The 266211-nt window shown below is 61.4% G+C and overlaps 18 protein-coding genes, 5 long non-coding RNA genes and 1 other non-coding gene across 51 annotated transcripts; 16 read left to right on the top strand and 8 right to left on the bottom strand.

Moving 5' to 3' along the window:
• Positions 1-2479: 2479 nt before the first annotated feature.
• Positions 2480-6200, bottom strand: LOC116278627 (uncharacterized). The gene is made up of 2 exons (XR_012063272.1): positions 5924-6200; positions 2480-4049 (listed from the first exon to the last, which is right to left on the bottom strand). It is a non-coding gene; the product is annotated as an uncharacterized lncRNA (long non-coding RNA).
• A 7-nt stretch (positions 6201-6207) lies between these two features.
• PTBP1 (polypyrimidine tract binding protein 1) lies at positions 6208-17339 on the top strand. 5 transcript variants are annotated; one of them, XM_006206444.4, is made up of 14 exons: positions 6209-6318; positions 8724-8754; positions 11621-11696; positions 11845-12017; positions 12101-12247; positions 12323-12493; positions 12580-12865; positions 12949-13026; positions 13647-13795; positions 14878-14911; positions 15300-15392; positions 15476-15692; positions 15765-15842; positions 15949-17339. In XM_006206444.4, the coding sequence occupies exons 1-14, from the start codon at positions 6311-6313 to the stop codon at positions 16079-16081; spliced, it is 1674 nt and encodes a 557-aa protein (XP_006206506.1). In that variant the 5' UTR covers positions 6209-6310; the 3' UTR covers positions 16082-17339. The 5 variants fall into 5 exon arrangements, with proteins under 5 accessions (XP_031529742.1, XP_006206506.1, XP_015096680.1 ...); XM_015241194.3 differs by lacking the exon at positions 6209-6318 and adding an exon at positions 7203-8271; XM_031673882.2 differs by lacking the exon at positions 12949-13026 and having other exon boundaries at positions 6208-6318.
• A 422-nt stretch (positions 17340-17761) lies between these two features.
• Positions 17762-25125, bottom strand: PLPPR3 (phospholipid phosphatase related 3). The gene is made up of 7 exons (XM_006206443.4): positions 24672-25125; positions 20406-20591; positions 20186-20327; positions 19884-20079; positions 19730-19787; positions 19483-19656; positions 17762-19165 (listed from the first exon to the last, which is right to left on the bottom strand). The coding sequence occupies exons 1-7, from the start codon at positions 24744-24746 to the stop codon at positions 17801-17803; spliced, it is 2196 nt and encodes a 731-aa protein (XP_006206505.1). The 5' UTR covers positions 24747-25125; the 3' UTR covers positions 17762-17800.
• Positions 25126-28900: 3775 nt separating this feature from the next.
• On the top strand, positions 28901-31702 carry AZU1 (azurocidin 1). The gene is made up of 5 exons (XM_072947041.1): positions 28901-29017; positions 29281-29437; positions 29826-29967; positions 30641-30874; positions 31392-31702. The coding sequence occupies exons 1-5, from the start codon at positions 28960-28962 to the stop codon at positions 31590-31592; spliced, it is 792 nt and encodes a 263-aa protein (XP_072803142.1). The 5' UTR covers positions 28901-28959; the 3' UTR covers positions 31593-31702.
• Positions 31703-35167: 3465 nt separating this feature from the next.
• Positions 35168-38144, top strand: LOC140688522 (uncharacterized). Its single transcript, XR_012063271.1, has 3 exons — positions 35168-36011; positions 36336-36441; positions 37940-38144. It is a non-coding gene; the product is annotated as an uncharacterized lncRNA (long non-coding RNA).
• Positions 38145-40823: 2679 nt separating this feature from the next.
• Positions 40824-43428, top strand: LOC102529857 (neutrophil elastase). Of its 2 annotated transcripts, XM_072947040.1 has the most exons (6): positions 40824-40837; positions 41335-41384; positions 41710-41866; positions 42079-42220; positions 42810-43040; positions 43205-43428. In XM_072947040.1, exons 1-6 carry the CDS (start codon positions 40824-40826, stop codon positions 43409-43411), a joined length of 801 nt encoding a protein of 266 aa, XP_072803141.1. In that variant the 3' UTR covers positions 43412-43428. The 2 variants fall into 2 exon arrangements, with proteins under 2 accessions (XP_072803141.1, XP_006206672.3); XM_006206610.3 differs by lacking the exon at positions 40824-40837 and having other exon boundaries at positions 41318-41384.
• Positions 43429-45722: 2294 nt separating this feature from the next.
• CFD (complement factor D) lies at positions 45723-47969 on the top strand. Of its 2 annotated transcripts, none has more exons than XM_006206442.3 (5): positions 45723-45881; positions 46405-46561; positions 46645-46789; positions 46879-47136; positions 47745-47969. In XM_006206442.3, exons 1-5 carry the CDS (start codon positions 45824-45826, stop codon positions 47904-47906), a joined length of 780 nt encoding a protein of 259 aa, XP_006206504.1. In that variant the 5' UTR covers positions 45723-45823; the 3' UTR covers positions 47907-47969. The 2 variants fall into 2 exon arrangements, with proteins under 2 accessions (XP_006206504.1, XP_015096707.1); XM_015241221.3 differs by having other exon boundaries at positions 45725-45881; positions 46408-46561.
• Positions 47970-50499: 2530 nt separating this feature from the next.
• Positions 50500-67922, bottom strand: MED16 (mediator complex subunit 16). Of its 9 annotated transcripts, none has more exons than XM_072948187.1 (17): positions 67261-67381; positions 65673-65850; positions 64987-65094; positions 64555-64724; positions 62383-62814; positions 61611-61716; positions 59477-59632; positions 58639-58850; positions 57627-57833; positions 56724-56934; positions 56127-56260; positions 55744-55936; positions 54873-55089; positions 54410-54592; positions 53662-53745; positions 53052-53192; positions 50500-51976 (listed from the first exon to the last, which is right to left on the bottom strand). In XM_072948187.1, the coding sequence occupies exons 2-16, from the start codon at positions 65803-65805 to the stop codon at positions 53066-53068; spliced, it is 2673 nt and encodes an 890-aa protein (XP_072804288.1). In that variant the 5' UTR covers positions 65806-65850; positions 67261-67381; the 3' UTR covers positions 50500-51976; positions 53052-53065. The 9 variants fall into 9 exon arrangements, with proteins under 9 accessions (XP_072804288.1, XP_072804287.1, XP_072804290.1 ...); XM_072948186.1 differs by lacking the exon at positions 67261-67381 and adding an exon at positions 67111-67249; XM_072948189.1 differs by lacking the exon at positions 67261-67381 and adding an exon at positions 66860-66883.
• On the top strand, positions 67374-68654 carry LOC140688529 (uncharacterized). The gene is made up of 2 exons (XR_012063283.1): positions 67374-67504; positions 67631-68654. It is a non-coding gene; the product is annotated as an uncharacterized lncRNA (long non-coding RNA).
• LOC116278631 (U6 spliceosomal RNA) lies at positions 67653-67759 on the top strand. The gene has a single exon (XR_004187949.1). It is a non-coding gene; the product is annotated as a U6 spliceosomal RNA (small nuclear RNA).
• A 275-nt stretch (positions 68655-68929) lies between the features above and the next one.
• Positions 68930-77721, bottom strand: R3HDM4 (R3H domain containing 4). 2 transcript variants are annotated; one of them, XM_072948190.1, is made up of 8 exons: positions 77569-77721; positions 72897-73051; positions 72405-72529; positions 71955-72078; positions 71709-71806; positions 71167-71252; positions 71036-71091; positions 68930-69858 (listed from the first exon to the last, which is right to left on the bottom strand). In XM_072948190.1, exons 1-8 carry the CDS (start codon positions 77643-77645, stop codon positions 69755-69757), a joined length of 825 nt encoding a protein of 274 aa, XP_072804291.1. In that variant the 5' UTR covers positions 77646-77721; the 3' UTR covers positions 68930-69754. The 2 variants fall into 2 exon arrangements, with proteins under 2 accessions (XP_072804291.1, XP_072804292.1); XM_072948191.1 differs by having other exon boundaries at positions 71709-71794.
• A 2895-nt stretch (positions 77722-80616) lies between these two features.
• On the top strand, positions 80617-83547 carry KISS1R (KISS1 receptor). The gene is made up of 5 exons (XM_072947039.1): positions 80617-80907; positions 81687-81811; positions 82279-82414; positions 82661-82893; positions 83081-83547. Exons 1-5 carry the CDS (start codon positions 80664-80666, stop codon positions 83540-83542), a joined length of 1200 nt encoding a protein of 399 aa, XP_072803140.1. The 5' UTR covers positions 80617-80663; the 3' UTR covers positions 83543-83547.
• A 5962-nt stretch (positions 83548-89509) lies between these two features.
• Positions 89510-124607, top strand: ARID3A (AT-rich interaction domain 3A). Of its 5 annotated transcripts, none has more exons than XM_072948136.1 (10): positions 89738-89823; positions 92447-92589; positions 93171-93823; positions 94779-95094; positions 113377-113449; positions 116850-117033; positions 117165-117412; positions 119292-119573; positions 120609-120707; positions 121058-124607. In XM_072948136.1, exons 3-10 carry the CDS (start codon positions 93429-93431, stop codon positions 121237-121239), a joined length of 1779 nt encoding a protein of 592 aa, XP_072804237.1. In that variant the 5' UTR covers positions 89738-89823; positions 92447-92589; positions 93171-93428; the 3' UTR covers positions 121240-124607. The 5 variants fall into 5 exon arrangements, with proteins under 5 accessions (XP_072804239.1, XP_072804237.1, XP_072804240.1 ...); XM_072948137.1 differs by lacking the exon at positions 89738-89823 and adding an exon at positions 89837-89985; XM_072948138.1 differs by lacking the exons at positions 89738-89823; positions 92447-92589 and adding an exon at positions 89510-89660.
• Positions 124608-128334: 3727 nt separating this feature from the next.
• Positions 128335-134838, top strand: WDR18 (WD repeat domain 18). Its single transcript, XM_006206440.4, has 10 exons — positions 128335-128862; positions 129865-129975; positions 131384-131517; positions 131715-131856; positions 132351-132494; positions 132589-132653; positions 132752-132876; positions 133081-133247; positions 134137-134205; positions 134395-134838. The coding sequence occupies exons 1-10, from the start codon at positions 128620-128622 to the stop codon at positions 134524-134526; spliced, it is 1332 nt and encodes a 443-aa protein (XP_006206502.2). The 5' UTR covers positions 128335-128619; the 3' UTR covers positions 134527-134838.
• Positions 134839-139491: 4653 nt separating this feature from the next.
• On the top strand, positions 139492-148223 carry GRIN3B (glutamate ionotropic receptor NMDA type subunit 3B). The gene is made up of 9 exons (XM_072948132.1): positions 139492-139933; positions 141533-142128; positions 142633-143665; positions 146222-146367; positions 146445-146560; positions 146683-146834; positions 147163-147327; positions 147411-147472; positions 147637-148223. Exons 1-9 carry the CDS (start codon positions 139508-139510, stop codon positions 148034-148036), a joined length of 3096 nt encoding a protein of 1031 aa, XP_072804233.1. The 5' UTR covers positions 139492-139507; the 3' UTR covers positions 148037-148223.
• TMEM259 (transmembrane protein 259) lies at positions 148152-156757 on the bottom strand. 2 transcript variants are annotated; one of them, XM_072948133.1, is made up of 11 exons: positions 156332-156757; positions 151418-151699; positions 150941-151040; positions 150718-150828; positions 150354-150476; positions 150185-150285; positions 150015-150072; positions 149844-149927; positions 149622-149754; positions 149442-149541; positions 148152-149327 (listed from the first exon to the last, which is right to left on the bottom strand). In XM_072948133.1, exons 1-11 carry the CDS (start codon positions 156560-156562, stop codon positions 148806-148808), a joined length of 1845 nt encoding a protein of 614 aa, XP_072804234.1. In that variant the 5' UTR covers positions 156563-156757; the 3' UTR covers positions 148152-148805. The 2 variants fall into 2 exon arrangements, with proteins under 2 accessions (XP_072804234.1, XP_072804235.1); XM_072948134.1 differs by having other exon boundaries at positions 151418-151543.
• A 5979-nt stretch (positions 156758-162736) lies between these two features.
• CNN2 (calponin 2) lies at positions 162737-170511 on the top strand. The gene is made up of 7 exons (XM_015241210.3): positions 162737-162899; positions 166681-166802; positions 167226-167292; positions 167395-167532; positions 168587-168703; positions 168855-169001; positions 169577-170511. Exons 1-7 carry the CDS (start codon positions 162837-162839, stop codon positions 169850-169852), a joined length of 930 nt encoding a protein of 309 aa, XP_015096696.3. The 5' UTR covers positions 162737-162836; the 3' UTR covers positions 169853-170511.
• Positions 170414-171004, bottom strand: LOC140688520 (uncharacterized). The gene is made up of 2 exons (XR_012063270.1): positions 170926-171004; positions 170414-170592 (listed from the first exon to the last, which is right to left on the bottom strand). It is a non-coding gene; the product is annotated as an uncharacterized lncRNA (long non-coding RNA).
• A 500-nt stretch (positions 171005-171504) lies between these two features.
• Positions 171505-190152, top strand: ABCA7 (ATP binding cassette subfamily A member 7). Its single transcript, XM_072948131.1, is given in 47 exon segments — positions 171505-171545; positions 173170-173359; positions 173446-173539; positions 173729-173870; positions 173951-174069; positions 174205-174281; positions 174629-174709; positions 174931-175141; positions 175252-175391; positions 175605-175721; positions 175932-176099; positions 176270-176487; positions 176782-176958; positions 177312-177534; positions 177672-177893; positions 177985-178186; positions 178480-178590; positions 178811-178982; positions 179263-179394; positions 179497-179636; positions 179844-179981; positions 180167-180351; positions 180435-180498; positions 180836-181038; positions 181294-181354; positions 181543-181644; positions 181739-181893; positions 182121-182245; positions 182331-182417; positions 182618-182905; positions 183128-183160; positions 183277-183454; positions 183540-183709; positions 184066-184243; positions 184469-184584; positions 184876-185020; positions 185115-185238; positions 185730-185859; positions 185933-186053; positions 186128-186190; positions 187156-187262; positions 187513-187654; positions 188309-188443; positions 188520-188623; positions 188953-189045; positions 189541-189781; positions 189878-190152. Coding segments are annotated over 46 exon segments (6444 nt in total). The 5' UTR covers positions 171505-171545; positions 173170-173293; the 3' UTR covers positions 190022-190152.
• A 436-nt stretch (positions 190153-190588) lies between these two features.
• On the top strand, positions 190589-204659 carry ARHGAP45 (Rho GTPase activating protein 45). 3 transcript variants are annotated; one of them, XM_006206437.4, is made up of 23 exons: positions 190589-190748; positions 192738-193068; positions 196116-196259; positions 196459-196543; positions 196627-196699; positions 196881-196947; positions 197075-197212; positions 197310-197374; positions 197571-197681; positions 197756-197836; positions 199474-199662; positions 199896-200033; positions 200131-200321; positions 200427-200554; positions 200636-200719; positions 200890-200994; positions 201104-201276; positions 201506-201694; positions 201791-201928; positions 202145-202371; positions 202454-202664; positions 203360-203468; positions 203828-204659. In XM_006206437.4, the coding sequence occupies exons 1-23, from the start codon at positions 190611-190613 to the stop codon at positions 204178-204180; spliced, it is 3468 nt and encodes a 1155-aa protein (XP_006206499.2). In that variant the 5' UTR covers positions 190589-190610; the 3' UTR covers positions 204181-204659. The 3 variants fall into 3 exon arrangements, with proteins under 3 accessions (XP_006206499.2, XP_006206501.2, XP_006206500.2); XM_006206439.4 differs by lacking the exon at positions 190589-190748 and adding an exon at positions 191514-191841; XM_006206438.4 differs by lacking the exons at positions 190589-190748; positions 192738-193068 and adding an exon at positions 194476-194765.
• A 2900-nt stretch (positions 204660-207559) lies between these two features.
• POLR2E (RNA polymerase II, I and III subunit E) lies at positions 207560-212922 on the bottom strand. Of its 3 annotated transcripts, XM_072948128.1 has the most exons (7): positions 212766-212922; positions 211536-211710; positions 209546-209661; positions 209012-209092; positions 208524-208582; positions 208338-208416; positions 207560-208187 (listed from the first exon to the last, which is right to left on the bottom strand). In XM_072948128.1, exons 1-7 carry the CDS (start codon positions 212820-212822, stop codon positions 208122-208124), a joined length of 633 nt encoding a protein of 210 aa, XP_072804229.1. In that variant the 5' UTR covers positions 212823-212922; the 3' UTR covers positions 207560-208121. The 3 variants fall into 3 exon arrangements, with proteins under 3 accessions (XP_072804229.1, XP_072804231.1, XP_072804230.1); XM_072948130.1 differs by lacking the exon at positions 208524-208582 and having other exon boundaries at positions 208338-208450; XM_072948129.1 differs by lacking the exon at positions 208524-208582.
• A 4561-nt stretch (positions 212923-217483) lies between these two features.
• Positions 217484-219879, top strand: GPX4 (glutathione peroxidase 4). Of its 2 annotated transcripts, none has more exons than XM_006206435.4 (7): positions 217484-217634; positions 218611-218705; positions 218779-218923; positions 219055-219206; positions 219309-219333; positions 219492-219551; positions 219634-219879. In XM_006206435.4, exons 1-7 carry the CDS (start codon positions 217551-217553, stop codon positions 219664-219666), a joined length of 594 nt encoding a protein of 197 aa, XP_006206497.2. In that variant the 5' UTR covers positions 217484-217550; the 3' UTR covers positions 219667-219879. The 2 variants fall into 2 exon arrangements, with proteins under 2 accessions (XP_006206497.2, XP_072804228.1); XM_072948127.1 differs by lacking the exon at positions 217484-217634 and adding an exon at positions 218129-218356.
• Positions 219880-220843: 964 nt separating this feature from the next.
• SBNO2 (strawberry notch homolog 2) lies at positions 220844-265676 on the bottom strand. 3 transcript variants are annotated; one of them, XM_072948124.1, is made up of 34 exons: positions 265546-265676; positions 253330-253521; positions 252358-252420; positions 250692-250793; positions 248603-248676; positions 247880-247991; positions 235897-236058; positions 233947-234030; positions 233588-233684; positions 232995-233149; positions 232752-232885; positions 232582-232672; positions 232282-232425; positions 230642-230759; positions 230294-230399; positions 229742-229895; positions 228861-229037; positions 228239-228336; positions 227355-227437; positions 226283-226474; positions 225838-226007; positions 225165-225296; positions 224631-224766; positions 224436-224548; positions 224267-224338; positions 224074-224182; positions 223826-223900; positions 223574-223717; positions 223385-223479; positions 223026-223118; positions 222724-222855; positions 222446-222522; positions 222102-222292; positions 220844-222030 (listed from the first exon to the last, which is right to left on the bottom strand). In XM_072948124.1, exons 2-34 carry the CDS (start codon positions 253480-253482, stop codon positions 221537-221539), a joined length of 4332 nt encoding a protein of 1443 aa, XP_072804225.1. In that variant the 5' UTR covers positions 253483-253521; positions 265546-265676; the 3' UTR covers positions 220844-221536. The 3 variants fall into 3 exon arrangements, with proteins under 3 accessions (XP_072804225.1, XP_072804226.1, XP_072804227.1); XM_072948126.1 differs by having other exon boundaries at positions 221818-222030; positions 222106-222292; XM_072948125.1 differs by lacking the exons at positions 250692-250793; positions 252358-252420.
• Positions 232281-234481, top strand: LOC140688519 (uncharacterized). Its single transcript, XR_012063269.1, has 2 exons — positions 232281-232402; positions 232778-234481. It is a non-coding gene; the product is annotated as an uncharacterized lncRNA (long non-coding RNA).
• Positions 265677-266211: the final 535 nt, after the last annotated feature.

Below are 266211 nucleotides of genomic sequence, written 5' to 3'. Positions count from 1 at the left end.
ACCTGCCACTAGGCAACGCCACTCCTGGGGTCAGTTCCTCGCTGATTGTGTCATTCCCTCCACACTCACCCCCAAAAAGATACTCTGCAGTCCGGACCTCCGGTGCCTGTGAGTGAGCCCTTATCAGCAATAAACAGGCTCTTTACTGAGGTGATCAAGTTAAAATGAGGCCCTCATCCAACATGACTGACGTCCTCATAACAAGGAGAGATCAGGACACAGACCACAGGACACACACAGAGGGACAGCCATGTGAGGACATGGGGAGATGACAGCTGTTGACAGCCTGAGTGGAGGAGCCTTCAAGGGAACCAGCCCTGCCTTGAGCGTGGACTTCCGCTTCCAGAACTGCAGAAGAATAAACCTATGTGGCTGCAGCCACCCCCTTGTTTGTGGAGTTTGCTACAGAGGCCACTGGAAACCAACACAGATTCATTGCAAAGAAGTGAAAAAGTACATGCAAATAAAAACCTGTTCTCACGTGTTCACAACAGCTGAAGAGTGGAGAGAAAAACACAAGTGTCCATCAACATATGAATGGTCAGTCAAATGTGGTAAATACATATGTATGTATGTAAATGCATGCGTGCATGCATGCACACTGTGGAACACTGTGCAGCCAGGAAAAGGAGAGCAGCCCTGACACCCGCTCCCACGTGGACGGACCCCGAGAGCACGGCGCTCAGGGAGAGAAGCAGTCACAGGAGGACACGCAGTGTGCGAGTCCATGGACGTGAGACGTCCAGAACAGGCCAGTCCCCAGACCCAGGGAGGGGGCTCCTGGTCGTCAGGGGCTGGGGGGCAGGGGGTCGGGTGATTGCCAATGGGAACAGGCTCCCCTTTTGGGGAGATAAGAATGTCCCCAAGTTAATTTTGGTGATGGCTGCACAACTTGTGAATAGACTAAAACCCACTGAACTGTACAGTAGAAGTTGGTGAACTGTCCCATGCAGGAATTCTATCTCACTGAAACTGTTTAAGGAAAACAACATTCCTTTGCTGTTCAAATGTTTCGGACCCAGAGCACTCGAGCAGCACTGAGCAGACCGCCCCAACTCAGTGCCCCATCCTCCCTCAGGAGGGAAGAGTCTCCTGAATCCGGGATGTATTCCCACTCACCCTACAAATGCCACATCCTCACGACGCCCATCCTGGACAGGGGCTCCTATGCTTGGTCTCCTGCCTTGCGGGCTGTAGCAGCAGCACTGTCACCTGTTCTGACTCTGGGGTGTCTTCAGTGCCCTGCAACCGGCTGGGACACTGCCTCTGCCAGGGGCACGCTGCGGGGACACAGGGTGGCCCCAGAGTTTTGCTGGACATCGCCAAGTTGCGAGTTCATGTCTGAGTGCTTCGCCCACCCCGAAACCGTGTGTGCAGCCCAGCCTGCCCCACCGCACCACTAGGACCCTCTGCCCTTAGTGCTGTTCCCTCTACTCACCGCTTTGGGATCACATTCGCTACACCTCCGCCAGGAGGCCCTCCTTGATCCCCCTAAGGTCCCTGCAGGGCCCTGCCCCATCCTCCATCCTCCAGCACCTCTCCCGACACACAGATACAGCATCCGTGAGAGGACCCACAGTGTGGCTGGATCTCGGTTTTGTGTGTCCAGCGCCAGCCGCAGCCCCCGGCAAGCATGAGGGCTCAAGAGGCTGCGCAGGGCATTTGGGAAGCGGCGGCTCTGGTCCCGCAAAGGGGTATAGCAGAGAAATGCACAGACGCAGCTGCCCCCTAGCCTTGCCCACTGGGCCTGCCGTGACCATAGCGCTGCCCCCGGTTTGTCAGAAGGCGGCCGCCCTGGCCTGTGGCTGCTGAGTGCTCGAAACCTGGGGTCTGAACGGTTCATTCCATTTTGCTGCAATTAATGTGGATTTAAATAGCCACCCAGGGCCAGTGACGCTTCCCTGGGTGGTCCAGATTCAAAGTATAGCAGAGTCTTACTACTCCCAGCTTCAGTGTTTGTGAATTCAGCTACTCCCTGAAGCTTATTTGTATTTATTCGTGAAAAAATTTTTGAATTGTCCATCAAGGCTCCCAGCACTTGTGTGGTCATTCCGGGACACGCCATGGCATCCGTGCCCAGGTGAGGGGAGCCCAGGCGGCTCTGCCCTCTGGATGCTGCTCAGGTTGGAAACCAGGGTCCTTTTCTTGCTGATTTAGTGCTTTTTGTGGGAGATTTTGCCATTGCAGTAGGTCCCCAAGTGTCCCTGCGCACAAGAAAGCTGTGGAGTGCCTTTGGGGGGTCTGGCAGACACCATTCTGCAGCACTGACACTGCTGAACCGACAACATGTGCTCAATAAGGTGTCTTTAAGCAGAAACTCACAAGATGCTGTGTTGATGGGTTGGTGACATTGTGACCAGAGACTCTTGGGACCCTGATCCTGCACTCACCCCAGGAGCTGTGGTTCCCTTTTTACTAGCCCGATGCTTGCTGTGGGCGTTATGGACCCTGACTGTGCAAATAATGAGAATCAACAGTATTTTCTAAGTAGAACTTTTACTGAGCTGCACCTTCCATGTCAGCTAAACACTCCAATCACATAGCACTTCACACGTGAGGTTCCTGAGTCCCCAGATCCAGAGAATGTCCCAGGGCCCCTGGCAGCCTCCAACCTGCCCTTCTTAGCCCCTGACCCCGGGAGTGACCTGCCCCCAGCCCCAATTTGTGGCATTGTTTGGTGAGTTTTGCTTGGTCTTGAGCTTCGTGCGTATATGTGGAACAGAGGTCTCCCTGGCTGGTGCCCAGGTTTCGTCACAGCTGCGTGGTAACCCACCGTCTGGACCCTCCACACAGGTGTCTCCATCCTTTGGGCACCGGTCTCCTACTCAGAGGATCAGCGATGAAACAGGAAAGCATGTAGGGAGGGCCCTGCTAAGCTCCCAGGGCGGGGATTGGGCTGGGGCTGGGGTTAGGGTGAGGGGTTGTGCTCAGGATGGAGAGACAGCTCCAGCCCCAGGCAGGACCTGGGGACACAGTGGGGGAGAGGGGAGGCTGGCCTGCTGGTTTGAGCAGATAAGGTTTGTATGTTGGCATGAGAGCCTGGGGCTGAGGGAGGGGAGGGGTTGCACCCTGATGGGGTCATGACGGGAAAAGCCTTGACCAGGAGAATTCAGGGGAAGGATATTGGGGAACACCCCACCTTGCAGGACAGCGGTCCCTCTGAGAACTGAAGGCTGGGCTGAGCAGAGCCTGGCTGGTGTCATGGAGGAGGGGCTCCCACCCTAATGAGGGGCAGGGGAGTCAGCTGCTCCTGGATGGATCCCATCAGGCGGTAGAAGACAGACTCAGAGGTGAAGACTCTGAGTAGAGTAAACCCTTTCAGTTCTGCCCCTGAGCTGGGCGAGGAGGGCAGGGCTCCACTTGGAGGGGCTGCGGGAGCCTCTTTGATGCTGAGACGCCCAGCTCAGTCCAACAGAAATCTGGACAATGGGTCAGAGAGACTGGGAGGCCTAGAGGGGTTGGAGACATACAGCCCACACCCACCTGCCCTGGACCCTGGCCCCATCTCTCACTCCTGTAATCAAGGCAGTGAATAAACAAACACAGGAACAAACATTCTGAAACTATTCAGCCATTTCCATTCGAAACAGGAGGGGAAGCCCATGGAGAGGAAGAGGACACTGGCTTAGCGCAGCTCCTTATTTTGACAAAGGGGGAGAAACAGAGGCACCTCCATCGGATCAGAAAAGAGAAACAAGACCCAGCCCCCAACCCCTGGGGGTGCTGGATGCTGGCCCTCCACCCTCATTTGGCCCCCCTCAACCACCTTGCTCCTGCCACAGAGAAGTATCCTTTTCAAAATTCTTTAACAATTGCAAGATGATCACACGCCCTTGTTCTCCATCAATCATTGATGAGAGGCAGCTGGCTGGTGAAGCTGGGGCGAGCAGGGTGCAGACAGAGGAGCTGCTCCCCCACCCCCGCAATCGTGGAGGGCCTGCCAGCAGCTCTGTGAGGCTGGTCCCGGTCCCAGGGGGGTCGTGGTTCGACAGGCGGCTCTTGAAACCATGTGTCCACTTCCTGACCCCCGAACCTGTAAGCGTGATGTCCTTTGGGAAAAGGGGGTTTGCAGGTGTAAGGGCCTGGAGACGAGATTATCCCTGTGACCTCTAAGTCCATGTGAGAACAGAGGCAGGGACTGGAGGGGCGGGTCCACAGGCCAAGGATACCAGGGGCTAGGACTGGAAGCCACAGGAAGGTCCCACCCCCAGAGCCTCTGGAGGGACAGGGCCTGGATGACACCTCAGTTTCGGACTTCTGGCCTCCAGAAGTAAGCGAGAATAAACCTGGCTTGTGGCACCTGCGATGTGGATTCTGGTGAGGGTGGGGGCTGTGTCCCCCCTCCTGTCCCAGCGCTTTCTAGCTGATCAGCTTATAGTGAGGAGCTCTGTGAGCAAGAAGGAAATCCTCAACCCTTTCAGGGAGGCTGTTCTGAGGAATGGACCCTGGGGCAGAGGCCCCGGGTTAGGGAATGAGAGAGGGAATCCTGCAGATTTAGGGAAGAAGCTTCCAGAAGGGTGCAGCCTTGCAAAGGAGACCTGTGTACCTAAGGCCAGCAACCAGCAAGATGGCTGGAGACGTGGGGTCTGTGGGGCCACAAGGTCAGCTCGAGGTTTCACACTGAGCAAGATAGGAGCCCTGGCAGGGCTGTGATACCGTCCGACCAACCGTTTACATCCACTCTGGGAACCAGACGGAGGGTCAGCTGCCCCTTCCTCTCCCTCTGGGGGTCTCCAACAGTCCTCCCCGCTGTCAAGGGGCCCATCCCTGGCACTAGTCACCAAGGCAACCGAGATGAGCAGCTGGCCCTGGTGGTACCCAGAGAGAAGGCCGATGGGAGTCCTGGAAGGAGCAAATCCACAGGAATGTGAAGGGGATTCTCCTAAATCCGCCGGGACATTCCTGATTAGCCATTCTGGGGCTGCAGACGGCCTCAGGCGAAAGCGAGGGCCAAGGGCCGCAGGGCGGGAAGCGCCCCTAATCCGAGAAAGCCCTCTGGCTCGGGAGCGGCAGACTCCTAGGCTCCCGGGCTCCGTCCAGGCCCGCGGGCCCGGACCGGCGCGGTTGCCACGACTCCGCTCCCGCTAAAACCGACCTGAGAGGCAGGCGCACTGGCCTCACCTCGATTTAGGGACACGGGAAATGTCACAGGCTGGGCCAATTAAAAAGCCCCTTCAGCCCGAGATGTGCAGCGAACAGTGTTCACTCCCATTTCCTCTACTGAACGTCTACTCCACGCTGGGAACCGCGCCAGCCCGAGATGCCTGTCATCTCTTGGGTGCTTCCAAAAGCGCTGGGGGTCCACATGGCCTCTCGGCCTCCCAGGCTCTGGCCTGACTCTCCCCACCCAGCCTGCCCCGAATTCCCGGCCCCTCTGCCGAGGGCACCCCTGTCACCCACAGCCCTGTAGCTCTTCTGGGAATCAGCGTTCTCCAGGATATGTTCGAGGAGTTCTGCCGCTGCGACAGAGACCAGACCCGACGCTGGGCGTCCCGTCAACCTGCTCAGTTTGCGCCGGGCCCTGTGCGGGCATCTGCGCCCCAGGCCTCAGTTTCCCCATCCCTGCAGTCAGGGGAAGGGACCGTACTCAGGCTTCACTAAGCTGGGGCGAACGAAGAACAGTATGGAGCGGCCACTGACACATCGTGCTGCAGGCTTGGTGCCCAGCAGGGAAAACAGCCCCGGTACCCCTGAGCCGCCTACACTTTTCCGCGTGCTAACCTAGGCGTAACATCTGAATTCGAATCAGACTTCTGCCAGATGCCCACAAGCAACATGGAGGCCTGTAGGTTTTCTGCCCAACTCTAAGATGGCGGCGCACCTCCCTTTGCCCTCACGGCCGAGTAAAGGTGGACACTGCCCGTTTGCAAGATGGCGGCAGCCTAGGGGAAACACGCTTCCCGCCGCCTGACCCGCCACGTACCCACTCTCAAAATGGTTTCTCCCACGCAGGAGGGTAACTCGCCCACTGGCTCGGGCATCGTCACGTGGTTTCACCGTGTCTCTCCTCCCCAGACTTCCCGGGTCGTTTCCACCTTGAGCTCTGACTGACGGCCGTATTCTCCAATGGCCGCCTGCCATTCTTCTTGATCCCACCCCCTCGAGGGGCCTCCCACCCATTGGGAGGCGCTGGCGAGGTCCGGCGGTTCTCGCCCCGCCCACCTTCACGGCGGGAGCCAATGGGCAGAGCGCGCGGGGGACGTGTTCGGGCGTCTCCGCCATTTTGTGAGTCTATAACTCGGAGCCGTTGGGTCGGTTCCTGCTATTCCGGCGCCTCCACTCCGTCCTCCGCGGGTTCCCTGTGTGTGCAATGGACGGGTGAGTAGTGTTTGTTCGCGGTCCCCGCCGCCGTTCTCGCGGTCCGGCCTTCCCCTCGACGTCGTCCCGATCTCCTCGGGGCGACGGTCCCGGCGCGCCGCTCCCTCCGCCTCCACCTCGGCCCCCGGGCGCCTCCGGTGTTCTTCCCGTCCCGACTTTGGGCCCGGGCGCTGCCCGGGGAGGGGTTCCCAGCGCACTGAGGCGGCAGGGGTTGGTGGGGGGTCGACAGGGCCGAGCCCTGCCCGCTTCCGGTGTCCACGCGGCCCGTCCCGAACGCACGCGGAGGCCGCGCGCCCTTCCCACTTCCTGTCCGGGCCCCGCGCGCACGCGTCGCCCTTGGCGCTCTGTGTGGCACCTCCGGCCCCCTGCACGGCCTTGGCGCACTCCGTGTGGCTCTTCCCGCGCCCGGTGGCCCCTTCGCGCGCCCCGCTGGGCCCCCCGCGCGCGTGCGCGGCCTTTCGAGGTCCCATTTGCTCTGGTGCGCGTGCGCGGCCTTTCCCGCCGCGCGGACTCTGCCCTGGGCCTCCCCCGCCCGCCGCCGGCCCGGGCGCGGCCGGAGACGCCGCCCTCCTGCCCGGAAGGGCGCGGGCCCTCCGCAGCCCCGGCCCTCCCGCCCGCCCGCTTTGTTTCTGCCCGGCCGTCTGGTGTGGCGCCCCCGGGCGCGATGCCCCGGGCGCGCTGGGGGCGGGGCGGCCCCGGAGCGGAATGCGCTCCCCGGTGCGGAGGTGCCGCGGGAGCTCCGCCGACCTGGAGTTGGGAAGGGCCAGGCCGCGCGGGGCTAGGTCTCTACCCGGGGAGGGTTGCGCTTTCCGCGTTGCACTCAGTTGGAAGGTTTTGAGGCCTTGGGATCATTTCTGATGGGGAGCTTTCAACAAGCCCTTACTTCCTCTGCTTTTCTGGGCGGGGGCGGGCGGTTAAAACGTGCCCGGAGGGTCACGTGCTTTCGGTGCCTCGGGTTTGAAATGATAGGTTTCAAGATGAATTAAGGCCAGCCTTTTAGAAAAATTGCTGCAGCAAGAAGAACTTGATCTCCTCGTGGTCTGCTTGCCGCTTCGGCTTGGGTGGACTTACCGGAGAACCCCTTCCGGAGCCAGCGAGCGGGGGGGGGCGCTCAGGAGCCCTGTGGGGGATCTCGACGGGGGTGGTGTGTCCTTGGCAGTCTGGTGCAGTTCTCGGGTTTTTTCTCTTAGAACTGTTTTGAGGGACGTCGTCTCCCCCAGACGCAGTTTGGGGCGCCGGGTCCCCTCTGCAGCCTCTGTAGGTGGTGTGGTTACGTAGGCAGCCAGGCCTGGCCATGCGGGAGCAGGTTCTGTTCGGCTGCCTTCTCTTTGGAAAGTTTGAAAACGTTTTCCGAAAAGGCCATTTTAAGTAGAGCACTTCCTGTGTTTGAGGCCCTCCCTGGGAGTTTGAGGCTGCGAGTCGGCCTGGGTTAACAGTTGGGAAACTGCATGCTTTTCATTCTTTGTTTTTCTGAGGTTTTTTTGGGGGGGCTCAGTAGGGTTTTTAAAGTCCATTGACACTAGCCCATGAGGTTTTTGTAGGGGAGTGGGGGAAGTTCTTCGGCGGAGGCAGTTGGTGAGGATGGTGCAGAGCAGGCTAGGGCTCAGTGCCCCACGGAGGAGCCGAGGGTCCTGGTGCTGCAGGCTTGCTTCCCTGAGGGCTGGAGGGGGAATCCCGCAGGCAGAGGCCCCAGAGCTGGCTTGGCTGGGTGAGGGGGCATCGTGTGACATCGTGGGAGGCTCTGGTCATGGGTGGCCAGGCCTTGGTGACCAGGTGATTTGATGAGGGGTGTTGCTGGGTAAGTTCTCTTCCTGGACGTTTTCTGAGCCATTAGGACATCGCCAGTTTGTTTGCCACATAGAAGCCCTCGGAGGGCTCTTCTGCTGGGTGCTAGGCGCCCCGCCTCCTGCAGCGCGGCCCTCAGCGGGAGAAAGTCCAGTCACGCGGAACCAGGTTGATGAGTAACTCACGTTAATCGTATCTGGTCGTTTCCATCGTGCCGCCCCTCTGGTCCCCCCTACCAGCCTGTCTTCCCTTCAGTAAACATTCCCGAAGCACTTCCCATTTCTAGAAAGCAAGCAGAAGCACTTGAAGCTTAATGAGCATCAAGTGTCCCTCCTAGGGGCTTTGAAGGGGGTGGCTTTGTGGTGGGACAGATCGGGAGGTGGGGCCGGGGGCCTGCCGGGGGAGGGGAGCTGGAGGACAATGATGGCGCCTTTTCAAGCTGAGATGAAGTGGACGGCAGCTCACTTTCCTGCCCAAAGCTCTCCAGTTAGAGGAGGCCTCCGATGGGGGGACTGGAGGAACCCACACTGTGCTCTGGGGATCCGGGCGAGGCCGGCCCTCCCGCCGGCTGAGGTGCTGTGGGCTCCCGTACCTAACGTTGTCCTTTTCTCTCTCTGCAGCATCGTCCCAGATATAGCAGTTGGTACAAAGGTAGGCACTCACGACTGACTTCCTCTCGATCGTGTTGACCCTGAGGCCCGTCAGCTCCTGCTGCAGAGCTCGGTGCCTCGTCCACCAGCAGTCCTCCCATGGCATCCAGTTTGCATTTGGGCGAGGGGAGTCGAGGTCGGGTGGGTTGGGTGGCCCCTCGGCAGTGAAGGTGTTTCAGGCTTTAGCTCATGACCCCTCTGCCCTGCTCTGGAATCGAGAGCTGACCAGTCCTGCGTGGACCACACAACTCACGGTTTGTGGGGTGTGCAGGGGGGCTGTCTTTGGTTTGATGTGGAGAATGTCACAATCTGTGTGCACCTCAAGCAGGTTGTGGGGTGAGCAGTGGGCTTGGAGAATACGTGGGCGTTCCGGGGTAAGTGGAGTGCACTTCTAATGACGCCCTTGTCCGGGTAATTTTTGTTCTGAAAAGTAGTATGTTTTTTGAGGTAGAGAAAGTCGGGCACTCTTCCCTCAACGCACAGGTCCTCAAGTGTCGTAGACGATGAGGGCGGGGGCGGCAGGAGTGCGAGGGGAGGCGGGAGCTAGGCTCGCTGCTTGGGGACTGGACAGCCGGGCTGTGGGAAGCACTGCTGCCCGGCTGGTTGACTTGGCAGTCCTGGCTGTGGTACTGGTCCCCTTGGGCCCTGTTCCCTGGGCTTGCTGCAGGTGGCTCGGGTGTCCTGAGCAGGCAGCCAGCTGGTTTCTGGTCCATTGGCTGTGGGGCCGCTGCAAGGTTTCAGTTTTCCCAGGTGGAGTCTTGTCTTCTCGCAGTGTCCACCCTGATCTTCCTGCAGATAAAACCTGCTGGGAGGCGGGAGAGGGACTTTAATCTAGAGTGCTTGTAGAGTCACAGAGATTCTGCTCCCTGCTTTTGTGGGAGCCGGTTTCCCCAGGCTGTGGGTCCATTATGCTCCCAGGGGACCTTTGTTCCCAGGATCAGACCTGCACAGGATGGAGACCCTGAGGCTCCCTGTGCCATGCCCCCCAGCAAGGCAGCCTGGGTCCCACCCCCCGCCTCCAGTTCAGAACCAGCTGTGCTGTGAGAGAGGTTCCCGAGTGCCGGCCTGCAGTGGGCACGTGCAGGGCTTGTCCTATCTGCTGGACTAGGGAGAGCCCGGCCCTGTGGCCTGCCCTCCAGCCGGTGGTCCTGGCTCTGGTGGGTTCCTCACAAGGCCTGCCGAGGTCTCCGTGCATGACCTGCCCACACGCCTTGGGGTTTTGCCCTCCCTGCGGTGTGTCTGGGCCCCAGTGGGCCGTCCGTTTGAGCTGCTGGTTTGGCCTGCACCTGGGGTCCCTGTGCTCAGGTCTGGGGGAGGAGGGGGGCAGCCAGGCCAGGCTGTGTGTTAGAACATTCCTGTCAACTGGTTGAAGATTGGTGCCAAGGTGCCTGAGGTTGTGCGTCTGTGTATAGGAGTCACGTGGGTGCGTTGTCCCTGTCATAAGGGGGGCCACGTCCCTGAGGGGGATGGGGAGGGGACAGTCAGGGCTTGGTCCCGAGCACGGAAGGCACGGTCCTGTCCCTCAGACCCAGGGCTCGGCTCTATTATGCCTGGTTTCCTGTGTGGCCCTCTGTCCAGTCACGGGTCAGCCTGGTGCCCTGAGGCGGTTTGGCAGGCTGGACTGGCTGTTGATTTTTAACACTTTGCTTCATTTGTATCAAAGTCCCCCTCTCAGGCAATCCTAGATTGTGTCCCAGTCCTGTTCTCTCCTGGTCTGAGTGGCCCCAAGTCTGAGCCCTGCAGCTCCTTCCGTGCTCGGGCAGGGACCTCGCTGCAGGTCAGCGAGGCTGGTGGCTCTCCGTGCGTAAGTCTGAGCCGGGGGCTCATGGACTGTAGGGATGCTGAGGGTGGGAAGCTGGGGGTAAGAAGATGCTCACTCGGCCTGGGTTCAGAGTCATATTTGGCAGGTAACTGGTAGTCGGGGAATCCTGTGACTCCCAGCGTTGTGAGGCCATGCCTGGTCTGGGTACTGATGATCAGAAGGGCTGCAGGAGGTTCTGGGCCTGGATCGCGGGGAGGTGGGCTCCCGCCCAGATGGAACATCGCTGCTGGCCGTCTGGGGGAGGGCAGAGAGGAGGTGTCCTTGAGAAGGGACAAGTTGGAGGGAGAAGGGGGCAGGCAGGGAGGTGGTTCTCCTCTGAGAGCTGGAGGCCCAGGCTGGGCTGGTCTTTCCAGGTCCTCCTGTTCTGGCCAGGTTGGGAGTGGGAAGCCCTACCTGCACCACAGACCCTGTTTGAGGAATGGTTCCCAGTTCCCGGTTGGGGAGCCCCTGCCCCATGGGCTCCAGCCCTGCTGTTTCCGGGGGCAGGGCCCCACCTGGGTCTGGGCTCTGTCCTCCCTGGCGGGAGGGACGCCTGCCTGCTCTAAGCCCAGGCTCCAGCTAATGATTCAATTAGATTGAGGCTAATGAGAAAACACGTTGTTTCTGGAAAGAAGACTGGTGGCTGGCGTCGCAGGGAGTCCTCACCCTGCCGCCAGAGAGGCAGTGTTACTGGTTGTCAGGCTCTGGTTTCCTCCGATGGCTGGAAAGTAGGACAGGCTCCTGCAGCCGAGCCGGTGGCTGCAGTGTGACAAGGGGGCTTTGTCCTGTGGGCTGGGACAGTCGTCGCGGGTGAAGCACAGCCTGGGAGTGGCCAGCTTGAGCCCTGTGTCCAGACAGGGAAGGTGGAGATGGGGCCACGTGCCATTCCACCCCCCAACCCCCGGCCCTGCTTCTGGAAAGCCCCCAGGCTACGCAGGTAGGGGAGGAGCTGTGTTGGGGCCTGGGCAGGACCAGAGGTCCTAGGGCACAGGGAGGACAAGCTGGGCATGGGGTGGCTGCAGCCCAGGGCCCTGGAGTCCCACTTAGCCCTCCCCTCTCTTGGCAGCGGGGATCTGACGAGCTCTTCTCTGCCTGCGTCACTAACGGCCCGTTTATCATGAGTAGCAACTCGGCCTCCACAGGTAACCACCTCTCTGCCTCTGTGACCTCAAGCCCTGCTTTCCTGGGAGCTGGGCAGGGGCGCCTCCGGGCAGGGGGAAGCTGATGCCAAGGGGGGTTACCTTGCTTCCCGGGAAAGCCTCGGTACCACTTGAACCCCGTTCCCCGCAGCAAATGGAAACGACAGCAAGAAGTTCAAAGGGGACAGCAGGAGTGCAGGCGTGCCCTCCAGGGTGATCCACGTCCGCAAGCTCCCCAGCGACGTCACCGAGGGGGAGGTCATCTCCCTCGGACTGCCTTTCGGGAAGGTCACCAACCTCCTGATGCTGAAAGGGAAAAACCAGGTACAAGGCTGGTATGAGGCCCACCCCTGGGGCAGCGGGGCTCCATGGTCTCGACCTGGCTGACCCCACCCTGTGCATACTAGGCTTTCATTGAGATGAACACAGAGGAGGCAGCCAACACTATGGTGAACTACTACACATCAGTGACGCCGGTGCTGCGGGGCCAGCCAATCTACATCCAGTTCTCCAACCACAAGGAGCTCAAGACCGACAGCTCTCCTAATCAGGCGGTGCGGTGCCCCTCGGGTGCGGGTGGGGGGCAGCGGGCCTGGGAGCAGCAGGACTCAAAGCTGTTCCCCCCACAGCGGGCCCAGGCAGCCCTGCAGGCTGTAAACTCAGTCCAGTCAGGGAACCTGGCCTTGGCTGCCTCTGCTGCAGCGGTGGACGCTGGGATGGCTATGGCTGGACAGAGCCCGGTGCTCAGGATCATCGTGGAGAACCTCTTCTACCCGGTGACCCTGGACGTGCTGCACCAGGTAAGTGGGTGGGTTTCCCTCAGGTGGGGCTGGGGCGGCAGGACCCACTGCCTTGGCGGGACACACCGCATGTGCTTTTCCCTCAGATCTTCTCCAAGTTTGGCACAGTCCTGAAGATAATCACCTTCACCAAGAACAACCAGTTCCAGGCGCTGCTGCAGTACGCCGACCCCATGAGTGCGCAGCACGCCAAGCTGTCGCTGGACGGGCAGAACATCTACAATGCTTGCTGCACGCTGCGCATCGACTTCTCCAAGCTCACTAGCCTGAACGTCAAGTACAACAACGATAAGAGCCGTGACTACACGCGCCCGGACCTGCCCTCTGGCGACAGCCAGCCAGCACTGGATCAGACCGTGGCCGCCGCCTTTGGTAAGGCCGCGCGCCCAGGAGGCGGGCCTGGGAGATGTGCCGTGGAGGCCTGGGCGCCACCCTCAGGTCTGGTGTGTTTCCAGGTGCGCCAGGTATCATGTCCGCCTCTCCGTATGCAGGAGCTGGTTTCCCTCCCACCTTTGCCATCCCTCAGGCTGCAGGTACTCAAACCCCCTACTCCACACTGGCTCCGCACGTCTGCTCTTGCGGGAGCCCCCCCTTTCTGGGCACGGGCCTCTGGGTCCCCATGGAGCCTGGACAGGGCAGCTGTAGGCCAGGCCGGGCGGAGCCCCAACTAACCCAGCAGTCTCTGGTCTGGTTCCCTTCAAGCCACGAGCGAGGACCAGCGCACACGCTTGGAGGGATGTGTCCCTAGTGGGTGCGGTTCAGTGGCCCGGTAAGCGGAGTGGCGTGAGCCGGGCGGGCACACCCAGGAGTCCCTCCTGGGGCCTGGGGGCCAGGTGCTCTCCCACCCACCCGCGTGACAGTCCTAGCCTGCTGCGTCCTGCCCCGCGTGCCGTCTGCATGGTGAGGGCCCCCGCATGTGCGCCTGGCTGAGGCGCCCGCGGGGCCGGAGCTTCCTGTGCTGTTTGGCGCATGTGGACGGGTCCAAACCCAGCACAACCTGTGCTGTGAGGGCAGGCACTGCGGGCCATGGGCGGGCATGGGATCGAGAGTGACACCACCTCCAGCGTGTCCTCGTGCATGAGGGCGGCCTGGCCTTGTGTCTGCCCTGTGGGAGAGGGGCGGGTTGCTCACTTGGCCGCCTCTCCCTCCCCAGGTCTCTCTGTTCCTAATGTGCATGGGGCCCTGGCGCCTCTGGCCATCCCGTCGGCAGCGGCGGCAGCGGCGGCAGCAGGCCGTATCGCCATCCCTGGCTTGGCGGGGGCAGGGAACTCTGTCCTGCTGGTCAGCAACCTCAACCCCGAGGTACGTGGCTCCTCCCTCCAGGCCGTTCCTCCTGGAAAGGCAGGGAGCAGGGAGTTGTGCTCCCAGGTTCTAGTGCAGGCTGAGCCCCCCACCTGCCTCCCGGGCGCTGGGGGCCTAGCGGTGTCACTGTTCTCTTTGCGCTGGCATCACTCCCTGCCGCCTCCTTTCCCGCAGTGCTTGGAGTTGTCCTGTTTGCCTCAGCACCTCAGTGTACGTTTCTAACTCCACAGCAGTGAGAGCTGGATTACTTGGTGCAGGGAAGCCACCTTGGCATTTGGAGCCCAACAAGCCTTGGTCTGCAGAGGCCTGCGGGCGCCTCTGGGGAGGGGCGCCAGCCACAGTCCCTGAGGTGGCAGGAGGGCCCCCGCTTGTCTTGGGGGATAGGTTCAGCTTGGGGTACAGGGGTGAAGTGATCAAGTCTGAGAGCAGTTCGCTCCCGGAGGACCGGGTGTCCTCTGTAAGGAGCTGCTCACGCCTGCTGACCGGCACTGGGACTCGGCCTCTGAGCCCTGTCCCAGCTCCTGGCAACACTGTCCACCGATAGCCAGTCCACATGCGCCTGGCCGGGAGGCCCCAGGAGGCTGGCGGCAGCCCCAGGAGATAGGTTCTGGAGGGCCTGGTTACGGGGAAGCGAGCAGGGCGGCAAGGGGGCGCCCTCTTGCCGTCCGCCCGCCCAGCGCGTGGCTCGTAATGTGTGTGGTCTTGACTGATGGGACAGCGTGTTTTCTTATGTATTTACTGACCTGTGTTTTTGCTACTTTTTTTCTTTTCTCCCCTTCCCCTTTCCCAATTTTTTTTCTTGCCCTGATCCGGAATTTCTTTGCCAACTGACTGCACGGTACTTCTGCTTCCTGTTGTTGCTTGAAACAAAACAAAACCATAAATAAATAAAAAAAAATTCCCCCTCAAACCCTGCTCTCCGGAAACCAACCTGCCCTTGAATATTAACATCCTGACAACTTCATCATCCATCAACCTGCACGCCTGCGGGGCTGCCTCCTCGTGGTGGACGATTGGCAACTCGCCCCCTGACCTCTCCCTTTCCCTGTCCCTCCGCTGCCTTGCTCTGCTGTCCTCTAAAGAGAGTCACACCCCAAAGCCTCTTTATTCTTTTCGGTATGTTATCGTTCACACTTTTATTACCTTGTTTTCATGTAATTGAGGTTGTTGTCCTGCCCTGAGGTGTGCTCGTGAGGTCTGGGCTGCGGTTTGCGCACGTTCTGGACCCGAGCATGCACTGCCCCGCATGCCGTGGGCAGAGTAAGTGTGTGGGTAGCATGCAGAGGATGGTCGTTTGGCACTTGGCCTTTTCCTGGAGTTTACGGCTTCTTTGCTGAAGGCAGCCTTCCTGGTAACTCCCTGTGACTAGACGCAGGTGCCCAGAGGCAGAATAAGCAAACCTTCGGGAAGAGCCGGCCCTGTGCGGGGTGTGTGGGTCGTGGGGGCTGGCGGGAGGCAGCCATGGGGTCTAGGGGCTCAGTGCCCTGTCCCCGTGCTTTTGAAGGCGTGTACGGTGACGTGCAGCGGGTGAAGATCCTATTCAACAAGAAGGAGAACGCCCTGGTGCAGATGGCCGATGGCAGCCAGGCCCAGCTGGGTAAGGACGGCCCTGGGTGGGGGCTCGGGGGGTGGGGCAAGGCGAGCACTGGGGGCCTAGGGTCACGTGTGTCCCCTCCCCAGCCTTGAGCCACCTCAACGGGCACAAACTGCACGGGAAGCCAGTGCGCATCACGCTCTCCAAGCACCAGAACGTGCAGCTGCCCCGCGAGGGCCAGGAAGACCAGGGCCTCACCAAGGACTACGGCAACTCGCCCCTGCACCGCTTCAAGAAGCCCGGCTCCAAGAACTTCCAGAACATCTTCCCGCCCTCCGCCACCCTGCACCTCTCCAACATCCCGTGAGTGCTGCCGTGGGGCTGCCCCCTGCTGTGCCCCGGGCAGGGCCCGGGGCTCACTCCTCCTTCCCACAGGCCCTCCGTGTCTGAGGACGACCTCAAGATGCTCTTCTCCAGTAATGGCGGGGTCGTCAAGGGGTTCAAGTTCTTCCAGTGAGTAGAGCCCCCCCCCAGGGTCTCCAACCTGTGTCCCCGTCCACATCCCCACCCCTCACTGCACTCACATCCCCACCCCTTACTGCACTCATTCCATCTGCAGGAAGGACCGCAAGATGGCCCTGATCCAGATGGGCTCGGTGGAGGAGGCCATCCAGGCACTCATTGACCTGCACAACCACGATCTGGGCGAGAACCACCACCTGCGGGTGTCCTTCTCCAAGTCCACCATCTAGGCCCCTAGGACCAGCCTGCCAGGTGCCTGGCCACAACTTCCGTCATTCCAGAAAAAAGCCACTTTAAAAAGCAGCTGAAGTGACCTTAAAAGACCAGAGATTTTATTTTTTTAAGAGAAATCAGTTTACCTGTTTTTAAAAAATTAAATCTAATTCACTTGCTTACCTAGGGGAGATGGGGTGCAGTCCTTGCCTGCACCCCCTGCTCCCCGCCCCTCGCCCGTGCCTTCTGCAGCTGCGGGGTGCGTGCTCCCAAACCTCCACGCGGCTCTCTTGTGCCTTAAACCCGCTGCTCTGGCAGGGCCTTCTTGGGGTAGCAGGCGTGGAGGGCTTTTGGGGCCTAAGGGGCCAGCCTCCCCTGGGATCATGTGCCTGGTGTGGCAGGAGGCTGAGAGCGGCCAGTCTGGCCGACACCCCAGATCCTTTAATCAAGTATGTGATTCTCCCTTCAAGTCCCAGGGCGAGACCCCAGGGCATGCCCCTGGCGCTTCTTCAGCTTTGTTTTCACCAGAACCTTTGTATTACGCTTTGATGCAGCTGCAGACTCTGTGCCTAGCAATATTTCCAGTTGACCAAATATCCTAATCTTTCTCATTTATATGCAAAAGAAATAGTTTTAGGTAACTTTTTATATAGCAAGATAAAAATGGTATGAGTGTAATCTAAAGTTTCTCCAGCAAGTATGACCTTGTATACTGTTATTTTATTCCTTGTAACGAAGTCGCAGGGCAGGATCCAGCCTCGGGGCAGATGCCGTGGCCAGCTGGGTGGCCCCCACATGCCTTACTCACACCCGACTGTCCTCGGTCAGGGAGGACGAGCGCTCTTAAACTTTCAGGGTTTCTTTTTTCCTGCAAATTTTGGACCAAAGTTTTGTTTTTTGTTGTTTTTTTTTTTTTTGGTCTGCCTCTAACGCTGGGACCCCAGGAGCTGGGGCAGCTGCCCTCCGGTCTTAACTGCCTCGTCCTGCACTCATGGGTCCAAGGGGCTCCCGCGCACAGGCCCCATGCTGGCCGGCCCTCCCTCGGGGTCTGGGCCCCGAGTTTCCATGTCGGGTGGAACAAGGGTGTAAATATTTATAATTTTTTATACCTGTTGTAAGTCACAAGGGGCAGCATATGCGGTTTTTTATGGTGACAGATGTATATTTTGATAACAGCGGTTACAGGCGCAGTGTTGTAAGGGGAGCAGGCAGAGTCCACTGCCCGCCGCCAGCTTGTAATGTGGAGAGAACTGAATTAAAGCAATTTTATAACAACTCCTGCCTTTTCCGTAGGCTCTTTTTTCCCGGCACATTGTAGAAGGCAGCTGGGCCGGTCTGTCCTGGACTGTAAATAAACTGTACCTGCACCTGATCTCCCTCATTGGGCCTGTTTCACTGCTTCTCTCCTGTGGACTCAGCTGCTTTGTCTCCACTTCTACCTTGGGGCTGGGGGGGGCTTGCTGGAGATGTGGGGGACTGAACAGGGTGGGTGGTGGGGAACAGACGTGGGGGCTCTGCCAGCCTTGGGGACCCTCCCACTGAGCAGCCCCGCCCCCAGGCAAGGGCGCACCTCCCCAGAGCCAGCTCCCAGCTACAAGCGGTGGGGCTGCTGGGAGGCTGAGCTTGCTTGCTGGGCCCACAGGACTCAGAGCCACACTCCAGGGTCATCTTTTATTGTCTGGACTTGGGAACAGCCCCCGTGTGCTCCCCACCCCCGCCCACCCTGCGCCCAGCCCTCAGTCCTTGAACCTGCGGGCCGCCTGCATCTTGCGGTAGTAGGCTTCCGCCTCCGCCCCAGCCGAGGCCTCCCGCTCGCCCAGCACCAGACCGCCTGCTTTGCGCCGCAGCGTGGACTCCCGGCTGGCCGGCCCCAGAGCCCCGTCGGCTGTTCCCAGGGTGGGCAGCCCCTCACCTGTGGCCAGGTTGACAGTGGCCACGGCCCCAAACCGTGGCTCCTCCTGGTCCACGTCACTGACAGACGAGCCCGGGGACACACCTGGTGGCTTGGGCCCCCCGCGGAAGCCGTGAGCCAGGTCCCCCAGCTCATAGCCGCCTTGGCCCTCCGGCCCCTTGGCCCCACCACCAGCTGCCTTCCACTCCCAGGGCCCATTACCCGCGGACAGGTGGACCACGGGGTGGTGAGGTGCGTGCGCGTCGATGGTGACGATGCTGGCTGAGTCGCGGTCTGACGGTGACCTGTACTGTGAGGAGTCGGAACTGGCGCTAGAGGACGAGGCTGTCTCGGCTGCCTTGGGGCCAGGCCCACCTGGTGCCTTGGACATGGCAATGACCTGCAGCAGCCGGGGCGGGTTGGCTACACGGGGCTGGGCAGAGGCCGTGGCCACAGTGGACCCACTCTTCTCAGCCATCATGAGCCACTTGGCCCTCACGGCCGCGCTGCTCTTAGGGGATAGGCCAGCCACCGCCTGGGCCCCCTCCTCAGGGATGTGCACCAGTGGCTGTGGCCCGGCCCTCGGCGGGAGAATGACCCGCGGCCCGAGCCCTGGACGGGCCTGGACAGTGGGGTAGAGTGAAGGCGGGGCCGGACCTCCTTCCTCCCCTTCCTCCTCCTCCTCCTCCTCCTCCTCTTCCTCTTCCTCCTCCTCTTCCTCTTCCTCCTCTGCCATGGGCTCCGCGGGCGCGTGCAGGTGCCCCTCATCCGGCAGCCCCAGGCCACGGCCCTCCAGCGACTTCTGCTTCCACTCGCTGATGAGCTGCTTGGAGCGTGAGGCATCGAGGGGCACGTGGATGGTCATGTGGCGGCGGGCGGGGTCGTCCAGCGAGGGTGTGCTGACGCGGGGCAGCGTGTGGCTGAAGGTCACCATGTTCTCCTTACCCATGGGACTGCGAGGGGCCAGCAGGTCCACGTCCACACTGGCCCGCTTCAGGCTGCCCAGTGAGGTCTTGTCGCGGGCCACGGGTCGGGGCACGCCCTCCAGCCGCCCAGGTGGGCCCAGCTCATCCGTGCTCACGGACTTGTTCTGCTGGTACACCGAGTCGTGGCCCCGCTGGGTCAGCGCCCGCAGCGCGTCCTTGGCAGGCGCTGGGGCCACAGATTTCTCTGCAGGCGGGGCCTGGAAGTTGCCCACCGCGTGGCAGGCCTGGGGGTGAGACGCAGGCTGTGGTGAGGCCAGCGGCTGGTGACCAGCGGCCAGGGTCCCCACTGGGCAGCAGACTTGACAGGTGGGTCAGAGGAGGGCAGTCCATGTGTTTCCCCGTGGGGCCTCAGGTCATCCTCTGCACATCTGGCAAGTCTGAGCCCATGAAGTTCTGACCCAGCTTCCAAGGGACAGCTTCCAGGACTCAGCAGAGTCCTCCAGGGCAAGGGCTGGCCTCCTCCCTCAGACCTGCCTCTCCAGCCAGCCTCCCCCATCAGACCTCCCCCGGGATGCCTGTGCCTCCCTGCTCAGCCCCTCACCAGGTAGGCAGCGATGCCGGCACCGATGAGGAAGCCAGCGTAGACGTCCACGGGGTGGCTGCGGTACTGCGTGATCTGGGTGAGGCCGCAGACGCCCGCCGCGATGGCAAAGGAGAACACCAGGATGGGCTTCAGCAGCTTGGTGGTGTCCGAGATGACAGAGTTGAAGTACATCTGCGGCGGGGCAGGCGGGCAGTCAGGGTGCGGGCCGGGCGGGCAGGCCGGGGAGGGGTGCGCTGGGACTCACCGACACGTAGACGGCAGCAAAGGCGGACAGGGTGGCGTGCTGGGATGGGAAGGTCTTCCTGCAAGAGGCGTGCAGGTGAGCCCAGCGGCTCTGGGTCCCCACTGGGCCTCAGCTTCCCCGAACGCTCACCAGGCCGGGGGCTGGCCACGCTCACCGTGCAGACAGGATGGCGTGGGTGTCGTGGCCGGAGCAGATGTCTTGCGTGATGTAGGGGCTGGCCTCACACGACGTGCCCAGCAGGGTGTAGTTGGGCTTGCAGACCGTCAGGAAGAAGGGCGCGTGGTAGCCTGTGGCCAGCTGGATGACGTCGGTCACCAGGGCTGTAGCACACAGGCCGAACACGTGGACGCCTGCAGGGGCAGAGGGGGAGGGCCAGGGCCCGGCACGGGAGCTGGGGCGGGGCCACCAACCTCAGTGCGTGGACAGGGACGGGGACGGGTGCCGCAGGCGACTCACCCACGAACCGCACTGTCCTCCGAAGAAAGGAGTTAAAGTTGCAGCCGCCGGCGTGGATGCTGCCCTCAGCCCCACCGGGGCCCCCACTGCGGCCCCACAGCCGGGACTGCAGGCAGTACAGCGTGCCCTCGCCGACCATGATCTGCCGGACAGGGAGATGCTCAGCCAGGCTCCTGGCCGGCGCCCCCGCAGGCTGGCCCAGCCCCGCACCAGGACTCACCGAGGCTGCAGGCGCAGCAAAGGCCAAGCTGAGCAGCATGAGCAGGGGGATGAGCTCCTCGCTGGTCTCCACGTAGGGCATGGAAAGTGTGCGGTCGTAGCACTGGAAACCCACCTTGGCCGGCTTGAAGAGGTCGGTCAGCTCCAAGAAGTAGAGGGACACGATGGAGGACGCCACTATGGGCAGCTGCAGAAGGACGACGGGCCAGGGTCACCCCGCGCTCGTTCACTGAGTCCTCTGCTCATGGACTCAGTCCAGCCCTGATTCGCCCACCTGTGCACCTGTCCCTGCTGCAGTTCGCCCACTCGTCATCTCATTCATCCATCCAGTGACCCACCCGCCAGAGACATTCCGCACCCGTAATCAACCCATGGACTAGCCCACCTGTCAATACTCCTTCCTTCCACCCACCCATTCATCTACCAACCACCCATTTATCTATCATCCATTCATCCACTTAACCATCCATCAACCTCCAATATCCATCCATCCGCCCACCCACCCACCCGTCCATCCACCTACACCTCCTTCCTTCCCTTCGTCCTTCCACCCACATACCCATCCAATCATCCACCATCCATCCATCCATCATCCTTTCATTCACCCATCCACTCATCCTTCCATCATCCATTCATCCAAACACCATCCATCCATTTATTCATTATCCATCTGACCCCCCCACCCACCCATCCACCCACCCGTCCATTGCTCTAGCCATCATCCATCATCTTCCATTATCCACCCATCAATCCACCATTCTTCCATCCACTCATCCTTCCTTCCTTCCATTCATCCATCCATGCTTCCTTCCATCCACCCACCCACCCATCCATCCACCAGTCCTCCCATCCACTCATCCATCATCCACTCAACCAAACACCCAACCATCCATCCATCAACTTCTAACATACATCTGTCCATTTATTCGTTATCCATCCATCAGACCACAAATCCACACATTCACCCATTCACCCATCCATCCATCATCCATCCATCCAACATCCATCCATCCATCCATCAGCTCACCCATCCATTCATCCATCAATCATCCATTCATCCAAACACCCACCCATCCATCAACTTCCAATATCCATCCATCAATTTACTATCTAGCCAACTGACTAGTCAGCCAGCCATCTACCCACCCACCCACTCATCCTCCCATCCATCATCCATCCATCGATCCACCAGCCAATCATCCATCTATTCATGCTTGCTTGCTTGCTTGCTTCCTTCCTTCCTTCCACCCGCTTACTCATCCATCCACCCAACATCCCTTCTTTCATTTCTCCCCTCCAGCCACTCCTGCTGTCTTGAACAACCAGAAACAACAGACAGGTTTCCACCTTTGGGCCTTTCCTCTCAGGGATGGATGGATGCACTCAGACATCCCTCTGGAGTCCTGGCCCTCTTTGGAGGGGCCCTTCCTGGCAGCAGTCTCCCTATCCCCCTTGCACTGCTTTATTTCCTCCAGAACCCAGACCCCTACGTGCCAACTTCACACTCAGTTCCAAGACCGTGGGCGTCTGGCCCATGGCAGGTGCTGAATGAATGAATAAATGAATGAATTCACTGAGTCCCTCATTCATGCAACTGTCCTTCCCCACACCCTGGTCATGTGCCCCCTGGAACTGGGCAAACAGCACACACAATGTTCCTCCTGCTCCCACCAGCCATAAGGAATTGATGGGAGACTGAGGGTCAGGATGCTGAGCTGCGCTTCACCAAGTCACAGACATGGCGCGGAGGAAGGCAGGAGGGCAGGATCTACACCTCACTCACGCACTCACTCACTCACACACACACTTGCTCACCCACTCTTTCACTCACTCACACGTGCACTCACACACTTACTCAGTCGGCAAACAACCACTGGGCAGATTCCAGTGGAATCTTCTGAGGGGAGCAAACCCTCCCAGCATCCTATTCCTCTCCCTCTGGTTCAAGGGTCTCAAATTTTAACACCCCAGGAGCCAGGTGGGGTGGCACTGTGGGACCAGAGAGTATGTGGGCCTCTCGGGGCCCAGATGCCTTAGGAAGCCCCCACCTCCACTCCTGCTTTGTATGGCACCTCGAGAGGGGCCTCGACCCTGAATCGGGGGCTCCCAGAGGAAACACACCAAAGTTGGGTTTGCAGGAGCTGGGCCGGTGTCCCAGAAGCATTTATTGAGCATCTGCTGCGTGCAGGCATGAGGCCCAAGGCAGTTGAATGAAGTGGTTCAGAGCCACCGACCTGGGTGCTGATCCTGGCTCCACCTCTCCCCCATGCCTCAGTTTCCCCAGCTGGAAACGGGAACCATCAAGCGGCCACCCCCCAGGGGTTCAACGAGAGGACTGGATGAGTAAACACCCAGAAAGTGCTTAGGACCTGGCGCAGTGGAGATGTCAGTCACAGTAGCTGTCGTGAGATGCTCTCTCTACATGACTTGGCTGGCTGGGGAGGCAATGTCAGGCCGCAGAGAGGGTGCAGGTGGGGCCTGGCTACAGCCTTAAAATCCTCAAACCCTTCAGCCAGAGGGTGCTGCTGAAGACCCACCCCCGCCTGTGACTCCCAAGCCAAGGCCCACCTCCAGCCCTCTGCCCACATCTCCTCCGCCCTAGGCCAGGCTGTAGGCAGAATAGGTGGCACCTGGGGGCAGCATGGGCGACGGGGCCCCACCTCTGGCCCACCATCCCCCGAGGGTCTGTGTGAACCCCACCTCCCACTCCTCACTGCTTTCAGAGACCCTCAGCTGGAAACCTGGAACTCCTCAGAGCCTACGTGCCCTCGAGGAAAGCCATCCACACACATTCACTGTGTTGTGCCAACAGGCTTGATTTGGGGGCGGGTGTTTAAAAAAAAAGAATGTCATACTGGCAGTAAAGGACATGCAGACCAGAGCTGGGAAGTGGTTTTCACTAACATGGGAGCAGGCATGATCGTGGGGAAACGGGCACACGTCCAGGAGCAGAAGGCTGCGGCTCCAGGGAGGAATCTGGGCTCTTTCCCCACTGACCACACGCTGCTCCCCGGGGATGTGTCCCGCACACAAGCTCCCTCTTCTGCAGGGTGACACAGGCCAAAGGGTTTAAAGAGTTTCCTTACAGGAGTGTGTGTCAAACAAAAGGCCAAGCGGCACCCAAGCACCCAACTAGCTGAGGGCAGTGCCTGAGCGCTGGAGCACTACGCAGCTGTGAGGAAGGATGGACGCCCCTTTGCGGGAGGATGGTAAGCAAAGATCGCTGCTAAAAAACGCCAAGAGCATTTTTAAAACTTGTGTTTTAAAAGGTGATGACAGGCGGGGGAAGGGTACAGCTCAGAGGGAGAGCTCATGCTTAGCATGCAGGGGTTGTGGGTTCAATCCCCAGCACCATCATTAAAATAAATACTTAAGACTAATTGCCTCCCCCCACCAAAAGAAAACCAAATAAACAAAAGGTGGCAGGGGAAGGGCTACACAGCTGGTGGACTCAAATGGGTGTGAAATGCCTTCTGGAAGGACACGGGGAAGGGGGCGGGGACTGCCTGCAAGGTGCTCCTGTGCCACGCCTTTGTGACACTGAGAAAGTCTAACGTATTGTGATGGAAATGCAAATTTGAAAAGTAATCAGATTTTCTGCACCAGGTTGGGTGGGGGTGGTGTTTGCTCACCTCCACCCTGCGGGGGCCCCTCACAGGAGCTGGGTTTCCTGGTCTGTCAGGTAGGAGGCGTCATAGCTAAACTAGGTGCTTAACACCCGTGTGGATGCATGTCACGGGCAGGATCATTAGCACTCATTCAGTGCCAGGTGGCAGGAGCTTTTCTTCTGTAAACGCTCACAAGGCCCTCACTACATGCCCGCCCGCCAGTTGGATCAGAGTTTGGAGAAATGCACTGACCTCCACCATGAGCAGAGGAGAGCTCTGAATTCAGCTCCTACGCGGGAGGAGGACCCTGCACCCACACCCAGCGCCCTCCATTCGTGGTCTCCAGCACCCTGCTCCAGCCCCTCCAGGGAGCTACTGGCCTGTACCCGAGAATAAAGGCCCCGCCTCCCCAGCATTCGCCCAGGCTCTTTTAAAGCCCCGAACACCCCTTTGCGCCTCCGAAGTCCTACACGGCCTGCAGAGCCCAAGTGTTCCGATCCCTCCCACCCCCAGGCACCCGGGCTGTGCCCCGACCCTAGGCTGAGGCGGGCCATACCCGCCCCCGTTTTTCAGCGTGGGAGCCCCCGGGGCGAGGGCCGGCGAAACCGAGGCCTCTGCACCCTGTCACCAGCGCGACACTCCCCCACCCCGCCGCTCACCTCCACGAAGTAGAAGCAAGGCAGAAGCGTCATGCTGTCCTTCGGGGTTTTATTCTTCTCCTTGGTCGAGATCATGGTGCTGCGGGCGCCACAGGCCGCGGCTGGAGGGGACAAAGCCGCGCTGGAGGAGGGGAGGCGCAGTCTGAGCCCTGGCGGGACCCGGTGCCCGGCGCCTGCAGGGGAGGGGCGGGCCGGGATGCGCAGGAACCGCTCGGGGAAACTGAGGCCCGGGAGAAGGAGGGACCGCGACCCAGCAACCTGCACACTGCGGCCCTCCCCAGCACCCGCTGCCGCCCGGGTGGGGGGTCGCCAGGGTCTCGACAGGGAGGGCGGGGCCGGCCTGGCTGCGGGGTCCCCCGGCCGGGGTCCGTCCTGCGCGTCAGGCGAGGGCCTGCGGGACGACGGAGGGCCGGGGCAGAGGAGGGGTGGGGTCCGGGCCCTCCGCCCGCAGGCCCCTCACCTGGCGCGCGCGCGCTCGGAGGGCGGAGCCGGCGGCCGCGGGGGCTGCGGCGCGGCGGGCACAAAGCCGGCCCCTCCCCCGCGGGGGCGGAGGGGAGGCGGGAGGCGGGGCTGGAGGGACCGCGCCCGGCCCGAGACCCCGCGCCCGGCGGCCTAGCTGCGGCGCGGGGTGGGGGGGCGGCTCTTTGTCTCCGCGCGTCGGGGTAGCGGCGCGCGTCCGTGGCCGGGCCCGGCCCCGGGCGCGCCGTCCCCGCCTCTGGCTCCCGCGCCCTCAGCCTCGGGGTCTCGGGGGTCTCAGTCTCCCGTAGGGGCGGCCGCGGGCCGGGGTCTGCGAGCTCCTCCCATCCCGGGCCTCTCGGATGGGCCTGGGGAGCCCCATCATGGCGGGGCGCGGGCGGGGTGTCTGGGTCGCTAGGTCTCCCGCGTCTCTGCCCCCCTCCCTGGCGCCCGTCGCTCGCCGGCGCGCGTTTCCATGGCGAGCTCCCCGGGCGCCCCGGCAGTCGGAGACAAAAGAAGCTGGGGGAGCCGCCCTCGTTCCCGGGCTTCCTCCCGGCGCCGCGCCCACCTCGTCCCCCGGGGTCTGCTCGGCGGGTCCCGGACCCTCGCCAGGCCCGCAGCGATCAGGGTGCACGGCCCGGGCTGTGGCGGCGGCGGAAAGGCCCTCGCGGTGAATTCGCGCGAGGCGCGCTCAGGCGGCGCTTGCTGTTGGCAGGTGTTTCCTGCTGTCCACGCGCAGCCCTGGGAGGACGGGACCAGCTAACCCTCATTTTCTGAGTGGGTCAGCTGAGGGCCCCGGGGGACTTAAATCGCTGTGCAAAATCGCCAGGGCCCAAACAGCAGGACTGTACTGGGTTCATTTGTTCACCGTCTCCTGAGCACCTACTGTATACCTGGCCCTGTGCAGTCACGGGGGAGCCTCTGAGAACCGAGGCAGACCCCCCAGATCAAGCCCGCGGATGTTTGGGGGTGAGGGCTGTGCTAATTAAGAGCCCAGTGTTTTCAGCCACTGATCTTCATTTCCCTTTGGCGGTTCACACCCAGCTGCCTTCTGGCTGCGGCCCTTTTGGTTGTTAAAAGAGACTCGGCTCCACGTGTTCTCTAAGACGACTGGGTGTTAAGGGTCCAGAGGGTTTGAATCCCACCAGGGCCTCAGTTTCCTCATCTGTAAGGGGGGCTTGGGCTACACCTGGGCTGCCTGTCCTGACTCCCCCGAGCCCGATGCTGCCAGGCCTTGGTTTCCCCGCCAGCCAGAGGGGAGCCTGGCCTGGGCAGCCGTTGGGAATCCGGGTGTTGAAAGGTGACCACAAACAGCCCCTGGGGGACGGGAAGAGGGGAAAATGGGGCAATCACTCTTGTGTGCCTCCTAGGGGGTAGGAGCAGGAAGGGGTGTCCTGGGAGACCCTGGGGGTCCAGGAGAGCGTCTGGGGAAGTATCAGGATCAGGGTGCGGTCATTCTTTCCAAATATCCTCTGTGGTGGAGATGGTGCGAGGCCAGCTGTGATGGCACGTTGCTCAGCAGGGGGCCTGGACTTGATCCTGGGCCACTAGGGAGCCATGGGAGAGTTTAGAGCAGGCAAGAGGGACTGAGCACACCAGGTGTGGCTCAAAACCTCTTGCACATATTAACCCACTGGATGTGCACCACAGCTCTCTGGGGAGGGCTGTTCATGCCCTCGGGCATGGAGAGGGAAGCTGAGGCCAGAGAGGGGACCCTGGAGTCACCCCACTGGGGAGGGATGGACCTATGGGCCCAGGAGTCAACTGAATCCCCCACTGTGCTCTGGGCAGGCTGGCTGGCCCGGTGCAGGGCAAGGAAAGGGTAGGCGGCAAGCTGGGGCCTCAGGAGGGGCAACGCACAGGCAGGGTCCATGGAGGGTGGGCAGGGGAAACAGGCTGGGGGGACACTGGACTGAGGCAGAGGCCTGGGGGCTGTGCCAGGGACACAGCTAGACAGAGGCAGGGCCGTGAGACTCGACAGGGGCCAGGCCTGAGTCCAGGACCCCGGCATTTAAGCTGGGCAGGGGACCTGAAGTCCACCCTGACCCCCACTCCCTACACCCTCCACAGCCCTGGCCTGGAAGAGCCCCCCAAAGCCCGGCACGGACTGGTGTCCCGAGACGTGAGGGACCATGACCGTTCGCAACCTCTTGGTTTCACCTTGGAAATAGATCCTCTTCTTAAAAATGAAGGTGAAACTCACAGAACATAAAATCATCCATCTTAAAGCATCCCCTCCAGTGGTTTTGGGAACATTCACAGAGTTGTGCAACCATCCCCACAGTCTAATTCTAGAACATTCCATCTCCCCTAATAAAACCCCATGTCCTTCCACTATTATCCCCCTAAGCCCCTATCCCCACAGCCCCTGACAGGGCATGATACATAATGAATACTTTTTACCTACAGGATTTTTATCCGTGGGCACCTGTCTGGGTCACCCTCCCGCCCTCAGTCTGTACGTCTGTACAGTGGGCAGGCACGGCTGTGGGGGCCCCCAGAGCCACATGGTGCTTGAGAGGTTGTGGCCCCTTCCCATTTTGAAGCAGGGTCTTTGGAGATTTCAGGCACCCAGGACCTGAGCAAGAGATGAGGCCAAAGGGAGAGAAAAACAAGGCTGAGTATCCACCATACATAAAAAATTCTTATAACTTAACAACAAAAAGACAAACAACCCAATTAAAAATCGGCAAAGGACGTGAGCAGCTACTTCTCCAAGAAAAATACACAAGTGGCCAACATGCTGTGAAAAGACTCTCAAGATTATTAGTTATCAGGAAATGCAAATCAAAACCACACTGAGACACCACCTCATACCCACGAGGATGGCTAGAATGAAAAAGGGAAAAAAACACAGTGCTGGCGAGGAGGTGAAGAAATTGGAATCTCAGGCACCGCTTGCGGGGAGTGAGATGGTGCGGCTGCAGCGGAGTCTGGGAGCGCCTGAAGACGTTCGGTGCCAAATTATCACATCACTCTGCAGTTCCACCCCAAGGCCTGCACCCAGAAAACAGAAGACAGGTACCCAGACAACTGTGGGTGCATGTTCCCAGCAACATGGTTCACAGCAGCCAAAGGTGGGGCCCAACCCAAATGTCCTTCAGTGAAGGAAAGTGCCCCTCCCCACATGAGAATATTATTGAACAGAAGAGAAGCCCTGACACTTGCCACCACGTGGACGGACCCTGATGACACGGTGCTCAGGGAGAGAAGCAGACACAGGAGGACACACAGCGTGTGACTCCATAGATGTGAGGCGTCCAGAAGAGGCCAGTCCACAGACACAGGGAGGGGGCTCCTAGTTGTCAGGGGCTCGGGAGGGTGGGGGGTGACTGTTGGTGGGGACGGGGCTTCCACTGGGGTGATGGAATGGTCTCAGATTGTGATTATGGTTGCATAACTGTGAAGATACTAAAAAACCATTGAATCACACGCTTTAAATGAGTGAACTGTGTGATGTGTGAATTATATCTCAATAAAGCTGTTTGTAAAAAATTCAAAACAGTGAAACAGACACATGCCACAGCCCGCTGGACTCAGCCCGGCCTGCCGCCTCCAGCAGGCCCCGTGGGCAGCGGACTGGCATTCCAGATTCTGCTGGAGAGCAGGTGACTGCCCTCTCTCCTGGGGGGCGGCCCACAGTGCTGAGGGGAGGACGGGGCCCAGGGCAGGCGGTTGGCCTGGGCCAGGCAAGCCCCAGGAGCAGTTGGCTCTGGAGACCTTGGGCAACTTCCTCTTTTCCCACTGGGAGGGACTGGCCTAGGGGTGGGAAGTGGTTGCCACGGGCCTGGGTATAAGGGCACCACCTTCACCACCACCCTGCAGCCTCATCATGCCAGCACTCAGGCTCCTGGGCCTGCTGGCCGGCCTGCTGGCGACCTCTGCAGCCGGTGAGTGCCCACTCCATGCCCGGCATCCCGTGTCTCTGCTGGGGTCCAGTTGCAGGGGAGAGGCCCAGCAGGGAGGGACCAGCTGGCCCCAGGGCCTGCTTCCCCAGACTCAAGAGAAGGAGAGCAAGCCAGCCCAGGCCACACAGCCAGAAGCTCCCTGAAGGACATGCCTCAGTCCTTTTAGGGAACAGGGTGGTGGGGGGAGTCTGGGCTCTCCCTAAGGACAGGGCTGAGGCTGAAGGGCTGCACCCTTCCCTCCCCAGGCGCGGCCCCCCTGGTGGACATCGTGGGTGGCAGAAGGGCCCAGCCGCAGCAGTTCCCCTTCCTGGCCTCCATCCAGAACCAAGGGAAGCACTTCTGCATGGGCTCCCTGCTCCACCCCCGCTTCATCCTGACAGCAGCCAGCTGCTTCCGCAGCAGGTGAGGAGGGGCCCTGGGGTGGAGACTGGGCTCAGAGAGGGAGACGTTGCGGGAGATTCCTAGGGGTCGCCTGATAGGGGAGGAGGGGCGGGGCTTGGCCAAGGGGAGGGTTCTCCGGAATGGGTGAGGGGCTCAGAAAGGGACATGGGAGCCTAGGACGGGCTTGATCTGGACGCCGAGGGGAGACAGGCTGTGGAAGGAAGGAGGCCCGACCATCACCGCTGTCCTCCCCTGGGCTCCGGAGCTGCGGGCTGGTGATTCCCTGCCTTATTTGCAAGCCTGCAGGGCCCAGGGCCCAGGGTGGGGATAGAAGGTTGGGGGCTTCCCCGCCAGCCCCCAGGGCTGCCCCAGCTTGGTGTCTTCCCCCTCTGCCCCCACCTGCTCTTAGGAACTCTGGGATTGCCACTGTGGTGCTGGGTGCCTATGACCTGAGGCGGCGTGAGAGGACCCGGCAGACCTTCTCCATCAGGGGTGTCAGCGAAAATGGCTATGACCCCCAGCAGAATCTCAACGACGTGCTGCTGCTGCAGGTGTCGGGGGAACGGGCGGGGGCGGTGGGTCGACCTGAGGGGCTAAGGAGGGAGGGGCCACGGGTCCAAGCCTGGCGTTCTGTTTCCTCTGGCAGCTTAAACCACAGAGCAAAACGCACAATGCATTCGTCTGTCCTCTAGTTGGTGGACACGTTAAGTTATTTCCAGATGTTTCCGTTAGGACAGAATCACAGTGAACCTCTCTGTACATATTTCTTTGCAAAACTTTCTGCAGAGCAGCCACAGAAGCTGGGCTAACTTACCCTCCTGCGAGCAGAATTTGAAACTCCCCATTTCTCCACATCTTAACTGACACTGGGTATTTGATTTAAAAAAAATTTTTTTTCTGCCAGTTGTGATGGGGCGGAGGAGAGGGGCATGGTGCCTTGTTTTATCTGCATTTCTTCGGCAAGCTTTTCACCTTCCGGCTCTCTCAAGGGTGTTTGTGGTAAGAATGATTGATTCTTCTTTTTCTGCAGTGGAGAAACTAGAGGTCCAGAGAGGTAAAGTCACTTGGCCAGGATCCCACAGCAGGTTACTGCCTCAGCTGGGATTTGAACCCAAACCACTTTACATACCAAAATGCATGTTGCCGCTATTCTGGCTCTCAGCTGGGCCCCACGAGGCTCTGGTCTCCAGTTCCGCCCTCTCCTGACCGCGTCTCCCTCCCCAGCTGGACCGTGAGGCCAACCTCACCAGCAGTGTGGCGCTGGTGCCGCTGCCCTCCCAGGACGCCATGGTGGAAGCCGGCACCAACTGCCAGGTCGCAGGCTGGGGGAGCCAACGGCCTAGAGGGAGGCTCTCCCGCTTCCCAAGGGTCCTCAATGTCACTGTGACCCCCTCAAGCCGGTGTCGCCCCAACAACGTGTGTACTGGCGTCCTCACCCGCCGAGGCGGCATCTGCCAGGTACGGGTTCCTCATGGTGGGAGGAGGGGTCTTGAAAGGTGGTGAGCTCTCCGAGGTGGGAGAAAGCAAATCTAGGACAAGGGTCCTGGGATTATGTGTGGAGTCAGAATGGGATGTTTCAAACACTGGAGCATCTTACCAGCATGAGAAACAGTATTCCTTAAACACTGCACTCCAAGCCCCGTGCTGGGGGCTGGAGACACGGCCGGGAGCAGGACGGGCAGGGCCTGAGCTTTTGAAGCAGGAGCCCCAGACCTTGTCAGGACAGGGGCATGCCCAGGGCACATCCAGCCGGGGTGTCAGGAAGTTCCCAGAGGCAAGCGGGACCTGAACTTCAAGCAGGAATTAAAGCAGCACTGGCGAGGGACAAGCCTGCAGGGAGTGGGGGCAGCACGTGCAGAGGGCCACGGGCAGGAGCAGGCAAGGGCTCCAGGCGTCAGAGCAGTGGCTCTGGGCAGCGAGAAGCAGGGGAGCTGGGCCTGGGGCGCCCTGACTCGCCTGTCTGTCCCCCACCCAGGGAGACGGGGGCACCCCCCTTGTCTGTAACGGCCTGGCGCACGGCGTGGCCTCCTTCTCCCGTGGGCCCTGCGCCAGGGGCCCTGACTTCTTCACCCCCGTGGCGCTCTTCAGAGGCTGGATTGATTCAGTTCTAAACAACCCGTTGGATCAGCACCATCCTGACAACAGACCCCCAGGCGAGCCAGTGGAGGGCCTGTGACCTCCTTTTGAGCAGCCCCCACGCCACACCCCAACGGTGCAGGTCAAACCCTGGTGCCCCATCGCCGGCCGAACGGTTGTGACTCTAATAAAGAAACTCCGCATTGTCTACGTGGAAGCTGGTTTCTGCTCTGCCAGGGTGGGCAGGGGCTCGGGGCCAGAGCGCTCAAACACCCACCAGCTTTAGGCGCATCCACTGCAAGGGGCCACCACTCCCTGAATTCGCTCCCAGCCCTGAGAGCCAGGGGCTCGTGTTATCCCCACCTGACAGAGGAGGAACCCAGGCTCAGGGAGGGTGAGTGAGATCACACAGCCAAGGTGGGCTTTGAACCCAAATCTGTGAAATTCCAGTCCCCTTTAACCGTCTCTCATTTTGGTGGAGAATACAGTCACCCCTTAGCATCTGCAGGGGCTCGGCTCCAGGACCCCGGGGATGCCGAAATCCGCAGACACTGAAATCCCTTACATCAAGGGGCGTAATATTTGCGTGCAACCTACCTACATCTGCCGTACATTTTAAATTATCTCTAGATGACTGATAATAACCTCATACAATCTAAATGCTGTGGAGATAGTTGCCTGGGCACAGCAAATTCAAGTTTTGTTTTTTGGAACTTTCTGGGGAAATTCTTTTCCAAATGTTCTTGATCTGCAGTTGATTGAATCTGCGGTCGTAGAACCAGCTGATACCGAGGACCAGCTGCATGTTGTGCAGCAGCATCAGAAGACAGGAGAGAAGGGGTGAGGTGCAGCTCAGTGGTGGAGCACGTGCTTAGCATGCACGAGGTGCTGGGCTCAATCCCAGTGCCTCCAATTTGAAAAAGAAATTAAATAAAAAAAAAAAAGACACCCAGGAAACTGACTTCAAACTATTTGCCACTTGAATCACAGGTTAATGAGCCTAGTATGAAAAGAGCTAAAATATAAATATAAAATAATAAATATAATGATATAAATGATACCTAAAACACAATAATTGTATAAATATAATTCCATAAGTAATCATAAAACAATAAATATAATTGTATAAATAGCATACAAATTAGAACAAATATAATAGTTTACCAAACTAAATAAAATTATCTTACTAAAATAAAAATTAAACCATAAAAAAAGTTTAAAAATTAAATCATACTAAATATTGGTAGTATAAAATATTATACATGTATTTTAAAATATTTACTTAATAACATATGATAAATCATAATAAATCCATTGTATAAATATTGTTTATATTTAATGTATATATTTATAATATAATAAATATAATATGCACCTGAAAGTCAATAAGAAAAAACCCAAGAGCTCACTAGTAAAAAAGTGGGTAAAGGGTGTGAACCGTTGGCCGCAGAGAAACACAGAAGGCTCTGGACAATGTGGAGACCTCCCCGCCTCACCCGGGACGGGAGAAATGCCAGCTGGCCTCCCGGAGGCAGTTTTCTGTGTCTGCCTCTCTCACTGAGCATCGTGTTCTCGGGGTCCGTCCACGTGGGAGTGGGGGTCAGGGCTGCTCTCCTTCTCACGGCTGAATGATGCTCCCGTGTGTGTTTCCTTTCATCAGCTGAGGGTTAACTCAGTTCTTAACCTGTATCACGTAAGTTAACCCCACGTTCACATTATCCCATCATTAACAGATGGGGAAACTGAGGCCCAGGGAAGTGGCGTTCCCAGAATCATCAAGCACAGCAGAATGTGCACCCAGGCAAGGGGTGTGTGACCGCCACGCGCTACTCCCAGAAGAACCTGGCTCTGAGGAAGGTGCGTGCTCATCTGTCTCGACCAGGCAGAGGAGTGACAGGGTGGCAGTGCTGGCACCGAGGGCTGCCACCTGCACTCACTGTGCGCCCAGCACGCTCCAAAAATCTAATTGGTCCACTCCTTCCGCTGCTGCCCCGGGGGAGGTACTGTTACCATTTCTGGCCCACTGTACAGGTGGGGACACTGAGGCATCCAGCGTGGGAGGCAGCCTGCCTGGCTGGGAGTGCCAGATCCCATCAGCAGAGACGTTCTTGCTGAACAAGAACAACTAGTTCTGAAGCCCAAGGGCCCAGCAGCCCCGGTTTCTGCAGGTACGTGGTAGGGCCACACCCAGAGGACCCGCGTCCACAGTGGATGCCCCGCAGGGGGACATGGGGACCATTCCCAAGGGACCAGGGTGATGTGGCTTAAACATGCATCGGCGGAGGCGGGGGTGGACGCCTGTGGGAGGAGGGAGGGAGAGGCAGCCAGTCAGGCAGGCTGGCCAGAGTCCCCAAGGGGTGAGACCCAGATCCAGCTGTTTCTGTCTCCGAACATCCCCTGTGAGAGGCTCCTTCCTTCCGAAGGGGACAGTGTCACATGGTGGGGGATGGATTCAGCATCTGTGGGACTCCCGCTGAGGACGCAGACCCCATCTCCGCGCAGAGGCCCTGCACAAGCCCACGGGGAAGGCCAGTCCACAGAATGCCTGGCCAGTCCGGGCTGCGGCTGGGACAAGAGTCCAGAGACAGGAGAGGCTGGGGGGCTGCCCAGAGCCGAGGAGACCCCCGGGGAGCCCTGGACCAGAGAAAGGCGGCTGTCAGACCCGGGTCCATCAGGGAGGCAGCCTTTGTGCAGGACAGTGGCACTGGGGCACCTAAGGCAGCAAACCCGGGGATCCTGGGGTTGTCTGCAAGTGTGAAGTGGTGGTTTCAAAATGAAAAGTTAAAAACCTCAAATTCAGTGAGCTCTTCTATTCCTGCTTCTGTAGGTTTAAATTTTTCATAATGAGTCATTTATAAATAAATACATAAATAGGTAACTGTCTCCTCTGCACCGGGGTCTCCCCTCCCTCCGCCCTCACCCCGAGCTGCACAGCTGACACTGGGGTGGGTCATCTTCTGCTGGGGGGGGTGTCCTGAGCACTGTGGGGTGTGGAGCAGCCTCCCTGGCCCCACCCACTCGATGCCAGGAACACCCCCAGTCATGACAAACCCAGACGTCCCCCACGGGACAGAGGAATCATCCCAGGTAAGAACCCTGCCTTAGGGGGAAAAGTGAGCCCCTGAGACAGTCAGGCTGGAGAGATGTTCCCGTGGGTCTCAAGAGGGGCACGGCTCTGAGACCCTCACCCCCGTTTCTGTCCTGCTGCGTGGGGCACACCCCAGCCCCTGCACATGCCGGCCACATCCTGCCTCGCTGGGGCCACAGGGACCCCGTGGGGGAGCAGTGTTCCCTTGGAGATGTGGCAGGTGGGGCATGTGTCACTCTGAGGGCCGTGTGGCCACACTGCCCCCTTGTCCAGCGGACCCCAGCATGTGGTGAGTGGGAGACAGTTTCCTACACCTCTGGGGGGGCAGGACCCAGAGCCTGACCCTGAAGCCCCTGCCTCCTTCTGGGGTGCAGCTTTGACCCACTAGCTCCCCATGGCCCCAAAGTTGGAAGGAAGAAGCAGGGACGCACAGCTCGGGTGTGGGGCAACCACAGTGGCCTCCCTGAATTGGGGCTATGAAAGTGGGGTGGGCAGGCAGGGAGGACTGCCAGACCACAAGCCAAAGCTGCAGACACTCCAGCTCTGCCCTCGCCCCCATCCTGCCAGCCATGCTGCTGGGCTGTTAGTGGGGCACGTGTCAGTCTGTCCATCTGTCTGCCTGGGCCCATCTGATTCTGGGGGGACTCCAGCACCCTCAGGGCTCCAATGGGGAGCTGAGGCGGGACCAGAGCAGGGTGGGCGAGGGGAATGAGAGAAAGGGGGAGGATGTTGGCTCCGTTTCCCTCTCTGTCAAACGGCCAAAACCTAGAGGCCCAGGAGGCGTCGTGGGGCTTCCACGGAACCAGAGCTCCCCGACAGCGCCTGGCCCACAACGCACGCACGTTCAGCCAGCGCGCGGGCACAGGTGACGGTGTCAGCGGGTGACCACGCAAGGGTTAGAGGAGGAACGGGGCTGAGAGCCCCCGCCCCGCCCTCATCCCGCCCAGGCTTCTCCACGGCTCAGTTTGTCCATCTACTAAGCGGGTCCCCTTGTCAGCTCCTCCCGCCCACCTCTAAAACTCCCGACCTCCAGGCCTGGGCGCCGCCGCCTCCCGGGAGCCCTCGGGGATACCAGTGATGCTGACCGCCGGCTCTCCCGCCGCAGACGCCAGCCCCTCTCTGCTGCCAGGGGACCCCAGTTTGCAGATGGCGAGACGGAGGCGCGAGGGCTCCCGGAGCTGGTGGAGGTCGCACAGCGGCTCTGCCCTCCCCTGTCCGGGCTCCCCGGGCGGGGGGAGGCCCGGCCGCTGACCCCCACGTCCCCACGTGCAGCCCGGGCGGCGGAGATCGTGGGCGGGCGGGCAGCCGAGCCCCGCTGGCGCCCCCCCACGGTGTCCCTGCGGCTCCTCCCGCCGCCCCCCAGAGCCACGGCCGCGGCGCCACCTGATCCATCCGCTCTCCGCGGACCGCCGCCCGCTGCCGGAACAACATGTGAGTGCGCCTGCGCGGGGCGGCCCCGCCTGCGCCCGCGGGGGGGGGCGGCGCTTCCCCGGTCTCACCCCCTCCTCTGTCGGGCCCACCCTCTCATTCCACCCCAGGCGGGCACCTCCCCGCCCCTCAGCCCGACGTGGACCCCTGATGCCCCCGGAGGGTTAGGTTCAAGCCAGGGGTCTGCCCCTCGGGGGCAAGATGCAGACGCGGTGTGGGGTTCTCCTTGGGCGGCGGGGGGAGTCACTGAGGGGCTGCAGCCTGACCCTCAGGACGGAGCTGGGGTCACAGGTGGGGGTCGGGAGCCAATCCTGTCCTGACCCTCAGGAACCCCGTGCGGAGCCCACCCAGCAGAGGTTCAGCCCCACTCGCGTGTTTGAGAACAACTGTCACCCGCAGGAGAATCTCACTGACATCCTCCTCCTGAAGGCGGGTGAGCAGGGCCCGTAGGGCCGGGAGACCGCCACCTACTGTATACCAGCCTCGGAGCCGGGGTGGACACGGCCTGGTGTAGGCCTAGTAGGGAGAGAGCCATGTCCCCCACCTGGCGGACTGTTCCCAGATACCCTCCCCCCAGCCTTGGCACCAACCTCACCTTCTCAAGGAGGTCTCCCCTCCCCCTGCTTGAGTGACAGACATTCCCTCCCCTGATTTACTGTTCACCGCTGGTCTGTGTTTCCCTTGATTATACAACTTACCATCCTCTTCTTGGCCCCTCCCACCCTAAAAGATCAGCTCCCGGAGGGCGGAGGTAGGAACCCCAGTGCTTAGCACAGATCCAAGGATACAGTTGGTGCTCAATTTGTGTTTTGTAAGTGAATGAAAGCAACAGAGACCCATGCTGCAAAGGGGAGGCTCACAGTCTTAGGGAATGTAAAACAGGCCTGGCGGACTTGGAGGGTGATCAGGGCTGACTCCCTGGAGGAGGTGACCTTAAAGTAGAGCCTGAGGGTGAGTGGGAGGAGCCAGGTGGAGGGAACAGCATGTGCAAAGGCCCAGAGGAGGCACAGCGAGATGATCGTCAGTGGGTGGATTTGGGTTGGAGATTGGGACTCTCTGCTCCAGCTGGACTGCCCAGCCACCCTCAACACCTGGGCTTCAGTGGCCCCACTCCCCCAGCAGCACTAGATGCTGCCCCATGGCACACAGTGCCTGGTCATGGGCTGGAGCCGCCTGGGTACCTGCCAGCTGCTACCCCAGGCCCTGTAGGAGCTCAGTGTCACGGTGGTCACCTTTCTGTGTCGGACGCAGGATGTGCGCACCTTTGTTTCCCAACACAGCCCCGGCAAATGCTTTGTACCAATGTGCAGCTCCCCGGCCCCGCACCCAGTGGCTGCAGGGACCCCCATGGGAGGGGGGCCGCGGGGGCCCAACCCCACCTTCCCACCTTCTCCTTGCTGAGCCACTTCAGGCTCTGCTCCCCGTCTCTCCCCTGGGAAGGTGGGCACACCCATTGTGAGGGTCCACAGGGGGCTGTGTGGACCGGCCTCGGCCCCCAGGCACAGAATGAACACTCCTGTGGTACCTGGTGATCTTTTTGTGGGTCTGGGGGCTTTTCCTCCTGGCCCCCTCTCGGACCCCAGGGAGGTGTGGATGGCCAGCCCAGCCTCACTCCAGGGGCCACACCCTGAATCTGGGGTCCAGGTATACAGCAGGGGGCCAATAAATGCCCACGATCCTCCAGAGGAGCCTTATCTCCCTGTCTCACCCACGTGCCTGTGAGAAAATTCCAGACTGGACACATTTCACCCCCAAATGGCCCCTTCCCCTGAGGTAGCCTGGTTCGGCTGCTCGGCCTGGCCTGGGTGACTGACCAACCTGCCCCCTCCCCAGGGGGCCTCAGGTGGTCCCTCCAGGCTGTGGACTCCTTCGTGATCCGGGATTGTGCCACCAGCCAGTTCCCAGACTTCTCTGTGTCTCCTTCTATGTAGACTGGATCCGCTCCGTGCTGAGCAGCATGGGGAGTGAGGACCCCTGAGCCACCCCCTCCCACTGGACCTCTGCAGGCACTGAGGCCCAGCTGTGGACAGAGGTGGCAGGTCTGTTCCCATGTCTGCGCCCCCAAGCCCTCCAGCTCCACTGTCGGGACCCAAGCAGCCCAGCCCCATGGTGCCGAGAATAAAAGGTGAAACACGCCCCCTGCCTCCTGTGTGTCCTTCCCACAGGGAGATGCAGGAGAGAATGGCCCAGGGGCCTCAGCATCCCAGTCCCCAAACCCTAAACTGGGATGGGGGTTGGAGCAGAGGCCTGGAGTCTGGAGGAGGGCCCAGGTCACAGTGGATCCCACCCTCCCAGAAGCCCACAGACATGAGTTCTAATCCAGCCCTGCCAGTGTGACCCTGGGCAAGTTGCTATCCATCTCTGTGCCTCAGTTTCCCCATCTGGAGATTTGAGTCACCAGACATTTCCCAGAACTGTCCGAAGAGCCCCACCCTGGCCCTGGAGGCAGGGGCCGCTAGAGGTCCAGGCGGTCATAACGTGGGGTGTCCAGGGCCTGTGGGACTCCTGATCCAGTCGGGGCAGGCAGAAGGACTACTAGCAAGGCTTCCTGGAGGAGGCGGCAATGCCTGAGCTGGCTCCCAAGGCTTGAACAGGAACAAAAGAAGGGCCGCCAGGCCAGGCGCAGCACATGTGAAGGTCCTGCGTCAGGACCAGCTTGTGGGTGTGAAGGGCAGCAAGGCACGTGGTGTGGGGAAGGGGCAGGGCCGGCATGTGCTGGGCCACGGGATGGACTGGTGTCTGGAGGAGAGGCAGGGGTCACTGGCAAGCCAGTCGTGGAGAGGGCGAGTGGCCATGGGAAAGAGGCAGCCGAGGCTCAGAGAGAGGGGCCCAGAGGCTGGCGGACTGACTCACCAGAAGTGGAAGGCAGCTCTTTCGTTATTGATTTACTCTGCTGCCACCTGGTGGCAGCATACAAATCCCAACGAGAGCGTGGATTTCTGGGCCGGCCCCCTCTAGTTAACCCTTTGACACCTCGGCTGGCCACCTGCGGGAGGGGCTGAGACTGGTTCACAGCCACACCAGGAGCAAGCGTGTGCTGAGACTGGCCGGCTGGGTTCCTGGGAAGTGTGTGCTGATCAGTGTCGGGGGACGCTGGGAAGTCCCTCAGGCCCAAGGCAGGGAAGTGGGTTCTATAAAAAGCCGAGGGCCTTTTCACGCCCAGCACTGGGGGTAAATGAGGTTTGCTGGAGGGAGTGCTGGATTGAGCCCACTGATGGGAAAAGGAGGACCCAGAAGAAAGCCGCCCTGGGTGTTTTCTGTTTTCTGTGAGTGAGTGTGTGTGTGCGTGTTTGAGAAAGATGAGTCAGAGGGAAGTTCGCCCAGCAAAGGTCAGACCCCGGATAGGGAGCTAAGGGTGGGGGTCCTGAGGGACCCTGGGTTAGTCTGCTGGAGGTTGGCTGGGTTGTTGAGATTCAGGGAGCAACACACCTACAGGAACAACAAGCAGGATGTTCCTCGGACCTGGGAGGCCTTCTGGAGAGCGGGGGTCCCCCAGCCTCAGGCAGTGGGGGAAGACACTCAGGGCAACGCCGCTCTGGTCCTGAACCAGAATGCTCCCTCCAGAGATGCCTGGCTCCACCCCACAAGGTAGTTTCCACCACACCCTCCGGCCCTCCAGGAGGTGGTTAATGGATAACAAACCCTCAAGATCTCACTTTCTTATCTAAGAACTTGACAAAGCTTCATTCCTGTAATCCTCGGGACAGATGAAAACTATTGTTGTAACTCCCATTTTACAGAGAAGGAAACTGAGGCACAGAGGGCCCAAGTCTGTGGCCTGAAGTCATGCAGTGGGCAAGCAGCCACTCCAGGATACAAGCCCAGGGTCCACATGCTTAACCCCTGTGACATGTGAGAACGGAGCACACGGCTGGTGCTCAATACATACAGCTCTGTTTAAATCTGTTCTCTTGGGAGGCACATCCCTCAAAGACACGGCCTCCTCCATTCTTCCCCACCCCCGGATTGGAGATGGTTGTGTATACAGCGGGTGCTTACTAAATGCTCTATGGCAACTTTAACTCAACAGGGTGGGGACCCCGCTAAGAGGGGAGGGAGGCAGGGCTGGCTGATGTCCCCAAACCCGGGGAGGGGTGAAGGGCCGACATCGAGTGCCTGCTGTGTGCTAGGCTCCGGGAGGGCCCAAGAGAGATGGGGGTTTGCTTGCCTGTAGCCACACGCTGAGGGGGGGTACCCAGGAACACGCTGGACTCCAGCCCCAGCCCCACCCCGGGTGTCCCTGGGTGCCCCTGCTCTCCAGTTCCTGCAGATGGATCCGTTGGTTCCCTCCCCTGAACCTTGCTCCCAGCCAGGAGAACGTTGCTTCTTGCGACAGAACTGGCTACGCTTGCAGCTGGAGCTCCCTGGGGGAGGCAGGAAGCGGACAGGGGCCACAGGGCTGGGGGCTGGGGGCTGGCCCGGGGGACCCCATCTTCATTGTTCGGCAGGAATTCCTCCAAGGTCCAGGCTGAAGCTCTCAAGCTGGGGTGGAGTTCCATGGTCCAGCCTCCAGGCCTGGGCAGGAATTCTTTCCAGGCTGGAAGGGGTTTCAGTGAAGCTCAAGGGGTGGGGTGGGGTGGGAAGGGTCCTTTCCCAGAACCTCCGAGGGCCGCCAGAGTCTGAGTTCCCGTTGTAAGCAACAACCAAAGAGTGCTTGGAGGTGGGGAGGGTAGAGCTCAGTGGTACAGCATGTGCTTAGCATACATGAGGTCCTAGGTTCAAACCCCAGTACCTCCATTTAAGAAAGAGAGAGAGAGGTTGGAAATCAAGACCAGGAGAGAGACTCGAGACTCAAAGAAGATTCAAGTCCCCACCATGTCCCTGGGTAGGCGACTCACGGGGAGGCCCCCTGGGTGCACGTGGGGGCTGCTATTACAGGGCTCCAAGTGAGCGGAGGCACGTGGGGGGACCCAGCCAATGTCCTCTGGGCCTAGGGTGGCCAGATTTAGCAAAAATACAGGGCACCCAGTTAACTCCACGTGCCAGATGAAGACTCACTCTGCAGATAAGCACACCCTGTGTGATGGTGGGGATGTGCTTACCCTGAAAACTAAGGTTTATCTGACAGCCCAGTTTAGTTGTGCCCGGATCTTGCCTGGTTGCCCTCCTGAGCCAGCCCCCGCCTGGCACTTGTCCTGCCCCCACCGTTCTTCCCAGCACCCACCTCGTCCCCTGCATCCCCAGGATGGGGGGAGGAAGTGGGGGCGCCTGGCCCCACCGTGGGGCAACTGCAACGGCCTCTGGGCATGGGGGCTATAAGAGGGAAGGGTGGGCAAAGGGGGCAGAGTCACCAAAGCCCCCGCCCAACCATGACCCAGAGCTGCAGACCCTCCAGCCCTGCCCTCGCCTCCGTCCTGCTGGCCATGCTCCTGGGCGGTGAGTGGGGCCCGTGCCTGTCCCTGGGCATCCATTCCTGCCTCCCCACTTGCCCTGGACCCTCTTGGCCCCCTCATCCTCCCGGGGAGTGACAGCTGGGAGAGGAGGAGACTGAGGGTCTGAGTGGTGAGGTCTGAACAGGGGCAGTCACTGGGCACTCTTCAGAGCCTCCAAGAGAGTGAAGTCCAGATCCAGCTGCACCCTGGCAGGGGGACCGCTCAGGCCCCCTCTCCACCCAGTGGGTTCCCAGTGGGGGTTCAGGGCCAACTGGCCCAGGGCAGGGTTTCCCTGCGCCACTCACTGCCCGCACGGCACTTGTCCCCAGGCCCCGCGCTGGCCTCAGAGATAGTGGGGGGCCAGCCCGCCCGGCCGCATGCGTGGCCGTTCATGGTGTCCCTGCAGCGGCGTGGAGGCCACTTCTGTGGTGCCACCCTGATCTCACCGAACTTCGTCCTGTCAGCGGCACACTGCCTGAACGGCCTGTGAGTGTCCCCCTCGTCCCCACCCTGTTTCCAGCCCGCCCACCATGCGTGGGGCCAGGATGGCACTGCCGCCTCCCTGCTGGGCCCGGGGTTGGGGGATCTTCCGGCACAGGCACGAGGGTCTGCAGGTCCTGCTGCTCCCAGGTTGGGGGGGGTCTCTCTACCGCTCCCCATCCCAGGGCGCCCCAATCACCTCCTGTCCCCCCTACCAGAAACTTCCGGTTGGTGCGCGTGGTGTTGGGGGCCCATAACCTGGGGCGGCGTGAGCTCACCCGGCAGACGTTCAGGGTCCGGCGGGTCTTTGAAAACGGCTTCGACCCGCTGAGCCTGCAGAACGACATCGTGGTTCTCCAGGTGCGCGGCAGCTGGGGGCAGCCATGGCAAGTGCAAAGGCCCAGGGGGAGGCTTGCGGAGGGCAGGGAAGGGGCAAGGGGCTGGGGGACATGGTGGAGGCAGGCCTGGTGTCTCCCCGCCGTCTCTCTGTGCCTCAGTCTCTCCCTCCATAAGACCAGGAAGTAACCCCCAGCCCCTCTGCAGGGCTGTTGAGAGATCAGAGATGACAGCAGGGAAGCTCGGAGCAGCTGTCAATCAACACACCACTGTGATTTTGTGTGCCCGCTGGCCAAGGGCAGGGACAGTCTCCGTCTCTGTGAAATGCGGCAAAATCCCCCACATTAGGTGGGCAGGAGACGGGAGGGAGAAACCTGCCCTCCCGCCGCTGCACCTGCTGTTTACTGCACTCGAGACACGTCCAGGGCCACCCAGGGACACGGTGGTCGTTCCCACCTTACAGATGGGGAAACCGAGGCCCAGGGTGGGCGCCCCTCTCTGGAGTATCTCAGGACGATGATGGAACTTCAGGCAGGGAAACCGGGGCCTAGAGAGGCAAGGGCTGCCGCTCACCGCCCCCCGTGACGTGCCACTGCTGTCTCTCCCACTGCAGCTCAATGGGGCGGCCACCCTCAACGCTAACGTGCAGGTGGCCCAGCTGCCTGCCCAGGACCAAGGCGTGGGCGACGGGGTGCAGTGCCTGGCCATGGGCTGGGGCCAGCTAGGCACGGACCAGCCGTTACCTCGAGTCCTGCAGCAGCTCAACGTGACCGTGGTGACGGCCCTCTGCCGCCCTGCCAATGTGTGCACCCTGGTGCCACGCCGGCGAGCTGGCATCTGCTTTGTAGGTACCCTGTGTCCCCCCAACCCCTACCCCATCCCCACCCAGGCTGCAGAGACCAGGACTGCAGCCAGACCCCTGGAAAGACATCCCCATCCTGGGCAGTGGGTGGGGCTGTGAGGGCAGGGCCTGGAAGCCCTGCCCCCCAAACTTGTGTGACTCCGCAGGGGGACTCCGGCGGGCCCCTGGTCTGCAACGGGCTGGTCCACGGGATCGACTCCTTCGTTCGGGGGGGCTGCGCCTCTGGGCTCTTCCCAGACTCCTTTGCCTCCGTCGCCACGTTTGCAGACTGGATCAACTCCATCATCCGCCGCTATGGGGACAGTGCCCACCCCTCTCTCCACCCCAGGAACCCCGTGGGCAGAACCCCCTAGAAAGGGCTGCCCCGTTACCCACCTAACCTGCGCCTGGCTGAGCCCTTCCCACATGGCATCACGCAGCATCTGTCACAATAAAAGCTCTCTGTTTTGTAGAATATCTGGGTGTGTGTTGGTTGAACACCTGGAAGTCACAAGTCCTCTAGAGAATGTTTTGGGCATGGCACGAGTACGCTGCCACCAGGTGGAGGCAAATTCAGGGCATTGGGGTAAGAAGTCCTTTTCCTACCCTCCGCAAAAGGATGCTAGTGGTGGTTTCTGGTTCCCCCTCCTGTAAAACATAATTAAACCAGCCTTGCAGGTGGCGGGGACACAAAGCGCTGCAGCAGGAGTCCGCCGCGTGCTGACGAGGCACAGAAACCACTGCGTCCCCGCAAGCGCACACACATCCCTTCCTGTCTCCAGCCCTCGCGGCCCCGTTTTACAGAAGAGGAGGTGCAGAGAAGTGTGAAGTCGCATTCAGGAGCCTGGGTTCCAGTCCCAGCTTTGTGACTTTGGGCAACTTGCTCCCTGTCTCTGAGCCTCAGTTTCCCCATGGGGAAGAGTGAGGTGCTGTCTAGGAAGGATCCGGACAGGAGCTGGGGTCCCAGGCCAGCCTCAACCTCACTGGGTGGGGAGACGATCTCTCCTCCACCTCCCCAGCCTTCGCCTTGGTGGGGTCGGGGGCGGAGGGCGGCAAAGCAGAGCAGGTATTTTGCAAGGAGTCACCTAGCCCCAAAGGAGGCACAGCCTGGGGAGGTGACCAGCCAGTACCCTCTTCTGCTTCCTTGAGCCTGGGAAGGAACCCCTGGGGACCACAGGCGGGGACCACAGCACACATGGCCTCTCTCATCAGGCGGCTCAGTCTGGTGGTGGGGGAACAGCCGCCCAAGCGGGCAAGTGAGAGAAGGGACGCCACCTCCCTCACCCTGCCGCCACAGCGCAAGGCGGGAACAACCCCCCCCCCACTCTGTCCCCCGCCGCTCTCCTCCCAGTGGGCCCCACCAGCCTGGGCCGCATGCCAGGGTCTTTACTTTTGCTGTTCCCTCTGCCCGCCTGCTCTCCCCACCGGGTGCCCCCTGGGCACACCCCACACACACACATGCCCACTGCTCAGAAAGGTGACCCACTGCCCTGCAATTGCTTTTTCCACTTAATACTACACTCTTTCCGCGTCAACAAAGCATCCGGGGACACGCAGGGTTATTTATTGAACCGTCCTGTCTTGTTGGGTCATTTCCAAACTTTGTTGCAATTTCCAATACTCTTACACAATCTGGACTCCACATCCCAATGGGCTTTTGGTCAGTTTCTGATTTTAGCCAGGAAGCATGTTAGGATCTCACCTGTCACATTTGTTACGTTGTTTCCTGTTTTTCTCTGTACAAGTGAAATAGTCCACCGTGAAAGAAAAAGAAGGAAAAGTAAAAATATTGCACTGTCCCCACTGGGTACGTTCGAGGTCCCCTCCCACTTCTGGCTGCAGGAAGCACCTCTCTTAGTAGGTTCAGGAGATGCTGACCCACCACCCCAACTTACAGAGGCCATGTGACCCAGGTTCCGCTCATTGGAACCTACCAGCTCCTGCCCACAATGAGTGTTTAGGAGCGTGAGATCCAAGCTCGGCCAGAGACAGCCTTGAGACGTTGCCTAGAGGGATGGGAAATTTGCGGAGGGGCTCCTGAGGTCACAACGAGGGCGCCTGGTGAGGAGAAAGCCATCAAAGAGGAAAGGGGGAACCAGAGGCAGAGACCTAACATTGTTCAGGTGCCTGGATCAAGCTACACCTGAAGGTAGACCAGGAACTTTCCATTTAAATTTCCTTGTTGAAGGCGCCTCCCCTCAGTTCGACTAGATTCTTCCATCACTTGTATCCAACAGTTTTTCCAGCTGCCCTACACGCTACATTTCCAATATTCTACTTGTTGGGGTGTCGAGTCCCAGAGGCACAGCAGACCTTCCCCCGCCCCCACCTGACCTCTTCTCCAAGTGTCCAGAGGAAGAGAAAGAAGGGAGGGGCAGAAAATGAGGAAATGAGTTGTTTACAAACTGTGGTCTCCGGCTGCTGTTGCGAAACTCTGGGGCGGGAAGGGCACTCTGGGGATTCTGGGCTGGGGGGCTGGGGGGCAGTTCCATCCCTCTGCTCTGCCTGCTGCCCACCCTGAGGGTCTGCTCTCCACTCCTGGGCTGGGCCTGGGCCAGGCTCAGAGGCAGGCGGCACGCCCAGCAGCCTGTCTACTCTTGGTACAGAACCCAGCAGGAGATACCCCCAACCCCACCCCAGGGGGGACGGACAGGAGGCTCCTTTCTGCCCAGCTGGGCCTCTGCCCACTCGGCAGACAGGGCCTGTGGGAGCGCCCGCCCTCTTCCAGCCTCATAAAAGCAGCCCCAGCATCCCGCCTGGGTCAGTGTCGAGGCCCCGGCAGCACCATGGCGGGCCGCTCGCTGCACCTGGCGGCTCTGATCCTCCTGGGAGTGGCCGTATGTGGTGAGTGGACCTGGGCCTGGTGTGACAGCTGTGGGGGCCACTGGCCTGCAGGGCAGTCAGCCAGGGGGACCCCTTCCATCGAACACAACTGTCCTCCAGCCCCACTGAGTAGGCAGAGAGGTGGCGGTGTCCATGTGAACACAAGGCTCTGAAAACCAAGGACTTCTCAAAATTTCGACCCTAGCTTTCTGCGCACAGTGAGCCTAACTCTACAGTGGAAAACCCGCAGCCCGAGGGGCAGCTGGCTGGTGGGGGTGTGAGTTTGGTCAGTCCGTTTTTCTTACGTTCAGTTGGAGCCGTTGGGCCGGACGTGTAGGTATGGAATTTGCCCCAGACTCTGTCCCTCAGTGCCACCTGTCTTCCTGGGCATTCCTCCCTGGGCCCCTGGAGTTTGCAACTCTGGGAGGATTCCAAGGCTGGTTCTGTTCTGAGGGGTGCTGGAGCTGCCTGGGGGTAGAGGGGGAATCTGAGGGCTGGGCTGCCATCACCCCTGAAGGCCTCACGCAGACCTGCCTGCCTCCAGCAGCACAGCCCCAAGGCCGGATCCTGGGCGGCAGAGAGGCCAAGTCCCACGCGCGGCCCTACATGGCCTCGGTGCAGGTGAACGGCAAGCACGTGTGCGGAGGCTTCCTTGCCGCGGAGCAGTGGGTGCTGAGCGCCGCGCACTGCCTGGAGGACGTGTGAGTGGCCTGGGGCAAAGTTCCCGAAGGGGGTTTTGGTGGGGCCAGGACGTGGGTCTGATGCGGGCCTACCACACTCCCAGGGCCGACGGGAAGCTGCAGGTGCTCCTGGGCGCGCACTCCCTGTCGCAGCCGGAGCCCACCAAGCGCCTGTACGACGTGCTCCGCGCAGTGCCCCACCCGGACAGCCGACCTGACACCATCGACCACGACCTCCTCTTGCTGCAGGTCTGCTAAGTCTCTCCGCAGTCCCCACTCCTGCACTTGGGGCCCCGCGCCCGCCCCACCCTAATGCCGGCTTCCGCCCCGTCCCCCAGCTCTCTGAGAAGGCCGTGCTGGGCCCCGCCGTGCAGCCCCTGCCCTGGCAGCGCGAGGACCGAGACGTGGCGGCCGGCACACTCTGCGACGTGGCCGGCTGGGGCGTGGTCAGCTACACGGGCCGCCGGCCCGACCGCCTGCAGCACTTGCTCCTGCCGGTGATGGACCGCGCCACCTGCAACCTGCGCACGTACCATGACGGCACCATCACCCAGCGCATGATGTGCGCAGAGAGCAACCGCCGGGACACCTGCAAGGTGTGCGGCGGGGCGCGGCCGAGCGGGGGAGGGGCGTGATGGAGCGTGTGGCCCGGCGAAGGGACGGGACACAGAAGGGACTGGCCCGCGGATGGGCGGGGACTACAGAAAGGCGGGGCGGGAGGCGGGGCTTAGCGCGTGGGCGGAGTTTGCACCGACCAGGATCCAGGAGTGGGCGTGGCCCGAGACAGGTGTCGGGGCCCCAGATGGGAGGGTCAATCACGGGACAGGCTGGGTGAGCGTGTCTGGCCTGACGTCAAGGTAGGGCTGGGAGGAGAGGTGGGATCTGGACGAGGGTATGTACGGGGCCCGGGCTTGGAGAGGGCGGGGAGTGGGGGCAGGGTCGGAGGAGGAGGCGGATGGCTGAGCCTGGGACAGGTCCGGGACAGAGGGGGCGGAGCCAAAATCCGGGGAGACGGGGCCTTAGTGGGCAGGGCCCTGGGAGACTGAAGCAACTCCCGGCAGCTCCAGCTGGGAGCAGGTTGCGGCCAGAGGGACACGCGGAAACGCAGCGGGCGCCGGTGGAGCTCACCCGACACGGGAGGGCGGGCCGGACGCCTGCGGCCGGGCCTGCACCAGACCTCACGACCCCACCCCACCCCACGCAGGGCGACTCCGGAGGCCCGCTGGTGTGCGGGGGCGTGGCCGAAGGTGTGGTCACCTCAGGCTCCCGAGTCTGCGGCAACCGCAAGAAGCCCGGCATCTACACGCGTTTGGCTAGCTACGCAGCCTGGATCGACGGCGTGATGGCTGAGGGAGCGGCCGCCTAAGGAGGGCCTGCGGGGCGGCGGTCACGGGGGTGGGGCCGAGCAATAAAGTCAACCCTTCCTGCATCCAGCCTGTCTGTATTGACTGCGCGCTGCGCGCGGGAGCAGACGGAGGCGAGCCAAGGGGGTGGCCGCAATCAGCAAACAAAAGCGTTTGCCCTGGTAATGCAGTGCCAGGAGGTGAGGTGACCGAAAGGCTGAGACGGCGTGTCCGGCGGAGGGACCTTCGGAGGCAAAAGTCCAGGGAACTGACGCCTGTGGAGCTGCCAGGAGTTGCTTCACACCTCTGCCACACGGTGGCGCCCTTACTCTTCCCTGGAAATTGGAGGAGCCCCGAACCCAGGGAGGGGCCCACCTGGGGGTGGGTGTCCACTGGGTCCGGGGAACGTCCAGCTTTCCCTCTGCTCCCCAAGCAGAACGTGAAGGCCTTCCGTGTGCAAGATCCCGCTCTAGGCTGAGATTGAGGTACACAGAGAAGTTGTGTTCTTATGACCCAAGTCCCAAATCGGGAAGCAGGCTCAGAGAGACCGGGTGACTCTCCTGAGGTCACACAGATGCTCCTGAGCAAAGCCTGGAATTGAACCCGGAGCTATGGCGCCTGTGCTCATAGGCACCTCTAGGTGCTGCCAGGTTCACTGGCTGAGGAAAGCGGGAAGGAGTCCCAGAGCAGCCACACTGACTGGGGGGGTCCAGGTGATTCACTGCCCTCCTGGGTCTCACTTACACTTCTGGGAGGTGACAGAGGGCCCTTCTCCCACTTGGATGAGGGGCCACTGAAGCCCAGCCCCTAGTAGGCCCCAGGTGTTAAGCCTGGTCCACTAGAGGAGTCCCTTTGGTTGAAAAAGACAGAGGGTCTGAGAGGTGAAGCCCTGTGCCCCACCAGGGACTGGAATCGGAACCTGTGGCCAGGTTTCATTTTCCTGTACGGAGGGTTCAACTGGGAGCCATTCATTCATATGTAAACACTTGTCAAACGCCCACTGTGTACCTGGCCCTGGGCTGAGTACTGGAGACACAGCTAAGACCCAGCCCTGCTCATAGGACCTTAGCCAAATACTCCACTGGACAGGACGGCACTCATCTAGTCATTCTGATGACAAGTCTGAGTCTTTCCTCAGCCCAGCTGCGAATTTCATAATTTAAGTTGTACACGTTTGAAAAAGAGGAGAGGGAAACACAGCTACAGGTCATTCAGCCACAACAGACTCATTCATCCAACAGGTATTTCCTGAATGAAACATGACACCACGGAGTGCCTTTGAAATGATCCAGTTTGGTGGTGGTGGGTGGGGTGCAGGAGGATTACTGGATTTAGCAAATAAAAATACAGGACATCCAGTTAAATGGGAATTTCAGAAAAACAGCAAATACTGTATGTAACATAAGTATATCCCATGTAATATTTGGGACAGATTTATGCTAAGACAGTATGCATCGTCCACCTGAAATTCAAATTGAACTGCATCCTGCGTGTTATCTGGCAACACCACTGGGGGTACAGATGAAAGCAGACTGTCCCCGTCGGTGAGCTGGGGGCCCAGACTCTCCGGGCCTGGAGGGTCAGAGCAGACCAGATGGAGTGGGAGATGTAGCCTGGGGAGGGGTCTGTGTGTTTCCAGGCAGGCGACCTAGGCTTAATACCTTCTACCCTATGGGGGGTGCTCTGCAGTCACAATGGAAACCCAGGCGTGACAGAGCCATCTGAGAGCCTTGTGACCCTGCAGGCCGCTTCTAGCAACACCCCCTGGACACTTGTGGGCGGGGGAGGCGGTGAGGGGACGCCCCAAGCCACGGGGGAGGGCAGGACGGACAGGGAGCGCAGGGAGGGCCACGTGGCTGTGCCCTACTGGCCAGAGGGAGTCCAGGGCTGCTTCCCACTTCTCTTCTGGAGAACGGTGGCCTCAGCTCCCTGATCTGTAAGGAGGGGCACGGGGACATGCGGACTGAACCGCCCTTTCGCGCCCTGATACCATGTGCTGCTGCTGCCCTAAGAGGTGGGACCACAACCCCCTCTCAACCAGGAAGGACATTCCAGAAGGACCCACAGCAGGCAGCACCCCATGGCCCCGGATGAGCCAACGATTCTGGACAGCCCGGCACGCTGAAGCCCACTGGGCTTGTCACAGCAGTCCCAAAATGTCCTGGTTATCTGCTGCCACGTAACAAACCGCCCCAGACTTGGCAATGCTGAACCCCCGCCTCTCCACATTCACTGTCCACTGAGCGCAGCTTACGAGGGTTGGGGGTCCTACGGGCACGGGGGCTCATCCCGGCTCCACCATCTAGGTGACTGGAGCCTCGGGGCCTGGAGGTGTCCGGAGGCATGGGGTGAGGTGTACTGAGCACCCACAGGCACCTCCCCACGTCGCATGGGCTTCCTTGCAGCCCCGGGGCCCAGACGAGGGCCCAGGAGCCAGGCCGGTCCCCCTCAGCCTCAGGGTCACAAGGCGCCACTCCCACTGCGCAGGGCAGGTGGGAACAGGCACGAGCCCCCAGACCCAAGGGGAGGGGCCAGGGGCCCGCCCTCCACAGAGCCGTCAGAGGACAGCGGCCAGGTTGTAAAACCCCCACAATTCAACGCTAGACCAGTGACATGTGAGTGCAAGAAAACAGACTCATTTTTCTAAGACAATTAACTAGTTTAAAGACTTCAGAGTGACCTAAGAAAGGCAAATTGCTTAAAAACATACGGTCAAATGAGGTATGGGAGACATAACTGATCAGAAGAGGCCGAGGAAAAATGTGCAGGAACCAGTAAGGACAGCCTTTTATGGCCCCCACCCGACAGTGTGGGCGCAGTTTGGGTGGGAGGGTCCCGGAGGAGAGGCCCTCCTCCTGCACCTCCAGTGAGAGCAAATGGTTTACAGACACCTCCCTCCTCCGGGCAGTGAGCGCACATCCAGGTGCCGGACCCGGGCTTTCCACCCCCTCCCAGCAGACGCGACCTCGGCCGCAGGTTGTGCTGGCCCTGGATGCTGTCACCCTCCCTCTGGTGCGGTGGCTGCCGCAGGTGGAAGGGAGACAGGCCCCCAGCCCAGATAATGGGGCTCCTGGAGCTTGGCCACCCCCGGAAAGCCTGACAAAGCAGCGTGAGTTGACCTCCCGCTACTTGGCCTACCCTCCCTCTGATCTCCAGAAGGAAAACAAGAGAACCAATTACCACTTAACAGGCAGCCACTGTGCCTGGAGGCCACGGGGAGCCAGACAGAATCTGAAAGTGGCTGCTGGCAGACACAGGACCCCTGGGGAATGAGGCCTGAGCTCCCAGAACCCAGGGGCGGGGCCAGGTAGGGGGGACAAGAGACAGAGGTGCTCATATCAGCAGAAACTGGGGGCAGGGAGCACCCCCAGCCACCTCTAGCCTACTGCTCCCCACAGGGACCCTGTGCCTGGCATACACTAAGTGCTCAATAATGCTGACACAGCAAGAAAGCAACACACGAGGGGCAGAAGCACACAGCCGGGGAAGGGAGCAGGAACTGGACGAGGCTTGGGGAGGGGCCGTGCCCAGGACACCGACGAAACGCCTTGTGGGGGCTTTCCTGGGCCCGCCCCGCTCACAGACCTCTGGACACGAGGGCTTGGTATCTATCAACAGGCAAGGTGAGTGAACCGGGGCAGGCGGCCTGATGGGTCCACGTGAAAAGTTCCAAAGGACAGAGGCCTGGGCCATCCTGGACCTGTGGCACTCAGAGGTCCCAGACGCGGCACATGGGCCCTGGCTCTGCCCGGGGAGGTCTCAGTCACCAGCTGGTAGGGTGGCCACGCGGCTGGGCCCTCCTCCCGGGGCTCACCGTCAGGCCCGAGGGAGAAAGAGCAGCGCCTGGGGCTGAGGGCGCCAACTCGATGCTTCAGGCCGTGTCCTCGCCTGTCCTGTCGGATACCGGGGTGCTGGCTGCGGCTGACAAGGCCCCAAAAGCATAGTTCAAGGTGGCGCTGTCTAACGCACCCAGTGAAGGTCTGGAGTACACAGCTGCTCTGTCTCCGGCAAGGGGACAGTATGGCCTTCCTTGAAATCCATCAGGAATCCACTTACATTTTGCAAAGGAAACCATAAACCATAAAGAGGCAATCTACAGAATGGGAGAAAATATTTGCAAATGATGCCACTGACAAGGCATTAATTTCCAAAATACATAAGCAGCTCGTACAACTGAAAAACAAAAAAACAATCTCATCAAAAGATGGGCAGGAAACCTAGGCAGGCATTTCTCCAAAGACAGCCAGCCAGCCAATAAGCACATGAAAAGATGCTCAGTATTGCTAATTACCAGAGAAATGCAAATCAAAACTACAATGAGGTATCACCTCACACCAGTCAGAATGGCCGTCATTCAAAAATCCAAAAACGACAAATGCTGGAGAGGCTGTGGAGAAAGGGGAACCCTCTGACACTGCTGGTGGGACTGCAGTTTGGTGCAGCCACTGTGGAAAACAGTATGGAGACTCCTGAGAAAACTAAAAGCAGACGCACCATGTGGCCCAGCAGCCCCACTCCTGGGTGTACAACTGGAGAGCACTCTAACGCGAAACGACACCTGCACCCCGAGGTCCACAGCAGCACTCTTTACAGCAGCCAAGACATGGAAGCAGCCTAAATGTCCATCGACAACAGATGACTGGATAAAGAAAATGTGGTCTGCATACACAGTGGAATACTCCTCAGCCATAAGGAATGGAATACTACCATTTGCAGCAACGTGGATGCAGCTGGGGATTGTCACAATAAGTGAAGTCACACGGAGAAAGACAAGTATCACAGGGTATCACTCATATACAGAACCTGAAATGCGACACAAATAAACTTACTGACGAAACAGAGAAGCCGACTCACAGACAGAGAAGACAAACTTAGGATTACCAAAGGGGAAAAGAGTGGGGAGAGGCAAATTAGGAGTCTGGGGTTAGCAGACACAAACGACTGGATATAAAATAGATAAACAAGGACCCACTGTACAGCACAGGGAACTAGACTCATTAACTTGTAACAAACTATAATAAAAGAGAACCTGGAAAAGTATATGCAGAGCTGACTTACTTTGCTGTGCACCAGAGACAACGCTGTAAATCAACTACACTTCAATAAAATGAAAATAAAAAAGAAGCCATCCAACTAATAATTAAAGGCCGTCTGGAGCCTCCACTTACAGGGCCGAGTGCGCTCAGGGACAGCTGAGGGGCACTCGCCGCCACAGCCCCCCACACAGGCAGTTCTTGATCCAGCGCTGCTCCCACTGCTTGACAGCCGTCGTCTTGTTGGGTGACTTAAGCATGGTGACGCAGCCACACCTGCAGGCAGAGCCGGCGGTGGGGCGCTGGGCGGGGCTGGGCTCCCACCTGCGCAGGGCCTTTGCCCGTGCTCTGCTGGCCCGGGAACGCTGTTCCCTGCATGCCCCCAGCCTATGATGCGCGGACTCCTCTGCGTCCTTCCGTCCCAGCTCAGACATCAATCCCCACCTTCCTGAGTGGTGGAGGAGGGCCGGGGGTCTCAGCCAGCCCCTAGTGGTGTGACCCAGGGTGGTCTGCAGCAACCCAGGCCGTGTCTGAGAAGCGCAGCACTGCTGCGGTCACTCCTTCGTTTCTGTCCTGGTCAGGTGACTGGGAGCGCCACTGGGGCAGGCTCGGATGAAGCACTCACAATCAGCGCCCAGGGACAGGACACTCGGGGAGGCTGCCGGAGACCCCTGCTCGCAGGTGGGGAAACCGAGGCCCAAAGTGGCCAGGGGCAGCACGGAGGGTGCGGCCAGCAGGCGCTCACCTGGTGCACGCCTTGCACTCCTCCGTGGGATGGGCGCCCAGGTGCAGCCTCCGCAGGTGGTCCATCTTGGGGTGGCCCGGCGCCCTGGCAGGGACAGCAGCGCGTGAGGGGCTGTTGCACCCATGTGCATGCACCCACACCACGTGCACCCGCCCGCCAGTGCAGATCTGCAGCCTAGAAGCAAAGCGGGCGTGACATGCACACTTGGGGAAGGGGGCGGCGTCCACCATTGGGGCTCACACACACAGACGCCCCCCCGGAGGGCCCGCACCCCCACAACAGCTGAGAACCTGGGCTGAGCCCCGTCAGAGGGAACGCGGGGCGGGGGCGGGTCCGCTCGTTTCAGCGGTGCGGAATGTTTGAAAACCTCTGAAAGAGTGTGAAACCCCTCGAGTGACCAGCCACCTCTTCTTGGAAGGTTTTCCTAAAGCCCAGATGCAAACCACAGCGTGTGATTCCTCAGGCCATTCCTCCCACCACCAGACAAGAAAGAAAATGTGGAGGTCTCGGGGAACAAGGCCCAGAGCGGCTTCCAGGAGCAGGGGCTGCAGGGCGCTAAGGCCCCGCCCCTAGCGGCACTGCCTGGGGACTCATCGCCCGAGCACCGGAAACAGGAGGCAGTTTGCGGCGTCCCGGGATCCTGGCGGCTTAGCTTGCCTATTTAAAGGGGACAAACACCCACCCCACAGCATGGCTGGGCAGTAAAGGGTTAAAGTGGCAGGCGTGGCATGGCCTGTCCAGGACCCACCTGTTCCAAAGAACGGTTCCTCTAAAACCTGGGAAGGTCCTGCCTAGGGAGGGTTCTGCTTCCCCGGGGCCTGGGCCTGCCCGGCAGTCTGTGCTGCAGTGCAATTTCTGGTGGGGGCTTGGGGTATCAGCTTGAACTCTGGAGGGGTTGGAGCCTGAGCAGCCAAGGTCAGCCACATGGGTCCTGCACGTATGTGGGGACAGACCAGAGGAAGGATGACAACACCCAGAGACGAGGTCACAAGTCAGTGTAGGCTGGATGAGGGAAGTGACAGGGAGGGGAGAGGGACTCGGAGGTAGCGGAATTCTCCAGAACAGCATTTAGGTCAGGCTGGAAGGATGCAGACGGCACAGCACGTGCAAAGGCCCTGAGACAGAGGTGTGAAGGAGATCAGGCTGGTTTTGGGAAGCTCTGCCAGAAGGAAGGGCCGTGCCAAGGGCCGGAGGCAGAAACGGGTACGCACCTGATGAGGCCGTCCAGCTGCAAGGTGGTCGCGCTGCCAGGCAGAGCAGGAGTCTTGCCGAAGTGCAGACGCAGGGGCTGCTTGGGCTGCAGGCGGCTGACCAGGCCGTCGCTGACCGGCAGCCAGTCCAGGGTGGGGATGAGCAGCTGGCTGGGCAGCAGGCAGCACTCATCAACGAGTGCCTCGTCCGGCTCGCTCGTTGGGCCCTCGTCACGGCCTGCAGGGAGGGGACCACGGGCGTGTCACTCTCCACAGCCCTGCCGGGAGCACTGCCCACCCAGGAGGCACCCTGGCCTCCTCAGCTCACAAAACACCAAGTGCAGGCCCCAGCCCTCCCCTGATTTCCTGGGTGGCCCTGGAAGGCTCCTTCCCCCTTTGGCCTCAGCCTTCTCCTCTGTAAAATGGGGACCCACTTACTCATTTAAAAAATATGCAGCAAAGTAGGGGAGGCTATAGCTCAGTGGTAGAGCGCCTGCTTAGCATGCACGAGGTCCTGGGTTCAACCCCTGGCACCTCCATCAGAATAAGTAAGTAATTACATAAAACCTAATTACCTCCCCCGAAAACAAAACAAAACAAAGCTGAAAAAAGACAAAAAAATATGCAGCGAGCACTGGGTGCCCTTTCTGGCATCAGAGATGCACCAGCAACAGTGTCTGGCTCCAGAAACACACACCTGGTGACACAAGACACATGTGAGTTAAGAATGGCTGAGTTTAATGAGCACTCACACTGTGCCCGGACCTGTGCTGGGGAAACACTGGAGGCTAAGACAACAATTTGACCTGTGGGAGCTTGTATTCTGGTGGAGGGACTCAGTCAGGGCTTGTATTTCGATGGAGGAATGAGAGCAGAAGGCCGTGTGTCTTACAGCAGATCCAGAGCTTGGTGAGCAGGCGGAAGAGCAGGGACATGCTGTCCTGGGTGTCTGAGGTGGCCGTGTACACAGGCAGGCAGCTGGGCTTCAGCAGGCCCCAGATGCGGATGACAACCATCAGCTCACGCAGCATGCCCAGCGAGGTGCCGTCCCGCAGGAAGCTGTGGCCTGGCCGCAGTGAGGAGCCCTACGGGGAGAGGTGCCCTGGTTGTGCACTTCAGTGTGCGCGGCGTCCTTGGAACTCAGGTCCTGAGGGGTGGGTGTTTCGGGGGAGGCGGGGCCGGAGGAGGTGGGGCCTCGGGAGGGGCGGGAGCGGCGGGTGGGGCTTTGGGGGGCGGGGCCGGGGAGGTGGGGCTTCCGAGCCGCAGCAGGCACACCTGATTGGGCAGACTAGCCAGCAGGTAGAGCACGAAGTCGCCCACCCACTGCAGGAGCTGCTGCAGTGCCTGCAGTGTGTTCATGTCCAGGACAAACTCCTCCGTCTTGAGGTTGATCATGACCTTGTCAATGTCTAGCAGGGGACAGAAAGTCAGGACCTCACATGTTCAGCTCGAGCACCCACTATGAGCTGAGCCCCGGAAAGCCGACCCCGACGTTGTGAACAAGCAAATGAGGGGTCAGCAAGGCTGAGTCCAGGACCCTGGAGGGAAGGGCTGACTGGAGGAGCTCCGAGTGTCCACTGCTGGCCTTCAGAACTCCCTGCCTGCCCCTCGGACTCCCTGTACCGGGCACCCTGCTGCTCCCGCCGGCCCCCAGGCCTCCCTCCGCATGGGCAGCACCTCTGTGGACACCAGCCCCCAGGCTGGGTCATCTGTTCCCCTGTTGCTGCCTGCCGCGAGAGTCCCCGCCCCTGGCACGCATGAGATGCCCAAGGGGCCCTCCTCGGTGGTTTGGGAGGGTCCTCCACTGTGGCGTGGATGCTAAGGCACTCCATCACCACGGCAGCCCACGAGGGCGGGGCAGGCAGGACGCACCAACGTCCGTGATCTTGGCGCAGATCTCGGTCAACCGGTCTCCCGGGCTCTTATCCGGTGTGTTGAGGACGTGTGGACGCAGCAGCGACTTGAGTGTGGAGCTGATGGCAATGAGGAAGAGCTTGGCATGGTAATCGCACACACGGGTCACTGTGCAGGGCGACAGCTTGCAGAGCGAGGCCTTCATGGCCAGGATCCGGGTGGAGAGGACCTGGGGGGTGGGGGGCGTGAGTGAGCAGGTAAGAGACCTTTCTCACAGGACAGCAGGGTCTCAATCTAGGACCAGGCCTGCCCCAGGGCCACAGGGCCAGAACTGGGGCTCCCGGCATGAAGTGGGTGGGGCCAGGGATGCCCCACTGTTCGGGGACGGCCCCCAGAGGATGACCCAGCCCTGGCGTCGCAGGGTTAACTGATGGACTTAAAATATAAAATGCTCGCAAGCAGTTCAGCCCGCTAAGCCAGGGATTTTAGCCTTCTGGCATTATGGGCTCCGAGCCCAGCCCAGCCCTGTCTCACGCCGCTGCCCGGGGCCTCGCAGCAGTCCATGTAACCTGTCAGGCTGGCACTGGGGACGGGGCCTTTCTCTCCCGTCTCTCTCCTGGTTGGTCACTGCTGGCACACAGGACCACTTCGGGTTCTGAAAAGTGCTGAGTGGCACAGCTGCCATCCTCAGCTGGGAGGCTCCGCGTGTTACAGGTGCACCAGCGGGCCTCGGATCCTTCTCCGCCTCTCCCACCTTTAGAGCTATGGTCTACGCTCTCACCTTAGGGGCAAGGGCCTCCAGGGCCACCCAGAGTCAGGTGGGGTCAAGCCCGCAGCCGAGCGCTGGTGGCTGAGGCAGCACCCGGCAACCAGGCATGGCGGGGAGGCCTGCGGGTCACCGGAGGAGGGAGGCGCGCACACCTGCTGCAGCTCGGCCTTCTGGCGCGTGTACTCCTCGTGCAGCTTCTCCACCAGGCTCTGCACCATGCCAGGCTGCACGTGCAGAAGGATGTCCCACCAGTCATAGCCGGTCACCATGCAGTACTCCAGCAGGAAGAGCAGGTGCCGCAGGGCCAGCCCCACGTCCAGCGAGTGGCCCATGGACGGCGAGATGCGTAACATGCTCAGCTGCCAGGACAGGGTGGGCCATGAGGGGCGGGGCGGCGAGAGGCAGGAAGGCTGCACCACCCCAGGTCCAGGCCTGCAGTCCTGTCCTGTCGGACCCGAGGGCTGCAGAGACACTGGCTGGCCACATGGTGTGAAATGAGGTCATGAGTCCTTGGTTTCTGTGGCGGTGGCGCTTCCCCAGAGGGACTTGGGAGGCCTCCCACCCAGCAGAGCATGTGTGCAGTGACAGGACCGGCAGAGGTCGTGCGGTCCCTGAAGACACAGACCCAGTGCTCCGGAGAACACGAACCCACCACCCAGAGATGCCGAGGACAGGCCGGAGCAGATGCGGGCAGAGCCAGAACAGAAATCACAGGGCACACCCGACAGCGACCCAGGAGCCCACTGCCTCTAGGGGGGTGGGGGTGCACGCACGTGAGTGTGAGTGTGCGAACGCATGCATGTGTCTGAGAATGCGTGCCGTGTGCGAACACGTGGGCTGTGAACGTGGGAGAGTGGAAACACCTGTGTGCGTGTGTGTAAGCAAGAGTGAGTGTGAGGGCTGCCTGCGTGTCCCGGCCAGGCCGTGGGCAGGTTCCTCTGGGAACGAGCACTTACTCCTCACAGTTGGGGTGGTGTTAGGGGTGTTAATCCCAGGACCCCTTACCCTGCAGAGCAACCATCCTCAGGGCTCCCACTTCTGAGCACTGGCGGTGAGCCACACACCGCACCCTGTGACAGAGACCCCGCCCAGTCCCCCCAGAGGGCACGGCCACCCTCAGCCCCCACGCAGCAGGGGCTTAAGACTCATCAGGACAGCGCATACCCGGCCGTGGCTGTCGATGCCCACGAGGGCCAGGGAGGTCCAGGAGAGCTGCATGGCCTTGAAGTGGATGGCAGGGCCCGTGGTCCGAGGGCGTTTGATGGCCGGCTCGTCCACGGAGCGTGGGGCCGCAGAGCTGTAGAAGACGGCCATGGTCTGCAGCGAGAGCCGGTGCACGATGTGGACGCTGCCGTCGTGGAAGGCCAGGGCCAGCCCTGGGGGCACACGCGGCGTCAGGCAGAGGCTGCGCCGGGGGTGCCGAGCCTGGGCCACTAAGCCCGCCCCACCCGGGTATTTGGCAGCCGCTCTCCCCTCTCCCTTGCTAACAGCCCCCGAATCGCTGGAGCCGCTTGTTGCGGGGTCTCCTCCCCTGCCCACCCCCCGCAGCTGGCCCTGAGCTTTGGCCGATGTGAGCCAACACTGATGTCCAGGGGGACAAGTGGGTAGGACACACAGCAGACGCAAGGGCCTAGGGCCAGAGCACACAAAGGGCCTGGGGGCAGCGGAGGTCAGCGAGGTCGGGGGCTGCGGTGTGGCTGTGTGCCCCCGGGGGCTGTGCCCAGGACCCACATCGCAGCTACTGCAGAGCGGGGGCGAGGTAAGGGGATGATGCTGCCTAAGGACAGGTTGCCACAAGTTCCCAGCTTCTCCCCTGATTTCCAGCAGCTCTCTCCATGTTAAAGAGCAAAGCTCGTTGGCCAGCCTCCCAGCCCTCTGAGCCCATACAACCCCGAAAGCAGCGCCCACATCCTCGTGGACATGAGGCTGGGAGGCAGGCTCCCACAACCCTGAGACTCAGCTCGGAGCCCACCCCCCCAGGGAGCTCGGGAGACAGCTGTACCGAGGCCGGGGTAGAACTGGGTGTCGCTGGCCACCTTCAGGTCAGTGTTGGTGAGCGAGATGGGCAGTTTGGGCAGCGCCACGGCAGACACACGGTCCAGGTCATTGGTGGCTGACAGGATCCGCCATTTGAGAATCATGGGCTGTTTGTCGCCAACTGAAAGCGGGGGTGGGGATGGGGTTGAGGGGACAGACAGCAACAGAGTGAAGACAAAGAGGATGACCTGCCCCAGCACCCTGCCCTTCCCGGGGCCCTGAGCACATGATGCCTGGTGGGGCGGCACCACCATGTTCCCTTGAAGGAGCCAACGTGCTAGGGAGTGACCCCACCCCAGACCTCACCACCACAAAACCCCAAAATTCCCCTCGCATCTCAGCCAGCTGGCACTGGGTTCTCTGTCCCTGTGGTCTGAGAGGTCCTGGGTGGAACCCCAACTTTCCCCAGGAGGCCTCAGCTGGACGGACCAGGGGCCAAGATGGACCCCCTGCGCCCCCCAGCCCCAGAGTGATGAGGAAGCCCCTCAACCAGAGGTGGGCTGGTTCCCGTCAATCTGAACTCGGCCCGTGGGCCCTGTAGGCATGATGCCAGCTAAGGCTCAGTACTGCCCACACACCTAGGTGAGGCTGGGCTAGGTGAACAGGCGCCAGCCGATGGTTAGCTGCCCCGGCTGCCCCGGGGCTGACGGCAGACCTGGAACCAGGACTGAGCAGCAGAGGCAGCCCAGCCCAGGACCTTCCGGACTGTGGTTCTCAGCCAGAGTTCGAGACTGGTGTGTTACACGGCAAAGCTGGCTGAGACACAGCTCCTCTCGGCCCATCTGTCCTGAGCGCTCGGCCCTGAACAGCCCACATAAGGGGACTCTTGGCAAAAGTCATCCCTCAGGGAGACTGAGGCCCAGAGAGGGCGACTCGGCCTGAGACCAGAGTGGACTATAGCACCTGATGCAGCGACACCAAACAGCGCTGTGAGAGTGACAACCCGGGCAGCAGCACACAGTGATCCACACCCACCGTGACGGCTCGGGCCCTGCTAGGTCCACAAAGGGGCGTGTCTGTTGGAGGCTGAGGCAGAGCTGGACCTGAACCCACCTGTCCACCCACGCCAGGCCACTGACTCGACCATGGCGTGGAGCATGGTTGGTAGAACGGGGGCCTGAGGTCTGCTTAGGGGTGGCCACCCTCCAGAAGGGCTTGAGGTGGACACTCAGGGAGGACAGGCTGCCGGGCAGGGGACTGGTGTGGGCACAGGTGGGAGGGGAGACCGGAAGGGGCAGGCCTGAGAGCCCAAAAGGCCTGTGAGGCTGGACTGAGGGGTGGGGTGGGGTTGGGCGTGTGAGCTCAGAGACCACCTCCAGCATCCCAACACATGCATAAGGACAAGACTCCACCCAGCAAGGGGAGGTCCTTCTGCTTGAGATGTGGTCCCACCTGTGACAAGGCCCCAGGGCTGGGGATGGCGGGGGTGGGAGACAAGGCGCAGGACAAGCCCGGGCATGGGCGTGGGGGGCAAGAAGTTGGGAAGACAGAGCCCTGAGCTGCGTGGAGGAAGGAGGAAGACCTGGGAAGGGCCGAGGCCCCATGTCGCCCGACCCGCCCACAGGGTCACTCAGGAAAGGCAGCGTGACCCTCTGGGCACTTAATTTCTCCCCAGCCACAATAGGCAGCTTATGTAACCCCTGCGGGTGAGCAGGGCTGTGAGGGGCCTCTTGACCCAGTTCCACAGCTACTCCAGGGCCCATTAGTGCTGATCAGCAAAGAGCCAAAGCTTCCGTCTGCAGGAAAACACCCTGTGTACAGCGCAGAGGTGGCCGGAGACCTGGGCCACGGGGTCACCCCAGCTTCTGGGAAGCTGGCTTTTCTGGCTTCCGCGCCTCGCCAGGTGTCAGGAGAGGGGACAGCCTTGGTGAGGGGCTTGGGGCTCCAAGTGGTGTGGGGACGGGAGGCGAGGGGAGCTGGAGGGCGTGTTCTTGGCCAACTCCATTCACCCCCACGCTCACTCTAATCGGGGTTTCAGAGGGTCCTGGGACTCGGGGGCCTGTGTAACTGGCCTGCCCAGGGTCCCTGCGCTGGGACACCCTCACCACGCCCAGTGCCAGGACAGCGGGACACAAGGCCAGGCGGAAAGGGAGGCTCACCGGCAGGCGAGAGCTGCTGGAAGATGTTGTTCACGGGGAGCCCCTCCTTGCGCAGGGACCAGCACTCCACCACGCTGCTCGTCTGGCTGGACGCACACAGGAGCACCTGGGGGTTGGCGCAGCGGCTTGGGAAGCGGGCCTGGACTTGGCCCCCTGGCCTCTCTGGGCCTCCGGCTCCTACATAGGGCTCATGCCAGCACCAACCTCATGGCCGTTGTGGACTCAAACCCAGGTCTGCCCACCCCAAGTCCACACCTGCCCACCCACCACAGCACCTCGCATGGGGAGGGCAGTCACCCGCTGGTGCCCCTGGCAGAAAGCAAAGGGGACCAGGGGAACACATCAGGGCTTCCTGAAGGTGGGGGCTTATCACTACGAGGTTACAATGAGACCCCGTCTAACCTGGTTCCTGCCCTGGTCCTGGGACCTGAGGATGCGTCACCTCACAGGGCAGAGGGGACCCTGAAGGTGGGATTGAGTTAAGGCCCCTGGGATGGGGGTGACCCTGGATTCCCAGGGGGCCCTGTGTCCTCACAGAGTCCTCATCAGACGGAGGCGGGAGGTCAGAGTCAGAGAGAGACGGGGGACGCTACGCTGCTGGCGGTGAGGATGAGGGGGGCCGGGGGCCAGGGATGTGGCGCCTCTAGAAGCTGGAAGAGGCAGGAGCCACTTCTCCCTGGAGCCTCTGGGGGACCAGCCCCGCCCACGCCTGGGTTAGTCCCTAGGAGGTCTGGCCATGGGGCCAGGAGCTGAGCCACAGCAGGGGGCTCACCTGCTCCGACATGTCCCGCGCCAGGAACTTGAGGTGGGTGATGGCGGGCAGGCGGTCCCTGCGGTTGAGGTCGGTGGTGCAGCGCATGAAGAGGGAGGGCAGGATCTCGGTGTCGATGCGGCACTTCTCGCTGACCACGCTCACACACACCTTGTAGAACTGTACAGGGGACGCGCTGCTGCCATCCGCCGTGGCCACCACGATGTTGCCGCCACCCGTGAAGGCGATGTCGGCCAGGGCCGCGCGCCCACGCAGCCGGCACAGGCTCTCCGTCGAGGTCAGCACCTGGCCGCTGGGCTTGAGCAGGGACACGGTGACCAGGCCGCTGACCGTCACCGCAATCCAGCCCTCCATGGGCTTGCCCCCAAACAGCGTGAGCGACGGTGAGAACTTGACGCGGGAGAACTTCTCCCCGAAGCTGGAGGCGCCTGACTGCGGGCAGAGGGAGGGTCAGCCTGGTGACCCCTTCCCCAGGCACCTGCTCAGCCTTCAGGGATCGACCTTGGGAGACCGAGGACCCTCTTCTGGAAGCCGCACACTTGGGAACACAGAAGAACCATGTGGCAGAAGCCAGGAGAGCATGAACCTGAGTCCAGGTTCGGCCCCAGCCACTTGAGTGTCCTGTGATGTGGGCCTCTCTGACCCCCCGTCAGAGAGAAGGAAGCCCAGGCCCTGATGGCCCCCAAGGAGAGACATGGGCAGCAACCCCAAGATGCCCGCAGTGGCATTTCTCCAGAACCCGGAGAGGGTGGGCGGGGCCTGAGCCGCTGAGGCTCTAAAAGGCTTCTTCTCAGCGGCCAGAATTCTGCTCAAGGACCATCAGATCTGTCACTTGAGTTGATAAAAGACACAAAAAGGCGGGAGCTCATGGGTGGTGATGCAGAGCAAGGTCCCTACTACAATGAAGGAGCGCATGTGGTGCACGACTTCACTGCAGAGCAGATGTTTGAAAAAGACACTTCCCCCGGGGGAAGGATCCAGAAGGCCAGGCAGCCACACAAGCGGTGAGAGTGCCTACCTGGGAGACGGGAGCCAAATGCCTGACCTCAATGCCACGGGCTTCAGAAGTCCCACGTCTGAGCGTTTTAAACCAGCACACACGTCGTTTATAATTTGAAGACAAACGTATCCGGTAACAAGGAGTCAAGCACTGACACCCGCTCCCACGTGGACAGACCCTCAGAGCACGACGCTCAGGGAGAGGAGCAGGCACAGAAGGACACAGCGTGCGGCTCCATGGACGTGAGGCGTCCAGAACAGGCCAGTCCACGGGTACAGAGAATGGGTTCCCGGAGGTCAGGGGCTGGAGCGGGTGGGGGGTGAGGCTCATGGGGACGCAGCTTTCTTCGAGGTGATGAAGATGGTCTGAAACTGCCTGTGGTGATGGTTGCACTAGTCTGTGAAGATACTGAAAACCCCCTGAATCGTGTACCTCAGCAGAGTGAGTTACTCGGTATGCGAACCACATCTCAACAAAATTGTTAAAAAAAAAAAAAAGAAAGAAAGAAAGAAAAGAAAACACACAAAAAAAAGGCAGCAGGGGCCTATCCCGGGGCAGGCGGCTGGCGCCCAGGCTCTGCTCCCATGCATGGACAGTAAGAGCCCCCAGGCCTAGCTGGGCTCAGGGCAGGCAGATGTGGGGAAGGGACAGGAGAAAAAGTCACTTTCCATGGCATCAATCCAGGAGGGCCTCCTGGTTCTGGAGGCCGCTCCAGCTGAAGAGTCGTCCAAACACCTGTGGCGGCCCTGGGCCCTCACCCTGCGCCAGGCGGCGGCTTTGCAGTGAACCCTGACTGTGACCACCATCAGCACCACGTGACCCAGAGGAAAGTGACATGTGGAGGTGTGAGGTTAGGACATGGATTCAGGGTCCCTGACCTGGGTGGCACCCACTCTCAGTAGAGACGCTGGGCTGAATCGGGGTCCAGGGAAGAATTCTGGGATATTACTAAATCAAAGGGTGGGCTGCATTCCGAGAACAGCAGCCACTAGTTAAATGGGTGGCCAGCTGGAAACAGGTGTTCACGGCCTGGTGGCCACTGTGACTGGGCCCCGGCTGGAGAGACCAAGGTGCTGGCAATGCGGGGAGGAGCCAGCCCGGAGGCTGGCAGGTGGGCAGGAAGGGTGAAGGCCCCCGTCCACCACCCCCACTCACGCAGATGGGACACCCACCTTTTCCACGTGCAGGGCCAGCTTCACACCGTTGTGCAGCCAGGACAAGGCCACGATGGGGTCCCCCTCCACCAGGCTGCCCACGTGGCTCTCCCAGCTGTTGGCCAGGTGGTCTGCCATGCTCCAGCACTTGATCTGCCCGTCAGCGTCGGCCGACAGGAGCCGTGAGCCTGCGTCACAAAGCCCGCCGCTAGACACATCAAGGCTCTGGGGAGGTGGAGCAGGGGAGTGGCACAGGTATATTCTGGAAAGGACTCTGGACATGGGGAGTGGGAAGTGCGGGGGCCGCAAAGACACAGGTCAACGGTTTGAGTCCCAGCTCTGGACCCTGGGGACCGACCAGGAAACAGAGCAGACAGCCCAGGGATTGGAGATCAAGGATGAGCACTGCCCCCTCCCTCGGCCCCGCCAGCCCCCCGGCCCCCTCCTCACCTGACTGGTCCCACTCGAGGCAGGTGATGGCTTCACTGTGCTCAGAGTTGATGGAGTGCACGTCCCAGGGGTGTTCCGTGTCCAGGATGTGGATCATGCGGGTCAGGTCTGCGAGGGATTGGGTGGTCAACAGGGCAATCACAGCACAGCCGGCAGTGACCCCAGGGGTGATGAGGGAGAAGCCCAGCAAAGCCCCAGCCCCAGCAAGCGCAGAGCTGCTGCTGACATGCCCACGGCCCAGGGCTTTCCAGGAACAGGCTGGGTCTCCTCCCTGAGCAGGCCCGAGACTCTGCCACCTGTGTGCCTACACCTGTGATTGAAAGGACGAGAAAACCCGAAACGCTAATGTCGGGCATCTCTCCGTGGGAGGGAACCTCTGGTTCGTTTTCCTCATCCTAAACTTCTGTTTTTCCAATTTCCTCTAACAAGCGCAGGCCTGGTGCACCTCAAAGGCTTTCAAAAGCCTGGAAAACTCAGGCATGAGCCTCAGGCCAAGCTGTAGGGAACCACCCACCCATCACCCCATCACATTCTGCAGGGGTGACCCAAGGGTCCCCTGGCTCCAGGCACGGGAGAGCACACTCGGCCCTTCACCCCTCATCACCCTGTCACCGATGAGGAGATGCTGGAAACCTATAGGAGCTGGGGCCTGATGACATGGGATGGGGGCTGGGCGAGGGTCGCACCCTGGTCGTCGCTGCGGAGGTCTGTGGTGAAGGCGATGAGGTTGCGGCAGGACCAGGCGCAGGCCAGGGGCACCGACGGGCAGTGGGTGCTCTTGGGCCATTTCTCCCACTCGCAGACATAAGCCAGGTCCATTGTGCCCACCCGCCAAGCTCACACACGGAGGTCGACCACCAGTTCCTGAAGGAGGGAAGGCTGGCTTGTCATGGACGTTCAGGCAGGGCGTGCAGGACCCCAGGTACAGTGCTGGGCGCTGGGTCGCCAAAGGGAAACAAGTGGACTCAATCCCTGCCCTCGTGTGTGGCGGGGGAGCTGCATTTTACACACTCATGGCCAAGGAGGCCTCCACGGTGTAGGTGTGAGGGATAGAGGTGTGCAGCCTGGAGGAAGAGCATTCCAGGCGGAGGGAACTGCCAGTGCCAAGGCCCAGAGGCTGGACCGAGCCTGGGGTGCTGAACAGAGTGAGTGTAGGAGAGGAGTAAAGTAAGGGTGGGGAGGGGAGGAGGCAGATCGTGCAGGGCCTGGGGGGTTCACCCAGAAGGGCTGAGGCCTGTTTCTGTTTCAGCAGACCCCTCTGGCTGTCTGGAGGGCGAGGCTGGGAGACAAGAGGTCTAGGTGAACAACGACGGGGCAGAGGAAGCGGTGAGAAGAGGCAGAACCCAAGGTCCATCCTCAGAGAGGAGCCCACGGATACCCAAGAGCACCAGCGGGGCGGCCTTCAGCAGAGGCAGGACGGCAGGGCGGCAGGGCGGGGGAAGGCAGAAGCTTGGTGCGGGACTTCCGAAGGTAACAGTGATAGCGGAAACACTAGCCTTCCTCGGCGCTATGTGCCCGGCATCGATTAAGGCTATTCCCTTTCACCGTTACCAAAGCTCAGGGAGGCCGAAAAGTACCATCAACCCATTTTTCTCAATCACCGACCCCGGGTGCCATGCTTCTTCAAGACCCGACCACAAGGTCCCTTCCACAGTCTTTAAGCTCTGCCCCTAAGCCTCCCGGGCCCCTACCCCTACGACATCTGCTTTCCAGACTCCACCCCCAGTGTCCCCGGTCCCAGCCTAAACTCCGTTTCCGCCTCAGGATCTCCCCAACAATCGCAAGGCCCTGCCCCCATACAGCTGGTCCTCCAGGCCCTGCCTCCAATTCGCCCTGTGAGACCCCCCAGGCTCCGTCCCAGGGACGCCCTCACCTAATACCTAGTCCCTGGCCCCCAGCTCCGGTCCCCAAGCCCCCCCCAGTTCTCAAGCCCCGACCCCAGCGCAACGCCCAGGCCCCTCCCCAGGGAGGTACGTCAGGCCCCGCCCCTGCTCGCGTTCCAGGCTCCGCCCCGACTTCCCCCGCTCCAGGTCCCCCCGACCCTCGGGGCGCCTCAGGCTTCACCCCGAGGTTCCTCCTCGACCCACCCCCACAGACCCCACCCAGAGCGCTCAGGCCGCGTACCCAGCACCCCTTGCTCTCCAGGCCCGTCCTCTGACCCCACAGGCCCCGCCCCTGGCCCGCGAGTCGCCGCCTTTCCCGCTGCGCGCTCCCCGCGGCACCAGGTGCCGTCCGGAGGCCGGCAGGCCGCCCGAGCCCCAGCCCAGCGCCCACCGAACCGGCCGGTGCGCCCAGACGAGCGGGCGGTGGCCTGCACGCGCCCTAACGCTCCGGCTCGGGCGCCGCCATCTTCCCCGGACCAACGAGTCGCCCGCGCAGCGCGGCCGCTTCCCGGAGACTTCTGGGATGGCAGGGGCTCCTGTCCCGCCCCGCTTCCGGGGTAATTTGCATACATTAATGGCGTTCCAGCAGACATCTGAGGTATACTTGGTGAAAAACAAAGACTTTCTCAGTTTCAGTGAGTGACCCGCACTTGGTTAAGCTATTATTGCACTAATATCATAAAGTAAGAGGTAAATTGTTGAACTTTTTTAACGGAGGTCACCCTTTGTGAAAAGCAGCCCACTTTGTTTGCTCTAAATAGCCGTCGGACTAGAGGCAGTTCCGTGCTCGCTTCGGCAGCACATATACTAAAATTGGAACGATACAGAGAAGATTAGCATGGCCCCTGCGCAAGGATGACACGCAAATTCGTGAAGCGTTCCATATTTTGCTTTTCCCCGTCACATCCGCGGATGGAGAAACTGGGCTCGGTAAGCGAGAACCAATCCAGGGCCAGTGTGGATTCCACCCCGTCCCGTCTGCAAACCCCGATGGCCCGGGAGCCCGGCTGCGGGTCCGCGTAGGGGAGCACAGGCAGCCTGTGGGCGCCCCGAGCCCAGCCCTGTCCTCCGGGCACCAGAAGTTGGGTCCCCGTTACCCGTGGGAGCCTCCAAGCTGGTGCATTTGGATTTCCCTCATTCGGCATCTGTGTTGAAAACTACAATGTCTGTTAAGGAGGGGAGAATGCAGCACACCGGTGGAGCGCGGCTTCGCATGTTAGGTCCGGGGTTCAATCCCCAGCTCCTCCGTTAAACTAAAGATGGATAAATCGAATTCCGCTACCCCGCCCCCCGCCGAAAATAATACAATGTCTGTTAAAATGGAACAGCACCCAGATAGATCTTGGTTTCTAAACGGTGCCCGGGTGAAAGGAAGCAGGCTCCTTGGCTGGTTCTCGGTCACGCGGAGCAGGTATAGAGACAAATCTCTCCTGCAGAATTTTCAACCTTCAGGGACAAGGTCAGCCTTGTGAAGAGCCCTGTGGACAGCAGAGACCCCTGCTGTGGCCGGGGGAGGGCACTTCCCTTGGTGCCATCACGAGAGAAACAGCAGATGACCCAGGCTGCGGAGTCCTGCAGGACACACAGCCAGGCCCAGACACACAGATGAAGGCACAGGGAAGAGGCCACATGAAGATGTTGGCTGGAGGGAGGCGGCCACAAGCCAAGAAGGCCAGAGCCTCCAGGAGCTGGAAGAGGCAGGAGGGACCCTCCTTTGATACCTTGACCTCACACCTCTGGCCTCCAGAACTGCGTGACAATAAATTCCTGTGGTTTTAAGCCGCATTGTGATCCACTTTGTTCCAGCGACCCAGAAAGCTCACACGAATGAACTTGCTGGAGGTCACACAGCTGAGAAGTGGTGCAGTTGGGGTTTGAGCCTCTGCACTCCGGAGGGGACAAGCCAGGAGGTGGAGCCAAGGGCCGGGATGCTCCCAGCAGAGTCCCCACACACCTGCCTCCATGTGGGGTGTCATCCCTCAACGACCAGGACCCAAGGGCATCGTGAATGCCCCTCGTGCCTCCAGCCCTGCCCCAAAGGAAAACTCCAGAGCTGGGGATTAGAGCACCAGAAATTTATTGAACTCTCCACTTTCCCAAAGCACAACTAGCCACACGCGCGGGGGCAGGGTGGGTCTCCCAGCCCCACTCTCATGTGCCACGCCAGGGTGACCAGCACGGGGACACCCCAGAGCCAGGCTGGGGAGCACGGGACACAGAGAGGGGAACAGGACAGTCTGAGGGTGGAGGCTTCTGGCTGGAAGTCCCAAACCCCTAGTAGGAAGGAGGGGGTGTGTAGAGCAGATGGGGCCCCAAGAGCCACCAAAGGGCACCAGGGGTGGACAACACACAGTCCACAAAGAGGGTAAAACCAGCCTTCAACACACAGCCTCTGTCCTGGGTTGCAGGGCACACACATGCACACGCACACACGCGCAAAACGTAATGTTCCTGGGGTGAGGGTCAGGGCGCCAGAGACCCCCACGCAGGGACTGGAATGAAGCCCCCCGATTTATCACTTGGGGCAAGTTTTTGGCTTTTCTTCTGAAAAGGGAAATTTAAAAATCTACAACAAATCACATCAAATTCATTAAAAATGATAAAAACCCAGCCTCTGCCTCCTCCCCTCAGCATCTGACACTGACCGAGGAAGGGACACGGGAGCGACCAGGCCAGGGGTCCCTGCCCCAGACAGCATCCCAGAGCGGGCAGTCTGGCCAGAGGGCGTGAAGCAGCCCCTACCACCAGCCTTTGTCTGGGCAGGGAGGGGCCACCCCAAGGGGAAGAGTTTCCAAGGGAGAAGTCTAAAACGATCAAGCTGCGTCAGGGGAGGGCAGCAGAGGGCATGGTGAGGGGGGCGGCGGGCGGGCACCGCGGGGCCGCCATCAGCTGCGCTGCTCCAGGTAAGCAGACAGCAGCAGCCCCGGTGGGAGGAAGTCCAGATGCCGGTTGCTGACCTTCATCTGCCGCCTGCCCTCCAGGTCAGCACCTGTGGGAGGGGCCCGGATGCCGGGATCACTAGGGTCGTGGCACAGAAGAGCTGGGCCCCCAGCCTGCCCCACCGGAGGTCCCCGCAAGCTGGCCACCCTGACCCCCGCAACCCAGGGCCTGGCGCCCAGAACAGCTCATGCTGCCTGAATGCCTTCCCTCTGCAAGCTGGTCCGTCCTTTTCCGGGACTTATCCCATGTCCCACGGGCACACTAGACACACAGCTGAGACACGCAGGCCTGAAGCCAAGGGGACTGAACGAAGGTCCTGCCTCCAGCTTTGTCACCACCCCCATCCCCACCCTCAGAGGGGATTCTGAAGCACCAAGGCCCCAGGTGGCCTGGCCCCCCCGGCAACCTCCCTTCCCCCCACCTCCTGTCACTCCAAAACCCGAACCCTGCAGCCATGCCTAGCCCCACTGGTCCCACCTCCAGGCCTCTGCCCGCGGCTGTCTCCCGCCCCTGCTCCCCATCTTCCTAGGGCCCCACCCCCTGCTCTGTGTTCAGGCCATGGCTCACTCCCAAAGAGGAGCACCCCTAGCCCTGCCCCTCCACCCTGAGTCCGTGGGAACAAAAGCAAACGTGGAGGCTGCATCTTCCTCTGAGGGAAAGTGAGAGCAACTATCCTGGGGTTGCCATGGAAACTGTCTCCTCAGCGACTCCAGGCAGGAGGCAGAGAGACAGGCATGAGGAGTGAGGACCCGACGGGACGCCGAGGGCCAGCCAGGACCTGTGAGGACCCTCCCTAGGGGGTCTGTGTCTGAGACCACCCTGTTGTAAAACAGGCCCTGGGTGGGGGGACTTATCGGAAGTCCCATGTATGGCCCAGTGGAAGGGCTATGGCTAGATGAGAACTCTGCTGACACTAGGGTCCCCTCACCTCATCTCAAGGGCCCCCGGAGGCCCAGTCTCCTTGGCCACACACAGGCCACCCTCTCCCTCAGCCCTAAAGATGCAGAATGAGGGGCATCTGTGTCCACAGCGTCGCCCGGCCTGGGCCAGAGGCACGGGCGCTTCTGACAGGTTAACGTGGTGTCCCAGGCGGCCTCTGTGCACTTGCTGCCCCTCCCTCCTCTCCCAGAAGCTCGCACTGGCAAAGCATACCCCGGGTAAGCCCAGTCTTGCTTTCCCCAGGCTCAATCTGCCAACTGGGGTCCCATGGGCCCCCAGGCACTTACTGGCTGAGATGAGGTCCATGTACTGGCAGACAGCGTGAAGCAGGAGCCTCTCAAAGCTGCAGAGGAACGGGTGGTGAGCGGCCAGAGCCCGGCAATGGGGGAGTGTGCTGTACCCACCCCTACCCAGTCACCTGTTGTCCAGCATGGCCGTGTACACGGCCTGGGGGGACACAGAGAAGAACCTCAGCAGCCGCTCCTCCCAGGTCTCCAGCGTTTCCTGCAGAAGAGACGGGCCCAAGGGTCAGGATGACTGTGGGACACCAGCCAAACTGTCCAGGCCCCACACACGGGGTAGCCTCTGGAGCCCAGAGCCCTGGGTTCAAATGTGGCCTCTAACTTGCTACCTGAGGCTGCTTACCTGTATCCAAGGATACCAGGCACTTAGACACGTTCACACCTTTGAGTATCTCAGCCTTCTGCCTGGTGAACTCCTACACATCCCCTAGTACCTACCTTTATTGCCCCCGCCTCTTGCACCCTCAAGGCGAGCCCCTGCCCAGCCTCAGGTCCTGCACTCTGATTACACTGGCCTGTATCGCGCCCTGTCTCCACCACACCATGTTTGCTGGGTAACTGGTCTCCCCTCACCCCGCCCCTAATTGAGAACTTATTAAAAAGGCCCTCAAAAAAGACCAGGCAAGTGGAAAGAGATGAGGTCCAGCCTGGTACTCACCATGGGGATGCGGCTTCGCTTGAGGACAGCTCGCAGACGCCTGCTGATGCGCTGGAAGCACTCGCGGGGTGTGTAGGCCGGGTCCTCTGCAAGAGTCCCTGGCGTGGGGCAGATGCTGGAGCCAGCCAAAGGCCCTGCCCACGCTGGGCTCCTCCCCCACCTGGCCCTGACCACCACCCCAGGCACACACACCAGGCCAGGCCCCAGTCACACCTCTGGTCCCCCCGCCTGCACCCAGACACGCACCTCTCCGCCGGTCCTCGCCGCGGCCAGGCCCCCTCCTGCGTGCCTTGGTCTTGCCTTCATCCTCCAGGTAGCGGAGAACCCTCTCCTGCTCCTCCCCAGAGCGGTTCATGAAGTCGTTCCAGACCTGGAAGAGAGGCAGGCGTGCCCCTGAGCCTCAGTCTCCCCATCCGGGCAGCACATGTTGGTGGGGGGCACAGAGTGCGTGGGAGTACTCCTTGTGGATACGTTTGGCCCCTGGGCTGGCCAAGAGTTCCTGGAGCCCCTGCGGCTCCTCTGTGTGGGGTTGGGGATCAATATGGACCCGATACACACCCACCACACCCTGAGCTACAGGTGTGAGAAGGTTCTGGGCTGGGAGGGTTCTGGCCTCTGGAGGGGGACCCAGGGGTGTCCGGTGTAGGCGGCGCCTGGTGGTGGGAGCAGGAGACAGGTGAGGACATGTGGCCCCACCTCGACATAGGTCTCATTGCTGCAAGCCTCCGCGAAGACGCCAGGTGCTGCGGGGGGCGCCTGGTCCCCATCGTCCGGGCCCGGTGTGCCTCCGTCTGCCTCCAGCAGGGTCAGGAGGTACTGGGCTAGAGGGAAACAGATGGTCTCTGTGCTGGGAGTTGGCATTCGGGGCTCCCTAGGCAGAGGGCCGTATTTCTTCCCCCTCCTCCACATTTAGGGCCTTTACTTTCTGGCTCACACGAGCCTCCCCTCCTCCATGCTCCAACTGTCTTTCCCAGAAGGCAGAGAAACCATCCAGCCTCCAGAACTCCTCCTATCTTGCCCTGGCTTGTTGAACTCCTACGCAGCCTTTACAGCCCCAGCTCCAACGCCCTCTCATCGTCCAGGTCAGGGCCAGGTTCACAGTTAAGGGTGGCCAATAAAGCCAACATGCACACCATTCTTGTCCGAGGCCTTGGAGCCCCTGGGAGGTGCCCCTGGACCCTTGCTCACTGTTCTCCAGGCGCTGGAGGCTCTTCCGCCCCTTGGCCTTGGGCACGAGGTCTGAGTTCCGCACAGCCTGGTTGATGAAGTGCTGCTTCCGCTTGGAGGCCGAGAGCCTCTTCACGTGGGAGCTGGCTAGAGCGGGCAGGCAGCCCGGAAGGGGCCTGTGGGCCGGGGTGGGGTGGGGGGCAGTCCTCAGGGCCAAGACAGGCCAGGACCCCCAGGCAGAACCCTGCCATAGCCCCTCTCTCACAGCCATCACCTGCCTGGTTTCCCTCAGCAATGGGACCTCACCCCCATCATGTATGGAGCCCTGGGTCCTTAAAATCTCATTTTGTCTCATTGTGACGTCACTCGGGAGGCAGGTAGAGTTGAGGACAGTTTGTAAACCGAGGCTCGGAGAAGGGCAGTCCCATGGAGGATGGAGGCTCAGGAGAGCTGCCCCCCAGGCTTCCAGGTTTTAGCTGTGAGCCGGTGAGGTCCACAGCCTCCCTCCTCTGGAGATTTCTCAAGAAACTTGACTTGACAGAGCATCTCCCACCCCTGGCAGCAGATAAACCAGCAAACTAAGGCCACGCGCGGGCCCCCAGGGCCCCCCTGCTATGTGCTCAGGGATCTGGGTGGGGGAGATGGCTGGAGCGGCCCCCTCTGAGCACAGGGCACTAAGCCCTAAACGGATTAGCAGTCCTCCTGCTGGGGACCCCAGGTCCAGGAGGCTCGCGGGAGGGGGGACACTGACTGGGCACATCCTGACACAGGGAAGCTGTGCAGCCCTCCTGGCCCGCCCGGGGCTGCCAACGGACCACTGGCCGAGAGGACGGTCCCACAGGCTCAGCCACCCTCACGCTGAGGGGCGGACGGCAGGCTCTGCGCCCAGGAGGGTCTGAGATGCCAGGGTACCCCCCTCAGGTCCTGACTCCCTTGCCCTCTGCCACTCTGCTCCAGCCTGCCCCTTCAGCGCCGGGGGCCCTGCCCCCAGGCCTTTGCATCGCTGCACACCCTGCCTGGAGCCCGCGCCCCTGGGCTCCCAAGGGCTCACGCTCACCCCGCTTTGGCTTCTGCTCACACTTCCCAGTGAGACCCGAGCCCTGGCTGTGTTGTCCTCCTGACTGCCCGGTGTGCCTCACTGTCCCCCCACCGCACACGCAGCCATGGCCGGTACACAGCAGGTGCTCAAAAAGATAACTGCCACCTCAGTTCTCCAACAAAATCCCACAATTCCAAGAATGAGTAGAACCCAGAGTCCAAAATTCCACCCAGACCTTCCCAGTGTTCAAAGTTCCCAAGGCACAAATTCACAACAGAAGCGTGACCCCTCCCCCACTAACAGGTTCCAGAAAACGCCACGACACCCTAGGTCTAGGGGACAAGACGCCTCGCAGGTCAGGAGTGAAGCCTCCTCAAGGTCTACACATATGGGAAGAGTCCCCAGCCTCAAGCTGTTGCCCCTTACAGAAAGGCTGTGATGTCTTGATCAAAAAGCAGACAGGCAGATGAGACCCAGACCTGCCTGAGGGCTCCTTGGATGGCGCTGCAGGCAAAACCTATGGAAAATGATCTGATGGACAAACTTGTTCAAGCACAGGTACCCATCGGAAAGAGACAGGCGGGCAGGGGCGCAGGTCAGGTCTGGACTCAGCCCAGAGTCGGAATCCCAGCTACGACGCTTCCCTGGGTGACCTGGGCCTCGCGTGGGTTTCTGTAACTTGAGGAAAAGAAAGGCCCACTGCCAGGTCCCATGAGGCTGGGTGGGGACACTCAAAGCCAAAAGGAACCAGGACACACACCTTTCCCCAAGCTGCCACCTCCTTGGTTTCCTCCTGTGATGGGGAGATCAACCCCTGAGCCACACCACTGATCACAGCAATGTCCCTGGGTTCAGTGATCACCTTCAACACCCCCCCAGGAGGCAGGTACTACAGTTCTGACACCCATTATACGTGTTTGCAAACTGAGGAGCAAAGTCATTATCCGAACAAGACCCCACCACTGCAAAGAGGGCAGCTGGAGCAGGGCGGGGCCAATCAAGTCAGCGCAAAGCCAATGACTCTGAGGCTGAATGTGACTCTCCTGAGGCCTGGGCATCCCCATCCCAAACCCCAGATCCAGCCGCAGCCTCCTTGGAGCACCAGCACCCATGTCTCCACCCCGGCAGCTGGCCAGAGTCCAGAACGGTGGCCTGGCAGGGCTGATAACACAACCACATCCGGGGGGGCGGGGCCATCAGAGGGCCCTGGGGCAGGCTGGGACTCCAAGAGGAAGCTCAGACCCTCAGGGCACCAAGCTCCCGTCACCTTGGCACCGGGCAGAACCTGGACTTGAACCTGGTCTGAACAGGAACTGCTCAGTCTCCTGCCTCCCTCCTGGGGCCACAGTGGTCTGAGGGCCTGAAACTCAGGTCTGTGGTGGGCCCCTCAGACCCCAGCTCACTGGCGAGGAACCAGCTGGTCCCTTCTCTGCTCTACCACCACCTGTGGCACCACAGCGCCCTCCCTGCAAGGCCCAGCCCCTCCTTGGGCTGGCATCTGACAGAGGCCGCATACTAGGACCACCTGGGTCTGTGCCTGGTCCCACAGACCTCCGGGGGCCTCGACACCCTCTCGTGAGTCCCCGGTGCTGAGCGGAGCAATGGAAAGTGAGTCCTACCACCAGCTCAAGCTGACAGACCTCAACCAGATTCCAGCAGGAGCCTTGGGGCCAACTGCCGGGCCTGGAGCCTCCATTCAAAAAACAAAGGGCAGGGCAGAGGGGGCCAGGTGGGGGAGAACAGGAACCCAGCCAGTCAGATCTGTCCTGCGTGCTGGGGAGAAAGGGCGGACACGAGCATAAACTTTCTATAAAACACACCCACATCGGGTATCAGTGCCTGACCCCTCCCCCTCACGCTCTCTGCTCCCCCGACAGGGCCTTTTCCCTGCAACTCGAACTGGTCAGGAACAGCCGGCCTCAGGGCCTTTGTACACGCTCAGCCCCCTGCCTGAAGCACCTTTTCACCGGCTCATTCTCCCTCAAAACTCACCGCCCAGGAGAAAACGCCCTGCCCCTCAACTACCCCAATCAGCCCTGTTTCCGGGGTTACCCGCTGGCAGCAGAGACCAGCTGGTCTTTGTACTTGTTTACTCCTGATGCTCACACCTCCCTCACTAGTCTGATAAGGACAGGGTCCTCCTGGCCCCTTCTGTGTCTCTCCAGCCTGGACCACAGCGGCACCCAGTAGCTGTTTGTTGAGTGAATACTCGAACTTCTGCTTACACGCTCACCCAAGGCCCGGTACCTCTGTTCCCCTGCCACCCATAGAGAGCACTTTATGGTCTCTGGGGAACTGAAGCCCTTAAGTGAGGGTGGGTTTGGAGAGAACAGGCTCCTTGGCTCCCCCAAGTCTGCTCCCTGCAGGTTTTTAAACGGGTCCTTTGACACCCACTCCCCCTGGCAAAAACACACCTTCTCTGACACCAGCCCCTCCCCCAGGTTCAGGCCAGAGAGGAACCTACTTCCTAGAGCAGGAAATCAAGGAGGGCTCAGAGCGGAGGTGACTCATGCTGGGGTGGGGCTGACCTGCAGAGGGGTGGCCAAGCCACCCTCCCCCCAGACTCAGAGGGGAGGGGGGCAGGGGGCGGGGCAGAGGGACCCACCTGGAAGGTAAATACCCACTTTGGGTGGTTAAGGCCCCTTAAAAGGGGGGGTAAATACCCACATCTGTAGAGACCTAAGTGACTTCTAGATAAATACCCAGGTGGAGACAGTAACAACAAAGTAACAATAAATATAAAAATATTAAAGCAATCATAAAATAACAAAGTGATACAATTATTTTAAAATAATGACATAACATGAGACCATAAGATATATGAGATAATTATTGAAGAATGGATGCTCCTCGCTGCTGGGCACCTGGGGCTGCCGGCTCACTGACCCTAGCCACTGAGAGGGGGCCACTGTTACTTCATTTTACAGATGGGGAAAGTGAGGCATGGAACGGGGTAATAACCTCACCCCCACCAGAGCACGAAAGAGGCAGGAGGGGAATCCAAGCAGCCTCCTGCACCACAGGGTGGGCCACGCGGGCTTCTGCATAAACACCCAGGTTAGAAAGAAATCTGTGACCCACGGGGACTTCCCCAGATGGGCCCGCCCCAGCTGCTCTCAGTCGGCCTGGCCTCTCAGGATGGCCAGGCTCGCGTTGGCCCGGGTTTTTGAGCCTCCCTTTAATGTGGGTCTTCCCCGAGAGAAAAACAAAGAGCCCGTCCACCGGGGGGTGGGGGCCTGACAACCCTGGGGACACAGGACTGGCTGCGGGGTGAATTCCCGGCTTGGGGAAGAGCCCGATATGGGTAAATACCCAGAACACCACCAGCTCGCGTTCCGGGTCCACAGCGCGCACCACCCCACCCCAGCCGATGACGCGCCGCACGGGACCCCCGAGGCACCGGGACTGCGGCGCCGGGGGTCTGGAAACACAGGGACCGGTGTGCCTCCCCGAATGCCCGGGCGTGACGGGCATGGGGCTTCGTCGGGAAACACCCACTAACGATGAAGCCCCCCGCCACCGCCCCCACCCCCGGGTGGGGTGTCCCCGAGGAAAAGGGGCGGGGCGGGCCGGGGGCCGCCGCCGGGGAGAGGGTGCCGGGGAGGGGGGCCCGGACCCGGGGAGCGCGCCCCTCCGCCCTCCCGCCGCGCTCACAGCGTCCGCCGCCCGCCCGGGGAGACCCCTGCCGCCGCCGCCTCCGGGCCGCCCTCCGGGTTCTCCAGCGCGACCATAGCTCGGACGCCGCCGCCGCCCCCGCCTCTCCCGCCGCTGTCCAGGCCGCCCGGCAGGGCCTTCTCGGGGCCGGGCAGGAAGTGACGGGCGCCCGGGGGCGGGCCGGGGCGGGGCCTGGAGGCTGAGCGGGCGGGGCGGGGGCCGCGGCCAGGTCCCGGCCAGACCCCGGGCGGCGGGCGGGAGACACCCGGCCCGGGGCATGGACTGGGGACACTGAGGCGGGGGAAGGGGATCACTACCCTATCCTCGCCTGAACCCGGACTGTAGCCCCGGGGAAACGGAGACCGAAGGTCGCGAGTGTCCCTGCGCCCAGGCGGGGCTGTGGGCTGGGCACCCAGCCCTGGCAGGACAGATGGGGAAGCTGAGGCCTGGGGAGGGAGAAAGGAGGGGCACGTCCTTTTTCAAAGGCATGGACGGACGAAAGGACCCACGCTGCCCCCACTGAGCACTAACAGGGCTTTCCTTCCACCAACCCCGACCCGGTCCTCGGTAAAAGTGCCAACCCTGGAGCCCCGCTGGACGCCTCAATTTACTCATCTATCAAAACCGGACAAAGTCAGCCCCAAACCCCTTTAGCCTTTTAGAGTTCATTCATTTCACAAATGCCCTCTGTACTTGGGGCTGGGGCTGGGTTCTCCAGACCCAGCAGTGACAAAATAGACCTCCCCCCCAGGGGGCAGGAAGAGGAGACCTCTGGAAAAGGGACTGTCAGGCTGCAAAAGTGGGAAGGGTGTGCCAGGCAGAAGGAACAATGAGTGCAAAAGCCCCGGGGCATCCAGAGTGGTCGGAGCAGGGTGACGGGAGAGCGTGGCGGGGGAGAGGACAGGCCCATGAGACTGACGGCCCTTTGGTGACAGGTTGCCAGGCTTGGTTTTTGACCTGAGAGCAATGGGAAGCCAGGGGAGGGTTTAGAATAGAGAATTAAACCTGCTCTAGAATCTAGAATCCACCCTTCATTCTGCAAGAAAAGTAGGGAACCTGAATCACGTTAAGAGACCCCACAGGGATGCAGCCCAGATGCAGCCTGGTGGAAATTGTACAGGACAAACGACTCAGCTACTTTAACAAATAGAGCGAGGGGGAAAAAGGAGAGGGGAAGGAGGAGGAACTACAACAAAATTCAAGAGGGCACACACTGTGTGACTTCATGCACACAAATGTGAAAGAGGCAAGAGAAATCAATGGCCATACCACTGAGGAGAGATGGTACCTCTGGGGAGAGTGCTTGGGTGAGGCTCCTGGGACCCGGGATGCCTGGTCTCAGGGTCCTGGCCCACAATGGCCAGCCATTCAGTAGGTGTGCTGACTCTCCAGGGTGCAGCCTGGGCTGTGCCCCTGTTCTTGGGAACTTCCAGGGAACCTATCCTCACCTTCTTAACACCCTCCAGGACCCTCTGTCCATCCCTGAGTGTTGCTGCTCCCCAGAGCCCCCAACTCCAAGGTCCAGCCACCTGCTGGACTGAGCGCTCTTCCAGGCCCATTCAACTTGGCAGCCTCCTCAAACAGCTCCTCTGTCCCCACCAAGTAAACTTGGGTCCCCTCAGCCTCACCTGTCCATCATTACCACCCCAAAAGGATTTTCCCTTTCTTTTCCGAGTTTTTAGGCAGTTGTCAAGAATACTGGTGAAGGCATGAAAAGGGTGGACAGGGAACTGTCTCCCCCTGCAGGTTCTTTGTTCTTCCTTCTTGACGTATTTGCTGCACTTTGATGTCCATGCATATTTTTCATGTCTTTCCCTCTCTAGTCCTTTTTACCCAGACACAGCGTCTTTTCTTCTGCTGTCCAGCAGCTCACATGGCCTGCTGCACGCCTCACGGGATAGTGTCTGGGGCACATTTCTGGGTGTGAGTTTGGGGATCAGCATTGTCCTTTCTTGAGGGGAGGGATAAATTAGAAGTCTGAGATGAACAGGTACATGCTACTTTTTTATGAAGTAGATAAACAACAAGGAACTCCTGTGCCTTACAGGGGACTGTGTTCAGTACCTTTTTTTGCAGGGGGGTCATTAGGTTTAGTTATTTACTTGGTTTTTCAGCGGAGGTACTGGGGATTGAACCCAGGATCTCACGCATGCATGTGCTCTACCACTTGAGCTATACCCTCCCCCCTACATTCAGTGTCCTTTAATAACCTATAATAGAAAAGAATATATGTATGTATAACTGAATCACTTTGCTGTACACCTGAAACTAACAAAACATTGTATATCAACTATCCTTCAATTTTTAAAAAATTAAAGGAAACTGTCCTTTATAAACTGCCCTCCACCTGGTTCCTGCCACCAGTAGCACAAGTGACCATGTCCCCATTGTAGGTATCGCTGCCATGCTGTTAGGTGGGAGGTGGACACTCCCTAGGGGTCTGATTTACAGCAAAGTCCCGCGGAGGTTGAGTTATTTAAAGAACAGCCATCTTCCAACCACCAGATTCCGGGCATCCCTCCCTTGCCCTGAATCTTCCTGGCTCCCCAGTGTCCTGGAACAAACTCGGGCAACATATTCAGGGTCTCTGAGGGCAGGCCTCACCGCTGGCCTGGGCCCACCCACCTGGAGCCCCAGCCCCGTGAAGGTCAAAGTCATGACCTTAACAAGCCTCATTCCCTTGTCCTGTAGCTTTGTCCCCCTGCTTTTCTTGCGAGTGAGTCTCCACGCCCCCTTACCCCACCCCGCGCTCCCCCAGCTTAAGATTTGTCCTTCTCGGGTCCACAGCGGCCTCTATGAAGCCTACCCTCCCTTCGTCTGCCCCTCACTCCAGCCGCCCCGTCTCCTCTGTGCTCTCACCCTGACCGCGCGGGAGGAGGAGGGAATGGGGGAGAAGGGTGCTGCGCGGGTGTATGGAGGGCGCGCACGCAGTGGAGGGAGTGGCCAGCGGCTGCTGGAGAATCGGGAAGGCGGGGACAAGGTGGGAAGAGGGTATAAATGCGCGGCCGCTGCAGCGCCAGCATTGGAGCCACCAAACCCAGAGGAGGTACGCTCCAGACCCGGGTGCAATCCTGGCGGGCGGCCGGGAGGAAGCAATGCGCGCCGGAGCCACATCTGAGCCCAACGTGTCCTGGTGGGCGCTGGCCAATGCATCCGGCTGCCCGGGCTGTAGCGCCAACGCCTCGGACAGCCCGGCCCCTGCGGCGTGGCCCGTCGACGCCTGGATCGTGCCGCTGTTCTTCGGCGCGTTGCTGCTGCTGGGCCTTGTAGGGAACTCGCTTGTCATCTTCGTCATCTGCCGCCACAAGCAGATGCGGACGGTGACCAACTTCTACATCGGTGAGAGCCTGGGCGCTGCGCGGTGCTTGCTGGCCAGTCCGGGGGTCGCCGCGAGGGCGGAGTGGCCGGGAGCGCCCCCTAGCGGTGCGTCGGGGCCTCCCAGCCAGGGGTCTCTCCCCGCAGGGCTCCTTGTCCTTTCCCAGTTGTCCCTGTCCCTTAGGCTAGAGGTCGGAAACCCTGGCGCTGGAGGGTTCCCTGCGGGCCGGAATAGCTAAAAGGAAGATTTAAGAGTGTGGGGCGTGGAGAGCTCGCCCCCGCCACTCAAGGAAGATGTCCGATTGAGATGTGATTCTTATAACACGGTGTCCGATGAATAAAAGGAGTGAAAGACAGCTTGGCCCTCGGCTTCTGCCGCAGAGGTTCAGCTTGCACGTCTGGGCGATGGGGGCGCCCCAGCAGGCTGAGTGCTCAGTGTTCTCCATTCTGTGTTGGCTGTTGGGCCACACCATTCCACCCAATATGCAGATAAGAATACTGAGGCTCAGAGGGGCAAGGGCCCACTCAGGCTCTCCCAGCCCGGACAGGGGTGAGCAGGGCCGTTGCTGATGGAATGGCTATGAAGCCCGTACTGGGGGTGTTTGAAATATAAAAGGGCAAGACTGGAGGGTGCCCCAACTTCTCTGCCCAAGGATGTCAGGGCCTCCCTGGGGGCCTCCTGAGCCGTCCTGCTGGTCGCTCGGACAAAGGTGAGGCCCAGGTGGCTGGGCAGGGGCGCTGGGTATCTGAGACCCATCGCCCCACATCAAGCACCCGCGCGTCCCCCCGTCGCCCACCTGCAGCCAACCTGGCGGCTACGGACTTGACGTTCCTACTGTGCTGCGTGCCCTTCACGGCTCTGCTCTACCCACTGCCTGCCTGGGTGCTGGGCGACTTCATGTGCAAGTTCCTCAACTACATCCAGCAGGTGCGCGGGCTAGGGGAGGGGTTCTGGAGCCAGGGACGTCGTCTGGGTGCAGGCGGGGCTGGACCTCCTGCAGGCAGCGCAGAGCTGTGGGCCTGGCGTGGAGGTGGGCTCCAGCTGGAGCTGGGACTAGTGGAGTCCGGACAGGGTGGGAGGGAGGACTAGGGCAATGGGGAGAGATACATTTGGGGGTGGGGTGGCGAGCGCTCGGGTCCTGAGGCTTCTTGCCCGCCTATCCCAGGGTCCTAGGATTGCTCTGCCTCTCCTTGCCTCAGTCTTGGAGTCTCAGCTGACCCCCAGTGGCCCCCTCGCTCCTCTCTGATATCCCCCCTCCCCTGCCCTTTTAACTTGTGGGCCACGGAGACCCTCCCAGGACACGTCCTGCCTGTGCCCATCGAGTGGTTAGATAGTGGGGTCCCGCAGGGTGGGCGTGGGCAGGGGGCCACCCGCCGGGTCCCTGGCCCCCCCAGGTCTCGGTGCAGGCCACGTGCGCCACCCTGACCGCCATGAGCGTGGACCGCTGGTACGTGACGGTGTTCCCGCTGCGTGCCCTGCACCGCCGCACGCCCCGCCTGGCGCTGGCCGTCAGCCTCGGCATCTGGGTGGGTGAGTGCTGTGCGGGGGCCGCGCGGGGTGGGAGGGACAAGTCTTTGCCCTGCGCTCACTGCCCCACCCCCATTCCATGCCTCTCTCCGAGCCTGGGTCGTGCTCCTGGGAAACTGGGGCAATAGCGCTCCCGGCGAGGGCCACTCAATGCACGCTGCCCACGGAGGCACCGGGGAGACCTGGGTCCCGGCCCACTCGCGCCCCTAGACCCCAAGGGCAAGGTCTTCAGCAAGGCCTGTGGTGCAGGCTCGGCGGCAGTGTCCGCGCCGGTGCTCGCCCTGCACCGCCTCTCGCCCGGGCCACGCACCTACTGCAGCGAAGCCTTTCCCAGCCGCGCCCTCGAGCGCGCCTTCGCGCTCTACAACCTGCTGGCGCTCTACCTACTGCCGCTGGCCGCCACCTGTGCCTGCTACGGGGCCATGCTGCGCCACTTGGGCCGGGCGGCCGTGAGGCCCGCGGCCGCCGACAGCGCCCTGCAGGTGCGGGCCTGGGCGGGTGCGGGGCACAGCGGGGCTGGAGGTTGGGGTAGGCACGGTGCCGGAGAGTGAGGCGCATCCGAAGGGCGTTGTTCAGGGCGGGAATTGGAGAGGGTCAAGAGGAGGAGCGCGAGCGTGTTGCCCCAGCCAACTCTCCGCCCTCCCGGGTACCAACTCTCCCCATCCCCAGGGGCAGCTGCTGGCTGAGCGAGCGGGCGCTGTGCGCGCCAAGGTCTCGCGGCTGGTGGCAGCCGTGGTCCTGCTCTTCGCGGCCTGCTGGGGCCCCATTCAGCTGTTCCTGGTGCTGCAGGCGCTGGGCCCAGCGGGCGCCTGGCATCCGCGCAGCTACGCGGCTTACGTGCTCAAGATCTGGGCGCACTGCATGTCCTACAGCAATTCGGCGCTGAACCCTTTGCTCTACGCGTTCTTGGGCTCCCATTTCCGGCAGGCCTTCCTCAGCGTCTGCCCCTGCGCTCCCCAACGGCGCCCCTGTCGACCCCGCGGGTCTGGACCGTCAGATCCCGCCGTCCCCCAAGCCGAGCGGCACCGCCTGGCTGCCCACCAGGCCCCCTCCATGACCCCAAAGCCAGGCAGCGGCGAGCCAGGGCTGCGCAGGCTGTGTGTCCTGGGGGAAGGCACTGCCCCTCTCTGAGCCCTCTCTGGGGGAATCAAGGTAGGCCCCTCCAGAACGGGCGCTGCTATTACTATTTTATTAATGTCCTTATTTTTGTCCAGGATAATCCTAATGAACATGTTGTCTCCTCCTGGAACGTTGGTTACAAATTTGCTTTGATGTTTGCTTCTATTAATATTGCAGTTACTATTTCTGTGTTTCCTGAAATCAAAGATGTATCGATGTTGGCACTTTCTGGAACTTTCAAGGAAGCAAAGTAGAAGTTTTCACGCACAGTGTTGCAGCTGACTGTACAATTGTAATGTAAGATCCAGCCTATTTTCAGAGACATTAAAAAGTAAACACAATGTGATTCTTAAAACTGATGAAACAGGGCACCCTTCTGACTCCCTGGTAAGTGTCCAGAGCCCAGGGTTGCTCGGGCTTCCTCCCAACATGGCTGTCGGGGAAAGTCGGACCTACTCCTGGGGGCACAAGCTTCCTGCTTCCACAGTGAGCTGCTGGGAGTTGTCAGAGCCCCACCCAGATTCAAGGCTGGGGGAACAGACCTGCCGCTGAGCTGCATGTGCCAGCCAGGGGGTGGGGGGGAGGCCTCACCAGCCTCGGCTTGGTCACCCTGCAGGGCAGCTGCCCCTCTCTTGCGGGGGCCCTGTCCTCCCAAGTTATCTGGGGACATTACAGGCTTCCAAAGAGCCCACATTTGCAGGGATTATTTATGTGAGAAGGACAGGCCATTCTGAGACTGGTCTGAAGCTTGCTTGCTCTGGTCTTCAAGACATGGCCTGGATGGGACTGAACAGGAGTGTAAAGTGCCCTTTGCCCACAGGCCCCGCCCCCTCCCTCCCTCTCCTCTTCCCATCCCCCACACTCAGTCTCCCTGTGGCTTCCTGAACTGCTACCACCCTTTCTACTTCTTGGCCTTTGCACGTGCAGGTCCCTCTGTTGTACCCAGCACACCCTCGCTCTTCCATCAGCTCAGCTGCCTCCTTCTCCGGGAAGCCCTCCTGGACCCCTCCAGGCTGTGTCAGGTGCCTCATCAGGGCCCAGTGCTGTTCTATCTCAGCTCTGATACCCTTGGCTGTATCTGCTGGGTGTGTATCTGAAGCGGTCTCCAGGGTTCAGCACAGAGTGGGACCGATCAAAAGAGACCATGTGTGCAGAGTGAGGAGTAGGATTTCTCTGTGATAAACAGAATTAAAAAAAAAAGTTAAAGAGGGACTCTCGGGCTCATGTCTCAGAGACAGGAAGACTTCAGTTCACACAGAAATTTGTACACATGGGATCACAACAGCTTTGTTTGTGATAACCCCAACTGGAAACGACCAGGACAGGTGAATAGTTAGTAAACCGTGGTCCATCCACACCCACTAGGCAGCACTCAGCTGTGAGCACACTGCCAGCACATGCAGGCCCCAGGGTGGGGCTCCACGGATCGTGCTGAGCCTAGGAGGAAATTCCTAAAGGCGTGATGTGTGGTTCCAGTCACGTAACATCCTCAAGGGGGCAAAAATATGGGAATGGAGGGCAGAGGTGATGGCCTGGGTAGGGACTGACTGGGAGGGGACAGCAGGACAGACCCTCGTGATGGAGCCGCTCTGCTCCTGGACTGCAGTGGGAACGTGAGCCCATGCAGGTGGTGGAGTTGCGGAGGACTGAACTCACACACGCGAGTGCAAGCAAACTGGGGGAATCTGGATACGTGGTTGGGTGGCATCCATTCAGAAACCCAGGTTTCAGTGTTGTACTGCAGCTTTGCAAAATGTCACTGTTGGGAGAAGCCTGGTGAAGGGTAGGAGGGAGATATCACCGCATGAGAATGTACAATCATCTTGCAAGGAAAGGGTTTTTAAAAAGGAAATGAATGGGTTGAAGGGGACATCCAGGAAGAGGAATCGTTTCCAAACTGCAGAGCTAGTGCATCCCCTTCGTTTGTCCTCAAGTCCATTCCTGTGCACTATTTTTAGAGCCCCTTCTGTCTGGAAGGCAGCCGCCCAGCCCCCTGCCGGTACAGAGCCCCTGTCTGTGAAGGCGCCAATAAGTGGCAAACCCCCTAGAGGGATGCAAAGGCAAAGTGACAGCAGTAAAAAGGGTTACAAAGGAAATATGTATTACCTTTGTAACTGGGAGGCTGACCTTGGTGGGGGTAATTCCAGGAAGGCTTCCTGGAGGAGGTGAGTCCAGGAAATGTGAATTGAACTCAGAGGCGGGAAGAGCACACCAGATAGAGGGTACAGCCAGCGCAAAGGCCCTGAGGTAGGATTTGTCAGCTGGATTTAAGGAATAGCTAGGAGGCAGGTGGGGCTGGAGCAGGGTGAGGAGGGAAGATGAGAGGTGAGAACAGAGGTGGTGGGGCCATGCAATCATCGGGGTGAGTTGGGTCTTTCCTGAGACGGGGTAGGAGCCATGGGAGGCCTCTAAGCAAGGAGTGACAGGGTCCAAGGTATGTGAAGATTTGTTTCCATTTATTATCTCACTCCTATGACTATTCTAACATTTTGGGGGCGCCAGGACCAAGCATACGCCGGTATAGCCGACCTGGGAGGGGGTGCTGTGAGGGTGGGACCGGAAGCCACAGCGTGGGGATCAGCCCCTTCTCCCGGGGGGGGCGTGTGTCTGGGTGGGTCGGAGAGGGGTTAATTTCAACCTCAGAAAAACAATGAAACAAATTTTAATATAATTCTGTCCTGTGCAGAATTTAGGCTATACTTAAAGTGATTCGTTGTTGATGTGAAATTCTAACGTAAGTTTAAGTTCTCTATTTCGTCTAGAAACTCTCCCGGGGAGCATTCAAAAGAGCTGCAGAAAAGGCTCGGCGGGCCTCTGCTTTCTGACCCGGGACAGTCGGTTTCAGGGACACGGCGCCCCCTCACGGGCCTCGGCGGAAGCCACCGCGTGACGGCGCCGCCCCGCCCACGGCTGCAACCTGCGGGTGCCCGGCAGGTGTCGCGCGCACCCCGCGGAGGGCGCTCGCTCCCCTGGGTCGACCCCACAAAGGAACCCTAGCGCCTAAGGGGAGCCGCTCATGGGTACCCCAACCTGGACCCCCGGGCTCAAAGGTTTCTCGCTGTGAAGTGGGCCAAGCAGAGCCGCATTATGAATGTCTCCTGGGCCTCTTCTATGAAAAAATATTTAGAACTGTATTTTTGCAGCTGCGTTGGTATAAAGACGAATTAATTTAGGATAAAATGATTAATATATATTTCCTATAGTCAGACTCGCTTTTTTCTTTTTTTAAATAATATTTTATTTATTTATTTGTGTTTGTTTTTGTTTTTTTAGTTTGTTTTTGATTTGGGGGCACTTAGGTTAATTTACTTACTTATTTATTTTCATAGAGGTACTCGGGATTGAACCCAGGACCTCATGCTTGCTGAGAAGATGCTGCTCTACCACTGAGCTATCGCCCCCCTACTCTTCTCATTTTAAAAGAAGTTAAAATTACAGTTTCATAGACCCTGGCTCACCCAGGGGCCAGGTGTGGGTGACAGGAGAAGGAGGGTCGATGGTTTCAGGCTGGGCCCAGCAACCCCTCCAGGCTTTTTTTGCCCTTTGAGATTGAGATGCTGACTAGTTCAAGTTGCCCTCCACCTCTGTGTAGACAGACACCAGAAATTCTGTGGGATGAGGAGAGAAGAGACACATGAATTCATTCCCTGACCCAGTGTGACTGGCACACCTACTGTGTGTCAGACCCTGACTCAGGACTGGAGGCGCAGGCAGCCCAGATCAAGGCTGAGTAGGTAAATAAACACAGCTGTGGTGTCATGGGAGCGCCCTGATGAACATACAACAGGGTGATGTGATGGGGCCTCCCCTAACACTGAGCTGAGGCTCCTGTTTGAATGGGAAAACCTGAGGAAGGGCACTCCAGGCAGCGGGAATGGCCAGTGCAAAGGCCCCGAGATGGGAATATGTTTGAGGAGGAATCTATGTGGGAAGGTGGGCAGTTTGGGATCTGGGTGAACTTTTAAGTAGATGCCCCTCAGCTCTGAGTGGCGGGAAAGGATGAATGACTGATTGTGGGGCTCAGTGAGGATAGGGTTGGTTTTTACAGGGGCCCCGCAAGCCACACTGGACAGGAAACATAAGGCTGGGGTTACTGTACCCATTTCCCAGCTTGAGAAACAGAGACCAGAGAGGGGTCTACTACCCTAACCTAACATCACCCAGCCAGGGCCAGGTGGAACCTGGGCCTGCTGCCCATGCCTGGTTGAGCCAGCAGGTCTAGTATCAATTCCCAGCTCCCTCTCTGAGCTAAAAATAGGATCCCCCCCTCACCGGAGTCAGCTGGGAATCCAGCAGCCCCTCACCCTCCTGGGCCAGGCACCTCTGGGGAAGTTGCACCCAACTGCTCAGAGACAACCACTGCCCTCTGGGAAATGGGGGCAGGGGCAGCACCCCTCCTGCCCTTCAGGAGATCCTCCCTCCCTGTCCCCTGCCCTGAGAACAGAGAGGAATGTAATCCTCAAAACTACTGTAGAAGAAGTAAATTAATATTGACCCACTTTACAGAGGGGAAAACTGAGGCACAGGGAGGCCCATGAACCTGCCCAGGATGGGGAAGGGCTTGTATTCTGATCTGTCTCTTTGGTGGGGAGGGGGCTTTCTTGCACTTTGTAACTGACCTGGGGCCTGGCCCTTCAGGGGTGGCTTCCCTCCTCCAGCTCCCCACCTTGGGGCAGATGTCTGGGCCCCTCTGGTGGTGTTGGACGTTTAATAGCCTCATGGTGGAGGTTGCCCTGCCATCTGCTGCCATTAGGCTCCACACAGCCCAGGGGCTGGGATGCTGGGTTCCTGAAAGGAGCAGGCAGATCTCTGGCCCTGGGTCAGGGGACAGCACCCCCACCCTCCGCCCTGTCCCTTGGGCTTGGGAATCCCCCAGAGAGCTAGCCTGCTATTGAGGGGGATGATGTGGGGTGGGGAGGGAGGACCCCCAGAAAATAGCAGCACTGTGCTCTGGGGGGGGGAGCTGTACACAACCCCCCCCAACGCAAGATCAGGGACTCCAGTCCTTCCAGAAATTGGGGCCCTCTGGGTGGCCCCTGCCTGCCCTCCAAGCTCCCACTTAACTCTTATCTGGGCTGGAGCCTGGGCCCTTGCGATTAGCTCCCAGCAGTGGCCTCAGGGGCTGAGACCTCCTACTTGAGTTCACATGCCCACCCCCACATTCCCCTTAACCTTAACCTAGGCCTGGCCTCAGTTTCCCACTCTCAAAAATGGAGAGTCTCTGCTACACCAAGAGGTGAGCCTCATGCGTTGGGCATATGGTGGGGCAACCAAGGGCTCAGAATATGGAAATTACTGTTGAACTATTATTACCAAGATGATAACCTCGTTTCTCCTCTTAGACAGTGTGGGTTATCAGGTTCCCAAGAGGTGGTAACTGTCGGGGGTAGGGGTCATCAAGATTTCGCGACGTGCCCTCTGGGGGGATCCAGGACGCACTCGCCCACCCCTACGACTTTGCCAAGTCCGTGCCCCTCTCCTGGCAGCCGCGCTCCGCCACCCCCCCATCGTGCAGCGCCCCCATCGCGGGGCCTCAGTTCCCTCTCTCCGACCCCGCCCCGCTCTCTTTTCCCATCACCGCAAATCCTTCCTTTACCAGGTCTCTAATCCCCATTTTACAGACTTGGAAACAGAGGCACCGCTCTAGGGGGTAAAGTCACTCCGGCGGGTTCTTCAGCCTAAGGGGCAGGGGTGAAACTCCGAGCCCAGGACTTCCGTACTAGGTGCTCAGTAAGATGGCGAAGGGGTCTCCGACCAGGCTCGGATCCCCTAAGACCTTCCACGCGGAGGCCCAGTCTCTTCCCCTCCCCCAGCCCAGGGCGCTCCCAACCCCGCCCGCACCCTAGGCGCCCTGTGCGCTCCCGGCTGCGGTGCGCACTTTGCCCACCGTCCCTAGATAGGGGGCGGGGCATTCCGCGTCCCGGTTCCCCTTCCCTTTTATTATTTATTATCCTTTAAAGGGGCCGCGACCTGAAAATTTCCGTCCACTCTCTCCCCCTCCCCAACACCCCTGAGCTAGTCGTGCATCGTCGGACAGAACGCCGGGGGCGAGGGGGCGTCCGGGAAGGGGGAGGGGGCCTCGCGAGACCCCTCCCCGCATCCTGGGCCGCGGTGCTGAATCACCGGCGAGGTATTTGCATCTGAGAGCGATTTGTCACCCGGTGATTTGTCTGCGGGGCGGTGAGCGCGCCGGTCGGGGGGGGGGAGGGGAGGGGCGGGGGAGGCCGCGCGCGGGGAGACTTTTACCAATCGGGTCCGTGGGGGGTGTAGACGCGGACTCGGCCGGCGTCTTGGTGAGTCGGCGCGCGGCACAAACCCGGCGGTGGCCGGGAGCCAGTAGCGCGCAGCTTGCGGCCCGGGCCGGAGGCCAGGCGCGGCCGGGGCAGGGCCGGACGCCAGGCGTGGGGCATGCGCCCCACGAGCGGGCCCTGCGCCCCCCGAGCGGGCCCTGCGCGGTGAGGCTGGGGCGAGGGGTGGGCCGGCCTTTTAAATCGTGGGTTCCATCCCGGGTGGGTGCTGTGCGCCCTGGAAGCCAATGAGGGGGGTCCCCAAAGTTGGTCAGGGACGTGGGTGGGGGTCCAGGGCCGGGAAGGCGGTCCCAGTGGGTCAGAGTTGGGGTGTTTTTCTCTGCGCCCCCCTTGAAGACCTCACCCCTTACCATGTTGCACCCAGGCGGGTCCGGGGGTGATCGGGGGTCGCGAGTGCGCGCCCCCACCCTCCAGCGGAAGGAAATGGTCTCTATGCGCGCGCGGGGGGCTAAGCTCTGGGTTATTTCATTTTTTTCCTCCCTGAAATTGGATGTTTCATTTGGGATCCCCAAGGGGAGTGGGAGCGCCGGGTGGGGAGGGCAGTTCCCTGGCGACCCTCCCCAGCTTGGATGGTTTATTTATAAAGTGTCGGTTCCGGGGCAGAAAGGGGCCCCTGGAGGGAACACCATCGTGACTCCGTCCCGGGGTGGGCTCGGCCCGAGCCCTGGCTCTCTGGTGAGGATCCTCGGGAAAAGGCCCCCCCTGTCCCGTTCAGTGCCCCCCAGACACAAAAGCGGGCGCAGGAAGCGCGGGGAGCGCGCGTTGGTCAATTCCAACGTTCGGCGGACCTGGGCGGCCGGTTTGTCAATAACCTTCCGTTTTTAGTGGCCCGGCCTGGAGGGCTTGCCCCCCCACCATGCAAATCTGCCGCTTTCCAAGAAGCCTTTGAAATCGGACTGGGGTTTCTGTCTTCTTATTTCTTCTCTTCTTAAGTGTTTCTTTTCTCACTTCCTCCAGACCGCCCCCGCTGGACTCTGCTAGCCCCCTCCCCAGGTTTCTGCCCCGCCCTCCCCCTTCTCTTCCTTTGGTGGAGTGAGGGCCCCCTTTCGCCACCCGCGGGCCCCAGCCTTGCACAACTCTTTAAATAACCGTGTTTTGCAAGCCCTGGGCTGAGCGGGTGACCTCTCTCTCCCCGGGAGGCATTGGGGGGGAGGGTGTGGCCCCAGATTCCTCCCCGCCCCTCCAGCCAGGTCCCAACGACCACCCAGCACCCCCATCCCCCCTAGTCCCTGCCAGGGAATGCCTCTCCCCTGGGGTTGTCATAAAGTGGGGGTAGGGCCGAGGACAAAGGGCTCTTGGGGGGAGGGGTCTGGAGGGGGGCGGGCGTCACCCGCTTAGGGTTAATGGCGGCCATGGGGGGGTCCTGCCCGGGCCCAGGGGGCTCTAGGGTTCCCACCTGCCCCCTCCACCAGCCCCAGCGTGGAGGCCTGCCCTGCTCCCCTCCCCCACCGTGGACCCGGAAGGGTCATTAAACCCAGCAGGCCTGGGGAGGGGGATGGCGTGGGGGGAGTGGCTTCCTCTGGCCTCTTCCTTCTGCCCCCCAAAGAGGGGGGCGTTGCCCAGAGCGTTTCCGTGAGGAGGGGGGGACTCATCTTGAAGTTGTCAAAGGTGGGGGAGGGGCGGCAGACCAGACTAGACACTGGGTGAGAAATGTCCCCTCAGCACTTCTTGGGGCTGGTGCTGGGGGTGACCGCCTGCCCCTGGGGGGTGGGGGCTGGGTGCTATTCTGCTGCTTCTAAGGACAGGCTAGCCTGGTCACTCTCCAGCGCTATGGCCTCGGAGAGGGCCTTTGTGCCCTGGGACCCCTGCCCCTGTTGGATCCTTAGGCCCTCCCAGGACAGGTCCCTGCCCACTTTCCCACAGGGGCGGCTCACCTGCATCCCCCACCGTCCTTTCACCCATCCTGCTGGAAGCCCCAGGGACCGGGGAAAGGGCCCCTCCTGTGACTGGGAAGGCTGGAAGGGTCTCCCCAGGGTGGGGTCAGACTTCTTTCTCTTAGCAGGTCAGGGGAGGGGTTGGGAGGGTGGCCAGGCTGGTCAGTGTCAGCCAGCTACCAGGAGCCTCTAGCAGCCAGCACCCACTGTGTGTCAGCCCCTTCCTGTGTGTGGGCCCCCTGTGCTCCAGGAGCTGTTCAAGATCCTTAGGGGATTCATTTGCTGGGTTAGGGGTGGCTTCTGGACTCCCCTGCTGCCCCCACTGTCCCAGTGATGTACCATCTGGGGTGTCACTGCCAGACCTGTTGGGTTCTGCCTGGTCTGTTTTATTGGCGGCCTGGGCGGCTGGAGGTGTGGCCTGGGCTTGGGTGGGGGGCCGGGACAGGACCTGCGTCATCCTCCTGTCCTTGGTGGTGCCCCGCTGTGCCAGGCTCTGGGATGTCCATGCCCAGAGCCCACCCAAGGCCTTGGCAGCAAGGGTTGGCTGGGGTCCAAGGGGACCCTAGGCTAGGGGCAGAGTGCATTGCATTCTGGGACATCGGCCTCACCTGGGGTCCCAAAGGGCAGGGGAACTCCCTGCAGAGAGCACGTGGGGGCTGTGTGGGAGGCTCTGATGTCACCCAGCCCTGGGTTCAAATCCCAGCCCTGCCCGGAACCTGCTGTGTGTCCTCCAGGGGGTCCCCTCCCAGCCTGCTTTCCTCGTTGGTGAACCGGGGGCCATCTGTCCCTCCTTCCTCAACACCAGTGTGGTGCCTGCTGTGCCCGCCTCCCGTCTGTGCCATCATAGACTCGCTTCATCCTGCTTGGGCACAGGAAGGTGGGCGCCTTTTAGGGCACCACTGTGCCGATGGGGAAACTGAGGTCTAGCGAAGTTGAGGTTTAGGGATGGGATGAGAGCCTGAGTGGGGGCTGCAGCTCAGAGCCCATAAACAGCAAGTGCCTCTTGGGCAGACAGCGTGCCTGTGAGAGAGGAAGGTGCCTGGCACTCCCTGGACCGGGGAACTCGGAACCAGAACCCAGAATGCACCTGGACTCTGGTCCCTGGTAGCCAGTCAGAGGCCAGAAACGCCCTGTCCCCCTGCTCTGTTTATGAAACCACAATCCAAGTCTTCCACCACGACTGTGTGTTTCTGTGTGGCCCAGACTGGTGGGGGCCCCCTCAAGACCCTCAGGAGCCCAGAGTGGGGTGACCCCACTTCCTAGGCCACTGGAGGGTGGACAGAGAGGGGGCGGATGGGGAGAGCATGCTCCTCCACCTCCAGGGGAGGCCTCCGGGCTTGCACCCTGGTGGACATGGATGGAAAGGATTTTCCAAGAGGCCTTGGGGGTCTGACTTCAGTGGGGAGGATGGGGCTGAGGAGCCCAGGGGTGGTCTGACGGTCTCTCTTGTCCCCCCAGGTTTCTGCAAACGTGAATGAGCCACACACCAGCCGCTGCCCCTGGGTGCCCTGTGTGAGGAGGCAGTGCCCGCCTGCTGCTGGCATGCCCCGCCAGCCCTCAGCCTGAGTCCGGCGGCCCTCGCCCCTGCCCCCCGCCACCCTGCACTGCCCCGGCTCCCCCGCGGCCCCCACACTGCAGTGCGGCCGGGCCCCCTCCCCACAGGGGCCGCCCCCGCCGCCCACCCCTGGTGCCCGGGGCGGCCCGGCCCGCAGGGCCATGAAGCTGCAGGCTGTGATGGAGACGCTCCTGCAGCGGCAGCAGCGGGCACGCCAGGAGCTGGAGGCCCGGCAGCCACAGCCGCCGCCGCCTGAGCCCCCAGCTGGCCCTCCGGCCCGCACCCGGGCCGCCCCGGACGAGGACAGAGAGCCTGACAATGCACGAATGCAGCGGGCACAGATGGCCGCGCTGGCCGCCATGCGGGCTGCGGCTGCCGGCCTCGGACACGCGCCCAGCCCCAGCGGCTCCGAGGATGGGCCCGCCGGCTCGGAGGACGAGGACGCTGCCCAGGAGGGGGCACCCGGCTCTCCCGGCCCGCCTGGCCGAGGCAGGGAGGCGGTGGGACTTCCTGAAGGCGACGGACACTTCGAGGACACAGGCTCCGACGATGACCTGTGAGTTGGGGTTTCTGGGGTTCACCCTGAATGAGCATTTAATGAGCACTTGCTGGGTGCCAGGCTGCTCTGAGCCCTGGGGATACCGCGACAGAGGGGGGACAAAACCCCTGTCCTGCTGACCACCAAGAGCGTCCGTCCTTTAGAGCTTTCTGGGTGACTAGGGACCTTTCTCCACCTGCACCACCCGGGGTGGGAGCCACCTGTGTTCCATGGCTGACAAGCATTTGAAATGTGGCCGGTGTGGCCGGGGATCTGCCTTTGTAGCTTTATTTCAACCTGAACGGAACTAGCTGTGTGTGGCCAGCGGCCCCTGTCGCCTGCCTGCGACAGATTAGGAACCTTCACTAGTGGGCATTGATTGGCTCACGGATGCATCCCACCAGGTCTGATGCGCGCCCCGAGCTGGTGCTGCTGAGACCCTGCTGGGGTCCTTCTCGGCAGACACTTAACGAGCGAGGAAGCAGGCTGAGGCTGAGGCCAGCAAGAATATAAAGCAGGGGTCTTGGAGCGGGTGGCTAGGGGTGGGCTCAGCTTTCAGGAGTGGTGAGGGGAGGTCTCCCTGCCCCAGTGACAGCCCCTAGGGAGGGCAAGGGGGGAGCAGGGAACAGCATGCCTGGTGGAGGGAACAGCCTGAGCAAAGGCCCTGAGGCAGGAGCTGGGTCAACATTTTGGAGACCCAGTGAGGAAGCTACTGCAGTGTGGTCAGGGAAGGGGATTTGGGCTTAGCAGTTGGGCTGGGGGGCTGGGGTTTCTACCAAAGGGTCACCTCTAGTTGTTCTGGGCTAATTGGGAACAAGAACGACATGTCTCAGGCCCTAAACAGGTCATGCTCACAGGCCCTCTCGGCCGCCAGAGCAGTTGGGGGCTGCTCTCCCACATCCAGAGAGGGAAACAGGCTGGAGGGGTGAGCTGGGGCCTCCTCCCCTAACCCCCTGCCCTGTGTCTGCCCCAGGAAGCCGAAATGGGAAGACGAGGAGGAGGAGCTGGAGGAAGATCTGGGGGACGAGGAGGAGGACGAGGAGGAGGAGGACTACGGGGAGGAGGAGGGGCTCGGGCCCCCTGGCTCTGCTAGCCTCGGCCCCACAGCCCTGTTCCCCCGCAAGGCCCAGCCGCTCCAGGCCTTCCGCAGCGATGGTGGGCCGAGAGCACTGGGCGGCCAGGAGCGCCCGGGGTCTGGCCCGGCCCACCCCGGAGGGGCTGCCCACATAGCGCCCCAGCTGCAGCCGCCTGACCATGGGGACTGGACGTACGAAGAGCAGTTCAAGCAGGTGGGCTGTGCGTCAAAATGGGGGCACGAGGTTGCTGCTGGGGTCCTTCTAACTGGCCCAGGATAGCAGGGCATTTGCTGGCTGCGGGCTGGGCACTGGAGATCCTGTAGGAGCCACAAGGGAGATTGTATTCTGTGGGTGGGCGGGGACGGCCATTAGATGCGGGGATGTGTGGATACGTGAGGACACAAGGTGGGCGGTGGAGTTTGGGTGTCTGCGCCAGCACCAGACAGGGAAACGACCTCTCCTCAGGCCGTGTGACTGGCCGGGGCCCCTTGTGGGTCGTGGTGAGGCCCGCGGCAGTGGCCAGGGCTCAGGGACGCGGGGCCAGAGGCCTTGTCATTGTGTGGAGGCTGGTCTCTCCAGGCTGCGGCTGTGGAGGTTGGGCTGAGACAAGGGTGGCCATGTCAGTGCGGACAGCCCCGCGGATGGTGGCTCCCTGGGGCTCTGGAGGGGTGGGGAGGAAGCGGGCGCCCGGGTGCCTTCCCCGCGGGCGGCTAGGGCAGAGGAAGTGGCCAGGCAGCCGATCCTTTGAAGTTGGGCCGGGCAGATGGAAACCAGATGGCGGCCAGGGCGGCCGGCTGGGCTTGCGTTCCAGCCTGAGGCCAGCTGGGCCCTGCCCCGACCTCTGAGAGTGGACGGTGGGGACCTGGCCTCCCCGGCCTGGCGCCTGAGCCTCATCTGGGGTGCATGGGAGCCGGGAGGTGACCGTGTGCAGCCTTGGGTCATCCCCCTCCCCGTGCTGGTGTGCAGAATGGGCAGTGGGACCCTCCGGAGGGCGCAGGAGGCCGGGCCACCGTGTGGGGCCTCTGCTGTCAACCCCACTTGGGGAAAGGGCACTGGGACCCCAGCGGAACTCAGGTAAAGCGCAGGACTGGAAAGTGGACGCACGGCATGAAGGGGACCGCCCAGAGGCTGACGGGGGCAATAGGAGATATCTAGGCAGGAGGAGATGGTGCCCTGGGGTGGGCATGGCCAGGACAGAGGCCTGGGGGCAGGAGGTCAGCTTCAAGGAATGGGAAGGAGGGTTAATCCCCTGCCCAGGCATCTCGGGCTAGGAGGGGCCCCAGCTTCCCACTGGGTCCTGGCACCGTGGTGATGCCGGAGGTGGAGTGACACACAGCAGACGTCACCTCCTTAGGGCGTGGCCAGCCGCACCCTTCAGCCTGGGAGGCTCTGCCCCTGTGGGTGGACACCAGCCTGCGCTGGTACCCTGGATTCAGGGCTGCCCAGCTCCCTGCCTCAGTTTCCCTCCCCTTCCCAAGGAGCCCCTCGTGGCTGGGCTGTTGTCATCTGGCCTGTAGATGAGAAAACACAGGCGAGGCACTGGGGGGGCGGGTTTCCCAGAACTGGGCTCCTTGATGTTCTTCAGGGTCAAAATAACGCAGACCGGAACCTTATGGGCGAATTATCTTTATGGATTCACTGGATTTTTGCCATCTGCCCTGAACTTCTCTCTTGGGCAGCCCCAGGCTGGGGGGCCAGAGCTGGACAGACACCCGCCACCTCATAGGGTCATGGCCGGACCGGAGCCCTTGTGGGGTTGGAGGTCGACCAGCAGCCCCAGCCACAGGGCCCAGTGCTGGTGGGAGGGGGATTTCAGGTGGCCAGCGGGGCAGAGTCCAGGGGTCAGGTGCCCTGACTTCACAACCCCTTCAGCATGTCCAGAACAAGGGGTCTCCGGGAGCCATTGTCCTTCTTGTCTGGGACGTGATGATCACGTCCTGCTGATGCCCAGGGTCGATTTGTGGATGGGGAAATTGAGGCCAGAGGAAGTCAGGGGACCCGTGTCACACAGTCAGGCTCGTGCCTATGGAGTCCCCGCTAGCTGCCCGGCTCCCCTGCTGTGGGGCAGGGACAATTGGTAAGCAAATGGATAGGAAGGCCAAGGTGGTCGTGGTGCGGTCAGGGGTTGAGATGTGGCTGGGCACCCAGCTGGGGAGGCGGGTAAGGCCCCTCAGGATATGGCGTTTGGGCCGAGTCTCATAGGAGGAGCCAGGCACTACACGGAGGAATGATGGTGTAGCTGGCAGAGGAAATGGCCCGTGCAAAGGCCCTGAGGTAGGACGCAGCTTGGCTTGTGTGTGGAGGCCAGACGCCGCCAGGCTGGGTCCCAAAGGGAATGGGCCTGGATTCCAAGACGGTGAGGGCTGAGGGAGGTTATGGTCAGGTGAGGGGCTGCCTTGCGGTGCTGGGATCTTCTTCCTGTCCATTTGTGAAAGGTCCAGCGGCCGGCGCTGCCCTCCAGCCCAGCTGGCCAGGCACCTGTGCAGCCAGTGTCAACAGTGGCCCGGGCCCAGCCGGCCCAGCAGATGTCGGGGCCATGTTGACTCTGGCGCCTGCCCCACCCCCTTCCTGGCACGTGGCAGCCAGGCCAGCCAGCCTCCTGCTTGGCACCACCTCTGCCTCTTCCTCCCTGGTCTTGGCAGGGCCTGGGGCTGACTTCCGCCCAAAAAACCCTCGACAGCCGTGAAATTACGCCATCGGCGATGGGGTCTGGGGGGCAGCCAGGCAGGGGAGGGGCCAGGAGCTTCAGGCTCATGGCCATGGAATCTTCCCTTGAAAGCTGGGAGCAGCGCTGCTGTGGGGCCCCAGGGGCGTGTGCGGGGTTGGCCGCTGTTGTCCCGGGTCCGTGTGTCGCGCATGGTGATCAGGATCTCAGCCTGCTGCGGTCACATGTGGCATTTGGTGATATCCCGGTGGCTTCGGGTCACTAGCAGGGCTGCGCCTGGGCTCTCGAGAGTACCACCGAGGAATTTTAAGCCAGCAGACGCTGAATAACAGCTTGTCAGCCACTTTTAAGGGTTTGAATCCTCAGTCTCCACGACGCACGTGAACTCTGGGACTTCCGTTGACAGTTTCATCGATGTAAAAGTCACAGAGCACGATTCCCCCACTGAAGATGCAAGTCAGTGGTTTTAGTACATTCACAGGGCTGTAGGGCATCACCACGGGCAACCTTAGGATGTTTCCATCTCTTCAAGGATAAACCTTCCAAAATGCCCCTTTTAGCTGCTACCCTTGTCCCCTTCCCCAGCCCAGCAGCCAGGAACCCACTGTTCACCCCTGGGGACTGGCCTGTTCTGGACGTTTCACGTCCATGGACTCACACGCTGTGTGTCCTTCTGTGTCTGCTTCTCTCACTGAGCACCGTGTTCTCAGGGTACGTCCACGTAGGAACAGGTGTCAGGGCTGCTCTCCTTTTCATGGCTGAGTTATATTCCATTCGGGTTTTTTTGGGGTGTGGGAAAGGAAGGTAATTAGGTTTACTTATTTTTAGAGGAGGTACTGGGGATTGAACCCAGGACCTTTTGTATGCTAAGCACATGCTCCCACTGAGCTGTACCCTCCCCCATGTTCTATTAGATGTGCGTATACCACGTTGTGTTTATCCACTCGTCCACCAGTGGACACTTGGGTTGTTTCTTCCTTTGGCTGCCATGAACACGTGTGTACGAGTTTTACACAAATGTGTGTACCCAGGAGGGGGGCTGCTGCGTCACATGGGAACTCTGCATTTAACCCACTGGGAGCTGTGGTCGTTCACGGCGGCAGCTGCATTTTGTATCCCCAGCAGCCACACAAGGGTTCCAGTTTCTCCACGTCGCCACTGGCCCTTGTGGTTATGACTCTGACTCCAGCCGTCCGGTGGGGGTGGTGCGTTATCTCACTGTGGTTTTGATTTGCATTAAATGTTGGGATATTCCCCCCCACTCCCCACTTACCAAGGTCATGTCTGCTCAGCACAACTTGTAAATGAGCTCAAGAGGTGTAGGGATGACAAATCTAGCTGGTGTTTGTCGCCTAAATGTGCACAGGCAGCGGGTTGAGCTTCTTCTGAGTCTCACGTACCCTTACTTGGTCCCACGGCGGGGGGAGGGCACTCCCATTGCCCCCACTGTGCGGATGAGGAAACCAAAGCACAGAGTGGGCGAGCCACTTGCTCACAGTCACACAGGGCAGGTGTCAGAGTTGGGATTTGACCCCAGGGTACACTGGGGGCATAGCAGGCTGCACGTCCAGGGGCCCACTGGCTATGGGTCTGGGGGGACCTGGATGGCGCTCTGAGCCTCAGTTTCCTCATCTGAAATGGAGACATTTGGTCCAGGGCCCCACAGCAGGGCCTCAGGACCTGGGGCCTAGACATACACAGGCCTTCAGGCAGGAAGGGCCACCAGTGAGCCCTGAGAGGCTGCCCCGCCCTCCCCGTGGACCCCACCCAGGCCCCTCCCCTCCTCCTGGGGCCCAGTGAATTCCCATGGGTGTCCTTCTGTACCCCAGAGACAGGCTCCAGCAACTAGGACTGAAACCAGGGGCCTCAGATGTGTCCTCAGCACAAGGCTGGGGTCACATTTTTTTTCTGGTCCTTTCAGGTCACTCAGAATTTTACTGACTACGGAAAACACACTATATACTTTTTTTTTTTTCCCTTTGGCAATTACCTCTAAGTCTGGTCTTCGGAGCCTGGAGTATCGCAGCGACATTTCCACCAGGAACATTTTTAAAGTCCTTTTTTGATTCCAGAAGAACACTTGGCACCATTCTTGTGGGGGTTCCAGGGAGGCCTGAGGCCCAAAGGCCCCCACCCCGCCCCGGCCGGCATCGGCCATGGTGTCTCCGGGCCTTTCTCTGCCCGTTCACACGGAAGTGGGGCTGACGGGGTGTCCAGGTGTGACCGCTCGGGGGCTGCAGGCTGCGGGCTCTGAGCTGGACCCTGCTGTCCTGCCACTTTTCCACGTGACTTTCGCCCTGTGTCCGTCTGTTTTATCTAAGTTCTGAGTTGCCTTTTTAGTGCTGCAGTTTCCTTGTGGGGCCCAAACTAGCATATTGTTCTGTTTTCATGTTCCCCTGTTGTAAACTTGAGCACCACAGTGAACATCTCCGGGCTCATGAGGGCTGCTTGGGGTTGTGTGGTGTGGGGGTGGGGAGCTGGCCTTGCCAGGGCTTGGGGAGGAGGTGGCAGGTGTTTTCTTCATCCTGCCTGGGAGCCCCCGGAGGCTGGGGAGCCAGGAGTGGACCCAGGCACTCCAGCCCTGTCAGGGCTGGCTTAGAGGAAAGGCTGCCCTGAGGAGTGGGATTTGGAGCTGGGGCTTTGCAGGATATCTAAGAGTTGGCCAGATGGACAGAGAAGGGTTAGGGTCCGTGCCTTGGAACAGTGTGGCTGGGACGTGAAGTAGGAGGGGGAGGGGTGAGCAGAACATCTGGGCAAACCAAAGGTGGGCTCACGGGGGACCTTAGCAGGGCTTTTAGAGTGGGCGAGGGAGAGAGATGCTGGGGGAGCCCTTCCAGGGCCCATGCTCCAGGCAGGAGCGGAAGAGGCCAGTGCTGCAGCTGTGCCTGCCGGGCCGGGGGGGGGGAAGGTGAGAGCTTCTCGGCGGAGGAGCATGTTCCGGACAGAAGGCACACCCTGGGCATAGGCTGGAGGTCAGGTGAGCCCAGCGCCGTTATCCGGTGTGTTTGGGACAGGGTGGGCCTAGGGCCAGGCCCTGGGTCCCTCGGGTGCCGGGTGTCATCCTGGGGCGGCAGGATGCCTGGGCCCCAAGCTTGGGGGCGGGACGAGTGCTGGGAAGCCCCTCGGGAGGCCGGCCCAGCCGCCTGGGGCAGCGCCCGCCTCATCAAAGCGGCTGCGGCTGCTGGCATGGAGCCAGCTGGGCCATGGCGGGTGCGGGGAAGGTGCCCGCCTGCCAGCCCCTGGCACCGTGCCCCTGCCCGTGCCAACACAGGGAGCCACACTGACTCAGCCGGAAGAACCTTATCTGGCCCCGGCGCCGCCGCCCAGCCGCCCGGTCACCGCCATGGGGTCACCACCACTGCGGCCTGGCCCCACGCCCACCGCTGCTCCCCACCCTGGTGGCCGCTGCCAAGTGCTCAGCCCCTCCCCATGCTTTCTAATAACACACGCGGCTGCCAGAGGGAGGGAGTGGTGCCCAACATTCTCTGCCAGGCGGGGATGGGTGCGGGTGAGCACGTGGGGTCCAGCCTGCTGACCAGGGTGTCCGGGCACATGTGGGGACCTGGTGGTTACGTGGGGTCCCTGTGGGCTGGGGGGGCCCTGTCTTGTGGGGGGCTCTGTGTGTGGCAGGGTCTGAGTTTGCAGGGCGGGGGGTCTAGGGGTCGTGACTGTCCCGTGTGTGCACATGCACATTCCATGGCCACGTGGCCCATCTGTGACATCTCTATGTGCAGCTGTCAGCTCCAGCGCCATGTGTGTCCCTGTGTCTGGAGTGTTGGGTCTGTCCGCGTGCGCACCCTGTGCCGTGGCCCCAATCTGCATGGACGTGTCCTGGGCTCGTGTACCCCAGATGTGTTGGCCCAGCGCCAAGCATGTCCCATGTGCCTGTATGTGACAGGTGGTGGGCCACCGTCTCCCATGGCTGTTTAGTTTGCGTGCGTCTGTGTGCGTGGTGGGGTCTGTGAGCACACGTGTATGAGCGCACGTGTGCGGCCGGGCTCCCAGTGCTCCACTGTGTGAGCCTTGCGTGCGCACCGCTGGCCCCACTGGCCCCGTGTCCCAGGAAGCGTGAGGTGGCAGTGGGGCCCATTAGCCATCAGCCACGTTCCCCCCCAAGTCAGTGGTTTGAGTCGGCCATCCCAGGCACAAGTCAGCCGCCTGCACCTGCCCTTGCAGGCTCCAAGCTGCCTTGCTGACGTAGCCCCAGGGGCTGCAGGGGTGCCCCCACTGAGTCCCATCCCCTCCTTCCCTCACGTGCTGTGTGGTTTTAGGCAGGGGCACACCCTCTCTGATCCAGGGATGCCTCCAAGGTACGGCAGGCAGGGCCCACCCACTCTGTGCCTCAGTTTCCCTGCTGGATGCAAAGACCCCTCAACCTGCTGAGTCTTCTGATCCTGAGCCAGCACCGCCCGCGGTGACTTGGAGGGGCTTCCCAGGCCCTCTGGAAGGCCCAGCGCCCCCGTTTGCAAAGGCTGTCCGCTGCTGGGGAGCAGCTGGGGGCGCGGGCCATGGGTGGGCATGTGCGGGGGCGGGGTGGACTGCCCTTCTCTGCTCACCCGGCTGCACTCTGCCAGAGGACAGTTGGGGGGTCACAGGGTTAAACGGTAACCAGTCTGCCTACTGCAGGCCCCAGCGCAGGCCGCAGCTCTGCCCCTCGGTCAGGGCTGGTGGGGGTCCCGTGGGGCCGAGGGGTGGAGAGGGGAGGACACAGAGCCAACACTGACTGCTAGCCCTGCAGACTGGCAGCCGCAGGGACCCCTGCCTTCCCGACGATGAGGAAGAGGCAAATGAAACCCCACATTCCAGGAAGAAGTCTGTCGGGGCACATGGTGTCCCTCAGAGTCACGTCCGTGCAGGTCCTTAGAATGGGACCTTATTTGGAAATGGAGTCCTTGCAGGTGTGACGCAGTGAAGGCCAGGTCACAGTGGAGGGAGGTGGCCCTGAATCTAGTGACTGGTGCCCTTAGGAAAAGGCAAGGGACACACAGAGACAGGGGGAGAACCATGTGACAGTGGAGGCAAACTGGGCTAATGGGGCCACAAGCCCAGGGATGCCCAGGGCCCCCAGAAGCTGGAAGAGGCAGGAAGGACCCTGCCCTGGAGCCTCCGGAGGGAGTGTGGCCCGGCGACCCCTGGGTTCCGGACGTCTGGGCTCCAGAACTGGGAGGGAGTGAGCCCCGGCTCAGTGGGCACGGGATGTAGGAAACCTCGAGCCTGGCTTCCTGGCCAGGGGACCCTGACTGTCCAGCCCACGGGGCTGGGGGCTGGTTCACAGAAAGGTCAGGCTGTCCCCCTGCGTGCGTGTGTGTGTGTGTGTGTGTGTGTCTGAGTCTGGTCCTCCCACAGCAAGTTCGGAGCGCCTGCTCCTTACTAGCCCCGTCCTGGATACCAGGGAAGTACCTGTGAACGCACAGACAGAAGTGGACGCCCTCGTGGCAGTGTGGCAGTGGGGGTGTGCGGCCTGGCGGGCCGTCTGGGCGGGGCAGCCGAGGGCGGGCCGTCTGGAGCTATTATCTGCGAGCCAGCGGGTGAGGGTGTGTCTGCTTGTGTGTCTGTGTCTGGCTGGACGGGCGTGTCCATCTGTGCCAGGAGACCATGCCAGGTGGCAGGGCCGTGGGCACATCCAGAGGGACTGTGGGGGGGGCATCGTCCAGACGGGTGGGAGGTCTGTGCACCGGCCACGTAGGTGTGCATGTGGGGCCGTGGAGCAGATGCCTGTGTCCATGGCCACACAGAGGTCCAGGTGGGGGGCCGTGGGACGCATCTTAGTGGGGCTTGGGTTTCCCTCAGGGTGGGGGGCGAGTCCTACTAGCGTCCGTGGGGGGTCCAGCATCTCTGTCCAGGCTGGAGTGACCAGGAGTGGCTGTGGGCCTTGGTGCTCCGTAACCTTTCCTTTCTGCCCCGTGAGGGGTCTCTGAGGGTCCCCGTGACCGCCCCGGCCTCTGCCCTGCAACAGCACTCTCTCAAACCCCCGCCTTCGGTAGGGGTGTTGAACTCGTATCTTCCAATGTGGATATTCTGGGCTTGTGAGACCCGCCCCCCGCCCTAGGGGCACCCCCAGCCTGAGGGGCTGCCAGCTGCAGACCAGAGCCTCCTGTTCCTCTCCCCTCTTTTCTGACGAGCCCGCTAAGTTCTCCCCCACCGGGGACTCAGGCTGGACCTGGGTCCTCTGCTGGAGGCTGGAACCAGCGTGAACCTCCAGGTCACCCCGCCTCGCCCTTGGGGAGCCAGGCCTGGAACCCGGACGCGTCCCTCTGTCCCTGGGTCTCTGGTTTCTCTCTCCCTCATGTGTCTCTGTCTCTGTCTCTCTCCTTCCCCGTTTTTCTTCACCCTCCATCCTCCCATCACCCCGTAATCACTCCTCAGCTGCTCTTCTCCCAGGAGTGGCCCCGGCGAGTGCCCAATGGACGGCGAGCGTGGGCACCGCTGCCGCCCTCCCGCAGCCTGGCGGCTGGCCCTGCTACAGTTGGCACCCTGCCCGGCCCCTCCCTGTCCCCCCCGGCTGGTCCACGCCCTCACTGACCGAGAACCTGGTTCTTGGACAGGACGGGCAGCGGGGTCTGTGGGCACCTCTGGGGTTATTCTTTTTCGGTGCCGTCGCCATGGGCGGGACAGCCACGCTGGGGTGCAGATGTTGGCCTTCTGGGCCCGGCTTCCCTGTTTGTAAGATGGGGTCAGCATTTGAGCTGGTGTTTGGCTGCCACCAGGGTCCTGGTGGAGCAGGCGGGCGTGTGGGGCCCCAGGATGGGGGGCCGCCCAGCTTGGATCTCAGCCCCACTCTGTTCACTGGAGCAGTTGCCCCTGGGCAGCGGAGTCCCTGTCCTGCAGTCGAGGCTAGGCTTGAGGGCCCTCTGAGCCTGCCGGCCACCACGGGGTGGGCCCTGTTCTCCTGCCCTTGGCCTGGGGTCTCACCGAGGCTCCTCCCTGAGCCCTTCGAGGCCCCTTCCTCTTGACTCCTGGGCGGGAGGCAGCCCCCTTCCTTCCTGCACTCTCAGCAGGGACCACTTGGCCTCCTGCTCCCTAATGCTGTTGCATTTCCCTTCGGAGAACCTGGGCTGGGACCTCACTCCCTGACCAGGTAGACCTTTCAGAACAGCCTCACCGCTAGGAAAGTCCCTCCCAGCGTTTTCGGGGCTGCCCGCAGCTCTTCTGCAGGGAAACAGGGTTGCTTCCTTTCAGAGGAAGCCCCACGGCGGGATTTTGAATTCCCGGTGCTGAGCCCTGGGTGCAGGGCTCGGACCCCTCGCCACTCCAAGCCAGCGGCTGAGTGGTAGCGAGGCTGTCATGCTCGGCTTGCAGGGGCCTGGGACCCCCGTAGGAAATGCCCTGAGAGCAGCGTGGAGCGCTGGGCTCGTCACTGGGTGGGGGCAGGGAGGGAGAAGATTCTGGGTCTTCGGCTCTTTGGCCCCAAAGCATTTGCCTGGGGCCCTCAGCGGCAGGCGCCTGGAACAGGACCCCTCTTCCTGCAGCCCTGCAAGGCCCGGAGTCGTCCCAGAGGCTCCGAGGGGCTGGCCCTGGGCTCCAGGCTGGCTGCGCGGCCTTCCCTCAGCACCTCTGCGAAATGGGCTGCTGTGCAGACAGCGGTCTGCTCAGAGCCAGGCCGGTGGGTGGGGGGCTCCCAGGCGGACTGGAGGCCACCCACCCCGGTTTGCATGTCATTTGCATGCCACCACGGGGCAGCTGCCTTCCTAGAAGTTTCTGTCCCTTGCTCCCCATCCTGGATGCGTCCTCCATGCCTGAGCTGCTGCTGTCCCCAGCTGTGACATGGGGCTGCCACCAAGGTGGCTCCTTCTGCTGCCCTACTCGGTGCCCCTGCATCTTCTCGGAGCCGGACTCTCCTCCCTGCACAGTCTGCTCCACGGGACCCCTCATCCCCATCCTGGACGCTTCAGGTGCATCCCTGTCCACTTCACAGATGGGAAGACTGAGGCCCCGGGGGCCCTGGTCACACGACCTGGAGAGAAGGGCACTTCCCTGGAACCGCTAACCCGGAAGTCCAGGAAGCAGCGCCTTTCATCGTCAGCTTCGTGGTCCGGCTCCGTGACTCGTTTCTGGAGCTTTTATTAATATCTGGGGCGTGGGTGGAGGTGCCGTGTCTTTTCAGAGAGGGGACACGTGTGGGTTGGTGGCCCGGGAGGGCGGGCGGTGGGTTGGTGGCCACCGGGCAGATGTTTCTGCCCTGCCCAGAATCACTTCCCCAATTTCCTGCGGGCCCAGTGGGGCCCCCGCGGCCCTGGAGCACTGACGGGAAATGAAAGGGCTGCGTGGCCCTGCGCCCGGTGGGGGTGGCCCAGCCAGCAGGTGCGCCAGGAGGGCAGCTGTGGGGCTGGGCTGAGGTCTCCTCACAGACATTGATTAAGCCCCTGCTGTGTGCAGTGGCCAGCGAGCCTGCCCTGCCCCGTCCTGCAGCGGAGAGGCCTGCTCCTCCCCACCTCCCCTCCTGTGTGTGACTTCTCCTGTCCCCCTTGCTGGCCTGGGGCTCCCAAGGGGCTTCTGGGGCTCTCAGGCACACTGCGGTGTCCCCAGCACCCAGCGTAGGCCTTAACATGCAGAAGGTGCTCAGTCGTGGCTGCAAAACGGATTGATGTGGCCGAAATCCCAAGGCCAAACTCTCAGTTGGCCCTGACCTCCCGACGCTGTGCTGTGGGGGGTCTGAGTCCCAGGAACCCCCGGTGCCCCCCGCAGCTGGTGACCGGATCACGTGGCCCCATCCCCACCCCCCTGCTGGGAGTGGAGACACGCAAGGTTCCCGACTCCTGGTCCTCCACCCCACGTCACCTCCTCCTGCAGCCCCACTGTCACTCCGACTTCATCCATCTGTCTGTCCCGCCAGGTCCTTGCCCCCTGGGTCTCCAGCCAGGCGCTGAGCCTGGGCCTCAAGCTCCCTGCTGGCAGCTGTGGGCCTCTCGGTGGAGGTGGAAGAGGACGGTTACTGCAGTCTGCCCCGGGCGAGACTGAGACCGGGTCCTCAGGTGCACGGTGCCTCCTCCCAGCTCAGGTTCCCCAGTGCAGAGTGGGCATGAGGAGAGGGGCTGGGAAGTCATGGGCCGCCGCCCCAGTGCATCCCCCACCCCGCCTCCCCCTGTGGCCACGGGCAGTTCTGTGAGTGGGGCCAGCGGGCCCCAGGGACGCGCTCTGGCCCACCTGGGCAGCAGCCGGCCCTGCTGAGTCATCCTGGGCTTGCCTTCCAGCGCCTGACGATGTGAGGAGGGGTTCACCAGCGGGGCCGGGGGCCGCGGGGCCGGCTTGGTGGAGGATGCACCTGGGGACGGCTGCCCAAGTGTGCCCTCTCCCCCCTCCCTTCCTTCGTGAGTGGGCGCCTGCTGTGTACCGGCTGACCCTTAATCTCCAGTCTGCCCCAAGGGCTCTCGTGGGGGTGGGGAGAAAGAGCGGAAGGAACCCATCCAAAGAAGAGTCAGTGAGCCCTGTCGTGCTGGGGGCGCTGCTGGGGGCGCCACCCAGTTCCAGCCCTCAGGGCAGGTGCCCAGCTCGAGCCGCGGGTTGGGGAGGGGCCCAGGTGGGGGCCGGCAGCGCAGAGGCCCTGGGCCCGACCAGGATGCGAGCAGGGAGCACTGTGCACGAGGCGGGCCCGCAGTCAGGAGGTCTGGCCTCTGAAGCAGGGGAGACACGGCCTGGTCTTTTTTTTTTTTTTAATTAGACTTTATTTGTTTTTGGAGGGTAATTAGGTGTTTACTTACTTGTTTCAACAGAAGTGCTGGGGATTGAACCCAGGACCTTGTGCAAGCTAAGCACGCTCTCTGCCACCGAGCTGTTCCCTCCACCCTGCAGCCTGATCTTGATGTAAAGACATCAAGACATCATTCTGTATTTACATCAAGCTCCCTGATCCTGGGGGCGATCCTGGGGGCTGGCCGCATGCTGCTCTTGGTGTTGGTGGGGAGGGGATGTTGGGAGATTCAAAAACAGCAGTGCAGCCTTCCCTGCAGTGTCACTTTGTTCATAGGAGTTACAGTGAATCAACTTTTGTCCAAAACATGGTGGGAATAGAAATAAGTGGGATTATTACACAGCAGGTTCTTAGCAGCGTGATTCACAGTTAATAGTCAAAAGGGGGAAATAACCCCAACGCCCGTCAGCGGTGAACGGAGAAACAAAGGTGTCCCTCCACACGCGGGAGCGTCGCTCGGCCGTGAGCAGGAGAGCAGCCCTGACACCCGCTGCCACGGGGCCGGACCCTGAGAGCACGGTGCTCAGGGAGAGAAGCAGACACAGAAGGACACACAGCGTTTGAGTCCACGGACGTGAGGCGTCCAGAACAGGCCAGTCCCCAGACCCGGGGAGGGGGCTCCTGGCTGTCAGGGCTGGGGGGGTGAGGGGGTGGCTGCTGGTGGGGATGGGGCTTCCACCGGGTGATGGGACGTTCCGGAGCTAGACAGAGGTGAAGTTTGCACTGCAGTGTGAATGCACTAGGGGCCCCTGCATCGTTTACTTGAAGATGGTGAAGTGTATATTGTGTGACTCTTGCCTCCATGAATACTTTCTAAAGACCCAGGACGGCAGGTGGGATGAGGGCATGAAGCCTCCCGGGCTGCGCCCAGCCTGCCCATGGCCTCACTCCTCCCTTCATCCCTCGTCCCTTCCCAGACCCCATCTGAGGGCGGGGGTTCTAGCAGGGCCCCCGAGGTCCCCACGTGCGACGGCGCCTGTCCGTTCCTGCTGTTCTGGCTGTCAGGGAAGATGTCTGTTTCTCGTTCCCCACAAGCCCGTGAAAAACCTGCCTCTTTAAACCTGTTCCCACCTGCGGGCGTCTCTGCCACTGTGTCTGCCACAGAGAACGTTGTCCTTCTGCGGAGCTGGGGGCTGGCCGGTCCCCCGAACCCTCCCGGTTCCTCCGGAGTTTGGTCCCTGTCTCTGCCGTCCAAGGACAGAGGCCTCACTCCTGGAGTCCCCCTGCCAGTCTGGCGGCCTCATCCGTCCAAGGTGGGGCCCCGCGGACTTTGGAGCCGCCAGGGCGCCGGGAGGGGGCCTGAGCAGACACCGTTAAGGGGGCAAAGGTCCTCCCCGGGGGCCCTGGGGCGGGTGATTGCTTTACAGCCGGGGCCCCCTCTGCCTTGGGCTGGACGCTACCCTGGGCCCCATGCAGGCTGGGGACAGGCTGGGGATGGCCGGATGTCACTGCCCAGGAGGGGTCTCCCGCGTGCAGCCCAGGTGGCACCCCTCCCCCCTGCAAACCTGGGCCCTGCCCTGGCCTCCAGGCTGGCAGGTGGGGCCCTGAGGGGCCACTGTCCCCGCAGGGTGGCTGCAGCCCCCTATCCCGCCCAGGGTTATCTTGGCCTGGTCAGCAGCACAACCCCACTTTCTCGCAGCCTTGGTGGTAAAATAACGCTCACCATTCGCCACAAACAAGAATTTCCTGTTTGCCCCTCAAGCACTTGGGGGAGGGGCTGGTCACCCGGCGTTTTCCTCCTGCCCCTCCCCCGCCCACTGCCTGAACCCAGCAGCCCCCTTCATCTCTTCCTCCTGGACGACTTGGCCCTTCGCCCTCTGTGGGGGGTGTCCCACCGGGGTCCCCCCTCCTTCGCCCTCCGGCCTCCCCCTCCAGCCAGCACTGGGCCCAGAGCAAGGCGCGTGTGGGGCCGCGGACTTTAGTGTTCATTGTCCACCAAGTGTTCTCGCGTGTCTGCTGAGAGATCAGTGTGTGGAGTGAGGCTGGCTGGTGCCTCTGCTGCGAAGGAAACTGAGGCAGAGGAGGGATCAGGGGGCAAGGAGGAGAGGTGGGAGGTGGCGGGGAGGGAGCCATGCGGGCTCTGGGAAACTGCATTCCAGAGGAAGGAGCAGCTGGTGCAAAGGCCCTGAGGTGAGGTCCTGTGTGATGTGCTCAGAAAGCATGACAGGGCCCAAGGGGGCTGAGCAGAGGGAGGTGAGGGGCTGGAAAGGGCCACAGGGGAAGTGAGCACTCTGGTGGGGGCCCTGGGGAGCCATGGGAGACTGGAGGGCAGGGGAGGGTCTTGCTCAGGATGCCCGGGAGGGCCCCTCTGGCTGCCGAGGGCCGGATGGGGCCTTTGCGGTGCCTGGTCTGTGCCTCAGTTTCCTTTAGGTGGCCTGGGTGGTGTGGGCGGTAGGACAGACATGATTGGCCCAGCCTCGGTCGTTGTAAAAGGTCACCCTCCTTCACGGGGTAGGAGCCCCACCAACCCTAAGATGGGTGGGGGGGCCACAGGGTGCCAGCCTGGCATGTCCCGGTGACCCCGCCCTGCAGGTGGAAACTCTTGGGAGCACCTGCGGGTGCCTGTACACCCACATCCCACATTTTCGAGGTTCTGTCCTCACTTGATAGGCAAGGCTTGGGAAGGGTGGGGTGGGCCCAGGGTCGCAGGGCAGACTCCAGCTCCCTCCCCCCACCGATGCCAGGACGCAGCTGACCCAAAGCATGGGTCCCGCATGGACACATCTCAGAGTTGGGAAAGGATGAGGTTCCCATCCCTGCGTGGCACTGCACAGTCAAGGTCCACTTGACAAGAATTTAGCAAGCATTTGCCGTGTGCCAATTCTAGACACTGGGAGCCCAACCGACCAAATCCCGGAGGCTCTCAGGGGGATAGCGGGGTGCGTGTCGCCCATCATTGGTGAATGTGCTCCAACTGAGAACACGGTGCCCACTGGTTGGGTGGGGGCCTCCCTAGAGGGCGACGTTTAAGTAGAGACCTGCGGGCAGAGCCAGGAGCGGCATTCCAGGCACAAGGAGCTGGCGGGTCAAAGGCCTAGAGGTGGGACCGTTGCCCCTGGCGGGTTTGAGAAGCAGCGAGAAGGCCGGTGAGAGGTCAGAGGGAAGCGGACCGGGCAGGTCCCGCCGGACCTGGAGGCTGCGGGGAGGAGGGTCTTGAGAACAGGCGGGAGCAGAGCGTGACCCATGCTCACAGTGCCCAGGGGCCCCAGGGAGATCAGGCTTTGGGGAGGGAGCGGTGGGGCAGTTTATCTCAGGCCTCAGCCCCAGGGAGGGGTTTCCTGAAGTTCTGCCCAGTCTCCAGCCTGGCTTTGCAGCTCTGGGTCCCACAGGCACCGATGTTACTGCCTCCTGGTCCATCTTGAAAGGGGCTGGGTTTCAGCCAGAGCACCCAGGTGGGACCCAGGCCTGGGCGTGGCCCGGAACGTGTTGTGGCCCAGCTGCGTGGCTCCAGAGCCTTGTGAGGACAGGTAGCCGGGCCTAGTGGCTCACATGGGGGGACTGGACACCACCATGGGAGGCCTGGACACTGTCCCCTACTTCCTCATCCCTGGGGCCTGGTGGGCCGCCCTGGCCGGCTGGTCAGGGCAGGACACCCCACAGGGGTGCGGAACTTTGAGGCCAGAGCCCCATAAAGCTGGGGCGGCCTTTACTGCCTGGCTTTGTTGTAGGCTGCCCACAGCAACGGCCATTAAAGCTGCCTCCTCCACCGGCAGCTGGGGGCCGGCCCACCCCCTTTATGGCCCTGCACAATGCTCCAGCCCCATGGGGGACTGGCCGTGCCACCGCAGCCCTCCCACCATTTGGTCTGGGGGTTGATGGCCCCACTAGCCAGCCTGCCTCTGCCCTAGCGGCCGTTCTCTGCCCTGAGCCTTGGTTTCCCCGCTGGGAACATGGGGGTCCTGATAGTCGTGGGAGCTCAGGGGAAGCTATTGTGTTTGTCGCCCACCATTCTTGAAGGATGGGGAAACTGAGGCAGGAGGGCCACCACGATCTCTTGTGGCAGCCTGGCCAGGGAAAAGGGTGCCGGCAGGGTAGACCCCCTCCACATGGGTCACTCCCTTGTCAGGAAGGGCCCGAGGGTCACTGCTGCCCATGAGAGCTTCTTGGAGTGGCTGTAATAAGTGACCACAAACTTGGCGGCTTAGAACAGCAGAGATTTACTCTCCCGGTTCTGGCGACGGTTCTGGAAACATGTGAGCTCCGGATGTGGCAGGGCCACGCTCCCTTACCAGGCTCCAGTAGAGGGTCCTTCCAGCCTCTTCCAGCTCCTGGGGGCTCCAAGCATCCCCTAGCCTGTGGCCGCCTCCCTCCCGTCTCTGCCTCCGTTTCCCCATGTGTCTGTGTCCTCTCTCAGAACACCTGTCCCTGGATTCAGGGCCCACCCTACTCTGGGACCTCATCTCAAGTAACAGCATCTGTCCAGACCCCATTTCCAGAGGAGGTCCCTTTCTGAGGTTCCGGACGGCTGTGAATTTGGGGGCACTTTCCTGACAAGTCTGAGCTCTCCTCTGCGCTTCCTGGCTCACGTTGGAGTCCAGAGAATCAGGGTTCATTTAACGAACATTTATTAAGTGACTACAATGTGCTTGGCCCTGTTTTTGCCACTGGGAAGAAGACAGACAGAATCTCCGACATTCCTCCCAGGCACAGGACAGGAGCCCTAAGCGGTGTGTAAATCGTGTGGCTCTGCCAAAGGGGCCGGGGGTAGGGGGAGTGGGTTGAGGGGTGCACACAGTGCTGGGGGGCCCTGGGGGGCAGGGAGAGCTGGGGACGGGGCAGGGGTGGTGGAGGAGACCCAGTGGGTGCCCGCCCATGGGAACGTCCACCTGCAGGCCCCACACCCCTCAGGCAGGGGGAAATATGGGGCCTCCCTGGCCACCATAAATCACTGCAGGAATGCAGCTGGCCAGCCTGGCTTGGGCAGGGCGGAGACAAAGGCCCAGCCTTGACCACCCAAGTCAGGGCTTCTGGCTCCCTGAGCCCGTGCCCTGCAGGCCCTGCTTTGCCTCCATTACACAGATGGGGAAACTGAGACCCAGAGAGGGGCAGGATGGCTGAGGGGTAGTGGCCCCGAGGACCCTGCCTCCCTGGGCCTGAGTATGTCCTGAGCAGCAGGGGTCGGTGTGTTCTTGGGCCTTGATGATGGAGTCTCTGGCCCGGGGCAAACTGGTGGTTTCAAGGCCCCTCGTGGCCCTGCTGTCTCTGTGTGCAGGCGGCCATTGGGGCCTCATTCCCCAGAGCTTAATTTGAAGCCTGCTATTTGCACTGCCCCTCCTGGGCAAATTCCCCCACCACCTGAGATTTGCTGTCTAATTATCCTTGCTGGCTTCCCCTGCCCGCCAGCACCTGCGCGCTTATGGTCAGTGAGACTGGACCCCCGTCCCCCTGAGACTCCCAAGCCTAGACTGAGAGTCCCTGACAGTCCCAGCTCTGGTCTCAGGCCTGCCTTTCTTCCTCTTATGCAAAATGGGCCGCCTCTCAGAGGCACATGCATGTGACCCAGCGGACGGTCCTGGGACGTCCACCGTCCTCTCGATGCCACTGTATGGGGGGGGTGAATTGTGTCCCCTCAAAGTTGTATGTTTAAGGCTGAGCTCTGGGTACCTGTGAACAGGACATAACTTGGGAGCAGGGTCTTTGCAGATGGCTTTAGTTGAGGATGGAGCTGAGGGAGCCCGAGAGCCAGCGAGTGGTGTCCCAGAAGGAGAGGGAGATTTGGACACAGACACACAGGGTGAAGCTCTGGGAGGACAGGCAGAGACTGGGGTGACGCAGCCGTGAGCCCAGGACACCCGGGCCCCCAGAAGCTAGAGGCAGGGAGGACCCTCCTCTAGAGCCTCCAGAGGGAGCACAGCTCTGGGACACCTTGATCTCGGACGTCTGGTCACCAGACCGTGAGAGAAGAAATCTGAGCATGTGGTCAGCTGTTATGGCTGCCCCAGGACAGGTGTCCTCAACTGAAGGCGGGGGCAGGCTCACTGTCTGCTCAGCGGGGGTTCGGGGGATGTCTGGACTCTGGCAGTGGCCAGGGGCACTGGGGCCGGGACTGCCCCTGCCCTGTCGGTTGACTCTGCTTGAGATGTGGATGTGGTACCCACCCCAAACTCGCGCCAACTAACCCATCCCCTCCCTGCCCTTGCAGCTCTACGAACTGGATGGGGACCCCAAGAGGAAGGAGTTCCTGGATGACTTGTTCAGCTTCATGCAGAAGCGAGGTGAGGCCTGCCCGCCCACCAGGAATGAACATGCGGGAGGGGGTCCTGCTGACCACAGCCCCGGGCAGGTGTGTCAGCGGGGCAGTGAGCGAGTTCCTTATGGCTGGAGGCATCCAAGAGATATATGAGGTGGGCAGACACGGCCCTGCCGTGAGTATCTGACAGAGGAGACACAGCTCAGCCCTGCGGGTCTGATGGGTGAGACACGGCCCAGTCCTGCGGGTCTGATGGGGGAGGCATAGCTGTGAGACTCTAAGGGGTAAATCCTTGGGTAGCGGTGGGGTCCCAGGGTCCCAGCCCAGAGCTGACAGTCCAGGCTCCCTCCCTCGCTGCTGAGACAGGGGTGAGATGGAGTTCTGCCTCCCAGGATCCCCAATGGCCAGAACACTGGGACACCTGTGTCTGGGGAACAGGGTTGGATTCCCAGGCCAGCAGGTGGGCATCGGGGCAGCAGGGCGGAAGCTTCCCCGCGGGCCAGAGACTGGCGTTTCTGCAGCTGCTGGGGGGAGGTTCGGGCCCCGGCGCCTCCCCTGCTCCCAGCCCTGGACGTGCTGGGGCCACAGTTGTTTGTTTTTATTGAAGTACGGCTGGTTTACAACTTTGTGTTAGTTTCTGGCGCACAGCATAGGGATTCAGCCATACGTATGTAGATACATACGCCTTGTCATGTTCTTTTCCACCATAGGTCATTAGTTCCCTGTGCTGTACAGTGGGACCTTGTTGTCTGGGGCCACAGTTATTAAGCACCGACAGTGTACTAGGCCAGAGCCACCTCTGTCCCCAACCCCCTACCCCCCCCCCCCCCGCAGGGTCCAGGGTGAGGCAGATGTCAGATGTGGCCTTGAGGACAGTGAGGAGACCCGGGACAGAGGCCAGGCATGAGGAGCAGGGACTGGTCTGGGTGGGTGTCCAGGGGCATTCGGTGCAAGCCAGGCCCAGAGAGGACAGCAGGACAGTCCTCGGGTCTGTCCTCGCCAGCCACTCAGGGGTCCTAGGCACACACACTGCAGGGTGAGGCCCATTTCCCTGACGCCTCCACACTCATCATTACAGTCCCAGCTGTTGAGGGAAGGAAACTGAGGCCCGGAGAAGGGACAGGGGACCCGGCCTCAGAGCCACAGAGGCAGGAAGGGGTGGGGTTTGGGGGCTACAGGGTCTACTGGCTGTTGCAGGGGGTTTGCAGGGGCCAGGCTGGCGGCTTCTTTGTCCAGGGCCTCTGCCTGCCCCTCCCTGCTAGCAGCTTCTGTAAACACTGGCCCAGCCAGGCCCAGGCCGGAAGGGAAGGAGATGAAAGGGGAGGGGGCTTCAGCCTCCACGTTAACCCCTCCTGTGCTGGGGGTGGAGGAGGCCAGACCAGTCCTGGGGGGGCCTCCTGTTATCGCCCAGCCCAGCCCAGCTCGGCCAGACGTGCCACCCCCACCTCCCACCCCTGTGTGGTCAGATCCCCCACGGCCCTTTATCATCCCGCTCACACCTGCTGAGCCCCCTGCTCCCCGACCCCCCACCATGGGGCCCCCTTGGCCACACAGGGCTTCATGGGTCTGTGTCCAGCACTGTCTCCCTTACCAAGCCATGTGCTCCTGGAGGGCAGCTATAACAAACTCCTATGCATCCCTCAAAACCCAACTCCAAGGCCCTCTCTTCTCTGCTATCCTTTCAAACTCCCCCTTCTGTAACTGGGATGGGGGCACTGGGGCTGAGAGTCTGGACACCGTGTCATGCACTCCACAAGCCCCTTCCCCTGTCCTCCAAAGGGAAAGCAGTTTTCTCCCCACATGACAGAGCGGAAAGCCTCCAACTGGGCATCACTCAGAGTTCCCTGGGGGCTGGGAGTGGAGGAGGGGGTCCTGCCTGCACCCGCCCTCCTACGTCTCCGTGACGCCCTCCCTGGGGGCTGGGAGTGGAGGGGGGGTCCTGCCTGCACCCGCCCTCCTACGTCTCCGTGACGCCCTCCCTGGGGGCTGGGAGTGGAGGGGGGTGTCCTGCCTGCACCCCACCCTCCTACGTCTCAGACACCCTCTCCACCCTTCCTCTATCAGTGCCTCTCTGTGCTCTCCCAGCCCCCGCTCCTTCTATAAACATCCGCCCAGGCCCTGCCTGCTGCAGAGCCAGGGCAGGGTCCCAGGAGGACCTTTGGTGTGATTCCTTCTATTCTTTTTCCCAGCGCAGAGCCTGAACCCATGTCCTGGGTGGGCTGGCTGGGCGGGCGCTGTGGGTGCTTCTCCTGGGGCCGAGTGTGCTGCTGACACTCGGTGATGCCTTTAGCTCTCCCTTCTTGGGCTGAAAAATGAAGTGGGTAAGGTAGGGGTCAGGCCTATCTTCCTCTATCCTCTCCAAGCTATCTTCGTTGGTTGGGGATTTTGCAACCTGGGAAGGGCCCGGAAGCAGCCAAGGTGGCAGGAGGTGGTTCCGGGATGTCCGGCTTCAGGGGGAACCAGGAACCAGGGGCCCGGGTACAGGGCATCGTCCAGGCCAGGGGCAGGGAGCCGGCCCCTCACTCAAGATGGTCATTTCTCCAGCAGACCCCGTGCTGGGGTCTCCTTTTTGCCATCTCTGCAGGAGTGGCAGGTGTGCCCCTCAGGCTGGGATATGGGCCCATCAGCCTCCCTTGTTGCTTACTGGACGCCTGCTGTTTGCCAGGCTGGGCACCAGGGACCCCATGTTGGCAGGACAGTGGTCTGGGGCACAGACAGTAAACCTGGAGTTTCACTGCCAGGGAGGGAGGTTTAAACGGGGGCTTCTCCACGCGCGGCCAGGCAGGTGGCTGGCAGGCTGAGCTGAGAGCTGAGGCTAGGAGCGTCTGTGTAGAGGCTTGGAGCATCAGGGTGGGTGGGAGAGGGGGCAGGCCTGTCTGCTGGGAGGAGCCTCCCTCCCTGGGCTGGCCCACCTCCCCACTCTCTCAGCTGCGAAGTGGATTAACCAAGCCCTCCCTCCCCTACTGCAAACCCCTCGGGGGCCTGGAGGGAGCAGGCCTCTGGGAACACAGCAGAGTTTTTTGGCAGCTGTCCTGGTTTTGCAGGAATAACAAACGCTATGTTTCTCCTGCTGGGAGGGGGGGGGCCAGGTTGGCACAAAGCACCTTCCCCCTCCCCTAGGGTGAGATCAGCGTGAGCCCAGCTCACTGATGGGGAAGCTGAGGCAGAGCTGCCTCTTCAGGGCTCTCCCAAGCAGGGGTCTCACCTGGTTGACCCTGAGCCCAGGGGACAGGGGCATCATCTGGGGCATCGGTGGTTGTCATGACCAGCGGCTGCTGGCGTCCAGTGGGTGGGGCTGGGAGGCTGCTCCACCCCCCACGCTGCCCAGGATGGCCCCCAGAGAGGGACCCGCCCCACCTTGGCAGTACCGAGGGGCCCCGGGCAACGGTACCCGACCTGACCCGCACCCACGCCCCTCCCCGCAGGGACGCCCGTGAACCGCATCCCCATCATGGCCAAGCAGGTACTCGACCTGTTCATGCTGTACGTGCTGGTGACGGAGAAGGGCGGCCTGGTGGAGGTCATCAACAAGAAGCTATGGCGTGAGATCACCAAGGGCCTCAACCTGCCCACGTCCATCACCAGCGCTGCCTTCACCCTGCGGACCCAGTGAGTGCCCAGCAGCGGCTGGCTCGGGCAGCTGCCAAGTGCTTCCCGGTTGGGGATGTGTGGTGGGGAAGGGAGCTTTGCGGATCCCAGCAGCATCCCCGGTGCCATCTTGCCCCCGCCCCCGCCCGCAGGTACATGAAGTACCTGTATCCCTACGAGTGTGAGAAGCGTGGCCTCAGCAGCCCCAACGAGCTGCAGGCGGCCATCGACAGCAACCGACGGGAGGGCCGGCGCCAGAGCTTCGGCGGCTCCCTGTTCGCCTACTCGCCGGGCGGGGCCCACAGCATGCTCTCCTCGCCCAAGCTGCCCGTGTCCTCCCTGGGCCTGGCCGCCAGCACCAACGGCAGCTCCATCACCCCAGCCCCCAAGATCAAGAAAGGTGAGGGCAGTACGGGTCCTGGGGCCTGGCCTCGATCAGCTTCAGCCTGGCAGTTTGGCCCCAGGGCGAAGGAGCCGCCTTTCTCTTCTCTGGGTAACCGGAATGATAACCCTCAGAGTTGGTGTGGAAGAGGGCGGCCAAACTTTCAGTGCTATGCCTGTGGCAGACATCACTAATCAATGGCCATCTTCCCAGCCCCACAGCAGGCTGACATCACTAACCAATTTATTTTCCCTAAATGTGTGCCTTTGGTAGACATCACGTATCAATAGGTTTTCCCCCCAGTTTGATGCCAAAGCAAACATTGCAGATCAAGCAGTTTTCCCTTCCTGTGTCCATGGCAGACATTACTAGTTGATTGCTGTTTTCCCAGTCTACACTGAAGCAGACATTATTAGTTTAGCACTGCATCTATTTCAGATCCCCCGGCAGGCATTGCTAATCATTCGTTGTAGCAGTGGCCCAGTCTTCTGTCTGTGGCTGCTGCTTTTAGTTGCTCTTATGTTTTCTAGCCCCTTGCACATGACAGACATTACTAGTTGATCACTGTATTTTTTTCCCCTGTGAGCTGTAGAATCCTTAATGCACTGTTCCAGCAGATACCAAGAGGGTAGCATGGGTCTGTCAATCAGACTGACCCTTTAACTGTCTCTGGGGCTATTGCTCAGTGCCCCTGGGCAGCTGGCTGCCCCTTTCTGAGCCCAGCTTTCCTTACAGTTAAAGTCCAGGAAATTACACCTTCTCTGTAGAGTGGTTGGGGAGACTTCAGTGTGTAAAATGCCTAGCCGACATAAGGCCTGGGTTTACAGCTACCTGACAGAGAGCACCCCCAACCCTAGTCCCCATCCATGGCAGACATCACCAGTCGATCACAGTCTTTTCTCCTGCCAAGCCTCTGAATCTTTCCTAACACGGAAGCACCAGCAGCACATGTTGGGGCGCAGCCTCAAGCAGGCTGCCGCACCTATCCCGAGTTCCTGTTTCTCATCTACATGGGCCGTGACCCCCTAATTCCCAGGCTTGGTCTGGGGATCCGAGATGATCCTCACAGGACCCTGAAAATTTGGGGCTGGCCAGATCGGAGGTGAATGGGTCTATTGTCAGCTCCTTTGCTCCTCTGTGGGCCTCAGTCCACCCCCTAGCCTTGGGGGGTTCCAGCGATACCTGGGGATGTTATTAGGCACCACCATACGCAAGGCCCTGTGGTGGAGCTGGGGAAAACTGGGGGATGGGAGAGAGGGTTCTGACCTGCTGGAGCGAGTCCCAGTGGGCTCCTGAGGAGGTGGCCTTTCAGCTGAGACCAGCAGGGAGAGCTGCGGACACTGCGGGAGGAGTGCAGCTGCAAAAGTCGGCGTGGGGACCCAGCATGGAGAGGCAGCACCGGGCAATGGGACAGACACAGGTGGAAGAGGCGGGAGAATAAGAGACAGCCGGTCTCAGTGGGATCGGTGGTTGGGAGCAATGGGGACATTTGTTCCAGCTGCATGACAGCGGAATGGTTAGGGGCTGGTTCTGGAGCTGGGCCGCATGAGTTCCAGTGCCGGCTCAGCCTCTCTCCAGCTCCCTGACCTTAAGGAAGTTACCCGCTCTCTCTGAGCCTCAGTTTCTTTAGCAGTGAGATGGAGGTACTGGTGTCTAAGTAGTGCCGTGGTACCGTTATACTAGCGTTGTCATGACCTGTATTACTGTTACGATGGTGTCTGATACAAGCCCGACGTTAGAAAAGGTCTGGCACCTGTGTCTGCTGAGAAGTGCATCCCCTTGCCTGGAGAGGGGGTGAGCGCCCCATCCGTGGAGGTGTTCTTACCTTGGGTAGAAGGCAGGGACTGGGCCACCTCTGTTCCCTTCTGGCCACCAACCCCTCCTCTCTCCTGTCTAGAGGAGGACGCAGCCGTCCCCATCGCGGTTGCCGGCCGCCTGCCGGTCCCCCTGGCGGGCCACCCCGTGGTGGCGGCCCAGGCGGTAGCAGCCCAGGCGGCTGTGGCGGCGCAGGCAGCTGCCCTGGAGCAGCTCCGGGAGAAGCTGGAGTCCGGGGAGCCTCCTGAGAAGAAGATGGCCCTGGTGGCGGAGGAGCAGCAGCGGCTCGTGCAGCGTGCACTGCAGCAGAACCTGCTGGCCATGACGGCCCAGCTGCCCATGAGCATCCGGATCAGCAGCCAAGGTAGCACCGCAGCTCACAGCCCCTGTGCTTCCTGCATGTGGAACAGGATAAGGGCCTCACAGCCAACACATGCAAAGTGCGTCTACAGAGCAATAAGAAGGAAAGGCAAGCAGGCCAGGGAAGACATGGGCAGCAGTGACCAGGAGATTCTTAGGAAGAGAATCCCCTCCATCTGGCAGGGGATCTGCAAGTGAACGGGCAGATACTGGCTCCTACCCATCAGAGTCTGATAATACCAAGAGTTGGTCAGGATGGGGGCGTCCTGCTGGTGGGTGTGTAAGGAGGTGACAAACTGGCAATCTCTTTTCAAGACAGAACACCTCGAGGGAGAGTGCAGCTCAGTGGCAGAGCACGTGCTGGGCAGGCTGGAGGCCCTGGGTCGGATCGCCAGGACCTCTGTGAAAGTAAACAAACTCCTAATCACCCCTCCAAAGGTTTTTGTGGAAAAAAAAAAAGTCTTTAAAAAAAAAAAACAGAAAATGTGCTTGCCCTGGGCCTGGGTGACTGTGCCCAGTACCAGGAGCAGAGCTAGTGCAGGTGGAAGTGCGTGTGGGAGGGTGCTCTCTGCAATCGCTTGTGCAAGGCCACCCGCGTGTCTGACAGTAGGGGGTGAGCCAGTCACGACTGGAACGCCTCATGGCCATAAAGAAGAACAAGGTGATTTGGGTGTGCGGACATCACATAAGATGTAATCATGAAAACGGCAAGTTTCAGGGGGAGGGTGCAGCTCAGTGGTAGCTTGCAAGCTCAGCGTGCACGAGGTCCTGGTTCAATCCCAGTACCTCCATTAAAATAAATCAATGAATAAAACCTAATGACATCCCCCCCAAAACTGTTACAAAATATTTTTTAAAAAGCAAGTTTTAGATGACTACATTCATATTAAGCAAGCGTTTATTGAGTGTCTGTGGGCTGGGGATAGAGCCAGTCGGTAGCTTTGTGATGTGTCACATCTGGCGGGGTTGACCTGCATGATGCAGATCGTTGGACCGATGGCTTCGTGACTACAAACGGAGGTTTTGCTTCTTCCTGCAGCCTCCGAGAGTCGCCCGGACTCGGCTGCAAGCCTGGCCAGCACCAATGGCAGCAGCAGCATTAGCATGTCAGTAGAGATTAACGGAGTCATGTACACAGGTGAGACCACCCAGCCCCCGTGCCCACCTTACCAGTCTCCCCAGAGTCCTGGTTGCCCCTGGTCGTGGCCTGCTTGGCTCTCATGAGACCCGAGTCTGCGTCCTGTACTGGGCCCGGTGCTCAGAAATACGTATCGTGTGTTGTGTCCTATTGCAAGTGAAGTCTCCATAGTCCTTCTGGAAAAAAAAGTAATCAGACACCAGATGGCGCTGTCGACACAGAGCAGCTCGGTTGCTGTGATGACCGCAGGAGGTCCGGGGGGGACTTTGCAGGGGGTCAGTGCTCTGGAATCCTGTCACACAATCTTTTCAATTCTCCGTGACTTGTCTCTCCTCCTGTCCTTGCACCAGGAGTGCTGTTCGCACAGCCGCCGGCCTCCACACCACCGTCAGCTCCTAGCAAAGGCGGAAGTGGCTGCAGCCGGGGAGGAAACAGTGGGACCAGCGGCGGCGGCGGCGCAGGCGGCCAGGCCGGGCCAGCGGGGCTGTCTACAACACCCACGACTTCTACCTCAAACAACTCATTGCCTTAACCGCAACACTCCCCACCCTGGAAGCCCGCCAGACCGGGCAGGGGGTCGAGGTGGGCCGAGCAGGGGCCGGGATGGCGGGAGATACGGGTGGGGAGGGGAGCTCTCCACAGAGGAGCCACAGCTAACGCCAAAAAGGAAAGAAATATATATATACATATATATATATATAAAGAAAATTTAATAAAGCAGGGGAAAACCAAGGAACACTTGAATTACTCAGGTTTTGGACATGCAGAGAGATGAATTGTGAAAACAGCAAAAGAAATTGGAAAAGAGAAAGACGTTTCCCAGGGCTTTCATGCAGCCCTGGTGGACCCACATGGGCTGGTGTGTGGTTTCTGATTTGGACCAGTTGCAGCATAAGGCAGATCCTCTTTACCTCATACATCCCTGCACTGTGTTTTTTCATTTTTATCTGTTTGTTTGTTTTCTTTCTGTTCATCACACAGTCACCACAGCCAGCTCCTTGTGTTGAATGAAACCCCTGAGCCAAGATCAGCTGAAATTTTTTTCTTGTTGCTTTCGGGAACTTTGTTTTTTTGTTTGTTTGTTTTTTAAGAAATAGCAGGAATTCAAACTCTATAGGGTTTTTAAGAGGTTGGGGGTTTTGTTTTGTAAATATTCTATTTTATTCTTGGGGGAGGAATCAAACCTAGAAAAAGGATATATATATCTATATATTTGTGTTCATTCAGGGAAACTGGACTTGAAAAAGCAAAAAAAAAAAAAAAGGTAACACCCTTTTTATTTTTCCCATGACTGATTTGGGTTCGTTTTTGCGTTTCCTGTGGTGCAGTGGGCAGCTGGTGGGCGCAGGACACTGGATCCCTGGGCTATAGCCAGCAGAACCAATGAACTCAGGTGCTGTGGGCCAGGCCAGGGTGGGGGTGCATGCCAGGGGTCAGCGGGAATGGGGTAGGAATGCTGAGCGGTAGATGGTGCATCGCCATACTTGTCTCTGGCAAGCAAGTCTTAACTCAGAAGAGAACGTGCTGGGAGGGGCTCCGCCTGTCAGCCCCCAGCTCCTGTCTCAGGGATGAATCGGCTTGGGGGCTCTGGCCTGAAAGGGCTGCTTTTGGAGACTGTCGATCCTGGGGGACAGGGGTGAGCCGGCCTTAGCTCAGGGCGAGGTTTTTGGGGCCATGGCACCCCGAACACCCCCCATTCTCGTCTCCTTAACTCTGCAGCTGCTGGGAGCCACAGCGCCCTGCAGTAACTAAAGGAGCTAGATAGAGGCGGAGAAAGGGCGGTGCCCCTCCCTCCAGGACCCCCAGGTCAGACGGTGGGCATAGGGTGGAGGGTGGGTGCAGCTGTACAGCTGGGCAGGGCATTCAGTCCGGGGCCGGTGATGGTGCCCCCCCGCCAGCAGAGCTGCCCGTCTGTCCCAAGCCTAGGTGAGGTCTGGGGACTTTCTGGCTGACCTGCCCTCCGGGTCGCAGGGGAACTGGAGGCGTTGGGGGAGGGGGGCTAACTCAGGTTCCCAGGGTGAGCCTGGCATCTCTAATTGGGCCCAGGGAGCCCAGCCTAACGAGGCCGGGAGGAGCAGGGCCCCTTCTGGGCAGCCTCCCGCCTCCCCACCCCGGTATCATCCGGGTGCCTTGGAGACCTCGGGGTTGGTCCTCAGCCCGTGGGTCTTGCACGGGCTTGCCTTCCTGTGGGGCTGCAGTGTGTCTTTGGGAGGGAGCCCCTAGCCCCTTGCCCCTTTCTCGGTGTGTCTCAGGGTCGCTGGTGCCCGGCCTTCGGTGGGGCTGGGGGCGGGGCTGTGCACGGGCTTTCCTCTTGCTTTTTCTTCTGGAAGGTTCTCCCCTCCCAATCTTCCGCTGCAGCGGCACAATCGTTGTGGGAGGGGATCCTTCTGTCCCCAGACACAATCTGGCCACCCCCATCCCCTCTTCTCCCTCTTCTGTCCCCCGACCTGACGGATGGAGGGAGTGTGGGCGCTGCCCCCCGCATGGCGCTGGGGGTGTCTGCTGTGAGCTTCTTTCTACCTCAGGTCTGACTCTTGATGCCAAAACCCATGCTCGGCTGCCCCTACCCCTCCCGGCAGCAGGGCTTCAGCAAGCACCCGTCCTGGGCAGAGCCTGGGGGCCCGCCTGCCTCGGTGTGTGTGTGTGTGTGTGTGTGTGTGTGTGTGTGTGTGTGTGTGTGTGTGTGTGTGTGTGTGTGTGTGTGTGTGTGTGTGTGTGTGTGTGTGTGTGTGTGTGTGTGTGTGTGTGTGTGTGTGTGTGTGTGTGTGTGTGTGTGTGTGTGTGTGTGTGTGTGTGCGTGTGCGCGCGCGCGCGCGCGCGCGCGCGCTATGCCCATGGGCGTCGGGGGATCATGTCGTGTCCTGTGGGCACTGGGCCTCCTGGATCGAACTCTCAGGGTGTGCCTGCTGTGCGGTGCTGTTGGTTGTAAGGGGGCGGTTGGGGGCGTGGGCCCTCGAGGGGGGCCTGAAGGGGTGGCAACGCTGGGGGCTCTGGGGTCAGGTGGGAGCTTGGCCTCCAGGCGGCCTTGCCTCGGGCGGGGCGCCCCCGTCAGCGCCCCTGCCCCCGCAATCCCAACCCCACCGCCACCTCCTGTTGGTGGGGGTTTCTGGGGTGCAGTTCAGCCCCCCCTTATGGAAATTGAGGTGGGGCCGGGGGCCGAGCACTGTTGTTTGCGGAATGGGTGGGGCTTAGCAAAAAGGCGAGGGTGGGGACCCCTGACTCAGGATGGAGCAGGGCTCCCAGGGGCTCCCCTGCTCTGGAGATGCTCCTGGACGGGCTGCCTCTAGAGCCTTCCTCGTGACCTCTAAACCTGCGCAGGGCTGTAGCGGTCTGGCTGGGGGGGATGGGACGGGGCACGGGGTGGCGGGTTGGTTTGTAATAGTTGTGCGTTTGTACAGTCACTTTTCACACTGTTAGCTATTTTGCCCACTACCATCCTTTTTTTTTTTCTTTTCCTTAATTTTGCTTTTGGATTTTTTTCTTGACAAACACGAATTTCAGCCTTTCATTCCTGACATGTGAAATTTCAGTTTCTCTGGGGTTTGTCAGCCGGCGTGGGGACCACGCCTGAACTCAGGTTAAAGGGAAAAAAAAGAAAACCTTCCAATAAAAAGATGTCAAACTACTCTCTACCTCTGGCTGGGCCCAGCCTGTCCCGCCCTGGTCGCGGCCAGGCAGCCTGTGACAATTTATTTCAGTTTTTGCAGAACATTCAGGTATTAAAAGGGAGAAAAAAAAAAAGACCAAAAAAAAAAAAAAGGTGTGATTTTGAAATTTAAAAGAACACTGAGAGTTTACATTTTATAACATTATTATGCAGATTGTATTTAAACTTCAGAAATATTTAAGACAATTGTAATCCTGTAAAGCTGATGAAATATTAAAACAAGACAAAACACTTCTGACTTTTAACAGAAAATGTCTCCTGTGTTGCTTGCTTTGAATGTCACCCCACCCTAACCCTGGGTTCTGGTGGCAGAAGGCCAGGGCCTGACCCAGAGGTCCTCCAGTGGGGACTGTGTCCCTCAGGGGACACTGGGCCATGTCCAGGGACATCTGTGGTTGTCACGAGGAAGTGGGGGACACCTGGCTGGCACCAAGGGGGTAGGGCCAGGGAGGCTGCTCCACACCCCATAGTGCCCGGGACGGCCCCCGCAGAGAACAAGCACCCAGATGTCAGCCGTGCTGGAAGACCCAAGCTAAGTGGTGTCCGAGACGCCCCTCCCTCCCCCTCAACGTCACCCTCTTTAAAGTGGGCAGGTGTAGCCATTAGTGCCTCGATGCGGGTCTGATGCATGGTCCTTCTAGGGGTTTGGGGAGGACCCAGGCGTGGCAGGGCCAGGGTCCCAGCCTGTTCCCTGGTCCCCTAGTCTAGGCCTCCCATCCTCAGGGTTCTGATGCCAGGGTGGCTCCAGGGTTGTCTGACCAAGTCCTAGGGCATGTTGCCTGCCCCTGCCCCTCATTGCTGGCTTCATTTTGGTTCTTCAAGGAGGCCACCCCCGGGCCTGCCTCTGGGCCTTTACACATGCTCTGGGGAATCACACCCACGTCTCAGCCGCCAGTTAACGGATGCTGCGGGACACTGGCCTTCTTTGGGTGAACCCATAGAGCTCCCCCTCGGCCACTGGGAGCAGCTCCTGCAGTCTGTGCCCCGATGGGGGCTACCCTGTCCCCTGAACCTTCCCCCTGTGATTCAGTCCCATTTTCACACTTGACATGTGGCCCCAAAGAAACCAGAACAAGGGGCAGTTTGCGACCCCTGGGCTCAGCACACATGGAAGGGAAGCCCCATGCTCTCAGCCTCCAACAGCAGGACAGCACCACAGGATTTCAACTGGAAGAGATTCCACGGGTTCCAATCCACATCCGTCCACTTCTCGCCAGCCCCCACCCCGCGGACGTGACGGGCTCAAGATCAGCGTGGCCGATGGGGCAGTGGGCAGGCCCAGCTTCCTGCCACCTAGCTCCCCTGCTACCTGCTCTGGCCACGGCTGGCCTGAGCCGGTCCCTCCTGCCTGGCTCAGTCCCCAGGTCTGCACTGAGAGAGGAGAAAAAACTCACTCTCCTGGGGCACATGCCTCCCTGCGGCCCATCCACGTGGGCCCAGCCTCTGTGGGCCTGGGGGGCCGGGGAGGTCAGAGGACAGAAGTCAACCCACCTGCCTCTCAGCCCCCTGCCCCTCACCTCCAGGGAACTAAAGTCATGTTTTTTTTTAATAAAAAGGTCTTTTGGCAAACTGGATTGGCCAGTCCAGCGTCTTCATTCCTCTGCTGAAGAGGCCCTCAGGTCACACAGCCTCTGGGAGGAGGAGGGAGGGCTCAGGCCCCACCTCCTCCCCAGCCTCCCAGAGCCCCGCAGAGTCTCCCACCGCCTGGGCCTCCTTCTCTGCTTGTTCGGAAGCCCGGGGAACATCCCAGGAGGTGGCATTCCAAACACGATCAACAGAGCTGCAGGAGCCAGGCAGAGCCGCAGGTCTGGATGAGAGGACCCGGGAGAGAAGAGGGCTTTCACCTGAGTCACCTAGACTCCCCAGCTCACCGGGGACCCCACGGAGGCTGAGGCTGCTGGGTTTGTTGGTGGGGCCCCTTGTGCACAGGGTGTGAGATGGGGCAGTGTGCACCCTGTGCCAGCAAACAGGAGGTGCTCAATAAATGTGGAGGGGATGAAGAAAGTGGGGCATGGACCCAGAGGCGGTGGGGCCCTCTGTGCCTCGGTTTCCCCTCCTGCTCCTGCCGCCCTCCTGGCCTTGGATTTACTGGGTCTGGGACCAGGCAGGCGCCACGCAGGCACCAAGGAGGTCTGGCAACTGGGTGGTCCGAGAGGCCCCCAAAGCGTGGCTTTCGCCCTGCCCTTCTGACACAACTGGTCTGTCCTCATTCCGGAACCAGGCTGGGGGTGGGGTGACCTCTGACCTCACACAGCAGCCTGGCTGAGCTGGGTCCCTGGGGAGGGGAGAAGGGGGAGGGGAGGAGAGGAGGGAGAAGCCAGGAGGGACCTAGGCTGCAGCCCAGCTGGCCTGCCCCCAGAGCCCAGCCCACCCCTGCCCCCGCCCGAACGGCCACCAGCAGCACCCCGTTCCACTCTTGGGGCTGCACCTCCATTTGCACAACTGGTCCTCCTGTAACCCACACCTGCTGGGCCCACCCCATGTCCTGGAACCTGGCTGTTTGGGAACTTCCAGCCAGACCTCCCCAGACAAGTACACAGACCCAGGGCTCGAATCCCGCAGTCAGTTTGCACATGGGGAAACTGAGGCACAGTGCCTCTGCCCCAGTGCTCAGAAGTGCCAGGTTCGAGCCCTGAGTTGGTGGTTAGGAGAAGGCTGCCTCAGTCCACCCATAGGAGCCACACAGTGTGCCTGTTCTCAAATGGGGTTCCACAGAAGGCGGAGGATTCAGGATTCAAAGAAAGGTGTGGCTTGGGTGGGGGGGAAATGGTATCTGAAAAATGTAAATTATCATTCAAAGTGTTTCATTTTTCTTATTCACATTTGAAAAATCAACTGAGGAACTGGGGAGGGCGCATCAGCCAATTCTGGGGGTGGAAATCAGGAACAGTTGGTTCTGGCTCCAATCTGTTTTTGGACTCAATGGTCCCTGCCTCAGTTTCTACTTTTGGCAGCTGCTGGAGGCTTAGGCACCTAGCTCTCCCCAGTTTATAAACATTTTTCAGTGTCATGTGCCTCCCCTACCCCTGGGATAAAATAAAATCCAGGTCTCCTTGTCCAGCTCCCCGTCCATGATCTGTCTGGGCACGCACCTCTGCCCCTCTTCCTTTTCAAGTGTTGGTTCCCGCTGGAGCCACACCTGCTCTGGGAAGCACCTCTTCCCGACGCCCAGGTCAGGCAGATCCCCCGTAGCCCCCCTCCCTCCCGGTAGCTGCTGCTTGCTGAGGCCCCAGAGCTGGGAGCAAACCGGCCTGGCCTCCAGGTCGGTGGCTCGAGCCTGCCACCTGGCGGCCGGGGCTAGAGCTGCGGACCCCCAGGCTCTGGGCGCCGTTCTCTGCTCATGCTGTTCCCTTCTCTCCTCTCCACCATCCTCTCCTGGATCGCACAGCGGTATTAGGGGACCCATCATCCACGTCCCACTCTGGGAGGTTTTGAGCGCTCTCCGTATTCAGTGCCCCTAGAATTGCTTGTGGGGACGCCTCCTAGGACGGCCATGAGATCTGGACTTGAAAGCGAATTCTCCCTTTTCAAAGGTTGACAACTAATTCTACATTTTAAAATGCACTGTTTTTAGACGCGGCCTGCGGCCGGCAGCTGCAACACGAGGTTAGGAGCTCCTCAGACAGAGCTTGCGACTTGTTTGACCTGCACCAAGTTGCTGAAATAAAAATGTGGATTTGCGGCCCCCAGAAAAGTAGGGTCCAAGGGGAGGCCGACGGTGAACCCATGAGTAAGCATCTAATTGCATCTAATTACTGCTGAACGCCAGCTAGATGTGTTGTTAGGTGCGTGGTCGTGTTTAAAGTGCAGTGTCTCATTTGGGCCTGTAAGGTCGGTACTTAGTATCTGCACGTTAATAATGATGATGATGATGATGATGATTGATGATGACGATGATGATGATGATGATAATTTGAGAGGTTAAGTACTTGGCCAAAAGCGCCCAACGGAAATGGCCAAGCCAGACGTCCAGGCTTTGAAGCTAACTGCTCTCAGGGCACCCTGGGCCTTGGTTTCTCCACCTTTTTTTTGAAACAGGTCTCCTCCCAAGGTCTCTAACCAGCTGCTGCGCTCTTTGAGTCTCCGCGGAGCAGGGGTAAAAGAAACCCAAAACCCAGCCTAATTTACAGGGCGGCCCCCTTCCCTGAGGCACGCGCGCTCGCGCGGCTCGGCCGGCTGCCAAGAGCGATGTAACGTGGGCGCCGCTCTAGCCTGCAGGGCGGAGTCGCCCGCGTCTCGCTGGTGATGACGCACGTCCGGCGAGGTGGAGAAGGCAAGATGGCGGCGCCCATGGAGGTGGCCGTGTGTACGGACTCGACGGCCCAGCTGTGGAGCTGCGTCGTGTGGGAGCTGCACTCTGGCGCCAACCTGCTCACGTACCGCGGCGGCCAGGCCGGGCCTCGCGGCCTTGCGCTGCTCAATGGCGAGTACCTGCTGGCGGCGCAGCTAGGCAAGAACTACATTAGCGCCTGGGAGCTGCAGAGAAAGGTGCAGCGGCACTCAACCCGGCGCCGTTGGCTGCGTGTGCTGGGCGCCCGAGACTGGGGTCGGGGGAAGGGGCGGTGGGGGCTGCACGGGCCCTGAACTGGGGTGGGGAATGGGGAATCTCAGGGTGCTCTGCGCACGCGCGGGTCTGGGGGCTTTTTTTGCAGGAGGGAGGCGCACGCGCGCAGCTGAGGGTGGGCTGCGACTAGGGGGAGTGGGGGGCGGGCCTCTGGGCTGCCAGCCTTGCGCACGCGCACAATGAGGGTGGGGGGGTGTCCTTTGGGGGCCTTGCACTGGACCTGGTCCGTTGCGCGGGAAATTTAATTGGAAAGAGTTTACAGTTGGAATGCCGTGGGTATCGTGGGCTTAGACGGTGAAGGTCCAAGGCCTGGGGGAGCCCGTTCAATGGTAGCCCGGGAGACTTAATGCATTTATCCCCTCCAAAAAGACGCTACCTTTTGCCACCAGGGCGCATGGTTTCTCCTCTTACAGAAACGCAGAAGTGCAGCCCCTTTGGCTGCTCGCCACCTGTCTTTGGCAGCAGACATCTCTTGGGGCAGGCTCTGTGTTCTGGCTCTGTCTGGTGTGGTCCACACACAAACCTGAGTTGTTCCATGTTAGAGATTTGGAAACTGAGGCTCAAGGTCCAAGGCCAGACTTTGGAAGAGACAGGACTGGGGCAAAAGCCGAGGGACCAGTGGGCCCTACTGGGCCCTCAGTGCCTTGCCCACCCTCTCACTCAGAGGGCTCCTCTGGCCCCCAGGCAGACAGGCACCGTCCTGCTTTTAATGAGAATCCGCAGGCCGCCTCCTCCACTTCTGCCCTGCAGAGCCGGAGCTGGAGCAAATCCCTCCTTGCTGAACTGTGGATTTGCTCAAACCACTCCACCCTCACTCCTCTTTCTAGTTGTCCTGGAGGTACAGCTGCCTGGGCACCCCTCCCGCTCTCCTCGCTGCCCTCTGGCTCCCCCGTTCAGCGTAAAACTCAGGCTTCTTATGCCTCTAGGACCAGCTTCAGCAAAAGATCATGTGCCCCGGACCTGTGACCTGTCTGACCACATCGCCCAGCGGCCTCTACGTCCTGGCAGGGATCTCAGAGAGTATATACCTGTGGGAGGTGAGCATAAGAGCACAGGGCTGGGGGTTGGGGGGTCCAGCCTGTGGGCAAGCCACTGGGTTAGACCACTAACCGGGTTGTCACTGATAGCCTGTTATGCCTGGTTGGAGCTCACATCTCCGCCTGCTGGGATAGTGCAGGATCCGAGGCCAGAGAATGAAGCCATGACCACGTTCTGCCTTTCCCGACCTCGGCCGTCCCTGCAAAATGGCCTTCTTGGCTCCCCTAGAGGTTGGCAAAGAGAACCAAGTGTTCTCTGTGGATTGTCAAGAGGCCTGCAGACACGTGGGGAGCTTTGTGATCTCACCCCGGGGCTCTCAAACCTCAGTGTGTCATTCTCAAACTAGGGAGCAGTTGCCCCAGCGCAGGGAGAGAAAGTCTCAGGAGAGACTTTCCTCAGGTGCCCATCGTGGTAGAGATCCTCTCTTGCTTGCTGTCCGGCTGGTGCTGGGGGTGTGGGCAGAAATCAGTCTTCCACTGTCAGTAGACACCTAAGGGGGTTGCCCCTCCCTGGTGGAGGACAGTCTGTGTCTGTCTTCTCCTGTGGAAGCTGCGTCCCGCTGCCCTGGCTCTAGGAAAATTCCTGGCCAGCATGAGCTGTGACCACAAGGGGGCGCCCTACACGGCCGACCGGAGACAGTTGCTCAGGCTGAGGGCTTTCAGCCCAGCCCGCCTGGCTCCTGTATCTGCCTCTGTTGGCTTTCTGCCCTTCTCTCTGCCGAGTGAGCAAGTGTGAGTCTGTGTTCAGATTTCCTTCCTATAAAGACACTGCTCACTTCGTCTGAGTTGATTACATTTCCAAAGACTGTGTTCAAGTGAGGTCACAGGTTCTGGGGGTCGGGACGTGGACTGGGGTATCTAGGGGACACGATTCAACCCACAGCAGCATCGTGCCTCCATCAGCACCACCACCACTACCACCACCACAGCCCTTCCCCAGTGTCCCTGCCACAGGTGCCTTCTCTGCTGCAGACCCAGCTCCCAGGGTTTCGCAGCATGAGGCACCCCTCCCCCTCCCTCCTGCTAGCCCTGAAGATGGTGACTTCCTGCTGTGACTGAGTTGTCACAAGGAGCTGCCTGCGGTCCGGGCCAGCCCATCCTGAAGGGACCTGCTCCGTCCCCTGCTGCCCCCTTGGCCTTGTCGCCTCGCCCACACCTTCCCTGGGGGCCGCAGTTACACTACCACCAGCATCACCTCGTTGGGGGCAAGGTGGGAGCAGGTGTGGGCAGGACCGGAGGGGCTCAGCCCAGCCGGCCCCCCTGCCCATCTCAGGCGCCGTCGGCCACATACACAGTGCCCTGGCCAGGTGGGGTTGGGGCGCTCTCCTCACAGGGCTCCCTGTGACCTGCGGCTGGGGGCCAGGGGCTGTACCCCTTTCTTGCTCTGACCCGGGCGCCCCTCCCCCAGGTCTCCACGGGGAACCTTCTGGTTATCCTGAGCCGCCACTACCAGGATGTCTCGTGCCTGCAGTTCACGGGGGACAGCAGCCACTTCCTCTCGGGGGGCAAGGACTGCCTGGTGCTGGTGTGGAGCCTCTGCAGGTAGAGTCCTGGCTGGCCGAGGCCTCCGACCAGGGGGCCAGGAGCCTGCTCCGCAGAAAGGCCATGCCAGGGCCCGGGGGAAGGGGCTCCAGGTCAGGCTGGCTGTTGTAAGGAGGGCAGGGCCTGCTTGGAGCCGGGTGGAATGTAGAGATGTGGGCTGCCCTCCCTGCTGAGGTCCGCCCCCCTGCCCCCGGAAGTGTGCTGCAGGCAGACCCCTCCAGGACCCCCGCCCCCCGGCATGTCTGGTCTCGCCACACCCTCCCCATCACAGACCTGCACTGCGGTTTTGGGGGACCCCTGGCCCGGGTGGCCACTGCATCGCTGGACCAGACAGTAAAGGTAGGACTCTGCCCCTGCCTCCAGTGGGCCTGTGAGCCAAGCCTGGCGGCTGGCGGGTTGCTGGCCTGCGGGAGCCAGAACATTGCCTCCTCCCCCAGGCTGGCTGCTCCAGACAGCTCTTAATCCCCCTGATGCTTCTGGCCTCAAGGACGTCCAGAGGGTGGACAGTCCAGCCCTGTGTCAGCTTGGAAATTCCCACTTGGCCACTGTGCCCGGCGGGCAGCTCCCAGCCAAACCTCAGGGAATTTGAGGGTGGCCGAGTCCTCAGGTCTTTGTCCATGGCTGGGGGTGGTCCGGGGCTGACTGGATGGTGGCCTAGGGGCTGACAGTGGCTAAAGCAGGAGGCCTTAAGGGGTCCCAGCCTGGGAACCGGGGCCCTTAGCCCCTGAGACTCCCTTGGTGACAGCTCCCAACTGAGGCCCTCACGGGGTCCAGAGCCCCCCAGCCAGGCTGCCCAGCTCTTAGACCAGCACTCCCGCCCCACCCACCCCCAGCTGTGGGAAGTCTCATCAGGTGAGCTGCTGCTGTCCGTGCTCTTTGACGTGGGCATCATGGCCGTGACCATGGACCTGGCCGAGCATCATATGTTCTGTGGTGGCAGCGATGGCTCCATCTTCCAGGTCGACCTCTGCACCTGGGTGAGTGTCCGAGGGCAGCTGGTTGGAGGGGGGCCCAGGCTTGGGCTGAGGAGCCGCCCTGCCTTTGGCTCACCGGCTCTCCTGGCCTCTGCAGCCCGGGCAGAGAGAGAAGAGCTTCCAGCCAGAGCAGGAGAGCGGGAAGGTGTTCAGAGGGCACAGGTGCGGGGACTGGGTCGACGGGAGGAATGGGGGCCCCATTCTCCCACTTCTGGGTTGGAGTCCCTGGTGCTGCCCTCCCAGGGCCTGTGTGTCCCCAGGAATCAGGTGACCTGCCTGTCGGTGTCCACGGACGGCAGCCTGCTACTCTCAGGCTCCCACGATGAAACCGTGCGCCTCTGGGATGTGCAGAGCCAGCAGTGCCTCAGGACAGTGACCCTCAAAGGTGGGCATGGGCAGCCCCTCCGGTACCCCCAGCTCCCCCAAGAGGTCCTGAGCCCATGAGGCTTTACTGGTCTGGGCCCCGGGGGCTGACATGGGTGGGGAGTCAGGGCCCCAGGCCTGGTGGGCACTTGAGGAGTTGGGGGCTGGTGAGCCTGGGTACAGGCGGGGCTGAGGGTGGGTCCCAACCGACACCTGCCCGCCACAGGCCCTGTGACCAACGCCTCCATCATGCTGGCGCCGGTCAGCATGCTCAGCTCCGACTTCAGGCCCGGCCTGCCCCTGCCCCGCTTCAACAAGCACCTGCTGGGTGCCGAGCACGGGGACGAGCTGCACCGCGGGGGCTTCACGCTGCGCCTGGGCCTCCACCAGCAGGTATGGCCCCCTTATCCCCCAGCAGGTGGCCAGGCCTCAGGGCCCCACCCTGGCTGGGCCTCCACCGTGTTGCTGTGTTCCCTCGGGGTCGGTCGGGGTCCTGACTGGGACCCCCCATGAACACCCTCAGTGAGCAGGCTCCTCTGATCTTGTAGTTGAGGTCAACCTGGTGCCCAGCCCTGACCTCAGGAAACACCAGAACCTTACGGAGAGGGGGCGGGCCGCACCCAGGGGCTGTCACAGGAGGGCGCCGGAGCCTGGAGGCTGTACGTGTCCAGCTGGGCAGCAGGCTGCACGCGCAGCCCTCCTGCCCCTCCTGGTCTGGGTCCCCTCCCCAGCCTCCGCGGGGCTGGCCTTGCCCACTAAGGCCATGATCTGTCCACTGTTTCTGAGCCATGGGGTTGTCTAGGCCCCTCCGTACGGTGTGAAATTTGGCTCTGCGTGCGCCAAGCTGCTGGCTGAGGGCAGCGTGCCTGGACAGTGCCCAGCAGGAGGCCAACAGCCTCTCGGCTGCAGCCACCTCGCTGGGTGGGCAGCCCTCCCTACAGGCTGGAGGCACGACCTGACCACCAGTCATCTGTCCTTGAGGATGTTTCTGCACATCCCTTGAGGCGGCTTGTCTCCAAGCCCCTGCATGTGGTCTTGAGCCTCCCCTGCCCCTGGGCCTAGGGCAGTATGCTGGAGAGGGAAGCAGGTTTGAGGAGACTGGGCACGTGGCTTCCGGCCAGGCGTGGTGATGAAGCCATGGGCCTGGATAGTGTCACACCAGCCAGGCACCCGGTAACCCCTCTCGGAGCCTCATCTCCCATCAGTCAGCGGGCGGCAGGACTGCGGCCCGCACTAACTGGGAGGATGCGCGTGGCCGCTGATGCCGCCTCTGGTGTTTCAGGGGTCGGAGCCCAGCTACGTGGAGCGGGCGGAGCAGCTGCACGCGGTGATGTGCAACACGATGGAGAAGGTGGGAGGGGCGAAGCGGGAGGGGAGGGGCCCCAAGGTGGAGGGGTGGGGCCGGCGCCGGCAGGGGCGGGGCTGTTCACTGAGAGAAGACGCCGGCGCCCCGCCCTCCGTCCCGGGCGGTGGGGACCGCGGCCCTGACGCAAGCCTCCACTCTGAGCCCACGCCCCGCCCCTCCACGCCCCTCCCCTAGAGCGTGCTGGGCGGCCAAGACCAGCTGCGGGTTCGCGTCACCGAGCTGGAGGATGAGGTGCGCAACCTGCGCAAGATCAACCGCGACCTGTTCGACTTCTCCACGCGCATCATCACGCGCCCCGCCAAGTGAGCGCGCCGCGCCCCGCCGCACCCCGCTGCACCGTGGGGGATTCCAGCTGGGCATCCCCGCGAGACCAGCGGAGCCCCAGGCCGGAGCCGTCTTCTGCCACGTTCCTGTCTTTGGGGATTTTCATCTCCCCCCAGGGTCGTGGTCCTCGTTGACCCACTGCCCTGTCGTGACCTCTCCTGTCTGTCGCGCTGGTGCTGTTCTGTTTGAAATCCTCTCCTCGGCCCCTGTGTGCCCGGGACCCTCGTGGAGGGACCTGCCTCCACGAATTTTACCGGAGCCGTCACAGCCCGAGTTTTAAATCTGGTGTGAGAATCCTGCTTCTCACGTTTTCACTCACTTGCCGCCTGGGTGCCTTTGCACAACTGAGAGGCGTGGGCGGTCCTTGGGGCAGGCCAGGGGCAGCCCGCCAGCTGCAGGCCGAGGTCACCAGGCGCAGGAATGATACACAGAGAGCAGTGTAGTCATACTGGTTCCAGCCCTCTGGGGCCACCTGAGGGCCCCCCTCAACGTGGGTCAGGGCAGCCGTCTCTGGGGTGGCAGCTGGTTTGGGGCCAGGGTTCCCCCAGGGGATCACGTGCCCCCTCAACTTGAACAGGACGTTCTCGGTGTCAAGGGCCCAAGGGGGTCAGGTATTCTCACTGCCTAAGGGAGACAGGGACACCACGAGCTGCCAGCCAGCACCTGGAGCCCAGCCCAGACATGGGAGTCCCAAGGCTGCCAGTGGAACCTTCCAGAAAGCTGCCCTCAAGTCACAGCCTGCTTAATGGCCCAGAAAAATCCATGTGACTTAGCGGGTCCCATAATCAGCTGGGGGCCAGCACTGAGTTCGTGTTTTTAGGCTAGTGGGCATCCCCTCCTGGGACTCTGCACCCTCCCCAGTGGCCTGGCTGTGCTGCAGCAGGGTGGCTGGGGTGGCGCCATGTCCCAGGGGTGTCCCTCTGCACCCACCCCCAGCCCACTGTGCTCAGGAAGCTAGACGGGGGTTACCTATAGATGCCACGTAATGGGTTCTACTGGCTCATGGAGTCCCCGTTAACCCACCAAACACAGACTGAGGTGGCTGTAGGCCTGGGGCTCCTGGGGGCTCCTGGCGGCCAGTGGGGGATGGTCTTGTGGCAGCTCGTCACCACAGAGCTGGGTCTTGGAGCTACGTCCTCTTCCGCAGAGCACCGTCTGTGGTCTGGGCCAGCTCGGTCCAGAGCATCCAGAAGGTGGGGAGGGCAGCTGGGTTAGCTGAGGCTCCCCAGGGGCCAAGGGCCACCTCACCTACCCAGGCCCCTCGCCCCCAGGCCCTGACCCTGGTGAGGGTCCCTCCCCGCCCCTGGTGCTGTGCCTCTGGCTGGTGGCCGTCCACCTGGCCACACCACCCCGACCCCTGCGCCCTCAGCTGTCTGCTCTCATCCGTGGTTAAGTGACTTGGAAGGAGGTGCAGGTTCTAGAGGTCCTGGGATTGCTCTTGGCATCTGCTTCCACTCCCAGCCAGGAGCCTGCGGAGGAGGGGAGTGGGGTGAGCTGGGCTGTTGGCCTCCTCTGGGCCTGGATTCTTCCCTGGAGTGGGGACAGGGCTGCTGTTCCCACTGCCCCTGAACCCCCCCACCCCTCAAGGAGTCCCAGTGTCAGACCCCCAGCGTGGCTCTGGGCCCTCAGCTGCCCACTCAGCTCCTGGGGGTGCTTCCTGGTGTGTCCACCCTGCCCTGTGGCTGGGGCAGGGGGCCGGTGCTCATGGTTCCTGTGGGCCCAAGGAGCGGCCCTGCCCAGCAGGGAGAGCCTCCTACTGACATGCATCTGGCCTCCACACCCCCTGCCCCTGCTTCCTGTTCATGTGGGCCTGGAAGGGTGCCCGTTTCCCGGCCACAGACACAGGCCTCGCAGCCTCAGCCACTTGCTGGTTGCAGAGGATGGGGGTGGGCGGTGAGGGGCAGAGCCTGCAGATTTTGCCGTTTCTGAAACCCCAGGTGGCCTCAGACAAGCCCCACCTGCTCTGGACACCTGGTATCCTTATCTGTAATGGGACACACACCTGGGCCTGCGAGGAGCCTTCAGGTGCTGGCATGCAGCAGAGCGAGTGTGTGACAGGGCATGCCACGCAGCATGTGGTGCCCTTACCGTCCCGTCTGCACAAGTCTCCGTGCATGTTCCCTGGAAGCACAGTCTGAGTCCTGAGGCATCACTGGCAGAGGGGCAGATGCACCCACAGCACCCAGTGTTCACAGATGACAGCCATGTGCTGCTTGTATGTGTAGACCATAGAGAGCTGCACCTCAAACCCACCAGGACAGCTGTTATCTCAAAAGACAAAACAAGTGTCGGGAGTAGGTAGAGAGAGGTGTTCAGCCCTCTCACACGGCTGGCGGGAACAGGAAAAGGCGCTGCTTCTGTGGCAAGTAGTCTGCAGGGTCTTCAAGAAATTACAGGTGGAATCAGTATATGCTCCAGCAGTCCTGCCCCTGGGTACACACCCCAAAGAAGGAAAAGCAAGAGATGTTTGTACGCCTGTTGCCTCAGCAACCGATTCACAACAGCCAAAAGGCAGAAGCAACCCAAGTGTCCATGGACAGGTGATGGGTAAACACCACGTGGTCTGTCCTCAACAGCAGGTTTTATTCAGCCAGGAAAAAGAGAAACGCACTGACACTCGCTACCACGTGGACAGACTTCAAGAACACAGTGCTCGGTGAGAACCAGCCACAGAGGATAAATACTGTCTGATTTTACAGGAGGACCACGGAGAAATCTGTGTCATAGAGACAGGAAGGAGGCGGTGGGGCCAGTGCTGGGGGAGCAGCGGGGAGTCGGTGTTTCGTGGAGACAGAGATTCAGTTTGGGAAGATGAGAAAGTCCTGGAGATGATGGTGAGGAGGGTCACACAGCAAGAAGAAAGTGCATAATGCCATTGAGGTGCACTTACAAATGGTTAAACTGGTGAATCTTACGTTATGTGTATTTTACCGTAATTAAGAAAAAAGCCTTTCCTGTGACTCCTTGTTTAATCTGCATGGTAGCTGGGAGGTTAAAAGCTACAACCCTTGCCGTTGTAAAGATGGAGAACCGAGGAGCAGTGGCCAGGAATCCACCCCAATCACGCAAGTGCAGCCAGTTCTAGATTCCAGCCGGGGCCTTCATCACTGGCCCTGATAGGGAAGTACTGGTAAGGGGGGGGGGTACCAGCAGGGCTGGGGGGCTGGCAGGTTCAGCGGGGCTCCGTGTGAGTCCTGGGAGGGCCGAAGCCCTGTCTGCTTCTCAGCTGCCTCCCAGAACCAGTGCATGACAGTGTTGGCTGTCTGCTGAAGGCCATATTAGGGTGAGGAAGTGTACCCACCCAGGATGGGTCCCTACTTCTGAGGACTCATGCTGGCATGGGGACCTTACCCCAGGGTGAGATGAGGCCCTGGGGTCCCTGAGAACACTTTGTAACCTGCTGCCTCACCCAGGACAATGGGGGCAGGGAGGGAAGGGGGCATGTCCCTGGTATAACACTGGCTTCAGGCAGGGCGGGGGCTGGAATCCAGTTCCTTCCTGCTCCCTGTCTTGGGATGCCTGGCCAGATGGCTGGATGAGGTGGCCTTGTCACCTGGAACCCAGCCACTTGGCCCTCGTTAGTCATCTCAAAATTCAGTCAATACTGCTGGCTGCCTCTTGGCATTTTTATCCATGTAATGTTTTTTTTTTTTCCAGCCTCTCTCAACACTGGCTCCAGAAGGAGATGGGTTTGTGTGTGAAAAAAATCACCCGAATGTAGACTCATTGATTCAAGCTGGAAAGCTCCCTGTGGAGCTGTGGCCCCGCACCCTGAGGGGTCATGAGGGGAGCCTGGTCTTCCACCCCTGCTCCAGGGAGGAGAGCCCCCTGCAGGACACTGCAGGCCCCTTACCTGGCCAGTGTTCAGTGAGCACCTGCGGCAGGCCAGGGCACAAGAGGAACCCCAGTTCATTTGCCGTGGAAAAGCCCAGAGAACAAGGGGAGGCTGGGAGGTTGGCAGGTAGTGGGGAGTCGCAGAAGATTCGGAAGCAGTGGCAGGTGATGTAACTAAGTGCCCTTGTCTGAGCGATTATAGAGTGCCTGCCATGTGCAAGAGACAGTGGTGAATAAGCCAGACCCACCCCTGCTTCCCAGAGATGCGGGGTGGGGGGTGGGCAGGGGATAGCCGCTAAATAATAAAGCAAATAAAGGAACAAAAGGATGATAGCATGTGATGGAGTTAATGTAGGCAGGGGAAACTTAAATGGAGTAGGGGGACGTTCTGCCTCCTGGGTGACAAGCCAGGAATATTTTTCAAGCAGGGGCATTTGGAACTGGGTCTTGTAGGGTAAAGAGGAGTTCTCTGGCTTAAGTTGCCTGCCCACAGCTGGATGGCAGGAGACCTGCCCTATAGGTTTCCATCAGACGTGTCTGCTTCAGTTTCCCCAAGGGTGTGAGCGATGTTGGAGCACACTCATGGGTCGGTCTGGGTAGATGCTGCTTTCTGGAGGGAGGTGCTGTTCTGTGACTGTGGAGGCAAACTAACCCCTTCTAGGCCTTAGTTTCCCTGATTGAGCAATGGGAAATATTCCCAGGCTTGGGGGCAGGGGGATGAAATGAAATCCTGGGGTGGAATAGGGGTGATAGCGGGGACTGATTATGATGCAAAATCCCTCCCTGGTGCTAACCTCGGTTTCCTCATCTGCAGAATGGGGAGAAGCTCCCATGGCACGGAACCAGGAAGGGCAGTGGTTAGATCCCACCCTCCCTGCCCCCACATGGGGTTGCCATCCGAGCCTGGGTTTCCTGCCCTGAGTGGTGGGTCTGACTCCTCCTTAGTGGGTTGCTAGGTACTAGGGGACCGGGATGGGGCAAGGACGGGCGCTGGTCGGCAGGCGGGGGCAGGAAGGATGGGCGCCGGCCTGGAGGGGGCGGGGCAGGGAGAGGCTGGGGCGGGCTGAGGTCCCGCCTCCCGCGGTGCCACCCTCCGCTCCGCCCCGCGGCTCCCGCCGGCAACTTTGGGATGGAGTTTGTGCGGGCGCTGTGGCTCGTCCTGGCGCTGGCTCTGGGACCCGGGCCCTCCGGGAGCCACCCGCAGCCGTGCGGCGTCCTGGCGCACCTGGGGGGCTCGGTGCGCCTGGGCGCCCTCCTGCCCCGCGCACCCGCAGCCCGCGCCCGCGTCCGCGCCGCCCTGGCCCGGGCCGCCCTGGCGCCGCGGCTGCCGCACAACCTGAGCCTGGAGCTGGTGGCCGCCGTGCTCCCCGCCCGCGACCCTGCCTCGCTGGCCCGCGGCCTGTGCCAGGCGCTGGCGGCCCCGGGCGTGGCAGCCGTGCTCGCCTTCCCCGAGGCGCGGCCCGAGCTGCTGCAGCTGCATTTCCTGGCGGCTGCCACCGAGACCCCGGTGCTTAGCGTGCTGCGGCGGGAGGCGCGCTCGCCCCTCGGCGCCCCGGTACGCGCGGACACCGGGACAAGACCCGCGGGTTCCCCGGGTCCGGATGGGGGAGGTCCTGGGACGCTCCTGGGGCGCGGGTTCCAGGGGTCCGGATAGCGGAGTCCTTGGGACGCACAGGACTCAGATTCCTGGACCCTAGATGCCGGAGCCCCCAGGGATGCCCAGGAGTCCGGATGCATGGAGACTAGGAGTCCGGATGACAGAGGCCTGGGGGCCCTGGGATCGCGAGACCTGGACCCCTGGATCCCGGATGCCCCCGGAGCTCGTAGACCCAGAATGGGAGGCGGGAACCCCGTGGGACGGCCCTGGACCCCTGATGGCGAATCCCACAAGACACTCCTCTAGGCCCTGAATTTGGAGCTCCCCTCGTTACACGCCCTTCTCAGGTCCGAGGGCACCTCCCGGTTCCCACGGCGCAGGGCCAGGGGGCTGGGACCAGGAAGTGGGTCTCCCTCCGGGAACTCCGGCGTCTGCTGTTTCAAGGGCTGCGGCACCAGATCGTCCTTCTTCCAGGATCCTCCCACAGACCCCACCTGGGGGGAGCCGAGGCTGGCCCCGCCCTACAGCCTCCCTGATGGCCCTCTCCGGTCCCCAGGGCTACCCTGTCACTCCAAACCCCTCTCCTCCTCCACCCCTTCCTCGTCCCTGGAGTTTATTCTTTTCTAAATTCCACCCCCAGGCACAGATTTGGTTCTGAAAAAGTAGAGAATGGGATGAGGAGGAGGAAAGGGTAACCGGCAGGACTCTGGGGACCCTGTTGTGCCCCAGGGAAAGAACCCCTCCCAGGGCCAACAGGGAGGGACCCAATGTCAGGACATGGGGACTGAGAGGGGCTTCCCTCCTCCAGACTAACCCTTTAGGACTTCCTTTTCTTGAGGTCTTTTTCCTGAAGTTTTTGGGTCGCTTTAATCCTCCTTGTCCCTGACCCCTCCCTATGGGAGAGATGCAGGACCCAAATCCAGGCCTATGCCACCCTCTGCAGCTGATTCTAGGAACTGCACCCCTGTAGTTGGAACTGTCAGCCTTTTGCGGGGTGCTGGCGTGGGCCCCGCCCAGGACTGAGCAGCAGCCCCCAGCTTGTCCTCCAACACTCGGCACCCTGACCCCACCCGGACAACACTGCCTGCCTTTGATGTCCTGCCTTAGATGTCTGGCAAAGCTCTCTTATCCTTCTCACACTCAAAACATTTCCAGGAGAACTTTCTGGGTGCCATGGGGTACAGAAGGAGCCCCTCAGTCCCTGGCTTGACTGGGAAGTCTGAATAGAGGAGAGGTAGGAGAGCTGGGTTTTGAAGGATGTGTAGGAGTTGGCTGGCAATAAATGGCAAAAGGTATTCCAGCTGGAGAATTCAGAAAGCCTCAGGGTGACTGGAACCAAGGGAACAGGCCCTGATCCTCAGGCCAGGGCTGGGCTTTGTGCTGCTGGCAATGGGGAGCCACAAGATGGTGTAGAGCAGGGGTGAGACTGGGAAGAAGCAGGCATGAGGTCCAGTCACCAAGGTGACATGTATTTATTGAGCATCTGCTGATGGGGCTGGGAAGAGTATGATGGGACATTGAGGTTGCCAGCCCTAACTGTGACCACCTCTCTGCCAGAATCCGTTTCACCTGCAGCTGGACTGGGCCAGCCCCCTGGAGACACTGCTTGACGTGCTGGTGTCTGTGCTGCGGGCGCACACCTGGGAGGACGTTGGCCTGGTGCTCTGCCGCATGCGGAACCCCAGCAGCCTGGTGGCCCTCTGGACAAGCCGGGCAGGCCGGGACCCGACGTTGGTGCTGGACCTAAGCCGGCCGGACACGGGCGATAGTGAAGGGCTGCAGGCACGCCTGGCCCCACTGGGTGTGTCGGCGCGGGGCACAGCCCCGGTACCCATCGCAGTACTCCTGGGCTGTGACGCCACCCGGGCCCGTCAGGTGCTGCAGGTCGCGCCTCCCGGGCCCCGCTGGCTGCTGGGCACGCCACTGCCCGCCAAGGCCCTGCCCACCGAGGGCCTGCCGCCTGGGCTGCTGGCACTGGGCGAGGTGGCTCGGCCCCCACTGGAGGCTGCCATCCACGACGCGGTGGAACTAGTGGCCCGAGCGCTGGGCAATGCAGCCCGTGTGCAGCCGGAGCGTGCCCTCCTCCCCACCATGGTCAACTGCAATGACCTGCAGCCGGCCGAGCCTGAGTCCTCAGGTCGCTTCTTGGCACGGTGAGCGCAGACGCCGCTGCAGGAAGGCACCTCTGACTGTGGGTGGCAAAAGGCAACGTTATTGGGCACTTGCTGTATGCCAGGCGTTGTGCCCTCAGAAGCCAGGCAGTTTGTCCATCGTGGGGGAAAGCAGAGCCCAAGAAGGGGATTTTGGGGGCAGGGGTGTCTGGGAGAAGCAGGCAGGGCAGGGGAGGGAATGGGTGAGGCCTGCGGAAGCATCTCCACTTGATCCTGGGGGGTTCTGGCAGGTGGATAGCACCCCGGGGGCAGACAGCCCCACCTGGGCATTTGAACTGGGCAATCAGCCCTCGGCTTGGCTTCGGGCGGGGCCGTCGTCACAACCTCCAGGGCATGGGTGCTCCAGCTGGGAAGGGGATCTGGAGTGGGGCACAGCAGCATCCCTGAGACCCAGGGCCAGGTGTGTCTCAGGGAGGCGAGGCGGAGGGATCTGAGCTTGGCCCGCGGATCCCTCCACCGCCCTGATGCACCCCCATCCCACCCCAGGTTCCTAGCCAACACGTCCTTCCGGGGCCACACGGGGCCGGTGTGGGTGACCAGCTTCTCACAGGTGCACATCTCCCGGCACTTCCGTGTGTGGAGCCTTCGCCAGGATCCGCTGGGCGCCCCGGCCTGGGCCACAGTGGGCAGCTGGCGGGATGGGCGGCTGGAGCTGGAGCCGAGGGGCGCAGCTCCGCGGCCCCCACCCCTGCCCGGCTCCCGGGCGCGGCCCAAGCTGCGCGTGGTGACGCTGGTGGAGCACCCGTTCGTGTTCACCCGCGAGACGGACGAGGACGGGCAGTGCCCGGCGGGGCAGCTGTGCTTGGCCCCCGGCACCAACGACTCGGCCGCCCTGGATGCGCTGTTCGCCGCGCTGGCCAATGGCTCGGTGCCCCGCGCCCTGCGCAGGTGCTGCTATGGCTACTGCATTGACCTGCTGGAGCGCCTGGCGGAGGACACGCCCTTCGACTTCCAGCTGTACATCGTGGGCGATGGCAAGTACGGGGCGCTGCGGGACGGCCGCTGGACCGGCCTGGTGGGCGACCTGCTGGCTGGCCGGGCCCACATGGCGGTCACCAGCTTCAGCATCAACTCGGCGCGCTCGCAGGTGGTGGACTTCAGCAGCCCCTTCTTCTCCACCAGCCTGGGCATCATGGTGCGCGCGCGGGACACGGCCGCGCCCATTGGCGCCTTCATGTGGCCGCTGCACTGGTCCATGTGGCTGGGCGTCTTCGCTGCCCTGCACCTCACCGCGCTCTTCCTCACTCTCTATGAGTGGCGCAGCCCCTACGGCCTCACACCCCGAGGCCGGAACCGGGGCACCGTGTTCTCCTACTCCTCCGCCCTCAGCCTCTGCTACGCCATCCTTTTTGGACGCACGGCATTCAGCAAGACTCCCAAGTGCCCCACGGGCCGCCTCCTCATGAACCTGTGGGCCATCTTCTGTCTGCTTGTGCTGTCCAGCTACACCGCCAACCTGGCTGCCGTCATAGTCGGGGACAAGACGTTCGAGGAGCTGTCCGGCATCCACGACCCCAAGGTGGGCAGCTGCGGGGGCTCAGGGCTCAGAGCCAGGAGGTCACCCACCCACTCACCCCAGTCCCCACCCAAAACCCAGTCAAGTGCAGGCATCCACTCCTGCGAACACGTATTGTGTGTGCCAGGAGCTGGGGACCCAGCCGGGACAAAACAGGTGGGATTGCTAACAAGAACTGAGAGAGAGAAGCAAAATGGGCGGTGTGCGAGATGGTGATCAAGTTCCAGGGAGGAAAATAAGGCCAGGTGGGGACAAAGGGAGTAGTGGGGACGGACAATTTCTCAAATGGGGATCAGGAATTCCTCAGGGCAGGGTGACTTTCATGGAGATATCAGGGAGGAATGTGGTAGAGGATGCAGCTTGTGCAAAGGCCCTGAGGCAGGACTGTGCCTGGTGTGTTGGAGGAACACTGAGGAGGCCTGTGTGGCTGGGGCAACTAGAGGGAGGAAGGGAGAGTAGGGAAGAGAGGGTAGGGAGGGGACAGAGCAGACCGTGCGGGGCCTGTGGGTGTGTGAGGACCTAGGCCTCAAAAGCAGCTCTGTCTGAGATGGAGCTTCCCCCAGGAGACCTGGACAGCTGTGGGCAGAGCAGGGCATGCCCCAGCGTACGCATTCTTCTAATTAAAACTTTGTCATATTCTTGAGTAGGGAGCAAGGACCACCATGCATCAACCCATTGCCTTGTTCTAAAATCAATTCCTGGCTAGTTTCATCCACGCACCAGGCCTCCTGTCATTTCATCATGAATATTCTGGGAACTTAAACATCAGGGGCCCACTTTCTCAGCTGTCTTTTTTCCCACCATGGTTTGTTTGAATCAGGATCCCAATCACACATGCACAGACATGGCAGACGGTAGAAACCTCTTTGTAACTGAACCAAACGCAGGTCCGCTCACCCGCGCACAGTAAAGTCAGTCTACTGACCCTGGGTTGTGGTCAAGGAAAGTGCAGCGTTTATTGTAGGTACCCAGCGAGGAGTCCAGGAAGCTAGTGCTTGAAAGATCTGAAGTCCCAGGCGAGCTTCAGGGAAAGGTTTTTAAAGACAGGATGATGGAGGGGGTTTGCGAGGCATGTGATCAGCTCATGGATTGGTTGGTGGTGAAGTCATTAGGCGTCAACGTCGTCACCCTGGTTCCAATTGTTTTGGGGTCCACGTGCTGGGGGGCAGCATGCAGTTTACTTCTTCCACCTGGTGGTGGTTTCAGCCTCTGCAAAACAGCTCAAAGGACGTGGCTCAGAATATTCCGTCTCGCCCTCAGGGAGGAACTAAAGGTCTTTGACTTTGTTAGATGGCTAAACCATTATTATTTTGTCCCGTTTGACTGTTTTCCTCATGTCTCTGATTAGAGTCATGCTCTGGAAACTGGGTAGGGACTAGGAGGAAACGTTTCTATAAACAAGAGGCAGGTGGAGTACACGGAGTGTCTGTCCCAGGAACGTACATCTTGACACTCGACTCTAGGTTCCTTGTCCATCTTTTTTTCACACTAGAGATTTGTTTGTTGGACAAATAGTCTTGTTGTGTTTCCCGCAGCATCTCCCAGTGTTTGCATCTAGCCGATCACATCCCCAAATGGACTTTAGCCTCTTCTGCTGCCCCCGCCCCACCAGTGTCCTCTCTAAACCAGTAATAAAACCTAGATGCTTGCTGTCCGAAGTGCTGGTCACTCGCCACGTGTGCTTCTTTTTAAATTGATTTAATTGTAAGCGGTCAACAGTCGCTGGAGAACAGCACAGGTGCAGAGTGTTTCCCTTCCCAGAATGTTCTAGACGGCCCTGCTCTACAGGCTTCAGACTTAGGTCTGGCTTTTTGGAGGGGCTGTAGCCCCATCAGGAGGCCCTGGTCAGTGTGGCCTCAGCAGCCACTCACTTATGCGTTAGGAGTTTGCACCATCAGTGGGTGGCCCCAAGAGACCAGGGATGAGGGAACACTGCTGGTCCAGGAGGGATGGGGTGGGGGGGCCTGGGTCAGGGCTGCAGAGGTGCCAGCCGTGGGCAGGTTCAGGGTGTTCTGAAGGCATTGCCCACAGGATCTGCAGATGGACGGGTGGTGGTGAGAGAGCCAGGGAGGAACAGAGGAGGGAGAATCGAGCTGCCCTGACTGTGGTGGGAAGGTGTGTGTGTGTGGGGCAATTCAGGAGGGGGTCTTGGACGTGGTGAACTTGGGTTTCCTGGAGGACCCTAAGGAGAGACACTGACAGGGCAGTGGGAGTTGTGGCATTCAGGGCCAGGTCTGCCTGGAGATGGATGTGGGGGTTTTACAACAGCAGTTTTCAACTGGGCAGTCCTGCCCCCAGGGGACACTGGGCCAGGTCTGGGGACATCTGTGCTTGTCATGACTGGGGATGCTCTTGGCATGGGCGGGGGCAGCCAGGGGTGCTGCTCCACCCCCTGCCATGCCCAGGGGACCCCCACCCCCCCGTCCACTTCAGTCAGACTAGGGGAGAGGCTGGTTGAGAGCCATCAGCCTGGGCGGTCCAGGCTGGGGGAGAGAGCTGGGCTGGGGGTGCCGGGCAGCGGTTGGGGCGGCCCCGCGCTGACCCGGCGCTGGCCCGCAGCTGCACCACCTGGCCCAGGGCTTCCGCTTCGGCACCGTGTGGGAGAGCAGCGCCGAGGCCTACATCAAGAAGAGCTTCCCGGAGATGCACGCGCACATGCGGCGCCACAGCGCGCCCACCACGCCGCAGGGCGTCGCCATGCTCAAGTGAGGCGGCCGCAGGGTGGGCCACCCAGGCGGGGCGGGGAGACGCAGGCCCGCTCACCCCGCCCCTGCCCCTGCAGGAGCGACCCCCCCAGGCTCAACGCCTTCATCATGGACAAGGCGCTCCTGGATTACGAGGTGTCCATCGACGCCGACTGTAGGCTGCTGACCGTGGGCAAGCCTTTCGCCATCGAGGGTGAGAGGCCCCTGGGACCAGTGAACCTAGGGCAGTGGGGAGCCACTGCCGGCTTCAGGCGGGCACAGCCCCTCTGGGTCTGCGTCTAGCTTGGTCCCGACCCAACACCCGATTTCCCCAAGGCTATGGCATTGGACTCCCCCAGAATTCGCCACTCACCTCCAACCTGTCAGAGTTCATCAGCCGCTACAAGTCCTCGGGCTTCATTGACCTGCTGCATGACAAGTGGTACAAGATGGTGCCTTGTGGGAAGCGGATCCTCGCTGTTACAGAGGTGGGGCAGGGCCTGGGACGCGGCGGGGTGGGTAGGCATTGGGGTTCCTGGGCCTGCCTGCTCCCCCATTGAGGTGGCCAACCCCTGCTCGTGCATATTGGCCTGCTTTTGTGGACTCCTATCTGTCCCATGAAACCTCAGCTCCAGTGCGCGGCCCCTCTTCCATGAAACCCGAGTCCTGAACATGGAGCGCTAGCCTTCCAGTGCAGCTCCACAGCCCCAGGTCCTTCTGTCTGGCCCAACCTCTGACCTCCACCCCACCCCAGGCCAGGACTCCCCAAGTGTCTGCCATGACCATGAAGGGTTGTGTGCTGTGTCCTGCCTGTAGACCCTCCAGATGGGCATCCACCACTTCTCAGGGCTCTTTGTGCTGCTTTGCCTGGGCCTGGGCAGTGCTCTGCTCAGCTCGCTAGGCGAGCACGTCTGCTACCACCTGGCGCTGCCCCGCATCCGCAGGGGCAACAGGCTGCAGTATTGGCTGCACACCAGCCAGGTGAGAGAGCAACCACACAGGTGGGTGGGCACGGCAGCCTCCCGCGGACCCGACCTCGATGCATCCTCTGTCTTGGCTCCTAGAGAATCCATCGCGCCCTCAACGCTGAGCCGCCCAAGGAACAGGAGCCAGAGCCCGAGCCAAGGTAAGCATCCCTGGGGGGTCACTCCCCACCCCACCAGCTCTGGCACTTGCCCCCAAGCCAGCCACTGGGTCCACACCACCCGTGACCTCCCCAGGCACCCTAAGCCTGGAGGGCAGAGGAGGGTCGTGGGTAGGATGCGGCTGCTCAGCCCCACCCATCTCCAGGGACCCTGAGGAGACTCGGCGGGACATGCTGGCTGCCCCCGCGGGCCCGGGAAGCTGGACGCGGGTGCACCAGGTTGTGGCAAGGGAGCGTCACGTGCGCTTCCTGCTGGAGCCAGCCGTGGCTGCCGACCCACCAGACGTGGACGTGGGTGAGGCCAGGCTGCCGGGGGACCCCATCCGGTTCTGCCCCAATGGCCGCGTGCCCACGGAGCTGCCCTCGGAAGGCCCGCATCCTGGGGAGCTGGAGGAGCTGGAGCGACACATCGAGGGCGCACGCGAGCGGCTCCGCCAAGCACTGGTGCGGCACGGAGAGCTCCTTGCCCAGCTTGGGGACGGCGCCGGCGAGCAGCCCTGCCACCCGCTCCAGGCCTGTGTAGAATCAACTGGGGCTGCCCAGTGAGGGTGAGGAGGGACCCGGAGCTCAGTTCCAGTGGCTCCACCTGCTCCGAGGGGCCCCCCCCCACTGGAAGGTGGGCCCCCTCCCTGCAGCCCCACCACACAGACGCTGGCCTAGACACTGTCAACAGACAGTTTATTCTATATACAAACACCATTTTGTACACTGCAATTAAATAGAGTGGAATGGGCGCTCTTCTGCATTCCTCACCGAGTGGGTTGGGCTGCCTGCCAGCTACTACCCCGAGAAGGGTGAGGCGACACCTGTGGCTGCCTTCCATGTTGGCTCCCGGCCGTCCCTGTGGCTGAGGTGTGAGCTGGACCTTCCTGGGACCCCAGCCTGGGCATGTGAGGGTGGCTGTGGAAAGGCACTGCGCACGACGGAGCACCAGCTGAGCCAGCTCCACCCACGTTCACCTTGCTCAGAGACCTGCCCGCTCTGCCCCTGGGACAGCTCACTCCCGACCTTTCACCAGCCCCTTCCAGAATCTTCTACAAAGCCCCCGCCCCCTCTCCCACCAGGCTCATTGGCCTGTCTTGATTTGCTGGCGAAGGAAGCCCACCATAAACAGGGACAGGCTGCAGACAGGCCCCACGGCCCAGGGGAGAGAAGCCCGCCTCCAAGCAAACCTGGTGGACCCTCTCACCACCCAAGGCAGGCTGGGCAGTCCCAGAACCACCAGGGACAGCCCCCCTGATCCCGGGAGGCTCCAGCCAGGTCACGCCCGGCTGGCCTGCACAGCCAGGGAGAGAGGCAGTCAGCTGCCCAGGGCTCAGGAGCCGACTTCCGAGGGTGCATCCACCAGGCCCATGGATGCAAGGCTAGGCCCACTCACCCCGGCAGCCCGAGGGGTTGTGTCAGGCCCCGGGGAGTCGCTCTGGGGGATACTGTCCTGGGCAGCCCGGGGGATTGCCGGCCGCCGGTCCAGGAGGGAGGCGCTCAGGCCAGAGAGGAAGGAGGCATCTGTGATGATGGCGGCCGTCTCTGCCATCCAACCCAGGTCACCACTGGCTGCAGCAGCCACCGAGGCCGCCGCGGCCACCAAGGAGCTGGGTGCCTCAGCCACAGGCCCGGGGCCCCCGCCGGCACCCTGCAAGCTAGGGCTCAGGGCAGGGGGCTGGCCGGCAGAGTCGGGGGTGGCAGCCGGGGCGCCTCCATTGTTGTTGAGGTCATCCGGCAGCGCCGTGGGGGTGCCGGGGCCCAGTGGTGGGGCCTGCAGCAGCATCTCCTGGATGCGGATTTGCTGCAGGATGGCAGGCAGCTCATAGTGGTGGAAGAAGTAGATCATGGAATGCTGCGGGGGGAGGCATCAGGTCAGGCCAGAGCCCAGAGCCAGAACCCCCTCCTCCGTGGCATCCCCAGTGGGCCGGGCCCCGGGGCCAGGCAGTCGCAGGGACAGCCGCCTCACCTGGACGAAGAGCCAGGAGGCGACAAGGGCCAGGCTGCTGTACTGGCCGTTGAAGCGGTAGTGGTAGGCGTAGAAGGCGAAGTGGTACAGGTAGAAGAACCTGTGAGGCGGGGCAGTGAGGTACTGCCGCTTGGCTGAGCCCGCCCCGGCCCCAGGGACCCCAGGGACCCCGGTGCCCACCGAAGCCAGTGCCGCTTGCTGGTGTTGGTGTGACAGCAGATGGCGTCATACTGGTCAGCCAGCCACACGATGAGGATGATGTAGAAGGCCGTGGTGGTGTCGTTGAAGAACTCGGACATGATGGCTTCCATCCCTGCAGGAGCCGGGCAGCAAGCTGGTTGGGGTGGGTGGGCAACAGGCCAGGCAGGGCCGGGGCATCAGGTGTGGGAGTGGGGTCCTCACCCACAAGGGCCAGGATGACGGTCAGCAGGGGAGCCGCGGGGAAGGCGATGGCCATGTTCATCTCCAGCATCTGCAGCAGGTCCACTGCGGGACAGGGCGGCGGGCGGGCAGACCGGGTGAGGCACCCGGCGGGGGGAGGGGGGAAGGGGGCTGACCAGCAGGGACACTCACCAATGAAGACGAAGATCTGGTGGTGGGAGTAGCGCAGCAGCATGGACACGCTGAGGGTCTGCAAGCGGGACAACGTGACGCCTGGGGGAGGGGCTGCCCTGCCTCACATCCTCCGGCCCCGGGCTGGTGCCCTCCTTGGAACCGCCCCCGCCCCGCCCCGGAGCACTCACGAAGATGACCATGATGACGAAGGCGGCCAAATACGAGGTGCGGGCCATCCACATGCTCACGAAGCGGTAGTGCTCCCCGGACACCACGTTGCGCAGGAAGCCTGCGCAGGAGACACTGAGCAGGCGCCCCGGGCCGCGCCCTGGGCCCCATCCCTGGGCCCCCACGTACCCTTGTTCTCTTCGTTCTCGGCCAGGCCCTTCACACTGGACATGAGGATGTCGTCATAGCCCAGGAACTCGGCCAGCAGCAGGCGGCTGAAGCGATCCCCGAAGCACCGGTCCCGCGTGGGGTCTGTGGGCGGGACCGTAACAGGGACGGGGCCCCGGCCAGGCCGAGGCCCCAGGAAGGCCAGACCTTCATTTCTGGGAGTGGGGGAGCCCCTGCCCAGCCTCACCCCAGCAGGCTGTGACTGGCAGGCCTGGACACCTCGGCCTCAGGGCTTCGGGGTTACCCCCCCCCAGTCCCTCTCCCAGGAGGAGACCCTGAGATCCGGGAGAAAGGGGCCCGAACTTGGTCCAGGACTGACACTCACCCAGGGTGACCACCATGACGGGGATGCTCAGCCGCTGCCGCGTGGCCTGTGACAGCCTCAGGAAGCCGTATTCCAGCGAGTACTCCACGATGTACTCGTCCTGTGGCCACACTGTGGGCGGGGACAGGCCAGGTCAGCCTGCAGGGCCTCTCTGCCTGGGGAGGGTGAGGGACAGCAGGCCTGCCTGGGGCCCTGGGCTTTTAGCCCCAGGGAGTGAGCCTACCTTTTGCGGGTGTCTCAGGGAAGGGGAAGTCCTGGCTGTCGTTCAGGGCCTTGGGGCCACCCGATGGCTTGAACACCTTGGGCTCGATGTCCAGCTCAAACTGCAGAGTAGGGGCAGGGGTCAGTGGGCCATGGGACCCTGGGCTCTGGCTGCCCAAGCACCTCCCTCCCTCCAGTGACAGGGCCCCTACCATCCCTGCAGCAGCTCCATCATCTGGGAAGGCCAGGACCCGCTCAGAGGTCTGGGCCTGGAGCCTCTGGGGGTCTCCTCGGCTATCTCTGCCCTTGGCACCCCCAGTAGGCCAGTCCTTTTCAGGTGACAGCTGGGACACAGCCCTCTGTTCTGTCTTGAGGCCACCAGAGCAAGAGCAGCAGGGAGCCATATGGCCAAGTGCCAGGGCCTGCAGGTCAGGCACATTTCCAGCAGCCGGGGAGGGCCTCAGGCCTCGGGTCTGTGCGGCCCTCCCAGCCAGCTCACCTTGATGGAGCTGTTCCCAAACATCTCCATGGTCAGCTCCTCCTCTTCCTCCTCCTCCTCCAGCTCCAGGCCGGCCGGCTCCACGGCCAGGCCAGGGAAGCTGCCGCGGCTGCCGCCATCACAGAACTGCAGGAAGACGGGCGCGCGGCTCGAGTTGTGCTGCACCTCGACGCGCAGGATGCCTTCTCGCGGCCACTTGTCCCGCACGTGCTCCAGACAGTTGATGGGCGAGCGGGAAAAGACAATGTGGATGTAGGCCAGGACGAAGAGCACGAACAGGGCCTGGGGGGCGGGGGGCGGTCAGCAGGGAAGCTGCCCACGGCCCTGCCTCCCACCTGCAGGACCCTACCCAGCACACCAGGCCCCAAGCAGCCTGGGCCCCGGGGGCTCAGGCAAGTCCTGAGTGTGTCTTGGGCACCCGCTGGACCCTCACCCAGGGATGGCCCAAGATGGCTTGGGCCCTCCTGACAGGGACCTACAGAGCACAGGGGGCCGCCAACCAGCTGCTCCCTCATCCTCAGAGCCCAGACCTCACCAGCTAAATACAGCCTCCCTTGAGGCTGGGGCGCCCGCTGCACCCACACCCTCCAGGACTGGCAGCTGCTGAACACAGCCGGCCTTCTCAGCCAGGCCATCGGCGTTGCAGCAGGGCCTGCTGGATCTGTCTCTTTGAGGGGCAGTTTTCTCATCTGTGAACAGGCCCCAGGAGCCACGGGGCCACATCTTGGGGCATCAGTGGTTGTCATAGCTGAGGGGCTCCTGGCATTAAGTAAGTGGGTCCAAGGTGGCTCCTCCATACCCCCCAGTGCCTAGGATGCCCCAGTCCTGATGTCCACGGTGCCCAGGAGAGACCTTCACAGCGCTGTGCCTCTCATGGGGCCCCAGTGGATGCATGTCAGCATCCCAACCTGGACATATCACTCCTGTGTGTCCCACCCACGCACCCACCTCTTGGGGAAAGGGCCTGAGGGCCTGGCTAACCCAGTGGGGTGCTTGCCTGCTGCCCTGGCAAAGGTGGGAGTTGGGGGTGGCACAGCCTTTGACACATCCCGACCACGCACTTGGTCCCACACTAGTCCCCCACTGTGTGGGATGAAACCACAGCCAGAAACACCCGGATAATAGACCAGAGCCCAAGGTCCCTTCTTGTCCTCTGGCGGGATGCTGACACTCAAGGGTGTGGTTAACTGCCCGTGGCCGCACAGCTGCCAGCACCTCATCCTTTCCACACCCTGCCACGAGCCCCATAGGTGTCCCATGGACTGCCTGGCCTCCCCAGTGGAGCTCGCCCTGCAGGCTGAACAAAGGCTGGGCCAGCACAGCACCCTCCCCAGTCCCAGCCCGGCCCCTGTGGCTGTGACTTGAGGGGATGAAGAGTGGAGAGATGCCCCACATACCGCTGAGGTCCTGGATCCAGCTGTTCCTGAAACTGAAGGGGCGCCCCCCCCACGCCAACTTCTCAGCTGTGTGAGTTCCAATACCTTCTCTTGGCCAACGTGAACTGCCTGCAGCCAAGAGCACTGGGGGTGGGGGGGTGTGCGGATGGGATTAGAGCATTGCTAAGATGTAAGCAGACACACCCCAAGCCCCAGGCCTTGGGCTCTGGGCAGAGACTGAGAGCATGGCAGGGACTCTGCCTGGGGGGCAGGCAGTGTGGGAAGCCAGCTGAGGCCCCACAGGTCTGCAGAGCCTCCCACGGGCCAGTCTGCAAGAGGGCCCTGAGATGTGGCCACAGGCTAAGCGCATCTGGGACCCCCAGCCCCTCTCCCTAACACTATGTCTGAGGACCGCTGAGCTGGCGGCAGGGGTCACGATGGTGTGGGACCCACCACGGCAGCCAGATGTGATCAGAGAGCTGACCCACAGCCCTGGCCGTGCTCTTCAGGCCCAGGTGTCCAGCAGGAGCACCTTGTCAGGGCACCATCCCCTCTGAGCCAAAAGGACAACACTGTACAAGGTGCCGAGACACCATGAGAAGCACTGACACACAGTGTGGCCTGACGCCAGTGGCTGCCCAGGCGTGTCCCCGGGGGACACATGCACCTGCCATCACCCCTAGGTGGCACAAGAGGAAACCAAGGCACAAAGGCCACAGCCGTGAGGGGTGGAAGCGGGAGTTAAGCCTGGAAGACACACCAAGCCGGGGCAGCTGGGTCCCTCGAGGAGGGGTACAATGGTGGCACCAACGCCCATGACCTCGCTGACTGGCCCCCAGGACCCCATTGTCACCCTGGTGCCCTCTCCAGCACCCCTCACAGGGGTCTGCCTCATCAGTGTCCTCCCTTGACCCAAGACCCCAGGTGGGGTCCATTGCCCTTGAGCATGCAGGTGGGTCCCTAGAGGTGGGCCCGAAGCCTCTCCCCCCACTTGACGAGGCTGCCCAGACCTGGTCCTGTTTCCCCTTCATGGAACACGCTGGTAGACGGGGCTTTGGCTCCCTAAGACGTATCGCTGGACACACAGGACAGGCCCAACCACGCGGGCCCACTCTGGCACCCAGCAGCCCTGCCTATTTTTCCTGTCCCAGATTTCAGGAGTTCTGTCCAGGCCCTTCCTGCCCTCCACCTGGCCTCTGTGCTGCCTTCCTGCTCCACCAGCTCCAAGGCCTTTGCACACACCACTCCCCACAGCCTCAGGCTGCCTGATGTAACACAGACCCTGCCCTGCCCACTGCCCGCTGCCCTGGGGCCCAGACTGGTTGAGGAGGCGACACAGAGAACACCTTCACTCAGAGCAGGGGCCCTGGGTTGCTCCACGCACGTCCTCTCTGTAACCCCCAAGGGGACTGCTCAAGGGGCACCCCGTTACCCCTGTTCTCCAGAGGGAGTGAATGGCAAAGGCGCATGTTCAGAGCCCCTCACCCCGCGGGCGTTTGCTCAGCAGCTGCAAGGCTAGGCTGCCCAGGGTCCCGAGTCCACTCGGCCGGGCCTGGGTACCTCAAACCCACTGCTCCGGGACTCAGTGGTCTTGGCTGGCCTCAATGCCAGGAAAACCAACAGAAGTGGAAGATGGGCTGCCGGGGGTCTCCCGAGAGGCCCCGGCCACCACTTCTTGCTTCCCAGGAGCTGGCACTGGACACTAGTCCCCAAAATAACCCGAGACCCAGCAGAGGGACGAGCGGCCTGGCTGGCTCACGCCCGGCAGTGAACTTAGAGCACAGGTGCCCCAGGAAGAGGCAAGTGTGAGGAAGTCCGGGAGGGGAACGTGATCTTGGCAGCAAGAAGGCAGGAAGCCAGCAGGCAGCAAGCAAAGGGGCGGAGCTTTCTGGAACCTGAGGCAGCCTCAGCAAAACCCAAGGCACCAGAGGTCAGGTGGGCTTGCAGGGAACAAGGGTCCTCCTGAGCTGCAGCTCAGTCTAGGCAGCAGAACTTGGGAGGCTGAGAGCGGCCTGGGCGATCTGACCGCCTGCACCAGGGACACTGCCTGGCCTCCCAGTCACCTGGTCCCCTGGTAAAGCGGGAAGTGGGGGGACAAAGATGAGGCTCCGGGACCTGCTCTTGAGGAGGCTGAGGACGGGGTTCCACCTCACACAGGGAACACCCTCAAATGACAAAGGCTCGACTGCCAGACACAGTGACGCCTTCTGAGTGTGTGGTGTGGACACCCGAGGAGATCACACCCACACAGGCTTCTGTCCACATTCCAGGCGTCCTTGGGTCCAGGATAAAGGAATCCTGATTCAGTCATCCTCCAGGACCCAAGCCATGTGCCTCAGGAGACACCTGCCGTCCTGGGGGCTGTGGGAAAGCCAGCTCCACTCAGCATCAGGAGGCCAGGAGCATCAGTCATCATCGCAGACTTGAGACTGGGGGATTAGGGGCTTCCCCGAGACTGTGGGAGGGCCAGGACCCACACCCAGGCCTGTAGGACGGCCAAGCTTGCGCTTTTTCCACTGAACCCGAAAGGGCTGCAGGCTCCTGACCAACCTGGCCCAGGCGCATCTCATGTGCCTAAACCAGCAGGGTCAGCCCCCTTCTGCACCATCCCCCGGCCCTGCACGGCAGCGCTCCAAGGGGAGATGAAACCAAACAGCCACTTCTCTACTCCCCCAGGCTCACCAGGCCAACAGGGACCACTCCTCTGCTCAGGATCCCAGAACCCTGGCACCCAGTGGGCTCCTTCTCTGAAGGGCCTCAGCTGTCACCTGAGTGAGACCCCTTCTTGGAGGGACCCAAAGCAATGCCTGTCCTCCTTGAGCTGCCCTCACAGCTGAAAGTTCTACCAACCCAGGGAGGTTGACGGGCGGCCCCTTATTAAGCCATAAGCAGCACCACCCGCTGGGACTCTGCCACTAACGCTGGTGAATGTGACCTCATCTAGGTCACATTCCCCAAAGAGGTTCAGAGAGGGGAGAATCCGGGTGGGGGCAAGCAGAAGGTCCCGAGGGGGAAAGAGACAGAAGAGGGGGCAGCTTCCGGTGAAGGTGGGTCTGGGGGTGTGTCCTGGGAGGGGGGCAGTGGCGGTGGGGCCTGGAATCCCTCAAGTCTGAGGTTCTGGCCCAGGCCAGGATGGGAGGGTGGGGTGGGGGTCATCCCGGGCTGAGGATCCCAGGCGCAGGGCCAAGGGTCACGTTGCTAGGAGGAAGTCCCTGGCAGGTCAGGGCCGGGCTCCCTAGCTGTAGGCCTCGGGAGGTAGGGGACGCGGGGAAGGGCGAGGCCAGGAGTGGCGTGCGCCTGGAGAGGGCTTGGAATGAGTTTGGGATCGGGGCCACTAATAGGGTAAGACTCGAGCCTTCCCGGGTGGAAGTCTCTGGGCGGAGGGGCAAGGGTGGAAGGCGGAAAGGAAGGAGCTCAACGGGGCGGTCCGGGTCTACGCCTCTGGGTGGGAGGGGCTCGATGGCCCGAGCCGGGTCAGAGGTTACGGGTCCGGGGGCAGGGCTTAGTTGCCGGGGTGAAGGGTCGGGGCGGCGATCACCTTGAGCAACACGAAGAACTCGAAGAGACGGCGGAAGGCAGGCGGGAAGAGGCGCGAGTAGGTGACAGCCATCTTGAAGAAGAGAGCGTGGAAGAGCCGGTCGCGCACGTTGATGAGAGGGTTGGGGTTGAGGTTGGGAGTGCGAGGCCCGCGCGCGGGGGCCGGGCCGGCGCCGGCGCCGCCGCCGTTGGGCCCGGGCCCCGGGGCCCCGGGCGCCGCGTGCTCCGACATGCTGCCCCGCGTCGCCCCCTATCGGTCCGTGGGTCCCCGAGGGCGCCTTCCGGCCGCCATCGGCCGTCCCCAAAGCCGCCGCCGCCGCACTACTCACGGCCGCCGGGCCGCCGCCGCCATCTTCCGCCTCCGCGCCCCAGCTGACGCCAGCGAGTCACCGTGCCGGCAAGAGTGGCCAACCTGCGCCCGCGGGGAACGCTGGGATGCCGGCGGCTGGCCCGCGGCGGCCCCGCCCACAGACCTGGCGCCCGGCTGGGGAGCACCGGGGGGCGGGGCTGCGTCTGGCCTGGGCTTTTGCATATTGCGCCCACGAGCCTCTGCGGCTTCAAGGAGGCTCTTGGGCGGTAAAGTTGGTCAACATATGAGGATTTTAGAGGAGATAAAATACATTCAAAGTAGATGTGACTTTTGGAGGTTTTTTTTTTTACGTGGCTGTCTAGAAAGTTATGTCAAAAGTAAGTTTACGGGGGAGGGGCCGGTTATCCCAACTGTAAAGTGTTTTAATTTGTGGCATTTAAATAAGCTGTCCAGCAATACTTTGTAGCTCTCGTTTTGGTGGGACCTGCTGCCCTTCCGTGCGGACCCGCGCGGTGCCTCCTGACGTCCCAGGGCCTATGCTAGGCTCCGCTTTCCCGCTCCCCGCGGAGGTTGGCGATTCGACAGCCCCGCCCCCCCCCCTTCACGTCCTTTGGCGCTGGCTCGGGTGTTTGCAGAGCGCCAGCTGCTCGCAGGAGAGGCCGAGAGGCCTGCTTTTGCTCTCTGCTAGCTGTGTCTTCCCAGCAACAACCTTCGCTTTTCTTCTGTGAACCCGGCCTTCAGATAGATCACCTCCCTTCTGTCTCCTGCTCCTGACCGCCAGGCCCCTGTCCTTGCCGGGCAGCAACCTTAGCCCATTCGGGGACGACAGAGTGGACAGGCCTCTGCCAGCCACAGCGGGGCCACAAACGGTGTGTGCCCGGTGCGTAAAAAGGACTCTGAACTACGGTATGAGTTCTTAGAGCCACAGCCATGCCTTCCTCTTGACTGCCACCGGGCACCTGCCAGTGTCCCAGGCCAGGGTGAGTGATCTGGACCACATACTCCCTCACTCATTCAGTAATAGGACGCAGCGTTCATTGAGCACCTACTGTATGCCAGGTACTGCCACCCTATGCTTCAAAGCAAGGCCCAGTAGGCTGCGTCGGCGTAGCAGGGCAGGAGGAGGGGGAGCCGGGAGGCATGGGAGAGGATGCTGGGGCATCCATCCTGGGAAAGGACACCGCAGCAGGCGGTCTTGGGGAATGGCTGACAACGCCCCAGGGCCTGTGCCGGGTGTTGGGAACACAGTGTGGCCACTTCAGGCCCATCTGTGCTCTCACAGAGCTCAGGGACCAGCAGGAGACAGGCAGACACGAGGTAGATGTCTCGTCTGGTTCCCGATGGTGAGCATCCCACCGTGAAGGGCACAGTCAGGGCCTCTGGAAAAGATCGTGGCACTGGGGGCCGAGCAGGGCGTCTGTCTGCATTGCACTGGGTAGTCAGGGAAGGAGGAGACTTCAGCTGTGACCTGGAGAGACCCTTCCAGACCTTCCTGCTGGGGTTCATAATCCTGGGAACCCCACTCCCTGGAGGTGGATGGGCCTATCCCAACCAAAAGGCCAAAGCCATTCTCTTCCTGCTACATAGAGAGTGCCCTGCATGGGGCTTGCATACAGTAGGTGCTTAAATCCATGCGCACTGAACATTATTAGGGATCACCCCTAGGTCACTTATTAGTGGCAAAGGGAAAACACAAAATCATCTTTCCCAGTGGACAAGGCAGGCGATGTCCCCGTGACCTGGAGAGTAAACCCAGCCTTGCCGTGGGGGAAGCTGTGGGTCTCTGATACGTCCACTGAGGTCCAGTGTGTTAGCCGCATGCAGCTCCTGAGCTCTGGAAGTGTGGCCAGTGCAGCTGAGGAGTGGAATTTTAAAACTTATTTTTACTGATGTAATTTATGTTGAAATAGGCCTGTGTGTGGAGCAGCTGCTGTACTGGGCAGCTCGGGCTAGAGCTCGCTTTCACGCAAGGGAGACACATGGCCCAGGAGAGCAAGTGAAAGTCGTCGTCATAAAGAAAGGAAGGTGGTAGGGGACAGTTCTAAACCAAAGACACTGAGAAGGACCAGACCCCAGGCCCACCCTTCTGGGAACTGTCTGGGAACTTAGAAGACAGGTTGGGTTTCTGGCGTTCATGTTACCTGTCTGGCATGTGTGGGTGGCGGTGGAGTGGGGAGAAAATGCTGGAAAGACTGTGAACAAGCCAGGTGGAAATTGGAGGCAGAGGGCACCACCAGGGCAAAGGCCCAGAGGCGGAACTGAGGCTGGTAATTTGGAGGCAGAGCAAGGAGGAGGCCCACGTGTCTGGAGCAGAGCAAGCAAGAAGACCACGGGGCCTGGAGGGCACCTCTGTTGAAGGGGCAGTGGGGAGCCATGGCAGATTGTGAGCAAGGGAGGGTCCTCACCTGCGTTAACAGGCTTGAGATTTTGTCCTTACTGTTAACTGTTTGGTAGTTGCTGCATCCTGAGACCCACAGGACCCTTGGGGTCCCACTCAGAGACCTGACACTGCAGGGACGGTAGGGACTACCCAGAAGGTGGCTGCTGGGAAGGGGCCCAGGGCCCTTCCCGCCCCTGCAGCCCCTGTGCCCAGCCCCCCAGACCCCATGCCCTCAACCCAAGGCTGAGGCTCCAGGGTTTCCTGCCACCCAGGTCCTCCCGCCGTGGCCCCCATCCCTCCAGCATCGTGGAGCTCCCGTCCCTTGGCCCCTGCAGGCCCAGGGGTCAGTCCTGGAGAAAGAGGTGCGTCGAGGGCAGAGGGCAGCTGCAGAGACACCAGACCTCCCTGCCGGCTTCCGCAGAGGAGCCCAGATTCCTAAGATTTGGACACCTTTTGACTCACCTCGCCCTGTGGCCTGTGCCGGCCCTTTCAGCGCTGCAGGGGGATTGGAGCCCAGGCCCAGGCCTTCAGATTATACAGAAACACAGAGTTCCGGTAAGTCTTAGGTCCTGGGGGAAGTTTCTCCAATTTTAATATTCCAAGCCTTTGGAACACGAGGATTTCAAAATTCTGGAATGTCTCATCTGCGTCTCTTGAGTTCCAGAAGGCCGAGAGTCTAGACCCTGGGTCAATAGACTATTTTCTTTTTTTTTTCTTTTTATGATTAGTATCCACTTTTTTTTTTAAGGAGTCATTTTGTTTATTTTAATTTTTTGGTGGGGGGAGGTAATTAGGTTTACTTACTTATTATTAAAGCTTATTACTAAAATTTTTTTTAACGGAGGTGCTGGGGAATTGAGCCCAGGACCTCCTGCATGCTACGTTAAGTGCGCACTCTGCCACTGAGCTGCACCCTCCCCTCTCCTAGACTAGTTTCTATACAAGGCCACAGAGCTAATATTTTCAGTTTTGCAGCCCAGAGACCACTCAACTTGTACACGGATGGCCAGGTGCCAATAAAACTATCCAAACATGGAACTTTGAATATTACATGATTTCCATGTGTTGTGGAATAGTATTAGACCCACTGAAAAACGTAAAAACCATTCTTAGCTCAGGGGCCAAACTGGTTAAAAAAAAAAAGTGTCTGAATTTGGCCCACAGTCTAGGACAGAGCTAGCCAATAGAAAAATAAGACAAACCAAGCACATAATTTAAAATTTTAGGCCATGTTAGAGAATTGTTTTGATAATATATTTCACTTACCTCGACATCTCGGAAGTCTGATCACTGCAACACATCACTGATGCGAAAATGATGTACAAAGTGTTCCACACCTGTTTCTGTGCCAAGTCTTTGAAATCTGGCTTTCCAACTCAGGGCACATCTCAGTGCCAACGCTGACGTTTCCCCAGAGAGACTTACCTGTAGGTGGATTGCCTACAGTGGACAATGAAAAGGAAAATGCACACACACCCAAGTTGTTTCAGACATACTTGGACACTTGCCAAAATCTGGATCCAGTGTTGGTTTGTAATTTTAAATCAGAATTAATTAAAATCAAGTAAATGGAAGCCTTCCCTTCCTTGGCCTTGCCAGCCACCTTCCAGGATGCAGCAGCCCCGTTCCCGATAGGAAGGTCCCCGGTGGGGCATTACCGTCATCTTGGTCCCATTGGTCAGCACGGGTCTGAATGTCAAGATTCAAGTCACCCGGCACTTACGTGGCGCTTACATCTGGGCTCCTGGTGACTATCAACACCTGGAAGCTAAGCCCATTTCACAAGTGGGACACTGAGGCTTGGCTGCGTTGAGGGGCCTGGCCAGTTCACCAGTGGGAAGGTGGGCAGGTGACTCTAAGGTCTGGAAACATCTGGGCTCCGTCTTCTGTAGTTTAGCTCATGTCCAGCCCTGTGGAGCCCCCCGTGCAGTCCTTCCTGCTCCCTGTCCTCCCAACCCTCCCAACACCCAGACATCAGCCAGCCACTGCCCTCAAGTGCCTGCCTGGGTGGGCGCTGGCGGGTGTCATGTGCCACTTCTCTGTCGCAAAGGCTCCCAGGTCAGGATGGTGTCCCGAGACCTGCTGGTGGCCCCCCTGGATGAGCAGCAGAGGTCCATGGACGTGCTGCCCACAACCTCTGACCACTGCTGGCTGGAGCCGGGAGGCTGGGGGAAACTGGACTGAGCCTCCTTTCCAATGCCCTACTGCTGTTCTCCACAGTGCCCTGGGTCCCACCCATCCCCATGCCTCAGCAGGGCTTGCAAGGGGACCACCCAAACCACCCCCCGCAGCTGCTCCTGCACTCACGGCTCCCCACCTAGATACTGACACACCACACCATTCCCACACTTACTGTTGACCCTCCACTTGTTCACTGGGCCCCATTTCACACAGGATGAAACAGATCCAGAAAGGAAGAGACTCACCCAAGACCACCTGGCTAGGATTTGAACCCTGAAAAAAGGAGCCCTCAAAGGGTTGGAATGGAAGAATGACAGGTGGGGAAAGAGTAAATAGACATCCAGGAGTGGGTGCCAGGGCAGAGTGCTCCCAGGGAAGGGCAGGGTGAGTCATCTCTAAGCCCTCATAGAGCCCAACCAGCCACTTGTCAAATGTGTCAAACTCCTACTCATGCTTCAAAACCCCACCTCACACATCCCCTCTCACATGTAGCTTTTCTTGACCCCTCCTGTGGAGCATCCACTCCCTCCCCAGGTTCCTCCATACCAGATCCCTCTTTCTGTCCTCTGCCTGCTCACATCAGGTGGGAGGTGTCTGTACCTGGCTCTGTCTTCCCAGGGATGAGCAGGCCAGAGCCAAGGTCTCCTGGGAGCCAGTATTGCCATGCAGAGGCCAAACCAGGGAGCTTTTGATGAATAGGTGTGTGAATGAATGAGTTACTGAAGAAGTGAATTGATTTATTCCTGTATTAATTTATTGATTTATCTGTACAAGCAGGTAGCACCTACTGAATGCCTGGCCTGGCTCCCTTGGCAGCCTCAGACCTACCCCAAGGCATCTCCTGACTTAAACTCTCTGCTGTTCACCAACCCCCCCCCCAATTTCCCATCATCCCTCAGCCCAGAATTGAAGGACCCTTCTCATCCCCTCTTCCCCACAGTATCTAATTGATTGCTACCGGCTTTCAACCGCTGCCCCTCCAGGTATTTGCGCTTTTTCTTCTGGCAAGAACACTAATCCCTTTTGGGTTGACAAACTCCTACGCATCCACCAAAGCCCCAGCACCAACGGCCCCCTCCTTTGAGGAGCCCGCCCTAGTTCCCTTGTTTACCACGCAGCTGTAGGAGTTCCCAGAAGGGGACCTAGACTGGGAGGCACCTCTAAGTGGCAGAGGAGGGGGGCCTCATTGGTGTCCCAAAGGAATTAGGGTCCCACTCAGCCATTCCTCCTCTCTGGTCATGGTGCAAAAGGGTAAAGTGGGACCCAGAGAGGGTGATACAGCCGCTTAGGGGCTCCCAGCAGGGAGAGGGCAGGAGTGCCAGGTATCAGTGGTGCAGGCCCCAACCCTCCTTGCCTCAGTTCCCCGCGGGTTCAGAGGGGGCGAGGGGCCCTCCGGGCCCCTGGTGTTGGGATGCTGCGCCAGGGCGGGGGTCGGAGCGGTTGGGGGGCTCAGGAAGCCGGCGGCCGCTGGAATCCGGCGCGTCGCGGCCTTATAAGGACATGTGCGCTGGGCGCCAATCAGCGGCGGGGGCGGGGCGCCCGGCCCGCGCGTCCCCCGCCGGCGCGCCCGTCCGCGCCGTCCCGTCCCGTCCCGTCCCGTCCCGTCCCGTCCCGCGCCCGCCGCGCCCGCCAGCCATGAGCTCCACGCAGTTCAATAAGGGACCCTCGTACGGGCTCTCGGCCGAGGTCAAGAACCGGGTGAGTGAGGGGCGCGCCCCGCCCCGCCAGCCCAAGCCGTCGGACCCTCCACTTCTGCAGGGCGGGCGCCCCGCCAGGCTCCCCACCAACTGGGGCGGCCCTCCGCCTCCCTAATATCTGGTGGTGCCTCCCGAGGCTCCCTCAACCCTAGGGGAGCGGTGATGTCTGTGCTCTGGCATAGCCTAACATCTAGGAGTGGCTGAGTCTAACCCCTTCCACAAGCCCTGCTCCCCCAACCCCACCTCGTCTGAAGCCCCCCAGCCCTGGGCCCCTCAGCGCTGCAAGGCCTGAGAATGCCCTGAGGGTCTTAGGAGACCCCAGCAGCCCCTCTCCTCATCGCCCTACCCTACTTCTGCTTTTGGGGCCACTTAAGTTTCGGGAAGGGTAGGGGCCGGCCGCTGGGTTTTGAGAAGCCTGTGCCCCCCCCCCCGGAATTTCCCAACCTCTTACACCTGGGAGGTGGGGCACCAAGGGGGAAGTTGGAGTTGAGGGGCCATGGCCCCACTGTTCCTTCTACATTCTCTTTCTCCCCAGCTGACAAACTTAAAGGGATAGCAAAAGGGCCCACAGGACCTGTGGGGTCCCCTGAGCGTGACCCTGGGAAGTGGGTTTTGTAACTTGCAAACTCAGGGTGGGGCTGGGGAGACACCTCTTAAGAAAACACTTGTGGTTCAGGCTCAGAGAGAGCCAGGCATTTCTGGAGGGTCACACAGCAGGGTCGGCCCATCTAGGGATAGAGGAGCAGGGGGTGATCCCAGACCCAGGGGGAGGTCCTAGGCTTGACAGACAAGGGCCATCCAGCTGGAGGAGGTCTGTCATCCCTGTCTACCCCACACACTTCCACAAGGCTCCTGGGAATGTGGTCCCACAGTGACAGCCTCTGGGAGCCTGCCTGGGCACAGCGGGGACGCAGCCCTGCCGGCCCCCAGGCCACTGCCCCGTTGGCACGCCAGGACCACAGACAGGAGGGTCTCTGCATCACCTCTGGGAGCTCCGAGGAGCCTCCCTCCAGCTGGTCTGGGGAGCCAGGGGAGCCGAGGGACTGCACGGGTCTGCCAGGGAACAGAGCCAGCTGGGTGGGAGGGGATGCTTTAATGTGCCCTACCCAGGACCAAGATGGTTTAAGACTCCTGGTTTGCACACAGGGCTCAGAGACACCTTTCAAACTGCCCAGAACCACACAGCTTGCCAGTGGCAGTCAGGACTCGAACCCAGACCTGCCACAGGCAGTGCCTTACGGCCCTGGATCCTCCAGGGCAGTGCTGGCTTCTTCCCTGAGGCAGCAGGAAGTGGGTGAGGGCGCAGCCCCAGCAGGGGTGGGAGCAGCTTCCTGAGAGGCAGTAGGGATGGGGGCAGGTTGATACCTGCTCTGTCAGGGAGGAGGTCAGTCGGAAGGCTTCCTGTGACCAACTCTCAGTTTGCAGGTCTGGAGGTTGGGCGGGGCCCCCACCAGCTTGCCAGGGTCACTCAGAGGCCAATTCCACACCAGAATTGGAAGCCAGGTTCCTGTGGCTTCCAGCCCACGCGCCACCCACTTTCCCAGCTGCTAGAGTGGGGAGACCTGGTGCCCCCTCTGCCCAGCCTGTGCCTCACTTCCCACTCCTGCCACCTGGCTGGATGGCACAGAGGCAGGCTGATGTCCAGTGTGTCCCTCTCGAGCTCTCTGGCCGGCTGGGGGATCGGGCCGCTGGGAACAGCTGGTCCCGATTTAGCAGGGAGGCAGCGGCTGCATTCCTGGCAGTTTGCGGTGGGGAGGAATGCGCTGAAGGCCGGCTGGGCAGCGGGGGAGGAAGGCAGCCGCTGCGGGGCGGGGCTGCCAGGCGCCTTTGCCCCGGGACCCTGCTCCCCCAACCTCCCCTGGCCCCCGAGAGCTGTCAGGGACGGGCCCCAGCTGGGCAGGCAGGCCAGGCCTCCAGACCAGCCTTTGTGCTTCGAGCTCAGCTCTCAAGATGACCCTGCAAGCTTCGTTTGGGCGGGGCTGCTCCCCAGGGGTGGGGGCATGGGAACCAGAGACCAAGGCCTGAGGGAGGGGGTGGGCCTGGCGGATCGGTTTAGCAGGCCAGCCTCCCGCCTTTGTCTGCCTTGCACTCTGGGCAGCTCTGCACTGATCTGGTGTGTGGAGGTTTCTAGGCAGGAAGCTGGAACCAAGGGGCCCGGGTCTGGTGAGCCTTATGAAAATGATTTAGACATAGATGGGGAAACTGAGGCACTGGGTGAAAACTGTCCATGATCATCAGGGAGTTGGGGGCAGAGCTGGGAAGAAGACTTGGGTTTGCAAGGGCCACTGGGGTCCCAGTCCCCTGGGGGCTGTGGAGGAGAGAAAGGGAGAGGGGTGGGGTCGGCGTGAGTAAAGGTGACCAGGGGTCTGGGACAGAAAGCCCAGCCGCCTGGGCAGCCGGATCCTCAGTTTCCCACCGCCCCTCCAAGGAGCCGCCCTGTGCTGCCTACACACCATCCTGGGTCTCCCTGGGGGCTGTGAGATGCTGCCTTGGGGAACAGGAAGTGTTGAATCTGTGAGCAGCAGTGTGTGCTGCTCCGGGACCACGAGCATCTTTATCCAGGGACAGCCTGAGCTGAACGCACAACCTGTAGGCCTGTAAGTAGGGATGGACCATAAGCAAGGAGATAGATCAGCTCGTAGAAGATGGAGGAAGGTTAGACGGAGACAAAGCAGGGTGGGGCGGGACCGGGAGTGGGATGAGGAGGGCCTTCACAGCCAGGTGGTCAGGGAAGTCCTCTCCAAGGAGGTAACCTTCAAGCTACAAATGGATCGAAGGAAGGGACCCAGCTATGCAAACGTCTGAGTCCACAGTGACAGCATGTGCAAAGGCCCTGAGGCAGTAACTGGTATGGCCAGTTCAAGGAGCAGAGAAAGGTTTGGTGTTTCCTTAGTAAGTTAAACATAGAATGATCACTTGGCTCAGCAATCCTACTCCCAGGTATAGACCCAAAAGAATTGAAAACAGGTGTTCAGACAAAACTTGTAAATGGATGTTCACAGAAGCGTGATTCACAACAGCCAAAAGGTGGAACCAACCAAAATACCCATCACTGGGTGAAGGGATAAACACAGTGTGTCCCTCCACACACAAAACATCACTCGGCCGTGAACAGGAGAGAAGTACTGACACTCGCTCCCACGTGGACGGACCCTGAGAGCACGATGCTCAGTGCGAGAAGCAGACACAGAAGGACACACCGTGTGTGACTCCGTGGATGTGAAACGTCCAGAACAAGCCAGTCCACAGACACAGTGGATTCTTGGTTGTCAGGGGCTGGGGAGGAGGAGCAGTGGGAGGTGACAGCTAATGGGGATGGGCTTCCTTTTGGATTGACAGAATGTTCTGCAACTAGATAGAGGTGATGGTTGCACAACACTGAATGTACTAAATGCCATTGAATTATGAACCTTGAAGTGGTGCGTGTTGTGTGTATCTTACCACAGTTTAAAGACCAAAACAGAGAAGGGCCGGTGTCTCTAGTGCCTGGAGATTAGGGAGATGGCGGAGGGGGGGTGCAAATCCTTTACGGTTTGTGTTGGCTGCTGTGTGGGGTTTGGCACCACTGGAACTAGATTATCCCCGATGTTGATCAGTGGGACATACGGAGCGGTTTATCTGTGCTGATGGGAAAGGGGAGTTGTGTGCTCGGGTGGTATGGGGACTTCCAGGCCCCACTGTCTCTTCTTCACCTGGAGCCATGGGCACCACCCCATCAGAAGCTTCATGAGGCAACAGCTGGGTGTGTGTTTACTCCAACCCTGTGCCCTCTGCCCCGCCAGCTCCTGTCCAAGTATGACCCTCAGAAGGAGGCGGAACTCCGCAGCTGGATTGAGGGACTCACCGGCCTCTCCATAGGCCCCGACTTCCAAAAGGGTTTGAAGGACGGGCTTATCTTATGCACGTGAGTGTGTGTGTCTGCATGTGCTCATCACCCTGACTGCTGTGCACAGTGAGGTCATGCTCCACGTGCTGTGTGACACCTTCTTGCTTTTCCTTCAAGAGTCTCCGGTCTTTCTCACCCTTCCTTTTTCTTGTGTTACTGCTTTGTCCAGGATCACTAATGGGGAGCATCCTTACCCCTGTCCTTTCTCAAGAGAGCCTCTAACATGACTGGAGGCCTCTCTTTGCTGCATCCTGGGTGGTTGTCACTCTTTGGCACCTTTGTTTCTTTGGTGGTGAAGACTAGATTGCAGCGGGGGGAAACTGAGGCCCAGAGAGAGGCAGTGAGATTGGCCAGGAAGGCATGAATTAGTCTCTTGGGTCTCTGTGGTTCCCCAACCCTGATGGAAGTTCCCGTGTCCCCCCACCCATGTGTCCCCCACAGACTCATGAATAAGCTGCAACCAGGCTCAGTCCCCAAGATCAACCGCTCCATGCAGAACTGGCACCAGGTGAGGGACTGGCGGGTGGAGCAAGGACAGGGCTGGGGGGCCCCACCTGACAGGTGGGCAGACTGAGGCCCCTCACCGCCCTCTTCTCCTGCCTCCTCCCAGCTAGAAAACCTCTCCAACTTCATCAAGGCCATGGTCAGCTACGGCATGAACCCCGTGGATCTGTTCGAGGCCAACGACCTGTTTGAGAGTGGGAACCTGACACAGGTGCAGGTGTCTCTTCTTGCCCTGGCTGGGAAGGTGAGGCCCAGAGAGGGGTAGCCACCTGCCCAAAGTCACACAGCAAGCCAGGCGGAGATCCACAGATGCTCTTAATTTCTTACTTTGGAAAGATTTTTGGGCACCCACAAGGCACCAGACACTTTGGATTCGAGGGTGACCAAGGTAGACACAGTCCACCCCTTTCTGGGCAGGTCATGAACAAAATTTTTTTTTTTGGTGGGGGGGGTAATTAGGTTTATTTATTTATTTAATGGAAATACTGGGGATTGAACCCAGGACCTCGTGCATGCTAAGCGTGCGCTCTACCACTGAGCTATACCCTCCCCCTACAAATTTTTTTTATTAAAAAATCCCTCATATGTTAGAGCATTTTTAGGTTCACAACAAAACTGACTGGAAGGTCCAGAGACTTCCCAGCTGCCCCCACCCCCGCCCTGCTCAGGCATGGTCTCCCCACCTTGGTTACAGTCCATGAGCCTCCTTGGACACCTCATGATTTCCCAGAGTCCACATGAGGGTTTGGGCTTCAAATAACTTTGTTTTACAAATTATACATTATGAGAAGCAAGTGTTACGCTTGCACCAGGGTCTGGTGACCAGGGTGGGTTAGAGCAGTGCTTCAGGAGGAGGGAACTGCCACGGGCTTGAGGAGGAGGTTTGCACATCAGGGAACTGGGTTCCAAATAGTGTTTCTGGGAACCTCTGGTAGCTGCCCCGTGGGCGGTGGAGATGCAGAGACCGGGGAGGAGCCAGGGCAGGCCTTCGGCGAGACGGTGCCCAAGGCCAGGACGGGTGGCCAGGGAAGGGCAGAAGAAAGGTAAGAGACACAGGCGGCAAGGATGACCCCAAATTCTTAGCCTGAGCAATTGGAAGGCTGGGGCCGCTATGGCCGTGGGAGGGGAGGTGGGAGCCACAGGACCTGCTGAGTCTGAGGTGCCCAAGGGGTTGGGTGGCAGGTGCAGGGGGCAGGTTGCAGCCCAGCCCCTAGGCCTCGCCTGGGCTCATACACCATGCACCTGGCTTGAGGGACCGGGCTGCCCCACCCTGATACTCCTGTCCCCCTCCCCTGCAGGCTAAGACAAAGGGGCTGCAGAGTGGTGTAGACATTGGTGTCAAATACTCGGAGAAACAGGAACGGAACTTCGACGATGCCACCATGAAGGCGGGCCAGTGCGTCATCGGGCTGCAGGTGGGCGCCGGGCTGCTCCACCCTGGGGCCCCTGGTGGGCAGGCTTCTGGTGCAACCTAGGCCCTGTGCAGCCCGGCAGCCCCTCAAGCTCGGGGCAGGGTCTAGTGGCCTGGCGGGGACCATCTGACCTCTCCCACCTGCCTCCCTGCAGATGGGCACCAACAAATGTGCCAGCCAGTCGGGCATGACGGCTTACGGCACCAGGAGGCATCTGTACGACCCCAAGAACCATATCCTGCCACCCATGGACCACTCAACCATCAGCCTCCAGATGGGCACGAACAAGTGTGCCAGCCAGGTGGGCTGCGCCCAGTCCCGCCAGACCTCCACCTGCCTCCCCTCCTCGCCAGACTCCGAGGGCTCATCCCTGTTGCGAAAAACCCCACTCTGGGTTTCCCTCCTACCCACTGTGCCCTTGCCTGCTCTGTCTCTGCCTCAGCTTGCTGTGTGTCCCTGGCGATGTTACTACCCAGCTCCGTGCCTCAGGTTCCCTGAAGGTTTTGCCTGAAAGCCCGTCCAACTCTGATATGTTTAGATCCTGCGAGTGTCACTTTTCCTCCTGTGTATCACTGAGTATCACTGATGGCCTCCGGAAGACCTGAGCCCCAGCCTGAGCAGCCTCCTAGCTGGCAGGGACAGCTGGGCCCAAACACTGTGGTCCTTAGGGAGGGGGGGGTCACTGGTAATTGAGATCAACTCAGCACAGAGTCAGAAAAGAGAGGGTTCTGACCAGGGCTTGGGAGGGTCTGTAGTAGTCTCCACCGTGAATGCAAATACGGGGAGGTGGGAAATGATGTGGGAATTTGGGGGAAGTTCTCCTTCGGGGCCTCTGTTTCCCCCTCTTCTTCCTTAATGCCTCTCCTCCCTCTCCAGGTGGGCATGACGGCTCCAGGGACCCGGCGGCACATCTATGACACCAAGCTGGGGACAGACAAATGTGACAATTCCTCCATGTCCCTGCAGATGGGCTACACACAGGGCGCCAACCAGAGCGGCCAGGTGTTCGGCCTGGGCCGACAGATATACGACCCCAAGTACTGCCCACAAGGCCCAGCAGCCGATGGCGCTCCAGGGGCTGCCGGTGACTGCCCTGGCCCAGGGGAGGCCCCAGAGTACCCCTCCTACTACCAGGAGGAGGCAGGCTACTGAGGTGCCCAGGCGGGCTATCTCCTCACATCTGTTGCCCCATCTGGGTTTTCGGGTTTTTCTGTTTTTGTCTTGTTTTCCTACATGTCTGAGTGCTCCGGGCAGCAGTTTCCCAGCAGGCTTTGGGCCAGGCAGCTGCCGAGGGGAAGAAACCCCGGCTCCAAGGGGTTCAGGCCCCAAATGGTTTCCGGTTACTTCTTCCCCTCTTCTTTTTTCTCTGCTGATCAGTTTGTGGTTTCTGTACCCATAAAAGTTTCAGGCGGTTTTGAAAGTACTTTTTTTTTTCAGGGGAACAGTGTGGGGGATGGTGGAGGGTGCTGAAGGAAGTAAGTTCCCTAGGAGAAGGCCAGGCCACAGTCCCCAAATATTTTAAGCCTCATAAAGTACTGAATTTCCCTAGGACCCTCAGGCCAGCAACGCTGGCCCCTCCCAGGGGCCCGTGGGGACACCGAGGCCCAGACATGACAGTGAGCTCTGAAAGTTTGAGGCAAAGCCAGACGCCGCCCCAACTCGTCCTTACTCCCCTACCAAGTGCTGCACAGGTACCTCCACCCGGAGGCCCTCCTAGGGACCAGCCCCTGCCCAGGAGCCCTGGGACCAAGAAATAATGTGAAATACCGACTGTGGACCAAAGGAAATAAAGCCTCTTTTTAGGAAATGAAGGTGCTGGAGTCGGTGTCCAAGACAGCCTGGGGATGGGGCGGGCCAAGCTGGCCTCTGATCCCTTCCGGAGCCATGGGGGCCTGGGGGTGGGGCGAAAGGCAAACCTCTGTGGAGGTCCTCAGGACCGCCTCCCTGGGAGGGGTAGCAGCTGAGGCCCGGGGCACAGGAGAGTTGGATATGGGGATTTGAGGATCAAGGCCTGGGGTCGAGGGGGAGAAGTTGGAAGCCTCGCCCCTATCCCCCAGCCCCAGGTAGACAGCTGGGCTTCATCCAGCCTGGTATAGTCTCCACCTGGAGTGCCCTCCCTGGCAAACTCATCCTCAAAGCCCCAGCACCAAAACCACCTCCTTCCACGGAGCCCTTCCTACACCTCTCACCCTTCCCAGCGCCTTAAGACCTGTCGATCCACACACTTGTTTCAACTTCATCATGATCTTGTGAAATATACCCAATATTCCAGAGGGAGAAACTGATCTGGAGGTCTTCTTCAAAATCAGGGTGACCATTATGACCCAACTGTAATCTTAGAATGTTGGCGTCCCCTCCCTCTTCTGCCGTCACCTGGCCCACTGTAGGGTCCGAGGAATGTTTGTGGAATGAATGAATGAGTGAAAGAACGAAGACTCTCCGAACCCCCGTTTCCTGGATGCGCAAGTGGAGCCCCAGGGTATTAGAGCGAGTCTGGTTAGGACTGCGTCCCCCAGGGGAAAGTGGGGAGAAAGGGACCTCCTGTGACCAGGAGCTGCGGTATTGCAGGTAGCTGTGAAACATGGGAAGACAGCCGGGCCCGTGTGTCCGGAGCCCAGCCGGAAGGGGTTGAGCCGAGCGCCCCGCCTCCTCGCGGTGCGGCAGCAAGAGGAGCGCCTTCCCAGCCCTTTAAGAAACCCGGCTCAGCGTGTCTCCGCTGTGACCCCGCCTCCACCCTCAGCGCGCGCGGCCCTGGCTGGCCCGGCCTCTGAGTGGCGGGTAGGACAGCCAATGGGGATGGACTAGGCGGGCCGGGCCGGGAGCGGCAGCGCGCGCGGGTCCACAGGTACAGCTCGCTGCAGGGACCCCTCTCCCTCTGGAGTAGGGGGGAGGTGGGGCTGCTCTTAAGGGAGCCACGCTCCCTGGCCGCTGTCGGGTGGAGGGAAGGCGGCAAGAGCTGGGGGCTGGAACGGTGAGAGCTTCCCAGAGAGAGAGGATGGCCCTGAGACTCTCAAGGAAGGATGCGGGGGTACGGATGGTTGGGAAAAAGGTAGATTCCCTGGGCATTAAGGGATGCGGGCGGAGTCCAGACTCTCACTTTCACTCCTTGCCAGGGAGTGTCGGGGACCGCAGAACTGACCACTCATTCTCGAGGGGAAGGTTGGGCATTAGACTCCCCTGAGAGGCGCTTTGCCAACATACGTTAGCGGATGGGAGACCCCCCTTTAGAATGGGGGTCTCACAGATAGGTGGGTTCTTGCCTGCTGGCTGGAAAGGATTCGCAGCACAGGCAGAGGGACAGAGTGAAAGCTGTTTTATTGCTTAAGGGGAAGAAGAAAAGGCCCTGGAGCGGGGAGCGGGGGAGCCATAAGCCCGGGTGGCTTGACCAGGAACTGCCGCCCTTGGGGGTCTCAGCTGGGTCCTTTTATCTGTTCCTCTTTGTGGCTTCTTCCCGTTGGCTGCCCTTTTCGCTCTCATTCCTCCGCTCATTCCCCTGACTCCTTCTGCTCTGTGCAGCAGAGCACTTTGCGAAAACAAGATTAAGCAGGCGGGACCCTCAAACATTGTGGTCAGATAAGATTAGATCAGTTGGGGCTCTCTGTTCCCTTAGGATAACTTTAACATTACTCAAGCAAAAGTATCTCCTAAGTTAAATTTAAACTTTTAAAGACTTCTCTAGGCAACGAATGAGTGCAATTTCAGGTCCCTAGTTCCCCGCCTCCCTCACACACACCTGCAGTCCCTCTTCCCTAAACTCTTTGCCTCATTTTACAAGTAGAGTAACTGAGGCCTCTCCCCCAGGTCCCATTTGTAAAGGAGAGTCCTGGAGTGGGGGCCGAGGGTCCTGGGTCCACTCTGTGCCCTACTGGCGGCCTCAGCTTCGCCATCTGTACGGTGATGAAGTAGGCCAGGCTGGACAGTTCCAAGTAAGGACAGTATCAGGAATCGCTGGTTCCAGGAGTCTTCATTCGCTGCCCCTTCCACTCACTCATTTTCAGGATCTTGTGATTTTTCTGAACAATGAATAATACATGAGGGTGGGCAGAGCTGGGGTCCTGCCTCTGGCTGAGTGACTCGGCCTGACTCTCTAGGGGCCTGGGGTGGCCCCTCTTCCAGTCAGTAGTGTAAAATGTCCAGCACAGTGTATACTGGTTGCTAGTATCATTGGGGAAGAGCCGGGGTAAAGGGAACTTTCCCCCGGGTTAGGGACATGGCTGGGGGACAGGACCTGGAGACCTCCAAGTGGGGCTTCGGGGGAACCTGGTGATGAAAGAGTTAAGCTGAGGCTCCGCCCCCCTGCAGGATTAATTGAGCGCCTTTAGGACGCCTCCGATAGCCCTGGAAGGAGCGACAGCCCCAAAAACCAATCAGATCCGAGGACAGCTTCGGGCAGGGCTCCCATTGGCTTACTACACCGGGAGAGGGGAGCCGCTTTAATAAGTGCCTACTGTTTTCTTGGCTCTAAGCAGAGCTTCCAGGAACCCTGCGCAATGAAATAGATGATGAGGTTCAGAGAGGGACAGGGAGTTGCCCGCAGCCACACAGCAGGTCCTCAGCCTGACCTCTGCGTCCTGTCTCCCGTCCATTTCCACCATGGTCTTCTGGACGCAGCTGATGCTGCTGCTTTGGAAGAATTTACTGTATCGCAGGAGACAGCCGGTAAAGCCCCGTCGGGTGAACCAGGGCGGGGCGGCCAGGGCGCCCGCCACAGCCCCCCACTCCTCCCGCCTGTTCTGCCCCCGCAGATCCAGCTCTTGGTGGAGTTGATGTGGCCTCTCTTTCTCTTCTTCATCCTGGTGGCCGTACGCCATTCCCACCCCCCACTCGAGCAGCATGAATGTAAGCCCCCGCAGCGTCCAGCACTTTGGGAGGCAGGGGGCAATGGTCACCCTATCCACAGGGCCCCCAGTGAGCGTTAGGAGCACAGATCAGGCACTCAAATAATGGCTGAGAGTGAGCGCTCTGTCGCGGGGGGCGTAATCACGATGGGGACTCGGACAGGAGCCCCAACATCCGGTGTCCCCACAGGCCACTTCCCCAACAAGCCGCTGCCTTCAGCGGGCACCATTCCTTGGCTCCAGGGCCTCATCTGCAACGTGAACAACACCTGCTTCCCGTGGCCCACGCCTGGAGAGGAGCCTGGAGTCGTCAGCAACTTCAAGGATTCCCTGTAAGTAAGATGCTGTGGGAGCGGCGGGGTGAGGGGGTGCCCATTGGCCACCGCCTCCCGCTCTCTCTCTCTGTCCCCAGGGTCTCCCGCTTCCTGGCAGATGCCCATAGTGTCCTGGGGGGCCCCAGTGCCCAAAGGATGCTGGCCAGCCTGAGGAAGCTCATGCCCATGCTGAGGGCAGCTCACCGAGCTAGGGCAGGTGAGAAGGCAGGAGCCTGGGGGCAGGCAGGGCTGAGCACTGAGCCTCCGCCTGATTGTGAAACAGGCAGCAGGTTGGGGGTGGGTCTCAGGTTAAGCTTCCCTAACCCTCTGCTTCTGTGCCTTACTCCCTCAGCCTGGCCTCAGCCGAGTGACCAGCCCAAGGAGGGACCACCCCTGGCCACTGAGCTGCTGAGGACACTGCTGCGAGGGGTGAGGTGGGGTGGGACGCTGCTCTCATGGGGCCTCGGCGCTGCCCGTCCTGGACCAGGCACCTCCTTCTGGGACCTCTGATTCCAGCCTTCAGGCCTTGTCCTGGACTGTCCCTGGTGCCCAGTGTGATGTTCCTTGTCCGATCCGTGCCCAGACAAGCCACGTCTGGCATGCTGGTGAAGACTCCAGCTCTGAGACCTTGAACAGATCATGTGCTTCTTAGAGCCTCAGTTTCCCTGTTTGTAAAATGGGGTCTCTGAAAGTACTGACCCCGTGGAAACTTGGCTAAGCCTCTCCTTGTGAGATGTCACTGAATGTCGTTGACTCCTTGTCATCTTTCTCTCCAGGAATCCCTGGGGTCTGTGCTGGGCCAAGCCCCGGAGTCCATGGGCAGCTTTGTGGAGGCAGCAGAGGACCTGGCCCAGGAGGTAAGAGGCCTATGCATCCTCGACCCCAGCCAGGAAACTGGAACTGTGGCCGCCCGGACGGTGGGCAGCCCCATGCACCTACCCTCTGTAGGTTTGGGGAAACACAAGCAGAAAGAGAGGGAGAGGGTTCTTCCGGCAGAGTCCCTTGCCCTGGTGAAGGCGTGGTAGGGGAGCCACGTGGAAGCGAAGACAGCCAGGACCCTCTGGTGACCCACCTCCAGGTCCTGGAGCTGCCCAGCCTGGTGGAGCTGCAGGTGCTGCTGCAGAGACCCCAGAGGACCACTGGACCCCTGGAAGTGGTGTCAGAGGCCCTCTGCAGTGCCAGGGGGCCTAGCAAACCGGGGGGGCCCTCCCTCAACTGGTATGAGGCCAGTGACCTGAAGGAGCTCATGGGACAGAAGCCGGCAAGGGCCCTACCTGTTGACAGCCTGAGTGAGTGACCACCTTGGTTTCCCAGTCTGGGAAGTGTGTGTGTGTGTGTGTGTGTGTGTGTGTGTGAGAGAGAGAGAGAGAGAGCAGGACCTCATGGTGTCCCGCCCCAGGCTCCACGTGCAATAAGCTGATGGGGGCCCTGGACACCCACCCCATGTCCCGCCTGCTCTGGAGGCGCCTGAAGCCACTGGTCCTGGGGAAAGTACTGTTTGCTCCTGATACGCCCTTCACCCGGCAGCTCATGGCCCAGGTGAGGGTGGGAGGGGCCCCTGATCTCTGCCTCAGCCCAGGGGAGAGAGCCCCCCCCTACCCTGGGCGGAGAGGGATGGGCGTGAGCTAGGGCTCAGAGGCACGGGATGGAGCAGAGTGGAGGGAGCGGGAGAGGTGGGCAGGGGTCCTCAGAGGAGGGAAGTGTCAATGAACAGGCGAGGCCGGCATGGACCTCAGCGCCCACCTCCTACAGGTGAACCGAACCTTCCAGGAACTGGCTGTGTTGAAGGACGTCCAGGAGGTGTGGGAGCTGCTGGGACCCCAGCTCTTCAACTTCATGAATGACAGTGCAAATGTCGCCATGCTGCAGGTGGGGCCGGGATGGAGGGTGGCAGATTCACCCCCACCTCTTCATACCCATCACCCCCTGCGGAGGACTTGGGCAAAGGGCAGGGCCTTATGGGCAAGAGTGTGGAGGTGGGATGTGGTGTCCATGGTGAGCTCAGGCCCCAGGGATGGGAAGAGGTGCAATGGCCCTGAATGCCCAATGCAGACCCCCACGTTCCACGACACCCCCCAGAAGCTCCTGCAAATCCGGGACGAAAGAAGGAAGCAGCTAGGACCTGGAGGCCGGGACCAGGTGGAGGCCCTCCGTGCCTTTCTGAACCCACACAGAGGTGGCTACAGCTGGCAGGAGGCCCACGCTGACATGGGACATCTGGTGGGCATGCTGGGCTGCGTGATGGAGGTGAGGGGCCGTCTAGTAGGGGAAATCTCTAAGCGGAGAGGCAGCCCCTCTGTGGGGGTCCGATGGAGGGGTCGGCCCCACTCTGGGGCTCTGAGCAGGAAGCACGGCTTGGCCCCAAGGTCCAGGGGAGGACCCTGGGACTTCAGACCCACACCCAGGCCCCTCTGCAGTGCGTGACCCTGGACAAGCTGGAGGCTGTGCCCTCAGAGGCCGCCCTGGTGGAGCGGGCCCTGGAACTGCTCTCCCAGCACCGTTTCTGGGCCGGCATTGTCTTCCTGGGGCCGGAGGACTCCCCGGACCGCACGCAGTTCCCAGGCCCTGGTCCCTTGCGCATCAAGATCCGTATGGACATCGATGACGTAACCAGAACCAATAAGATAAGGGACAGGTGGGGGCCTTGTGGGGCAGGGCCAAGAGGACGGGGGCTCCATTGTCTAGAGATACCAGAGAGCTTCTCACCTATCAGAGGTTCCTTAGACCAACTGGGGTCCGTGGTGGGAGGGGCCTATGATGCGTGAGGGGGCGTGGCAGGCGGGGTCAACACTTTGGCTTCTGGGATAAGATGGGAGCCGCTAGCAGCTGGGGCTAGGTGCTTAATTGAGCGGGCATATAAGAGTGGAGCTAAAAGTGTGATGGGCAGGGCCCAGCCACTCCCTCCAGCCCACCACCATGCTCCCCTCAGGTTTTGGGACCCTGGCCCCGCCGCTGACCCCCTGATAGACCTGCGCTATGTGTGGGGCGGCTTCGTGTACCTGCAGGACATGGTGGAGCGCGCCGCCGTGCACGTGCTCAGCGGCGCCCCGCCCCGCGCCGGCCTCTACCTGCAGCAGATGCCCTACCCTTGCTATGTGGATGATGCGTGAGCACCCCATCCTCACTCACTCACCCAGATGCCAGATTCCCGGGTCTCAGGGTGGGGCCTGTGTTCCCTTTGGAATGTCCATGCAGTCAATGCTGAGAACTACTGGTTTAGAGGGACCATTTCCTGTGACCTGTAATGGGAGGAGCAGGGATCCCTAAGGGTCTGGGGTCTCTGGACACAGCGAGAAGGTGGCTTGGCAGCTGGAGCACTGAGGGGCCATTAGGGGTCCGAGGATAAGGGAGGGCAAATGTTTGCTGGCTGCACCTTGGGACCCTGGGGCGGGAACCATTGTGCTTGATGGGGGCAGCACGGGGTCTTCGGCCTCCACCCCAGCTGCCCCACTGCCTCAGGTTCCTGCGAGTGCTGAGCCGCTCACTGCCGCTCTTCCTGACGCTGGCCTGGATCTACTCGGTGGCGCTGACTGTGAAGGCTGTGGTGTGCGAGAAGGAGACGCGGCTGCGCCACACGATGCGCGCCATGGGGCTCAGTGGCGCTGTGCTGTGGCTGGGCTGGTTCCTCAGCTGCCTCGGGCCCTTCCTTCTCAGCACCGCGTTGCTCGTGGCCGTGCTCAAGGTGGGCGCACCCGGGCCTGCCTGGCTCCAGAATGTGTGTGCTGCACGTGGGAGGGTAACAGGCAGGGGGCGCCTCCCGCTGTCGTGTGTCACTGGGCCAATCCCAGCACCCTCTCAAGCTCCCTTTGACTCCCGCAGCTTGGGGACATCCTCCCCTACAGCCACCCTGTTGTGCTCTTCCTGTTCTTGGCGGCTTTCGCCGTGGCCACGGTGGTCCAGAGTTTCTTGCTGAGCGCCTTCTTCTCCCGCGCCAACCTGGCGGCCGCCTGCGGCGGCCTCGCCTACTTCGTGCTCTACCTGCCCTACGTGCTGTGCGTGGCCTGGCGGGACCAGCTGCCGGTGGGCGGCCGCGTCGCCGCGGTAAGAGCCGAGCCGGGTGGGTGCCGGGGTGCTGAACCCCCCCAGTTGCCCTTGCTCGCTGACCCAGCCACCTCCCTACCCCAACCCGCAGAGCCTTCTGTCACCTGTGGCCTTTGGCTTCGGCTGCGAGAGCCTCGCGCTGCTGGAGGAGCAGGGTGAGGGCGCGCAGTGGCACAACATGGGCACTGCGCCTACGGACGACGTCTTCAGCCTGGCCCAGGTTTCGGGCCTTCTGCTGCTCGATGCCACTCTCTACGGCCTCGCCACCTGGTACCTGGAGGCCGTGTGCCCAGGTGGGCTGTAGGAGGGACACCAGCACAAGGGAGGCTGGCTGAGGGGCGGGACCCTGGGTGGGGCGGGGCTGAAAGGCCTTTGGTACCTGGAGGCGGGTCTAGCTGAGTGGGTGGGGCTTCCTTGCCCCTCTGCACATGCACACTGGTGGCTGCGTGGAGGGACAGCCTGGGGCAGGCGGATGGGACTTCCTGGTTACCTCCTACCTGGATGGCCTAATCCCAGGTGTGTGGCCAGAAGCTGGCACACTGCAGGAGGGTGGGCTCGAGGGGTAACTGAGCACCATTTCCCACAGGCCAGTACGGGATTCCCGAACCATGGAACTTTCCCTTTCAGAGGAGCTACTGGATTGGCCCTCAGCCCCCCAAGGGTCCCGCCCCGCCCCCTGCCCCGCAAGACCCACAGGGTGAGGCCTGACAAACATTAGCAGCCACTTCCCTGGCCCCCCCAAAACCGTGGTTCCCACAGATCCCGATCCTCTGGACACCCCCTAGTTCCCCAGGTCCCCTGGGGCTACCCGAACTCCTACAGACCCCAGCCCGAGAAGTCCCCGACTCCGCAGACCAGTTTTAAGGGTTCCCAGACCCCCAAGAGCTCCCATGGCTGACTGTACCTTCCCTCTGCAGTGCTGGTGGAGGAGGCACCACATGGCCTGGTTCCCGGGGTCTCCATACGGGGCCTAGAAAAGCGCTTTCCTGGCAACCCGCAGCCAGCCCTGCGGGGGCTCAGCCTGGACTTCTACCAGGGCCACATCACCGCCTTCCTGGGCCACAACGGAGCGGGCAAGACCACTACTCTGTGAGCAGCCTGCACTCCCCTCCCTTCCCAGGGGTCATCTGGGGTCGGAAGTTTCCTTTCTGTACAGTGAGGGTGGGACCCCAGTTCACTTTGGACACACAATTGGCAGGCGACAAGTGCTTTCTTTGAGCCTCATTTTCCGTCTCCTGTAAAATGGGGATGTAACACCCCTTTGGTATGGGCATACAGTTGGCACCCTATAAGTGCTGGTCTCTCCTCTCTGGGAGCCTCGGTTTTCCCCTCTGAAGGAGCAGCTGTTCTGAGACCTGTGCACCCCCAGGTCCATCCTGAGCGGCCTTTTCCCACCCACTTCTGGCTCTGCCTGTGTCCTGGGCCATGACGTCCGGTCCGGCATGGCAGCTATCCGGCCCCACCTGGGCATTTGCCCACAGTACAACGTGCTGTTTGACATGTGCGTCACAGTGGGCCCCGGGGGCGGCAATGGGAGGGGCTGGGTGTTCTCTGGGGCCCTGCCAGCCATGGTGGCCACCCTGTTTTCCGCCTGTGGCCTCAGGCTGACTGTGGATGAGCATGTCTGGTTCTACGGGCGGTTGAAGGGTCTGAGCGCAGCTGCCGTGGGCCCTGAGCAGGACCGTCTGCTTCAGGACGTGGGGCTCATCCCCAAGCGGCACACACAGACGCGCCACCTCTCTGGTGAGCCCAGCCTGGTGGGGAGCCTCTGGGTCTGTGGAGGTGAGGCTGGGGGGAGGGGCTGGGACTTTATCCCCAGGGCGGTGGGAAGCCAGGAGACGGGTATCTGGGGGCCCAGGTGGGTAGGGAAAGGGGCAGGGAGGAGGGAGGCAGCCCTGCCCGAGGCTGGGGGGCAGGGTCATGCAAGACCCCACCCCTGTCCCAACCCAGGCGGGACACAGCGGAAGCTTTCAGTGGCCATTGCCTTTGTGGGTGGCTCCCAAGTCGTTATCCTGGACGAGCCCACGGCTGGTGTGGACCCTGCTTCCCGTCGCAGCATTTGGGAGCTGCTGCTCAAATACCGTGAAGGTAAGAGTTGGGGGTGGCCTGAGGTTCCCCTGGATTCTGCTTGAGGAGCCAGAAGATGTTTCTGATGAGAAGGTGCTGGAGATGGGGTTTTGAGGGGTGAGGAGGAGTTTACCACATGGGGCAGGCAATTCCTGGCAGAGGCCTTGCAGCCGGGGTGGTATGTGCGGATTGGGTCCCATGCCCAGGTCGCACACTGATCCTTTCCACCCACCACCTGGATGAGGCTGAGCTGTTGGGAGACCGTGTGGCAATAGTGGCAGCCGGCCGCCTGTGCTGCTGTGGCTCCCCACTCTTCTTGCGGCGTCACTTGGGCTCCGGATACTACCTGACGCTGGTGAAGGGTCCCCCACCTCTGGCCGCCAGCAAAAAGGTGAGGGCTGACCTCTGACCACTGACCCTCAAGGCTCTGTCCAGACCTGATGGCCATGGCAGTTGGTGCTCCTCTGTCCACAGGGTGACACTGACTTGAAGGATACCAGGAGGGAAGGGGAGCTGGGCAGCCATGACAGCACTGCCGGTGAGGGTAGGGGGTAGGGAGGAGCCAGAGGGAGCGGCTGGTGGTGGCGGTGACTTGGTTCAGGGCAACAGGGTTTTGACCCCAGGCTGGACCCCTGACCCCTGACCATGGGCTGAGTCCACACACAAACCTACCCCTGCCCCTGGGTGGACTCTGGCTCTGAGTCCAGGTCAGGTCCTGCCCTCAGGTGCTTAATCCTGACCTTCTCTGCCTTTCGGGACAGGTTCCTCACGGGGCACCCAAGCCCCTTCCCCAGGGAGGCTAGGATGGGGGAGGGGCAGGAGCAGGGACTACTTCACTCCTCCGGGGCCCCTCACGTGCCCCACTGCCCACCCAGGTGTGCCCCAGCTGCTGGCCCTGGTGCAGCGCCTGGTGCCCGGGGCACGGCTGGTTGAGGAGCTGCCACACCAGCTGGTGCTGGCACTGCCCTACAAGGGTGCCCTGGACGGCAGCTTCGCCGAGCTCTTCCGTGAGCTGGACCTGCAGCTGGGGAAGCTGGGGCTGGCCAGCTATGGGATCTCCGACACCAGCCTCGAGGAGGTGAGGCTGCTGGGGGAGGTTTGGCAGCGTGGGAGGTGAGCTGCTTGGAGGGGGTGGCGCTTGGCAGGATGAGAAGGAGTCCGCTTGTTGACAGCTGGGCATCCACGGGAGGAGGCAGGGCACACGCAGGGGCCTGGAGGCCCAGAGTCCCTTGGGGAGGCCTGGGGACCCCCACCAATGAGGGCTGGGTGGCTCTTGAGTCCCCCTCTCTCCTGTGTGTCTCCAGGCTCTGAGCCCCCTGCTTTGTCTCCCCAGATCTTCCTGAAGGTGGTAGAGGACTGTGCTACAGACACAGGCCCAGAGAATGCAGCCACAGGTCCATGTCCCAGGCCCCTGACCCTGGTCCAGAGTTGGACCTGACTTTAGACCAAGTCCCCATCCCTGGCTGAGCGTGGCCCAAGGCATAGCCCCAACCTACATCCTTCACTCCTGACTCCTCCATCTGTGAGCCTTGATCTAAACCCAGACCCCAGCTGAACGCTGACCCTGACCCCTTCTCCACAGATGGTTAGCACAGGCAGCTCCAGTGCTTGAGGAATTACCCGGAAGTGACCACGCGGCTCAAGATTCTGCCCGATGGGTCCACCCTGGAGAATGGGGAGCTGGGTGAGTTGTCCCCACCCAACCCTGTAGCCCTGTGGCCCCTCCTGATCCCCTCCTGATCAGGGCATGGGCATTGACCTCCCACCCCCCCCCACAGCTGGATCTGCCCCAGAGATGCAGGCCCTGCAGAGCTCAGGGCCAGATGCCACAGGCCGGGTCCAGGGCTGGGCACTGACCCTCCAACAGCTCCGGGCCTTGCTTCTCAAACGCTTCCTGCTGGCCCACCGCAGCCGCCGGGGCCTGTTCGCACAGGTGAGTGGGGCCGGGCACCAGGGAGGCAGCGTGGGGGACCCTGGGGGCCTGTAATCCACTCTGTGACCTAATTCAGCCCCCTGATCCCAGGCATATCCCTCACTCTGAACACTTTTACTGAGAGCACTGGGGTGCCATGGATGGTTCTAGAGCGGGATCTGGGGAGGCTGGCTGCAGGCAAGCTTGGAGGGTAGACGGTGAGGACAGCTGATGGGCTGGTCCTTCAGATCGTGCTGCCTGCCCTCTTTGTGGGCCTTGCGCTGGCGTTCAGCCTCGTCGTGCCTCCTTTTGGATACTACCCGCCTCTGCAGCTCAGTCCCAGCATGTACGGTGCCCAGGTGTCCTTCTTCAGGTGGGCGCAGAGGAGAGAGGGCTGGTGGCGGGAGGGCCAGGGGCCTACGGGTGCAGCCCTGACCCAGCACCCCCACTCCATGCAGCGAGGATGCCCCAGGTGACCCTGAACGTGCCCATCTGCTTGAGGCACTGCTGGAGGAGGCCGGATTGGAGGGAAATAACTCCGCCAGGTGAGGGCCTGCCAAGCCTGAACCCTGCTCCTCTCTGGCCTCGGTTTCACTATCTGGACTCTGGCCGCTGGGCCCCCGTGGGTGCGGGTGCCGGGGGCACCCCCGTGCCTGCTTGGGAGCTGGGCGCGTCCACATTCGAGGAGCCCAGGAAGCCGGATACCCCAGCCCAGCCCCACCCCTCCCCGCCCCTGCCCCTGTAGGGCGCCCAAGTGCACCCCGCCCGCCGTCGGCCAGTTCTCGGTGCCCGAGGTTCCTGCGGATGTGGCTGAAGTCTTGGCCAGGGGCAACTGGACGCCAGAGTCTCCGTCCCCAGCCTGCCAGTGTAGCCGGCCTGGCGCCCGCCGCCTGCTGCCCGACTGTCCCTCAGGGGCCGGTGGTCCCCCGCCACCCCAGGCGCCAAGCAGCTCGGGCGAAGTGGTCCAGAACCTAACCGGCCGGAATCTGTCTGACTTCCTGGTCAAGACCTACCCGGGCCTAGTGCGCCAGGGGTGAGCCGCCGCCCTGGACTCAGCGTGCCTGGCTATAGCATGGGTCCTCGGGTGGAGGAGGTGGTCTGGTCTGGGGGGGTCAGAGGTGGATGCCCGGCTTGGGGCTCTGGGCTGGGGCCTCCCGAGTACCCTCCACTCCTCACCCTTTTCGTCTATCTCACTGACTCCCCCACATCTCTGTCTCTTCATCTCAGTCACCTCTCTGTCTGTCTCTGCCAACAGCCTGAAAACTAAGAAGTGGGTGAATGAGGTCAGGTGAGGAGTGTCCCCGCCCGGGTTCCCTCCTGTGCCCTCTGCCTGCCCGCTGGGAGACTCTGCTGCCCCATCTGCCCAGGCCCTCAGCCGCCCCTCCTGCCTCCACTGCTCCACAGGTATGGGGGCTTCTCGCTGGGGGGCCGAGACCCGGGCCTACCCTCAGGGCTTGAGGTGGGTCGCTCTGTGGAGGAGCTGCGGGCCCTGCTGAGTCCCCAACCTGGCGGGGCCCTCGACCGCATCCTGAACAACCTCACAGCATGGGCTCTCAGTCTGGACACCCAGGACAGCCTCAAGGTGGGAACGGAGCGGGTAGCAGGCAGATGCTGTTGGGGACAGGTCTGACCCCCACACTGACCCCTCCACTCTGACCCCACCCCAGATATGGTTCAACAACAAGGGCTGGCACGCGATGGTGGCCTTTGTCAACCGAGCCAACAATGCTCTCCTACATGCCCGTCGGCCACCAGGCCCCACCCGTCAAGCCCACAGCATTATCACCATCAACCATCCACTGAACCTCACCAAGGAGCAGCTGTCCGAGGCTGCGCTGTGAGTCCCTCTGCCCTGTGTGTCCCCCCGCCTCCGTTTTTCTGGTGTTTTGGGCAGTAGGAGTTGGATTTATGCTCTGCCACACTCCTGCTCTGTAAATGGGGGTCAGGAACGGCCCCTCTGCACTCCCTAGGCCAGGGTAATGGGACAGCATGAGGCTCCAGTCTCCTCCAACAGCCTGCACATCCTTGTCACATCAACCTCTATCCGACGAGAGACCTGCACAACCTCTCCCTGGCCAACGACCTGAAATGGCTCAGGCCCCATCCCCCACCCATGCCCAGCCGTGGGGACCTCTGTCCCATTTGTGGCATGCCCAGTTCCGCTCTGAGCTGCTCATTTACCCTCGCCCCCAGGATGGCCTCCTCAGTGGACGTGCTTGTCTCCATCTGCGTGGTCTTTGCTATGTCCTTCGTCCCAGCCAGCTTCACCCTTGTCCTCATCGACGAGCGTGTCACCCGAGCCAAACACCTGCAGTGCATGGGTGGCCTGCCCCCAACCCTCTACTGGCTCAGCAACTTTGTCTGGGACATGGTGCGGTGTCTGCCTGGAGGGGTGGGGCCCCAGTCACCACTTGCCATTGCCCCTGCTGGGCAGATCATGTCTAGGATGGCCCAAGTGAAATCTTGGGGATTGTGGGAGACCTCATGTCCTGCTACCCAAAGCACAGGGAGGTCAGGGGGTGGGGGGAGTACAGTGCTGAGGATGCCAGTTTCTGCCCCTGCACACTGAGGGGTGTAACTGCCATCTCCAATGCAGTGTAACTACTTGGTGCCAGCGTGCATTGTGGTCCTCATTTTTCTGGCCTTCCAGCAGAGGGCGTATGTGGCCCCTGCCAACCTGCCTGCCCTCCTGCTCTTGCTACTACTGTATGGGTGAGGCCCCCAGCCCCTCAGGGCTTGTTCTTATTGATACCCCCTACCACCTAATACTGTTGAGGGAGATGGGACTCTGTAGCAACTCCTAAGGGGAGGATTTGGAGGTCTGAGTTGACCCCAAGTGTGATCTAGTTCAGCGGTGTGCTGAGGTGGCCTTAAAAGCTCATCTTGTTCTGGCCCGCATCACAGGAGTCTACAACACAGAATTTGGGAGGGGAGATCTGTATTCCTCTCAGGGCTGCTCAGCACCCTGTCTGGGCAGTAAGAGCAACTCCTGTTACCCTTCAGCTGGTCGATCACACCGCTCATGTACCCAGCCTCCTTCTTCTTCTCCGTGCCCAGCACGGCCTACGTGGTGCTCACCTGCATCAACCTCTTTATTGGCACCAATGGCAGCATGGCCACTTTTGTGCTTGAGCTCTTCTCTGATCAGGTAAGGGCACCACAAGCCTGGGCCTTGGGCTGGAGTTGGATGGGGGCATCAGCCTCAGCCCCTGACTTATCTCCTTCTTTCTGCCCTTGAGCAGAAATTGCAGGAGGTGAGCCAGATCCTGAAACGGGTCTTCCTTATCTTTCCCCACTTCTGCCTGGGCCGGGGGCTCATTGACATGGTGCGGAACCAGGCCATGGCTGACGCCTTTGAGCGCTTGGGTGAGAACTTCCCTCTAGCCATCAATTCTACAGGCAAGGACAAATGACAGCCCCCAGGAAGAGAACTGAAGGTCTTAGGTGGCCCCAAGAACTGGTGGACCAAGTTAGAGGTGCAGCAAAGCAGCCGTAAAAGTCAATTCCATCTTGGTCACATCACGAGAGGTCTGAGGCCCTAAATAAGGGAGATGATAATGCCACTATTTTCTATGCCAATTAGACCCCAGTTGAGTGGCCTATTCAGTTATTGGTCCTTTCCCTTAAGAACCCAACGTTGAGGGGAGGGTACAGCTCAGTGGTACAGTGCTTGCCTAGCATGCATGAGGTCCAGGGTTCAATTCCTAGTACCTCCACCAAATAAATAAACCTAATTATCTCCTCCACACACAAAAGCATTAAAAACAAACAAAAAGAACCCAAAATAACCCAAACAGAGAGGGACCCAGATCCCAAGACCCCCAAAATGACCCAATCCCTCCTTCCTATCCCCACAGGAGATGGGCAGTTCCAGTCACCCCTGCGCTGGGAGGTGGTTGGCAAGAACCTCTTGGCCATGGTGGTACAGGGGCCCATCTTCCTCCTCTTCACGCTCCTGCTGCAGCATCGCAACCGCCTCCTGCCACAGTCAGTCTGGACCAGGGAGGGTGGTGCGGGCTGGGGTCTGGCTCTGGGCTCACTCATGTCTCTCTGTTCTCAGACCCAGGCTGAAGCCTCTGCCTCCCCTGGGAGAGGAGGATGAAGATGTGGCCCGTGAGCGGGAACGGGTCATGCTGGGGGATACCCAGGGGGATGTGTTGGTGCTGAGGGACCTGACCAAGGTGGGTGCAGAGTGCGGGCTTGGGGGGCTCCCTCTGGCCCACTCCCCATTCTCATGGACCTGTGCCCTTCCCAGGTGTACCGTGGGCAGAGGACACTGGCTGTCAACCGCCTGTGCCTGGGGATCCCCCCTGGCGAGGTAGGTCCAGGGTGGAGGTTCTGGTCCAGGGCTGAGAGGCTGCCCTACTGTGCACCCCCCGCCCCTTACCGTGTTTGTGCTTATCTCCCTCTACTGAACACCTACTGTGCACCTGCTGCTCTTTATTGAGCACTTACTGGCTGTCGACACTTGAGCTTCAATTTTGAGCCAACAAATTCTCATTAAGCACCTACTGCATGCTTACATTTATTGACCCCTACTGTGTGCTATCAGGTATTAGAACAAGCCTACTGAGGACAAATTAATGGTTGAGCACTTGTTGGGCTCCCACATACATGCCGTTTATATTAATCAAGCACCTACTGTGTATCAGCGTTTACTGACTATGAAGTGTATATGTTAAAGCATTGTTGAGCCCCCTTGTGTGCACCCAAAGTGTACTGAATGTCACCTTTGTGATGGTCAACTTTTTATCAAGCACCAACAGTATTTACTGAACTCCTACTGTGTATGTCTGAGCACTGCTGACAGCCAGTATCTAGTCGGCACCTGCTTTGTATTGATTCACATTCAAGCAATTACTTTGTGCAGACTTACCTGCTGTGGGCCATTTACTGGCCACCTTCTGGGGGCTGGCACACACCCATGGACACATGTGGCGTGTTAGTGTCAGTTGTAGTCACTGTGTCGAGTGCCTACTGTGTGTAGCCAACCTCTCCACCTCAGGCTGACTTGCACCCAGCCTGAATTCTCTCTGGGCACCATTGCTATCAGGCACCCCACGCGTGGCCGGAGACATTCAGAAAGCTCCTGTGTGCCCGGATGGATTCAGCACGTGCCGTGTGCCAGCCACATTCCTGCCGAGTGGCAGCTTTACGTCTGCCTTCACACCCAGTATCTGCCCCAGGGGTCCCTGTGGAACTGAGAAAGCTACCCCAGAAATCAGAGGCGCTGGGGCAAGGGTCTGAGGCCTCACTGAGCGCCACCTGTGGGTGTGCCTGCAGTGTTTTGGACTGCTGGGTGTGAATGGAGCGGGGAAGACGTCCACCTTCCGCATGGTGACGGGGGACACGCTGCCCAGCGGGGGTGAGGCCACGCTGGCGGGCCACAGGTGAGCAGCCCCAGCCCAGAGCCCTTGTTCCTCCCCACCACCCTTTCCCGCGCATGGCCACTACCTCCCCAGCATGGTCCTCTCGGGCTGGCCTGAGTGCCTGACCCCCACACCCTTGCCCATGGACTCGGCCCTGAGACACCCCGTCCTTTACCAGGGTGGCTGGGCCCTGAGACCCTTGTTTGCCCCTGCATGGCCGAGGCCTAGCCAGTTACCTGAGCTACCTGTGCCCCCCCCCCCCCGTCCCCAGCGTGACCCAGGAACCAGCTGCAGCTAACCGCCACATGGGCTACTGCCCTCAGTCTGATGCCATCTTCGAGCTGCTGACAGGCCGTGAGCACCTGGAGCTGTTTGCACGCCTGCGCGGGGTCCCCGAGGCCCAGGTTGCCCAGGTGACCACCCCCCAACAAGCCCTCCAGCCCCCACCCAACCATCTCTCCCCTGCCTCCGCCCCGCATCACAGCTTATCTGCCTTCTCCTTGACCACACCCAGAGCCCAGGTCCACCCACACCTGGTCCTCTGCCCCTGCCCTTCCCCCAGCTCTCCCCCTGCTCCTTCCCCAGCTCCTACACAGTCATTTCGGTTCACCTCCCCTTCCCACAGTCTTGCAGGCTGCATCTGCCCCCTCTCTGCTTAGGGACCCGCCCCTTTCCTCCTTGACCCTCCAGGCTCCAGCCCGCCCACTCTCACGGGACTCCCGTCCAGCTTGCGCTTCCTGGCGGTGGTGCCTTCTGTCCCTGGGCCAAGTCCTGCCTCTCCTGTACTCCGGCCCCACGCCCACGTGGCATTCCCGCTCTGTCCTCACTCCGTATGCGCTCTGGCCCCACCCCCTTTATTTACCTTCCACACCCCCATCCTCTCCCTGGCCCCTTCCGCTCACTCTGGACCCCTGTGCTCACTCCGCCCTCACTCTGTGCCCACTTGCTCTCACTACCTTCCTGCCCAGCCCTCGCTGTGGCCCCCACCAGGCTCATCGTGGCCTTCCCCCAAGCACACTCTGGCCCGTCTCACCCTGGCCCCCAACTCTCACTCTGGCCCACCACAGACAGCAAGCTTGGGCCTGGAGCGCCTGGGGCTCCTTCAGTATGCGGACCGGCCCGCGGGCACCTATAGCAGTGGCAACAAGCGGAAGCTGGCGACAGCCCTGGCTCTGGTGGGGGACCCGGCTGTGGTCTTTCTGGTGCGTGTGGGCGGGGCCTAGGCAGAGGCGGGGTCGGGGCCGGTGGGGCGGGGCTTAAACATCTCTCCCCTCCCAGGATGAGCCGACCACCGGCATGGACCCCAGTGCCCGGCGCTTCCTCTGGAACAGCCTCCTGGCTGTGGTGCAGGAGGGCCGCTCCGTGGTGCTCACCTCGCACAGGTGGGCCCCAGACTGGATGCCCAGGGCTGCGGGTCCAGGTGCCCCGGCCTGGGAAGAAAGGTGGACCAGGCCCCAGCGAGAGGGTGTCAGAGCACGGGGTCACAAGGGATGGGGTGGTCCTGCCCTTGGGGGAGGGTGCCCGGCCTGATTCGGAGGACACAAGGGGTTGGTACCCGGCCCCGGAAACACAGCAGTCTGGGCCCGACAGGAACTACCCGCGAGCACAGGGTGGTCTAGAGGTGGCGGGTGAGGATCCCGGCAGGGGCAGCACAGCACCGGGCGTGGCTGGTCCAGGCCAGGCTGGAGCTCACGGCGCTGGGCTCCTGCAGCATGGAGGAGTGTGAGGCCCTCTGCACGCGCCTCGCCGTCATGGTGAACGGGAGGTTCCGCTGCCTGGGCAGCACGCAGCACCTCAAGGGCAGGTGAGCGGGGGCAGCCCTCCAGGACCGGGCTTGGGGCAGGTAAGCGTGGGGCTTGTAGGAGGAGCCGGAGGAGAGACCACGCGGGGCCATCTTGGCTCTGTGGGGAAGAGGCAAAAATTATGGGCTGTCCGGGAGAGATGACTGAGAGGGCGAGACTGGACCAAGATGGGGATGAGGTCTGATGGGTGAGGGTGCAAGAGGCCAGGGCAGAGGCCAAAGAGGGTCTGGCGGGTGGGCGTGGCCTGGCGAGTGGGCGGGGCGCGGCCTTATGTGGGCGGGGCCTAGGGGAAACCAAAGTTAGACAAGAAACGAGCATGCGGGTGGGGCAAGGACAAGCAGGGGTTGGGGTCACGTGTGTTGGATAGGGGTCTAGAGGAGCTGGGGATAGGGATGGGGCCAGAGGAAAGCAGGAGGGTGCTGTGGGCTGGTTGTAGGGAAGAGTGGGCTGTGGGCGGGCCTTGTAGCTCTGGCCCCGCCCACCCCACCCCACCCCAGATTCGGGGCTGGCCACACGCTGACCCTGCGGGTGCCCTTGTCGCGGTCTGAGTCAGCGGCAGCCTTCGTGGCAGCGGCGTTCCCGGAGGCCGAGCTGCGGGAGGCACACGGCGGCCGCCTGCGCTTCCAGCTGCCGCCGGGAGGGCGCTGCGCCCTGGCGCGCGTCTTTGGAGAGCTGGCGGCTCACGGGGCGGAGCATGGCGTGGAGGACTTCTCTGTAAGCCAGACCACGCTAGAGGAGGTGACTGCAGCGCCAGGACTGGGCTGGGGGTAAGGGTGGGGCTGGGGGCCCTCAAGCTGACTTCCCCTCCTGTTTTCTTGGGCCACCCACCACTAGGTATTCCTGTACTTCTCCAAGGATCAGGGGAAGGAGGAGGAGGAGGAACAGGAGGCAGAAGAGGACCCTGTGCCAGGCTGGCAGCGCCCCAAGCTCATCACCCGGTCCCTCGATGACCCCAGCATGGCCGTGACGGTGCTCTGAGCCTATCTCCTCTGTGGAGCTGGTGGGAGGCCCTGGGAGTGACAGAGGCAGGGCAGAGGGCCTGGAGCATGGACCCAGACTCCCAGAAGGGTCGCTGCTCAGGAGGAAATAAAGAGAAGTCGTGGTGTAAAGCAGTGTGCACGTGTGTCCGTGCGCCAGGCTGCGTGCTTCTCCAAAGCTGGCTGTGTGCACTTGTCTGGATCCCAGGCCTGGCACCCACGTGTGTGCAGGTGTGGGCTTGTGAACACAGATGCCCTTTGTGGGATGCAGGGGAGGCCCCAGCTACAGCCAACTGGACTCCCAGCTGTCAAGGCCTCTGTGCTGGGCTGGGGAACAGGGGTCTCACGTGCACGGGTGGCCTTCATAAGAGCCTGGACACTGGTCCCGGGGCCCCTACATGCCCACGTGGTTCTGGCACCTGAGGGCGGGACCTGTGAGCCGCTGGTCATAAAGTGGGCATGAGGTCAGGGCTCAGGAATGTCTCGGGCAGCTGGAGGAGCCCAGCAGCAGTGGCTCGGACCTCGGGCCTCCTGACCAGATCAGAAGCCCACCAGCTAGCCCTCATCCCCTGATCCTGGCCTCCAGAGAAATGAGTGGTGGGCAAAGGATCTTTAAGGGACTTCTGCACTGGGTTTGTGGATGGACCTGGGCCTGGAGGACTGGATTTGTCGTGAGGGGCTGTGGCCTGCATGCCCTGTGCCCCGGAGATCCTCCTCTGCCCACTGAGGTCAGTGTGGGCCAGTGCTGGGGAGGTTGGACGGGCCGGGGTTTGGAGATGGGGGCTAGACTCCGGAAGGGGCAGGGAGGAAGACGTGGGGAGAGGAGATGGCTCAGATTAGGGGCGCTGAAGAGAAGAGATGGTCATGGGTGGGGGGCGGTGCGTGGAGGACAGAAGGAGGTGGAGAGCTGGACGCAGTGCACATTGCCCCAGCTCTGGGGGCCCTGCCAGGGAGGGGAGGAGGTGGCGTGGTGGCCTCAGGTGGTTATCAGCCCGGCTGCTGGCTAGCTGTCCAGTGGTCATGGTCGATGTGTGTCCCTGGAATATGGAATTGGGGAGGTGTGGGGAGGTGGGCTAAGACCAGTGCAGGTGTGAGGCAGAGGGGAGGTGACCCACTGTGCCCCTTGCTGCCCAGGCCCTGAGGTCTGCAGGGGGTGTCACCAGAGGAGGGCGGGCACACCCAGGAAAGGACGGGGCCTAGAGGGTGGACATCTATGTGTGGGGCATCCATTTCCTCCACGGAGCTCGGGGGCTTCTGAGCACGTGTCTGAGCCTGTCTCTGGAAGTCTGTGTCCTTCTGGTTGCATCTGGGTTGTCCGAGTGCGGGTCAGCGTCTCTGCAGTCGGCCGCAGTGCTGCCCAGTGCCTGCCCGGGGGCGCCAGTGCCAGGCTGGGGCACCTTGTCCAGCTCGCGCACGCGCAGAGCTCCTGAAACCGGAAGCGAGGGGGCGGGGCCTGGGACCCCACCTTCGAGCCCACTCTGCAGAGGGGCAGGCTGAGGCCGATGCTGGGGAGGGTCAGGGGCGGGTCTGCGTCACCGCCTCCGGAGGCCTTTTCCTGTTGGGGGGAAGCACCGCCAATGAGGGCTGGGCCTGTCACGTGGGCCTGACAGCTGGGGAGGGGGTGGCTCGCGGCAATGTGGTCCAGTGGCCACCTACACCAGGAGCTGCAGCGCTGAGACCCCCCAGCCCGGCCCACCTCGGGCCACTAGGGCCACTTGGCCCGGCCCCACCATGTTCTCCAGGAAGAAGCGGGAGCTCATGAAAACCCCTTCCATCTCGAAAAAGAACCGGGCGGGAAGCCCCTGCCCGCAGCCCTCAGGGGTGAGTGAGACTCTGCTCGGAGCGGGTGGGGACCTTGGAGCCACACCCGGGCAGCAGGGAGACAGAGGGGTACCCTATGCTCGGGGCCTGGCCGGGCAGGGGCTGGGCAGGGCCATGCTGGGGCAGCGGCGGAGGGCTCGAACCAGCTACAGCCCCTGCCGGGCCGGGCTTCAGGGGCCACACAGGACAGGCTGGGCCCCCAGCGTTCAGCTCACGGTCAGAGCCCTTCGGGATGGCCACTCCACCCTCCGATCCCTTCCAGGGCCAGCTGTGGGGTCCAGGGAGTGGGTGGGGCGGATGCCAGGGTGTAGGCGCCCTGGGTCTGCAACTCTGTATGGTGGGGGCTCAGGGAATCTGGGGCCTCCAGGCACTGTGAGATGTGAGGACCACTAGGTGGACGGTTTAGTGGGAGAAGAGTGAGGAAGAAGATCTCTGGGTGTAAGGCCTGGGGGTGTCTCCACAGTCGGGGGGCATCTGCAAGGCCTGGGGGAGTCCACGGGACTCAGGGGCCTCGGGAATCCAGGCGGTGTCTCTACCAGCAAGTAGGGTTGCCTGCAGTGGCGTAGCCTGAGAGGAGCCTGAGGTTGAGGACCCTCTCCTGGCCCTCCCTACCCCCCAGGAAGTGAGGTGCCCCTCCCCCGCACCCTTGCAGGCCCCGCCCCTGGCTGTGGTTTGGGCAGACCGTTGTTTGTGAAAGCTCTGGGGAAGAGGATGTTGGGTAACAGGTGTGGGAGGGGCACGACCCCAAATCTCAGCCCACTGACCTGTGGCCTTTGACCCCTGCAGGGTCAGGCTGAAGACCCTCCCGAGCCCCACTTCACTTCTGCGGAAGCTGAGGCAGGGCTAGGTGGCAAACCTACTCTACCAGCGCCCCCTCCCCTCTCCTCCCCAACCAGGAGCTGCCCAGGAGAGATGGGGCTGATGCAGTGTCCCTCGGACCCAGCCTGGAACCACCAACTGTTGCCTCAAATGCCAAGGCCACTGGCACACTCAAGAGGCCCACCAGCCTGAGCCGCCACGCCAGTGCTGCTGGCTTCCCGCTGTCTGGAGCCAGCACCTGGACGCTAGGCCGCAGCCACCGCAGCCCACTGGCAGCAGCCAGCCCGGCTGAGGTACCCATCCAGGGGCCTGGCCCCGACTCCGTGGAGGACATCTCCCACCTGCTGGCTGACGTGGCCCGCTTTGCCGAGGGCCTCGAGAAGCTGAAGGAGTGTGTTCTGCATGATGGTGAGGACCGCCAGGACACCAAGGCCTGGGTGGAAGGCAGGGCCAGACACAGATACCCCAAACCCTGTAGGGTCAAGGCAGGATAGAGGAAGGGACTTGGGGAGGCTAGAAGGAGGTTGTAGGGAGGGCTTCTTGGAAAAACCCATTGCAGAAGGGTTCTGAGGGATATATAGGAGTTTGGTGGCAACTAGGAAGGAATGGCATTGAGGCAGAGTGAATGTCACATGCACAGACTCAGAAACATGAAACAGATATGAATTTGTGGGAACAAGGTTGGGGTGTATGAAGTGTGTGAGGCTGAAGGCACTGAGACTGGCAAGCAGAAGGACCCTGGACATTAACCTGAGGGCGGTGAGGAGCCATAGAAGGTGTTAGAGCAGAGGTGGAACGAGGTGAGATCTGTGTGTTGGACTGAAACGGACTGGAGGTGGGCTTAAGTCTCAATGGAGAGAGATTCAAGAGGGACAAGGGGCAGGGCTGGCACGTAAACTGTGGGAGTGAGTGGCCTGTGGGATGGCAGTTCCGTTTTTTCCTGCACGCGTCCGCTGACAGCCCAGCTTCCTGCCGAGTTATTTTCATCTGCTTCCTGTTTGTCCCTGGCAGCCAGAGAGGGCACTGTGATCTCTCCTCCCGGAAACCGCAGTGCCAGGGCCATGGTAAACACTTTGACTTGCTCCTCCAGGTGCCCATTTTACAGATGAGGAAACTAAGGCCCAGAGTGGGCCCCTGACTTCTAGCTCACCCAGCCAAGGAGGGGCCGGAGCCGAAATTAGACCTCAGCCTGGAGGGAGACCTCAGCTCTGCAGGCGTTAGTGGGGTGCTCTACTGATGCTACGCCTGCTGGGTGGGGAGTGGCAGCCCCTGGGCTGGAAGGTGGTGGGCGCCATAGTTGTTTCCTGGGGAAACTCTAATCTCGGTTCCTTTCCTATCCTGGAGGTTCCTTGGAGGCCAGGCCTGGGTGGAGTTGAGCCCTTGGGCATCCTGCAGGAGGCTGGGCCAGGGCCAGATACCCTGCTTTGCATCTAGGGGCAGCCCTGGGCTGAGGGGCTGAGAGGATGTGGGTTCGAGTCCCAGCGCTGCCCCTGCTGGGCTGAGGCTCCAGACCAGCGGTCCCCTCTCTAAGCCTCCGGTGTCTTCAATGTGAAATGGGGTAATGATACACCAGGCAGGGTCGCTGACTGTAACCAGATGTCCTCTGCAATATAGTGCCTATTGTGGGGTTAGTGAGACCCATACAGCGACTTGGTGACCCCTGTGCTGTCAGCGGAGGAAGCGGGGGCAGCGGTGGGGGGAGAGTGCGCCAGGATCCATGTGGGCGGGGCGGGGTGTCCCCGCGCCTCCTGACGTCCTGAGCCTGTTTCCCGGCCTACCCTTGGCCCGCCCCACCCTGAATCGAATTAAGGCTCCTTGAGTCTCGGACTCCTGCTCCCCAGTCCTGGGAGCTGAAAACCCCAGCCAGGGCTTGTGGGACGCTGGGGCGGAGACTTTCTCTGCGGGGGCGGGGTCTTCGGACCGGCCAGAGCCGGTTTGGCTGCGGAGGATCGAGCACCAAAGACCCTGGACCTGTGTAGGTCGTCTAGTCCGTCCTGCGCGTTCCCGGAGGTCCCCGCGCGCTCACAGTCGAGCCATGTGTATCTGCGGGACGGTGCACCTGGCTCTGGACCAGGGCCCCGTCTGCTGCCAGACGGGGCCCCGAGGTGAGGGGACTGTGCGGGGTGCAGGGGTCTGGCTGCGAGCACGTGGAGCTTGGGACATTTACCACCAGTCCATGGGGGGACACAGGGCTGCCAGGCACTTGCCTTGGCTGTGCCAAGCTGGGCATATCTGAGCTTAGCCAGAATCCCACCTGCCGTTGGCTTCGCAGGTTGGGATGCTGCGCGACCGGAGTGGCTGAGGCCCAGGCAAGAGGGGCGGGTGCGTGGAAGGAGTGTCCTGGGAAGGGGCGTGTCCTGGCCTTTTCTCTCCTGGCTTCCCTGGTTTCCTGAGGCTCCTTCCCGCCTCCTTGAGTTGGCCTTGGATTCAGGCAGCAAATTGCACCCAGGTCTGAGGCACCGGGCTGTATCTGGAGCAGGCATTCCGTGGAGGGGGTCTCCCTGTGGGTGGCATTCAGCCAGGGGCCTCAGTGCTGCAAAGGGATCAGGCACCTCTTTTTAGGTTCCACTCTTTTGGTTTTGGTTTGGTTTTGAGCATCACCTACCAGGCACAGAGTTAGGGTCCACAGGTGTGAAAGTTATCCTCCCAACTGGTGGCCAGGCTCCTCCTGGGTCTCAGAGTCTGGTCATTCCTTCCCTATCCACGCATTCCTGTGGCTTGGTTTCCACTAGATGGTGCGTGTTTTGCACACACTGTTCTGCTTGCGCACACTGCTTTTTTCCAATTAAGAACATTTGAGGAGGGCATTTAAAGCCACTTTCCAAGATGCAGATATGACCTCAACCCTCCTTCACTCTAACACCTTCTGTGGCTCCCCATTGCCCTTGAAAGGCATTGCCCTTGTCAGGCAGGATCTATCTGGCTGGCATTCTCATGCCTTCAGAGCTAGTGTAGATTTGAAAGCTGTGTGATCCTTGAGAACTGACTTCTCCACTCTGTGCCTCTTTCCTCATCTGCCAAATGGGGGTGATGACAGTGTCTGCCCCATGGGGTGGCTGTCTGGGGAGAGTAAGATAACGAGGTGTTTAAGCCCCAGTGTCCAGGCATGCAGGGCTGGGAGAGAGCTGGACAGAGCCTTGAGGGTTTGGGGCAGGGAAGGGGCCAGGTGGGCTGCATGGAGGAGGAAGGACCAGGACTACAAATTTGAAGGCAAGCAGGAGTTTGTTTTCTGGAGGGACGAGGAAAGAATGTTCTGTGCAGGACTACGTACGCCAACGTCTATGCCTTGGTTGAGCTGGCCAGCACTTCAGAGAGGAACATTGCTCCCACTGAGGTCACAGGCCGAGCCTCAGACAGCTGCCCTCCCATCTCTGCCTGTCTCCCCACTTGGGGACAGGGGCTCTGAGGAGGAGGTGGGCCCCTCTCTCCCTGCTCACACCCACTCTGCCCAGCAGACCTCCTGGAGGCCCGCCGGCCACTGGCCCATGAGTGCCTGGGTGAGGCACTTCGTGTGATGTACCAGGTCATGTCCAAGTACCCGCTGCTGAACACAGTGGAGACGCTTACAGCTGCTGGCACCCTTATTGCCAAGACCAAAGGTCAGTTGGCTAGGATGGGGCAGAAATGGCTTTCTGCCTGGGAGGGCTCCCTGAAGGAGGGGATGTTTGAAGTGGGTTTTGAAGGACGCATAGGAGTCTGACAGGCCCAACAGCTCCAATGTTACCCCTTCAGTTAGTTGCACAGGTGGTTACCTCCCAGACTAGGCCAAACCCTCTTTTCCTCGTCTCTGCACTTCAGCCTTCCATTATGAGTGCAACAACGAGTCTGACAAGCGGGAGTTTGAGAAGGCCTTAGAGACCATTGCCGTGTCCTTCAGTAGCACGTGAGCATGGGGCCAGCGACGCCGGGGTGGGGAATCGTGGGGACCTGTGTGCCTCTTGACATCTGCACCCCCCTGCCCTGCAGTGTGTCTGAGTTCCTCATGGGTGAAGTGGACAGTAGCATCCTCCTGTCAGTGCCCCTTGGGGACCTGGGCCAGGTGAGTTGGGGTGGCCTGGAGGCTGCATGGGGTCAGGCTGGCAGGGTGGGTGAGTCACCCCAGCTCCCTCTGTGGACTGTGGTCCCCTGCTCTGTCCAGGGTTGTGGTGACTGTCTCCTGCAGGGTGGGCATCAAACAGGCCCCAGCCCTGGCTGGACTCACCTGTTTTCCCCCTGTGCAGTCCGTGGAGAATCTGTATGGACAGGGAAGTGAGGGCGCCCCACCCAGCACCGACGACTGTGATGTGGGTGAGTCTCGGAACCACAGAGCGGGTGGCACATGCTCAAGTGGTGGGCCGAGCGGCGGAGGACTCGGGCAGAGGCTGGAAGGAAAGGTGGGCTGAGGGGGAGCCCGGGCTGAGCAGACCCCCCACAGGCTGCCTGCCCCCGGAGGAGGTGGACATGCTGCTGCAGCGCTGTGAGGGCGGCGTGGATGCAGCGCTGCAGTATGCCAAGAACATGGCCAAGTACATGAAGGACCTCATTGGCTACCTGGAGAAGCGGATGGCACTGGGTGCGAGCCAGACAGGGTTAGGGTGGGGGTCTGGCTGGGGGGCCCTGCCCCGCCCCACCCCCATCCCCCCTGCACTCACACCTCTCCCTGCCTGCAGAGATGGACTTTGCCAAAGGCCTGCAGAAGATCGTGCACAACTGTAGACAGAATGTCATGCAGGAGGTGGGGGCCCCTGGGGTACCGGGCAGGGTCCCTCAGGCCTGGGTGTGAGTCTAGGCCCCTCCAAGAAGGGCTGAAGGAAAGGGACTTCCTGTCTACACTACAGTAGCTGAGATGGCAGGGCTTCCACGAGGGCGTGGGGTGCTGGGGCCCCCTCCTGTCCCACCCCTGTGACTGCCACCCTCTCCCCCCGCCGCAGCCCCACATGCCCCTCCTGTCCATCTACTCGCTGGCGCTGGAGCAGGACCTGGAGTTTGGCCACGGCATGGTGCAGGCAGCGGGCACGCTGCAGACCCAGACCTTCATGCAGGTGGGCTGCACCCAGCGTAGGGTGGGTGGGAAGGAGGGTGCTGCGGGCCCCACTCATGCCTGTCTTCCCCCCAGCCTCTGAACCTGAGGCGGCTCGAGCACGAGAAGCGCAGAAAGGAGATCAAGGAGTCTTGGCACCGCGCCCAGAGGAAGCTGGTACCGTGGGGCTGTGGGGGTGGGATGGGGCAGGGCGGGCTGGCCTGCGCATGCTCAGTCCCCTAGCAGAGACTGGAGGGGATCCTTTCCAGAGTTTCGTGGATACCCGGGACCATGGCCTTCTGTGCCCATGTGGGGCTGGCTGCGGTGTCCTGACTCCAAGGTGTTCCAGCCCCATCAGCCCCAGCTGTGTCAGGAGTGACCTCGGCCCCTATCACTGTCCCCGTTCAGTCATGGGGAGAAACGGTGTCCCCTGAGGCCACCAGGAACAGGCCTGGGTTGGAGGGAAACTGAGGCTCTCTCAGGTCTGGTGGATACTCCAGGTTCCTTCATGTTATTTTTTTCTCACCTCTCCTTTGGGCTGTTCCAAAGGCACTGGTATCTTTTGGGTTTCTTTTTAGGTCTATTAACGGGGTCTGTGGTGCAGTGTCCACACAGCGCCAGCTGTAGCTAGTGGCGTCCTGTGGCCTCCCCAGCACATCTGGCAAGTGTGCCTCCCCCTCTTCTGTACACTGGCTGACAGCTTGCCGAGGCCCCGGTCTGCCTCTGGCCTTTCACCCTCACCTCCACATCCAGGGACTTGCCCTGTTTCAGTCCCCGTGAAGCCCCTTGTCCCTTCTCCTCTGCTACAGGTGTTCAGCTGCAGCACCGTGTGGCTTATTCCACTAAATTCCTATTCGTGAGCACTTCAGTTGTTGTTGAGCTGTTGCTGTTTCAAACACCACTGCTGTGACGTGCTTGTGCCCTTGTCTCAGACAGGTGACCTAGCATGTATCTCTGATCAGTGCCCAAAAGGTAGTGGCTGAATCATGGGGTGAGTGTATGAGCTGCCCTTCTGAGCCACAGCCTTTCTTCTCCTTTTCCGTGAGCTCTGAGTTGCTATCCTTTGCTCACCTTGGATTGGATGGTACTCTGTTTCTTATTGATTTGCCAGAACTCTTCACATATTAGAGATCCCGGCCCTTGATGATAGGTGTTACAGACTCCCCTACCCCCAACTTAGCGTTTTGACTTTTGATTTAACCTGTGGCCGGTTTTGCCAGTTGAAACCCACGACTGTTAGTAGTAGTCTTTTCTTTTATGGCTTCTGGGTTCTGTGTCATGCATGGAAAGGCCTTCCCCACACTGTGTTTATTTTAAAAAATTCTTCTGTGGTTTCTCCTAGTACTTGTATGAGTTCTCTTCTTTATGCTTAAAACTCTGATGGTGTAGGCTGCAAGCTGTGGCCCCCAGAAGGCGCACTCGGTTTTGACTATGTGCTCTTCCTGCCAACCCTGAGGGTGCCTGACTTCCTGTCTGGGCGGCCTCACTGTTCTCATCTGTAAGAAGGGAAGTGAGAGAGACAAGCACAAGTGGCTGCGGCAGGGGTGGGTGTAGGTGTAAGAAGACGATGCCATCCATGCCTTCTTCAGAGCTTAGGTGTGCTCAGCCTCCCCAGCTGTGAAATGGGCACCCCGGATGCTGGCTCCTTCTGGGGCCTTGGAGATCCCACCTCCTATTCTTCCACCATCAGTTCTCGGGCGGGGGCCTCTGCTCAACTGGCTGTAGGATCTTGGGACAAGAGATGTGGGTGGTGGAGGTCCCTGACTCGGTGTCTGGCTGATGGGGGCGCTGTCTGCTCACTCCCACACCTGCAGCAAGAGGCGGAGTCCAACCTGCGTAAGGCCAAGCAGGGCTACGTTCAGCGCTGCGAGGACCACGACAAGGCCCGCTTCCTGGTGGCCAAGGCGGAGGAAGAGCAGGCAGGCACCGGGCCGGGGGCAGGGGGCGTGGCCTCCAAGACTCTGGACAAGCGGCGGCGCCTGGAGGAGGAGGCCAAGAACAAGGTGCGGGCTGGTGAGGTGCAGGCTGGAGAGGGGCCGAGGAGGCCATGCCTGTGGCGGCAGGCCCTGACCCTGGTGCAGAACTGCCTGCTTCTGTCCAGACTGCATCTCCTGCCAGGAACGCCTGCCTTCCCATCCTTCTCCGCCTGGCTGATTTCCGTGTGGGGTCTGACGATGCCTTGAGGGGCGAACCTCGGGCTGAGGTCTCTCTGGGTATGCCCTTGTCCCCACCCCAGGCGGAGGAAGCCATGGCCACATACCGCACATGTGTGGCAGATGCTAAGACACAGAAGCAGGAGCTGGAGGACACCAAGGTGACCGCACTCCGGCAGATCCAGGAGGTCATCCGGCAGAGCGACCAGACCATCAAGTCTGTGCGTGCGGTGCCCCCGCGCTCCCCGCAGTGGGGTGGGCGGGGCAGCTGCGGGGCCCGCCCCTGACTCGGCTGTCTGCGCCCTGCCCTGCCCACAGGCCACCATCTCCTACTACCAGATGATGCACATGCAGACGGCCCCGCTGCCTGTGCTCTTCCAGATGCTGTGCGAGAGCAGCAAGCTGTACGACCCGGGCCAGCAGTATGCTTCCCACGTGCGCCAGCTGCAGCGCGGCGAGGAGCCCGACGTGCACTATGACTTTGAGCCCCACGTCTCCGCCAACGCCTGGTACGCCGTCTGCGCATGCTCCGGGAAGCCTTGCGATCGCGGTGGGTGCGGCGAGCCTCTGTGACCCCCATCATGGTCCCTCCTTTTGGCTGTTGGCCCCACCAGGTCCCCGGTCATGCGCGCCCGGAAGGGCAGCTTCAATGTGGGCGATGCCACGTTGGGGGCGGAGGCGGCGGGCAGCCCCCTGGAGGAAGGTGGGCCCAGCGACGGGACTCTTGTCAAGGAGCGCAGGGGTAAGTGTCTGGTGCGCTTGGGTACAGCCTCCCTGCAGCCCACCTCAGCCCTTCACTAGGGATGCCTCCTTGCACACGCAGGTGGGCGCGGACACCAGGTGCACAAATCCTGGCCGATCTCCATCTCAGACTCCGATGCCAGTCTGGACCCCAGCCCTGGCTCAGGTGAGGGGCCTCCCTGGCTGGCGGGGCGCGGAAAGCTGCTGCCCCTCCCAGACTTCAGTGGCCCCACCGTGCAGCTGGAGTGATGGGGAGTGCCAGCTGAGGGCCTTCGGGGGAGTGTCCTGCCTGGAGCCTCCTGGCTCAGGGTGTCTAATGCCCTGTTTCCTCCTCAGGGGACTTTAAGAAGTTCGAGCGGATGTCGTCCAGTGGCACCATGTCGTCCAGCGAGGAACTGGCAGGCCAGGAAGGCAGTGCAGGGACGTCAGCCTTTGAGCAGGGTGAGGGGGCCCCTGGGCTGGGAGAGGTGGGGGGGTATTTGGACCCCCATCTGTGGGCCTGGCCCTGACTGACCCTGGTGACACTGACCACCCACCCCCTCCCCACCAGCTGACCTCAACGGCATGGCCCCGGAGCTGCCAGTGGCCATGCCCAGCGGGCCCTTCCGTCATGTGGGGCTGTCTAAGGCAGCCCGCACCCACCGGCTCCGGAAGCTCCGCACACCGGCCAAGTGCCGGGAGTGCAACAGCTATGTCTATTTCCAGGGGGCCGAGTGCGAGGAGGTGAGTGGCCGGCCTGGGGAAGGCTGGGCACAGGGGCAGTAGCCGGCGCCAGCACTTTGCATGCAGAGCGCTGGAGGGAAGTGAAGCTAGGAGCGGGTGGTGGCTCCTGGCCAGAGGGCGCCCCAGGCGCAGGCACAGTCAGCGCAGGGGCTAGCGGCCGGGCCTCGGGGAGTCTGGGCTGCGCTGGGGTGGGGAAGGCCTGCTCACTCCGCGCCCGGCTCTCCCCCAGTGTTGCCTGGCCTGCCACAAGAAGTGCCTAGAGACCCTGGCCATCCAGTGCGGCCACAAGAAGCTGCAAGGCCGCCTGCAGCTCTTCGGCCAGGACTTCAGCCAGGCTGCCCGCAGCGCCCCCGACAGCGTGCCCTTCATCGTCAAGAAGTGCGTCTTCGAGATTGAGCAGCGGGCACTGCGCACCAAGGTGACCACCAGGGCCACAGCGCTGGGGGTTCCGTCCTAGGGGCTGTACACGGAGGGGAGCTGGGCGTGGGCTGAGGCTGACTGCGGGCTTCCACAGGGCATCTACCGGGTCAATGGGGTGAAGACACGTGTGGAGAAGCTGTGCCAGGCCTTCGAAAACGGCAAGGAGCTGGTGGAACTGTCGCAGGCTTCACCACACGACATCAGCAACGTCCTCAAACTCTACTTGCGTCAGGTGAGACAGATGGGGACAGGGCAGAGCAGATCCTGGGCGGGACCTTAGCTTGAAGGGGGCGTGGCCAGCGCCTGGCCTGGGGCGGTGGTATGTCAGAGGCATAGTCAGTAGAGTGGGCGGAACCAGCACCTGGCAGGGGTGGGGCTTCTAGGTCAGGGGCGTGGCCAAGGCACGCCAGGCCCACTGACTCCCCATACCTGACCCATCGCTCCGCAGCTGCCCGAGCCGCTCATCTCCTTCCGCCTCTACCATGAGCTTGTGGGGTTGGCCAAGGACAGCCTGAAGGCAGAAGCCGAGGCCAAGGCAGCGTCCCGAGGACAACTGGATGCCACTGAGAGGGAGGCTGCAGCCGTGGCCATGGCTGGCCGGCTGCGGGAACTCCTGCGGGACCTGCCAGCGGAGAACCGGGCTACGCTGCGGTACCTGATGCGGCACCTGCGCAGGTGAGGGCTGCCCAGGCAGGGGTCGAGGGTGGCAGGGTCCCAGGAGCCGCTCACACCTGCTCCTGTGCCTTCCACCCCCCAGGATCGTGGAGGTGGAGCAGGACAACAAGATGACCTCGGGGAACCTGGGAATCGTGTTTGGGCCCACGCTGCTGCGGCCCCGGCCCACGGAGGCCACTGTGTCCCTCTCCTCCCTGGTCGACTACCCCCACCAGGCCTGCATCGTGGAGACCCTCATCACCCACTATAGCCTGGTCTTCGAGGAGGAGCCTGAGGAGGCGCCCGGGGGCCAGGTGAGGGCTGTCTGCTCTAAGCGAGGGGCACGGGGCTCCATGAATGTGGCTGGGGGCCTGGAGTCTGGCTTGCGGGGTACCAGGATGGGGAGAACGTCTGGCAGACATCTGGCTAGGATAGGGCTGTCGGGGTGGCCTCCAAGGTATCTTTTAAGCAAAGAACTGGACAAGTGTGGGTTCAAATCTGTGGGCTGAGCTCCAGATGGTGCAAAGGTCCTCCAGCCTTCCCTCTGCCCTTGCCTGAGCTCCTGTCAAGCCTGCATGGGCCCAGCTGCCCCAGCCCCTCCCATTTCCCGTCTCTTGGCACCAGCAGCTCGTCCCTGTGCTCTGGCTCTTGAGCACTCAGCAGGGTCCCCTGCTGCTGGGTCTCACTTCCTGCCACCAGCTCTCGTTTCTGCTAGTCCAGGTAGTGTTGGAGCAGCACCTTGCTCCTGTGCTCAGAGTCCCTGGGCGTCTTTAATCCTTCTCCTGGCATCTTGGTGTTGAGGGGAGGCTCCTGTGCCGGTGTCCATGTGGGGACTCAGCCTTTCTGGCCTGAGCCTTCTGCCCTCTTTGCACAAGCTCAGCCTGCTCACGACGTGAGAATAGGGGTCCTCGTGTGTTCAGCTGCTGTGGGTGTTGTTAATTTACAAGACAGAAAATGGGACTTGGAATGGTACCATGGTACCTGCCTGACCTCCGTCCCACCCCTGCAGGATGGGATGTCCAACCAGCGGGCCGAGGTGGTGGTCCAGGTACCCTACCTGGAGACGAGTGGGGGCGTGGCCTTCCCCCTGGAGGAGGAGGCTGAGGACGGGGCCCTCGGTGAGTGGGGCAGCCCTGGGGGTGCCGGGCAGGTGGCGGGTAAGGCACTGGGCCTGGAAGCTGCACTCTGACTTGCTTCCCAGAGACTACGTGGGTCACCTGTTTGTTCACTGTCTCACCTTGTTACAAACTCTCGCAAAGAGATACCCTTTCAGGTGTTTTGCTGACACTGAGAAATGGGCATCTAAAATGAGAATTACCCCAAAGTTTGAGACTTTGTGCACCCCTGCTTCCCCCGGGGTTCTGAGCGAGAAGTGGCCTGCTGAGGGGCTGCCTCAGCATCATGGGAGGCCGACGCCCAGTCGCCCTCCTGCTCACAGGACCATGGTCTCTCTGTATCTCTGCCCCGGACTTCCCAGAATCCCACGTCACCTCCAACGACTCTGACTCAGAGCTGGAGGAGGCCTTGGACCCGCAGTCCCCGGAGGCCATCCTCGTGCAGCACCAGCTGAACTTCCTGGAGAAGCAGGGGAGCCAGGCCAGCGTCGAGGGTTGCCAGGGCAGCTGCAGTGGCAGTGAGGAGCAGCTGGACCCCGGGGAGGACGGAGACACGCCCTGGAAGGGCCTTGGGGAGGACCCGGCCCGGCGGCTCTCTGAGTACAACACCAACCAGTGCAACAACGCAGCTGCGGCCCGGCTGCCGGCCATGAGGCTCCGCGGCGGGCGGGTCACAACAGGCACCGGCCCGGAGAGGCAGCCAGAGTTTGTCTAGCTGGGGTGCTGGGCCCGTCACGCTCCTGTCCCTCACATAGCCCTGGGCTCAGCCAAGCCGTCGCCTCACCAGAGGCCTCTTCTTCTGGCCCACAGTGGCGAGGGCAACCCTGGACAGCTTTCCCAGAAGCTTCTGCCCTGCGGCCCTCTGCACGCCCAGCAGGCCTGGCTCCCCAAGGGAGAGGATTTGCTTTCAGGAGTTGCCCAGGGGCTATGGTAGAGGGACCCCCTGAGCAGCCTCTGCCTGCCCTGGGCTGTGCAGGCCCGCAGTAGCCGGGAGGAGGACTGGAAACTTCTGCAGACAGCAGGCCTCGGTGGTCCCCGGACGTCCTGACTTTTGTGGAAAACCACGTAGACACCTGGAGTTCAGGAACATGTTGAGATGACACATGGAAAACCGGGCTGGACACCTGGGCTTTGGGAACACGATGTGCTTTGACGTCAACGTTTACTTTGCTTACAATAAAGTCTTTAACCTGACTCCGTCTCCTCTGGCGGTAGCACCCTAGGGACCAGGACACAGAGGGCCCTCAGCACCCCTGGCGTTCCCTGCTGGGGTTGAGGTGAAGGGAAGTCCCCGCCCCCCCGAGGTGCGTGAGCCCAGGCGGCCACGCGGCCCCAGCTGCAAGTGTGGCCAGTGCATGCGAGGAGCTGCAGCTGAAATCCCTTTGGACGGAAGAGCCTGGGGAAGGCTGCGGCCACCGTCCGGGCCAGCACAGCGAGGACCCTCCCAGTGCCTGCTCTCGACCCCTCACCCAGCTGAGAGACCCCACAGTCCGCTCAGCAGAACTATCCACCTGATATAGAATGAAGACGAATTTCACACCCGGTCATGGTACGAGCAGCTGGGGAGAGCAGGGGCATCCGTTCCTGGCACAGAACAGCCCCAGACGGCAGCCCCTAGCAGGCCTAGGTAAGGCTGGGCCGCGGTGGTCAGAGGCTCTGCCTCCGCAGACGCCTCCCAGAGCCAGCGAACTACAACCCAGTGCGTTCTGCAAACGGGGCCGGGGCCGGGGCCGTGGCCGGGGCCACGTGTGAAACGCTGGCAGCAGAGCTGAGCACTGCAGCAGGGGGAAACGGGCAAAACCCCAGAATATTTCACCATCAGATCCTTCACAGAACGCTTCCTGACCCCTGACCTACATTTTTTTTAGAGGAGAACGTAATTAGGCTTTTATGTTAACAGAGGTACTTGGGGGTGAACCCAGGACCCTGTGTATGCTAGGAACATGCTCCACCATTTAGCTGTATCCTCGCTCCCATCTACATTTTGAAAACAGAGGACTGTGCAGACAGAACCACCGCCAGCGCTGTGCTCGGCTGGACAGCAGCTTCACACTTCTCAGCGTCAGTCCAAAGGCTGAAAGCATGGGAGCCACCTTGAAGGAGCCTGACAGACGGCTCACGCCTCACGTGAGATGCCTGGCAGTGCGGCAATCCACAGGCCTTCACAGGCTGCTCTGGCTCCAGGCATGGCCTGACCCAGGCTCACGGCGCGTCCCGGGGGCCACGGGGCTGCTTGAAGGCCAGGCCCCGTCCTCACCTCACCCCCGACCCCCAAGAGGGAGCACTGCTGAGGCAGGTATCGGAACCAATCTCAGGGCCGTGGAACAGCCATGCTTGGTGGCACAAGCAGGCAGATCTGGTCCCCTGTAAGAAGGAGCTGGTGCCGCTGGAAGAAGGGGGCTGGGGGGTAATCTCTACTACACCCTCTAAAGCCAGAGACTTGACCGACAGCATCCAAGGCCACGCATCCAGGGACAGGTTTGTCCCCAACTTGGGGACCAAGCAAACCCAACCGAAAGCAAGAGGAATTCTCAAGGAGTTGATGAGTGTAGAACTCATTTCTACCCTGATTTCTACACAACAGCCAAGATGCTTTGTTTTAATTGCAAGTTACACATATTTACTGTTTTTGCCATTTTTAAGTGCATAGTTCCCAGACTCTAAGCACACACAGTCACTCAGTCATGCAAGCATCCCCACCACCATCTCCAGGACTTTCTCATCTTCCCAAACTGCAACTCTGTCTCCATGAAACCCTCACTCCCCAGCCCCTCCCCCAGCCCCTCCCCCCACCAATTTCCTGTCTCTGTGGATGTGACTCCTCCAGGTCCTCCTGCGAGTGGGATCAGACAGTACTTGTCCTTTGGTCGGGCTCATTTTGGCCAGGACAGTTTTGGGAGAAGGAGGGACCTGTTCCACCATCAGATGCTATATAAACCCATGACTCCTACAATCTTCATTTACCAGTAAAGAAGAGGGCCTCAAAACAGACCCCGGGCACCTGCGCGTTGACTGTGAGAGCGGCGATCCGGGCAGTGAGGAAGGAACCTCTGGTTCATCGATAAATGGTGTCAGGACCACTTTCTGGGGTAAGGTTACAGCCCTAGGTCGTATGACACCCAGGCCCCAGGAAGGTGAGTCTGAACCATGGCGACGTCACTCAGCCCCAAGGAAAGAAAGAACCAGTGCTGGTGAGGACGCAGAGACACCGAATCTTTGTACAGGGCTGGTGGGAACAGGAAATGGGGCAGCTGCTGTGGGAAAGTCTCTTGAAAGGGTAACCAGAGCTTCCATATGACCCTGCAATTCTATTCCGAGGTACACACCCAGAAAAACCAACCAACCCACGTCCACACTAACTTTCACCTGGAAGTTCACAGCAACATTACTCACAATCTCCAAGAAACGGAAACAACTCCAGCGTCCATCAGCCGGAGGACGGACAGACAACGCATCCCTCCACGCACGGGAGCATCGCTCAGCCGTGACCAGGAGAGCAGCCCTGACACCCGCTCCCACATGGCCGGACCCTGAGAGCACGCTGCTCAGGGAGAGGAGCAGACACAGGAGGACACACAGCGTGTGAGTCCACGGATGTGAGACGTCCAGAACAGGCCAGTCCCCAGACCCAGGGAGGGGGCTCCTGGCAGTCAGGGGCCAGGGCTTCTTTTTAGGGTGATCCAAAGTTGATTGTGGTGATGGGTGCGTGACAGTGTGCGCGTGGAACTCTGCCCTCCTGACAGGTGGATTGTATGGTATGTGAATTCTACCTCAATAAAGCCATCGAATGGAGACTAGAAACAATTGTGCTTAGGCCTGGCAGGAAGGCCTCTCAGCTTGGCGGCAGGGCGAAAGCGGGTAGTCTGCTCCCAAGCTCGCACACAGGAGAAGCACCGGGCAGCAGAGCTGGAAGCGGCACGGGACCTCTCCCGGAACCTCACTCCCGCAGCTCCGAGCAGGACACGGGGAGGGAGTGGGGGCCCTGAGGATGGAGGGGAGACTGAGACTGCGTGGAGGGGCTGGGAGCAGGAGCAGGAGCAAGGCTGCCCCTGCACCGTGAGGCTACCCTTTCTCAGTCTCTCAGACGAGCAAACTTACTCAAAATAGCTTTAATTTTTAAAAATGCCCAGCATATAACAGCAATCGAAATCCAGACCAGTTTTCACCTCCCTCCCTGCTGCCCTCAGAGCACCCACAGACGGGCAGCATCAGGACCACTGATGGGGAAAAGGACCGGGAAGGCCAGGAGGAAAGGGGCCGACCAGAGACGTACACCCAGGCCCTCAATGGGGAATCCTGTCCCCTCCTGAGGCACTATCAGGTGGGATCCACAGTGGGGCTCAGCATCCAGGCGACCAGGAGAGGCAAACCTGAGGCAGGCAGCCTTGGTGCCTGGAGGAGCAGACCCCCCCAGGGCAGCCAGCCACTAGGCTCACAACCGTGGTGGATGGTCAGTCCAACTTTCCGCCCCCCAGGGACAGGCCAGGGGAGAAGGGGCAGTCACGCGCCCCACCTGTCACGTGAGCTGGGCACACCCAGGCTGGATGCAGGGCTGCCTCTGGGGCGGGTAGCAGGTGGGGCTCACTCATGGGACTGAGACAAACCCCGCAGCCCTCTCTGCCCAGCCACACTGTGCACTTCTGGGCTGTCAGGCAGCTACTGCACCAGCCGGTAGGTGATGTACCTGCCCGCGGTCTCGCTGGGCCGGATGATCTTCACCACCTGCAGGAGTGGGAGAGCAGCGGCTGGGGCAGGGCTCCCCTCAGTCACACGGCCAGCAGAGCAGGTGGCTCCCCGCCATCTGGAGCTGCCTCTTCCCTGGCCCAGAACGCCAGGCCCCCAGCGCTCCCCGTCCTGAGAAGGGCTTCCTACCTGGCCCCGCTTTATCCCGAAGTAACGTGCCACGGGGTCTCCCGCCTGGATCCTGGGCAGCTGGTTCTCTCGGAGTTTGCTGGGAAACAGGTCAGGGAAAAAGCCAGGCTGGGCTGGCCGGGGGTGCGGGTGGAGGGGAGAGGTGGGGTGAGGGGGCGCCAGGCCCACTGGGGCCAGGAAGGATACTACCGGGCCAGCAGCTCCGTTACCTCCTCCTTAGTCATGACCACATGCTCTGGCACCAACTGCCAAGAAGAGAGGCTGGTAGCCATGGGGCTGTGACAGACACCCCCCCCCACCATGCCCCCATACAAGAGAGGGCTGAGGCGTGGGCTCAGGAAGCCTTGGCCCAAATCCCACCCCCCTGACCCCACCCTAGGACGGGGCCCGGGTGCCCACACCACCATGGTCATGGAGACGGGCGAAAGACAGACTCCACCCCATCCGGAGTTCCTAACTGCATGCGGGCTGGGCCTGGGAACCTGCACTCCAAGCTGTTGCTGGCCCAGGGCCCATACTCTGAGACCCCTGCTCCACCTCCTCTCCACTCGGGAAGGGGCCCCCAGACCCTGAGTCTCCGCTGAGGGGCAGGAGCAGGGTTTCCAGTCTTGCCTCGCCCCTGCCCCACCCCCACGGGGTCCCACCCACCCACACCCCTGGCGACCCCTGCCCACCTCGTGCTCCGTGATGTTGATGAGCAGCTCCTGCTGCAGAAACTGCTCCAGGACGTACTTGGGGGCCATGTCGACCAGGGACTGGGACAAACGTCGACTCTCAGGCAGAGCCTCAGGGGCCGCCCTCCCACCCCATGCTGGTGCCCTAGTGCCCGGGAAACCCCAGCCAGCTCCTTCCTCACAGGCAGCTGGCAGGGAGAAGCCGGATGGGGTTTGCTCTCGTGCCTCGGAGAAGCCCACCTGCCCCGCCCACGAAAAGTGAGGGCCCTTCCGTCAACAGGGGTGTCCAGGGTCTGGTGTTCTGCCCCTCCCTGCACAGGCGTGACCACAAGGACCCCAGAGCCCCCAGAGGCATAGGACCAAGGCGCTCACCCGTGCCCCCGCCCTCAACTGGGGAGCCCTGGGCCCGCTCTGAGGATACCCCAAGCCGCCCACCCGGGGCAGCAGCTCCTTCTCAGATCCTGAGCTCCCGAAGCCTTGGTGGACGCAATGCCCCTGGGCTGGCCCTGGTGGCGGGGCAGGGAGGGGCCGCACCTGCTTGGCGGAGGGCGTCATGCCCTGCTGCACCACGACGAGGGCCCGCGTGATGCTCTCCTCCTGCATGCGCTGGCAGTACACCTTGATGGTCTTGATTCCCACCTTGGGCTCCTCTGAAAACACAGCGCCGCTCAGCACCGCGCTGCCCGCCCGCAGCCCCTGCCTGGTGCCTGGGCGCTAGCCCCACTTGGCCAACCTGCTGTGATGCCGTTCCCCCTCTGGGGCTTTGGCTTCCCCCTTTGCGAAGCGAGAACTGGGTTGCTGGTTCCCGGAACAGGGGGCGGGCTACCTCCTGGTCACATGGGGAGCAGGAAGGTGCCAGGGCCCCCTGGCCATAAGGGACCTCTTTCTGGAAGTGGGGACTGGGGCTCTGGGTTTGGGCCAGCGCTGCCACAGTGGTTTTCAGGTGTGGGAAGCCTATCTGGGCACCCGTGAGACCAGCGCTGGGTGTTTAGAGGCAAGCAGGGGTGAGACGACCTGGAGAGCACAGTCCCCCAGTGGAGCTGGACCGCCCAGCCCCGCGCTGCCAGCACAGCCCTCACAGGGCCCGGCCGGTCACAGGAGAACTGCCTGGCATGAGCCCAGCGGCTCAGCGCCTGGGCCGGGGCCTGTGGGGCCTCTCAGCGCAGTCTGCCCTCTGCTGGAGTCCTAAGCCCCAGAGCCGCAGAATGAGACTGTGCTTGGAAATGGGGTCTTTAAGAAAATAATTAGGATGCTTTTCCATTATAGCTTATTACAAGAAATTGCATATAGTTCCCTGCGCTGTACAGTAGACCCTTTTCATCGCCATACAGTAACGTGTATCTATTAATCCCTCAAACAGCAATGTGAAAAGTGGATGCTTGTACGCACACACGTAACTGAGTCACTTTGCTGTGCTACTGAATCTAACACTGTAAGCTGGCTTCAATAAAAATTAAAATAAAAAGTAATTAAGGTAACACAAGGCCTTCAGAGTGGGCCCCGATCCAACGTGGCTCAGGTTGTTATGAAAAGGAATCAAGACAGACACACAGGGAGGGATGGCCAGGAGAGGATGCAGGGAGAAGACAGCCGTCTACACACCAAGGAGGCTCCAGCACTGGGAGAGATAACCTGTGTCTGTTTAAGCCCCTGTCTGTAGGGTTTTGTTATAGCAACCAGTGCAAATGAACACAGGCAGGAACCTCGACCCTGTCCCGTGAAACATCTGAGAGCAGTGACACTCCCATCGTCACTAAAGAAAGACCAGGAAGTGAAGTGAGACCCCCAAACCCAGGGAGGCTCTGACCCCCAGGCAGATTCTGTCGAGGCCGAGCTGGCTGTCCAGGAGGCATGTGATTAGGCACCAAAGGCTCCAACAAGTGTGTTTCATGCATGGGGATGCTTTTCTTAAAAGTGCCACCTGGGTCTGCTCAGCAACCCTTGATTCAAGGCACTGGGGGGTCGTGACACATCACAGCCCCTGAACCTTCGGGGCTTTAGAGCCGGGCTGCCTCAGTGGAGGAAGTGTTAAGACAGAGAGCCCAGGGGTCCTGGGACACCCCTGGGGGCTCCTCACTCAACTCACGGCTCAGAGGGGGTCTGAGGTGGGGGGCACTTGAGCGCAGTCACCAGGGATGCGCAGGACAAGGAGGGAAGGGAGCAGCAAGGGGGGCTGCAGCAGGGAGGACGGGCCAGGAGTCTACAGCAGTGCAGGAAGAGCTGCCGGGAACAGCAAGTTCTGGGAACAAGAGCCAGGCCAATGGGCACAGAGCAGAGAGGACTTGGGGGCTCAGCTGGGAGGCCTGTGATAATCCTGCTTGGAGAAAATGGTTAAAGAGAGGATGGGGAGAGCAACTGAGGGGAAGGAAGCTGGAAAAGGTGTCCCCACAACAAAAAGGGCAAGAGGGGCAGAAGAATAAGGCCGGGGACAGACTCTGGGTCACGTGGCAGGGGGCTGCTACAGGCTAGCCCTGAGCAGGCCCTCGGATGGCTGCACCAGAACTGGGGCCCCTGAGGCCCTCACCTGGGAAGAAGACGAACATCTGGTCAGTGGGGTCATCATTGTGAGCCACCAGCACCGTGAGGTCTGTGCGCCGCGGCCGCCCTTCACTGGGCTTGTCCCCAAACTGGGCCTTGAACTCCTCTAGCGTCTGGTCCAGCTCGTCCTGGGTCACCAGGTAGCCACGGTCGTGGCACAGCTGCAGAGAGAAGGAGCCAGGTGGCCCCAGGGTGGAGGGGGGGATAGCAGCAGGAGCTCAGGCTGGGCCAGGCCACTGCAGAGGAGACTGGGACAGAGCTGGGATGCGGGGGGCTGTTGAGTCCATAGCCAGGCCCCAGGGTTCTGGGGCAGACAGGGACAGCAGGCTGGAAGAGGTGTGGCTGGGCTGGCCAGGGTAGACACTGGTTGGAAAACCAGGCAAATGCCCACGGGCCAGCAGTTTTAGGTCTTGCCTCAGAAACTGGGCTCTTTGAGTGGGTGGGCTAGAAGAGGACCCAGCCGAAGAAAGGAAGGCTGGAGCCTCGACCCTTTCCTCGGTGAAGTCCTCCACAGCCCAACCCTTCCTCCTGAGCCCTCAGTCTTCTCTTCGGGCCCCTGACACCGTCAGCCTCAAGCACAGCTGCTCCGGCCCTGTCTCTAGGGTGACTGTGCAAGGCAGTGGGAAAGCTGGGTGCCGCTGCCTGGGCTTAGTCCCGGCAGGATTCCTGGGAGGGGGGTCTTGGTCAAGGGCCCAAGCCTCTGTGGGATCACCCTGGTCCCCTCCCATGGGGTGGCTTAGAAGCACGTGGCACACAGTGCTCGGCCAGGGGACTGATGTGACTCCGAGCCGACCGGCCCGAGTAACCGAGTAAGCTGGTGGCTCCTGGGTCGTCGAAGTGGCCACCAGACACCTGTGAGGCCAGCTGACCAGGGTTCCTTCAAAGCCACGGTTCCGGGATTCTGTGTTCCGCGCCTGACGTGGTCCCGGGACCTCCACCTCCAGTGAGACCCTGACCCCCTCCCCGGGGCGTCTCGGCCGCTGGTCCGTGGGGAACCTCCATCCCCGCAGACCCCCGCCTTGATGAGGGCCCCGCGGACCCAATCTTGACAGCACCCTCCCGCTCCGGCCGCGCCGCCGGGGTGGGGAGGCGCGTTCCCAACCCTGGGCCACGCACTCGCCGTCCGCGCCCCGGCCGCTGCGTGCCCGGCTCGCCTGGCGCAGCGAGGCCCGCCCTCGCCGCGTTCGCTAAGCAGAGCCACCCCCGCGGGGCTCACCTGCATGATGGTTTTGCGAATCTTCCACAGACGGTACGTCTCCTCCTCGTCGTCCATGGCCGCCACCGCCGCTGCCCCCCACACTCACTGCGCCTGCGCCCAGGACCCGCGCCCACTGCGCCTGCGCCGAGTCTCGGTGAGGCCCCCCCCCCGCCCCGCGCGCCCCGTGTAGGGCTGTCGCCAGCGAACGCCTGAATGCAGCGACCTTCAGGAGCGGTAGCGCCAAGGGCAGCCCTAGCCTTACTAAAGCGGCGGTTGGCTGCGCGAGGAACGTGCCAACAGCACCGCCCTCCGGCCCCGGACTGCAAGGCCTCTCGGGAGTTGTAGTTCCCACCCAACGCCCGCCTCGGGGCGGCAGTTTAGAATCAAAGCAGCAAAGTCGAGGTGTGGGCGGGGAAACTGAGGTTGCGATGGGGTCTGGGGTATGCTAGGCTCTCAGGGACTCTTGGGCAGCCACTCCATAAGTATTTGTGCGTCCAAGTGTAGGGGGTTCTCTCAGCTGGCTCTGGGCCGCGTCCAACAATGCACTTCGTCCTCAGTTTTCTGTCTGTACAATGGAAATAAAAAAAGTGACCTTATTTTAGAGGGTTAGCTGAGAATCTAAAGGGATGGTCGTACTTGAGATGAGCTTGGCATAGCACCTGGTTATGAAATGCTCCCATCTCTGTCTTCCCCCTTTTCTGTCCCCTGAGCCCCAATCCAGACCCTACCCGCATATTCCGCAGCCCCCCAAGACCGTGCATTTTTTACAACCTCCCCATCTGCCCTTTCCCCGCCGAGTCCATATAGGAGGTTTGCCCAGCCCAGCCCAGCCCCCCAGTAACTTCTCATTCAGTAATACATTCATTCACTGACTCAGTATTTAAGAAGCAACAACAGGGACAGTGAACCAAAGAGATCTGAGAGAGACGGGCCGTGAACAGTACGCATAATAAGTAAATGATAAAGTGTTTTAGAAGGTGACAATGCTGTGGAAGGAGAAATAGAGGAAGCTGAGGGAGGTGCATCAGGCAGAGGGTGCGATCTGTTCAAAGGCCCTGAGGCTGGACCTTGGTGTATTGGTAGCAAGGAAGCCTGTGGTGGGGAGAGGTAGGAGAGGAAGTTAGGGAGTCAGGTGGGACAGATCCTGGGAGGCCTTGTGGATTGGGTAGGGGTTTGGCCAAAGGCATGTGGTTTGTGACCATGAACAGGGCAGATTCAAGGAGCAGGCCCGGCTGTGTGTGTTGGCTGGGTGTTTGCTGGAGGAAAGTAATTGGAGATGTGAATGCAGTGGGAGGTGGGCTGAAGGTGGAGAGGAAGCAGGTCAGGAGTGAATTTTAAGAAAGGGTGTCTGTCTGGGTTGCTGGAGTGATGGACAGATCTGGGCAGGGGGCAGGGGCAGAACTGCTGGAGCCCAAGTCGGGAGCCTGGACGGTAACTGAGGTGACTCCAGGTGCAGGCGGGCGCAGGGGGATGTCAGGTCATCTTGCTGTTGCTTGGGGCATGGAAGAGAGGAGAAAGGGCTCACACGAGTTGGGGGGACTCGGGATCCCAAGAGGCTGGCAGGGCTCAACCCCAACACCCAAGACTCAGAGCCCTGCCTGTGATTGCAAGGCCTCAGCAACAGGACATGGAGTGGTAACCTTCTCCATGAACCCCCAGACCACTTAGTGCCTAGAAATCAGGTCACCACCCACAGGCTCCTGGGTGCAGATGTAAAACAGGGCTGTGACTGTGGGAAAGTCCAGCAGCTCCTCAAACAGTTAAAGAGAGTCACCCTGTGATCCAGCACTTCCACCCTAGGGGCATATCTGTTACTGAGTCCAAGTTTGTACTGCTCGCCACCTGAGAGGCTGATAAACGTGGAGTTGACCTGTTGAGGCAAGGAAGAGTAACTTTATTTGGAAAGTCAGTGGACCAAGAAGGTGGGGGGCTAGCGTCCCGGAGAACCATCTTCCTCAAGTCAGAATTCAGGCTCCTTTGATACTAAAAAGGGGCGGGGGTGTGATTGGTTGTTGCAAACTTCTTGATGTCGGAATCCTTTGTTCTTGCAGCTGTCCATGTGGGTCAGGTCAGGATGTCCCTGTAAACCTCCAACAAGACAAATAATGTTCTCTGTTCTACAACTTTCTATTTCTGTATGAATGGAAAAGTGTTGTACCCTTAAGAGTCAGACCCTTGAGAATGGGCTCTCCTGTCTGTCTCAGTCTACAGGCAATTCTTTTACAAAAGGTGCAGAATCAGCATGACTGAGCCCAGGAAACAGAGCACTGTGTTAGAGCCAGAGGAACAGATACAATATGGAGTCAAATTTGTTTTCCCTATTACACATCCAGGAGAAATGACACTATACTCCCACGCAAACACTTGTACAGCATTACAAAGTCAAAAGGTGAAAACAACTCAAAAGCCTGTCAGTAGATAAAGTGATAAACACAACGTAGCCCATTTATATGATGGAATATTATTCACCCATCAAAAGGGTGAAGCCCTGACACATGCTACAAGCTGGATAAACCTATCATGAAAACATGATACTCATCAAGAGAAGCCAGACACAAAAGGCCCCATTGTGAGTGACTCCATTTGTGTGAAACGTCCAGAACAGGCAAATCCAGAGACAGGTTGCCAGGGACTTGAGAAGTGGATGGAGAGGAGTGACTGGTAGTGGAGCTGAGGGTTTCTTTTTGGGGTGCTGAATGAAATGAGCAAGAAACAGAAAGCCAAGTAGTGTCTGATCCACTCATATGAGGTCCCTGGAAGAGTCAAATCCATAGCAACGAAGTAGGATGGTGGATGTCGGGCTGGGGGAGGTGGGTGGGAGTGACTGCAGATGGGGATAGGGTTTCTTTTTGAGACGATAAAAATGTTCTGGAATTAGATGGTGTTGATGGTCACACAACATTATAAATATTCTAAACATCACTTAATTGTACACCTTGGTTAAAATGGTGAATTTTATCTCAAAAAAAGTTTTTTTTTCTCAAGAAGAAATCAGGCCCCAGGCAGCTCTGTCCAGGTGCCTCCTCTTGGATCTGAAAGATGTTCTGGAGAGTCTTCTGGCTGGTGGGCAACTCAGCTCCCTCTCTGGGGGACCCAGGCACCCTGGCCACCACAGAGGAGCCTCCCTGGAGCCTTGAGACTTCCCCAAGATTCCATTGCCTCACCTCAGAGTGGGGAAAGTGGGGGAAAAGCTGTGAAACCGCAGGCACAAATCCCTACCAGAGCCAGTGGGACCAGCAAGGGCAGCTCTGGGCCCACGGGCTTGGCCTCACCGCCTCTGCTCTGCTGTAACTGGCAGGCAGTCAGGAACCTGGTGAGGCCTTGCCCCATTAACCCTCGAGCCCCACGTCCTCACACCCCTTGTGCTCCACGGGGGCGTCATCCTGAGCTGTTTTTCTGGAAACCCTGAAGTAAACAACCAGTTGGTGGCCATCTTTCTGACAAAGTTCCAGATCCCAGCTGAAGGGAACAGCTGGGTCTTCCCAAGGGCCACTCAGACTCCCTAGCGTGGCCTGACACCCAGTGTCGCCAGGGGGTGGAAATGAGGGGGGTTTCCTGAGAAGGGAGGAGGCCCAGCTGGGAAAATGGAGGCTCCTGGCCAGAACTCAGCAGCCTCTGGTGACCACTGAGGCTTGAAGCCTGGTTGTGCAAGATAGGAATATAGCAACCTGGCCGGGGACCCTGTCCTCTGCCCCCAAACTCCCCTGGGGCTGGGTCTTGGGAGTTCATCGGTTCCCCCAAATGAGTCCAGCCCGGAAAGTCCTGCCCCCAAGGCCTCTGTAGAAACGTTCATGGGAGGGTCCAAGAAAAGAACGAGAAGTTGACGGGCAGCACACAAAGCTGAAACCACCCTCCTGTCCAGCCTGCAGGTCAACCTCCGGCCATGGTTAGGGCCGGCTGTGGCATTCCATGACTCAGTTCCCGAGGATGGGGTGGGTCTTCTCTCTGGGCTGTGGCCAAGTGCCTGAGCCTTGAGTGGAAATGAGTCTGGAGCCAAGGCAGCCGGGAGCTCCATCCTCAACTGCGTGCACACGCAGTGGGAAGTGACAACAGATACCTCTGGGCTCGCGTTTTCCTTTCTAAGCACACACCTGCGCGTCCTCGCGCGTCTTCTCTCGGGGGCGGGACCACAGAAGCCGAAGTGCCGGGTTAATCCGTAACTGGGTAACAGCTAACAGCCCCGCCAGGGCTCACGTGTCACTTACATAAGCAGCTAAGACGGCGGAATCCAAGGGAAGTGACACTCGGCCCTGTGCTGATGGCTCACCCTGCGGCAGGCATGCCGCTGTCCGGGGCTGTCGCCGTAAGTGACCCCCAAGCCCTCGCAGCGACACCGCAGCCCAAGTGGAGAGACACCGACACCTACCGTGGTTTTATTTACATTAAAAAGAAAATTTCCAGTTCTCAATGAGCTGGGGTGAGATTTTTGAGAATTCCAACTCGCCCCACAAGTTTCCAGTACTGTTTCAAGTTGTCGGGCATCCCATAGCACCGCAGTCAACCACCCGGATAACTGTCCGCAACCCAGAGCCTGCATGGACGCGGTCACCCGCCCGTCGACGGGCATGCGCAGTCACCGATAGCGACAAAATCGCAGGCCGGCCCCAACCCCGCCCCCGTCAGTCCTTCATCCTGACCTCCCATTGGCTAGCGCTGGCACGAGTCTGCAGCGCCTGAGCAGCCGACCAATGGGATAGCCGATGGGCGTGGCCAAGGGCGGGGAGGCAAGGCTCGCCGGCGCGCGTCCATTGGTCGGCTCGGCGAGGGGAGGAGCGCTGCCTTCCAGGCGCCCCTGCAGCCGCGATGAGCTTCAGCCGCCTGTGCCGCCTCCTGAAGCCAGCGCTCCTCTGCGGGGCTCTGGCCGCACCTGGCTTGGCCAGCACCATGGTGAGCGGGGCGCCGCCGGCTGGCTGGCGGGCCGTTGGGCGGGCGCGCGGAGCTGCGGGGACCTTGGGCTGGCGGCGCTGGCTGGGGGCGCGCGAGCAGTACTCGGCCGCCCCCTCCGCGGCGGTCGGAGCGGTGGCTAGCGCGCGGGCCTGGGTTACTGAGTCTAGATCGGGGACTGGGGGCGGCTCCCGGGAGGCCGGGTTAGGGCTAGGCGGTCGGAACCCCCGGGTGGGCGCCCCTGACGCGCAGACGCTGCTGCTTCAGGGCAGCTGAGGGTGGCGTCGTCGGCCACTAGCGACCCGCCTGCTGCCGGGGGAGCGAGGGCGCCGGATGGCCGGAAAATCCGGGATCACGCGCCTCGGGGTGTCACTGCCCCTCCCCCGCCCTGCGCCTCCCGGGGCCCCGCTCGTTGGCGTCACAGAGCAGCGGCCCGGCGCCCTTGGCTACTGGCTCTTTGTCCTCCTGGCGCGGCCCTCGGTGGGCACAGGAGCGGCCAGGAACGGGCGGGCATGGGCCGCGCAGCCGCCGGCTCCCCGGGTCGTCGCGGGCAGCGGCGCCGGTTGCCAGCCGGGCGGCGGCGCCGAGCCCCCCGGAGGCGGGGGGCTCGAGTGTGCCGTCGCAGGAGGGCGCGCCGCAGGCGGGAGAGGCCCGCGCCTGAGAACTCTGGGCAGGGGGGGCCTGTGGCCGGGGAGAGCTCCTGCGGCGCCGAGTCCCAGAACCCGGTGCGCGCGGGGTCTCCACACCCGCCTAGCAGGGTCCCAAGCCCTTCCCGGCTCTGTTATGTCTTGGGCCAAATGCGCCCTGTCCCGCCCCAGCTTTGAGGAGGAGCCGCCTCACTCTTTCCTTGCCCCGGTGCCCCAGTTGTCCTCCCTTTGGCAGCCCTGGCTGGGCGGGCTGAGCGAGTGGGCCAGGTGGACCCGCACCAGGGCCTGGCACCCCGGGCCCGCAGTCCGCTCAGCACGCCCTTCCGTTGCAGTGCGCGGCTCGCGACGACTGGCGCTGTGCTCACTCCATGCACGAATTCTCAGCCGAGGACATCGACGGTCACGTGGTTCACCTGGACAAGTACCGGTGGGTGCTAGTCGGCCTGACGGGGGAGGCAGGCAGAGGCCTTGGCCCTGACCTGGCTCCTTCGTCCCACCAGGGGCCACGTGTGCATCGTCACCAACGTGGCCTCGCAATGAGGCAAGACGCGCGTGAACTACACTCAGCTGGTCGATCTGCACGCGCGGTACGCCGAGTGTGGTTTACGGATCCTCGCCTTCCCTTGCAACCAGTTCGGGAGGCAGGTGTGTGGCTCTGGGGGCCCCGTTCGTCCTGTGGGCGGAGGTGGAGGCGCGGGCGAGGGCCTGTCTTCTGGAGCAGGGGCCAGAGGGGTGCAGGCTCCTGCCCACTCAGCCCGCACCCTGTCCTGCCACAGGAGCCAGGGAGCAATGCTGAGATCAAAGAGTTCGCCGCCGGCTATAACGTCAAATTCGATTTGTTCAGCAAGATCTGTGTTAATGGGGATGATGCCCACCCGCTGTGGAAGTGGATGAAAGTTCAGCCCAAGGGGAAGGGCGTCCTGGGAAAGTGAGCAGGGGCAAGGGGAGAAGGGAGGGCAGGGTGGCGCCCCGGCGCAGGGGGGGTCTGCAGTTGCCACGGGATTCCTCAGACACCACACTTCTTTTGTAGTGCCATCAAATGGAACTTCACCAAGGTAAGGGGGACTGGAGGCCTAGGGGGGCGACCCAGCCCCCAGCCACAACTGGGCCACTTCAAGGGTCCCCAGCTGTGACCTAAGTGGGGTGGCGGTGGGGGCTGCTTGCTCGCCCCAGCCCTGCGGGCCTCCCGGTACTGACACCGCCTCTCTGGCAGTTCCTCATTGACAAGAACGGCTGCGTGGTGAAGCGGTATGGTCCCATGGAGGAGCCCCTGGTAGGTGCCTTTCGAGGGAGCCTGCTGCGGGGGGTGGGGAGGGGGCACGGGAAGAGGTGCCCTGACCCTTCCTTCCCTGCAGGTAATTGAGAAGGACCTGCCGTGCTACCTCTAGTTCCACAAGGTGCGCCCCTACCCGAGCCTGCTGCCCGTGCCCCTTGGAGCCTTCCACCCGGCACCCGTGACGGTCTGCCCGAAAACCAGCCCTGGTGGGGCAGACCTGAGAACCCGGCGTGCACCCCTGCCGGAGGAAGGCCCCTCGGCCCAGCTCGCAGCTCGGCAACCCCCTACCCCCAGCTGCTTTGTCAGAATAAAACATACAAACTGGCCTGCTGGGTGCTCCTACTTATGGTGGGGGTCTTTTGTCCCAGGCCCCTCCTGGCGCAGTGGCAGGTGTTGCCAGCTCCCCAGGCTGCGGGGGGTGGGGGAGGAGGGATGTGGACGTCGGACTTCCCTCAGGGTTTAGAGGGCTGCACCCTGGGCTGCTAATCGCCTCAGCCCAGCCCAGAGGGCAGGCAGAGCTGATCCTGGGGAAGATAATAACGGCTCCTGATGGGCTGCTGCCCCCTCCACCAGGTCTCCTCCCATGTGCTGAGGCGGGAGGGTCAGGGGACCTAGGCAGTGAGGCCTTGCCTGCTGGAGGCCCGCTGCACCTGGGCTGGGCACCAAGCCAGCCTCACAGAATAGATGCGGAGTCAGGGCACCAGCCTTCTCACGCACCTCATCAGGCACAAGCTGTCCCCCAGGAGGGGCTGTGGGCACAGCCTCCTTGCCTGCCTGCAGCTCGAGGGAGCCATCCTGGAGAGTGTGGAAGGTGGCCCAGCTTGCTGCTGTCTTCCAGACGGGGCCCAGCTCCTGGGCTCTCCTGCCCCTGGGCTGCACAACCAATACCCTCGAGGAAGACCTGGAAGGGCGCCAAGGCAGAGGCTGTAGCCGTGAACACGGAGGTCTGAGGGACCGGACTCAACACCATCAAGAGGGTCCCAGGCAGGGTCCTGTCTCCAACTAGTGTCTGGGCCCAGACACCTCGGGCCTGGCACTGCCAGTTCAGAGGCAGCTGGCTGGCTGTTCCAGTGCCAGGACCACACAGTGGACAAACTGCCTCATGGGGTGGGGTGTCTCCCCTGGCCTGGCCCCAATCATCTGCCAGGCCACGCAGCCTTCAGGAGATGAGCCAGCAGGGAGAGGCCAGCAGCCACCCCTGACCTCAGTCCCTGGGTCCCCCTAATCACCACACCTGGGAGGAACATGCAGTGGTACCTGCAGGCCACAGGAACAGACAGCCTGGGAAGTAGTGAAAATGCACATATATTTAAAAAAGATCTCTTTACATATATACACTTGAATTCATTATAAATACACATAGAAACCAGGGGGCCACCCACCAGCTCCACAGGAGTCCGGAACCTGGGAGAGGTGGCTGGGTAATAATTTAGGGAACAGAGAGCAGGGAGAGGGAATTGCATATATTAATGGGGGGATCTGCCCCATGGAGCCCCCCTAGAGACAGTGGGGCCCTGAGCACCTGGGGTTTCCTGAGTTTCCAGCTCTTGGGGCCACCCAGTTTTGTGGATTATAGGGGTTCAGGCCTGACTAGGCCCTGTAAGGTGGGTGGGGCAGGAGCCCCAACCCAGGCCTGGAGGGGGCAGTAGAGGACCGAGGCACAGAGAGGGAGGAGGGCCCCCACCCCCAGGCCCTTCCTGGGCCTCTGGACCCGGAATCTCCTGAGTGGGACCTGCTTGCAGCCACTGCCCCACCAGGCAGGGCCTCAGAGGGGCCCCCCAGGGCTGGCAGCATCTTGGGGGACTGCCCAGGCATCGGCGGGAAGGCACTGCAGTGGGGGCCTTGGTGGGCTGGATGAGGGCACCCTGGCCCCCAGTCCTCTCAGTAGTCGGCAGGGGAACCCAGCCTGATGGCCACCCGCTTCCTTGGTGTAGGTGTGGCATGTTCTTACAGTCCTGTCTGGGAAGGATGCCCGGCGGCGCCTAGGAGTTTGGGAATGGGGGGCTGAACTGGATGACGCTCTGCCGCTCAGGGCCCCCACCGCCTCCAGGAGCGCCCGGGGCCCCGGCACCAGCCCCCAGCGGGCCAGGGGGTTCGGCGGGTGGCACAGCGTTGAGGGAGCGCAGCATGTCCTCCAGCACCTCCTTGAAGTTGATGTCACAGCCCTGGTGCAGGAGGGCTGCAGGGTCAGTCGGGGCCTCAGGGGCGTCCGGAGCGCCCAGCAGCAGGCCACCGGGGCCGGGGACCGGCGGCGGCGGTGGGAAGGTGAACGGCGAGGGTAGAGGGAAGGCCTGGGCGGGTGGGCTGTAGGTGAGGTCTAGGACCTCGCTGGGGCCGCAGGGCATTGCAAGCGGGCGCAGGGCGGCCGGTGGAGGGGGAAGCCCACGGCTGCGCGCCTGCTTGCGCTTCACGTCGGCGTCCATGAGCTGCAGCTCCTGCAGCACCCGGTGCACGCAGCCCTCGGGGATCTTGATGCCTGCAGGGCGCCAGGAGGTCAGGGCCTGCGGGGGGCCGACCTCCCCCACCCCGCCCGCGCCCACCGCTCACCAACTTGCTTCTTCTTGTCCTTGGTCTTGAGACGTACGATCTGCAGGTAGCTGCTGCTGGTGACGTCGGCCATGACGGCGGCGATGCGGCCCCACACGCGCAGCAGGGCCCCGCACAGCATGTAGTGGTGGCGCAGCCGCAGGCCCTGCGCGCAGTCCTTACCCTGCTGCGCCAGCCGGCAGTGCCGGTTCCTGCACAGGACAGGCTCGCTGCTGTGCCTGCCTTCCCAGCCCCGCCCACCCTGCTCCGGCCCCTTGCCCCTCATCCGCAAGCCTCCAGGACCGCCCTGGCTCCTTCCACAGCAGCGCACAGCCTCCCCCTCTCCAGTCCAGCCTGGGCCTCACCACGTGGTGTGGCTGCAGTGCGTCAGCGAGAAGGTGTAGCTGCTCTCCCAGTGCTCCCTGGCCTCCTCCGCTGTCACCTGTGGAGACAGGCAGTTGGGCCCCTGGACGGGTGTCCCCGGGCTCCACAGTGCCCCAGGCCTGCTCATCTTGCACCTGGTAGCCAGGGCAGCGGAGCATGGAAGCCGAAGGCGGCCTGGGGACAGCAGGAGGCCCGCCAGGGAGGAGCCACGGGGGAGGCTGGAACTACAGGGCCTCGGTGGGGGCACGGCTGGGCCTACCCGGTGGAACTTCCGGCACAGGCTGTCGAACGTCTCCAGCTGGCTCTGCCGCCCGATGTTGGGCTTATACACGGTGAAGAGCTTGCCGCGGTTCTGCTGGGCCAGCAGGCAGCTGGGCTTGTTGTCACGGACCTGGGCAGGGGTGGGCGTCAGGGCGGGGGCACTACCCCACGTGCTGAGTGTTGGTCCCCAAGGTATGCGTGCCCAAGAGGGCCTGAGGCTGACTGCTGCCCTCGCCCCGCAGCCCACCAGCTGCTGGGGTCCTGCCCTTGGGGTACTGGGGGCTTGCTGGGGGTCCCCACCTTGTAGGAGAGGTAGAAGCCGTCGTGGGTGCCTGTCAGCTCCAGAGACCTGGCATACGCCTCCTCCCACTTCAGGCCGCGGTCCACGCTGATCTGCAGGGCCCGTGGGCATTAGGGGGATGTGGGGGGCGGGGACGATGGGTGGGACGAGGGGGTGGGGATGTGGGAGCTGGGAGGAGGAGTGGGATGTGAGGGCGGGGATGAGGGAGTGGGGACGATGGGTGGGACAAGGGGCGGGGTGAGAGGCGGGACAGTGGGCGGGGATGTGTGGGGCGGGGATGATGGGTGGGGACATGGGGGGCGGGGATGGGGGGCGGGGACGACGGGCGGGACGAAGGGCCTGGGCGGTGTCTGATCACCTTGTAGAAGACCACCTGCCCGTCCTGTGGGTGCCCGGGGGCCAGGAACACCTGCTGGCTCTCCTCGTAGATCTCGTCGATGCCGGGAGCCAGGTCTGGAAGAGAGCCAGCAGGATGAGTGGGGCCCAGGCTCCGGCCTTGGGGAGGGGGGTCTAGCAGGGCGGGCCTGGCCTGGCCGCCGGTGCTCACCCAGGATGCCCATGTCATATTTGCCCTCCTTCTTGTCCACCGCGATGAGGTGGTCGAAGGTGTCGGAGAAGTACTGGAACAGCGCGTTCTGCTTGTGCACTTCCAGCCCCAGGATACGGTTCAGGAACTTGGTGATGGAGCAGTCTGGTGGCGGGACGGAGCCTCAGGCTGCGGCTGAGCCCAGCCTCTCCCTGTCCACTGGACACGGAAGTTTGGGGGCGCCGCCCGCCCCAGGCTCTACTGGGGGCTCACCCTTCTCCACATCCAGGCAGCCGGACCTGGACTCGCGCCCTCCGATGCCAACCGACAGCAGCCCCTGCTTCATGTCTGCGGGGAGGGAGGGGGCCTCACACCTGCTTCCCTCCCGGCCCTCACCCCAGCCCACCAGGGATCCCCCTCACCACCAGTGTCCCCTTGGCATGTGTGGGGAGGACCTTTTGACACCAATCCCAGTGGCCCAGATGGCACCCCTTGGGGAGACTGCAGGCACCCCAACTCACCGCGGAAGAAGGCGGCGTCCCCTCCCGGGTAGCCCTGGGGCAGCGGCACCTTGCTCTCGGTCTGGCTAAGGATGGTGGTGAGGACGCAGCTGAGGGCCCGGGCGCCGTACTGCGTGGAGGGGCGAGGGTCGTGTCAGAGGCTGGGCTGGGCACCCCGGGACCCTCCTCTCTCGGGCCCTACCTCCTTGGGTACCTTGTTCTCAAAGTTGTACTTGCTCAAGTCCCGGGACTCGGTGGCTCGGCGGTCTCCGTGGGTCAATGCCCCCTGCCCAGGATGGGAGAGGCTGTCACAGGTGGCCCACACTCCTCCCTGATCTGCCCTCCTCAGGGAGCCTCCCCCAGCCCCTGGCCCGCACACTCACCAGGCTCTCCAGCCGCTTGGCCACAATGGAGGCAAACCTGCGCTCCCCAGCCAGCTCTGAGATGAGGAAGATGTACTCGGGTGCAGAGACCTGGTTGGACCGGTGGGTCCTGCCTGGAGGCAGAGGAGACTTTTAGAGACCTTGGCAGGCCTGCAGGGTTGGGTGACCTGGGGCAGGGGTGGGGACAGGGCTAACCGAACTGCTGGATGGCGCGGTCAGCACTCCAGGGAAGCTCAAGCGTTATGTGGACCCGGCGCCGCTGGTTCTGGACCCGGCGGTCAGCTTGGAGGGAGACACCGGAGCTGGAGGCCTCTGAGATGATGGCCACGAGCTGGGGAGGCGTGGACACGGCCAGGTCATCAGGGCAGACAGCCTGCTCCTCCGGCCCTGGGCCCAGGTCACTTGGATGCATTCAGGGTGACCCGCACAGGAAGTTCAGATACGCGTATCCGTAGAGGTGCCCGTGTGGGCTTAGAACAGAGTCTTGACCACCCCTGGAGGGTCTGCCTGCCTTGTGGACATCAGCTCCCATGGAGCAGCTCAGAGAAGCTGCGGGCATGGGCGACTCGGACAGAAGGTGGGGCGGGCCAGGGAGGGCTTTGGTCCTCGAGCCAGCCCTCCAGGACCCCTGAACCTCCCCTGCCCACAGGGCCCTTGTGGGCTCCCCGCTCCTGGTCCAGGGGGTGCCCTGCAGACACAGCCCCACAGTTACCTCCCCCAGGGCCCCACCTTCTCGCCGTTCATGAACCGTTCCTTCTCCCTGAGGTTCACGTGGTCGATGGAGAGGCCCTGCTCTGCCCGTGACTCGAAGGCCACTGTCCCATCAGGCCTGGACACCACGCGGCCCTTCCTGCCGGTCATCTGTGGCCAGGGTGGGGCCAGGGACAGGCTGTCAGCTGGTGTGGCTGCCAGGGGCTGGTCCCCGCGTGTCTCGGTTTCCCCACCTGTGACCCTGGGGCACCTGGGTGTGTGTGGCGAGGGGCAGCAGACCCTGGGCCAGGACTCGCCTCTCCCCGGGCTTGGGGCCCACGGAGCAACTGACAGGGTTTTCACTTGTCTTCCTAAGTCTTTTCCCAGAACCCAGCTGCCTTGGGCCACAACAAACTTAAGGTGGCACCAGAAGGACGTCCTGAGAAACAGCAGACTAGCCCAGGTAGAAGGAAGCACAGGGGTGTTCTGGGGTCGGGGGACAGGCCTGGGCCCAAGAGTGCACCCAGAACACAGAGGATGTGTGGGGCAGGGGGACGAGGAGCTGGGCCAGAGGGCGGGGGGGGGGCGGCAGTGGCTAAGAGAAGAGAGCCCTCCAGCAGCAGCCCTGGCCAGTGAGCAGGACACTTGGACGCTGGGCCCTGTGGCCACCCTCACCTCTCCAAGACAGCCACCAGGGGGCACCAAAGCTCACCTCTGCCACCCTCTCTGGGCCCCCCAGCTGGTCAATGAGCTCGTCCAGGGTGTTGACAGGCAGCTCCCGACCCAGCGCCCGCACCTTGGCCAGCAGGTCCTGCTTCAGCCGCTCAACCCGCTCCAGGACGCCAGGGCCATGCAGGTCTCGCTGTGGGAGGCACAGCGGGCCTGTGGGGCCAGAGGGTCAGAAATGACCAGCCAGGCCACCTGCTCACAGCCATACTTGCAGGGAGACGCAGTCCTGGGCCGTGGAGGATGAGGGGGTCCCTCGGGAGTGGGGGTAAGCCAGGTACCCAGGAGGTGTGGGGGTCCAGAACCTCCTTAACCCCAGGCTGTCAGCATGAACCCGGCTTTGCCCCTGCCCAGCCATGCGCCCTGACTCCCCTGAGACTCAGCACCCCGACTTGAGAAACGGGGAAATGGAGGGCAGCCACAAGCCTCACCGCGGTCATCAACTGGAAGCCCGATGGTGTCCACGATGACCACGTCGTCATCCATCAGGGACTCGGGGGAGGAGTGGAAGTCGCTGTCCAGGCCGCCGTCCGACTCCGTGCTGCTGTCATCACTGATCCGGATCACGCCTGCCACCTCGCACGCCAGCCTGGGTGCCTTGGCTCCGCGGCCCCGTGGCCGCCCTGCAGGAAAGCAGGCAGGGGTCACTGTGGTCCAGCCCTGCGTCTCTGTCCAGGGGACCTGGCCTGGAGGGACTCCCAGCAGCCTGGGGACAGGCCAGTGTGTGGGGGATGGTCAGGGTTCAGGGCCCAAGCCCCTAGCTCCATCCAGCTTTGGCAGGTCTGGGTCCTGCTGTTGGCTAGGGCGCAGGGTAAAGGAGCAGTTTTAACATCCCCGACAGACTTCCTGACACACTGGTGTGTCCTCGGGCCACACCTAGGGAGGGCACATGCCCAAACTCATGAGGCGGCCCTGGGCGGGTCAGCCCGAGGACATGCTCAGGTCCTGAGGGGATGGTGGTCCAGGGGCCCAGGAATTTGGCTGCTGACCGGGAGCCCAGAAGGCCAGTCCTGGGAAGTGGAAGGAGCCAGATTGGGCCCCCAGGCCTGGCTGTGTGCCCTCAGGTGAGTTGCTTGGCCTCTCTGAGCCTCACTTCCCACCCTGAGCTGCTGCTGGGTATTTGCCTAGAAGGACAGCAGGCACTGCATGCCAGCAGGTGCTATGAAGTCACTTCCCCATCCAGGATGCTCTTTAAAGGCTCCGTCCTGGTCCACTGGACTGGTGCGGTTTCAGCCTTGAGGTCTCACTTGCACCCAGGCCCTGGCCTTTTGGAGGCGAGGACAGATACTGCATGGGGTGCAGGGATGAGCTAGCCATACTCCCATCCTGCAGCGCTGGGTTTGTTTTATTTGCTGACTCGGCAGCTGCCTCGGAGGCTTGGGGTGGGGGTCAGGGGTCAGGCCATGTGTCTGTGCAGCCAGCAGCAGAGGGGGCGGCGGGCATGACCCCCACCCAGCGCTCAGAAGGGAGGGAGGCTGGAGGGAGGTGGTGGACAGGGCTTACGTTTCCTCTTACTGCCTGCTCCTCTCTCCCGCTTTCTCTTCGTTGAGGGAAAGTGCTTCTGGATTAGTGACAGGAAGACGCCCCTGAGAGTGAGAAGCAAGGTCAAGCTGTCGGGCCAGGAGACCTGGAGGGGATGGTCCCACGTGTGGGTTTGCTCTGTGGGGGGATGCCTGGTGCCAGGGGACCCTGCGGGTGGGTCTGGGCACAGGGACTCACGTCAGGGGCTCAGAGAAGGTGGGCAGGAGGGAAAGGAGCTGCAAGGACAGTGGGGCGGGGGCCCCCTCTGCACCTGGGGGGTCCGTGGCTACAGGGGGCACAGTTGTGCTGTGATGGGGGTACTCCTGCTGTCAAAGGGCCCACAGCAGGGGCTGACCACCTCTGTGGGGTACGGGGCAGCTTCCAGGAATGGGGAGTGAGGAGGGGCTGGGGGCTTCCCAGAGAAGAGACGTGATGCTGGGGTGTGGCGGACAGGATGGGGCAGAGCTGGGCAAGGGGCCTTGTGCTGGGACCTACGCTCAGGGTGGGCGGGGGTGGCCTCTCTGGCTCTGGGGTGAGGGGCCCGGGTCTTCAGGGACCACCTGGGCCAGTCTCTATAATCCAAGCAGCCCTTGAAATAGCACCATAACCACATTGGGAGGTGGGCACCTGGGAGCCTCACTCTAAGGTCCTGGGACCCTCTGCAGCACCCTCCCTGTTCTGGGGTCTCCACAGTTCCCGCTTTGGGCCTTACAACTACAGCTGGGCCTAAGGTCTCTGAAGGTCGGGGCCGGCTGGCTCCCGCAGCTGGGGTCACATACAGGGCCAGACCACAGGTTGGCCCCAGGGCAGGGACACCTAATCAGTCACACAGGGAGGGGTCCCCAGGGGCCCCAGGCACCACTCACTCAGCGGCGGAGACGAAGCCGTCAAGTTGCCCCTCTTTCTCATCCAGCACCTCCCGAGTCCGCGCCTCACCCGTAGACTGCAGCCCGATGACCACGCACTGTGGGGTGCGGTGGGGGTGAGCGGCTGGGGCCCCTGCCCACCAGCCCAGGAGCGGGACCCCAGAGGCGCCCACAAGGAAGCCCCAGGCCCCTACACCCAGCCCAACAGCAGGAGAGCTGGGGTTGGCCTCAGTTTCTGCCTCCTTCCCCGGGGTCCCCCTGTGTCCTGAGGGCTGCCGGGCCCCCAACAAGCCCAGATCTCCACCTGGCAGCCAGGAGCCAGCCTCAGCTCCTGCATCTCTGCTCTTCTCATCTGGCCCCTGCCCTGTTCTTTCTGGAGACACGGGGAGCTAGGCAAGACCCTGTCTGCCACTTGCTGCAGGGAGCTTGGACTGAGCGGGACCAGAACCTTCTGGGCCTCAGCACGGCTGTTCCCAACCCTGTCTTCATGGGTCCAGCCCAGTCACGCGCAGCCTCCTTTGCGACTGTGGGACTGACACCGGGTGCCTGGTTCTGCCCAGTGGCCCTTCACACGGGGATGCAGGGTCCCAACACAGCCCCGCCACCACCTGCATCAGCGCACCTTGTCCCGGGCCAGCTCCTCCTGGGCCAGCTCCACCAGCCGGCACACCTTGGCGGCAACACACAGGTACTTGAAGAATCGCTGGTGGGCTGACCAGAACTGACCCCACAGGGACTTGCGAGACTCCAAGCCGATCCAGTCGGCTGCCTGCTGGAACACGCCCAGGGCCTCGGCCCACTGCAATGATACGGTGGGCTGAGCACACAACGGCCAGCCCCGCCCGGGACCTGGGCTGCCTGCCCACCAGCCACATTCCACTGAAGTGTGGGGCCAGGGGCGGGGGGCCACCACTAGAGCAACAGAGGCACTGATGATACCCCACCCGTCAGAAACATTCAGAAACCAAGAAGCATGGCACTGGCATGGCCAGGTGAAAACGGCACGCAGCACATTGGGAAGTAAACCATGCTTGCAGGTGGAGGGGCACCTGCAGTGAGCGCCTTCTGCCAGCAGCCACTGGGCTCTGGACACTTTAGATCAGGGGTCTCCCTAGGGTGGTCCTGCCCCCAGGGGACACTGGACCATGTCTGGTGCATCTATGGCTGTCACACTGTGGGGCTCCTGGCATCAAGTGGGTCGGAGCAGGGATGGCCCCAGGGACAGACTGAAAAAGGCCACCAGCTCTGGGTCATGCCCTGGGGGCAACATGCTCATGAAACCGTGGGGAGGTGAGGCAGGGACCAGTTCTACAGTCCGTGTGGAATTCTCGACCAGAACAGAATCTAGACGCTGAGCTCCTGCCAAAGACCGAGGCGGGCAGGCCAGCTGCTCCCCGTCCGATAATTTGACAAATCCCTGTGGCATCTATATGGACTGATGCTGAAGGCGACGGGGGTAAATGCCAAGGGGAGATGCAGGCGCCCACTTGGTGAGAGACTCACCAGCAGAGCCGCCCGGTTGTAGATGCGCTCAAAGGCCGGGGCCAGCGGGATCTCCTCGATGCGGAAGGTGACACCAGAGAAGCTGAGCTGGCGTGCGATGTACATGCCGCTGACCTTCATGTCCATGGCCACGATCTCCATGGCGCCCACACCCCTGCAGATGAACACAGGCTGCCTGGGCACTGGCCGGGGACCTGCTGGACTCCATGCTGGGCCCCACCCAGGGACGGAGTGCCCCAGAGCTGAGCCCTAGGAGAGGGAGGAAGGGCCAGGTACGCTGGTGGGGGCGGAGACAGTGTGTGTGAAGACCCTGTGGCTGCCACCCGTGGGCCTTGGAAACGGAAAAAAGGCGGTCTGCTTGGGCCAAGGAGGGGCCCTAGCCCCGAGACTGAGGGAAGCACTAAGCAGAGAAAGGACGGGACTTGCATTTTAAGATCCCTCTGGTTGCCAGAGGAGCGGGGTGGTGGCACCTGACACCATGCCTCCATGTGTGACAAGCAGGGCCCTCTGTTGCTCCTCTCCCGTCATAGGTGGGGTGGGGGTGGGGCACACCTCTTCTCGATGGCATGCAGAAACTCCTCGAAGGTCCGGAAGGGCGTCCCCTCGCCCCAGATGCCCAGGCGGCTCATGTAGATCATGTTCCTGGGCTCAGAGGCACCTGGGGGAGGGGGACATTCTGTCAGGGCCTCTAGCCCAGCAAGGCCGGGGGCCTGAGGCTCCTGTTGACAGAGGGGAGGCCCCTGATGGGGCTTGGTGTCTATGTGAGGACAGGGGTCTGTATCCAGGTGCCTCCTAGGGCCTGGCGGGAGCCGGGGTACATACCAGGGGGCCAGGGCAGGCATCATCAATCGATGACCGATGGGGCCCTGGTAGCTCCCCGCCCCTCCCCCACACCCTAACCTGTGGCGCTGGCGTAGACCACCCTGGCCAGGGGCAGCTTGTTCTGCAAGTCCAGCACGGCCTTGCCCATCTTGGTGGAGCTGGCGTTCTTCGCCTTGTGACACTCATCAAACACGATCTGGGGCAGGTGTGGGTTAAGGACTGTTTTGGAAGGCAGGCCGCTCTACAGACCCAGCATGGGGCCCGAGGCGGTCCCTTCCTGGTCTGAGGAATTCTGGAAGGTACCTGGGGGGTATGTGGCCATGGGGTGGGTTACCTGGGTGTGTGAGGCTGCCAGGGCCAGTAGCAGACAGCCTCTTGGGCCCCACATGATGTTGACAAAAATTGGAAGACAGAAACTTCTCAATGTTTTAAGGGGAAAAAAGAGCAAGTTACAGCAAGTAAGTCTGTCACGAAGTCATCTGAGAGGCAAGGTGAGAGCCCCCCTACACGCGCGCACACACGCCGAGGGAAGGAGGGGCTCTAAGGTTGGCTGGGGGCCAGTGGGCAGCCCTGTGCCTCAGGTTCATGCTGCTGCTTTTCTGGCTGGGGCTGCAGGGGTGTCGCCTGGCACCCAGACGCACTGTGACTTTGCTGCTGCTTCTGGCTTGTGGGAGCTTTGAACAGACCAAGGACTCGCAGGGGCCCCTCCTCATCTGAAGGAGTGAGGGGGAATTTTCGAGGCTGCAGTCACCCCACTTCTGGGACTGGCTAGAGAAGACAGTGAGAAGGAAAACAGGGCGCCCTGGGCATGTAATGCTCACTTGGGGCAGACAGGCTGGAAACCACTAGAATGTCTCCTTGACAGGGAAATGGCTGAGGGGCAACAGGGCAGCGTGACATGCAGGGACGGGATGGACATGAAATGGTACGCAGGGGACCCTGGGAGAACGGTGCAGAGGAGGAGGGACGCGCCACAGGGGGCCTGCAGCACCCATCAGTATGACCAGGCTGGCCGGGCTCCACTGTGGGAACGAGGGCGGATCCCAGAGGGATAGAGCCCGAAGGTCCCCTGCAGGCCCCTTGTCAGGTGCCCGGCTGCGGGAGCGGCTGCGGGGAGATGGGAGAGGGTGGTTGCTTGAAGGCTGTTACTGATAAGATGCGTCAGACAAGAAAAGGGTAACACCAGAGAATTACCACTTTTGCTTGTACTTTCTGATACTTTGCTCCCCTACAGTTTGGTGGCAGGGAAAAGAGTGATCTCAGGCGTAGGAGACGAGGAGGGGGAGGCCTGGGGCTTCCTCTGCAGTCGGAAAGGGCCTGGAACAGCGGAGCCCCTGGCCAAGCTCTGGTCTGGCTCGCCTGGCCTGGCCACCCCAGGGAACAGGGATCAACTTGCAGGGCGGGGCCAGGAGGAGGGAGGAAGTGCTCTGCACCCCAGAACTTCAGCCCCCCACCCTGCGGTGTCACAGCAACCACAACCCCGACCCTGCGGGTAGGTCGGGGTCCATCCGGCTGGAGCCAGGAGGCCCAGCCAGACCGCCAGGGGCGGGTAACAGCGGTCACTGAGGGTGAGCCTCCACCACCAGCAGCTTGCTGCCGGGAATTCCTCCCCGACTCCGGCCCCCTTCCGCGCCAGGCCTGGATAAGACTCCCCGTCAAGGCCTCCCCGCCCCCTCCCCGCCCCCCGTCCCCTGAGCCCGCCCACTCCGGCAGGATACCACGCCATCGAAGGCCTCCCCGCACCACTCCAGGATCTGCCGGATGCGCGTGCGGTGCTGCCCGCCTGCCTGGCTCTCCCCGATCAGGGCGGAGTAGGTGGCGAAGAGGACGCCCTCTGAGGTAGTGTTGTCGCCGTACTTGATCTGGGGAGAGCGGCGAGCAATCGGCTCCGCGGGGGCTCCGACCTCCTGGGACCCCCGCCGGGCGAGGGGCTGTGGGCCGCCCACCCTGCTCAGCACGTGCACCGGGATGCCGCGGTAGGGGGCACGGGCTTGCTCCGCTGTGGGGGGGGCACCCACCTTGCTCAGCGCGTGCACTGCAATGCCCGAGGCCGCGATGTCTCGCAGGTCGCGCTCCGCGTCGTACTTGAGATCGTTGGAGACGCTGAACCTGGGGGGGCGGGCCAGCAGGCGTTAGGAGCCCCCTCCCCACCTCGCAGCCCGGCCCCGCGCTCAGGGGGGACACTCACCACAAGGCCTTCTTCCGGCCCCGCAGATAGTTCTCCAGAATGATGCCGGCCACCGTGCGGCCCTTGCCCACGCCAGCGCCATCGCCAATGAGGAAGCCCGCACGCTGCCCGCCGGGGAGCAGGACCTCGTGTTGCTGCGGGGGTGGGGGAGGAGAGGGGCGGTCAGCGCGCGGCAGGGTCGGGGTGCGGCACTGAGACGCCCCCAACGCCGGACGTGGACCAGGTGGGAGACCCCGGAATCACCTGGCAGGCGTATGTGATGGCCTCCAGCTGCAGGGCGGAAAGGGCCCCGCTGTCCGAGGTGGGCAGGGCGAGGGTGTAGGTGATGTCCGGCGGCGGGACGCTAGACAGTGTGCTGGTTTCCACCACGCGGTCCGGGTGCTGCTTCCCGATCTTGGCTGGAGGAGCGGGCAGGTCAGGGGCGTGGCCGGGACAGGGTTGGGGGAGTGGTCAGGGCCTTAGGTCGGCCTGGGGCCGGCATGGGCGGGGCCCACCCCGGAAGGGGGCGGGGCAGCGCAGGGCAAAGGGCGGAGCCTACCAGCGCTCTGCATGAACGCGGTGGACCCACAAAACCCTCCCGCGTAGGAGGCGCGGGAAGGCGGCCTGCCTCTCGGCTACAGCCTCCGCCTGTCTCCGGATTTGTGGGAAGCAAGGATGACAACCCCGGTCACAGAACCACCGCAGTTCCCACACCTGTCTTTGCGGTTTAAGGTACCCTGGCAGGGAACCTTCAGGGGCCCCAGGAACCCGGCACCCCTGGCCGGACAACGCAGGCTGCCTGAGGCTGTGCTGTCCAGAAGTCGCCTGCTGGGGCTTTCCTCCCGCAGGACACTCACACTTGGACGGCACGTAGTCGGCGTAGGTCTCTGCGTGGCCCAGCTCCTCTGCCTCATCCTCCTCGGCCTCGTCCTCCTCCTCAGGCTGACTCTGAGACTGCCGGCCAGGTGCTGTCACTTGGGGGATGGTCCTGTCCCCCCGCAGCACACCAGCCTCCCCGCCAGGTGGTGGGGAGAGGGGCCCCCAGCCCCCAGTACAGCACGGTGCCTTCCTGGAACCTCAGTTTCCCCCTCTATAGAGTGGATAGACCATACTTCTCAGCCAGCCCAGGGCCCAGCACACAGCAGGTGTGTGAATGGGAGTGGCCCTCCCTCGTCCCCAGGAAGGGTAGGCAGCTGTCGGAAGGGGCCTGGCTCACCTGATAGCTGACAAGAAGTGGCGTGCTGGGGAGGGAGGACACAGGGTCCTCAAGGCCTGTAAAAGGCCCACTGGGCAGAAACAGCTGCAGGGGAGATGGAGGGAAGAGTGGCTGTGAGCCTGCAGGCCCTGGGCCCGGCCTCCGGGGCCCACCAGCCCTGTCCTCCAGCCCCTCTGCTGGCCACTGGCCTCCTGCCTGCTGCCTGCCCACCTAGATCTGGTAGAGAAGGAAGTACCACAAATAACAGGGTGTCAGCTACGTAAGCACTAGGAGGGCAGCGGACAACATGATAAATGTAATTAATACTGCTGTACGTTATACGTGAAGGTTGTTAAGCGAGTAAATCCTGCTCATCAGAGGAAAAAATACGTTTTTCTACTTCTTTGATTTCGTATCTGTGAGGTAACGGACGTTCTCTAACTTACTGTGCCAGTCATTTCACAGTGCATGTAAGTCAGATCATTGCACTGTGCACCTTAATCATACACAATGCTGCACATCAACTGTATCTCAATAAAACTGGAAGGAAAAAAGATACACGGCCAAAGGTTTTTAAAACGAAAGTAAGATGAAAGTGAGATACAGGGAGATCAGAAACCTATTCTCAATTCCCTCTCCCTTTTTTTTTTTTTCTGAATTAACAAAAACAAACAAACAGCTGCAGGCCCAGGTTCCTGGAAGGCTGAGTCAGGTTCCTGAGGGCCGCCTGGCCGCAGGGGAGTGGCCACTGGGCTCAGCTGCCTTTCTGCCAGCCGCTGCGGCCACCGGGCCCCACGCTGTCCCCGCGGGCACTTGCACCTGGAGGCAGGGCTGGGCCTGGGTCGCCGTGGAGGCTGCTCTGGGCATGTCGCACCCCCCTGCCAGCCCCAGGCTGGGCCTCTCAGGACCGTCTGTTCCAATGGGTGGTCACAGACCCTTCCTGTGGGTCCCTGGGGCCCAGGGGCGCTGAACCCATCGGAGCAGCTGGGCATACAGCCACCAGCGTCCACGAGTGTGTGCTGGTCTCCGTGGGCTCGGCCCAGCCAGATGGAAGGAAGGCTCCCCATCTGGAGGCACTGGCGCTCCAGCCACATTTCCAACGACCGCCTCTCAAAGCCTCCAAAAGGCTAGGAACTGTGCTCCTGGCAGAGGGGCCTGGATGGAGGCGTCCCCTGGACACCCCTACTGCCCAGCCCTGGGAAGGTGCTAGAGTCTAGGCCTGGTGCACCTGGACACCCTGCTCCTCCCTGACCTCTCCAGGCTGACCTCACCTCGTCCTGGGCCTGGCCACCTCCTGGCTCCCTCCTCCTCCCCGTTCATGTCCTGCACAAGGAGCTGCAGAGGCTACCTACCTCCAGCACAGAAAGCTGCCAGGAGCTGCTCGCCATGGTGACAAATAGGTCCATGCCCCTACCATCCCCGCCAGGCCCATGCAGGAGCCTATCAGGCTTGTTCCTGCCACAGGACCTTTGCACAACGGCTATCCCTTCCATCTGGCCTGGCTGATGCCTCCTCCCCCAACTCAGCCCTGCCTGCCTGCTCTGTTTCACATCACTTTATGTTTCTCTAGCCCAGGGTCTCCCCCCAACCCCAGCACTGTGGACATTCAGGGTCAGGTCACTCTGTGTGGGGGCCGTCATGGGCACTGTGGGTGCTAAGCAGTCCCAGAGGGGCAGAATCACCAGAGTGAGAACCAGTACTGGAAATTACTTTCCACTGCAGTGGAACTCCCTGGTGAACCCCCACCTCCCCAGAGCGAGGCCAGCACAGAGCGGTGTGTGGAGCACAGGGGTGGGGGTGGCAGGAAGCAGTGATGGGACCCAGGGCTGAAGTCCCCTCCAGCCTGTGGTGCCCAGCGTTTTCTGGCCACGAAAACACAGGCACCCTCCAACAACGGCCTCATCTGTGTCTGAATGGCCCAAGACAGGGCCCTGGGATGGCTGCCGCCTTGAAGGCTGGGGGTGCACTGACCTTGTCATGGGTGGAGGGGCCAGTGCTCACGTCCCAGATGGTGGGCACCTGGTTGAGGCTGTCAGCGGGCAGGAAGTCAGGTGTGTCTGCGATGTCCGAGAGGGAGTCCACGGACGAGGAGAAGATGGAGGCATTGGAGAGGTCATCGAGGTACGAGGTGTCCTGGAAGACAGGTCAGGTGAGAGGCAGCTGGGGCAGCCATGCGGACGGTGCCACAGGGGCCCGAGCCACACAAAGGAGAGCAGCACTGACACCTGCTGCCCCGTGGACGGACCCTGAGAGCACGAGCTCAGGGAGAGAAGCAGACACAGGAGGACACACAGTGTGTGAGTCCATGGATGTGAGGCGTCCAGAACAGGCCAGTCCACAGAGATGGACAGTGGGTTTGTGGTTGTCAGGGGCTGGGGGAGGGGTCAGGGAGGTGACTGCTCATGGGGATGGGCTTCTTTTGAGGGTGATGAGAATGTTCTAGAACTAAACAAAGGTGACGGTTTGACAACTCTATGAATATACTGAAAACACTGAATTATGCATTTCAAGTAGGTTAACTGTACAACATGTGAATTACATCAATAAAGCTGTCTTTGAAAGAAAAAAAAGGAAAGATCCCAAGCAGAGGTGAGAGAATCGGAGCCCACAGGCTACAAGCTGGACATCACTTAAGTGACAGTGGGAGAGGGTGCCAGACACCTGGTGCCTTCCCTGGCCCATCCGCATGGAGCTGGCGCCAGGACAGGGACGCTGGGGCCCAGAGGCCCCCACACCCAAGGGAGAAGTCTGCTCTGAAGGTCACACGGTTTGTAAACCTAAATCTAAAGGAAATCAGGCTCAGTGCCGGGAGGGGCTCCTGTGCTCCCTCCCTCCTTCCCACCCCGGTCAAGGGCAAGGAGCACCTGTGTGCCTGGCCTGTGCCAGACATGGGGACACGTGGAGCCAGACCTGGGGCTCTGTGACCGGCGCAGAGCGAGCCCCCACCACACCCCACCGGGTCGCGGTGCCCACAGCGCCCGCCCCCTGGGGAGGCGGCGAGTGCTGTTCTGCCGCAGGGGCCCCAGCGCTGGAGGGAGGGAGCCCCCATCCTGCCTGCTACGGGAGAGCCAGGCCTCGGTGGCCGCAGAGGGCCTGTCACGCTGACGTCTGGCCCCAGCACATTCGTGCCCTGTCAGTGGGAGGTTTCCTGAGCAGGGCAGGGGCCGAGGAGGAGGGAGCGCAGCCCTCAGGGAGCCCCCAGTCCCAAGCACTGTTCTTACATCTCAGCCTCCCAGGGCTGCTGGAGGGTGGTAGCCGCTGGGCTGGGACAGACAGGGCGCACGCCCCACTAATCAGAGGGGGAAGGTGAGGAGGATGGGGGGCAGCGTCCCCGCAGCCCCAGGTCCCTGAGAACGGGCCGCTGCTCTTGGCCAGCGCTGGGCCCTGCCCCCATGCCTCCTCAAGGGCTGTGTTTCTGGGGCTTCCCTCCTGCTGATCTGCACTGGATCAGACCCTGACTCCTGGGGGCGAGGGACCTCCGGGACACTGTCCAGCTTTGCCAGGACTCCGTGCTTGGGTGCTGGTGTGGGCACAGCCCCACAACAGGCTGGCTTGAGCCCCCAGTGCCCAAAGGACAGCAGGCCAGGCATGAACGGGTGGAGAAGGGGTGGGGACAGGTCCACCCAGTGGCCTCCCTGCGGACGGCTCGACATGGGAGCCTCAGCCTGTGCATCTACTGGATGGAGTTGGTCCTGGTGCAGGCAGGAGGTCGGGGCCTTGCCAAGTCAGCTGGTATGAGGCTGGGGCCCTATCTGGACACCTCCCACTGCCCAGGTGCCCTGGCCCTGGTGGCAGGAAAGGCAAGGGCTCTGCCCGCCAGGTTCCCCCTCGCCCCGGCCCCACCTGCACCCACCAGCAGCAGGACTTGGGACACGGGAAGTCCGGATGAGGAGGTGGGGCCGCGGCTGCCTGACCCGGAGGCAGACAGCGTCCAGCAGGACCGGCTCGGGCTCGGGCGGCAGCCTGGGGAGGTTTATAAAAACCCCGAGCTCCAGGACAGAAGCAGGAGGGGAATGCCAAGCCCAGAAGCGGGAAGTGGTACTCCTGGGGCGCCCGGCACCCTCACGTGAGAGCCAGCGACTCAACAAGCCAGAGCATCCATCTCGGGGGAAACTGAGGCAGCGGTGGTTGGTCTGGCCCTGCTGAGCCTGAAGCCTGATCTCTGCTGCATCCAGGAGTCAAAAGTGGCCCATCCAAGTCTGGTGGACGATGCTGGGGGAGGCTGGGCTGCAGAAGCCGGCCGCCCAGTCCCCAAGAAGCGACAGCGGGCAGAGACCCCCGGAGACCCCGCAGGCTGGTTGGAGTAGGGTCTGAGCACAGGCAGGGGTAGCCACGTGTCTTTGCAAAAATCCCTCTGGGACCACAACTGAGTGTGGCCTCTCCGCCAGGTCAGAGTGACGATGGCCCCGGCCCATCAACCAATGACCCTGGTGCCTGGAGAGATGGCCCTGCTTCCCGAAGGCAGAGCAATCACTGACCAGCGGGCAGGGAGGCTGGGCGGGACCTCTGCCAGCCCGAATGAGGGCAGAGGCATCAGGTAAGGAGGGGCTCAGGGGACCCCCCCAAATCTGAGAGGGCTGCGCATGGAGACCCTTTCCCAGGAGAACAGTGTGGAGAGGAGGGAACCTGCCATGGAGGAGCCAGAAGCAGGGACCCTAGTGTGACAGGCGAGTAGGACACGTCCCCTCTGAGGTTATCCCCAAACCCATCACCCCAGCACGATCACAAGGGAACTCCAGACAAACCCAGACGCCTGGTCTGGGCTCCTCACGACTGCCCGGGCACCCACATGAGGAGGGACAGAGAAACCACACAGCCCGGGGGGCCTGAATGTCACAGGCACGGGGCAGAGAGGACACAGGGAAGCGTGGACTCGGGGTAACAGTGACGCAGCAACACTGGCTCACCAGCCGGGATGCGCCCAGCACTCAGGTGAGGTGTGACCCACGGGGACTGGTCGTGGGGCACGCGGGAGCCCCCTGAACTATCTTCACCGCCTTTCTGTAAATCTAAACCTGTTCTAAACCATATAGTTTAAAGTGGGCGCTCTCTTCCCACTCCATGGACACCACCTCCACCAGGTGCTCCAATAGGCAGTCGAGCAGCCGGCACTGTCTAGGGGCCCCTGGATCCTTGGGGCAAAGGAAGTGGGGCCTCACTCGGGTCACCAGGGGTTGGGGTCTTTCCCAGCTGCCCACCCCCCATGCAGGGAGGGTGAGGGGATGGGAGTGAGAATGGACCCTCCCTGGTGGGCTGCACGCCTTTGTTGGGACCTAACAGCCAGCAGCCACCAGCAGACCTCCAAGATGACCCAAACCCAGAATCGCCCTCCTTGCTCCTCCCTGACCAGGGCCTCAGCTCCCTGGCCTGTGTCCACTGCTCCTCCTGGCTCACCCCAGCATCTGTGTCTGCACCTGGAGCTCCTCCCAGACCCCAGGCTCCACCCTGCTCCTCCTACTGCAGCCCAGGGGGGGGACTCACTGATTACCCTGACAGTTCTGGGGGACCAGGGCAGGCGCCTGCTGTGACTACTGTCTCTCAGCGATCTGGGGACCCTGGACCAGTGAGGAGCTGCCCATGCAGTGACACCCCCACCTCGCCCCCCTGTAGCCCAGCGGGATAGGGCAGGACAGGACAGCCCCCATGCTGGACCTGGCTCTGAGCCTGCCCCCTGGGGGTCTGCTCAGCACCCCTCCTAGCCGGGCAAGCTGACCCCAGAAATGCCCTTCAGAGGGACAGAGGGACAGGGACCGTTCCTACCTGTCCAATCAGAGCCCGCCTCAAACCATGCCCCACCCCGGCCCTCAGTGACGGCCAGCCGGCCCAGGACACCCGAGAGCCCACAAGACTCCTGCCAGGTGGGAAGGCTCCCAGCCCCCCCACCCCAAGCAGCCCCTCCCGCCTACCCCACAGGGTCCTTCTGAGGCCACCCTCGCCGGCTGCCCCAGGAGCCGCGATTCCCCATATCCCACGTGGCTCTGCCCAGAAAACTCCCTTGGATTCACTCTCGCTGCCAAATCCCAGGACAGAGCAGGCTGGGGGGAGGGGGCCTCCCGGGAGCCTGGCATTCCAGGCAGTTCCCACGGTGGGGTGACCTGCCTGCCGCAGGGAGGGGCCAAGGTCCTGCCGGGGGGTTACCTTGTTGAGAGCTGCGAACTGCAGCCAGAAGCGCAGCTGGGACATGGTGGCCGGGTCCCTGGATGGTGGCGGGAGCGGCTCCCTCATGACCGCGGGCGCTCGCCCCGGCCCCAGCCCGGCTCTCAGCCCGGCTGCATTTGCATGTTGGTTTAGTCACTGCCGGCGCCTACTTCCCCTCAGGCCGGCTGACTTTCAGGAAATGATGCCTGCCTGGTAAGTCAGGACTATTACTGGCAGAGCACGGAGAATTACTGAACGGGGCGTAATCTAGCCACAGCCGGCTGTCAACAAGCCTGCCCGCTGGTCCTGCCGGTCGCACCCTGCTGCCCTGGGCGCCCTTGGCTGTGGCCCAACCCTCAGCGGACACTGGGGTCCAGACAGAATGCCGGGGGCTCAGCTGGGCAGCCCAGGCAGGCCCCTCCCGGGCATGTCCTCAGTTTCACCAGACCCCTGTGCACTGGGCACCGTTCCACCCACACCCCTGCCCAGCAGGGCCTGTGCCCCTGGTGTCCTGGCTCCAGGGGCACAAGCCCCCACGCCACAAGGAGGAAGCTGAGGCCTGGCCGGCCCCTCCGGCCCCCACGCCCTCCCAGGTCTGACCTCCGCCCCTCAGCCTGGGCCCAGGCTTTCACTGCCACGCAGCTGCCCTGGAGCCTCCAGCGCCCCCGCCGGCTCACGCCAGGGCCTTTGCCATGCTGAGGCCCCACCTGGAGAGCCTGTGGGGACTCGGACCCACCCTGCTCCTTCCCCTCCAGCCTTGGCGAGGGGTCCAGTGTCCCTGAAACCCCATCGCTCCTGCAACCTGCAGCCCAGCACTGAAGGCCAGATGCAGACGGGGCTGGCAGCAGGGGGCACACAGCCCTCAGATGAGGGTGCCCTGTCCTGGGTTGTTTCTTCAGAGTACCTACTTCACAGGACAGTTCTGAGCCGGCATTCAGCCGAGGAGGGTGCTAGCCCGTGGGTCTCCCCGCACCTGCACGGCGCCCAGGGACACTGGCTGTGGCGGGACCCCGGTATCAGGGAGGTCTTGGCCGAACACTGCAGACCTGACCCATTTCCAGCCCACAGTCAGGGTGGGGGTGGGAGGTTGGGGGCACACAGCCCTGAGGCCACTGCTGCAGGGGAGGGAGCTTGTATAAGAGGCAATAAGAAAGGAGCCCTAACTCGGCCAGACAACAGGGAAATGCAAATCAAAACCAGTGGGATCAAGTTCACAGCCGCCCAGATGGCTGGACCCAGGAAGCCGACAGTGACCAGTGTGGGAAGAAGGTGGAGACACTGGAACCCCTAACACAGCTGGTGTGGGTGTGACACGGGGCGGGGTCCTTGGAGAACAGTCCCGCAGCCCCTCAGCAGCTACAGTCACCGCACGAGCCCGCACGTCCACTGCCAGGCGTCCACCAGGACACACAGAGGCACATGTCCACATGGAACCCACACATGCACGTCCACAGCGCCCAAAAGGTGGACACAATCTGAATGCTCATCCACAGACACAGGTGTCCCTCCACACACCAGAGCATCACTCGGCCGTGAACAGGAGAGCAGCCCTGACACCCGCCACCACGGGGACGGGCCCTGAGAGCGCGGTGCTCAGGGAGAGAAGCAGACACAGAAGGACACGCAGCGTGTGAGTCCATGGATGTGAGGCGTCCAGAACAGGCCAGTCCACAGACCCAGGGAGGGGGCTCCTGGCTGTCAGGGGCTGGAGGAGAGTCTCGGGGTGGTGACTGCTGATGGGGACGGGGTTTCTTTTTGGGGTGATGGAAGTTCTGGAATTATATAAAGGTGGTGGTGGCACAACTTTGTCAATATACTTCAGAAGAATAAATTGTAAGGTATGTGAATTTTGCCTCAATTTAAAAAAGCAGGGGGAGGGGATAGCTCAGTGGTAGAGGGCATGCTTAGCATACACAATGTCCTGGGTTCAATCCCCAGGACTGCCTCTAAAAATAAGTGAATAAATAAATAAAGAAGCCTAATTCCCCTCCACCAAATAAAATAGATAAATAAGTAAGAAGGGAAAAAAAAAAGGAATTACTAGGAAACTGAAGTGAAAAGAAGACCGAATACAAACACAAACTTTATTATTAGATGCGATCGGTCTGAAACTGGTCAGGTTGCCAGCAGTTTCTAAACTCGGACTCTGTCTCTGTAACTCATCAGCAGACAGTTGGTCGTCCCTGTCTGGCTGGACACATCTGGGCCGTGGGGCTGCTCTGGGCCGAGTGTGGAGGGGCGGGCGCAGCCCAGCTGCTTGGGTCCCGGAGAGGCCTTGGGTCTGCTCTGAGGTGGGCACCCCCTGCTTCCCCACCTGCCCCAGCTAGCTTTTCTGCATCTGGTGACCCACTCACTCGAGGGCACGGTGCCCGCTGATGGGGCCCAGGTTACAGGGGAGAGTGAGATGGGGGTGGGTGGTGCTCAGGCCCATGGCCAGGAGGGAACTGAAGGTCCCCCTCAGGCGCTGAGGGCTGGCTTATGTCCTCCAGATGCCATGCTCATATCCTGACCCCTGTGCCCGTGAGGCCCGCTGCAGACGTAGTTAACTCAGACTAGGCCACACTGGAGCAGGTGGGCCCCACGCGATGGCTGGTGCTGACAACAAGAGGGGATCTGGACGCAGACAGAGAGGAACAGAGCGTGTGAAGACAGAGGCAGAGGCCGCAATGATGCGGCTGGGGGCCCGGGACGCCTGGGGCCCAGGGGCAGGGACGGGCTGGACAGGCCCTTCCCTGGAGCAGGGTGTCGGGTGTCCGGCCCCAGAACCACGAGGGGTGAGTCTGTGGTTTTAGGCCGGTCGTGGTGCCCTGCAGGGGTGGCCCCAGGGCTTTCTGCAGGTCCCCTCTCTAGGCCCCTCCCTCACCTCTGTGTCCCCCAACTCCCACATGGAGACCTCCCTCAGACGCCCACGCTCCTGCCCCCACCGGGCCGTGGCCCCTGTGAACTGAGGGGCTTCCTAGGAAAAGCGGCCTCGGGCTCGCTGCCCGCCAGCGCCGGGGCGGCCAGGAGGTGCCCTGGGGCGGTGTGGTCCGGGCCCTCTGATACTGCTGAAATGCGTCTGCAGAGCAGTCGGCGCGCCCGCCCCTCTCCGTGTGGGGAGCTGCTGAGAGTTTGCAAAGCACTTTGCTGAGCTGTGACCTCATCCTGCTTCCCAGAAGCCCGGGCTGGCAGACGGAAAGTGTCCTCAGCGGGTGGACGTGGGGTCCACCTGAGACGCCTGGAGGGACCCTCAGGGCAGACGCCTGCCCGGCTGACTGCATGGGGGGCGCTCGGCGCACGGACAAGGGCCCTCCTGGGGGCTGGCCGGGACGCTAGCAGCCAGGTGGCCTGGGGAGGAGGGGTCAGGGCAGCACCTGCTTCTGGAGGCTGCGGTGGGGGGGCGGGGGTTGGGCACAAGGGGCAGTGGAGGAGGTGGGGCGTGCAGCCAGGACACCAGAGAAACCAGGGTAGGGTGAAGCCAGAGGAGGACCAGTAGGGACAGCGAGAGCTGGAGGTACAAGGTCTTGGGGGTGGGGGTGTCTGGATGCTGAGCACCTCACCCCAACAAGCCCCCAATATCCCTCATAGTGAGATTCAGCCATGTCTGCAACATACATTCACACTACTCTGTACCCACAAGTTTACACCACCACAATTCACAGCAGCCAAAAGGTAGAAACAACCCGAATGTCCATCAATAGATGAACATAAACACACATGGTCCCTCCACACACGGGAGCATCACTCAGTCATGAAAAAGAGAGCAGCCCTGACACTCCCATTGGGCCGGACCCTGAGAGCACGGTGCTCAGTGAGAAGCAGACACAGAAGGACACACAGTTGTGTGACTCCATGGATGTGAGGCATCCAGAACGAGCCAGTCCACAGACACAGGGAGGGGGCTCCTGGCTGTCAGGGGCTGGGGCATGGGTGAGAGCTAATGGGGACCGACTGCTCTTCAGGGTGATGGAATGTTCTGGAATTAGAGGTGATGGTTGCACAACACCGTGAATGCACTGAAACTGCTGAATCATAGGATATGCAAATCACACTTCAATTAAAAATTACAAAGTGAAGGAAAAGCCACACGTCCACACCCCCCAGCATAGTAACCCTCGGGGAGGGAGGCCCCACCGGGCCTGTGGGCCTGTTTCGGGTGGGGAGCCTGAGTGGCTCTGTGCCACCCTAAAGGCAGAAAGGAGAGGAGGACCGTGGACGGTGGAGAGACAAAGCGGACGCTGCCCTCGCAGGGGTCAAGGTCCACACATCAATGCCAAGACGCACTGACACAGGGCCTGGCAGACACCATGCCCTGCCCGGGGGGCTCCCATCAAGGACGCAGACCCCATCTCAGCGCGGCCCCAGGCAAACCCCCACTGAGGGGCACCTATGAACAGCTGTGGGGCCTCCCTGCACCCACGGGAGCCCCCGAGGGCGGTCATCGTGGTGCAGTGGGGCTGCTTCCTCACTGCTACATACGACACTGTATGTGACGTGCGGGGCACCTGGGTGAGGAAGGGCGACCGGGAATTCGCAGTATTGTCTTTGCCCCTTTTCTGTAAATATAAAATTTTAAAGTCCATTTTGTCATGAAAACCTTCAAACACACAGAAAAGAGCAACAGAGCCGAACTTTTCAGATGAGCCCCCAGTGTGCCTGCCCTCCTGCACCGGAACCCGGGCACAGGTTCCGGGTGGGCTCGGGAGGTGCATGGTCTGACGGCCAGTTCCATCTGGCGAGGCAGCGCTGCCACTGAACGGGGACTGGACTTGCCTCCTGCTGCCCCAGGAGCAGAGTCCCGCAGGCTGGAGACCCTGCCCAGGTGCCTGTGACTCAGGGACCCCGTAAGGAGGCTGGCGCAACCCACACCGCCGGTCTTGGGCCTGGGCCAGCTGGGGCATGGACCCCAGGTACTGCTCCAGGCCCCAAAGGGCAATCAGAGAGAAGCCTCCTCCTTGCAGGCAACAGGAGTCATGTAAGTCATCTCCTTTCTCTTTTTGCTTTGGCTGGAAGCTCAGGGTTCAAGGTTAGTTACCAGGAGGCACGTGAAGGCTGCTGGGTTGACGTTCACTCCCTGCTCCCAGCTCAGCTCTGGAGTCTCCACTCCAACTCCTGATGCATGGAGCAGGACCGTGCCCCAGGCCACATGAAGGCTTTGCACAGTGGGTGTTTTCTCTCCCTGCTGTGATAAACCACCCCAAACTTCATGGCTGAAAACAACACACGTTTATTACTTTATGGTTCCGGAGGCCAGAAGTCCAAAACGGGTTGACAGAGCTGGTCCCTCCGGAGGCTCCAGGGAGAATTGGTTCCTGCCTCTTCCAGCTTCTAGAGGCGCCGCATCCCTGGCTCGCGGCCCCTCCCTCCATCCTCACCGCCAGCAGCGCAGCATCTCCCGTCTCTCTCTGACTCTGACCCTCCCGCCTCCCACTGATGAGGACCCTGTGATGACATGGGGCCCCCAGGAATCCAGGGTCACCCCCATCTCACAGGCCTTAACTTAATCCCACCTGCAGAATCTCCTCTGCCCCGTGAGGAGACAGGTCCACAGGTCCCGGGACCAGAACGAGGATGTCTTCAGGGCTGTCCCTGTGCCAGCCACCATGCAATGTCACTTAATCTGAAACAGGAGCAGAGGGCATCTGTGGCCGATCTGCTGGGCTGGGCTGGGCTGGAAGAGCCTCGGATGCCAGGCTGCTCTGGACTCCTTCCCGGCTTGGTCCCCGAGGGCAGGTAGAGAAGGCTGATAACGGGGCCTCGGGACCCCTCACCCTGGCTGAACTGTGGTCTCACGTCCGTCTGACTGCACAGTTGGCACTGGGGTGAGATTTCATTTGGAGATGTCACTGATTTGAAGAGAGACTGGGGTTCAAGTCACCCTCAGCAAGGTTGGCTGGAGGGTAGGGTGGGCTATGGTCGCATTCAGCTGACACTTGTTTGTGGGCTGGATGCGGCGACCTCCAACGATGGACAGTGCTGGGCACAGTTCCCCTACTTGCTGCGAGAAGCAGACATGGTGCCCAAGGGATTATCAGCTTGGAAATCGCAAGGGTTCCTGGCAGAGCCAGGAGGCAGTGGGTGCAGATGGATGGTGGGGAGCAAGGCCAGATGGGTGCTGCAGGGCCCCAAAGGCCCCTGCTGGCCCTGGATTCAGCAGGCCACATGTCTCGGTTTCTTCATCTGTCCAGCAGGGGCCGCGCCAGTGGGGGAGCTCATCTGGACACAGAGTTGTGTCCGGGACACAGTGGACAGAACCCTGATCAGCATCCAGCCTGTGGACGAGCCGATGCCCGCGGATGAGAGGCTGCCTCAGGCAGGAAGAAGGTCCCAGGCCGTCGGCCAGGTGCCCTTGGAGGCTCAACCCCACAGGGCTTTCCTCTGCTGGAGGCCAAGGGTGTCCTCTCAGACCGGCGTGGGCAGAGGAAACCGCGTATGCTTCCATAGAGTCTGGCGGGCGGCGTCCACAGGACTCCTGTCCAGCCCTCCACCCTCGTCTGGGGGACTCGGGGCTCCCAAGGCGCAGGTGAGACCTTCTGCTCCCATCGCCACGAGGCCCAGCCGCGGCGCTTCCTGGGCGGCCAAGAAGGGTTACTGACGGGGCAGCTCCAACAAGATACGTGCAGCCATCAGGGCAGACGTCCAGGTCACGCTGTGGCCTTCAGGGCTGCACGCCCCAGGCACCGGGGCCTGCCTTGCCTCTCGTGGCCCCTACAACCTTGGCCATGTCTGCAGCGCCTGGGCTCAGCCTCCGTCGTCACATGCCTCCTCGGATCAGTCCCTCCTCCCCCATCCCACAAGGACCCTCACTGGGTTTAGGGCCACCCTGTCCCAGGGTGGTCTCAGCGCCACTGTTGACGACGCACACCTGCAAAGACCCTATCTCCATAGATGGTGAGGTCCCGGGTAGATCTGGATTTGGGGGGACACTGTCACCACAGAATACACCCCTCAGTCCAGGTCTCAGCCTGATCCTGCTAGGCCCCAGTGTGGAGAACGGGCCAGGCTGAGTGCGTATGGGCCGGTCTGAGGGGCCCTGATCTTCATCCAAGCAAGTCCAGCGGGTTTGCAAGGCCCATGTGCACGGTGTCCCCCACAGCCTGTCACCTGGGGGCCAATGAGCCCCCACTTTATAGGAAGAAACCAAGGCTCAGAGGATCTGAGCACATGACACCCCCACCACCCACTGGTCCCCCTGGAATGGCTCCCAAATTGTGGAGGCTCTACCACCAGACCACTGGGCTCCTGACCACAGACCACCCCTGTGGCCCTGGAGGCAGGGACGCGGGCACCACTCGTGAGCCCCGTGGACAAGGATGCGAAGGGAGGTCTCCTGACTCCCGGGGTGCTGAGCCGCCTGAGATCCAGGTCCAGTGGTACCCCCTCCTTCCACTCAAGTGGGTTACATTTTTCAATCAGCTGTTAGGTTTTAGGGGACACAAACACTCATTACAGTGTTTCCACCCAACGGGGCATCACTCTGGCCCGGGGCCCAGCCCCCGCCCAGGTGTCAGGGCGCCAGGACGAGTCAGTCCAGGTATGGGTAAAGCTAACAGGTACTCGAGACGCGGCCCGGTAATCTGAACACGGACAAGAGTGACGGCGCAATGTGAGCGGGCCCCCAGCCTTGGTGATGGGACCTCTGACTCAGCGTTCCCACTCCAGGGAAGTCACCTCTGACAGGCTGGGAAAGGCCTTATTCCCCGAAACAAGCCACGTCCACCCGGCACTGACAGACCCACGTGGTGCCAGGCCCAGCCAAGCTCACACGCGCTGCCTTGGGACGCAGCAGGGGTCCCGAGGGCTGGTGCCAGGGTCTGCAGGACATGAGGTCTCCTACCTGAGGAAAGTCGCTGCTCTTTGGAGGGAAGCTGGGGCTGGCGGCGGCAGGGCCATAGCTGGTGTCTGCGCAGGGCTGGCCCACGATGAAGGAGGAGGAGTTCATGAACTGGCTGGAAGCAGAGAAGGAAAGCGAGCTGGTGGGCATGGCTGGACCACTGCCCTCCCCACCCCACAGGCAGGACAGGTGTGGGGGTCACCCGCCTTCAGGAACAACTCTGGAGTCTCAGAAACTCAGTTGAGGGGAGCCACTGCCCACATCCCAGGATACGGCGCCACGGAAAAACCTCAAGGCTCCAACTACATGTGCTTGTGTGCCTTTTGCACAGGCCATTCCTTGGCCTGGTTCTAGGCCTGGTCTCCCTGGCAAACTCCTATTTACCCTTCAAAACCCAGCTCACCAATGCCCTCCACAGGGAAGTTTGTCCTCCAGGTTCCTTTTACCCCTACGGTTTCGCACTGCCCACCTGATGTCACCCCTGCAGAGGAGTCCTCCCTGGCCCCCTCGTCCCTACTACCTCTGCCCTTTTCCCTGGGGGGTTCTTGTTAAGACAGGTCCCAGCAAGTCAGTCTCAGCTGCCTCTCCCTTGGCAGAACGTTGAAGCCCCCAACCTCAAGCTCTATTTTTGTTTAACCCATAACTGCAGGATGGGAAGGCAGAGTGAAGCCCTTGTAGGTGGGGTGGCCTCCAGTAGGACCTGGGTGGGGGTGGCCGGTCACTTACTGGCTTTCACTGGAGAAGGCTGGATATGCCGCAGGCGAGAAGGGGCTCCACCACGAGCAGTGCAGCATGGCGTTCTGCAACGGAGCGCCGGCATCAGGGGAGAGGAAGGAGGGCGGGACCCCCGTGCCCCCTGCAGCGGGGCAGCGTGGAGAGAGCACTGAGCCCACCCGCTGGTGTCCCAGCAGGGTCTATACAGGAAAGCCCACCCAGAGGGCTGTGTGAAGACGAGGCTTTGACCAGTACATGGGCAGCACTGAGGACAGGGTGGGGAGGAGACGGTGGCCATGGCCTCAAGTCTGGACTGGTGGTGACCACAGAATCCCTGCAGGCCCGGGGAGTCCAGGCTTTGGGCCCACCCAAGGCTCTGACACCCAGGCTTGGGGCCTGGGACCCCACGTGGAGGCCTACATTCTAGAAAGTGGAGGATGAGACCCTATGTAAAGGAAGAGGGCACGAGTCCCTCCTGGGGCAGGCTCCCACGAGGGGCACATGCACCCTGTCTGGGAGACAGTGGCTTCTCAGAGGGGCAGGGGCTGAGGCCAGGGTGAGGGGCTCCCACCAGCACTGGGGGCAGGCACTGCCCCAGCCAGACACCTGCAACCCCACTCCTCCCAGGTGGCTCTGGAGCCTGGCCTTCTCAGAGCTCACAGGAGCCGAGGAGGATCCAGGCATCGGGCAAGTCTGTGTGGCCTGAGAGCAAAGCACAGGCCTGGGGTCCCGAGAACCTGCTTCAGGAAGCGCCGGTGGGTGACCGGAAAGGGGAGCCTGAGGTCAGCGGGAGCATGAGGGACCCTGCACCGGCACTGGCAGGACCGGCCTGGAGTGTGGGACTGTGGTATCAGGGTGGTGTGTCCCACCCTGACACATGGGCCTGCAAAGCAGGTGTCCCTGTCCCTAAATGAGCCGCAGGCCATGTGGGACTCTGACAGGGAGGCTGCTGGCTGTCGCTGGGGAAAGGCCCACTGGCTACGATCACCACACCCACCTGTCCCCTCGGCCAACTCACACAAGGCTTGCTCCTCAATCCTCAGGGAGGCTGCAAGATGCAACTCTCCAAGACTCACTGACTGAGCACCAGCCCATAACCAGCGCGGATGGCCGAAGCCACCCCTGCAACCCCACGCCCCACTTCCCATCACTGCGCCCCTGCCCACATCCGAGGTCCAGCCTAGAGAACCAGCCCAAAGGGGAAGGACGCAGTGAGACAGGAGGCCCACAGGGATGGTTCTTTCAGTTTCCGCACAGGATGCAAAATAAAAGTATCAAGATAAAAGCTGGGAGACACTGTGGCATCTCCCCAGCGGGTGGCATGAACACTCTCCAGGGAAGAGGAATCGCTGTGGGGGCCTCCAGGAGGAAGCAAGGCTGCTGGCCCAGGCCCAAAGTCGCTGCCCCTACCCAGCCCCTCTGAGAGGAGGCGTCCAGCTCCCAGGGGACAAGAATATCCCAAGGCCACAGGGCACTTCTGGAACATTCCAGAGCAGAACTCCTTAGCCTCCTTAGAGGAACTAAAGTCAACCTGCTTGAGATGCGGCAGCTCCTGCCCAGGCCAGTCCAGGGGGAAGGGAGCAGACTCGGAAAAGAGGACCAAGGAGCTCCTGCTCACCAAACTTCCCCGCCTGCACCCAGACAAGGCCTGGGGCGGGCCCTGCGGAGCTCCCAGGTCAGCGGACCCCAGGTCCTTGAGAAGCTTGAGGCTTCAGGCTGGGGGACCCTTGTGCCTTTGTCTGCCCAGCACCCCAGCTCCTCCCCAGCATGTGGTTCTGGTGAGCCTGGCAATCAAGGACACCCAGTCCTGCCCCACAGGGGTGGTAGAGCACGGCCAGCCAATCAGAACCTTCCTCAGGATTTCCCACTTGCAGTCAGAGGAGGTGGCTCTGCCTTCAGAGGGCATGCCCATGGGATGCGATTGCCCCAGGCAGTGGCACCTGAGCCTGGCCAACCAATCAGAGCCTTCTTTGGGATTTTACACTTGTCGCCAGAAGGGGGTGACTCCACCTTAAGAGGGCATGCCTGTGAGACCTGACTGGTCCAGAGACAGGCACCTACCCCACCCAGCCAATCAGAGCCTGCCTGGGGATTTTTCCACCTGGAGACAGAGGATGGTCCTCTCATGGGGAAGGAGCAGGTCCTGGGGCATTAGCCAGAAGCTTCCCAGGTCACGTGTAAACTTGTGAAGAAAACGACACTCCTGCTAGGGCGGCAGATAAAGTACAGGACATCTAGTGAAACTGGAATTGCTGATAAACAACAAATAATTTTCAGTGTAAGTATTGCATGGACCACATATACTAAAAATTAACTTGTGTTCCTGAGAAATTTAAATTTCACTGGTCGTCTGTACTTTTATTTGCTAAATCTGGCCACCTTAGCGACACTGACCATCCTGGGGGCAGGTCCCTGGACCGGCCTGCCCTGGGGCTAGCTCCATTCCCCACCACTCCACCCTGGGCCCCTCCTCTCAAGCTTGGTTGAGCCCAGCCAGGAAGCAACAAAGAAGTAAGGAGCAGGGTGCCTACTCTGAGCCCCGCACACACCAGAGCCTACACAGGATACACGGTGTGCCAGTCAATCAGGGAGACCAAGTGTGGTCCAAGGGGGGGACCCCCATCGTCAGGGACCTGGCCCTTGGAGAGCACCAGGGAGCCCACTCTGCACTGCTGACTGCCTGGAGCAGGGCTCGTAGCCAAGGTCGGGCTCACACGGTCCCTCTCGTGTACCAGGGTCCCTTTCTCAGCCCAAATGTCCCTCTCCCAATTCCAGTGTCTGAGCCCCTCCAGTCCCCATGGGCTGTCCAGGCAGCACTCGCATCCTGGCCCTCGGCCAGCTTCCTGGGTCACCATAACGGGACGAGGCAGGAGCCGATCCCCTGCGGAACAGCTCCGTCCTCTGCAAACCCGCCTGTGCCGGCGCCCGCTCTAACCCAGGAATTCTGTTCCAGAAACACACCCCCAGGGACCAATCCATGACGGGGGAGGAAAACACAGCATCCCTATTTATAGCGGCAGAAAACTGGAATTGCCCCAAAGGCCCAACAATAGGGAAATCATTACGCAAACGATGGCATGCTGGGAAGAAGGAATCCCGCAGCGTCGGTCGCGAAGAACTGCGTGCAGGCTCAGAGCCTCCAAAACTGCTCCCCGAGGAGTGGCACCGGGGCACCTGTGAGGTACTGAGGGGATGGGTGGGTGGACAGAGGCTCGGGGGGGAGGTGGGGGACGTGGAGTGTCAGGGACGTGTGGGCACGGCTGCCACAGGAAGGGGAGGAGAGGGAGGAGGCTGGGATGGCACAGCGGGCCCTGGGACCCTGGCTGGAGGCGCTGGACGTCAGCCAAGGCTCTGGAGTTGCGAGCAGTGTCCTCAGTTGGCACCATTTTCACCCCCTCCCCGATGACTTGCAAGGCCCCTCCGTGCAACTCTGCACCCAGCACCCGGGCTCCATTAGGTCAGGACCCCGAGTGGACACAGCCAGGCCGGGGGCGGACTCCGGGCTTGCGCACCTCTCCGCCCCTTGCTGATGCAACAGTCCTGGGCTTGGGGCGCCTCCTGACGGTCCTGGGTATTCGACCTGGAGTTCCACTCGGCCCTGGAGGCCCATGACCAGCTTCCCCAAAACCCAAGCTGCGTTCTCGCCCCGCCCCCCTCACCCACCCTATCCCCGCAGGACCGAGGGGACAGAGCAGCTGATGCTTTACTGGACAACGGCCTGGGCGTCACTGCTGCTCCCCGTGCTGCCCTCGGTGCCCACAACCCACCTCCTCTCCCGGCCACCAGGCAGCTTGGGTCTCTCCACCCAGAAACTCGGGCTGTCTTCTCTTCTACGGAGAAAGAACCCCAACTCTGAACGCTCCAGACCTGACTTGCTGGAGGGTTCTGGGCCTTTCTCTTCACGTGGCCTCTGGTGCCCAGTGCAATATGAGGAGCCCCCCCAACCCTGGTCATTTTATCGCTGATGGGACTTTACTACAGCCGGCAACACTCAGAAGCAAGCACGCTGTCCCTCAGTAGGAGGACAGATAAACAAACCACAGGGTGTCCAGACGCTGGACTGTTACTCGGTGCAGAGAAGAAGGGGGCCATCGAGCCACGAGAAGACACGGAGGAACCCTAAGTGCACACGACTAAGTGAGAGAAGCCGGTCTGAGGAGGCTGCACACTGTGAGCCCACTCTGGGGCGCTCTGGAAGGGCAGCGCTCTGGAGACGTGGACAGATCTGTGGTCACGGGGCGGGGGAGGGATGAACAGGGGCCTTTCAGGGCAGTGAGACCCCCGTGAGGTGGTGCGGCGGTGGGTATTTGACATCCAGTAAAACCCACGGTTCACCCAACATCGCAGGTGAACCCGAGTGTCACTGTGGACTTCAGTCAGTGACACTGGACCAGTGCAGCCTTATCAGCTACAACATGGTGCGCTCATCAGGGCAAGACATCAGTGACGGGGGATCTGGGGGCAGAGGGGATGGGAACTCTCTGTGCGATTCCCCCATAAACCTGACGCCGCTTAAGAAATAAAGCCTAATAAACTACGAAGAAAAACGCGTGTCAGCAGAGCGGGCCGGCCGCGGGGCCTCAGCCCTCCGGTCTGGCAGGCGCAGGCAGCGGCCAGGCCAGGGGTCTCCGGGGGCGGGGGGTGCTGAGGCCGCTGCAGAAGAAGCCTAACCTGGGGGGAGCTCGGCGGTGCCGGAGGCCCTGGGGGCCCGCCCCGCGCTACTGGGGTTGGGGGCTCACCTGGACGCCAGACCCGCACAGCGGGGCCTGCAGGGGCGGCGGGCTGTAAAGGACACTGCCGGCTGGTGGGGGCTCGTGCTGAGGGAACTCCCCGTCCATAGCGGGCCGCGCTGCCAGCATCGGGCGGCTCCGCGACCCGGGCCGCAGGGGCATCTATCTGGGCTTCTTGCTCCGCGGCGGCGGCATCACGACCTGGGGAAGGACAAGAGCATTTTGAGGCTGCTCTCTGACCCTCCTAGGGACAAGGGACAGAGGGCAGGCTCGCACACAGGGAGCAGGGTTGGGGCGGAGGGGCCCCCAAGCTCTGCCTCCGTTGAGCTGAACCACACAGACCTGCACGCGCCTGCCCGGCCGCCCCACCCACGCAGAGCAGAGATGCCCCAACTCCAATGCTGCCAGGGTGCCCCCTCAACTCCCCGGCCTCCTGGGAGCTGTGCTGGGGAGAGGGAGTTCCCTTGGCGGCCATGGTGGGACTCCTGGTCCAGGCTCATAGCCACGAGAGGCCCCACCCACCCACTGCCCCTCCTGGGAACACTGGGACTGGACCTCTGGAAAGGGGACACCTTGCCCCTCCCGCCCTTGTTCTCAGGTTGCCTGAATAACGTGACCACGGGGGCAGCTCCCACCACCCACGAAGAGGGCCTGGACCCCCGGGGACCCCAGTGTGAGCAGCTGAGCTGCACCCCCGGCACCTCTGAGCTGGGGCACCTGCCTGGCCCTCAGCCAGCCCTGTCCCTCTGCCTCAGGTCAGGCACGCTGAGGGTCTCTGGGCAGTGGGGGCCAAGCTGAGGCCCCAGAACCTGGTTGAGGCTAAGGATGCACGGGGTCCCCACCGAGAACGCGGCAGACCCTAAGCCAGCGTGCACAATTCCCAGCTCTTCCCACCCGCCTATGACTCAGGTCCCCCAGGCCCCACTGCCCGCAACAGACAGCAGGGTCCCTGGGCGGCCAAGTGCCCCTCAGGGAGCAGCTCCAAGACATTAATCACCCAGGGAGGCAGGAAAGGGAGGCGGCTGCCACTCCCAGCCCAGCCCTGAATGAAGAAATCCTCAGGACTTCCAGTAATCACTGCTGCACTCAGGCAGCTTGTGCAATCCCGTGGGGGCGGGGCGGGCAGCCTTCTCCCGGGCCCTGGCCCCTGCCACACTCCTCACCCCGAGGCCCAGAGGGAAAGGGGCCCAGAGGCCAGGCTGCAGCCCATGGAAGCATTCAGACCTTCAAGGAGGCTGCTCAGGACTCCAGCTGGCGCTGCTGGCAGGACACCACTCCCACGGCCCCCAGTCTCCCACAGGCTGACCCGCCGGGACTCAGGACACCGTGTGAGGGTGGAAGGACAGGGGTCACCCGCAGTGAACGCACGGCTGCTCTGTGACCCGTGGTCTTGGTCAGGCAAACGGCCAAAGCCCAGCTCAGCTGTCCAAGGCGGGGAAAACTGACAACCAGGACGCTGAGCTCCCCTCAGCCTCAGTGCGCTTGTCTGAGGCTGGGGGTTTGGCGTGTGTGCTCAAGGCTCAGCAGGACTCGGCAGAGCCCAAGCCCCCAGTTAAGTGACTGCTGCCTTCGTGGAGGACCCAGGAAGCTCCTTGGGGGACCCCACCCCGTGAAGGGTCTGCCCCAGCACCTGGGACAGAGCTGGGCGAAAAGCTCACAAGCCTGAATGTGGCGCAGGCGACTCGCTCTGTCCCTGGAGTCACCCACCGTCCCATCTTGGCAGCAAGCACCACCCCCAGGACCTCCCACTGAGCTCTATTGGCACCCCTGCTGCCATGGCGTCCCACTCTTGGCTGCCAGGAGCCTTCAAAGCCGACCCCCTCCCATTAGCGGGCACTCCACAGAGACTGGGCTGCTCCCCCCAAAGCCCCGTCCAGAGCCCACAACTGAGCAGTATGGTGGGGCATGGGCAGCTCCCCAGGGACCCATGGGGGACCCCCACCAGCAGCAGGCCCAGCCAGCACGGCGTCCCACGCACCCCGTTCTGAGTGGCAGCCCCAGAGAGCTCAGGCAACGTATGGTCACCCACCGTCCAGGGCAACACAACCTTTCAGAGGTCTGTCCCTGTAGTGAGGGTTCCAGACCTGCGGGGAGCCATGACTGGGGGGGTTCTGTGTCACGGCAGGGACGTCCTGTGTTTTCAAAGACAAGATGGGGCATGCCTTGGGGACCCCAAGAGGCTTCTCTGACCAAGCAGGGGTTGAGAATTGGACCTGGAGGGGATGTGCAGAGGGGAGGGACATGGCTGAGAGTCAACGTGGCTGCTGGGTACCAGGGACACAGATCAGGGCCAAGGAGACACAGTGGGAGGGGTGTCAAGTGGTGGAGCCTGGGGGTCAGCAGCACCTCGGACGGCGAGGCAGCCACCAAAGACCCAGCAATTCTGTCCCCAGGCTCCCACCCAGGACAGACAAATGCACGCATCTATGAGAGGCCCACACATGCACGTCCACGGCAGGCAGCGGGGCTCACAGCCGCCGAAAGGCGGGAGCAATACAAGCGTCCATCGATGGAGGATGGACACAGACTGCATCCCTCCACACGCGGAAGCATCGCTCAGCCATGACCAGGAGAGCAGCCCTGACACCCGCTCCCACGTGGACGGACCCTGAGAGCACGACGCTCAGGGAGAGAAGCAGACACAGAAGGACACACAGTGTGACTCCATGGATGTGAGACGTCCAGAAGAGGCCAGTCCACAGACACAAAGTGGATTCCTGATTGTCAGGGGCTGGGGAGGAGGGACACTGTGCCCACCACCCCCACCCCGGGCCCCCAGGGCCCATCCCTTGGTGCCCCTCCCCATCATTTCCCCACCCCACCTCCACAGCCTTGGGCTTCCTGCTCACACTTCCCCCCACCCACCCAGTACTGGGGCAGCCCCCAAACACAGCCCTCCTCCATGTCCCCACCTTCCTCCATCCTGCAGTCCTGGGATCAGGACCCTGCCCCCAGCTCCGGAGCTCCAGGGGGTGAACGTGCCACACCCCCAGGGGACCTTCCGGCCTGGTCTGGTGGTGGGGAGTGTGACCGGTGGGGGGCACCCAGCGTGGATTTTCAGGTGTGAGTCCCACAGCCTGTGGGGCGGGGTGCTCGCAAGGTGCTCTCGGGGAGGGGCCTGCCCTTCAGCCTGCTTTGTGCTGCAGGATTTCCTTCTGAGTTCAGGTTTGAATGAGTCGTTGTAAAAGAGAAAGATCAAGGAATTAGGGGCTGAGACTGGACAACGGGGGAGGAGGGGAGCAGAACGTGGGAAGAGCAACGTCTGGGAGAGCCTGGCCCCTCGGGCGTGCCCAGCTGGCCGCTGACCACGGCCACCCCTGCCCCTCTACTGAGCCCGCCTGGCCCTGCCACCCTGGCCAGACCTCAGGTGCCCCCAGGGCTAGCGGCTGGGCCTGTTGGACCCTATTTCCTCAGGCCCCCCAGGCACCCCCCGGACCCTCTGCCTGGTGGTGCCCAGGCTCCGCTGGCCACTTGATACCTCATCTGTGTCCCCTAGGAACCCCGTCTGCAGGCATCAGGGACCCACTGGTCTCCCACATGGCACAGGATGGCAGACACCCGGCTACCATCTGCTGGGCTCTGAGCCATGGCCCTGGGGTCCTGGGATGGGAGAAAAGGCCCTGATGGAAACTGGAGGCCTGGCTAGGCCCCAGCTTAGCCGACCAAGATGTCTGGGGACCAGTCCCTCTTCACCCAACTGGTTAGAGCCAGCCTGGGGTCATCCCCTGTAGGCGTGCCCAGGTGGGGACACCCTGGAGAGACTCCTCTGCTCCCAGATGGAAATGCCCAGCCGAGAAAGTGTGTGCTGAAATCAGAGGGATGAAGGGACAGGGGACTGAGCCAACCTCCTGGGGGCACTGGCCCCACACAGAGGTCCGGGCTGGGCTTGTTGGCACAGTTCAGCTCTCAGGATCCCCAGGGGCATGTGCCCCTGGACACTGGGTCCGCCAGTGCGCCGCAAAGGAAGGGGGAGGGGAGGCGAGGGAAAGGGTTCCGAGGGAGGGTCCCTCAGGAGCCCTTCTTCACCAACTGACCACTGAGGCCACGTGCTCAGGTGGGACACACCAGGTTGGGGCAGCTGGTGAACGGTGGGAGGTGGGGATTTGGAGCAGGGCCCAGGGTGCAGGGGGAGCCTGGTGAGACAGAGGAAGCATACTGGAGAGACTGGTTTCCTCCAAGATCACGTCCACCGGGAATCCGGGAACAGGTCCTCATCTAGAAACAGGGTCTTTGCAAGTGAAATATGTTACAAAATTAGGTACTGCAGTGCAGAGGCCCTGACACAAAGTCTGGTATCTGCGTTAAGACAGAATCCTGGACTCACACACACAGAGGAGATGGACACAGAGACCGGGGTGATATGACCACGGTCTGAGAGACGCCTGGGGCCCCCAGAAGCTGGAAGAGGCAGGAAGGACACCTCCCAGCCTGAGACACCTTGCTCTCAGACATCTGGCCTCCAGGACTGTGAGAGAGTAAATCTCTGTGGTTTAAGCCACCCAGTGCGTGATCAGCCGTTGTGGCCGTCCGGGGACACTCGGAGAGAAGGGGGAGGCAAACCTCAGCCAGAGCCATCAGAACCCTCAGCTCAAACCCCTGTGACCCCCACCCCAGGGCCAGGAGCACCACTGCCTGGGCGTGGCTGGCGCCAAGCAGCAACCTGTGGCCTCTACAGGGTTCCCGGGGGCAGGTGGGACGCTGCAGGTCCAGGGTGCCAAGACGGCAGGGGCCAGCCCCTGTGCACACACCAGCTGGGTGGGAGGGGAGCCCTTCTGTCTGGGACAAAGGACGGGGTGGGTCCCGCTCAGATGCCCCGTTTAAGAGCGTACAAGGCCAAGGGCTGAATTTCCAGTTCTGCTGTCAACGGGGTGACAGGCCCTGCAGGGGGCCAGGCTCCCAGCTCTGTTGAGAGCAGGTTTCTGAAGTGACAAGCCATCTCTTGCAGAACCTCCTGGCCTGCTGGGACACGAAGCCCCCTCCCCCCACGTTGGGGGGCCGCAGCATCAGAGGCAGCTCGTTCGATGCCTCAGCCCTGGCCTGGGCTGCTCAGCACAAGGCCAAACGGAGGAAGCCACGGTGGGAGGGCAAGTCCACCACCCGTCATCCCCCTACCCCAAGCCCGAGTGGAAGCAGCAGGGCCAGACCACGTGGGCCCTGGCCCCTGGGGAGCACACAGGTGTCCCCGAATGCTGGCCTCTGTCCGGGACCCGGGGTCGGGGGCAGCCATGCACCTGACGACAGAGCCAGGCAGGCAAAGCAGGCAGCAGGCGTCAGGGCTCCCCCCACACACCCCAGACCAGCCAGTGGCCACGAGGGCAACGCTGGCTGCGAGCAGAGACTGCAGAACCAGCCCCAGACCCACGTGCTGTGGCCTAGACGAGCGCTTACAGCGTTTACGCAGAAGCGGAGACCCTGGGGTGGAGTCCTGGAGGCACAGACGCGGGCCGCCTGTGCCGGCTGCGTCGGAGACCGCGGGCCTGTCCGCCGAGGGCACGGAACACCGCTGCAGGGTGCTGCACGGCAGGGAGGGTGCTTCCAAAAGAGGTTCGTACACCCAGAGCAGCCGGGCCGCACCTGTAAGGACCTGTTACAGTCCCACAGCCCTCGTGGGGCACAGCTTGGGGCACCAGGGAGGAATGGGGACCAGGCCAGGGAGTCTCCTCAGTTTCAGCTGGGGACCCTGAGCCTGGGTCTTCCAGGCACGGAGAGCCCGCTGGCGAGGACAGAGTTCCAGCTGCTGTGCCCGTGGCCCACCCTTGCTGCGGGCGGACCTGTGAACCTCTGTCCACATGGACAGGGGTGGCGAGGCTGCCCATGGCAGCAGGGCCTCTTCCACGTGGGTTCTTCTGGGAAGAGTGTGCTCAGGGCTTGTGATTACTCATGCTCTTTAAAAGGATTTACATACACTGAGCTTGTGGTCTTCTCTGACCCCCAAGTCTTCTTCCCCCAGTGGATGTTAAGCCAATCCCCAGTGGGCTGGACTTCCTAGTCCTTTGATGCTGATTTGCCCCAGTCTGTCCAGAGTCTGTGAGGAGGATGGTCTGTGCCTTCTGGAGCTCGCTGCCATCCCTGCTTGATGTCAGGAGAGCCTCTGGCCAGCCAGCATGTCAGGTCTCTCTAGCCAGCGCCTCGGAGAGCACTGAGCCAGACAGCGGCTGGTGCTGCCCAAGGCCGGGTCGCACTAGTCCTGGGTGAGCAATCCGACCCATCAGCACCCTCCTTGAGCTCCTTCAGTCCAGCCTGGTGCCAAGGACATCAGAAGACACCTTCGCCCAAGCCGAAGGGCACCGGTGTCCTGCAGGAGGAAGGTTCTGCATGTCCCTGTGCCCACCTCTAAGAAGAGGGCAGATGCCCCCAGTCACAGTAACGGGAACCCCAAGATCCGCCGGCAGAGCCTGGATCTGCTTCTTCTTCCCCTGAGATGAGTGCCCACAAACTCAGAAGCCCAGGCCAGCTCGCCGGCCCGCAGCGCCAGGTCTCACGAGGCCCCAGGCTCAGCTCTCATCCTGTCGGCAGGGCCGAGGGCAGCTCCGCGCCGGTGGTGGGCCAGGCCACCCCACCTCTGCAGCTAGCAGCAGCACATGGGGCCCCAGAGCTTTGCCTCCCAAGCCCCTTTCAGCCTCCAGTGGAGGAAGTCCTCTGCGTCTACAGACACTTGTGAGGACACGGGGTCCCCCGGCAATCCAGGGTCACCCCCATCTCAGGGGCCTTAACTTAACCCCACCTGCGGAGTCCCTTTGTGTGTGAGGTGACATGTCTGCAGGTCCCAGGACCAGGACAGGGTGTCCCTGGGGCCATTACGAAGACAACCCCAGAATCCAGCGAGGACACAGCTTGCAAGTGGACAGGCAGGCAGCAGGGTAACAGGTTCTGGGGACACGGGCCAGCTCCCCGTGGGTGCCTGGAGGCGGTGAGACCCTGGCGGCCCCTCCTGCAGGAGCCTCCTCAGGAGCACAGAGGAGCCGCTGGGCCGGTGGGGGCCCAGCTGGCAGCTGGTGCAGCACAATCTCCACCGCGCAGGGACGCGGCCCAGGGCTTCCAGACGGGCTGCTTTTGCAAGAGCAGTGGCAGGCCTGGATTTGGGGGTGGCCGACTCTGGTTTCTCAAAGCTGCACTCCACCTCTGTCCCAGTGTGGGGCGCCCTTCCCCAGGTTCCCACGGTGCCAGGGACAGAGCTGCCCAGCCCTCGGGTTTCCAACCAGGACTCCCTAACCAGGGCTGTCGATACAGCCCCCGATACCTACCTGGGGGCTCACCCACCCTGAGCCGCAACCCCCACCAAACAGTCAGCTGAGCTCCTGGAGGGCCAGAATCTGATGAAGCCCCCCAAAATGCCCCAGGCGGCACCAGGAGAGGTCCCCCTACCCTGGGCCGAGACTGCCAAGCTCAGAAGCAGCCTGGGCCAGCAGCTGGGCATGCACAGGGGTCCCACGTCCCCACTGTGCAGCTCCCAGAGCAGAGCCCCCTCCTCCCAACACCGCTGAGCTCTGACGACCCTATGCACCCCCAGACCCAGTGCACACCCACAGGGCACGGCCGAAAGAGGGAGGGCCCTATGCCCACACCACTGCAGGTCCCGGGCTGGTGTTCCTCAGTTCACCTCATGGGTAGAGGACCCACCATCCACCCAGGCTGCTCCCAGCACCTCTGGGCCATCAGTGAGCGGGACACTCACACCATCCCGGTGGTGAGTCAGTGCCATAAACGTTTATTGCAGGTCCGCGGCCCTCCCTCCTCCGTCCCTGCTTCCTGTGTCAGCCTCTGACCCCCGGCCCGACGCCTTCCGGAATGTGGCACGCAGCCCTCACACCAGCTGCAGGCCTCGGAGGCAGGCCCTCTGGGCCTCTTTCAGTTTCACTTGGGGATCTGCTCCTATAAGGACTGAGGCCCAGCCTGGGGCACCTGCCCTGGCCAGGCCCTGCCCCCTGGGGCCCAGGAAGGCTGGGCAGGCTCCTGGCTTGGAAGGGGAACCTGAGAACTAAGGGAGGTGCTGGGTGACCCACTCCCCTGCGCCGGCACACAGCTGGGGTCAAGTTCACTGCCTTCCCCAGGACTGTGTTCCCGCTGGCTAGGCTGTGGACACCCCCTTCCTGCCCCATGGGCACAGGGGGAGTCACTGAAATGGATGGATTTGGGGGGCCTCCTCTCTCCGCCATCATCTGGCCTCACGGGGCTGGGGAGGGTAGCCCGCCCAAGCAGAGGAACCGACAGGGGGGCCAGGACACAGCCAGCCCCATCTGCCACCTCCTGCAGGGCCCAGGTTTCCAGGAGGGGCTCAGCAGGCCTCCCACTGCCCACACACGGTCCAAGGCACCCCTGTACCTCGAGCCCACGTCCCTCCAAGACCACTTCCTGCAGGAACAGTTGGGACAAAGGTAGGGCTTGGGCACTCCCACGGGAGCCTCATTTACCCTCCTTAAAACGTGGACACCACACCTCCTCTGTCCCGCCTTGTGGGGCCCCAGAAAACGCCTGACTGACCGACGCCCACTCACCCCAGGCCGCAGCCCATGGCATCTGAGGGCTGACCAGACCCTGCTTTCTCTCTTTCTTTCTTTCTAACACTTTTTTGTTTTTGGAGATGCAATTCACATGCCACACACTTCACCCATTTAAAGTGTACCATTCAGTGGTATTTGATACATCCACAGGGTTGTGCAAGAACCACCTCTATCGAATCCAGAACATTCCATCACGCCAAAAAGAAACAGCGTCCCTATTAGCAGTCACCCCTGCCCCCTCCTCCAGCCCCTGACGACCAGGAACCCCCTCCCTGTGTCTGGGGACTGGCCTGTTCTGGACGTTTCACATCCATGGAATCGCACACTGTGTTTTTCTGTGTCTGCTTCTCTCACTGAGCATCGTGTTCTCAAGGTCTGTCCACGTCGCTGTATGTAAATGACAAGTCCTAGCTCTGCCTCCCCAGGGGGCCTGGCAAGCCCAGAGCAGCAGAAATCCACAGTCCAGGCCCTCACCTGAGTTACCCACTCAAGGGCAGGGCGGCCACACCTCCCAGCACGGGATGATGAAGGAAGTTTGCTTCCATTTCAGCCCCATTAAGGTCCCACCTGTGGACTGACCTGCCAGCAGCAGGTACTCAGGGACAGGGACTGGGTTTCCGGTCAGGGGAGAGGGGACCCATAGGCATCAGAACTCGAGGCTGCACCGGCCTGGGCAGATGGGGGAGATGGCAGGCGAGCAGGGCAGGCCAGGCCTGGACAGGTCTGAGTGACCTCGCTCTCAGCGACACCAGGCAGCCGGCCACACCTGGCCCTCCCTGCGCCTGACCACAAGGCCCTGGGCTGCAGAAAAAGTGGTTGGAGAGGCTACAACCTGCCCAGGCCAGATCGCACATGCACACAACACACACGCACACACTCTCACATGTACACACACTTGACCATGCATGCACAAAAGTGCACATAGCACACACGTGACACATGCACACACACTCTCCAGGTATGCGCACTGCTGCGCACACCACACTTGTGTCCTCGCAGGCGCATGCGTGCCCAGGAACTGCGCTGGTGGGGGTGGGGGAGGTCTCCCCGGCCTGTGTGTCAGCCCTGCAGTGTCTTCACTTTTCGATGACGTGACCCCACCCAGGGGACAAGCAGATCCCCGCCCCCGCCAGCGGCTGTAAAAGCATCGTTAGGCAGAGGCCATCCCGGGAGGGAGGCAGCCTCTAGGGCCTGTACACAGCGGCCTCTTTATTCCCGGCCCAGCTTGCTCACGCGGCCAGAGCCTCGTGCTGGGTCAGCGTTTCCACCCGGCCCCTGCTGGAGGGGCATCTGAGACTCTGCTCAAACCAAGCTGAGCCAGCCTGGGCTGGTCTCGTCCCCAGTGAGAACCAAACCCATGGGCCAGGAAGGTCCAGCCTCAGTTTCCCCCAAGTGGGGCTGGTGGCTGGCCGAAGGTCAGGCAGCTGGAGAGAGCTGGCCCCGGGCTGCACACCTGTGGCCCAGCCTGCCCTACCCAACTCCAACTTCAAATCCAAGTGCCTCTGCCTCTCCTGTGCTCTGCCCCACAGGCTACCCTGGAAATCAGACCCCTCGTCTGGGCCCCTGGGGCTCCCTCCACCCCCTGCCAAGCAGATTCCCCCCAACACACACACACACACACACACACACACACACACACACACACACACACACACACACACACACACACACACACAGTGCGGGTCCGGCTCCAGGCAGGTGTGAGCAGAAGTCTGCACAGAAGCTCAAAGTTAAACAAAGGGCCTTCATGCCCTCTGAAATCCCAGAGCGCCTTCCCCTGGATCCCCAAGTTCGCTGTCACTGGGGATGGTGTCTTGCACTCGCCAGGCTCCCCAGGGTCTGTAAGGCGCATACCTGCCTCTCCCCGGCCATGGGGGGGGTCCTAGCACCACCCGCTGGTCCTGCCCTTCTCCAGCCCACCCACCCAGTCGCCCCAAGTAGACAGCCCTGAGCAGCCATCCCCCACCTCTGCAGCCTCCCTGGGGAAAGCCCATGTTTTGCAAGAAAAGGTGCAGACGGGCTGGCAGTGGCTTCTCCAGGCTGCCCAATGGGCTCAGGTCTCAGCACCAAGGACGGGGCACTAGGCCTCCCCTGCTCATAAGGGTCCCTGACAGCATAGATGCCCCTGCAGCCGGGCACGCAGGGCCCAATGCAGTGAACAAGAAGTGCAAGGTCAGGTCAGGTTCGGCTATCTGGACTTGGGGACGGGCAGGGCCTCACATCTACTGGCCGATGCTGGTCCTGGACTTCTCTGGAGTCTCATGCCTCGGACAGGTGGCCTTTTTTCCCTCCAGGGTCTGCGGCCCCCAGGGCCCAGCCCCATTTTCCTTGAACCTTCCCAAAGTGCCTGCAGGGACAGACCCACCAGGCTGGGCTCAGGGCTGGATCACCTGGCCTGACAGCAGGTAACCAGGTTCCCAACTAAAGTCCAACAGCAGCCCCCATGCCACCATGTGAACACTCACCACCCCACAGCCTGCCAGCAAGCTTCATCCCAGGCTGCCTCCAGGCTGGGCACCCTCCGATATGGGGTGCAAACAGGTGGCACGAAAGCTGGCCGGGTCGGGCAGTGGGCAGGGAGAAAGGGCGTTCGGGGCAGGAGGGACCAAGGAGCACCCCAAGAAACAGAGGTTGTGGGGGGCTGGTGCAGACACAGTTGACACAGTCTCTTTTTCCCTTTGCAGAACATTGATAAGGCAATGCTACAAGACCACTCACGCCTCCCAGGCACTCCTGCCGGGATGTCCAGGTCTCTGCTCCCAACCCAGGCCCGTCCCAGACACCGCTCTGGATGCTGCGAAGATGCACTGTGCGTGGCTGCACTTTCCCCGTCCACCCACACCGTCTGCTCCTCAACCCACTCCAGCTCTAGGCACCTCTGGGGCGGGGGCCACCTCTGCCCACCACCTCCCTCCAGCTTATCCTTGAGGAGGTGCCCAGTGCCAGTCCCGGGGGACACTTCCACCCCACATGCTCTGCCAGGTCAGCTAAAGCCAGTAAAGCACCAATTCCAAAGATGCGGAATCCCACCTATGCAAACACGGAACAGGAGCCCCAGGGCGGAGAAGCCATGACAGGTGGGGTCCTGGGAGAGAGGACACTGAGGAGGAAGGGCAGGAACTAAGGTCAGGGACCATCCAGAAAGGGAGGGACTAAGGTCATGGAGGTTGAGAGTCTCAAGAAGAGAGGGTTCAGGCACTGGCGGAGGGGCAGTTAGGAGGGGGTCAGGAAGTGCTGGAGACACACAGAGAAGTGCAGGGTCAAGGGTCACGGGAGAAGTAAAGCCCAGGGATCACCGGGGAGCTCGGGATAGGGGGTCACCAAGAAGGGAGGGGGTCACAGAATCAGAGGAGAGCGAGAAGGAAACGCTGGGGAGTCGCCGTGGTCCAAGGTTCACGCGAAGGTGGGTCGGGGGTGGGTCACAAGAGCCAAGGGTCGGGGGTCGCCGAGGAGGGCAGGGTCAGAGTTCACGGTGGAGGATGGGGTCGGAGGGTCGCGGTGAAAGGCGGGGCTGGGGGGGTTGCGGCGGAGGGCGGGGTCGGGGGGGTCGCGGCGGAGGGCGGGGCCACACCGCCGCGCTCCCCACGCCCAGGGCCCGGGAACCCCGGAACTCCAGAACCCCCGGCCCGGGGCGCGGGCTGCCGCGGGGAGCCAGGACCCTCGCGGGCCGGGGAGTGCGGCTCGACCGGGCGGGGACGGCGGGGGCGGGCCGGGCGCGCCTCACCTCGGACCCGGGTCCGGCCGGGCGCGGAGCCCGCGGCGCCTCCGTTTCTCCGAGCTTCGCCGCGGTCGCGCTCACTTCCGGGTTTCGGGCGCCATCTTGGGGGCCCCGCGCACTTCCGGTCATGCCGCGGGGCGGGGCCTGTGGTGGGCGTGGTGTGGGCGGTGCTATGCCGCCGGCTGTGTTCCCTGAGTCCGCAGTGGCCCTTCTGCCTTCTGGCGGGGCTTGGACTCCAGCGGTCCGGGGTTCGAACCCCGAACCCCCAGCTCCTGTTGAGGCCCTGTCACGTGGCTTCTCCTCGTGAGCCTCAGTTTCCTCCTCTGCAGCATGAGGGTTAATGGAGCCATTCCCACCGGCAGGCCTTTGCACGGCCGTGCCGTCCCCTGGTGCACTCTGACCCTGACCTCTCAGCCGCCGGGGTTCTTGTATAACCCAGGTCTTGGCTCGGAAGCTTCTCAACAGAGACGCCCTCGCAGCCACGTGAGAGCGCGCTGGGCCCCCAGTCGCGCTCCCTCGGGTTATCGCCTCCCTGCCGATCATCGATCATTGTTGTCGGCTCATTGGTGTCTCCGCGGCGGGGTGGGAGCTCTGAGACCACCCCGCCACACAGAGAACGGCGCACAGGGTCTGGTGAGCCCCAGGGGCCAGGCGGAGAGGAAGCAGGGCCCT

Source organism: Vicugna pacos, chromosome 22, assembly GCF_048564905.1.
Source record: "Vicugna pacos chromosome 22, VicPac4, whole genome shotgun sequence".
Lineage (NCBI taxonomy): Eukaryota > Metazoa > Chordata > Mammalia > Artiodactyla > Camelidae > Vicugna > Vicugna pacos.
Note: the sequence above shows the minus strand (reverse complement) of the source record. Positions and strands in the feature narration are given on the sequence as shown.

Excerpts from the sequence above, each read along its gene's own strand:
- PTBP1 (XM_072948140.1), top strand. The coding sequence starts at position 8,524 with ATGATGGCGCCTTTTCAAGCTGAGATGAAGTGGACGGCAGCTCACTTT. Across the intron at positions 8,755-11,620 it reads ATATAGCAGTTGGTACAAAG|CGGGGATCTGACGAGCTCTT; the intron begins GTAGGCACTCAC and ends CTCTCTTGGCAG. Across the intron at positions 12,494-12,579 it reads CCCTGGACGTGCTGCACCAG|ATCTTCTCCAAGTTTGGCAC; the intron begins GTAAGTGGGTGG and ends CTTTTCCCTCAG.
- PLPPR3 (XM_006206443.4), bottom strand. The coding sequence starts at position 24,746 with ATGATCTCGACCAAGGAGAAGAATAAAACCCCGAAGGACAGCATGACG. Across the intron at positions 20,328-20,405 it reads TTGCTGCGCCTGCAGCCTCG|ATCATGGTCGGCGAGGGCAC; the intron begins GTGAGTCCTGGT and ends CCTGTCCGGCAG. Across the intron at positions 19,657-19,729 it reads TTGCTGCCGTCTACGTGTCG|ATGTACTTCAACTCTGTCAT; the intron begins GTGAGTCCCAGC and ends GCCCCGCCGCAG.
- AZU1 (XM_072947041.1), top strand. The coding sequence starts at position 28,960 with ATGCCAGCACTCAGGCTCCTGGGCCTGCTGGCCGGCCTGCTGGCGACC. Across the intron at positions 29,018-29,280 it reads GCTGGCGACCTCTGCAGCCG|GCGCGGCCCCCCTGGTGGAC; the intron begins GTGAGTGCCCAC and ends TTCCCTCCCCAG. Across the intron at positions 29,968-30,640 it reads ACGACGTGCTGCTGCTGCAG|CTGGACCGTGAGGCCAACCT; the intron begins GTGTCGGGGGAA and ends CTCCCTCCCCAG.
- LOC102529857 (XM_006206610.3), top strand. The coding sequence starts at position 41,318 with ATGACCCAGAGCTGCAGACCCTCCAGCCCTGCCCTCGCCTCCGTCCTG. Across the intron at positions 41,385-41,709 it reads GCTGGCCATGCTCCTGGGCG|GCCCCGCGCTGGCCTCAGAG; the intron begins GTGAGTGGGGCC and ends ACTTGTCCCCAG. Across the intron at positions 42,221-42,809 it reads ACGACATCGTGGTTCTCCAG|CTCAATGGGGCGGCCACCCT; the intron begins GTGCGCGGCAGC and ends CTCCCACTGCAG.
- CFD (XM_006206442.3), top strand. The coding sequence starts at position 45,824 with ATGGCGGGCCGCTCGCTGCACCTGGCGGCTCTGATCCTCCTGGGAGTG. Across the intron at positions 45,882-46,404 it reads CCTGGGAGTGGCCGTATGTG|CAGCACAGCCCCAAGGCCGG; the intron begins GTGAGTGGACCT and ends GCCTGCCTCCAG. Across the intron at positions 46,562-46,644 it reads GCGCACTGCCTGGAGGACGT|GGCCGACGGGAAGCTGCAGG; the intron begins GTGAGTGGCCTG and ends CCACACTCCCAG.
- MED16 (XM_072948183.1), bottom strand. The coding sequence starts at position 67,462 with ATGTCTGCTGGAACGCCATTAATGTATGCAAATTACCCCGGAAGCGGG. Across the intron at positions 62,815-64,554 it reads TGGCCCTGCACGTGGAAAAG|TCAGGCGCCTCCAGCTTCGG; the intron begins GTGGGTGTCCCA and ends CTCTGCCCGCAG. Across the intron at positions 58,851-59,476 it reads CCAGTTCTACCCCGGCCTCG|GGCTGGCCCTGGCCTTCCAC; the intron begins GTACAGCTGTCT and ends GTGTGCCCCCAG.
- R3HDM4 (XM_072948190.1), bottom strand. The coding sequence starts at position 77,645 with ATGGTCGCGCTGGAGAACCCGGAGGGCGGCCCGGAGGCGGCGGCGGCA. Across the intron at positions 73,052-77,568 it reads CCGGGCGGGCGGCGGACGCT|GCCCCTTCCGGGCTGCCTGC; the intron begins GTGAGCGCGGCG and ends CCCGGCCCACAG. Across the intron at positions 72,079-72,404 it reads GCAATGAGACCTATGTCGAG|GTCTGGAACGACTTCATGAA; the intron begins GTGGGGCCACAT and ends CCTCTCTTCCAG.
- KISS1R (XM_072947039.1), top strand. The coding sequence starts at position 80,664 with ATGCGCGCCGGAGCCACATCTGAGCCCAACGTGTCCTGGTGGGCGCTG. Across the intron at positions 82,415-82,660 it reads CAGCCTCGGCATCTGGGTGG|GCTCGGCGGCAGTGTCCGCG; the intron begins GTGAGTGCTGTG and ends CCTGTGGTGCAG. Across the intron at positions 82,894-83,080 it reads CCGCCGACAGCGCCCTGCAG|GGGCAGCTGCTGGCTGAGCG; the intron begins GTGCGGGCCTGG and ends CCCCATCCCCAG.
- ARID3A (XM_072948138.1), top strand. The coding sequence starts at position 93,429 with ATGAAGCTGCAGGCTGTGATGGAGACGCTCCTGCAGCGGCAGCAGCGG. Across the intron at positions 95,095-113,376 it reads ACGAAGAGCAGTTCAAGCAG|CTCTACGAACTGGATGGGGA; the intron begins GTGGGCTGTGCG and ends CTGCCCTTGCAG. Across the intron at positions 117,034-117,164 it reads GCCTTCACCCTGCGGACCCA|GTACATGAAGTACCTGTATC; the intron begins GTGAGTGCCCAG and ends CCCCGCCCGCAG.
- WDR18 (XM_006206440.4), top strand. The coding sequence starts at position 128,620 with ATGACGCACGTCCGGCGAGGTGGAGAAGGCAAGATGGCGGCGCCCATG. Across the intron at positions 129,976-131,383 it reads AGAGTATATACCTGTGGGAG|GTCTCCACGGGGAACCTTCT; the intron begins GTGAGCATAAGA and ends CCCCTCCCCCAG. Across the intron at positions 132,495-132,588 it reads AGGTCGACCTCTGCACCTGG|CCCGGGCAGAGAGAGAAGAG; the intron begins GTGAGTGTCCGA and ends TGGCCTCTGCAG.
- GRIN3B (XM_072948132.1), top strand. The coding sequence starts at position 139,508 with ATGGAGTTTGTGCGGGCGCTGTGGCTCGTCCTGGCGCTGGCTCTGGGA. Across the intron at positions 146,561-146,682 it reads CAAGCCTTTCGCCATCGAGG|GCTATGGCATTGGACTCCCC; the intron begins GTGAGAGGCCCC and ends GATTTCCCCAAG. Across the intron at positions 147,328-147,410 it reads ATTGGCTGCACACCAGCCAG|AGAATCCATCGCGCCCTCAA; the intron begins GTGAGAGAGCAA and ends CTTGGCTCCTAG.
- TMEM259 (XM_072948133.1), bottom strand. The coding sequence starts at position 156,562 with ATGTCGGAGCACGCGGCGCCCGGGGCCCCGGGGCCCGGGCCCAACGGC. Across the intron at positions 149,928-150,014 it reads CCAGATCTTCGTCTTCATTG|TGGACCTGCTGCAGATGCTG; the intron begins GTGAGTGTCCCT and ends CCTGTCCCGCAG. Across the intron at positions 149,542-149,621 it reads AGCAAGCGGCACTGGCTTCG|GTTCTTCTACCTGTACCACT; the intron begins GTGGGCACCGGG and ends CCCGCCTCACAG.
- CNN2 (XM_015241210.3), top strand. The coding sequence starts at position 162,837 with ATGAGCTCCACGCAGTTCAATAAGGGACCCTCGTACGGGCTCTCGGCC. Across the intron at positions 162,900-166,680 it reads CGGCCGAGGTCAAGAACCGG|CTCCTGTCCAAGTATGACCC; the intron begins GTGAGTGAGGGG and ends CTGCCCCGCCAG. Across the intron at positions 169,002-169,576 it reads CGAACAAGTGTGCCAGCCAG|GTGGGCATGACGGCTCCAGG; the intron begins GTGGGCTGCGCC and ends CTCCCTCTCCAG.
- ARHGAP45 (XM_006206437.4), top strand. The coding sequence starts at position 190,611 with ATGAGTGGTGGGCAAAGGATCTTTAAGGGACTTCTGCACTGGGTTTGT. Across the intron at positions 196,544-196,626 it reads GCCGTGTCCTTCAGTAGCAC|TGTGTCTGAGTTCCTCATGG; the intron begins GTGAGCATGGGG and ends CCTGCCCTGCAG. Across the intron at positions 196,700-196,880 it reads CCCTTGGGGACCTGGGCCAG|TCCGTGGAGAATCTGTATGG; the intron begins GTGAGTTGGGGT and ends CCCCCTGTGCAG.
- POLR2E (XM_072948128.1), bottom strand. The coding sequence starts at position 212,822 with ATGGACGACGAGGAGGAGACGTACCGTCTGTGGAAGATTCGCAAAACC. Across the intron at positions 208,583-209,011 it reads TCAACATCACGGAGCACGAG|TTGGTGCCAGAGCATGTGGT; the intron begins GTGGGCAGGGGT and ends TCTTCTTGGCAG. Across the intron at positions 208,417-208,523 it reads ACGGAGCTGCTGGCCCGGTA|CAAACTCCGAGAGAACCAGC; the intron begins GTATCCTTCCTG and ends CCTGTTTCCCAG.
- SBNO2 (XM_072948124.1), bottom strand. The coding sequence starts at position 253,482 with ATGCCCCTGCGGCCCGGGTCGCGGAGCCGCCCGATGCTGGCAGCGCGG. Across the intron at positions 223,480-223,573 it reads ATATGACATGGGCATCCTGG|ACCTGGCTCCCGGCATCGAC; the intron begins GTGAGCACCGGC and ends GCTCTCTTCCAG. Across the intron at positions 222,031-222,101 it reads GGACAAGAAGAAGCAAGTTG|GCATCAAGATCCCCGAGGGC; the intron begins GTGAGCGGTGGG and ends GGCGCCCTGCAG.